Source organism: Dermacentor albipictus, chromosome 1 (genome assembly GCF_038994185.2).
Source record: "Dermacentor albipictus isolate Rhodes 1998 colony chromosome 1, USDA_Dalb.pri_finalv2, whole genome shotgun sequence".
Classification (NCBI taxonomy): Eukaryota; Metazoa; Arthropoda; class Arachnida; order Ixodida; family Ixodidae; genus Dermacentor; species Dermacentor albipictus.
In genome coordinates, this window is record NC_091821.1 from 249,102,663 (window position 1) to 249,391,020 (window position 288,358).

At 48.0% G+C, this 288,358-nt stretch overlaps 1 protein-coding gene and 1 non-coding gene across 3 annotated transcripts; both read right to left on the bottom strand.

The window, feature by feature from the left end:
• Nucleotides 1-106,820: 106,820 nt before the first annotated feature.
• Nucleotides 106,821-229,729, bottom strand: ImpL2 (Ecdysone-inducible gene L2). 2 transcript variants are annotated; one of them, XM_065430153.1, is made up of 9 exons: nt 229,578-229,711; nt 136,060-136,258; nt 115,102-115,269; nt 113,621-113,657; nt 113,365-113,528; nt 110,648-110,888; nt 110,133-110,296; nt 109,719-109,841; nt 106,821-108,621 (listed from the first exon to the last, which is right to left on the bottom strand). In XM_065430153.1, the coding sequence occupies exons 3-9, from the start codon at nt 115,207-115,209 to the stop codon at nt 108,607-108,609; spliced, it is 852 nt and encodes a 283-aa protein (XP_065286225.1). In that variant the 5' UTR covers nt 115,210-115,269; nt 136,060-136,258; nt 229,578-229,711; the 3' UTR covers nt 106,821-108,606. The 2 variants fall into 2 exon arrangements, with proteins under 2 accessions (XP_065286225.1, XP_065286234.1); XM_065430162.1 differs by lacking the exon at nt 136,060-136,258 and having other exon boundaries at nt 229,578-229,729.
• A 25,279-nt stretch (nt 229,730-255,008) lies between these two features.
• On the bottom strand, nt 255,009-255,081 carry TRNAF-GAA (transfer RNA phenylalanine (anticodon GAA)). The gene has a single exon. It is a non-coding gene; the product is annotated as a tRNA-Phe (tRNA).
• Nucleotides 255,082-288,358: the final 33,277 nt, after the last annotated feature.

A 288,358-nucleotide genomic window follows, 5' to 3' on the forward strand; every position in this document is an offset into this window, starting at 1 on the left:
TCCAACATACATCACAATTGACAACCTCAGAGCACACATTCGACATCGTACCCAGTCACTATATTACTGCTTTGCCGGTGCAAGGTCCTTAAGCCACACTTTCCAAACTTGTTGCGACACATCAAATCTGCCTTCCATCGGGCTTTACACCAGCAGCAAGACCACTGTTACCCCTGTGGTGCCTACGACATCCATAAGTACACCTGACATATGCGGGAATTACGAAGAAGGCCCGTCATTCCACAGTGGCTCTACGATAGTTCACATTGTCATTACTGAACGGGACATATGTACAAAGAACGCCCATTTACACCAATGGATCTGTCTCAGCCACCAGCTCCACAGGCGCTGTTATCATCCCGGCCTTAGAATTCACAATGAAGTTCAAAGTGTCCCACATAACGACCTCTAGGTCAACAGAACTTGCCGCCCTACGTGTGGTAGTTAATTACATCGCACAAGCAGAACCTCGAATGTGGGTCTTTTTTTGTGACTCCAAGCCCTTTAGAGCCTGCAGTCAGCCTTACGACGCAAGACCCACGATATCAGAATAAGACCGGACTAAAGAGTTTTGTGCAAGCGGCCCACAGGTTTGACACCAAAGAAGTTCTCCACCAAGCCCTCATAAACGGACGCGACATCATCTTCCAATGGCTTCCGGGGCACGATGGCATAGTCGGCGATGACCTTGCTCATGTGACCACCAGGTCAGCCCATAAAGAAACCCTGATAGTTCATAAACCCTTATTAAGAAGAGACACTGCGAAGGGTCTTCGTTTACGTGCTCAAACCAAGACTGAAACTTCGTGGAACACCCCGATTTCCTCGAAATGTTGTCTCTACTGGCTGGATTCTACATGGAAGCTGCAGATTCCATCGCCCTTCTTCCGCTGTGATACAGCATTACTCTACCGCCTCTGGCTAGGGGGGCTTTTACGAAAGCCTACTCATTCCTTGTTTATGCCCGACACACCTATCCGTGACTCATGTAACTGTGAAGAGTCGATCGAGCACGTGTTGTGTTTTTGCAACCTTTATGACATCGAACGTGACGTTCTTCGGAGTGTGTTAAAACGAATAGACAGCAGACCATTTTCAGAGATAAATATTCTTGGACAACATTGCCAAGCATCGCAGACTTACGACGCGGGCATCACTACGATTCATGACATCGGCTGACCTCAGTGACCGATTGTAGGCGTGAAGTGATGGACAATCGCACGTGTTCACATTGGGAGTGCCTTCTTCCGTACCTCTCCTTTCTTTCTTTTCATCCCTTAAACACCTTCCCCCGTGTAGGGTAGCAAACAGGACGTGCGTCTGGTTGATATCCCTACTTTTCTTTCCTTCTTTTCCTCCTCCTCTTCCTCTGCTTCCAACATCGTCGAAGCGCATCCGCTGCCCACTGCATGCCGAGAGCAGGAAAATACATTTCAGTCAGTATGTTCAAAAGCTCAACGCCGGCGTTTTCAACTGCCAAGTGATGATAACGAGATGTTACTTGTTGTTTCCTTGTAAGAGAAGATCAGACACTGTTTACAAACGAACACGGCCTGAAAATAAGCTTCTAAAAAGACCCCATTCTGCAGGTTGCTAGAATGTTCGGTTTAGACACAACGTCGGTCAGTCAGATCTTAACGGTTTCCGGAGAAAATGCCTTAACCAATACAACACACATTTGAGATGACCTAACTTGTCGTTTGCATTTAGGGTAACTACATGTCGTCTATGCTCACGTAAGAAGTACGAAGGAGGCATGCATTGCCGGCCATCCATATTACATAACAAAGGCGGTCCTCCAGATATTCCTGGAATTAAGTAATATTGCTGGAAATTGTTGATTACAGTCTGTATCATTCTATATAAACTGTTTGTGTTTCATTTCACCGTATTTTGTGTTCCTTTCTGTGCTCGAATTCATGCGCCTTTCTCTGACCCGACTTTTCTGTATTCGAAATATCTATGTAAGCTTACTTTGCGTTCCTTTATGGTTTTGTTAACTCTGTTGCGAGCTGTCTTTAGTGCATTTATGTGTGCTAACTTTGCGTTCCAGTGTATTTTGCATGATCTTTGTTTTGAGCTGTAGTTATGAACTTATGTCACCTGGCTTCAAGTCTGACTTTTTGTTCATGTTACCTTTCAGTTCTTTAATGCCCGCTTAGATCTTTAATATGTATCCATTTTATGTGAAAAGAAGTAGCTGGCGCTGCTTAAAGGCGGCAACATCTCCCAAATACCATATAGTAAAAAAAACTTCCTAAAGATAAATAATAAGCTTTCTTTCAGCCATGAGCAAACTATGACAACGCCATGAAGTCCTGAACACGTGATGCGATTGTTTACCTCGTTTTCGCTAGTCATCACCCAGTTGCGAAGGCGTCTCAGTAGGCAGCTGCGCTAAGCAGCAGACCACTGAAGGCTGATGTGGGCCAAACCACGCAGCTGTTGTCGCCGTTATCCTCCAGTGCGTATTTTGGGGGCGTCAAATGTTACAGATGTCGATCATTGAGACGACGTCGTCTGAGCAGCCATTGCTTTCCGTGTTATAGAAAAGAAGTTAAAAGGATGTAGACCAACCTACAGAGAGTAACAAGTTTTCCCTCCTAAGGCTGTCACAGCTGTTGGCTCATCACATTCTTCCTCTTTGGTTAGAATTACCTTGAAATATCAGGCCATGAGGACGTCATTACGTATTATTTGTACTATTAGAATGCATTTTGCTTCTTCCTCGCGTTATACAGGGCACTGCTCCCATTCTGCACTGTGTCAAACAGGAGGCCACATACGATCGCGCATGTAACGAAATGTGAATAAGACGGATAATGGCAGGACAAGACTGAGAGTTAGGCAGAGTGAGGTACATGTCTGCTGTACAGGGAAAGTGATAGATGAGACTTGTATAAGAGATGAATTCAACTAAAGAAAGCGGCACGTTTTGATCAAAGTAGGTAAACATAGCAGCTACCGCCTTGTGAGTGTTTTCAGCAAACCTCAAGGCTATTCGAGCCCACCAAGCTAGAAGGACACGACGATACAATCATGATTCAGCGCTTGCGTGACTGTTATTAGACGCGTTGAGCAAGAGGTGGGAGACCCAGCCACGAGACTCAACAGCTTTAAAAAGAATACCCAGCGCGATGTCGGGTATTAGGAAAGGCGGGGGCAATGAAATGAACGGGCGCGCCAGGCACGATATGAAGAAAGGGAAGGAGAAAAACAAGGTTCGAGAAGTTGAAAAATATTGTGTATCTGCAACGCCGAAACGATAGCGAAATTGACATGCTGCTAAAAAGCATTATTTAAGGTAGCTTTTTTTTCCCCACGACACCTTACTTACTGATTAAAGTGCGTGCCACCGACGGCACAATTTTCGTTGCATATTTTAGCAGTCCTGAGGCTGGTGGAAAACCTAACTCGCCCTTATAGCCATAAAGGGTTCCACGGGAAAAATTCCCTGCGCCAACTTTCACGAGGACATTTCTTTAACATCGCTTTACGGCAGTGTGACTAATACAACTCAACATGAGATTCATTCTCAATAACGAAGTTCTTGCCAAACTCAGTAAGTAGACGAAGTAAGAAGTAGACACCCCCAGCGGAAATGCGGCTTTTATTTCGTAATTATTGCTAGCTCACAAAAATTGCTTCTAATCACAGCCTCTCAGTAGCTGATAACGAGGTGCTAATTTCAACTTCACACACGATCCCCAGCAAGTTGATGGCCCGCTTTACTCCAAATCGTTTGGGTGTTACGGAGGGCACATTGTGCCCACTTTAGATACACGAAGGTGAGAAACTCGCAGCGCTCGCTTTATTCGGGTGACGGAGTTAGCCGCTTCCTGACCCAGCGTTGGTTTTATTCCTGTTTGAGACACATCAGGGAATGCCGACACGCCGCTTCCTTGATGCGCGCATCATGCTGCGCCGCTTCCTACTTCTCTCGTGAGACCCCCTCAGCGCGGACATCGCCCCACCGGTAACATGTGCACAGAGACGGGAACCCGTTTTGCCCATGCGTCGATAACACGCCGGTTGTCCCAATCCCCCATGGAGAGGCTCCGCGGTATACGCTCAAGTCTGCCTACCGTCGTGTGTCTTCGGAGGCGTGTGTCTGCGACGCCCTGTGGCTCAAACGCTGATAAATCGCAGGCTGCAGTGGTTTAAATTGAACACAAAAGCAAGGCTAATGTGGCCTACATTTGCTACGATGGCACAAAGCGCCGGTGCGCTCTCGGTAATATAACTAGCACGTAGCGAGTGTGTCCAAGCCGGCACGTATCGACACGAAGCTTATGAACAAACAAAACCATGCTGCTGAAAACAGACGGAACGAAACCCGACATCACTCCCCAGTCGAAAGTAGTTCCCCATGCACACTCACCAGCACTACTTGAAGAGTCATGATGGTCTAAGACTGACAAGTAAGTGACTTGAAAGGCGAATCTGCGTGCCATCTCCTGTGGCAGTGAATCATGAATTTGCAGAGCAGGCTGGCTTTAACAGCCTTTTAAACAACGATTTCTTCCTGGAGATTGAGTTGCCCGCATACTTGCTGCATCAGCGGTGTTTCCTGTGTCCCGATGCCTGTAAGACATCTTAGGTCCTGCTTGGTCTCATGTTTTCCTTTTTTCTTTTTGTAAAGAAGTAAATTTATATCGTGCACGAAGGAGGACAAGGAGGAGGGAGTTTGCCTCTTGACTGGTTCCAGACTTTGCTTGACGCAGGAGCACTGACGCTTTTTTAGGAACAACCGATGATGATACGATGATCAACTCTTGTTTCGCACTTTATAATATTTTCTTACCTGGAGATCCTGCGTAGAGGTCATGTTCGCGCTGGTCCGCGCTGATCCGTTGACGGTCGATTGCTGGTGCTTATTGTCATTTTGGTGAAGCAGGGCTTAGGGACAAACTCTGGGTTTGTCGTCTAACATTATTATGTCTGATGTGCAGCTCACAATGACGAGATTGGTTTGGAGGTAAAGTCTTCGAGGTATGCTTGCAACAATACCGTCGCAAAGTATTTTTTGTTTTCTTTTTTTTGCGTTCACTTTTTGAAATGAACGAACACTTAGCACTGCGTGCGTACATTTGGCGGTTAACATCTTCTTCGTTCTAGGTAGGTATCTAGGATACATTTATTCCAGTGTTCAATGGCCACACTCCTAGAAAACATCACCCTCAGAAGTCTCCTAAAAAAAGAAAATATCTTTTTTTCGCAAAGGTTGATCGCCTCTCATTCGCTACCTGGACATTACGAAGTGCTGTGCGTTACTTTCTTTATTTTTCTTTATTCTTTCGTTTTTCATTTCACTCATATTGCACCGCAGCCGCAGCGAGGAGCCAGGTATAGAGGGTGAAAATCTTGAGAATAGCACCAGTGACCCCGTGCACTGCGGGAAGTCGTCAAAGCAACCGCGTCACTGTGTAGGTTGGTGAAGCTAAAAAAGCAAACTCGCTCGAATCCCGCCGCGGCATGCACAGAGACTATGGAATTCTGCTGCTGAGAACAAAGTCGTCTGTTTGATTTCCGGCTACGGCGGCCACATTCCTACGGGGAGACCACTTCAAGAACGCTCGTGTATATCGAACTTTGAACGTGCGTTAAAGAACTACAGGTGGTCAAAATCCACAGCGCCAGCACTGCAGCATCTCTCATAGCCATATTGTGGCTTTGTGGCGTAAGACCCCGTTTGTTAAATTATTTTTGTTTTTTCAAACTTCACAGGCTCCCCTCCCGCAGCGCAGCCAACAGAGACTCGAGGAATGGCCATGGCGAACGACCTCGACAAAACCATCCGGTGTGCAAGCGTAATTGTAGTGTTCTTATGCGGTTGGTTTTTTTTAAATTGCGAACAATTAATTTACTTCCTTTTATTTCGCAAGGATGATGTGAATTGAAAGACGCGATATGTTGAAAGTGTCATATAGAACGAGTGAGTACGTGGCAACCACTGTTCGCCAACGTTTCTAGCAGCTGAACGAGAAACAGCTTTCAGCGGCCCTGCCACCCTGGGCAACCAAAAAACGTACAACTGCTTGGCCAGCAGTGGAGCAACAATATACTGTGTGTCCCAGTTAACGTTAGCCAACTTGTTCAGCCGCAAAATAGTTGAAAAAGAAGAAGAAAAAAAACGCGGGGCAAGGTACAATTATATGACCCAAGGTATTCCGTAATCAGAGGTCTGAAGACGGATCATTATAGGCCTTAAAACTGTAATTTGCACCGTGTCTTTCACATGCTTTTTTTGTTGAGCAGCTTTGCTAACGTTAGCTGGGACACCCTATACGTAACAATGGAAAACACGTTGGGAACATGGCGGGGTTAGTTGCAGCAGGAGGCACTCGCTTTTCTGTAATTTCACTGCGTCTGCAAAAGGCTCATTATTATTGGAAAGCATGAATGGCACAGTAGGCTTTCGCTTATTCTTACCGTGCATACGCCACGAATTTTCTGGATGAAAATGTCTTTCCCGTTAGGCCATGACTTCATGGTGACTTTGAGTGAGTCTAAGCGTTGCTGCGCCTACGCGTGGGACGCGCTGCCGTGGTTATGTGGCACGGACGTGTTCGTTCATAATAGTAGAGGGTAATGTGCAAATACACTGATGGTAGAGGCTGCTTCTACAGGGAGAGACTCGGGAAGCGCTTGTGCCACCACCGTGCTCTACCGCACGGTAAGAGCAAGGCATAACCAAGCTGCATCTTGTAGATGTAGAGCTTCGTTCTCGTTCCTGATGAGCAAAGCGCTTTGTAGAAAGGCTACGTGACATGGCACCCGTTCCTTACACAAGCGTGCCACGAACTGCCCAATGGAAAGACAACCTAAAAAGAAAGAAAAGTGGGCTGCCCCGTGGCACGCGTAGAGCTGTACCACCTCGTCAATAAAACATAAGGGAAAAGAGAACATGTATCGATACGTGCGGAAAGGAAAATCACACCCAAGAAAAGAAAAAGGTCGTTGCTAAGACTTTTAGCGCTCGTTATTGTCGTTATTGTCGGTGGCTGTTGCAACACAGACGTTGAACAGGACCGCAGCGGCGCCTTATAATGGCTGAGCATCTGCCTCGTAAGCGGAAGGTACTGGGTTTGAACATTGGTTTCGCAGAGGCTTTCCTAATAGTTAGAAATGTCTCCCGGCCTTGCGATCGGCTGCTTGAAGGTGTTCTGGCGTGGTCTCTAGGCACCCCTGGTCCAACCACAGACGGCCAGGGTGTAGAGCATCTACCGCCGCTGTGGGAGGCATACTTGAGTCTAGCTGCCGCTGCGTACCTACCGGTAGGACAGGTACACGCTTGCTACCGGTCAGGTCCTCGGCCATTGTGGAAAAGCATGGAAAAGTGTCGTGGTTGACAGTGACATAAGTGGTAAGAAAGCTTTTCCTGCAACTTATGTGGCTTATTGTAAATATCGTGATTCTCAGGAGGTGTTTTTATTCTCAGGAATAAAAAAAATCTAGTCTTGAGAACTTCCCATTTTATTTGGGACATGTGAGGCTGTTTGGATTCAAATACGTGTATACGTAACGGTAAACCTTTGGCAGTGAGCTCCTTTTCTGGGCCTCCAGGAATCACAATGAAAAGGTTTAGGGGATTTTATAAAATTTATCGAAACAGATGCTGTGGATTACATGCTTACTGGAGGGGATTTTAACATGCCTAATGTTGTGTGGCCACGCGCGGGGGCAAGTCAGCTACAGGCAGAACTTATGGTATTGTCTTGATAAAACAATACCAACCCATGTCTTGATCGGTCGTCCACGCAAATGTATATAAAATATGTGCGTGCGTACCTTTCGTCACGATGACCACCGATCAAGACAATGTGTTGGTATATATATATATATATATATATATATATATATATATATATATATATATATATATATATATATATATATATATATATATATATATATATATATATATATATATATATATATATGTGTGTGTGTGTGTGTGTGTGTGTGTGTGTGTGTGTGTGTGTGTGTGTGTGTGTGTGCGTGTGTGTGTGTGTAGCACCACAACACGAATTGAAGGCGGCGGTCAGACCTGCAACGCAGCAGAGCGTGCTAAGAGTCTCGGGGTCCGGTCAGTCCGCTACTGACTGACCCTTGCAACGTTTAATACCCGAACCTTCTCGAGTGAGGCTAACTTAGTAGGACTCTTTGATGAACTATCTGGCATTGTTTGGGATATCATCGGTTTTAGTGAGATTAGAACTGGTGAGGCTTATACACTGCTGAATAACGGACATGTCCTCTGCTATAGAGGTCTCCTAGATAAGAAGCAATACGGAGTAGGATTCCTAATCCATAAGGACATAGCGGGCAACACTGACGAATTCTACTGCATGGAAAACGGGGTAGCTGTAGTCGTAATCAAACTTAATAAGAGGTATAGATTAAAGGCAGTACAAGCCTACGCTCCAACATCCAGTCAGGATGATGAGGAAGAAGATAAGTTTTATGATGATGTTAAATTCAGTACTGTAGAACTCAGTATACTGTAGTAACTGTATAACTGTACACTGTTCAGAACTCAGTATACTGTAGTAATGGGCGACTTCAATGCAAAAGTGGGGGAAAAGCAGGCTGGTGAACAAGTAATTGGCAACTACGGCATCGATTCTAGGAACGCTAGAGGAGAAATGCTGGTAGAATTCGCAGAAAAGAATAAGCTTCGAATAATTAACACCTTTTTCAGGAAGCGTAGCAACAGAAAGTAGACCTGGAAAAGCCCTAATGGTGAAACAAGAAGTGAAATTGACACCATACTTTCTGCTGATAACAGCATAGTGCAGGATGTAGAAGTGATAGATAAGGTAAAATGCAGTGATCATAGGTTAGTGAGGGCTAGGATTCACCTCAGTTCGAAGAGAGAAAGAGCAAAATTGGTCAAGAAGAAACAGGTGAACCTAGAGGCAGTGAGGGTAAAAGCAGACAAATTCAGGCTGGTACTTGCAAACAAATATGCAACCTTAGAACAGAGAGATAAAGATGACATAGAGGTAATGAATGAATCCGTAACTAGGCTGGCTTCAGAAGCAGCAATTGAAGTGGGAGGTAAGGCACCAAGGAAACCAGTAGGTAAGCTCTCCCAAGTAACAGGACCTAATAAAGAAGCGACAAAGAATGAAAGTGTCCAACTCAAGAGATAAGATGGAATCCGCGGAACTGTCAAAATTGATCGACAAGGCGCAAATAAGTGATATTCGAAACTATAATGTGGGAAAGACTGAAGAATCCATAAAAAATGGACGCAGCCTGAAATCAGTGAGAAAGAAACTTGGCATAGGACAAACCAAGATGCAGGCGCCGAAAGGTAAGCTGGGTAATATGATCAGTAATCTAGAAGATATAGTAAAAGAAGCGGAAGAATTCTATACTGACCGGTACAATAACCAGAGGAGTCAGGATACCTCCATCAGAAACAATAATGAACAGGATACAGAAAAACTATTCCTATAACTAGCGATGAGGTCAGAAGGGCCTTGCAAGACATGAATTGAGAAAGAGCGGCAGGAGAAGATTCAATAACAGTCGATTTAATCAAAGATGGAGGAGACTTAATGCTTGGAAAACTGGCGGCTCTTTATACGAAGTGTCCATCGACTGCAAGGGTCCCAGAAAACTGGAAGAATGCAATCCACAAAGAGAGAGACGTTAAAGAATTGAAAAAATTATAGGCCCATTAGCTTACTCTCAGTATTATATAAAATATTTACCAAAATAATCTCCAATAGAATAAGGGCAACACTGGACTTAAGTCAACCATGGGAACAGGCTGGCTTCAGGAAGGGATACTCTACAATGGGTCACATCCATGTCATTAATCAGGTTATCGAGGAATCCGCAGAGTACAATAAGCCTCTCTATATGGCTTTCATAGATTACGAAAAGGCATTTGATTCAGTAGAGATACCAGCAGTCATAGAGGCATTACGTAATCAAGGAGTACAGAACGCTTACGTAAATATCTTGAAAAATATCTCCACAGCTACCTTAATTCTGCACAAGAAAAGCAGGAAGATATCTATAAAGAAAGGGGTCAGACAGGAAGACACAATCTCTCCAATGCTATTCACTGCGTACTTGGAAGAAGTATTCAAGCTATTAAACTGGGCAGGCTTAGGAGTAAGGATCGATGCCGGATATCTCAGCAACTTTCGGTTTGCTGGTGACATTGTTGTATTCAGCAACACTGCAGACGAGTTACAACGAATTATTAAGGACCTTAACAGAGAGAATGCAAGAGTGGTATTGAAGATTAATATGCAGAAGACAAAGATAATGATTAGTAGCCGGGCAAGCAAAGAATAGTTCAGGATCGTCAGTCGGCCACTAGAGCCTGTGAAGTACGTTTACCTAGGTCAATTAATCACAGGGAACTCTGATCACGAGAAGGAAATTCATAGCAGAATAAAAATGGGTTGGATCGCATACGGCAGACATTTTCAGCTCCTGACTGGAAGCTTACCATTATCATTGAAAAGGAAAGTGTACAATCACTGCTTTTTACCAGTGCTTGCATATGGGGCAGAGACTTGGAGACTGACAAAGAAGTTTGAGAACAAGTTAAGGACCGCGCAAAGAGCGATGGAACGAAGGTTGCTAGGCATAACGTTAAGAGACAGAAAGGGCGGTTTGAATCGGAGAGCAAACGGGTATAGACGATATTCTAATTGACATCAAGAGAAAAAAATGGAGGTGGGCAAGTCATGTAATGCGCCGGTTAGATAATCGTTGGACCATTAGGGTTACAGAAAGGGTACCAACAGAAGGTAAACGCAGTCGAGGACGACAGAAGACTAGGTGGAGCGATGGAATTAGGAAATTCGCGGGTGCTAGTTGGAACCGGTTGGCGTAGGACAGGGGTAATTGGAGATCGCAGGGAAGGGGCCTTCATCCTGCAGTGGACACAAAACAGGCTGATGATTGGCGCAGAACAAAAATGCACAGAAGCTTAGTCATAACAGTATCGCTGCAAAAAAAAAGAAGAAATTAACTGAGGTAGTGGTACGGTGCCTTTATGGGTCGTCACGACGCAACAAAAGCAAACCACAGTTTAGCGAAACAGTGCGCAACTTCACTGAGCAAATATAGTGCGCATACCCCGCTTATAGGAAGAAGTCAACATTATCTCAAACAGAAACACTACAAAATGTTACGCAAGCCATAAGGAACGTGATTGAACAAGGTCACTCTTTTCCCTTCTTTTCGTTTACGTGTGAAACTGCGCCCGAAGGAATTTTGGCAGTTTATCAAAACAAATGGCAAAGATGAGATATCGGTTCCGTGTCTGGGCCATGGCAAGATTATTCATGATAGTGGAGAAAAAGTGGAATGTTTTCTCATGTTATTTTGCTCTTTTTGTCTGCCCGCGCAAGTCACTCCATAATTGAGAACAATTTTGGTTTAATTTATAGTCTAATGGACGATTTAATGGGTGTTACGTATTTCCGATCAAAGAGGAATTGAGTTGTTGCTCAAAGACTGGAACCCGAATAGTATCACGGGGCCTGCCAGTTTTCCGACTACAGTGTTCCGCTCATGCGTGCAAATTTTGTGCGAATATATGTGCTAAGTTTTCACAAGATCGGTTGAAGAAGACGCATTATCGCGTCACTGGAAAACCGCATACGTAGTGCTTGAACACAAATCGGGCTCTCGGAATGTTGTTACTAATTATCGTCAGGTGTCTCTAACAAGCATCACTTGTATGGTTATTAAATATGTGTTGCTTCCCGGTACCAGAAACCATTTAAATTCTGACATTATAACGACCAGGAGCACGCCTTTCGGAAACGGTTTTTTGTATTAATCAACTCACCGAGCTAGGATACGACCTAGTAAGGGCACTAAATCATGGATTGTCAGTAGATTGTATGTTTTTCGATTTTAAAAAGGCATTTCACGTTATTTCGCGTTCCCTTTTTCTGCAAAAGTTGTCATTGTAAAATATTAACGAAAAAATTATCGAATGGATAAAGGATTATTTAAATCTAAGAACTCAACGAGTTGCAATTATTGTGTTTTCCCATGATGCTGACGTGTCCTCTGGTACGCCGCAATGGTCCGTACTTGGTCCGCTTTAATTTTAAATCCATATAAATGACATATCCTCTGGCATTGTTTCAACTATATGATTGTTTGCGAATGATTGGGAATTCTGGGGTTTTACGTGCCAAAACCACGATTGGATTATGAGGCATGAAAGCATGATTCTGTGCTGTGCAAGGTGGTCAACGACCCAAATGACTGTGTCACATTACAGGTTGACTTGAACAGGATTGTCGCATGGTGCCTGCAAGTGGGACAAGAGTTTCAACTTACAGAAGCATGATTCTGTGCTGTGCAAGGTGGTCAACGACCCAAATGACTGTGTCACATTACAGGTTGACTTGAACAGGATTGTCGCATGGTGCCTGCAAGTGGGACAAGAGTTTCAACTTACAAAAGTCAGTCGACATATGCACCTCTAGAACGAAAACGCCCCACAAATGAGCCCTGTATCTGAGTATATCTACCTCAGATAATAATTATCACATGATCTACGTTGGCATCGTCGTATCGACTAAATAACGTCTAAGATAGGTCGAGTGCTTGGTTTTTTAAGACGACAACACAAAGCACTTTCCCTCAGAAACTTTATTTATTATTTATTATTTATTTATTATTATTTATTATTATTTATTAAAAGATTTATTATTTAAAACTAATGTTAGCTCAGTTATAGAGTATGTTTGTTCGGTAAGGGACCCTTGGTCCCCTTAACAATGACACAGAAAATCTTCTTTAAGGAGTGCAAAATTTAGGTATTCGTTATGTTTTTAGTAATTATTCGAAAAAGGTCAGTCTCGCGTTGAGTGTACTCTTGGCTGGGAGGTACTTGCGAAGCATAGGCACATGCTTAAAATGTCTGCATAATGGAATTCATTGTAAAACTGGCATAAACCGTGACTTAATTGTACTTGTTTCAACCAACATATGCGTCAGTACGTAGCTATTACATGTTTAAACTTAAGGAAATTGCTTGTAGAACAGACTCATTCGAAAAATTATTTTTTTACAGGATCCACAATAGAATTGAACCGTTTTCCTAAACAAGTTGTAACCATCATGTGGAACGAGCTGTTTGCGTTATCATTGTGATGTTGCCTTTGGACTTTACAAATGTTTGCATTTTTTCACAATTGCTTTGATGGTTTTGCCGCCTGCTTGTATATATAGATCATTACCCCCCCCCCCCCCCGCCCACACACACACACACGCACGAACACTGTTGTTGGTAAAGAAATAAATAAAAAAATTTCTGGCGTACAGCTCTATCTGAGAGCCACGTGTTCGAATCGCAAACGCGGTATGCTTCAGTCACACTCAAAGTATTTCTCTCTCGCCGCGATTTATTATAACTGTGTCTTTTTCACGTCCCTTGCTTTTTTGTCCCGGTGTTGCTCATGTTATCACAAAGTAGTTTATGATAACACTACCAACACCGGAACAAGAAAGCAAGAACGTGAAAAAGACACAGTTATAATAAATTGCGGCGAGAGAGAAAGACGTTGAGCGTAAATGAAGGTGTGGCCGAAATCAAATATTTCCTGTTCCCTATGAGACCTGCTATATTAGGACTTGCTATATTATATGGAGGCGCCATCGCACAGCCAAGAGCCACTGCCGACACCCACACATTCCAACATGGTGGCCAGATATGGTCTGACACCGGGAGGCCAGAAAAGATCTGATAATTTCTTTAGTATGAACAGTGACAGACGCCAAGAAGTGTGTACTTGTAAATGGTATAAGCTCATTCACTCATCGCATGTATATTCCGCGCGTGTGTGCGTTTCTTTTCCATTTTGTCCATTGGCATTTTCGTCCTAATTCCAGTTTCTGTTCCTGTTTCTGAACCTAATTCCTGTTCCTAATTCCAAACAGCAGTAACATTGTAGTTCTGCCCCGACGTCCGCGTTAGGAACTTTTCTAAAAGCGGGACAACAGCCATAGAGTCTCCGTGCGCCTACAAATCAAGGTGATGTGCAAGATAGTAAAAAGAAAGAATTATCACAAGAACAAAGCGTAAACAAAGTTTAAATGTTGCCCTCTGTTCAAGCGGAAATCAGCTTTTTTAGGCTTCCACGGGAAGCTTAAAAAACAATTCCAGCAGGAATGGATGGTTACATGTGCGGTTACCTTCATGTGCGTACCCCCACAAATAATTTTCTTATAGGTTTATTCTATTCTTTATCCGCGGTGTTTCCTTAGTGTTTCTTACAATTTAGTTTCAGTAATAGGTATTGCGTCATAGTTCTCATCGAAACAAACTTTCCCGCATGAAAAAGTTCGACACCGCAAACCTCTCCTGTGCCCTTCCCCCGACACTGATCAACAAAACTCTCTAAACAAACTCTGCACGCGGTTCTAAAGAAAGGGCCGAGTTCAGTGCGAGCGCTATTTTTTACAATGCTCTCTTCATGCTAATGTCATTTGTACGAAACTGGCTGAAAGAGAACGGCTCGCAGTGGAAACGCAGGACACCTGGTTCACAGCCTGAATGCCCCTCCGCCCCTCCATCTCCTCCCCATCCGGCGCTCTCCGCGTCGTCCTTTCTTGGGATCGGTAGATGCGAGTAATCAGCCGCGTGCCTGCACGCTTCGCGGGGCGTAACTACCGGCGTTGCAGGGAGCGTGCCCCGCGATGAGCTGGCCGCACAGGACGCACTGCGAGGGCGGCCAAGGCACAGCTACACGCCCGAAGGGCATCGCTGCGCGAGATGCGTACGTGACGACAAGCATGTTTCCTTCGTCCGGCTTCGCGCGCCGGACTCGGCCCCGCTCCTCTCGAGTACGGCAGCACACCGATGACTCTGACCTACATGCGCAGAAGGCTGGCTCCTTTCTCGGACGAAACATTCGAGCCGCGACGGTCGGGTGCGAAATTAACTCGCCGGGTTTTCTTTCCTTCTTCTCTCTTTTTTTTTTGTTAACCCCGTATTCCGGAGAAAACGCGCACGATTGCTGCCTGGACTTTCTTGAAACAAAGTGACGTGGTTACGGATGGGTTCTGTGGCAGACGTGCATATGGAGAGGAAATGTTTGTAAAAAAGAGAAGTGAAAGCAGGAACAGGTGGTCGCAGCATCAACGCAGGCGGCACAGTTGTGCAAGCTGGGCATCCTTCCGAACGTTGGTCCTGGACTGCCCTGCGAAAGAAACGGCCAACTGAGACTGCTGTACCTCAAACAGACACTTCACGGCATACGCATCGGCTGGGCCCTTTGGGATTCAAATAAGTGTATAAATTTATGAGACTATACATGGTCCCTTTACAATTAAGCATTGCGTCTGCTGCCGTTGTCATCTCGTTAGCCACATATAATAATGGATGCAAGATAGTATTGCAACTAAAGACGAAAAAAAAAAACTTGAGAGAATGGCTCCATCAAGAGAGACGAAGGCTGGTGTGTATACTCCACGCGTGGATGCATCTTGCAGACGGCCAACGCTACAAGAGATGCCTGCGGGCTCGACTGGCGAGGGCAGAAAGGTGAAAGCTGTGTCGAAGGCCTGCCGATGCTCTGGAGGTCAGCCGATGCAGCACTAATCGTGCTGTCCACAGCAATGCTGTATTACAAGCCTTGATCAACTTCATTGCACCGTATCCACGCAATATGCCGTTTCTGCTCCCATTCGCGTCCTTTGAGTGCCTTGGAAATGAGATTTCTAAGAGCATTTGCGAGAATCGCACTGTACGGTTCGAATACGCTGTCGCTACGTTGAAAACGAAGATGGGGGAAGTCTATGCAGGCGCGAGGGTGAGCGTGCAAAGCTACGTGCTTGCCGTCAAGAAAGGGGCGTGGCGCCATTTCATGGTGTACTCTCGTCTCCACTTATTGTGACATCTAAGGCACTCACACACTATGCAACAAGTTGGTGAAACGGTCTTCAAAGTTGTCGGCGGCCTCATTTACCGATGCAACGTAATTGCTAGGATAGCGTAGCGAGACAATGTAACCCTAACAGTTGCATGCTTCGAAATGATGATAATGATTATGTTTATTGGCATCCCCTTTGAAACAGGGCGGAAAAAACTAGTCCCCTAGCATGCTCGATTTATTCAGGTTTTACTACATTCATCGTGATAGGGTCGCTGTCTGCGCCATGTTCACCGACTGTGTTGGACAACTTGTTGGCCCGTATTTCAGCGCCCTAACGATAAATGACAGACGACGCAGCCGAGCACGTTTCGCTTGGCTCACTGAGCACAAAACAAGCACGTCTTTCCATGTAGCACCGCAGCGAAGAAATTCAGGCGACATGGCTTTCCGCCGGCGCTGTGGCGCGTCCTAGTCTTGGAAGATAGAGGCTATAGCTGCCTTCGATATTGCATGTAAGAGGTTGCTGCTCTAGCGCACTATATTCTGAGCCAGCTGGAATTGCTTCGACATGAGAACCCAATTTACTTGGTTGGCCCTCTTTGGTTTCGGTCTGCGTGACACAACCTAACCTATGCTGAAGGCGTGATCATGTGCGTGCGCGTGTGAGCTTCCTTGATGCTCCCAGAGTAGAAAGCTAGTGCGTTAGACAATTGTTGGTTGGTGGGTTTACCGGTGGTTGCCTGTCTTAATGTACACTATGGGCGATTGGCCGAAAATTGAATGGAATTAGAAAGGCAACCAGTCATGTCCTAAAAAAATCACTAACAAAAATTGTGAGAAAATCGAAGCGAAAGTAAAATGACATAACGTTCTGAGAATTTAGTAGCTGTCATCGACTGTACAGAAACACTGAGTGGTCTTGCATTTAAAATTCAGCGAAAGCTCACAAGAATATGTGCGCCTCTTTACACCACATTCAGAAAGCATATAATGACAATAATGTGCATAATGATCATACGGACGGTTAATTTCGATCCTTTGGTGTCCTGCTACTGTGCGTACTGTGAACTGCGATATCAATTGCCTTCGAGACAAGTAAGAAATTGCTTGCATGTTCTTAATTCTGATTTGCTGTCCGCTTATTTTGGATCACTGCTATATTAGCTGTCTCTACGTCTCATTTCTGTACTATTATAGTAACTATAGTTACTACAATGCTGCAAATACTACTATTACTAGTTCGCCCTCCGGACGACATGCGATCCTGAGACCTTGAGGAGCGGAGCAAGTGCTACAGCGGGTGTTTGGCTGTTGTGGGCAGTGCTGCCTAGTCACTGCACATGAGGTTGCCGTCACTTAGCCAGCGTGCATTCTGTGACAGCGAAGCGTTCTTTAACAACAAGCGTCTGGGCCCTTGGACCTGGGATTGTCAAGGGGAGGTACGTAATCTTGCGCAGTCCTAACTGGTATAGTTACTTCAGTCAGAACACTACTCCTTGCTTATGTGAGCGGAGGCCAGGTATCACGAGTGAACGTTTCCCAAACTCAAACACCTTTTTTTGGTTCTACTGACCTGTGGTTTTTCTTACAAAAATACGGTATACTTTCACAAGAACGCACCCCAATAATAATAAGACACTACTATTTCATAGTTCATGCTACAGCAGCAAGTGTATGTTTCTTTGTCATCTCAGTAGGTTCATGACATCTGCGTACCCTTACGTCGTCCCATGCATTGATCTGATGATACTCGCATGTTGATATTAACTTCATCTTATGTCTACAAAGGAGACGTTCGGGTGGACCGGAACGAAGATTATACATGATTCGCACCTTGATTATTTTCTCACAGTTGGTTTACTTCACTAGGTTCCACATGAATGAGCAAACACGATTAGCTTCCATCACGTATACTTTCAGATGCTACAATTCACTAATATATTACCTCCCGTGGTTGCTTAATGGCTTTGGTGTTCCGCTGCTAAGCGCGAGATCGCGGGATCAAATCCTGGCCACGGCGGCCGCATTTCGATGGGGGCGAAATGCGAAAACATCCGTGTACTTAGATTTAGGTGCACGTTAAAGAACCCCAGGTGGTCGAAATTTCCCGAGTCCCCCACTACGACATGCCTCATAATCAGATCGTGGAGTTGGCATGTAAGACCCCACACTTTTTTTTTTACTAACATGCTATTTGGTGGTCTTGCATTTTCGAAGGCCATCCTTAGAACTTGAACCTTTCGAGATCTGGGCAGGGGCTTCCCGCTGTATATTGTGACTTCGATAAAATCGTTATCTCTCATTATTTATTAGACATTATCTTTCATTAAAATTATGGGGTCTTACGTGCCATAGCTATTAGACATACGAATGTCATCTATGAACAAACGAAGCATACAAACGGTGTTTAATTAAGGAATGGTTTAGAATCTGTTTCATTCATCTGGGTAATTCGTGATTGTGTTCGCATGTAGTTTTTCTACAGCATTCGCTTAAAAAATTTCGCGACGATACATGGTCTGTAGCAAAACGAAAGAAAAAAAGGACACACACAAAAGAAAAAAAAGAACGTACACGCGCTCATGTGTGTGTGCTCGCTCAAGGGGTTCATTCTTGATATACAATTACGCCATCACAAACTGCGTAGCACGAAAAGACCCGGATAAGATGAAACATAACTCTGTTTCATAAAGAGAACATTTTTTCTTTGTTTCCTCGTTTGGCTTTCATGAATGACCCATAATCTCCGGACACACGCAAGAGGCGATGCGAGCAGAGATGAAACGGAAAACTTTAAAGAAATGACGCAGCATCAAGCTGGGGAGAAATATCGCCGACAGACGTTTCCTCTTTCAATGCGTTTACTTGGGACGTCAAATCAGCTTAAGATAAAGTGTAGAATGACGTCATCTCGGAAGCGCGAGTGAGATATATATCTAATGCCTTATGTCTTGTGGCAGGCCTTCTCAGAAAGAAAAAAGGAAAAAAGAAAATGGAAGCGGGAAAATAAGCGTAGAAATGGGCAATGGAAAACGTCTTGTACGAAGGAAGGATTCAGCAATTGGAGCTTTTTCAGACAGTATAATCGCTTATACGGGGTTATCGCTGTGGCCACACCGGGAAGCAAGGGTGTACAGCACGTGTGCCGCGCGTGAGCTGTTGCGCAACACTGTTTCGTTTTTGTTTCTCTTCTCTGAAGATCTGCAGTTTGTCTCTTTCTCCCGTGCGCTTTTGTATGGCGCAGTGCCACGTACTGACAATTGCTCATTTATACCGTCATAAAAAAACTGCCAATCAACCGTGCCAACCTGCGTGCCTAACGGGGTGCAAGTTAGGGGTGCTTATCTTGGCGTATCTTCAACGAAGTTTGATCGCCATGTTATCCATGGCGTGTTCACTCTCTTCTTCTCTCTCTCGTTGACTCCTGCACCACGCGAGCAAGATAAAAAGAAAATCACCAGCTGTTTTTAAAGCAGCACTTCATTTAATTAGTGAGCCGCAACCGTGTTTTGTAGTCTTACAGCGTTCTCGTTTCATTGTTTAAGCTTTGCTCGTAACCAGCATCCTGTTGAGTGCCTCGTTCATGCTGCTATTCCCGTTATACTGATATGGGTTTTAGGCAGGTGGTCTGCCGAGAGTGGGACACTTTGCCAATTTTTATATTATATTCCGGTCGCTATGCTCAGCGTTTTCGCAATCCAGTGCTCCCAGGCGCGAGATAAAAGCAAGGATGAGCCGAGTAGTTTTCGTTACTGTTCAATTAGTTCGTGACCCACAAGGCGAGAGGTTCAAGACATCGGATCTTTGCCGCGTGCCCATGTCCAGAGAGTGCGCGTACTCGAAAGACCTAAAGACAACGGAAGACCCATTTGCATCACCGAACAACCTTTCTTATTTCTAATCAGTTGGTTATTTCTTGATGGTGGCCATGATCGCAAACCGTCGTGATACGATTTCTAAGACGTTTGTGGCTCGACAGGCGTCATTGAGGAGTAAGTAATAATGGCACCGCTGTATAGCGGACCAAGAAGTTGTTGTTCGTTCATTCGTTCGTTTGTTCGTTCGTTCGTTTGTTTGCCTTTTTTTGTAATATTAAGTTTCGTCGTCCACACGGCGGCAATGCAACGTGGTATTTTCACATTTTGGCAACGGTATATAAACGTTCTCCGCCCCCTTTTCATCTACTATACTGAAGCAGATGTGGCACGCTTCTGTGCATTTTTGAAATATGCAGGGCTTAGACGCACGACCACTGCCACGCGAAATACTCTCCTTACATTTACGGCAGCGCAATGTAGCCCCTTGTGTCTTTACTTTATAATTACTTGTGGTTGTCTCCTTTCATAGCATTTTTCTTAGGCGGTCCCCGAGCATAACTTTGAAGGTGGAGACTGCGGTAAAAAAAGTTAACTAGAAGTTTTTTTTTATACCGAAGGTAATAAAATACCTCCGGCGAGCCTTCTCGAGGTGCCTGGGACGCCGGTGAGCAATGGGGCACACCTGATCGTAACGTTGGTGGTGTCTCTTGACAACATATATCTCGAATAAAATTAAATGTAAAATTAAATAACTGCCCAGTTTTTTGCCAGAACTGTGTGCTATTCTGCGCCCTGGGAGACGGCATAGATGAAGACTTATCTCATCAAGGGAAATCTTTCTCTATTTAAAGTTAACGAATTAAATGTGTTTCTATGGCGCGCAGCACTGTCAGAATTAGCTGGAGTTGAAATGAGTTAACCTTCATGATGCCCGCGTAGTGCGTTGCGATGTACAGAAGATCATGCTTGGCTGCGTCTGTGTACATACCGTAAACTTGCTGATGGCCGCTGTCGACCTAACAAGCGTTTACTTGCGCTCGTTAATGGTGTGACAAGTAATTTCCTGCAATTGCATTTTACATTTGATGCGGTGCTGTAACACATGATGTGGCATTGGATGTGATGTGGTGATGAAGTTGCACAGTGGTGCAAGAGATTGGGTTTCTCCCATCGTTATGTCTTCGAAGGTATAGGATGACGTTGGCTGCGTTTGTGGCACAGCAAATGAATTATATGTCAATCGAAAAGCGATCCGGGCTATGCAAAGCATCTTGGCGGGCACTGACGTCGTTTTTCTTCTTGCTACAGCATCGCTGCCTGTCGTTGGATGGCGACAAATTGTGGCTGCATTGATAGCCCCTACCTGGTGCATGCCTGCTATGTTACTGACGTAGATTGACCTGGCATGATTGGCCAAGCGACTGCGTTAGCATCCGGTGGACGCCACTTCCTCCGCGGGAAGACTAGATAAAAGCGGACGGCAGTAGCTTGTGGGCATTGGAAAGCAATCCGTGCTACGCAAAGCATCTTGGCATGCACTCGCGTCATTTTTCTTCTTGCTACAGGTATGTGAGAGAATGTCACTTTCATTTCTTAATTTTGCGTAGATTACGGATCTCTTTCCAAGTCGCGGTTTTCTTGCTTTTTGTGTGTGTTATTACTGCATTTTTTGACGAGTGATATGCCTTGTAACGTAAAGCTTATCTGGGACATACATGCATTAAAAGATGATATGGCTAGACAGAAAAAAGAGTTGGCCGATGAATTAAAGAAAGTCCGTGTTCTTGGTGTGAACAGAGCTACCACTTACGAGGCGAAAATAGGTGTACCAACGAAACGCGCGAAACGTGAGTGATCAGTATGATGGCATCGACACGAAGCTTCACTCTGTATTCGCTAAGAATAGGGCACTAACATAAGAACACGATGCTCTGACCTCAGAAAACTACAAACGGACGAATCAAGTTGGACACATTGATCAATACTCTCGTCTGAACAATATATAGATCAGGTGCGTTCCAAATGCTAAAGATGAAAACTTACTCGAAGTGCTGTGTAGAATTGGAATGAAAGTAAAATGTCAAGTCCTACCATCAGATATTGATACTGTCCACAGCATTCTCACACCAAATAAACCGAAAGCGAATGAAAGTGTAGTTAGGTTCCTTTCCAGTGACAAAAAGAATGAACTTCAAAGAAAAGGGTGGAAAGCAAGACTTACAGCTGAGGAACTTGGTTTATGCAGTGAGCCATCGAACATCTACTTTAAAGATCATTTAAGTCCCCACAACAAAACCCTTTTCTCTGCTGCCTTAAAGTGGATGGCAATTTCTGTGGACGGATCAATGTGTGATAAAATCCCGTCGGAAGGCATCAAGTGCAGCACAGAAAATAAAGTCAGAGGCAGACCTTCTTATTTTACGGATGGCCATAATAAGTAGAAATCCTGATTGCCCAACATGTCTGCTAGCTTTATCTCTCCGGAAACATATAAATACCAAGTTCCGCATTCTCCATATTTCTCTCTTATACACTGGAATGTTCGTATAGTCTCTAATCCCATTACGATGAATTTTTTTATATATGTGCCACCTTGGAACATTCATTTGACATCACTGGTTTATCTGAAACTTGGCTCAGCGATTCGTCATGCGTTAACTACAATATCCCAGGGTACAACCTTGAGTTAGAAAGTCGGCGATCCGCTACAACCGCTTCTTTACACGGTAGGGTAGCTCTATAGATTAAATATAGCATCAAGTACAAGGTGCGACAGGACCTATATTTTACTACGAAGTGGTATGAATAACTATTTATAGAAATTCTTCCTATTGCCACATCAATTCGATGTGTACCACATAAAACAAAAACCATGCTTATTGGAGTAATATACAGATCCCTTCAGGACAGGAGGGAAGATTTCTTTCAAGCACTACAAAAGTTTCTCACAAAACATGTAACTAATGACAGAAACATTTTTATCACAGGTGACCACAACATTGATACCTCTGACAAATCAGCATAACTTGCGAGTACTTTGACGTTTTGGCCTATTATGGTTTGACCAACTAATAAATGTGCCAGCTCGATACAGTAGTAACAAACACACAACACAAGATCATATAATAACTAGTTATCCATGTTCTACCTTTATAAGTCGTACAATATCTGCTGATATAACAGATCATATGCCCACCCTTACTGTGTCTACTTCGGCATTCCCCGCTAAGAACGAAAAATATATCCCTAAATCATATGACTACAAAGCCATAACATCGAAATTAGGGTTTAAAAAATGGGACATTGTTTATAATGTCACTACCCCGAATGTAAAGCTTGAAGCCTTTCTTAATATTGTTCATGGTCACGTGATCAGTTCTTATTCTACGATATTCGACAGTAGAAATGGTTTAAAGAGAAAGCCGTGGATTGCACAATGAATTTTCAAACGGATAAATCATAAGAATAATCTACATAAGAAACTTAAGCTCTATGAAGCTCTCTTCTTACAGAATCGGCCTAGAGACGAGAGACAAGACGTATAAGAAACGTCTTGAAAAGTTAGTGCATAATCCGAAGGCTGATTATTACCATTCACAAATAATTCGGGCCACTAATAATACTGCTAAAACATGGAAAGTTCTAAACTCCGCAATGAATAACGTAACGCATCAAACTAAAGCGACAGCTATTACTGACGGAAAAAATGTCATAACTGAACCATATGCACTTGCACAGAGGCTTAACAGTCACTTTGCTGAGGTGACTGCAGATGTTACCTCAAAACAACAACCCGTGAAGTTTGAGCACCCTCGCGATTTACCTATACTAAACTTTCACTGCAGCTCCTTTTATCTGGTTCCTACTGATCCTGCTGAGGTTCGTAGTGCTGCACTTTCGTTAAACAACACAAATTATGTAGGACATGATGACTTACCTGCAGCCTTGTTGAAACAGTCAGTGAATGTTATTGCGGAACCTTTAGTAGGCGTAACAAATACAACGTTCTCATCTGGTGTTTTTCCGACAGGTTTGAGACTTGGCAAAATAATACCGGTATTTAAAAATAACAACAAATTACTACTCGAAAATTACAAGCCCATTACATTGATTTCGTCCCTATCCAAGATAATCGAGAAAGTACCTTTTAAACCAATTAGAATTTATTTCCAAAATAAAAAAAAATTATCAAGCGCACAATATGGTGCATGAAAACGAAAAGTACGGAACTAGCCTTGCTGACCTCGAGTGAAAAAATTAGGCAGAATATTGAAAATAGGCTCCTCGCAATGGAGATATTTATTGAAGCGACAAAAGCATTGGACGTTATCAGTCAAAAGAAACTGCTGTCTAAGTTGGGGGACTGCGGTATTCGTGGCACTCTTAACAAGTTAACAGAAAGCTATCTGACGAATGGGCAACAGTACGCCTGCATCAATGAACGAAGTTCTGATAAAAAACTCATTAATACAGGTTTCCCACAGGGGTCAATATTAGGTCCTTTCTTGTTCACTGTATTCATAAATGATCTCCCATCGCAGATACTAGAATGTGTCTCATATGCAGATGGCACATATGTGTTCACAGCGGCTGGGAATGGTAAATATTTATACAAGAAAGCTAATAACACTCTCAACCGGCTCTCTTACGAGTTACACAGAAATAAATTGATTCTAAATCTTACTAAAAGCAATTTTACAATATTTTCTGCTAAAAGCACGCCGCTTAATGAGGACGGCGAGTTGCTTTTTAATGGAGTTGCTCTCCAAATAGTTTGTCATACAGAATTTTTATGATTAGTGATAGACGAATTTCTGACGTGGCACAATCATGTACATGATGTGACTAGGAAGATTTACAAAAATATACGAATATTTTATAAGCTACGATATCTATTTCCACTACGAACCTTTCTAATCCTTTATTGTAGTTTTGACGAATCGTATGTGTCCATATTGTATTTCAGTTCATAGACTTACGTACCCGACATTACAGCAATTCAGGAAGATCAAAATACAGTTCTACGAATAATCAGTTTTGCCCAACGTACTGAGTCTATATCATTTGCTTACCCTCTATTAAATATTTTAACGTTGCACAATCCCATTCAGTTCCGCGTTGCAGTTCTTAAGTACACATTTCTAAAAAAAATATTTTACAAAGTCCGTCAGTTTAATTTCATCAACACGTAACGCAGTATCCAACATAATCCTTATTATTAGCTTTGTTAGCAGTTTCACGCACATGCACAAATTATGGAAGATCTTCCTTTACAAATTATGCAGCCAGTCTTTGGCATACCTTTCCTAAAGACGTAACTTCATAATCATCCATTCAGTATTTTTCACGCTCACTGCGCCAGCACTTCCTGTACAATTCTTAAATTCACAAAAAGTTTCTTTCCTCTTGTGTACTGTATAACGTTTTGCCTTTTTTAAATGTGTACACCCATCTATATGACCTTATTACACGGATATAAAAATATTACCGCCCAAGCACTCCGTACAGAGAGTTAACCAGCGAAGCTGAAACGTGCGGCCCCGGGTGTTCATCACTGGGTTAATCCCGACGGTTCATTACACGGCGGCTTGATAGGCTGCCGGCTCCTCGATACGCAGTTGCTGTTTGCGCTCGGCTGCGCGAGCCTGCTCTTGTGCCCGGGTTGCAGCACCGGCACGCGTAGACGAGCTCGTTTCCAGCTCTGCTCGCGGTGCTGCTGATCGAAATTAAGTTACCTGCTCCTCAGGAGTATGTATGACTCGTGGCCTACACATTTCGGAGCCGGAGAGAAACTGCTGCGCGCGCACTCGGCTGCGACGGAGAGCAACGACGTCACTACTGGCGCAGCAAATCGCGCGCCTCTCTTATTCTTTTTTTTTTTGCGCATGCGAATAGGTTGCAGCGGATGAGTTTTCGGCGTACAGGTGACAGGTGGCAATCGGCTAGCCATTTACAGCTTCGCTGTAATAATACTATTTATCACAGGGACTACCTTCCACAGCTCCTGAGTTCTGCGGTCCCAACTATATAAATATGATACACTGTATTCTATTTTGTTATGAATATTAAACTGATTGATTGATTGATCAGTCACGAACCATCGAGGCGTAGTATTCTTGTGACGTGTAAATGCTGCTCTGCTCTCCATACCGTTGAACTGCGCGACGGTGTAAAGTCGTTGAAAACTCATTTACATTTGGGAAGCCGCAGGACCCACCACACTGCACATTAGTTCGACATTTAGGTTATTCATATGTCCTTTCGGATGAGGTAAAATTTTTGTCGCGTGGCTTGAAGCTGTTAACTGTCGTCAAATGGTATTCGCGTATTATCTCAGTGGCAAGCAGGCCATGCAGCACCGACATTACTGATTGCCACTCATATCCACGAATCAATGCTTAAGATCACAAGGTTTATGCATAGCGAAATTTATACACCGTGGGAAGCTGTGGGGTGTATAACTAGTGATATTGATTACATTACAGCGGGACGTTGACACGTCCTAGCATACACAGCGTAAAGCCAAACCTAACCCTGCCAAAGGGCCAACCCCATGGCTCTTACCTTACGTGTAAGATTGTGTCATCATTTCTAATGACCTCGAGGGTCGCCGGGTAGTTCCACCATTTTTGAGGCCACCGTAGGGTTTTATTTGAAGTATTAATTATTTATTCTCAAGTAGAATAAGTACATAAATGCCTATAATATATTGCCGCCTTTATGCTACATCTTGGAATTACAATAAAAAGTGTACTTTGCCGTGCTAAGTTGCAACCCCCTTCCCGTTTCGCCGAATGCATTCATGCATCCTCCGTTTACAATTGTTCTTTTCGCTTTCCCTTGTCCTTGCTTTGTTTAAAAAAAGGAAAGTATTGCGATGAGCATGCTCTGATAGCATAGTTGTCATTCACTGCCTACGACTGGTCAACGTGTTTCAATGACTTCAGGGTCTGCTTCACTGATAGGCCGCAGAGCTCATTCTGGTGGGGCTGCCTGAGTATATTCAGTGTGAATTGCATCGGACTACTGCGCTGATTGAAGAAGCCGACCGAGAGGCTCATGGATGGGACAAGTGATTCACTGCGTAGGAGCTCACTGGATGGCGTTGTGAAATCTTAGCGAGTCCGATCAGAGCAATGCTTGAAGTTTCAAAGTATTATATTGAACAAGATGACGAATTGGCCGAGTTGGGGTGGGTTCATGGTTATGAAATTGCGATGGAGCAAAGACGACGGAAGAATAGAGTCCCGTGTTCTTCAGTCGTCTTTGCCCCTTCGTGCTTTCCTAACCACGTATTGTATTGAAGTTCATCCAGCTTTCAGATGGTAGCAATAGTCTGGTAGCGTTGACTTGGTACCGCAGCCGACATCATTAACGATTGAACATTGGTGACCACAACGTGGCCCTCCAGAGATAGATTTGATTGGTCTTCGGTAATGGAAAGACATTTTCAGTGCCTTGGTATTGATGGTAGGAATATTAACACGGTAACACACAGGTAAACGAAACCAGAAATATAATTTGAATATTCAAGTAATTCTCAGAAACCCGTGAGGTTAGGCTAGTTGGTATGCGACTAGCCGTGCGACTAGAAAGACTGTGCGCAGTTGCCACTTAATGGTAAACGCGAAAAGCCAAACTCGGAGCGCTGCGGTCAGAGCAAACGGAGCGCAGATGGACGTGTTGGAGAGAACATAAGGCAAACGTGCAAAAGGGCGAATATAGGAAGAATTACACGCACGAAGTTGGGCTTGCCAGCGGCCAACTGATCAGCAGTCAAACGATAACGCAAAATTTTTTTGCGTCACGTTCTTCTTAGTGCACCGCCTTCTGCGCTGTTCCAGATGTTTATCAATTCTTCAAACGAAGTGCGCAACCGGGCAAGAAGGCAATGCTATAACATCTTTTGTATGGCTGCCAAAAGATCAACCAACTGAAACACCGAGAACGCTGCCCTAATATGTAATCTTCGGAGCCAGTCCGCTCGCGAACATTTCTCATCTAGGCAAATGTCCAAAAGCTGACGTTGAGGAACCCATTTCACGAGCAGCTGACGGAGATACGCCGGCAGACGGTGCTGCGGATATATAAGGACTGAGGACAGCGGGGAGAAGAAAATATTTGCCAACAGTCCGTTGGAAATAGCACGCATGACGACAAGGATGCCTGCGCGCGGAGCTGCTGAGGGTGTCGCTCGGCCCGGTCGCTATCGCGCCGGGCGTCACACAGGCGCGTCAGCCGATGTCGATGGCGATATCAGCTTTCGCGCTACCAGGGTCGGACGTCGCCGGCCGGCACCCCCGCGCGTCGTGGTCGGCCCACTGACGCAACAAGAGCCATTCGTTCGTAAATGATTCGTCCAAGCTTGTGACAAATGCGCGCGCCTCGGCAGAGACGAAGCGCCCGTCCTGCGATAAGCGCTTTTTCTTCCAAGCGAGGGTGGCTCTCGGCCGGGATTTCGATAGCGCGCGTAAACAGGAAAGCCTATCGGCGGCTGTGTGCGCGCAATTGTTAGGCTCACGCGCCACTTTGCGCCGGGTTCGCCGGCATCGTGCACGTGGGGGCCTGCGCTGCTGATCAGCGGTCGCCCCAAGGCTCCTTTTCTCTTCGGGCCGTTTCAAGAACCCGTCGGGGGTCCGCGGGCGTGCGCCTCGCTGTCCCTGTTTGGGCGCTTGCAAAACGGCGGGTTTCCGGCAGAACCAGTTGCAAGGCACGTGTTCATCACGTGTGCGACTCGGGGACCGGGCTGCAGCGGAGCGATCGGCCGACCCAGTTGCCGCCGGCGGCGCTCTCCCTGGTCGTCCGCTGAAGATCGCGGCGGTGGCTGCTGCTCTGGCGGCCGCCGCGCTGGCTCGCTTTTCCTTGACACTTGGCGCGCTATTGCGTTCGGGCTGGGTTGAGTGGCGCCGTTCAAGTTATGCCAGGGGCCGCTCGATCTCGCCCGCGTCTGATCTACATTTCTGCATTTGTGTATTTTCGCCCACTGGCAAGAATTTGATCGTCTTCGCAGGAAGTTGCACGGGTGCTAGCGAAGTTCGTTAACTGGAGGCCGAATTCGCGAAGCTTTTTCTTCGTATGGGCCGTTTGCCATTGGACGGCGCTCTTCGCTAATGATATGCCCGACATCACCATTTACTGGCATCTGCACTTTCGAACAGTTTTGGCGTAATAGCATTTTTTCGCGAACAGAGGCTCGGCTCCCAAAGACGCCAATATTACTGGCTGTGAACCTACTTTCGTAAAGAGTCGCAGCTCAAGTCACGGTAAACAGAATTTACGAGGAAAAGACCGCCTATAATATATATGATATGTTGGGAAGTATGCGTAAAAATAAACTTCTATATTTACTAACAGCGCGAAATAAAAAAAAAACGGGGAAATACAGGACAATGCCATCCTTTTTTAAATACCGCTTATTATTCAGATGCCCGCTGCCGTAAGTGGTACGTTTTTCAATATAACGAAGCACACAAATGCTGTCATCACCGCTTCATCTAGCGGGCCTGCTTCATCCTCATTCAGCCATCATCATTACCTTATTTCTCAAGAAAGAGTGACGTAGGCCTGAACCAGGGTCTTCAAAGCAGCTCTCTTCATTGAGCAAAGCGAAAGGCATAAAATTATGAGGATGATGATTCGGAGAGAAAAACTGATAGCCATAAATAAAAAGGGCGAAAAAAAGAAAACACTGCCGCAGTGCACATATCGAAGTACCACATCAAGTTCACTGCCTCTCAGAAAGACCACGATGGCCTTCATGGCCTGACGCACAAAGTATTTCTACCAAGGTCCCTAAAGAACTTCAGAAACTGACGAGTTTTCTACACGCACGAAAAATGCAGTCACTGACTAACTATTTCGTGATTACAGCGGGCTCACACAGAGTGCGGGGTCAGAGCTTATCGCTTTCCGTGTAGATGTTGATTTTTCAGCGCATGGCACATACACACAAGCGGTATTGTCCTCCTATCAAGAAATGAACGAACTGTAGCCATAAATGTCAAAATTTACAAATAATAATGTGGAACAATTTGTCTCGCACCTCCGTGTCAGCGCATCCTGACACGCGCCGTGTGCTTGGCAAGCAGGAGTTCATTACTTCACCGCAGGAGGAACTGAATGCGTCCTCAGTCCTACCAGTGGTTACTGTTACTTAATGACAGCTGACAAAAAGTGGTACGTGATATGTTGCCACGCCGATGAAATAGGCGAAATTCCCTTCGAGACCCTCACGAGACCAGCGAGGCTTTGCAAGCTCTTTGCTGAGATTCAGTTTATTAAATTTTGGGGTTTTACGCACCAAAACCGCGATATGATTATGAGGCCCGCGGTAGTGGGGGACTCCGTATTGATTTTGGCCACCTGGGGTACTTTACCGCGCATGCGCCTATTAGCACGAGGGAAGGACTTTTAGGACTGTGGCCATCCCTCCCATCCCCCACTACACACTATAACACCAGAACGTCCCACACTATAACATCGGTATATCCACAAGCAACTCAACCGCTCAGCAACATGCGCAGCGAGATTTGGAAGCCGCCAGTGCGATGCCTGATTTCCTACGGCCTGGGTTACCTGGACTTGTAACCGAGCAATATAATGTTGAGGCGCCCACCTCAAACGTCCGTGGCACAGTTCTGCCCGTGTTAAGCCACATTCACGGCCACGGCTCGTTGCTTCGGTCATGATGACTTTCGTCGAGTGATTTATGATAGCTGAGCAGCCGTCGCACACATTGGCTGCGCGCGCGCAGCTTTTGTCCCCGGCTATACTGCGCACCACGCTGTGGCACTGCGCGTGCAAAAATCGAAAGAAAAAAAAAAGACGCTCCTCCGTGCGGGTGTAGGTTAGAGATACACTTCCAGTTCATAACTTCCTGGTCGGCGCTGGCAGAGGAGATGGAAATTCTAACGGGCGATGCGTACACGTGAACAGCACGCGGTGGTGGAGGACAGCAATGCAAGGAGGCAACGTGAAGCCTCCCCAAGCGGGCACCGCCTATTTTGGTGCCTCGCGGTGTATGCGCATCGCGAAGCGCTGTAGATTAAGTTGGGCACTGTTTTGTTTTCGTTGGAAAATAGATTACGTGACCCAGAGATAAAGGCGCTGCGGGCCATGTGCCTCGCGTCAGCCGAGCCCTAGCAACTGGCCGACGTCGGTTCGAGGGTGACGACGCCGCAGCTAAAGTCCGCACTCCGCGCGGACCCCCGGCGCGGTTCTCGGTGGCAATTTCCGCAGGGCCCTGCGTTTTGCTAAAAGGGGGATTTATTCGATGAAGCTGAGGCGCAGTGCAGTGCCCGTCACTCGTGATCGCGTTTACAACACGACTGAGCTGTGCACGGTGCACTCATTGCGTCGCCTTCGACGCTTGCGTGATCATCTTTTAGCCGAACAGATGTAACTGTTGTTCGCAACGATACAAGAAACATTATTATGAGCTTAATGTTGCTCGAGGCTCGCCACGGCGGAACACAACTGGAGCACAACTGGAACAATTTTAGTTTGAATGGGCGCTGCAGAGCACAGAAGGGCGACTCCACGCATGTCTCTGGTCTACATATCTTTTACTTTTAGTAGGCTCAAGAGTGAAATAAATGCAGACAATGACGAAAACTCGATATCAGTTTTGCGTATTTTCAGCCGTACGTGCTTAGTGAGCTAATCAGAAAAAAAGCACTCGGGCAGAGTAAAGAGCATTTTTATGGCGCTTTTTTTTTTGTTGCTTTGGACTGCATGCATGCGGTGAGGTCGCAGAATGAGCGCAAGGCTTGGCGCAGTGAACGCGCTGCGGCAGCTTAGAGGCTATGGCGTTGCGCTGCTGAGCTCGAGGTCGCGGGCTTGATACTGGTCACGGCGCTCGCATTTCGATGGTGGCGAAATGCAAAGACACTCGTGTACATTGATTTAGGCGCACCATGTCAAAATTCATTTGGCGTCATGCACTACACCATGCTTGTAATCAGATCGTGGTTGTGGTACGTAAATACCAAGAATCTAATTTTAAAGTTTGTCGCAGTGCCACCTCTTACGCTACTTCGCTTTGTTCTATGTAGAGGAAGACGAAGCTGTTTCTATGAATAAGTTTTGTGACCCTGTGTTCTTGCGGGTTGTAAAATTGCATCGAATCAGCTTTGACTGAACATCTCCAATGATAGCCGCCGTGGTAACATAGTGGCTATGGAGCTCTGCGGCTAAGCCCGGGGGCGCGGGATCAAATCCTGGAAGCGGCGGCCGCATTTCGGTGGGGGCGAAACGCGAAAACGCCCGAGTACCATGCATTGCTTGCATGCATCAAAGAACCCCAGATGGTCAAAATTAATCTGGAGTCCTTCACTACGGCTTACGTCATAATCGTATTGTTAGGGAGTAATCCGTAAGTACATGGATGAACGCGATGCTTAGCAGAGCGACGAAGACTACGATGAAGTCGCTTGCGCGTGGGGCGGATCAGTAGTCTTCGATTACCCTACCTTGCTTTGTAAATATTCTGTAAATATGTCCTTTGCCGACATCTCGCCTCCGTCACACTTTGACGGAGTTGCTGGGTACGTCGCGTCTAGCAACGGAACTCCGGAGCGGCCGTCGTTTCGGACATCTGTCTGCAATGGCGGCAGACGCGGCGCCTACATCAGCACCCGCCACTTCAACGGTCGTGCTTGTGCAACCCCGGGATCCTGGCACGTTTCGCATTTTTGGGGAACCGGACGTTGAAGAGTGGCTGGCGAAGTACGAATTCGGGAGTGCTAACAACCGATGGGACCCTACCCTGATGTTGGCAAATATTATTTTCTAACTCAAAGGCACTGCGAGAGTATGGTTCGACAACTACGAAGCTGAGCTCGGGAGCTGGGATATTTGCAAAGAAAAACTACGAGACTTGTTTAGGAAGCCCGTTGGCGTGTTATAGATGACATGTTACCGCAAGGCCGAAAGGTCGATGCCGAGATACTGAGGCCGACAAGGTTGGGCACATCTTGAAAGGGATCGCCGTTGGCGCCTTCAACCTTCTAATGCGCAAAATTTTTTCTGCAGTCGACGCCATTTAAATGAGTGCCGGCGCTTGGAGCATCCGGCGCATTGGTCACGCGTTTGCCCGGCTTTGCAACATGGTAGCAACTTCCTCTTGCGAAGACCACAGGGTGGCACCGCCGCCATCAGTTCCACCAGATCAGCTGATACGGATTGTACGCCGCGAACTTGAGACCATGGCCCCTTCCCCAGTACACGCCGGTGACTCGACCTGGATTACGACTACATTTGTCCAAGCTAGCAGGAGCTCGTCAACATAGGTATTCACTCTGTGCACCTTGGCCAGCCCAATACAAACTTCATCGCGTCCACTCTCATCCTATCGAGAGCAACGATTCTCTACACAATATCGCGACCCGGCTGCGTGGAGAATCCCTGACGATCGACCGATATGCTTTACTTGTCAGCGTATCGGTCACGTCGCTCGTCATTGTGTTCGCTGTTCCTCGCCGCCTCGAACGTCGTCCACCCCTTACCGTCGTCCGGACAGCAACCACTTCCCACCTTCAACTCAGTCCTATTTCCCCGACGTTGATGCTCCCATTAGTCATTCTCCGTCGCTGCATGGTCACCAGTCGCGCTCGCCTCCAGGCCGTCACTTCTCGTCTCGCTCATCGCAGACTCGCCGCCCATCGTCTCCCTTTATCCCTGAACGTTCCTAACAGGAAAACCAAACAGCGCAGCACTTGGAGGTGACGCTGCATTGAGGCTTCCACCATAACTCCGCTTCTGACGTTGCCGACGAGACGAAGCTTGTTAGACGTTGATGTTGATGGTATCACTGTTTATGCGCTCATCGACACTGGAGCGCATATCTCTGTAATGAGCGCAGATCTTCGTCATCGCCATCATAACGTGCTCACGCCTGCCGCCTCCTGCATCCTGCGCATCGCTGATGGAGGGACCTCTGCCGTTCTTGGGATGTGCACCGCCCGCGTCTGCATTCCTGGTCATCCCACTTCCGTCCAATTTGCCGTCATTGAGAAGTACCCCCATGATCTAATGCTCGGCTTAGATTTTCTTGTACTCACTCTGCCTTCATTGATTGTGCGAACGGTGCTCTTCAGCTTCAGCTGCTTCATCTTCCCGATATTGCAGCTGACATACCACCACGCTTATGCTCTCACGTTCGCTTGCTCGCACGCTTACGCTCTCACGCCATCACGTTCGCTCGCCGCCTCAAGCTGCTAAATACGTCATTTTGACGTCTTTACGCGATATTCCCGATGGCGACTACGTCTTTCCTCAGATTGTCGACGTTCTGTTAGCCCGCGACGTCGCCCTCGCTGACGCCATTGTTTCCGTTGCTGATAATACAGCGGTCGTTCCCCTTCTCAACGTCAGCCTGTTGACTAAGGTTGTCCCGCAAGGCACGTAGCTGGCCACCATTTCTGTGCTTGATCCCTGCAAGATTGCCGGTTTGGATAGAGATGTTTCGCCGACTTGCTCCGCCAATTTCTCTCTCGACGACATTAACAAGACGATCGCTCCCGATCTGAACCAGGCATAAGACTTCAGATCTCTACCGCGTCCTGGCGTCCTATCATGACATCTTTGATTTTGGCGACCGGCCTCTAGGCCAAATATCTGTCATGGCTCATCGAATCAACACTGGTGACGCCAATACTTTACGCCGACATCCATATCGAGTATCCCATCAAGAACGTAAAGTCATCCAAAACGAGGTCGACAAAATGATTACAGAAGGCGTCAGCGAACCTTCGTCTCGCCCGTGGGCATCCCCTGTCGTTCTCGTAGAAAAGAAGGATGGGAGCTGGCGTTTATGCTTTGATTTTTGGAATTTGAACAAGGTAACTCAGAAAGAAGTCTAACCTTTGCCTCGCATTGATGACGCCCTCGACTACCTTTATGGAGCCCAATATCCTTCGTCCATCGACCTTAGGCCCGGCTATTGGCAGATTTCAGTCTTTCCTATAGAACGCAAAAAGCTTTGTAATGTAATGCCCACTGTGTAATGCCCCAGCAACTTTTGAACGTATGATTGACTTACTGGTGCGTGGATATAAGGGTTCCATCTTTCCATGCTATTTAGACGATGTGTAATTTACGGCATTGTCTACTCGCCTACGTTTGACAGCCACCTCAGCCGTTTATCGGCCGTTCTTGCCGTTTTCCGTAGAGCTGGTCTTCAGCTAGATTCTGCCAAGTGCAGTTTCGAGCGACACGAGATAACTATGCTCGGTCACCTTGTCAGCGCTGTCGGTGTTCAACCAGACGCTAACAAGGTGCGAGCAGCGCAATGATTTCCCGTGTCGTACTCAGCCAAAGACATCCGGAGTTATGCAGGATTATGTTCCTACTTTCGTCGCTTTGTCCGGAACTTCGCGGACCTCGCCTGCGCTCTTGCTGAACTCTCGAAGAAGCACGTTCCCTTCATGTTTGGTCCCGAACAAGCCGCTTCGTTTTCTGCCCTCATCCGTCTGTTCCCCACACCACCAATTCTGGCCCATTTCGACCACTTATTACCTACAGAACTTCGCACCGATGCCAGTGGTCAAGTAATCGGGACTGTCCTTGGCCAAAAAAAAAAAGCAGCACGGCAAGGAACGTGTAATCGCCTGCACCAGTCGCCTTCTTTCATCGTCTGAGCGGAACGTTTCCATCATTGAAGGTGAGTGCCTGGCTTTAGTGTGGGCTGTCACCAAATTTAGGCCTTGCTTGTTTGGCCGAACTTTTTTCTGTGATTACAAACCATCATGCCCTCTACTGGTTTTCTTCACTCAAGCATCCGTCTAGACGTCTCGGTCACTGGGCACTACGGTTCCAAGAATATTAACGCCATAGTGCTCTTCGTCTGCTTCTTCGTTTGTTGTTCACTACAAGTCTGGACAATTGCGACAAGATACATATTGCTTGTCACGTCACCCTGTAGATGGTCCCCACCTCATTGATCCTAACTCAGACGCCTGCTTATTGTCCATCCTTGCTTTGGATGCTATCCCCACCGAACATCGACGAGACACGTCTTTACGGCTCATCATCGATAGTCTAGTCTCTCCATCACCAGATCCTTCCGTTTGCCTGTTTGAGCTACACGACAGCGTTCTGCATCGTCGTAATCTCAGCTCAGATGGCCCAGAGCTTCTACTTGTCCTACCTCGCCATCTACGCTCCAGTGTTCTTCACCAGCTTCCCGACGTACCGATGCCGGTCAACTAGGTGTCTCGCGTACTTACGTCCGCATCTAGCGTTGCTTTTTCTGGACTGGTATACCGTTCTGTGCTCCGCTATGTTGCTTCTTGTAAATGCTGCCAACGCCGCAAGCGCCCTTCAGCGCTGCCTGCAGGCAAGCTTTAACCTCATGATATCCCTGCAGAGCGATTCTTCTGCATCGGCCTTCTAGGCCCTTTCCCTACGTTCATCTTGGAATATAAATGGGTTGAGGTCGCGACGGAGTACGCCACGCGCTTTGCAATCGGGGCATTGCCGACAAACTGTTCTACAGACATCGCTGACTTTCTAATCCACGACATACTTCTACATCATGGCGCCCCTCGGCAGGTCTTCACCGATCGTGGGAGGTACTTCCTCTCCAGAGTGGTAGATGACATTATTCGTACCTGCTCCACTGAACATAAGCTCCCCACCGCTTATCATCCCCAGACAAATGGATTGGCCGAGCGCCTGATCTGAACGCTGAGCTGCTGGCCATGTATGTTTCAGCTGATCACCATGAATGGGACAGCACGTTACAATTTGCTACCTCTGCGTACAATTCGTCACGCCATGACACCGCTAGATATTCATCGTTTTATTTACTGTTTGGCCGACATTCTGCATTGGCATTCGAGACTCTCCTTCCTTCGGTTCCTCACTCGCCGCTGATCACGCCAGTGACGTCGTCGCTCGAGCTTGTGCACCTCGTCAACTTTCTACTTCGCAAGAATTCAAAAAATCTCGTCACGACAGCCGACATATAAGTGTGGACCTTTCGCCAGGCTCTCTGATCTTCCTATTGTCTCCATGCCGGCACGTTTGCCTATCTGAGAAGCTTCTCTCACGTTACACCGGGCTCTACAAGGGGCTACGCCATCTCGGTGACATCAATTACGAGACTGCACCTCTGGACCCTGCTTCTTCGACCTCCTCGCTAACAACTTATGTTGTTCATGTTTCCCGGCTGAAGCCATTTTGCTCTGCCAACTCCCCATCTTCATAGCAAGCGCAGGACGATGCTTCCGCTGCCGGAGAGTGATATTACGGAGCGATCCGTACATGGATGAGCGCGATGCTTGGAGCGATGAAGACGACCGTGAAGACGCTTGCGCGGGGGGGGGGCGGATCAGCCATGTTGTCTTGCCCTACCTTTCTTCGTAAATATTCTGTAAATATATCCTTCGCCTACATCTCGGCTCCGTCACAATATCTTGGTTTTGGCACGTAAAACCCCAGAATTTATTTTTTTTATACCTAATGATATGTGTAGCTAGTTCATGTTGGCGAGAGAGAGAAGCACGAACCTTTGCGCTTTTTGATTTTTCTTGCGAGCATGCTTAAATTGAGGCGGAGAAGGCAAGGAGAGCGAAAAGATGCAGAGAAAGAGTGGGTATACACAGATTGAGAAGATCTAGTTCTAACCGTCGCATACTGCGCTTGAAAGCGGTTAGGAATTCGCAGCGCCGACGCAAAGGGAACGCTACAGAGTAAGAGCGTGCGTATATAGGGTCGAGATGATGCGGAAGGCCAACGGCCATCGGCTCGTGTTGCGCCGCTCGGTGTCGACGCGGAGTGAGCCTGTAGAACGCCGAGGGCTGGAGGTCGAGAGCCTCTTGCGATCCGTAGAATGCGGGAATCGTCGTGCATCAGTGCCGTCGCCGGGAACGTCAGGAAGTACTAGAAGAAACGGGAGGACACAATAACGACAGAGGACTGCATCATCAAAGTCTCGGGTTGTAATCGATGCCACAAGCATACACAATAGACAGCTATCGCTGGTTAGGCAGTCATCGTTTCATCTTCTCTCAATTTTTCCTATTTCTACAAAACGCTGAAATTGCACGAATTCTTTTAATGTTGCATGGAGCGTATAGCCCAATTTTGCCTGTCATATGTGGATTGCCTGAAGAGGCGCACGTTACTTGCAAGGCAACTCTAGTAGCTAAATAAAATATTTATTAATTGACAATTAGGTAATTTTAGGTCACTTGTTGCAGTTGCGACAACACTAAAGCCGTGAGGTTGTGAAGTCATGTCTGCGTAGCCCCACTCTCGAGATTTCTGTCGCCAAAATCTGCTAAAAGAAGCATTGACGCACATGCATCCCAGTTCAAGTTGTCCCGAACTACCAGAGGGAGGCTTCTCTGTCAATCAATATCTCTGTCGCTCCCTCAGAAAATTCTGGATTGGAACGCCAATGTATTTCGTGGCGCATTATAAGGGCGCCGATACGTCGGGAGCGGTGCAAGTCTTTTAGCAGACATGACCACTGCGGCTCGGCTGCACTTTCGCAATTTCGACATGTTCCCTAGAAAGTATAATTTCAAAAGTTGAATACTGAAATCCACCTGAAAAAGTGGAAAAGCGCAGGCGATTTTTAACAATCTGTTCATACTAAACAAGAGAAGAAAAAAGGGGGTAGGCTGAAATTAGCTATTACATTGAACACGTTTTGGACGCATTTTCTTTGCCGCCTGGCGATGCCCACGTTGTGATCGTGGTGTAGATGCACGCGTTGTTGCGATGCCCACCATTGCACATATTTTACCGTCATTTATTCTTGATCAGAGCCTGGACGTCGCGCTACTCGTGACAGACCAAGCGACACGCCCTGCACCGAAAATACGTCGGAAATACTTTCCACGTGGTTACTGCTTTACATTGCTGTGCAAATTCTGTTTAAGAGAGAAGTCGAAAAACACAACAGCTGCGTCAAAGAGGTTCCGCAGAGCCTCAAAAAACCATTTAAAAAAATAAGAAAAGGGGGGCCGCCTCGAAGAGCGAGCGAACAGCTTGTAAGCTTCGTAGACGTGACAGTGCGAGCAGCGTACAACTGCGCTTGCAAAGATGCGTGTAGAGCGTCCCTGGCGGAAACTAGCGAGCGCCCGACTATCGCAGCAAGGCTGCCGCTCGCAGCGTCCAGTGCTCCTCGACTCACGTGATCAGCGCGTGGAGAGGTGTGTTTCTGTTTTTCTCTTTACTACACGCTCGCCCGCGAGAACGCGCGCAAGGACTCCCGCTCCTCTGATCCGGCTCGTCACTGGGAGAGCGGGAGTGCGCGGTCGAATGACCTGCCGCCGGGGGGGTGACGAAATACGGCCAACGCACAAAACGGCTTCTTTCATATCTTAACAAGTGGATTCGTTGCGAGGGCACGAAAATAATGCAGAACTGGAGGAAGGTCACCTCGCGAAGGTCAGGGTGGTTTTTCACCTTGAGTTGAAGTAATCCAGTCGTTACGAATAAACGACGGGCGTTTTGACCGCTGTAGATACGCGGACGAGTTCGTGCGCACTCTATACCGGGTGTCCCAAGTACAGCGTCAGCCAAACTTTAAAAATATGCAAGTGCCACACAGCTGGACAAAAACGAGGCAATGTCGTTTGCCGTCGCTTGGAGATGCTCAGATTATTTTTTGCATTCCGGCTAATTACATAGTTAGTCTTAATTAGTTAATCAACTTCTCAAATATTATGTTTAGACGGAAAGTGTCAATCAGAAAATCGTAGAGCAACATGAAAAACTCCCGGTATAGCTTTCTTTGCTCAATACGGGACATAAATTTGTTTTATTGCGATAGCAATTATATGGACACTCCAGGCGCATTCTAGCCGTCGCCATGAGATTCCGTATCAAGTCCAAGGGCGATAAAATCGTCGCCGCGCGATATTTGCGGTATGTGCGGGTGAAAGCCTGTGAGGGTGAGCCGGCGATCGCGGCTCAATGTCGCTCACGCAACGGCGGAAAGCGGGGAGGAAGCGTGCCATCTTCCGTCGCGCACAAAGCTCTGGGGGGAGAGCAGGGAGGGGGGCGCGTTCTACTCCGGTCACTGTATCTTAATTGAAAGTCATATCCGGCGGGGTCAGAGTCTACCATGCGCTGTGTTTTCGCGGCTTAGTTCCCGTTGATGCGAGATGCAGCACGAAGGTCAATTCGCTCGCTGCTGCTGCCGCGCTTCCTAATTCCACCGTTTTGACAGCGAGCGTCTGCGCTCATCGAGCGCGATATGTTCATGATTGCCCGTGCGCGCCGACACCGTGCTTTTATGCGAAGCATATTACGAGAGCTCAACCCAGCTCCTCAGGCGCGGCGGTGTTGCCTTCAATGACCTTTGACCTCATGCCATACCACGTGACACCATGACGTCACGACACAGGAGAAACGGGGCTCCAACTCGCGCCGTCGCTCGCGGCGGTATATAAGCAGCTGCGCTTGTTTCAAGGTGGCTTTGGCTCAACTCTTGCAAGATGGGCTAAGTGGGAATCGAACCAGGGTCTCCGGAGTGTGAGACGGAGACGCTACCACTGAGCCACGAGTACGATGCTTCAAAGCGGTACAAAAGCGCCTCTAGTGAATGCGGTGTTGCCTTAGAAACGAGCTGTTTCTAAGGCTCAGGCGTGCGTCGCTTGCTCAGGCGCACATTTCGTTGCCGCGCCGAACGCTGCGTTGCTCGACGCTCACCGCGTCCAATGCGGGGCGCGTAGTCGCTGCGCCGTAGCCCGTTGTCTTACGTCCCTTGGCGGGTCGACGGGAACGCTGTCGCGTTCCACTCTTGAAGGCAAAGCAGAGCCGAACCAAATATAGCCAAGCAACAGCAGTTCACCAGGCTAAACAGTGGTTCAACAACTAAAATAAAGGCTAGTATGCTTCGCATCCTGGGCTTAACCTTAGCTAAGCCACAGCCATTTTTTTAATTCAGTTAGTACGCGAATTAATGCTTCCAAGTTTATACCGCCGGTAAAACTACTACGCTTACTTCGTAGATATAACTGTCTACTAATTTCCTATTGCAATCCATGCTTCGCCTTTCGGGCGAAAATTTGACTTTTTATGTAGCCCGTATTCAGCAACAGAATGCTGTAGCGGTAGTTTTTGATGTTGCTCAACATTTTTTTCATTAACACTTCCGCCTAAATATCATATTGGAGAAGTTGAATAATTAAGACTAATTATGTAATTAGGAGGCACGTAAAAAATAACCTGAGTGTCTATAAGCGACAGCAAACAACATTACCTTGGTTCTGTCCAGCTACGTGACATCTGGATGCTTTTAAGGTTTAGCTCGAGTTACGTGGGACACCCTATATATTCATCAACGAAATTCGAAACACCTACGGCGATACCCTTTTAGGAAAGAAGAAACTTTCCTATAACGATAGACTTTGAGGAAGGACATTCTCAACTTTCCTTCGCCACCCCTCCCTCTCCCCCTTTCACTATTCCATCATACTCCAGGTCACACAGCGTGTGACCTTTTTCTTTGTATATCTCTTGTAACTCCAGAAATTCCACGTACCAAAATTGGCATGTGATATTCATTCATTTTGAACGTGTTTGAGGTCAGTAGTGAAGGACAACTGACTCGCTTTTATTTCCTTTTAACTTGATTTCTGCTGGTTAGGAGATTAAAAGGACCGACAACAAATTTTGATGGTGCCCGTTTTTTTAGTGCAACGGAAAGCTTACTGACCAGAATGTGAAATCCTACAGTGGTAACGCGGAAAACGCCGTGCAACATTTTAGAGCGCAGCTCTTTGACGCCCTTTCCTGCTTTGAGCGTCGGCGTGCCTCGGCGTTCTTGTACCTCGTAAGCGAGCGAACGAGCACTGCGAAAGATGAAAAAGAACGCGCAGCGTAGCGGGAGATGAAAGGATAGCGCGAAGAGAAAAGTGAAGGAGGAGGCTACAGTGAAAGCATGATAGATAGAGATAGAATAAACTTTATTGTCCAACGGAAAAAGGTGATCTATCCACCCCCCGACGCACAGGACAGGGGGCGAGTGCCGCCGCCTCAGATGCAGGCTGGGAGGTCTTGGGTCCCAGCAGCCTCTTCGGCCAGTTGGACGAGCCGGAGCTGGAGCTCAGGGTCCGAGCTGCGCAGCAGGGTCTCCCAGGTGTCTCTACTATCTATTTTGTGCGTTCCCCCGGGAGAGTACGGACATTCCCATATTATGTGGTCGAGGGTCCCTCTCGCCCCACAAAGATTACATTTATCGCTCCTGGCCTCGGGGAACATGTGGTTCGCCATAACCGGGTGCGGATATGCATAAGTTTGTAGTCGTCTCCACGCGACTGCTTGTCTGTTGTTTAATTTTGGGTCTGGCGGGGATACCAGTCTACGAGCCAATCTATAATGCTGCGTGATCTCCCCATATTTTAGCATGCGCTCTCCGCTCCCTCGGTCATCGAGGGGCCCCGTAGCGGCTCGGCGGTAGAGATCTCGAGCCAGCTCGTGGGCCGCCTCGTTGCCGGGGACGGCTTCATGCGCCGGAGTCCAAATTATTTGAATTTTTCTATCTAGCTTTCTCTGGCCTAGGATTCTGGCCGCTAAGGGCGAGATCCTTCCCTTGCTAAAATTTTGTATGGCAGTTTTGCTGTCACTGATCACAAATTTCGCGTCCGTTCCAGCGCAAGCTAATGCGATCGCAATTTCCTCGGCAACTTCTATGTTGCGCCCGCGCAGAGTGACAGCAGTCACGGGAATACCCCGGCCGCTGACGGCCGTTGCCACCGTAAAACTGCCGCTACCTCCCGCCGCGTCTACATAGGCCACCTCATGCTCCGAGATATTACCGAATCTAATTTTTAATGCTTCGGCTCGTTTATGCCTCCTGTCTTTGTTATGTTCCGGGTGCATGTTTTTTGGCAGAGGGGGGATAATCAGATTTTTTCTAATTTCCCTATCTACTTCCACCTTTTGGGTGGGGCCTCTGTCCGGGTTTATTCCAACTTTGGCCAATATGGCTCTTCCTGTTTTCGTGGTGCTAAGTCTCTCAATTTGAGAGGTTCGCACCGCTTCCGCCAGTTCTGCCCATGTGTTGTGCACTCCTAGAGCCATCAGTCTCTCTGTTGATGTACACATGGGCAGTCCCAGCGCTCGTTTTACGCATTTTCTCATTAGAGAATCAATCTTTTCTCTTTCCACCACTTTCAAATCAAGATATGGCGTTGCATAGCTCACCCGGCTGAATATGTACGCCTGTATTAGCTTAAATAAATTTTTTTCCTTTAGCCCTCGACCTTTGCTGGCCACCCGCCTAATTAGGCTCAGGGTCTGTAATGCGTGATTCTGCAGCCTCTTGAGGGTCTCGCCATTGTAGCCGTGTGACTGGAGAATCAGGCCCAAGATTCTAATTTGCTCTACTATTGGTACCTCTTTACCCGCCACCTTAATTTTGATCTCCGACGGTGCCTTGCACCTTAAGTGTTTCGGATTGTATATAAACAATTCTGATTTCTGCGGCGAGCATGCTAGGCCTCTCTCGGCCGCGTAATCGACTATGATGTCGGTGGCGGCCTGGAGCAGGCTTTCGATGGCTGAATCACTTCCCCGGTTGACCCAGAGGGTGATATCATCCGCATATATACTAAATTTTAATCCCTCGAGCTTTGCCAATTGCTCGGGGAGTTCTCGCATAGCCACGTTGAAGAGTAGGGGAGACAGCACTGATCCTTGGGGCGTACCCTTACTCCCTAGCTCAATTGTGGGGGATTCCAGCGTTTGGAACCTCATGCAAGCAGTTCTTCCCGTCAGGAAGTCCCTGATGTATCGATATGTCCTGGTACCTACATTAATCTTGTTCAGCCCTTCCAGGACCGCCTCATGCTTTACGTTGTCAAAAGCCTTCGTGAGGTCCAGTCCCAGAATTGCTTTTGCATCTTTAGACCTTGAGTCTATTATATCATGTTTGATTTGGAGCATGACGTCCTGCGTACACAATTGAGGTCGGAACCCGACCATCTCATGTGGCCACAGATCGCCCTGCTCCATGAAGCGCATCAGTCTGGTCTGGACGACGTGCTCCATCAATTTCCCCACGCATGAAGTTAAGGAAATTGGCCGTAAGTTTTCCAATTGCGGAGGCTTCCCGGGTTTTGGTATTAAAGTAATGCTTGCCGTCTTCCACTGTTGTGGGAGCTCGCCGTTTTCCCAACATTCCTGCATGTACTTCGTTAGATAGCTAATGGAATCATCGTCTAAGTTTCTGAGCATTTTATTCGTTACCCCGTCAGGGCCTGGAGCCGACTTCGTTCTGAGTCTTACAATCTCTGCTCGCACTTCCGCTTCTGTGATGGGGGCGTCCAACGCCTCGTTAGGCGCTCCACCATAGTCGGGTAGTGGAGTTCGCGATGTTTCCCCCACGAACGTCTCAATTATTTCTTCATGAAATAATCATCGTTCCCTACGAGCGCGTGCCTAGCTTTTGCCAATATTATACCGGATTGAGTTTTCGAGCTTGCAGGGTCCAACAAATGCCGGAGGATGTTCCACGTCTTGGAGAGGTGCATGCTCCCCTCCATTTCGTCACACTTGTTGGCCCAATTTTGTTCGCATAATGTAAAAGTATAATCTTCGATTTCCTTATTGTGCCTAGCAATCCTTCTTCTGAGGTTGCGGTTCCATTTCTGATTTTTGAGACGACGTTCCATGCTTTGCTTAGCTTCCCACATATGCAGAAGACGGCTGTCCGCTATCTCCGGGGCGTTATCCCCTTCGAGCGTTTTTGTCGTCCTTCTAACGTCCGATTTGAGCGCCGTCGTCCATTCCTCGATGTTTCTGATGGGCCCCAGTTCCTGCGCTCTCCTGATATCTCTAAAGTTATCCCATTCAATGACAGCCGGCGCGCGAGCCCTGCGCGTTTGAAGGCCCACTTTCAGTATGGAAACAATTATGTAGTGGTCGCTGCCAAAATTTTGATCCGAATTATGCCATTCTAGATCTTTAATGTTTTTCGAGAATGTTAGATCTGGAGATGTATCCTTACTAACGCTATTGCCCACCCTCGTTGGACTCTCAGGGTCCGTGTGCAGAGTGAGCCCTATGTCATGCGTATCGTCCCACAGCTGTCTGCCTTTCGGGCTTTGGTGCGGGTACCCCCATTCCTGGTGATGTGCATTAAAGTCCCCCACTATCAACAGTGGCTGGTTGCTTGAAATTTTGAGGGCCTTGCGAAGCAGAGCCCTGAACCTCACCTTCCTTTGCCTGGGTGAGCTGTATAAATTTAGAAGGAATAAACTAGGGTCCTTCTGTTTTCCGGTTAGAATTTCGACAAACACGTTCTCGATCTCTCTCGACTCTAAATCGTGTTCAATGGCCGCGATATTTCTTTTCACGAGTGTTGTGACCGAGGATTTCTCCCCCCTGCCACTATGAAATGCCTGATAACCTGACAGTTTTGCGGGTCCTCCAGTTTCCTGGAGGGCAATCGCCAAAGGAGTCTCATCTAATAGCGGAAGGTACTGTTGCAGAATCGACCGCTTGCGCCGGAAGCCGCGACAGTTCCACTGCCAGATTTGATTTTCATTTGCGCGCCTGGCCATTTTGCAGTTGCGTGACGATCTGCTCCATATTCTGTTGCCACCCGTTCATGGCGACCATCTCATTCCTTAGCCTTTGGCATTCCTCGGCCTGTTTCTGAACTGCCCCGAGGACAGTTTGAATTTGGATGTTGATATGGTTCATAAATTCATTCATCTTGGCCTCTAATCTTACCAAATTTTCGACCCTTTTTTCTATAGCCTGAATAGGGTCGGCGTCTTGAATTTTGCGTTTCGTTGGTGGCGGGAGGGACGCCTCTGTGACCATCTTATCCTCTCCTTGCGGCTGTTGACGTGCCGCTGGGGGGGTCATCTGTCTAATGGGTTGTTGCGGAGGAGGGGTTGCCTGCCTCTGTGATTTCTTTAAGTTTTGGATTTCGGACCGTTGCGAATCGACTATCCCCGTTAATTTTTCGACCATTTTCTTTAATTTCTCAATTTCCTCGTCCCGTTTATCCCTCTGATTATTTTCCTGGGAGGAAGAAAGCGGGGGAGAAGCGGAGTGGAGGCGACCTGCGCATGCGCAGAGTTCCCGGCAGCCACGGCGTCAGCAGCCGCCTGGGACATCTCACCTACGCTTCCGAGGGGGCGGTCAGGGTTGCGTGAGGTGGGGAGGGCTCCGCCATTAGCCCCTCAACATGTTTGAGGCCTGCGCCCAAAATTTTGACGTCATATCCGCCAGGCTGATACTTCCAGAAGCCGCAGCGTCAGTGACATGAATTTAGCCTTGTTCTTTCACGCTCCTGGCAGCGTGCAGACCGGTTGGTTGGAGCGGCGTGGTCGCGTCTATCGTTTCCCTTTGTTGTTTTGCAGCAATTTTGTTTCTGTGTGCGACGCGCAGTGGGTGCTAAAATGCCAAATAAGTGTTGTCTGCCGGGGTGCGCCGGCAACTATGATACGGGGAAGAGGATACATGCGTTTTCTTTCCGTAAAGACGACGACACTTTCAAGAAGTGGCTACGCGCCATTACTAGGAAGGACTTCGCGCCCACTTCGTACACTAAGGCAAGAATTCTTGATGGTCCTGTTGTGTGCTCCTAGTTGCTTGTACTTGTTAAGCACTTTTGCTATGATATTTCAGAAGCCCAGATAGACTTATTGTGCCCACAGGGACTGTAAACACGCTTATACACAAAGGGGAGAGCATTCGCTTATTTTAATAAGTGTCTTCTCAGGCGTTTACGAGACGTTTGTGCGTTGCTGCAGGTTCGCGCGGATCATTTCCACGCTTCATGCATAGAGAGCACGACTTCATACACGGATCCAAGAATAGGAAACGTTCTTACAGTTACACTGCTCGTACCGCGGTTGCGCCGTGGATGTGTGCCTACAGTTTTTTCCGGCTGTCCTTCGTACCTTTCAGCACCAGACAACAGCACGAGAGAAGCACCTGATGCCAAGAGGAGCCGTCGAGAAGCTTCCCAACTGGCCTGTGCTGTCGAAGAGTCACTGGCTTCACATGAAGCGGAGCAGGAGAGAGACGATTTTTCGTCCCTCGAAGACCTCAAGGCGCGCTTGCAAGTGCCATCAGTGTCGGTGAAGTGGACTGTGATTCATAAAGAAAAGTACACGATGTTTTTGAACATCACTGACGATCGTGAACCTTGGTTGAAGGCGTCATTGACGGTGTTCAAAAACTTTCAAATGACTGCCTGCTATCAAGGCTCCGCGATCAAGAACCTTGGTAACGCTGTTGTACCGGACTCAGTTCGCAAAGTAAGCTCCTTGTAGGAAAATTTGGACAACCTGTGCATGCTTTCTGAGGAGTGCTGTAGTTTTCACCACCTGTCGCTTACCATACATTCCCTTCTAGTCATACTGGAAGGAAGCACTAATGAAGACAAGAAAAGGGCTGTGAAGTTTATAAAGGAACAGCTACTACTGCTTTCTGCAGAGCGTATTCAGTACAGCACACAGGTAATGGTGTTTGCATGCATTCTACACACAATATTGCTGCGTGCCTATAAGTTTTTGAGAAGAACAAGTACACTAACCTGGCCCTATCCGAGCACTATCAGGAAAGTGTGCTAATCTGTTCCAATGTGCCCAGAAATTCATTCTTGCGATGAAACTTTCCTTGAGTATGCTTCCCAGAGATTTAAACATCTGCAGCAACATGAAGATACCGTGACGTTGATGCTTGACGAAATTCATATCAAGCCTTGTTTTGAATACAATGGTGGGAACATATGTGGTGCTGCAGTGTATTCCAACGAGGCAGCCACATCAGTACACGTATTTATGGTTCAAAGTCTGCTGGGCTCATTCAAGGAGGTAGCACAGATTATTCTGGTAAAAACCATACCGGGTGACCAACTTCCTGCCATACTGAAGAAGGTAATCTTACGCTTAGAAGTGATTGGGTACAGGGTCATAGCTGTTGTCTGTGACAATAACTCACTAAACAGGAAGGCAATGAAGATGTTTCTGCCAAGGCCGATGCTTCGTCATGTTTGCCAACATCGGGCAGACCCATATCGACCGCTACTTTACGTGGTAGATGCTGTGCATCTCTTTAAGTGCATACGAAATAATTGGCTGAACTAGAAGAATGCAGGCACTTGCTTTTCATACACACGCTTCGAGTTTTTAAAGAATGATGTTCGTCCTGAATTCAAAATGACTGCCTCATTTCGGCATTTGAGAGATTTACGTAAAGATGATTCATCTCTGCTGCTAAATTCTGGGTATAGCTTGACGTCAACGGCACGTAATCCAAGCAACTTGGAACGGCAAAATGTTAAGCTGGTACGGCTGGTTTTTAATCCGCACGTAGCCGCAGTCCTGGCAGCTCGCAGTGGTGGAGCCAATTTTCAGCACGCGCCAGCAACAGCAGATTTCATCCAAATCATTCTTCGCTCGTGGAGTATTGTCAGCGTAAAGACACCGAGAAAAGGCTTCCATCATCGTAATGTTTACGAAGAACCTATGTCATACCATACAGGAGACCCAAAAATCGCTTTTCTAAATGCTTTCATTACATGGCTCGATGTCTGGGAATTTCATGGGCATGACACTGGAGTCCTTACCAAGGAGACATTGAGTGCCCTATGTCTCTCTGCTCAATCCTTCTTGGAATTAGTAAAGTGTTGCATAAGTGAGCTTCATTTATTCTACGTCCTACTAGGGAAACTCCAAACGGATCCTCTCGAGAGTCGTTTTGGACAGTACCGGCAGATGGCTCATAGGCTGTATCACATATCTGTTGGACAACTCTGTGAAACAGAGGGCAGGATTCACTTTCAAAATGCCCTCCCAAGGATGAGCACTGATGACCTCCGATGCATAGAAGAAACAGTGTCAGAGATGTAGGCACCTCCTTCAGTGTTCATGTTAACAACGATGACCTGTGATGAATGCCAGTTATTCGTTATGTTGGTGGGTATTGTGCGCATGCTACAATGAAAGTTCTAAAGTGCGAAAGTTGCCGATGGCACTTGGTTGTTACTGGAAGTGAGACCGAAATGTATGAAGACACCCATGCCTTAATCGCACAACTGGATCGAGGTGGCCTCAGATTTCCCTCTGCCCTTGTGATTACAGTAGTCATGTACACGGAGGTTGTAGCGACAAAGCTTGTGACACAAAGTGCCTGACAGTGACACACAGTTTCTGCATGAGCTCAACCAAAGGAGTGTCGTTCGGAAACTGACTCTAGACTCTCTGCCGAGGCTTGAGTAAATAGATGCATGCGAAAAAGGGCCCGCCTACGAGCTTCTTGTCGCACAGGTTGCAAACTGTGGAGCAAAAAAAATGCTGAACAACTTCTGCAAACAAAGGGATGATCATCTAAATATTACAAAAGAACAGAGGGCAAAAAACAGAAAAGCTCAAATCTTTCTTGAAAAGTAATTTTCCATACCTTGTACTCTGCACATTTAATTGTGTTAAATTGCACTGCGGATATTTTATTGCAGTTTTCTGATGTGATTTCTTCGGCCAACTTCTGCCCGTTACAGTACAATGAGCCTTCTTTTGTTTGTGTCGTGCATATTTTCTAGCCTCAATTTAAACGGCAGTTCGTTGTTTTGTAATTTGTAATTGTAGTGTTTCTTTTTTTTTTTCATTGAACTAACCCCCAGGCAGTTCTTGCTGTGGTTGGTGAATGTCTTATTTGTGATAACTTGTGGCTGTGCGTGCTTTTCTTCTGCAGAGTGCATATAGAGATATTGTGCAATTTGGTTTGTGCGTTGGGATTTCTTGTCGATGCCTCTACCTGTAGCAGTGCAATAAGTGGTTCTTTGCGTCACTTACTTATCCTACTAGAGTCCACAATTTGGCCACCAGTGTGTTTAATGGACAGTGGTTTCCTCGCATGTCTTTGACTCTGAAATGCAATGTGTTGTGTTTGGTGCCTTTGAAGTGCAGCATTTTTTGCAATCTGATAAATGAGTGAAATAATATTTTTGTCTAACCTACAATTAAAATGGCAGTATGGTTTTCCTGTTCTAACTTCTCGGGAGGCGAGCGTGCAGCAAGCGCTCGCGGCGCTCTTAGCTGGCGCGTAGTGACGTCGTCGACGTCACATCACGTGACGCGCAGGCCTGAAAGATGTTCGATGGGTAATGGCTCCGCTCGTACGCAGCGTCAGCTGCTGAGGTCAGTCCACGGTACCAGCGTGTGTGACGGGGATCACTGCTCCTGCAAGGGGTGATGGCGTACCGCTTCGAGTAAGGCTCGATGTGGCGCTCCACTTGGTGTTGCCGCTGACACTGGTGGCACGATAACCCCGCTACGAAGGGCCGCTCTCGTCATTGGTGGAACAATAGCGTGCGAAGAAAAGGGTAGTGCCGCGCAAGACGGGCTGTGCAGCGGCGATGGCTACGATATGGAAACAAAGTTCTGCATAAGCGGAGGTCTCCCTGCGGCGGCTGCTGTGAATCGCTCCCATGCGTCACCCACGCGCTGCCTCTCGCGATCTCCCGATTACCGAGACAGTCGCGCCACACTTAGCTCCGTTTGCAACGTGCCGCACGAGACAGATTGTCGGTGCCAGCTGCACTGCTCACGGCGTTCTCTTCCTAATATAAACCGTGTGCCGATATGATCATGATCATAATACAAAGTATTGACACGCGAAACGAAATCACGTATAGAGCTGCGCTCAAGTTTCGAATTAGGGAGTATGGTAATTGTCGGTGAATTTATTTAATCAGAATTTGGCCATCTGCAATCGCTATTGTTGGAACCTCTGTGCTGATACCCGTTATTGCAGTCGCACCGCTGGCACGAGTTGTTGCAAATGGGTCGCAAGCCCCAAGGGTAGCGTTGGCCTGGCGGCCTGGGGCACCACTGGAAGCATCCGAAGGTCCTGGCAAAGCATGAGTCGACTGCTAACAGAACAACTTGTTTATTCTAGCATCGCAAAAGAGCGGCCGGTCAGGTCGACCGAAGTGGAGAGACGGGAGAGCACGTTACTCAACAGAAGAAATCGGAGCCTCTCTCCTGGCGTCCGGGGGCAGCTGCTCTTATACTCTCGGAGTTGAGGGCAAGAGGGAAGGTCACGGGACGAGACCACGTGACAGCGGGCACGGACACTCTGAGAGACATGTTGAGACGAGTGTAGTGACGCATCAGCCGGGCCGGCGCCAGTCAGACCTCCTCGCTTCACACTTGGGGAGCTCCTCTCCCCGGCTGCCGCGCTTTGACAAGCGTGGGCACACACACACACACACACACACACACACACACACACGAAGACACGTGGCACTGAAACACGCCTGGACGCGCTTGGCAGGGAGGCTTTGCGGCAGCTCCGAACGGGCCAAAATGTCCGCCGCTTTGAACGAAGCCCCGGCGTCCGTTGCATCCGCGCCGGCTATACCGCGCGTCGTAGGCGAAACGTAACACTATCTTGTTCATTAAATCATACGCTGGAAACAGTCTGGAAAGAGTGATAAGGGAGCGTAATAGCTATTGCAGCAGACGATAGATGCGGCCCTAGCTGTAACAAAGTAATATTCTATTTATCAAGCTGGTGTTTATTCAGTTAGTGTTTGCTGAAGTGTTGAATTATTTCTGTAATAATAGCTACGTGCTTTCATGGTTTCCAGTTCAACTGCTTTCGTCCACATACAAGTCAAGGCGTTTTTTTTTTACTAAAGCCGAGCTAAGTTTTCTAAAACTAAACGACGCTTTTACACCTGATACGCGTTGAGTGTGTTGCCGTAGCCTTACGTGCGCTTTTGATTTCGGAAGCGTGTCATTTTGTATGTCACAGGGAGACCACAGAACTCGGGGTACTCAGTCACAAATTCGCACGCATATAGAAGCACTCGCGCGCGCTCGCCACGCAATGAGGGACGCCATGGGTCTGCCGTTCCACTTGTCGCCGCGAAGGCACCTCGGCCTTACGCGTAAGCTTTTTTTTAGCTCATAGTACGCATAGAATAAAGCGCGAACGTCTTTATGTAATATAAAGACTGCGATCTTGAGCGATAAGTATGCTGCACTTTATAACAGCCGACTTAAGTATACAGCAATATTATTGAATCCATCTTTATGTACCAAGTTTTCACCGCAAGTTGGCGCGGCATACCGTCCATCATGAGTTTCTGTGCCAATTTAAAATTCCAATTCTTTCTACAATCAGGAACAGCATGTTTGATTTTATTACTGTAATTCATGGTCTTTACATTTCCACGAACATATCTTGACACGTTTTGGGCTATTGTCAGTCCTTTAACGGTTTCTCTTCTCTTGGTACTCACGAGAAGCTTTCTTTTCTTTCTTTTCTTGCTCTGAGACAAAAATTAACCCCTTAGTAACGATAACTAACAACTGCCCCGCCGTAGACGCACCATAATGAAAACGGCAAAAAAAAGAAAGTTCGAAGCTGCAACGACATCACAAGAACGACCGACGCCAAACGTCAACAGGAAAGCCATGCCATAGAGTTATATTATGCTATAACTCTAGAGGAAAAGCTGGGCGAGAAATGTGGCAACCACCAAGACGCTGGCATGTTGCTGCGACTCCTTTTTGTTAACGCTGGAAACAAAAATAATATGGCGCAATAATGCAGCATATTGACACGTGTTCTTTATATTTCTCGGGTGACCGCTTTTCACCGGCTAGCAAATGTTAAACATTATCATTCAGCACAACACGCGCCTGCATGATTTGAAATTTACGTGAATGTTATCGGTCATACTATCTGTTGGGTATGCCCTCGCCGAACCATGCATTAAGATTGCATTCGCGACACGAATTGTGTAATAGTTTCTGGAAACCACGCGGGCACCAGCGATTACACTGGAACCATGCTATGGAACCTTCGACAAGTGATGTATAAAAGCCGACGGGCTTGACCCGCTGATCAGATTCCGAAGATCGCCGACTGTATTCGCCGCAATCGTTGTACTTTGAGTGTAACTTGCTTTTGTGGACGCAGGTTCGCCCTATAAAAAGTTAGTTATTCACAGTTTTGCTGCTGTGTTCATCCCCGTCACTACTACGCGACATCTGGTGGAGGTGCTTGTGCGTTCATGTATCGGACGCCCCCCGCAACGCCGCGATCCAAGCCCGCAAACTGAAGACCCCATCAACTTCGCTCCGCGCCATCGAGCAATCGCAGGCTACAAAACCTGCCCCCTGAGCACGTACTTCTACCCGAGATGACCAAGAAGATCGTGGCCAACTCAACAATCCCAATGGCAGCCCCACCGTCCCCCATTCTGCTGCAGCAGCCCAGGGAGCCACCGACCTTCCGCGGATGATCCCTTGAAGACCCGGAAAACTGGCTGGAAATATACTAAAGGGTCGCTGCATTCAACAACTCGAACTCCGACGACAAGCTGTGGCATGTGTAGTTCGCCTTAGACGACGCCGCTAGGACGTAGTTTGAGAACCGGGAATCGACCCTGACGACATGGGACGAGCGTCCGGCGGAAAGAGCAAGCCACTGCTGGGGTTTCCACTGCTGGAAACCCGCATGCAGCTGCCCAACGAGAACATAGCGATCTTCATAGAGGAGATGACGCGCCTGTTCCGCCACACCAACCCAGATATGTCTGAGAAGAAAATTCGGTTTCTCATGCGTGGGGTAAAGCAAGAACTCTTTGCCGGTCTTATGTGCAACTCGCCCAAGACCGTAGCAGAATTTCTGACGGATGCTACGACAATTGAGGAGAAGTTAGAAATGCGTACAAGACGGTACAAACGCCGCTCGACGCCAGACAGCGCAGACCTTCAAGCGCTCTGCTCCAAACACACCTGCGGGAGGCCATAAGGTCAGTTGTACGAGAAGTTCGAACTATGGAAGATGTCCCCAGCGTCATAGCCCCAAGTAAATTCGATTGCCGACGTAGTCCGAGAGGAAATCCAGCAGCCACTGAGAGTTCCTGGACCTCTGCAGCCTCAGCCGGATACGATGACTTACGCCGCCGTAGCCCGCCGTCACGTTCCTCCTCCGCGCTCAGGGCCCCATGACGCGGCGATTCCGTCGCCAGACGCCGCCACCGCCGCCGCCCTATCCCTCCGCCTGTCGGCAAACGCAACGCCCCGAGGAAGACAGACATTGGGCGCGCCCCTAACCACCGCCCGCTCTGCTATCACTGCAGGGAAGCCGTCCACATCTACAGCCGGTGCCCATACCGCGAGATGTGAATGCGTTGCGTCCGCAGCAAGGTGAACGTCCTCGCGACATTGCCGACTACCTCGTCGCCACTCAGTAGAGCCTTCAACGAACTCAACGACCCGAAGCTCGCCGTCACCAGGCCGCTACCTGTAGCCGCAGCGCCGACCATACACTTCCCGGTCCGGGGCGGGTCCGTCAGCCCATTTCCGAAAACTATAAACAGTACCCGATGGAGGTGCGGTCAGTGGCGTAGCAACAGGGGGGGGGGGGGGGGGGGGGGCCGGGGGGCCGTGGGCCCCGGGTGCAAGGGCCCAGTGAAGGGGGGGGGTGTCATATACGTCTGAAGACACCCCTCTTTCCGCCGGCTACACCCGGGGAGGGGGGTGACAGAAGGCCTATGGGCCCCGGGTGCCAGACGACCTAGCTACGCCACTGGGTGCGGTTGCTGTTCGTCAAACTGACGAAGATCGTTCGCCGACAACGAAACGCCGAAAAGATTATGTCGACGACATATCAACAAGACGCCGCCATCCCTACGAAGCCTAGAGTCGAAGAATACGCCGACAAAAGAAGATATGATGACGCGAAGTTCCAGCCACAGGTCAACATGACGCAGCCATGATCCGATGCCCAGACCAAACTGCAACGCCAGACAAAGAACCACCTACCTCGACGTGCTCCTCAAAGGCCACGCAGTCAACGCCTTAGTGGGCACAGGAGCCGACCACTCCGTCATGAGTGAACCAATTGCGGCCAGTTGAAGAAAGTTGAAACTGGACAGGAAGGCCCTAAAATCCGAATAGCTGGAGGACACCTAATAACACAGACTGGAATCTGCACGGCAAGAATTGCCGCTCACGACCGGACCTACCCTGCCACCTTCGTTATCCTCCAACAGTGTTTACGAGACGTCATTCTCGGCATGGAATTCCTGAACGAACACGGCGCAATCATCGACCTGAAGTCGAAGTCGATAACGATGCCCGAAAATCACGCCATACCGCCAGCAAGCTCTCGTAATCGCTATGCTTTGAGTGTGCTCGAAGATCAAGTGAGCATCACGCATCGTTCTAGCATTGTCATTTCCGTCGGCACTGAAAGACCCGCAGGCGTAGAAGGTGTCATCAAATGGTGATCAACGTCTACTGCTCGAGCGTGAAATTTGTGTCGCAAGAGGGATTGCGCGACTGTACGGAGGAAAAGCGAAAGTGATGCTGACCAACTTCAGCAAGGAGTTCAAGCACGTCAACAATGGCACGACGATCGGAAACCTCGGGGAAATTGTGGAAACCAGCAATGCATCCGTCTTTTGGATTCTGCCGCGTCTACCTCGACGATCATATACGGCTTCCGAGCCAATCTTCGACATAAATCCAAGCTTCAGCATGAGTAAGCAACAACCAGTTTGAAATACTTCTTTGACAATACAAAGGCTGTTTTTCGACGTCATCGAGGATTCGGCAAACACGAGTTGGAAAGCTCCGCATAATAACCAAAGAATCCGCTCGACCACTCTGCCCAGAGCTTTTACCGAGTGTCGACGCGAGGACGAGAAGCTATAACGCGACAAGTTGACGAAATGCTGCGCGACATCATTCAGCCGTCGAAAAGCCCGTGGGCGACTCCTGTGGTCTTAGTGAAAAAGAAGGATGGAACTATGTGCTTCTGCGTCATTTATCGCCGCTTGAACAAAATAACGAAGAAGGTCGCATACCCCTTACCCCGTAGACGACGCGTTAGACCGATTCTGCAAAGCAAAATAGTTTTCGTCGATGGCTCTCAAGACTAGTTATTAGCAAATTGAATTCGACGAAAGGGTTCAAGAGGAGGCCGCTTTTATCACGCCAGACGACCTCTTCGAGTTCAAGGTGACGCCATTTGGACTTTGCTTTGCACCTACAACGTTCCAGCGCGTTATTGACGCAGCCTTGGAAGGGCTGAAGTGGCACACTTGCCTCGTCTACTTGTCTACTTGGATGACATTGTAGTCTTTTCCACGAATTTCGAAGATCAGCTGAGGCGGCTTCAAATATTACTAGAGGCGATCAAGTCATGTGGACTCATCCTGAAGGCAGAAAAGTGCCCTTTCACTTACGAAGAACTCCTGCTTCTTGGCCATGTCATTTGCAACTCTGGAGACAGTCCCAACCCCCAGAAGACAGCTGCCATCGCTAAATTTTCACGGCCTTTCGACAAGAACGCAGTGCACAGATTTCTTGGCCTGTGTGCCTATTACAGGCGCTTTATAATAAATTTTTCAAGCATTGCGGAACCATTAATTCTTCCCACAAAAGCTGACGTCGACTTTAAATGGGAAACACGGCAAGATGACGCATTTAAGTATCTGAAAAGACGACTGTCACCACCGGTGCTTTCACACTTCGACGAAGACGCCAACTCCCGGCCACGTCGGCCGCATTTCGATGGGGGCGAAATGCGAAAACACCCGTGTACTTAGATTTAAGCGCACGTTAAAGAAACCCAGGGGGTCGAAATTTCCGGAGTCCTCCACTACGGCGTGCCTCATAATCAGGAAGTGGTTTTGGCACGTAAAACCCCTTCATTAAAAAGAAAGACGCCGACACGGAAATCTAAACCTACGCAAGAAGCATTAAAACTTCTTTCTGGGCGAGTTGGTGCATACTTGATATAAAAATTGTAACAGCGCCAACACATGCATCCAAAAGCATCAAGGACGAGACACAAGCGCTTGAGACACAAGCGCTTGTGTCTCGTCCTTGGTACTTTTGGATGCATGTGTTGGCGCCGTTACAGTTTTTATGTCAAGGACGCACGAAGCGTATACACCTCGGTGCTGTGCTAGTTCAAGGGAAGAACGCAGTTGAAAACTAAATAGCTTACGCTAGGCGGTCACTGTCAAAAGCGCAAACGAGTTATTCTACGCCGCAGAAAGAGTGCCTTCCGATCATTTGGGCTACGGTGAAATTTCGGCCTTGCATATAGGGCAGGCACTTCCAAGTGGTAAGCGACTACCACACCTTGTGTTAGCTGCCAAACTTAAAGGATCCCTCAGGTCACCTAGCACGATGAAGTCTCCATGAATTTGACATCACCGTCGTGCACAAGTCCGGGAGGAAGCATTCTGACGCCAACTACCTGTCACGCGCTTCTATTGATCCGCTACCGCAAGTTGAACTGTATGACGACGCCTTCCTGGGCGACGTCATACAGCGCAGACGACTTCCCCGAACAGCAATGAACAGACCCTGAGTTACGAAGCCTTATGGAATACTCTGAAGGCAAGACCGACGTTGTCCCTAAGGTACTTCGGCGTGGACTGTATTCGTTTTCTTTAGACAACGACCTCCTCGTAAAAAAGAACTTATCCCCAGTTCGGGCAAACCATACCTTCTCGTTGTGCCCGCAGCACCCCGGTCAGAAGCCCTGCACGACGATCAGACAGTCGGGCACCTCGGGTTTTCCCGTACGCTAGCAAGAATACAAGAGATGGAATACTGGCCGCACCTAACTGCCGACGTCGCCCGTTACTATAACGGCATGCCGTGACTGCCACCGACGCAAGACACCACCGACAAGGCTAGCGGGATTACTACAGACGATCGAGCGTCCTTGCCGACCGTTTCAGCGAATAGGAATGATTTGTTGGCACCCTTTCCGACGACTACATATGGAAATACGGGGATAATCCTGGCGAGGGACTACTTCACCCGCTTCGCTGAAACGGAAGCTCTGCTGCAAAGTAGTGCAGCCGAAGCGGCGAAATTATTCGTCGAGAACATCGTGCTGCGACATAGTGCCCCAGAAGTCCTTAAAACCGACAGAGGAACCGCCTTTACAGCAGAGCTCACCCGAGCCATTCTGAAATACAGCCAGACAAGCCGCAGGAGGGCAGCTGCCTACCACCGCACACGAATGGTCTTACGAAGTGGCTGAACAACAACCTCGCCGAAATGTTAGCAATGTACGTCGACCCCCGCAGGGGCGTCTACGTCAGCAGGCGTTTGGTGTGTTGCGACACCACGTACCCGAGCACACGAGGGTTGGACCCTCCCGCGTGTAGCCGTGCATGGCATAGCCGTGCCTGGGGAAAGAGGAATCCTGGGGGTTGAGCAGACGCTGGGTGTTTGGACCTTCAAGACCCCCCTGCGGGAGCAACACACCTCTTCGGCCTGTGCTTCACAAAGACGGCAACTCCAGACTGACCCACCTGGAGGAAATCGGCAGTCGCCCTTTTCTGTCCCTCTATTCAATCTTTTGCTTTCCCTCGCGCTGTCTCTTCTTTCCTGTCTTCTCACTTCTTCTCACTTCCGAATTTCTAGGCGGTGTTGGATCTGGAGGACAATACCAATTGCTGTCCCCCAGATTTTGGACCTTGCCGTTGGGTGCGGGAGTTGGCCTAGGTTGAGGAGGACTTTGAGATGAAAAATGGAGGTTTATTTACATTATTTACAGTGAGAGTACAAAGAAATTAACAGTCATAAAGTCATTACGGGCCAGCAGCAACTCGGACGCTGCGGCCCGTGGCAAGAAGCTCGAAAGAGATGAATGAAGGAATGCTCTCTTGCTGCTCCCGGTCTGTGTCTTTTAAGCCCTTCGGTGTCTCGAAGTCACGTCACGTTCGGCCAATGGGCGAGCCCGCTCAGGTGACGCCATTTTCGGCCAATCGGCGAGCCCGCTCAGGTGTCGTCATTTTCGGCCAATGGTAGGCGCCCGTGCGATTGTGTCACACCCGGCGCACAGGATCGCTCCTTGGGCCCCAATTGTCCGTGCGCTTACTTCTCTCCGCGGTATTGCCGTCCTGACTTGCAAGCGCCGTTACAAAGGCGGATGGGGGGGGGGGGGGATTGCTGCCAGGGCTTCACGGTGCATTACACCCGTATTGCCTCTTGGACCCACGTTGGAACAGTGCCAGGCTCCCGCTACACTTTCGGGAAGAGTTAAGCAGTGAATAGCTCCACCTGCGGCACACGAGGTGGGGGACGCCAACTCGTTTGCACGTGCCGCGCTTCGGGAACGGGGTAGATGTGCTTCTGCGCTCCTTAATTAGCTGTGGCGCGATTCGATGTGGTCTGCTGAACTCGAAGGAGGCTCAGGAAAAGGTCCCGTATCTAACAGCGGCAAGCGTTAACCTGGTGCATGTATCCAACTTTGGGTATTTTATATTAGGTTATAGTAGCTACGTACAGCTGGCGTCTGCGTTTCCTCCCGGACTCGTGGCGTCCCCTTGTTGGGCTCGGTGGTGGGCGGCTGGCGTAGCTACCGAAATTAAATAAATCCTGTATGGCTAAGACGTCGTTCCCCCCTCTTTCCGATCGTTGTCTTTCCAAAAGAGGGCGCACCGAAGAAATTTTCCAGCTATTCAGCCAGTGCAAAGAAACTTTCCCCCGCTTCCATGTGATACGCAGTCAAGATCCCGAAAAGACAGTCAGAACTATGTCACCTTTCATCGTAGCTAAATGTCTTGCCGACACACTAGGTGCTGGCTACAAAGTGTCGAAAATGAGTAGTAGCGCCCTTCTTCTTGAGGTCCGCGACACTCAACAGCATGGAAAACTCTCCTATCTCTTAGCATTCCGTAATGTGGCAATCACTGTTACCCCCCATCGATCACTGAACACATGTAAAGGAGTCATCTCTGATGAAGATCTCTTGAGCCTGAGCGAGGAAGTGCCCCTGGAGGGCTGAAAGAACACAACGTGATTCAAGTGCAAATAATAAAGATCAAGCGAGACAACCAAGATATTCCATCTAAGCATCTCATTCTCACCTTTGCGTCGAGCGTACTACCGGAAACCCTAGAAACTGGATATACCAAAATTCGAGTCAGACTTACATCCCAAACCCATGTAGAGGCTTCAAGTGTCAGAGATAGGGCCATGGTTCGCAAAGCTGCCGTGGCCGACTGACCTGTGCGAAATGTGGCGAACACGAACACGAATCCGAGAACTGCAATGGCACACTCCGCTGTCTCAACTATGACGGTGAACACGCAGCACAATCTCGAACTTGCCCAGCATGGAAAAAAGAAAAAGACATAATCACAATGAAAATCAAGGAGAATATATCATTTCAAGAAGTACGGAAACATGTTTCCTTTTTCCATACCTCACGGTGTGCTGATTCGGCGCGCAAGGAGGCAACGTCGCAGCAGACTCCGGTACTTGCCCGGCCCACGAAGAGTGTGGTTGCGGCCATGCCACCAGCCCCCTTGGCGTCAGCAGCTAGCGCTGCTGTGCCATCCCTGAAGGAGGGCCCATCGACCTCAGGGTTGGTGGCCTCCAAGGCCCTTCTTTTTGAGGCAAGGCCTACGGTGGAAACACCCCGCTCGTGTGAGCGGAAGCCCAGCGGCTCCCAAGAGTCGATGGACGGAACCCCGAGCCAGACTGCGCATCCAGCGCCTCGGGAGCGGCGTGAATCTCGCGACCCCTCCAAGCAAGACAATACTCGAATCACGGGGCCTCACACGGCTCCGTAAGTCATCTTTCCAACTTGACTCTCCTTGACACACGGCATAAAAACATGGACAATGTGGCTACACAAATAATACACTGGAACGTTAGAGGTCTTATCCACAACCTCGATGACATTAAACTCTTACACAAATATAACCCAAAGGTACTGTGTGTTCAGGAGACACATCTTAAATCTACACAAACTTTCTTCGTCAGTACACCATCCATCGTAAAAACCGCAACGAGGCGAACACCTCGTCTGGCGGTGTAGCAATAGTTGTGGACACACTCTGTAGCTTGTCATCATGTCGCCCTTCAGACGCCCCTTGAGGCAGCGTCAATTCGGGCAATTCTTTTTAATAAATTGATCCCTGTATGTTGCATATACATACCCCCTAATTATCATCTTGGAAAAAGTGATTTCTATAACCTAATTGATCAGCTTCCGGACCTATACATACTCGTAGGCGATTTTAATGCCCACAACACCATGTGGAAAGACTCGCGATGTGACGGGAGAAATCAATTCATCGAAAATTTTCTTGTGAACTCCGGATGCGTGCCTCTTCAACAAGAAGGGGCCAACGTATTATATTCATCATAATTTGTATTCATCAATAGACCTGTCGATTGGCTCTCCTTCAATTTTCCCGGACTTGCAATGGCATGTAACCAAAAATCCTTATGGAAGTGACCACTCCCCCGTAATGTTAAATTCAATACGTCAACACGAATGCCCCCACATATCCCCGGTGGAAACTAGCCTCCACCGAATTGAATCATTTTAAGGAATCAACTTACTTATCACGACATGTTATCACCGATTTTAGCATAGATGAAGCAGTAGCGTATTTTACTTGTTTTACACTCAACGCAGCAGAAAAATTCATTCCACAAACACAAGGACTCTCAAGTAAAAGACGGGTCCCCTGGTGGAATGAACAGTGCAGACTGGCACGAAAGAAACAAGACAATGCGTGAGGTTTGCTGCGTCGCACCCCGACTGCAGAAAATCTCATAGAACTTAAACTGGCAAAATCACAAGGAAGGCGCACGCCGAGACAGGCAAGGAGGGCTAGCTGGGAGAGGTTTCTCTCGGGTATCACTTCCTACACCCAAGAGTTCAAAGCATGGAATGGCGTAAGAAAGCTAAAGGGGAAACAAATCCACCCTTTGCCCTTGGTGGACGACCAAGGTACTACCTAGGAAGACCAGGCCAACGCTCTGGGTGAACACTTCCAACATGTATCAAGCTCCACATATTACACAAAATCATTCCTCAAGTATAAACAATTAGCTGAACTTAAGGCACTAGATCGTGCATTCCGTCTGGATGAACCATACAACCGTCCTTTTAACATTGCCGAGCTTAAAGCTGCATTGAGCACATGTAGAAGCTCTGCACCGGGAGCTGATAGAATCATGTATGACATGATTAAGAACTTACACAAAGACACACAAATGACACTTCTGGCACTTTTCAACTCTATCTGGGCTGTCGGATACCTCCCATCCTCATGGGAGGAAGCCATAGTTATTCCCGTCTTGAAGCTGGGTAAAGACCCTTCCTTGGCGGCAAGTTATCGCCCGATAGCTCTTACAAGTTGTCTGTGTAAGCTATTTGACAAAATGATTAATCGTAGACTGATACATTTCCTTGAACTGAACAATATGCTTGATCCCTATCAGTGTGGCTTCAGAGAAGGGCGGTCCACGACTGATCATCTTGTGCGCATTGAAGGAAATATTCGGGATGCATTTGTACATAAACAGTTCTTCTTATCGATATTCCTCGATATGGAGAAGGCGTATGACACAACGTGGCGATACGGGATCTTACGAGACTTGTCGGGAATAGGCATTCGTGGAAATATGTTAAACATACTAGAAAGCCATTTGTCCAAACGTACCTTCCGCGTGAAAATCGGCGATGTATTGTCGCGACCAAGTATTGTCGCTATACAAGAAACTGGTGTACCCGAAGGAGGTGTGCTTAGCTGCACGCTCTTTATCGTGAAGATGAGCACGCTTCGGGCTTCCTTACCGCCAGCCATTGTTCATTCTGTTTACGTAGATGACATACAAATAGGTTTCAAATCCTCCAACATTGCAGTGTGTGAGAGGCAAGTAAAACATGGCTTGAACAAAGTGTCCAAATGGGCAGACGAAAACGGATTTAAAGAGAGAGAAAAAAACTGTATTGATAAGTTAATCGGAGTTATGGCAGGTCTGGGTGGGGCCCTCAGTCCAGGGCTCCACTGGCTCTTGCGGCTAGCTGAGCTTGGTCCAGGAGGGCCAATTGGCTCCCCTGATCCTCGCTTGCGAGTAGTGCCTCCCACTGCCGTACGAAATCCGTAACGCTTAGAAAAGGTGAGTTGACGTTGCTTGGCCTAGCCGTACATTCCCATGCACGTTATGTGGGCCAGCGTGGTTTTCGCGCCGCACTACGGGCAGGTGTCCGTGTAATATGTCGGGTGCTTCTTGTGTAAGAGGTTTAGGTGTGGGTATGAACTGGTCTGTATGAGACGCCAGTCTTGGGCTTGTCTTCTATTTAGTTTGAAGTGCGGAGGGCCATAGGTCCGTCTCTACCTCCTCTGAGTCTCTTATATGTCGCGCACTGCGGACAGTGGTTCCTCTAGGGTTCTGGCCGCTGCTCGGTCGTTGCTTCCTCGAGCTATGCGGTCTGCCCTTTCGTTCCTGTCGAGTCCGTTGTGCGCGGGGCGCCACGTCATGCCATGGTCCAGGTCCAGTCGTGAGCCGAGTATTCTTTGGGCGCTGCGCGGTAGCATTTAAAGTGAACCCCAACAAATGTTATTGTGTGCTTTTCACAAGAAACAATGGGCTCATTGCAGGGTCCCAATATGAAAATGTATGTTCAGCAAATCCCTCTGAACAAAGAGCGCAAGTTCTTAGGCATCATACTTGACTCCAAACTAAATTTTATTCCACACATAAAGTATCTCAAGGCGACATGCTCAAAAACAATGAACTTATTGAAAATTTTATCCCACACAACATGGGGCAGCGATAGGAAGTGTTGAATGAGCCTGATTCGACCAGTAATGGACTATGGTGCCGTGATCTACCATTCTGCCGCCCCGAGCACGCTAAAAATGCTAGATCCGGTCCACCATCTAGGGATCCGACTGGCAACTGGCGCTTTCAGAACAAGTCCCGTTGAAAGTTTATATGTAGAATCATATGAGCGGTCACTCCATTTGCAGAGAACATACATTAGCCAAACATATTTTCTGAAAGTTCACTCTAATCCTCAGCATCCTTGTTTTAATACCGTTAACGATATGACATATGCTGCACTCTTTCGTAATCGTCCCTCTGTAAGACAGCCCTTTCCACTGCGTGTGAGGCAGCTTAGCGTTGAAATGGTTGTCCCACTCCTCAAACATCGCTTAATGCCTCCAGGTAAGCTGCTACTTCCTTGGGAGCGGCAGCTGATACAATGTGATATGTCTTTCCTGCAAGTTACAAAGCACGCTCCAGAGATTGAAATCCAAATGCATTTCCTGGAACACCAGTGCAAGCACTCCTGCACGGAGTTCTGCACAGACGCATGGAAGCCACACGACGGGGTGTCCTATGCAGCCGTCGGTCCATCCTTCTCGGAATTCGATGTACTGCATCCGGAAACAAGTATCTTTACGGCTGAGGCCTACGCACTATTGTCGGCTGTGAAGCATATAAGGAAATCAAAACTCCAAAAATCAGTTATATATATGGACTCCGTAAGTGTTGTGAACGCCTTGTCATTCTGCAAGTACAAACATCCAGTAATTAATGAACTCTATTCCGTCCTGTGTAAAGCGTATATATCTAACCAGCATGTGATTAAATGGTGGGTGCCTGGCCATAGGGGCACCGAGGGTAGCGTTCTAGCGGACCAGATGACCACATCAATTGCATCGCATGCTGTTAATCCTACCGCTGCACTCCCTGTCACAGATCTGAAGCCCTTGTTACGAAGGAAACTGCGAAACTACTGGCAACGCTTGTGGGACGTGGAAACAAATAATAAAAAATTATGGGGTTTTACGTGCCAAAACCACTTTCTGATTATGAGGCACGCCGTAGTGGGGGATTCCGGAAATTTCGACCACCTGGGGTTCTTTAACGTGCACCTAAATCTAAGTACACGGGTGTTTTCGCATTTCGCCCCCATCGAAATGCGGCCGCCGTGGCCGGGATTCGGAAACAAATAATAAGCTGCACGTAATAAAGCCACAATTAGGTTTCTGGCCCTCTGCAACAAAATCACGCCGGACAGATGTCCTATTCTGTCGCCTAAGAATAGGACACACATTTGGCACCCATAACTTTTTACGCACTGGAAATGAGCCTCCAACTTGTGGTAGATGCGGGGAGAGGCTGACCGTCCTCCACGTCCTCCTGGAGTGTCAGGAAGCCGAATCTGAGAGAAAGAAACATTTTACCTTAGCATACTGGCAGCACATCCCCCTTCATCCTGTAATGTTACTCGGCCCAAAACCGCTCTTTGACACCAACGCAATCCTAGATTTTCTGAAAAATGTTGTGTTACATGGTATTAGCCCCATATATTCGTAACGCCTCCTTTCTTCAGAGGATACCGCTGGGATAGTTGTTTCGTATAGCGCATGCCTCTAAGCCCTTGTGCTGCAAGAGCTCTGGCGAGACAGTAGTGTTCTAGGCAATTTCAGCATCTCACATATTTTATATATTGCATCATTATTTCCCAATGCAGTTTAGTGTTCGTATTACATGTCAATAATAATTGCCATAATTTAATTACACGTAGATTTTATGCAATTTACACCAACTCATTTAGGCCCCTTTACAGCCACGTCACATTAACTTCACAGAACCCATCAGTCCACTACGAACTCATTAACACTAGCATGGCGCTCTTTGGCCATACCTCGCCCTTGCGCCATTTAACATCAAACATTCATTCAATGTACTGTACGTCGACGTTGAGCAGAAGACTGGGGATGCCGTCCTGCCTTACGTAACCTCCGCTTACAACACGGCAGGGCACGAAACAACGCAGATCACGCCGTTCAAGTTGGTTTACGGCAGAAGCTCGGCGACGACTCTCGACGCCATGCGGTGTTAAGAACGGCCCGCTGAGGTGCAAGTTTTGCCAGCCAGTTGCGATAGCGGCGTCAACTTTTCCTGGAACGCCACCGCAACCCTCTAGCCACGGCGTCACTAAGTCGACTGTGTACGGAGAACAATACGCTCGTCCTCGACTCTCCGTCACAGGAGCCAAGATGAGTTCTACGAAGCAGGCTTTGTGCCTGAACACGACACCGCCGACCCGGTATGCGGTGAACAAGGGAGTCCCCGAGGGAACGTAGTTCGAGGCCCCTTCCCACGCACCGTTCCTGACGTCAGCCCCGAGTTCTGCGAAGACTGTCTGACCTCGGTTGGGGACCGTGAACCTGTGCGGAAGTGTGTGTGTGTAATCCCTCGCGCAAAGAGGCAGCTCGTCTACGGTGCCTGGTCGGCTCGTCTACGGTGCCTGGTCGAACGTTTCCCTCACTTTGGGATCGAGGGAGGACCGAGTGTTTATAAACCGCTGTTGTGTGGCTGCTCAATGTACTTTCTCTCGCAGTCATGCTAGACTGATGAACTGCAACGTCCTTATGTAGATACTGTAAATAAACCCATATTCCTCGTTCTCGATGAGAAGCAATTCTTCCCTTCAACAGCGTCCTCAGCGTGGATAAGTTGGACGACGGCATGGGCCAGCTACCATCTAATTCATGCCCGACTCCAATCTTGATAACTGGTTACGAACGGTGGGATTGACCTCCCAATCCTTACAACTGGATGCCAGCGCTGGGATTGTCCTCAAACTCTTACAGCGGTCGCACGTCACCGACGAAGAGAATCTCGACGCCGCTGCCTATCTCCAACGCGCCAAAGAATCCCGACAGCTCACCCGCCTGCACATCAAGTATCAGCAGAGGACCGACAGCCGGCACTACAATCTTCGACGGCACTCTGGGGAGTATCAGCCCGGAAACCATGTTTGGGTTTGGACCCCAATACGCTGAGAAGACTAGGCGACAAACTTTTGCGACGCTATTTCGGACCCTACAAGATCATCCTACGTGTTGGCGCCCTTGACTATGACGTCGTGCCAGTCGGCATTTCACAATCACAGCGGCGCCACTTATGTTTGTAGCATCAGGATGATGCTTTCTAAGAGGGGGAGGGGGGGCATTGACACATGTGCTTGTTTTTCTCCGGTGACCGCTATTCACCGGCTAGCAAGTGTTAAACGTTATCACTCAGCGCAAGACGCTCCTGGATGATGTGGAACTTACGCGAATGTTATCGTTCATTCTATCTGTTCTGTATGTCTTCACCGAACCATGTATGAATATCAGATTGCATGCGCGACACTAATTGTGTAGTAGTTTCTGGAAACCATGGCTGGCCATCCTTCGACGTACGGGAGATCCAGAGTTAAATCTGCTTCGAAAAACGAAAGAGGATAATGAAGAAAAACGAAATGGGTGGCTGTTGTTTTTAGGTATACCTATACAGAAAGAAGCACCCACTCACAATGAAGAAAAAGAACCTGGAAAGTTGCCTGTGAATATTTCGTCAATGGCGTGGACAGTGACAAGGTTAAATAGGTTTAAACGTGAAGTTAGACACGCAGAATCAACATACTATCTCATACATGACGGAGAAAACTCCAGCGACGGAAATATGTGAAAGTTATAGCAAAGAACTAAACCAAAAAAGAAAAGTTGCGCGATAACAAATACAATTAAGTTCATTGTAAAAATAAAAGTTCATTGTCTGTCTGTCTGTCTGTCTGTCTGTCTGTCTGTCTGTCTGTCTGTCTGTCTGTCTGTCTGTCTGTCTGTCTGTCTGTCTGTCTGTCTGTCTGTCTGTCTGTCTGTCTGTCTGTCTGTCTGTCTGTCTGCGCGATAACATTAAACTGCTGTGCACAACTGTTCTGAGGCCACATCAGAATGTTTGAGAAAAAGGTGTTAACAACTATATGAGAGCATTTGTCGACGACGGCAATACTTGGTAGCCATGTACAAATAACGCAGAAATCATACGGCATATTTTATTAGCATAACACATTATCCACATAAAGTCGATGATGACTTGGCTTTAAGGAAATGAGAAGAAAGGTTAATAAATCTGCAAGGGAGAATAATAAAAGACTGCCGGAGTACTCGTTGCAAAAAATAGGGGAACATAAAGAATAGATTGAAAGGTAATATATGCCTATCAGGTTCGATGGTTGGTTATCACGAACCATGGACCTTTAAGGTCAATAATACGGTTAGAGTAGAGGTAAAAATAGGCAGCTTGCTGCTATGCGCCACTATGCCGTTTCAGAGGAGATGCTCATCATATCCGTTCCCTCATTCATGACGGTAACTCTGTCGCTCTCTTTCTTGTTGAAGTATCGAAGCTATGACATCGATGCCTCCCTAACTTTGTTCGTGACTAGATCAGTAAATGCTGTAACACCATGCATTTAGATATTTTTGATGACAAAACCGCCCATCAAATCTGTTACGTGTCGGCCGGGAACGGAGCAGGCAAGTTGCCAAAGAAAAACGGAGTTTATTTCCCGGCATTCACGGACGCATGGTTACATCGGGGAATGAACGAACATTGACACGTGTACATGTTTGTCTTTATGGGCGACACGTGTCACCGCCTAACAAATGTTAACGCACAGCGCAGGACGCGCCTGCATGTATCGGAAGTTTCTGGAAAGTTATCGATGCTTCCATCCGCTGTCTGTGACCGAACCTTGTGTAATCTGAACGCATGTGTGCGCGACGCGAATAATGTAGAACTTCGTGGAAGCGATTACTTGTCCCAGCGATTACTCTGGAACATTCGGCGACTGATGTATAAAAGCCGACGCGCTTGACCCACTGATCAAATTTTCGACGATCGCCGAATGTGTTCGCCCCTGTCGCCGTTCTTTCATTGTAGTCTGTTTTTGAGGGCACAAGCTCGCCCAATAAAACGCTAGTTTCGTCTTTCACAGTTTGGCTGCTTTATGCACCGTCACTACCACGTGACAATATCGCACAGAGCACGGGCTTTTACAGCGAAGCTGTATACGGTTTGCCGATTCGTCCGTCCGTCCGTAGGTGTTTCGCCTATAACCCCATACGCATGCGCGAAAAAAGAAACAGCTGAAAGAGGGGCGCACCATTGGCTGCGCCTGTAGTGACGTCATTGCTCTCCGTCGCAGGCGAGCGCGCGAGCAGCAGTTTCTCTCCGGCTGCGAAATGGGTATAGGCCATGCGTCATACATCCTCCTGAGGAGCAGGCAGCTGAATTTCGATCAGCAACACCGCGAGCAGAACCGGGAACGAGCTCGTTTACGCCATGCCGATGCTGCAGCCCTGGCACAAGAACAGGCTCGTGCAGCCAAGCGCAAGCAGCAACTGAGTACCGAGGATCCGGCAGCCTACCAAGCCGTCGTTTAATGAACCGTTGGGATTAACCCAGCGGAAGGGAAAGCGCGCGACGATAAGTTGGTTCTTTATTTTATGACGCCAACTTTGACGCTCGTTGCAATGGACGACCCTGACGACACATTGGCTCGCGCTGCCGGCGCCGTTGCATACTACTACGATGGCAACTGTATGTCATGGCTGTACATATTCGCACATTTGTAGCTTTTCCTTCGTGAAAACCAAATCCCGCACTCGCCGCCCCGTCTTCGACCTGCAGTTGTTGTTGCGCTTCGGAGAATGCAGGCAAGACCGACGGAACAGCGCTACGGGAAAGCATTGCTTTGAAAGGCACTCCACACGACTTCAGTAAGTCGGTGTTGAACTCTTAATGCTCTGGACGAAAGTGCAGCGAGCACATTGTGCGATTTTTTTGGCTCTTAGCCAACGCGCTGTGGCAGAGGTACGGCACTTAACCACTTCGAACGGAGAAGTTCACTCGTTGGCACACAGTGATAAGTAACGTTGGATTCGCCGCTGCAACTGCCCTTGGCCAAGTTCCGCTGACCGTTCGCGCATCCCACGACATCACATGGACGTGGCATTCTCGCTGCTTGTTCCAAATGCAAGTTTCGCGAGCTAGCAGAACCAGCGCAGCACGACGGGATAACGAAACAACTGAAACTCCAAAGCGCGCGCGGCGCAGAGTCGAGCGCGCAGAGTCGAGCGAAAACGAAACCTTTCTACCATCCATGCTGCTGAAGGGTAACGTCAAAATGTTATTTTTTCTTAGAATCGAACAGAGGTAGACAAGGAGCATTTTCTTCAGTCTTATAACCTAATGATATGATCTTTTTATTACGAGTAGTTGAGTACTAGTGACATAAATTATGATGAGGAGTGCCTTCGTCATCGGGCTAGTACCGGAATGTCGCTGGGGGGTCTCAAATCGTGTCATGCATTTACCTCAATTTCTCGGTTGCTAAAGCTTTGTTCGCGATTATATGGACGCCTTCGACGTTCTAGAGCATTGCTTTATCACTTTAACTTGACTTCATGGTAACCTTTCGTGTCCCTTTAGATCACATAGGCGCATTACATGTGGTCTAGTTGTCAGACGCGCTATCTCGGGCACAGCAATGCTCCTCCTCAATCAGCGCTGTATGCTTTGAAGTAAAAACAAAACACAATGCGACACTACTTGAAAAAAAAATGTTCACAGCACTTAAACATACGCTAAAGAGGAACAAGACGAAAGCCTCTGCGCTCACGAGACATTAATTAGATTACTTGACATTCTCATTTGAATGCGTTGCTACTTCCTATTACTTGTTTTTTGCGACGAAAGGTCGGGAGTTCGCCTGCCTTAATCAACTATATCTTAATTAACTGTGGCTTAATTAACTTCGCCTTAATTAACACAAAAGGTCGTAGGTTCGAGCCCCGCCAATGGTTTTGGGTTCGACCATCAATGCCGGCGCCATTGAATTTCGGTCCCACCGAAGATCGTGGGTTCTAGTGCCTTAACTTTGCCTTAATTAAAATCAAACGTCGTGAGTTGGACTCCCAGCAATGGTCGTTGGTTCAAGTGCCCTAATTAACACCAAAGGTCGTGGGTTCGACTCCCGCCAATGTCCATGGCTTTGACTCCCAGCAATTCTCGCGGGTTCGAGTCACACCTATGGTCTTGGGTGACACCATCAATTTTGGTACCTCGACGGCGGACGGCCAACTTCTAGATAATGCCGTACAAGGTATATTTCGACCCATGGGGCTGTATGGGCTTTCTCCTTAAAAATTCCTCGCCTCAAGCAAAAGTCAATCGACAAAACTGTCCGAGCGCACAGGGACTGTGCGCCGGCTCATCCGATGCTTACTGGACATGTTTTCACCTGTAGCATCACGGTCTTCAATGAACGGCTAAACATGGACTAAGGCGGTGTTTTCCCTCAAACTGCGCCCGTATTGACAAAAAGGTCTTGAGCTAGAATTGTTGGCGAGAGAACATCCCAGCCAATCTTGATGCTGGACAGATTAGTGAAGGCGGCCAGCCAATGACAAAGAGCACTTTCGAACGAAAGACTTAGTGAAGTAAGTCACTGGGGTTTTCCGCAACTTTGTCGCTTTCTATTCGTGCCGCCATACGTTTTTGTCGCGAAATTAATTTTTTTTTTTTTTGGCGAGGAGTGAGTGTGCTGGACACCTAATTAAACAGATATCCATCCCACGAAACTCATCCAATTCTTTCCTTTTCATAACGTTTCAAGGAATTCCAAACTTGTCACCCTTTACAAGAATGAAAAACTAGCGAATAGATATTATTTTTTGAAAGTCGCTTTAGATGACGGCAATAATTGGAACTTGCAAGCAACCAACGCTTGCAAAATTCTGCACACGACACAATTGCCGTTTGAAGCGATTTAAGAATCGCTCAGTTTTGAGCTTTACGAGAAATGTTAAATTGCCCTTACGCTGATCAAGCTTCTTCTCAAGCAAGGTGGTTGTTTGTGCTAACTGGTACTACATTTCTTGAAATGAGATGTTAGCCCGAAACAGAAAGGGGCAAGATGCGTGCGTCTATACTTCCAATTTATTTTTTAATGCACTGATACGCACAACTTATATGAATATATGTGAAAAAACACGGTAAAGAGAAAAATAATAACAGAAAGAATCATCATCTTACGTACACTTCGATTTCACTTGGAATCAAGAGTCAAAAGAAAAAACAGGAACCTAGCGGGTAAGCTTGGTTGACTTGTTCATATGCTTCTATGGCACCTGACGATTTCATGTTATCTGCTTGATTCCTGTTTCCTTATATATTTTCTTTTGCCCTTCATTCCAAGTGAATTATATATATATATATATATATATATATATATATATATATATATATATATATATATATATATATATATATATATATATATATATATATATATATATGCCCTCGCTGGTTTGCAAGCGTCGCCCGCCAACGTGCATGGCGCGCCAACTCCCTCTACTACTACTGTTGCGAACTTATGTCTGTGATGTAACCTTTGACGAATCAGCTCGGCCTAGGAGAAACCGTATTATCGTTAACTGTTACGTTGCCGCGTTTCATTGCTGGCGTTTGCAGCGAGACGTCTGTCGTGCGCAAGCATGCTTGTCGCGCGACTCGCACAAATCCGCAGATTTGCTGCAGACGCACACAGCTGATGCGCGCAGACATGTGGGGAAGGCAGACCACCAGATATATATATATATATATATATATATATATATATATATATATATATATATATATATATATATATATATATATATATAATTCACTTCTCAAGTCTTTTTGCATGTGTTTTTCAAACGTCTCTGTATAAATTGTGCGTAGAAGTGTATTAAAACAGTTGCAGTTTCGCTCGAAATGCGAAGCATTGATTGCATTAGCAAATTAGTAGACAGCTATACAAAGGATAGTAGTTTATCGACTGTATAAACTTGTTTATATTAGCTTAGAAACTAAATTAACAAACATGGTGTCATGAACGAGCAAGCAAGCATGAACCCATCTCTCTAGATGGCCGCACACACTCGCTGTCAAAGCGCTGGAGTGAGGAAGCGCGGCAGCAGTAGCGAGCGAATAGACCTTCGTGCTGCCTCTCGCTTCAACGCGTACTAAGCGGCGATAACACAGCACACACGGAGCGCGGACGGCCCCGCACGACCGCGCTATACGCAGCCGCCGCCGAGTACAACCACAGGTAGAACCTCCCCTGGAGCCTTGCACGCGATGGGGCAAGACGGCGCGCTATCTCCCCGCTCTCCTTCCATGCGCGCGCGCGCGGGATTGGCCATCGTCGGCTCACGCTGGCACGCTTTCACTCGCACATGCAGCATACGGCGCGCGGCGACGATGTTACCTCATTGGACTTTATACGGATCATCACGGCGACGCCGACGGCAGAAATGCCCCTTCAGGGTCCATATAATTGCTATCGCAATAACATCAGTTGAAAGCACAGCGAATGTGCCTTTCTGCTTCGTGCTGGCATTCATGCTTCGGGAGAACGATACATTTGCAACGGACTCTCTACATTACCCGTAAAAAAGATGATTAATATCTTTAAGAAGAAGAAAAATGGCAGAGCGCCGAGGTTAGAGCAGACGTCGCCACGGTATGGCACCTGTGCAACAAACCGTTCCCTCAATAAAGGCCTGTATACTCGAGTGCCGTAGCTTAAAGGTTAGAGGTCGGCTTCACTCGCCCTCGAAAGCTGTCCTCAAACGTTCGTTGTTACCTGTCCTAAAGAGAGAACACGGATAAGAAAGCAAACTTTCTTATAATTTGAATTTCTAGAACCTGTTTTCATTTTTACCGTGAGAAAAAAAAGGTTGAGGCTCCCTTCCTGAGCTGGAGAAAGCATTCAGCCCTCGCATAAACGATCTATTTCGCGCCCAAGTTAAGAGCGAGCGCAGAGTAGCGCGCATCACCTATGAGGAACATTGTGTTTCCTGCTCGTAGGATATGGAGGTCGGAATTTTCATTTTTCCCGCGTCCTAAGCAGCTGGCAGCGCAGCGCCTTTTCGTCGGATGGAATAAAGCCCCTCAATTTTCCAAAAGTAGCGCCATTCTTAGATCTTTCCGCCACCCCGCTCACCCAGGCGCTTCCTCCTCCACTCCTCCTGTCGCCCCAGCCTCCTCCGCTCCCCCATTGGCCAATCTGTGTCACGTGAAAGCGGGCCCCGCGCTTTTGTATATTTTTTTCTTTCCGGCGCAGAGCAGGCGCCGCGCTTTTGTATATCTTTTCTTTCCAGCGCGCTGCGACCCCCAATCTTGGGCCTGCGACCCCCATTTTTGGGCCTCCGCGACGAAGTACGGCAGGCGGTTTGAAGGAGCGCGGTAGTTTTATACAATATGTTAGGGCCGAGTGCTTAATTGCGATGCCGTGCTGCTGCGCCTACGGTTGCCACAACAGACCCAGTGACGGCAAAAAGCTTTTTGTTTTACCATCCGCCGGGCGCAACGCAAAACGAAGAAAAGTGTGGATTCACAAGATCGGGCGGGCTGACTTCGAGCAAGTGGCAAAGAACGCGCGGCTTTGTTAAGTGACACGGCTCCTCCAACCTCTTCTTTTGACGCCCGTGTCAAAACGGGCCCGTGTCCAGTGCATTGGGGGTGCGTTAAAGAACCCCAGCTGCAAAAAAAAATTAATCCAGAGCCCCCATTATGGCGTGCCTTATGAGATCGTGGTGTTGGGATGTAAAACCCAAGAATCAACTTTTCTTCTGTCTTGTGTGCCTTGACTGTTCCAGTTAACGCAACACTGCTTCCTTGTGAAAACTTACAACGCAAAAGAATACAGACGCACGTAGTATACAGAGATAAAATTAGCACTTCAACAAAAGTGTTGCTGGTGCCAATGAGGGAGGGGGATAATTATTTTCTGAACCTCTTTCCAGTTGTCCCATCAAGTTCCTTCTTTCTTTTCTATCAAATTCTAACCATTTGCACTGTAATAAATAAATAACGATTTCATATGCTGGTAAGTTGTTAAAATTATCTATACCGCCTATGTGTGAAAACGTTGCTCATGGCCACCACAACCTGTGCATGAGCTACGTACATCTGTAAAAGGCGCGGAACAGAAACGGCCCTGCTGCCAGGCATTGCTGACCGCAGACAGTCGGAATCTCTCACGCGCCGGCCGAACAAAAGCATCCTGCAGGTACGTAAATTAACCTACGAAACCACGTGCACATACTTTCGCGCTGTCAAAACCTGAAACTCTGGTAATTACTCGCGTGTCTGAGCACACCGCGTGCTTGTGTCGTGTTTCAGCAACACGAACTTTCAACGTGCGCGCGCTTTACGCCTTAAATACGCCTTGAATAATGGTGCTTTTCTCTATTTCTTCCGCAAATCCGACACGACATTCTTAAGGCCAGTTACCGACTGACAAAGCAAGATCTAGATTGAAAAAACTGCTCCGCAGGACTCGAACGAACTTTTCCGCGGATTTCCTCCCGTAGCGTGTTAGCCGTCGTCTGCTACGGCAGGCCCACTGCCGGCGGCGCCACCGTCGAGGCCGCGCCGAGCGGAGGAGGAGAGAAGTGAATGGCGCTACTTTGGGAGATTGAGGGGCTTTAGGATGGAAAAGGTGCATGCGCCATCTGTGATCTCGACGAAGAACGTTCTGCGTGCAAGCGAGCGAGACAGCGTCACGGCAGAAGGCCGTCAGAAGCTTGCAGCGCGCAATAGGTGCCAGCACCGTCGCGTTGTACGCGCACGAGGCACCAGGCAAAGTGATTTCGCGGGAGCTCTCCTTGCGTTCAAATTGTTCTGGAGGAGGCTCAAGTGTTCTTTTCGTTTTCTTGAGATGGGATACTACTTGATATATACATGCGTATATACAATGCAGCCTTTCCTATGCGGCCTTTGATAGTTGTTGGTGATAATGACGATGTTCAATTCACATCCTCTTTGAAATGGAGCACTCATAGAGTTAATATAGGGGGCACTGATAAATGGTCACCTAGCCTGCTTGAGCTAATAAGGTATGCTGCACAAGCTTTTCATTCTAGCTTTTTTATATACGTTTCCGGAAACTTTTTCCTTTATTTTTTTTACTTTTTCTCTTCTTCAAAAATGCTCGATCTCTTGCACCGCTACCTATGCCTGCAACCACGGAGGAAGGAAACTAAGGAGAGGCCCTGACGTCACTCTTTGTGAAGCAAAAGTGAAGCCGGAAGTTGGCGTTGCTCATGGCGATGCTCCGCCTTTTGTGCCACCCTCCTCTCTTGTTTACATCTTTCGCGAAACCACGCCGCGCTCGCGCAACATCCGGCAGAGCACGGTGCAGGTAACACAGCGCAACAAGACACGCTGACTAACGCAAACCCGCCCACACAGCGCCTTTGCCACGGCACGAAACCTACCACAGCAACACGTGTGAGCGCTCAAAAAATCAGAGCAACGCCGCCATTGTGGCCCAAAAGGCGTGGCCATGCAGCAAAAAAAAATAAAAAAGCAGCACAAAAAAATGAGAACCTATACGTCATTTCCGCCACACTTTTCTCCTAGCGCGCGGATGGGGTAGGGCCTCTCCTTAGTTTCCTTCCTCCGTGCCTGCAACGGATCCGGCCATGTCCCTGTTTTTTGTTTCCCCACCACTACTCCAAACGTCTCTTTCTTATCTCGACTGCTGACCAGTTGCTGACGACTGCTGAGTTGCGAAATGCTTTTACATTTCAGTGGTGTGAATATAATGGGCGCACTTCATCATTACCTCTGTGCATTTGTTTGAGAATTGGCTAATCACACTGAGCATGCTAAAGCAAGCGAAAATTGAGGGATCGCAAGAGCGTCGAAGCAGTGCCACAAAAGGGCGATCTACTCGAATACCGAGCGGATTCGTGCTCGCAGAATGTGTTGAATTGCTCTGTCAAAGCATAACTTCACATACGATGTAGCGATGCCCGAAGAAACACTTTGTGTGTGTTTCCACGGAAAAAGAGAGTCATTCTTTCACACCAAGAACGTGTCCAGCGGCGTACAACATTTTTCGTAGACGGAAGCCAATAATTTTGCAAATGGCTTGGCGTCACAAACGAAAATTCGCCCCATGTAGTTTCGATGCTACCACAATGCCGGCAGACCGGTCCCTCCGTGCCAGTGTTGACTCAACTACCCGCGCGAGGCGCTGATAGTTTTTGCTCCGACGTGCCGCCTAGCTGGGCAATGCTGGGAGCCTATAGTGGAGAGGATAGGTGAAATGTTGTTGGACAATTTATCTCCCCTCTCTCCCTTTCCCAGTTTTGTCTACCACACTGTGTCCAACTGCACAATGACAGAACATCAGTTGCTCGTCGGAGCAGCAACGCATTTCGCTGCAGGTTAGGAGCACATGTTTCTTGAAGTTGGTGCAAAGTACATAATTTTTACAGTAAAAGATTGCTCTTTGAGTACACGCGGACTTCAACAGCGCTATTACAGCAGGTGCCCTATAGCCATTAATTAAGAAGGTAAAAGTGAAGTTTTGTTACTTGATAATTATGTTGACGATTATAGTGAGAAGTGTTATGTCCGCCGTTGCTCGAAGCCTGATCACCAGATGACTTTTTCTCGAATCGCACCGTTTAAAAAAATAATCTGAGACAGGCGTCAACTCGTCGCGGAAACACGCCACGTACCTATCAGCCCGACAGCAAAATTCTCCTGCGCGATTTCACCTTTGAAATTTGTGTGCGCACTACTGTCACGTCTGTTTTACTTTTGTGCGGTGTTACGATCGGCCTGCAGGGGTACTGAACTGCACACGTTTCACAGCCCGCTGCAGTTGTTTCGATCGACCTGCGGGAGTAGCGATCTTCGGAGAAGCGACCTTCGAACCTTTCCCAGCCCGCTGCGACGAGTCGTTTGGGAGAGCCAACAATGCGCCTCCTGCGGACAGCCAGCGGCGCCAGCGAGTCTAGCCACGTTCGGCGGACCGAGTATCGTTAGTTGATTCGCTGTTGCCTTCACGGTCTATCTGGAGCAAGATAACTCCTGGAAAATGGTGTTTTGCGGTGCTTTGTCACGGACCCCAGAAGTCGTCACAGTCAATGGACAGACGCGGCGGCTAGCTGCGGGGTCAACTCTGGGATCAAGAGGCGCCTGCTTGGGTCAAGCGTATCAACCCCTGTCTACGATGACCCACTCCCCTCGGTGTGTTCAATGAAACCAAAGTGCGGAAGTGAGTGTGTGAACCTTCCCTCTCAAAGGCGGACCGACTGCGATGACTTTGGACGCTCCCATTGGACGAAGGTTCAATGGCAGTTTTCCCTCACCTAGGGATCTAGGGAGGACAGATGGGTTTTAAGCAGCCGTTGTCGGTTGTTCGCTGTGCTTTCTTTTTCAGTCATGCCAGACTGATGAACTGTAGCGTTCTCCACCCTTCATGTAGATATTGTAAATAAATACCATATTCCTCGTTCTCGATGAGAACAAGTCTCTCTCTTCAACAGCGTCCTTAGCGTGGATGAGTCGGACGACGGCATGAGCCAGCTAATACTTATTTCATGCCAGACCCCAAATCTTACAGTGGACAAAAACGCTGGCGGGCAAGAAAAAAAGAAAGAAAGAAAAAGGAAACTATCATTTTTCCAGCAATACAACACAGAGAGAGCCTCCTGTTTGAGTTAACAAAGAAAAAGTCAGTTTGCTCATCCGCAACAGCAAAATTTTAAAGTAATGTATTAATAATGAATGAATAAAAAACAGCTGGATTATTTAGAGAGGCGGACATTGCTTGCACAAGAAATCGAAAAACAAATTCAACTAATTAACAAAAATGCACTAATTAATTACTTTACGGCACATATTGCCATTTACGAATTGTAGCAGGTGCGGCTGCAACGCTATCCACCTTGAATTAGTTTCCAGAATGACATTAGTTAGAAAATATGCGCCATCAAACTCGCCGTAAAAATGCACTGTTGTCCAGAATAGTTGCTTGCTGTTCTAGTTGTTCAGCAGAAGTCACTGTTATTCCACTTACCTTTTTTAACAAAACGCCCTTTTATGCATTGAAGTACAACAGCAACTGGATCAACCACGTATTTCGCCTCACACTTTGGAAAATATCTTGAAACTGGTGTAATCCTGGAAAAACAAGTGGATGCGTCTTGCAAACTCTTAAATTTATAGGTCTTGCAAATTGTAAATTGTAATATGTGCCATAAAATTAATTAATTATGAAGGTAACGAGCGGTGTTTTTAATTAATTTAATATGTGTTTGGATTTCTCGTGCTAGTGTTGTCCGTCTCTTCGAATAATCGAGCTCAGGAACAATGATTATGCTACCTGCCACATTAATTTTTTTTTTAATTCCGGAAATTTTAAATAGCATCCCCGGTATATACAACCTGTTTTTTGTAGCTGTACCAATATCAAGAGGCCGAATTCCGGGTGACTGTTGCAGCTTTCAATATGCCTTTTCATAGTTATGAGACGAATAATATTTTTCTCTCAAATAGTTAAGGTATCTTTGACAAATAATCACTGCAACGTATTGACAAAAATTGTTGGTCTCTAGGTTCCCTGAGGAGGGTAGAAAAAAGGCAAGTTCCCATAACGCGCATAGTTGTAAAAAATTAATTTCCAGCTCAAAGAACAGCTCTTCTCAGGAGCTTGATCAGACAAGATGTCGTCTGTGAATGGACCGATAGCGACGAAAAGGAATGGAAAGAACTGTGTGACTACTTTAGCACACAGCCCTTGTTGTCGGTATTCCATCCGGCCAAAGCAACAAAAGTGTCATGCGATGCATCCCGAGACGGAATCGGTGCCGCTTTGTTGCATTGCCGCAACGACACATGGAAGCCCGTGGCGTATATATGCGTAGCGAGTGCTTACCGAAACACAACAGCGTTATTCTAAAATTGCAAAAAGAAAGCTACGGCCGTGGTGTTTGGCTGCGAAAGATTTAACCACTTCGTCTGCAGTCGCCAGTTTGCTGCTGAAACAGCTGACCGCCCTTTGATCGCCATCTCCCAGAAGGCGATTGGTGACATGCCTCCGAGGTTGCAAAGATTTTTCGTGAGATTGCTGCGTTATGACGTTAAAGTAAATTTGTTCCAGGTAAACAGCTCCTCCTGGCTGACATGCTGTCACGTCCCACAACCAAGACAACGGCGTGCGACCTCGACAGCAACGATGTAAAGGTACAGGCCATGGGTACAGTTTCTTCACTTGTTATAGTGAGGGCACATGGCGGCGGCTGGCTGCGGATACGGCGCGTGACGAACAGCGAAGAAACGTGCTGCGAGATCAGAACTTCGCGCGAGTACCTTGAACTAATGTGCCTGACATTTTTCAGTAATGTTCTTTTCCCGTTTCTAGTTTTGTTTTTCGAACGGAGGAAGATGCTTCGTTTCTTGGGCGCATAGCGCTATACGTGTGCCGTCCAAGTGCATCGTAAGTAAGAGAGAGAGAATAAACATTTTTATTAGGTGAAGCAGCTAGGGAGAGGCGTCCTCAGTCCAGAATGCCTTGAGCTCGGGCCGCGTCCTGGGCCCTCGCAATCAGCCGTTGCTGATCCTCGAGGTCGGAGCTGGCCAAGGCTCTCTCCCAAAGCTCGTTAGTGGGGTAAGGGTTCGGATGATTTAATGGTGCCGCTCTGCAACCTCCTACTATGTGCCTGAGGGACCCGGGCTCTGCGCAGAAGCGACATTGCGGAGAGAATTTTGTAGGGTCTATGAGGTGATTCCTGGTTGGGTGGGGGAATGTATTGACCTGTAGAGCCCGGAAGAATCGCTCCTGCTCTCTAGGTAGTGACTTGTGTGGGGGTGCATATGTTCTGCGGGTTAGCTTGTAGTGTTGTGTGATGTCTTGGTAAGAGACTAGAGGGTGCATGCGCTCGGGTTCAGATTCCTCGGCGTCGGCTCGGTGGGTCAGATCTCGAGCCACGTGGTTGGCGACCTCGTTGCCAGGAATGCCTTGATGAGCTGGCGCCCAGATGATCATGACTGATCTCGTTGGCGGCTTTTGATTGATGATCCGGAGTGTAGTGGCATGAATTCTGCCGCTAGCAAAGTTGCGGCACGCCTGTTGGGAGTCGGTCACTATGACTTCAACCTCTGTTTGGGAGAGAGCGAGGGCTATGGCCGCTTCCTCGGCCTGGAGGGGATTGTTTCGTGTGAGCGAAATGCTGCTCCGATGTTCTGTGTTGACGACTACGGTGGCTGTTGTGGCTGCGCGTCTGGAGTAAGAAGCCGCGTCAGTGTAGGCTGTAGAGGGTAAAGTTCCGTATCGCTTGTGTATGGCCAGGGCGCGGGCCTCCCTTCGCTCTGCGTGGTGCACTGGGTGCATGTTGCGAGGCAGAGGACGTACGGTGATTTTTCTCCGGATGGCATGGGGTAAGCTCACAGTCTGAGGCGTCGGATGGCTCATAGGGGCAGAGAGCCCCAGGCGTAAGAGAATGGACCTCCCTGCTTCCGTAATCGCCAGCCTTGTTCGCTGACTGGATAAATGTGCCTCGATCAGCTCCTCGGCCGTGTTGTGCACACCTAGTCGTAGTAGGCGTTCTGTGGACGTACTGATTGGCAGACCCATCGCCTGCTTATATGCCTTTCTGATAATTGTGTTGATTTTCTTGAGTTCCGTCTCGTTGAGTAGTGCGTACGGAATAGCGTAAGTTATTCGAGACACGACGAAGGCTTGGACAAGCCGAAGCGTGTCCGCCTCCCCCATGCCTCTTGTCTTGGTTGTTATTCGCCGGATAATGTGCGTAACTTGGGCTGTTGTAGTCCTAAGCTTTTGAATTAATATTGTATTGGTGCGATCCGACTGGAAAACCATTCCCAATATCTTTACGCTCCGAGACGGAACGATGGTGTGTCCCTCCAGCTGTATGTTGATAGTGGGCGAGTCGCATCTGTGCTTCTTTCGCGGTGAGACCAGGAGTAGCTCCGACTTTTGGGGGGCGCAGCTGAGCCCGCATGACTTAGCATAGTCGCTCACCACGTCTGCAGCTTCCTGCAAGCGGTTCTCCATTTCCCCGATGGACCCTGTGGACGACCAGATGGTAATGTCGTCAGCATATAGGCCATGCCGGATCCCTGGGATGTTATCGAGGAGCGGCGGTAGGCCTATTAGGGCGATATTGAAAAGGAGAGGGGATAACACTGCGCCCTGTGGTGTGCCGCGCCCGCCCAGTAGGAAGGGGTTTGTGGCTTTGTCCCCGACCTTTAGGATGGCTTTTCTATCTGAGAGGAAATCTCTGATATAGGAGTACGTCCTGGCCCCACAGCCCAGCGCGTTTAGCCTCTGTAAGATTGCTGTGTGCTTGACGTTATCGAACGCCCCTTTAAGATCTAAGGCGAGGATAGCCGTGGGGGAGTTGCGTGTCGCTGGTACAATCACCTCCTCTTTCAGCTGAAGTAGGATGTCTTGAGTTGAGAGGTGTGGACGGAATCCTATCATCGTTGTTGGAAGTTTCCCCGAGTCCTCCAGGAATGGTTGTAACCGATTGAGAACGATGTGCTCTAGGAGCTTTCCTACACATGAAGTGAGGGAGATCGGTCGTAGGTTCTCAATGGCTGGTGGCTTGCCGGGCTTCGGTATCAGACGAACCTCGGCTATTTTCCAGTCCTCGGGAAGGTTTCCTTTCCTCCATACTTCATTAAGATGAGCGGTAAGCTCTAGTAGCGAGGGGCTGTCAAGATTTACGAGTGCCTTATTGGTAATTTGGTCCATTCCCGGGGCTGTGTGGCGTCTCAAGCCCATTATCGCCGCTGTTACCTCATGTAGATGAATGTCCTCATCTAGGAGCTCGTTAGGGGTGCCGGTGTAGGGTGGCAGAGGCTCCGATGGCTGTGTGGAGAAGTACTGGGCTTTGAGAGCCAAAAGGAGGTCCGCCTCATTTCCAGGAAATTGGTGAATTACTCGGGCCATATTGTGGTGGGATTCCGTTTTGCTGCTGGCCGGGTTGATTAAATACCTCAATAACTTCCACGTCTTGGAAGTACTCAGTCTTCCTCTCAAGCTGTCGCAGAGGGATAGCCAATTCTCTCGGCATAGTGTGGTAGCGTATTCCGCAGCCTCTTGTGTGAGTAGTGCTATTCGCCTCTTGAGCGTGCGATTTAATCTTTGCCTTTTCCAACGCTTCAGCAGGCTACGCCGGGCTTCCCACATGTGGAGCAAGCGAGCGTCGATGCTTGGAGTGGTGGTGGATGTTTCAAGCATTTTGGTGTGCGCCTTCACATCCTTCTGAAGCTGAGTGATCCAGTCCTTAATTGACTGAAGCTGTTGGCTCTGTTCGTTCGCAGCTCTTTCTTCTCTTATCTCCCGCAGCTTGGTCCAATCCGTGAGGCGAGCCGTGCCTATCCTGGCTTTGTATTCGAGCCCATGGAGAGTGGTGGCTAGCAGCGCGTGGTCGCTGCCTAGGTACTCCTCCAGATTGGTCCAGCAAGCTTGGGGGATATTTCTGGTGAAGGTTAAGTCGGGGTTCGTGTCTCTTTGAACACTTGTGCCGAGCCTCGTGCTATTCTTTGGATCGGCGACGAGTGTGAGATCCATGTCCTCAATAACTTTGTGAAGCATGTTTCCCCTGGGGTTGGTGTACGTATAACCCCAGAGGGGGTGGGCTGCATTGAAGTCGCCCACAATTAGAAGCGGATGGTTGCGTGCTGCGTGCGTGGCTTGCTCCAAAACCAGTTTGAGGACCGATGGCGCGCTTTTCGGCCGACAGTAGACGTTTAGAACAAACATGGGACTCTTCTTCTTTGTTGCCTGTGGGATAATTTCGAGCAGAATGGCAAGCGGGTCGGATTGCTGGAGATGGTGTTGAACGGCCACTAGCTTCTTACTGACCAGGGTGTGAAGGCTGCTGCCTGTATCGGTGCCATAAGTGACGTATCCGGGTAGGCGGACGTGTGTGTTCGTTTCTTGCAGTGCGATGATTTCGGGTGGTCTTGTTGATGTAGCGATGTATTGTATCAGTGATCCATACTTGTTCTTGTAGCCCCGGCAATTCCACTGCCACACCGTGGTTTCGCCTGAGGAGCCCCCGCGCTTACTGCATATATGTTGAAGCGGAGCCATCTTGGTTATCAAGGGGTGGTGATGCGTGTACAAGATGGGGTTCTGGGGAGCCCAGAGAATCTGGCAATTCTGGTAGGGTCTGATGAGCTGTTTTCTTGGGGCGCCGGCTCTGACGAGCTTCCAGTGCTAGTATGCGTTCCTCTAGCCTCATGATGCGTTCCGCCAACTGAGTGTTAGAGTGTTGTTGTTGAGTTGCGTATTGTTGTTGTTGTGCCGCTGACTGTTGTATAGCTGTGAGTTGTTGCTGCATGGTAGCTTGTAGGGATGTCTGAAGGCTCTGAATAGCTTTTGCTACTACCTCTTCTACCTTCTGGAGAGTGGCATATTGGACGGGTATGACTCCCTGCGGTGCAGTGGGCTGCGCGGTTGCTCGTTGCGGTGTCGGATTTGAAGTGACTTTTTGAGCTGGCTGTTCTTCCCGTTTCCGCTTCTCCGGGGGTGGGGTTGAAGTGTTTTGTGTATGGGTAGTGCTATTTCTTCCAAGTAATTCATCTTTAAGTGCTACGAATTCTGCGTGTACGCTAGTGATTTCTGATTTGAGTTTTGCGTTTTCTTCAGTGAGACGCCTAATCTGGGCATGTGCCTGTGCCAGCTCTGTGTCAACAGGGGGGGGGGGGGGGGACGAGCTTTGGGAGAAACAACCTGTGCCCAGCTCACCTGCTGCGTGACCTGCGCTGCTCCCTTGCTTCCCCTCCTGCCGCTTGCGGAACGACCACGGCTCGAGGTCCTGCCATGGGATGGCGTCCGTCGTCGCGATGAGGTCCTACGCCTGGAACCGGAACGCGGGCTGGAACTGCTCCTCCCCTGGACAGCTCCGCGTCGTTTCGGGGACCGCGACTTGCGGGATGCTGAGTGCTTGCCACGCGGCCTCGGAGACGAGGAGCCTGCTCTCGGGGTCTGCTGCGGTTTCCGGCGGTTGACGGGCGGCAGGAACCTGTTGGGGCAGGCTTTCGCTGCTGTCGGGTGATCCCCGCCGCACAGAGAGCACCGAGGGTGGCACTCGTGCTGCTCCGTTGCTAGCGAAGTGCCGCACTCTCTGCACTTGGGTGTGGCGGGGGGCCGCGGGCAGACGTCCTCTCTGTGGCCTGTCTCGTTGCAGATTCGGCAATGTGGCACGGTTCTCTTGTAGAGGTAGCACCGCAGAAGAAGGCCGGAAAATTCGATGTAGTATGGTACTGTTTTTCCCAAGAATGTGATCACCATGGTGGTTGTGTTTCCCAGTCTTCTACATGCTAGCGCCTCGTATCCGGGAGATTCAATGCGTTTAAGTAACATTTCGGGCGTGGTGTCGTGATCGATGTTGTGTATTACCCCTTTGCAAGAGTTATCGGGGGAAATTCCGTATGATGCAATATCATATGTTGTTGCATCAATTGTAATTTTTTGCATCTTGCTTAGTGCCGAGGCCGTAGCTTCTGAGGCAGTGCTCAGAACAAGGATGTTTTGGTCTTCGTCGATGCGTACTTTGAATCCGGTGGAGCCGATTTGCAGCTTTGCGGCATTTGTGATGGCGTCCACCAACTTCCCTGGGCTCACCTTGTTGAGCTGCAGGCCGTTCCGTGGACGAACCGCCAACTTGTAATCATCGGCAGGAAGGGGGGGTTGTCGGGGCTTGCGCATCGCCACATGCGCCATGTGTTCAGGATTCCACTGAAACAACTTATCTGTTATTGACAAAAAGACACCCCTTTCGAAATCCTGTATATGTACACGTGTGCAATAAATCGGTGGTTTTTCCCCCACTGCCCTGGCAGTGGGGGAAACTCCCTCATCTCTTTGACTAATCCATAAGACCTTGGCCCCCTGCGTCATTGTTTTTTTTTTTTATCCCCAAATGCAAACTGGTGCTCCGGGGGCGGCATTTCGGAGTTGTGACGACAATTCAAAAGGAAACGACAGCGCTGCTGAAGCGCTTAACAAAAGGGGACTTCAAACGGTACTTCCATTAATTGAACTAAAGGGGAAAGCGGTGTAAATTGTGTTCAATGGGGAGTATTTTGAAGGTGATTAGGCTGATGTATCCGAAAGCTTGCGGAATTATTATTATTTTTTTTTATAAACGTAGTGCACGAACTTTTGGGACACACTGCGGACAAAAGAATGCAGAAAATAATATACGCAGCCTTCGTCAGGCGCACAGCCTCAACTCCACAAGGGCCCGTCTATATTTTGCTACGTGTATGAAGATGCACCCCATCCGCCAACAACGAGGCTCGCTGTTTCGTCTGCGACGATGTCACGCGCTCACGACGCGGAAAACAGGAAGCGAGACGGCGACACCAGTCATCGCTCATGTATTGCTGCATGGCCGGCGTGCGGCTGATCGCTGGTCACGAGAACGGAATTCACGCTCGCCCCTTGAGCTTGTCTTCGAAATGAATACAAAGCTGAGCGCATTGGACACAAACTCTTTTCTGCCAGCGATACGACGGAGCCAAACATATCACTTACGTGACTTCTTGTTGGGCCGGAGGATTACACTTGAGATGTGTCTTTACTGAGAGCGATGTAGGCACGAACATTTGAACATATTGAACACTCCCGCATAATTCGACTGTGCTAGAGCTAAATAATTTTGAAAATTTGAAGACCTTTTGAAAAATTGCAATTTGTGATTTTATTGAGCGGAGATCAGCGTGTGACTGTTGAAGCGTGCTGAAAGAGAATAAGTCGGAGAAAATCGGAGGGAGCGCGGAGATAAAGATAATGAAGTAGTTAGAAATGGTGACATGACGCTTGCTGCTATTCTTACTACTCACCATCTGTTTGCTTTTCCCTTACCGCTACTAGTGATTCGCCCATGCTAAAACTTTTTCACTTGCTAGTTCCTGCCCATCTGCAACGTGTTCATTTGATTTGGATACCCGATAATAAAGGTTAGTTTTTTAATGACACTGCCGATTCACTGGTAAAGACAACTTTTCAGCCGACTCCTTCCTGTCCTACCACTGACAGCCCACATCATGGTGGCTAGATTTCGAATGCAATCAATTATTAAAGCCTCAGCAAACCCACTTCTGACTGCTTCTCCATATTATAAGCACCTGTCATTTCCCTGGCATAGTGAATGCTGTAACACAAAGATGCTTGAGGTCTCCTCACAAAATTACGTTGACGCATTCCCTCTTTGACTTTCTACTTACACAGGTCGGGTGTGGCTTCCTCCCCTCTATGCTCGTTTTGTAATGAGGAAGAGAGAATCCATCACTTCCTTCTGTCTTTTCGCCGCCTTACTGCAGCAAGAAAAAGAATATGGGAAATACCGTTTCGAGAACTTAGCCTGTACTTAAGAGAACCTGTTATTCTTTTGCTTGGGGACACCACATTGGGATTCAGCGACAGGGACGCTTGCTCCGCTGTCCAAATATTTCTTGCAAAATTCAACCGAATTGCCCGCTAAATTCTGTCTTTTCCTTTTTGTGTGCTTTTAAATTAACTATTATTCATTCGATCTCACTTTACTGATTTTATCTTAACAGATAATTCTACGTTATACAGCGTTAAGTCTATAGATATTCAGAAAGTTACTCATTATAAATTAGGCTCATCCATGCCTTTCTTGGCCAGCAAGAACGGTTGTTTGATTTGTGCGGGCTTATTACATATTTTGGCGCAGCCGACGAGTGAACCAAGATGTGGGTGACTTTTTTGGTAGAGAGGTACAACGGCGGAGTGGTATTCGAAGGCTACCAAGTCCAAGATGATTCTCGGATCCACCCCCCAAGGACACAACAACGAATGAGCTCCTGGATCTGGTTCTGGATCGAGCTTCTGTGTCATCCGCAGAGCTTGTTAAACAAAGTTCGGCGAAGGTGAATATTCCAATGGTCCTGTTTAACCAGCTGGTGCTCGAACAACCGCTCGGTCGTCCAGCGTCATATGACGAGAGATCAAGAACTCTTCAAGCCTTAGCGATGCAACAACAATTTTTGCAACAAAATGCCATGGTGGAAATTCTCCTGTCTGCTGTACGCCAGAGCAGAAATCATTCAGCAGAAATTTTACGGCCAGAAACTTCTGACGGGTCTTCTGGTAATCCAGAAGGATGGATCACTTTTTATGAGGCTGCAGCAAAATACAATGGCTGGATGTCAGACCAAGAGCGATTCCTAAACATGCGACAACTTCTCAGAGGTGTAGCGAGAAATTGGCATGAGTTGCGCTTCTTAGCGCATGTTTGCGAACCTTGGTGCATGTGGAAAGAGAGCTTCCTGTCAACATTCCGAACAAATAACGTTGAGCGATGGGCCCAGGCACTGTTTTACCGGTTTAGGTCTGGTTCCCCGCTTGACTACTTTCTTGAGAAGCAGTGACTGCTTCGAATTGCTGAACCAGAGTTGGCATTAAGATCTGTCTTGGCATTCATAATTCATGGTCTCCCAAGATATTTGTAACGGCACGGACAAATAAAATTGCCGGAACAATCGAAGCACTACTAGAGCTGCGACAAGCATCCCTCATTACTGGTCTGAGATGAGCTGCAAGACGCGGCCACATCTTCGGGGACAGTCAGATCCTCAGTCCAGCAACTCGGATGTAAGGTCACCACAAAATAAAGATAGTGCAAATATTAGACTACGGCGACCGACTCATGACTCGGTGACCCCTTGCAGCCATCAACAAAGTTCAAACAGAAACAAATGATACCAAAGCCTCAGTGTGTTCAACCTAAACGAAACGATACTATCTTACTGATTTCTTCAAGTTTACTTCACATGCAACTTGAAGTGAACAGACAGAGCCTCTGACCTCTTGTCGACAATATGAATACTCTAGAGAAGCAGAGCAAATGCAGAAGACATTCGCAGGCAGACCAGTCCTTGTACGAGGTTATGACGGTCGTGAAAAAAAGCACTGCGACTGGATAAGCTTAAGGCCAAATTATAATTCTCAGTACGCGGAATTTCTAGCTTTGGGGATAGAAGGCATCGAATACGACTTCGTTCTCTCTCGCTAGGGCATGGAATCGTTGAAGCTAAACATTCATTGGGACGACACTGTGTCTGCAAGCGCCAATGAAGATAATTCCAAACCTGGGACTGATGCAAACCGAATTCGCAGGCCGAAGAATGGAGACAGTATTCAGAAACTCTATCCTGAATTGTTCTGCTTGGGAGGCTATCCTTCTTGTACGACCAAGTTTGAAGTCCCCTTTAAATTACACGAAAAAATTCTAGTCCGGAAAAAGCCATACAACCTATCTAAAGAAAAGAGGACATGGCTGAAAGAGGAGCTTCAAAAGATGTTAGATGTTGTTATCATCCGTCCATCTAAGAAGGCTGTCTCGCCGTTTGCATCGTCAATCACCTTCACCCCAAAAGAAGACGGTAACCTCAGACTATGCACTGACTATAGAGCGATCAACAACCAGATGCATCTGACCCCATTTACAATGCGTCGAATGGACAGCATCATTAACGCAACAGGCGGATGTACCTGATTTTCCAGCAGAGACCTGTGCAAAGGCTTTTGGCAAATGCCACTTCAAAAAGAAACCAAGCAATACACCGCCTTTGTGACTACATATGACATTTATGAGTATAATAGTCTTCCGTTTGGTTGGAAACACTCGCCCAGCAGGTTTCGGAAGATGATGAATACAGTTCTGAACCCTTTCATTCGTTGTTTCTTCAATATATATGCAGACGACATCATCGTATACGCCAAGAGTGAGCAGCAACATGAAGAACACCTTGCGCATGTGCTCACTGCCTTTTCCGAAGCCACGCTAAAGGTTAACTTCAACAAGAGCGAGTTCTAATAAAACAGCCACTTTTTTGCATCGAGTAATAGATGGTACCACCAAGAATACCAAAGAAGAGTCCGTGACGCACATCGCTAAGTTCGTGAAGGCATCTGATGTCCATTCACTTCGCATGTTTTTTGTTACTAGCCGGCCATTTCAGAGCGTTCATTCGAGATTATGCCGTGAAGACACAGTGCGTAACAAGGTTGACGCAAAAATATATACCGTTTCTATGGAAAAAAGAATGGACTATTCTATGAAGACACGGTGCTTAGCAAGGTTGACGCAACAAGATATACCGTTTCGATGTACAAAAGAATGCGATTGCGCGTACGAAGAGCTGGTACAGATAACTTCTTCTGACCCTGTGCTTTGCCTTCCCGAGTTTTCGCTTCTATTCGAACTAAATATAGATGCGTCGCATTATGGAATGGCAGTGGTTCAGTATCAAGGAGACTTTACCCGGGAAACCAATCAACAGCTTCGCGTGGTGGGCTACCACAGTTACACTTTCACCAAGAAGGAAGTAAACTACACAACTGAGAAGAAGCTCTTGCTGTCCTAAAGTCCATTCCGTGCTTCGGCTTCTACTTAGAAGGAACAAAATTCAAGCTTTATATTAAGAAGCACTGACACACCTTTTGAAGTTGGTAGAACTTAAAGGAAAAATCGCGCGCTGGGTTAACGAGCTTCAGCAGTTTGACTTTGAAGTCAGTCATCGCCCGGGGCCTTCCATGAAAGACGCTGATGTTATGCCGAGGCTGGCGGTCCTGCCTGTTTCAGTACACCAAGAAGCAAAAAACGTTGCGAAACGTTGAGGAAGGAGTGGTAGCGTCTCCGTCTCACACTCCGGAGACCCTGGTTCGATTCCCATCCAGACGATCTTGCAAGTTGTTTTTATTACTGAATTGCCTTCCGGGATTTTTTGCTCACGGCCAACGCCGACGAAACCGGCTTTTCTGCGACACGAGCTTCTTAACGCTGTCGCGTTAATAATAGACAGTTTTAGTTACACGTACGTAGAGTCTTTGCGTACGTAGAGCTTCTACGTGTCAGCAGTGCGCATGCGTAAAACGTAGCGGCCGCGCGCTGGTCTCACGGACGTACGTGAGATTCATTTCTTTGCGTGCGTTTCTTACGCACGTAGACAGCTTCGCGCGGGAGTTCCGCAAGATCACGAACAAGCGATAGCGGGCCGCGCGTGCGCAGACGGCTCGCATCGAAACACGGCGACAGGATTGAATTGGCTACCGTCGTGTTCACATTTCCCGATTGGAGCTACGGGGTCCCTTTTGGCGTGGGTCGCGTACGTGTAGCTAAAAGCGTTTCAGATGGCGTGCACGTAAGGTACGTAGGCTTTTCACGTTTGCGTACGTGAACCCTCTACGTACGTGTAACTAAAGCTGTCTAATATGCGTATACAGCTGCGCTCAAATTTCGCATTAGGAAGTATCGTGATCATCGATGATGACCATGCAGCATATCCTTGAGAACGTCTGTGGTTCTGAATAAACAACACGGACACTGTATTTCCTCGCCACCTTCTTTAAGCGGTCGGATACGAGAGGGCTCTATAGGAGGTGCTACCCAAAAGTTCCAGGAATTCAGCCGTAAAAAAATTGAGTTCACCATAACGCCTAATCAGCACTGTCTCCTTCAAGGTGTAGTCCTCGTGACATGTATACACGGATCCCAGCATTTCTGCCACAATTCCTTGCATTCGTGGAACTATCCAGGTGACAGTGTGTTGAGAACCGCCTGCCATTCCGATTGGACCTCTTCAACAGTGTGAAACCGACGTCCTTCCATCCTCAGCTTCAACTTTGATAATTAGGAAAAGACGCAAGGGCTGAGATCAGGTGAACAGGGTGGGTGCGGTAAGCACAGTCATTTGTTTGGAAGTCAGGAACTGTCGAACAACGAGTGATGTGTGAGCGGGCGCGTTGTCGTGATTAGGAAGCCAGGTGTTCTTTCATTTCTCCGTACGTTTGCGACGAATGCTTTCTCTTAAGCTCCTCAAAACGTCACAGTAAAGCTCGCTATTCACGGTTTGCCTAGGCGGTACGAATTCCTTGTGGACAATTACATGTAGGTAAAAAAAACAATAAGCATGGACTTCACATTGCCACGAACTTGACGTGCCTTTCTCGGCCGCGAGGAATTGAGCGACTTCCATTGCGACGACTGCTATTTGGTTTCAGGATCGTAGTCATGAACTCATGCCTCACCCCCTGTTATTACACTGGAGAGGAATGTGGGATTGTCTCTCACTTGTTGCTTCACTTCCGTGCAGACAGAAACAGGTGCACTTTCCGTTCGTCACTGAGCAGTCGGCACGAATTTTGCCGCAATATGCCTCATATTCAAAACATGCGACAAAATTCGCTGACTGTGCCGTATGATTGTCCTACAATGTTGCAGACATTCTGTATAGTTAGCCTGAGATTTTCAAGGATAGCCTTGCGAACTTCCGCTATCGTTTCCGTTGTTGTGCTCGTTGACAGGCGTCCAGAATGATCATCGTTCTCAACACACATTCGACCCTCTTTGAAGCATTTATGCTATAAAAACGTCCTACTTTGGCTCGCGGCGCCGACTCCAAAAGTGTCCTCTAGCATACGACGAGTTTCTGCCGCACCTTTCCCAAGTTAAAAAAAAAAACTTGCTGCAAATCCTTTGCTCCTTGAAGTCTGCCATATTGGTTGCTAAGAAATGTGCCAAATCAGTGAAACATTGCATTGCAAAACAACACTTCGCATAACAATACTTCTGCTCAGATGCAAGAAGTTTAGTACACTGATCCGCAAGGTATGCTGCTAGCCAGAGGTAGCGGCAGAAATGTGTACCACACTCAGTTCGTCCGCGTTTTTCAAATTCCCTGAACGTTTGGGTAGCACCGTACAGCTGTAGGAAAGCCCGTATTGATGTGCCCCATGTCTTGCCCTATAAGAATTTCAGCAGATGGGCCATGAACTGCAACCACTTCATGTATGACGACAACAAGATGTGGTTTCCATGTGTGATAACCTCTTCTTCATGTGTGCCCTGCGTGGACTCCAGGCAAATCGATCATCATAGGAAGCGGTGACTCTTGCCATAGGAGACGACGTGGTCATTAATAGAGGTGGTATAGAGCATCATGGACTTGCGAGTAAACGTTATACCAATTCGCACTTTTCTAATTTAATTAATTTGTGGGGTTTTACATGCTAAAATCATTTTCTGATTACGAGGCACGCCGTAGTGGGGGACTCCGGAAATTTCGACCACCTGGGAATCCTTAACGTGCACCTAAATCTAAGTACCACGGATGTTTTCGCATTTCATCTCCATCGAAAAGGAGCCGCCTTGGCTGGGATTCGATCCCGCGACCTCGTGCTTAGCAGCCCAACACCATAGCCAGTGAGCAACCACGGCGGGTTGCGCACTTTTCTAAGGAAACACGCCAGTCTCGGGCACTGAGCTGGTCTGCCAACAGTGCTGCGGCTCCTTGGGCTCACTCACGCCCTTGAAGTCGTGTTGCACCGAAAGCTACACTACACCAGGTGAAGACTCAGCAAGACCTGTGAGAGGGGGGGTGGGGGTGGAGCGGTTGAATAAGGTTGGCTTTAACGCTCCTGCCCGTGGAACGGCACGATAAGTGTAATGCAATGCAGTTGGGCGATTTCGATCTGCATGAAGAAGCTTCACTGCAAGTAATCTTGCATCCACTTGAACATTCTCCCGCCGATTTCAACACTTTCCAGAGAAGTGAATATGCCAATCTGTGGGCGACATTGTCATAAGCGCCCTTTACATCAAGGAAAATCGTCACTGGTATGCATTGCAGGCTTTTCTTTGCGCTATGGCATCAGTATAGTAAAGTCAAACAGAAAGTCACTGTCAAAAAGCAATCACGTACACGACCACAAGAATGCCAGCATATTGGACTTTTAAACAATGCACCCGGAGCTGAACCACACTGATAAAAGTCAAAATATTGTCGAGTGAGGAAGCTCGCCATTTCTCTAGCTAAGAACAGGAAAATGACTCCGATGGAGTTAAAGGCAACGTTAAGCCAACTTGCACAATAAAAAAAAAATTGAGCATGTGAAACGTGGCTGGACGATACCCGAAGTTCTGTTAATGGATCGAAGCACAGCTGACTCCTGATTTTCATTAAAAAGAAAGAAAATGAAGAAAGATGATATGAACTGAACTAAACAACAAATAATCTCGGCAAAGCATCTTGGATAATCATCGAACAGCTCAGAAACGTTCGCCCATTTGCCCGCCTTCTCTGTGAGAACACGCGTCTATCGACAAACGTTAACTTGACTCTGCGGCTGGAGGCGCACTATTTAGATGCGGCAATAAGCTTCCCACGGCACCTCGGATAACTATCAGGAGAGAGTGGGAGCAAGCTGCGCTCGCCCCTCGTCTGGGAAGGAATCTTTGACACCGCGTGTGAGAGCGCGAACGGTGGCGTTCTGCAGTGGCAAATCGCAGGAAGGTTGCGTAGTCCGGGAAGCCAGGTTGACTCGGGTGTCCCGGACGTATCAGGTGCACACCTTCGTCTCGCCTCTTGGCTCATGGGATAGGACGTCACCGGCATGCCAGGAGCCGTGGCTATAAACAACTACTGCGGGGCCAACCCAAACTGCCTGAGAGAGACGGGCGGCCTTCGAGCTGCCTGAAACGAGAGAGGCCTGCTCTCGTGTGAGCAAGCGCCATGCCACAGGGACACAATAGGCGCAGTGAGTCCGATCCTGTGGCCATGAAGTTGCATGGGATGAGAAAAGAAAAGCTCAAGGCCTCAGCCTGAGTAAAAGCTGCTATCGAATGTATTTATTACTTGTCGTCTGCTCCTCGAAAATTACACTTCAATACTTCCTCCTGACGCGGAGCAGCGAAGTTGAGCAGCAGCTGCCGTCACTTTCCGTTTATTTGGATCCTCAGTCAGGCTGAACGTTCTTTGCGTAATTATTTCGCATTTTCTCATTCCGACTCATCGTAAATTCAGTTTAGATGCGACGGAGAAACAGAGCGAGATGTAGATATTGTAAAGATGTCGGAACAAAACAACCTTTAGTAAAACAAAGACACATAGCACAGTGGAAGCACGCGCACGCATGTACGCACATCGAAACATTCCGCGCCAACTGGCCCGTATGATTTGTTTTTCGATGAAGGTGATTGGTTCGGCCCCGCTACCTAACGCTAACGATATGTATTGGTTAACTCGCCGACTGGGGGTTAAGAGACGAGAAACGAGCAAGGTCGTGTAACTCTATCTGGCGCACTACATTGCACAGATGACAGGAATTGCGTGCATACATTTGATGTTCTAATTCATTTGTAGTCTAGTCAATTCACATAGGAGTATATATATTTATGTAAAGAAAACATTAAACAATACAGATTCCTTGACAGCAAAAATAAAGAAGAGATATGGTGAAGATTAAAAGAGTACGCGGAAGCCCATCTTATCCATGAAATTCAAAGCTACCAATGCTGTTGAACCTTTTCCATATATATCCGAAATTGAGCATGAAATCATTGTCTCTAGCGCAAACAGATTGAAAATGATCGTTAAATGCGTTTGCTATTTTTGAGCGATCTTGGGTAATGCAGCCCTCAAATCCAAAGCGCTGCAGTTGCGGGATGAAAGAGAAACCAGGCGCCAACATTTTTCTGGGGATGATGAAATAAAATGCGGCAATAGTACCCCATGATAATTCTGTTTATCTTTCGCAACCTGATTTCGGAGTTGAATGGTTAAGGTGGATATTTCTTGTATTCGGAAATTTGTTAGACAGCCTTTTGTTTCTTTTCTTAGTCTTTTCAGTTTACTTCTGAGCTGTAGTGTAGATCCGCTTATCAAAGGGTTCTTATTTTTTATTTTTTCCTATACTGGGCACAAAACGATCAATACATTCTTTGATAATATCCTTTAAATGGTCCCAGAGATTGTTTACATTAGCGTCACTGCGTGAAAACGTATCAAAATAAAAGGACAACTTGTCTATTATTCAAGCATCATCTGCTCGCGAGAAGTTTGGAAAATGACAGTTTGTTTTATTTGCGTTCAAAGATACACCAGTGAGCGTTAGTAGTCCCATCTGGTGATCAGAGATGCCGGGATAAATTTCGCATTTAACATTAGAAGCAGGAATGCCACGTATAAAAAACAAGTCAAGTATGGACCTAGCATGATCTTGTATCCTAGTAAAGTCATCAACAATCTGTAATAGGTCGAAGGCAAATACGAGGTCAATAATTACTTCGCCTGCTCTGTCGCTTTGCTTCTGAACTGTCAACGAGTTCCAGTCAATGTTTGGTACGTTTAAATCGCCGGATAAAATAATCCGATCCCCTTGTTTAAGATGAATGCTGATATATTTTTTTCATTTCGACAAGAACGGTAGGTTCGGAGGCAGGTGCGCTGTAAACAACACCAATAATGTACTTAACATTTCCGTGATAAGCTTTACAGAAAAGGCACTCGATGTTAGGCACATCAGGCATTTGAATAATGTTCAAAGAATATTTAAAAAGAATGCAAATTCCGCCTCCTCTACCTCCGCGATCTTTCCTGAATGCATTGAAGCCAACTGGCACAAATTCACTGTCGAAGACTGAATCATTCAACTATGTTTCGGTTAGTAATACAATGTCGGGATCGTGAGAAAGTATATTACCTTCCAGCTCAGTGCTATTGTTTAATATGCTTCTGCAGTTTATGTTCAGGATTCGTAATTATGGGCAGGGTTGTGTTATTGATCATTTATGGGCCTGTTTATTTAGTAGATAACGTTGGTTTTTCTCGTCATTCCACGCGTAAAGAGTTCCGTCAACAATAAGTTTGTCATAAACGAGTTTTAACTTTGGCACTCCTATTTCTCTCTTCACTTGCGTTTACCCATAGATTTTTACGCACCTCGTGCACCCGTTAGGAGAATTCCTCAGAGTGAGACAAAGATATATTGTTCTGTGCGCATCGCGAATGCACGACCGGGCTTTTCTTTCAAGAGGGAAGCGAGCCTTCCTTACTTTTCTTGCTTTCTCTTTCATCGAACCCCCGCGGACTCCGAGCTGTGCGTGAGAGAAAGGACCTCCGTTCGATTCCTGGAAGTGACCCAGTGACGACGCTTCGAGGTGTCGGGTGATGTTTCCCGGGCCTGGCGGACGGCGACGGGGATGGAAACCGCGGTTGGAAAAACGCGGGACGGGCAGACTCGCCCCACCGGTCCTGAGACAGGACCACTTTTTTAAGGGCTAAAACTGAACGTTTTGTGTATTTTTGACTTGCCTCTCTCTCTCTCTCTCTCTCTCTCTCTCTCTCTCTATATATATATATATATATATATATATATATATATATATATATATATATATATATATATATATATATATATATTTTTCCTTATCTATATATATATATATATTTTGCCTTTTCTATATATATATATATATATATATATATATATATATATATATATATATATATATATATAGAGAGAGAGAGAGAGAGAGAGAGAGAGAGAGAGAGGCAAGTCAAAAATACACAAAACGTTCAGTTTTAGCCCTTAAAAAAGTGGTCCTGTCTCAGGACCGGTGGGGCGATATATATACCAGAAAAAAAGCAGTTCTGGGTCCGGGTAAATATTCACAGTGAAGTAGACGCGCCTATGAAGCGGTCTATTGACGTTTCGGCCGGGGTCCGGCCTTCATCAGAATCTGATGAAGGCCGGACCCCGGCCGAAACGTCAATAAACCGCTTCATAGGCGCGTCTACTTCACTGTGAATATATATATCAGCCCTTTTTTGTTTACGTTAGAGGCTGCGCGACGTAATAGCAATATTCTCAAATTTTCTCGCCTGTCTCCAATTTTCCTGCCGTCTGTTCTGCTCGGATTCACATAAGGTGCAAATTTTGTGGTGTGCGCGGCAATTCTCAAAGAGCAGAATGCATGCATGCGAAAGCCAGTTCATGCATAAGGGGTACTTGATTCGGAACCGAGAACTGGGGTTGAGAGAGCGGATTGAATTATACGTTTCGTTTATCTCCTTTTTTCTCTGCATCTTCTTTACGATGAAGAAGATCCTCGAGCGTGGGTGCAGTACGTTAAATTGCCTTGAATTTGAGCTTTTCTTTGAGCGTATTGTTCCAAAATAGGATTCCTGGAGACTGCGAGCTTCCAGAGTGTATGCAAATGTCGAAGGAACCAACAGGAGCGCTTTAATTGGCGGCAATCTTCTACGCGGAAGTTGATTTATTTTTTATTTAGTCTTTTATTTCGCTTCGAGGTCGAGACTAAGTTGCCTTTACTTAGCAGTAGCCGGCTTTGTTGAAGAATGTGAGATCTATGTCAACCGAAGTTTTTGCTTAGTCTGGAATTTTAGGAGCAGCTTATGTATTCTACAAGACAATCTCACTGGCAGACGGAAAGGTCCTTCAATATAATTTCCTTCCAGGGGGGAAGGAAAAAACTGAGGAGGTCCTACCCCCTCAGCGCGTTAGGAGAAAAGTGCGGAAGAAGACACGTGGTATTTTTCCCGCTGTAGCGGCCATTTTGTCATGGCACAATGGCACTTTTGTAATTGTGGTACGTGCTCATGCGTGTGCTGGCCCGTAGGCCTCGTAGCGTGGCAAAGGCGTCGTGTGTGCCAGATTGTCGATGAAGCCGTCTCTGTGTTTGGTTAGGCTGTGTTATCATCTAGATCATGCTCTGCCGGCTGTTGTTGTGGCCAGGTGGTACTGGAAGACGTAGACAACGTGAAACAAGCGCGCATGCAACGCCGTACATAGCGCATCACGCCACAGACGAAGGACGATTTGGGAATACATTTCCCGTCTTCGCTGGATTCATGCCAACGTGTTATCACAGGCTGAAACCGCTGTGCTTCAGAATATCGAGGATAAACGCCTTGCAGGTCAGTGGCAGTTGTGCAATGTTCCTGCTGTTAACAACGGGCGATGTCTTTGTGGCACGTAAGACTGCCATGTGGAAAGATGGGAAAGAAGCGGATCACACTGCTCGAGGGACGCAGGGTAGTGAAGTTTGGCGGATACGGCGCAAGAGTGAACAAGCCTCGACAGCAGAACGCACGCATGGATGCCCATCAAACGGCTGATGGTCGCACGTAGGCCCAGTCAACGCGCTAGCCGAACGCATACGCGCTTACTGTTCGGTACCGAAAAACTTTGTTTCCGTGAAGCTTCACTCACCGTGAGAACAATACCCCTAAGGCCGCAGTCCGTGTATTTAAACGCGTAACGACTTTCTCCTCTGTTAGCCTCTTCATCGGCACGCTGTGGCTCGTCACATCTCCGTGGAGCGCGGCCGCCCGAAACTTGTTCAACAAAGCACAACGATTCCCATAAAGCCACGACCACAATATGTGTTTGTTCTCATAAACTGCAGATGGGCTAGCCATAAGTCGTGATGTGCGTAAAGTGTGCTGCCGATCATGGTCTGTGCATTCTTGCAGTGCAGTGAGAATGCAGCAGAAGAGGCGGCAAAAGTAGCGAGGGAGCAGCCTCACAGTCTAACCTGTGGAGTTCATTATGAACTTCTTTCAATACTATAGCAGAATACTTGGACGAACGGACTTAGGCAGCGGTCTTGTGATCGTATGCAGAGTGACTGGATCCGTTGGTCGGATCAATACGGCTCGCGTATGTCAGCGCATCCCGGCGTGGTTGCGCACCCAAGACGATAAATGTAAACATGAGAGGAGAATCTGCGCCGACTAGATGGCGGTGTGATGACAACTTCAGGCCTCACTGAGCTTCACAAAGAGTGATGTCAGGACGTCTCCTTAGTTTTTCCTTCCTTCATGTTTCCATCCAACTACGTAATCTTCATATAATCGCGAACTTTGATTAATCCTTCACATCTCTTCTGAACTCTTTCTGTCAGCATGGCTCCTCTTATTCTCGAAATCCGAATAACACTGTTGAGCACAGGCAAACCAAGAAGGGTCATACGGGTGACTTCCTCTGAGAACCACTTTTCGCCTATAACTGAAGGTTTCGCCGCGACATATTTATTTCTTATACTCTGCATGCTCAATTCACCGTGCTAATTTCTTTGGTACTTGAAGGAAGAACGTACGAGCAGATGATATCCGATATTAGGTAAGTACACCAGCATGCTCTGAAAACAGGGCACAACATAAACTTTCAGTGGATTCCTGCTCACTGTGGCATCGTCGGCAACGACTTTGCTGACAGTGATACCCGGTCTACCTGCGAAGACACCCAGACGCGTTCGATACCTTTGGCAAAGATGGGCGCTGCCAGGGAACTTCGTCTGCTTGCACGCAAAAAGTCACAAGCTTCCTGGAGCCTTCAACTGCCGATTGCATAAGCTGGACCCCTTGCTACGACTACAAGTGCCGTCTAGCAATTCCCGCGGCGAAACAACCTTATGCCGCTTGCGGTTTGTGCCGTCCACCAAAGCTTACTCCTATCGTGTGGGAATGGCCGAGAGCCCGATGCGCGACTCCTGTAGGTGCGAGGAAACCATTGAGCACCTATTGTGTATCTGTCTTCGCTAGAACGTACAACGCCTCTCTCTGCGGACAACTTTAAACCGACTGGGCTCGAGACCGTTCTCTGGGGCAAAGATACGCGGACCGTGGCCACATCCGTCACTGGCACAAAAAGTGATTCGTGAACTAGTGTAGTTCTTCAAGAGCACAGGTTTGAGCGACCGCTTATAGTGCCCCAGTGGATCCTCCAACGTACATGCACTCAGTGATCCCCCTCTTCGTCTTTGTCTACCTCCTTTCCCTTGCCCCCGGTGTAGGTTAGTAAGCCGAACGCATGTCTGGTTGACCTCCCTGCCTTTCCTCTCCTCGCTTTCTCTCTCGGGAAAATTCCGCTGTTACTTCCGTAATGTGGCGTGGCACCCATATTGCGAACGAAAGTTGAGTGGAAAATAATCAGACATCATGGTGTATAATAATGCTTGTGGCAACACAGATAAACGAACTACCGAGTGATAAAGAATGCAGATACCCACAAGTATGGATTGAAGAGGGAAACGTGAACAAGCATTCAGAACGAAAAGAAAGAGAAACGTCGCCAGTGAAACATGGATCGTTGTCGGCGCGCGGCAAGTATTAGGTGTAGTGCGATGTGCGTGGGAAGGAGTCACGGTACAAAGACTTGCATATGGAATCTCACTGTTTTGCATCAAACTCCAACGTGCAATCAGAACTAGAGATTAACCAAATGAGCGCTTGAAAACTTTCTCTAGGTGCACGTTAAAAGGCTATGAACGAGGCAGTACAGGGAGTCATGGGCTAGCTTTTTAAGCTGGGCAAACGATGGTAGAGACGAGAGGGAATATTATTCATACGGGCATAGTTCTCATCCATTTCCTCTATTACATTTCTAATTCATTCAATCAATTCCATTTCTTTTCTTGGGCTGTCTAAGAAGTGAAACAACTCACCCAGCTTTGCGTTGTATACGGAGACATATGTGCTGGACGTCCTTCGAAGTGCAGTATAGGCTAAGAGCAAAATGTTCTTCGGAAAACAGCTAAGAAACATGATAGAAAATAAATGGATGTCTAGGGCATTTAAGTACTTGCACAGGAAAAAGTTCGAGTTACAGTAGAAGAAAAAACAACAACAGGGAACTAACTAGTAAGGATTATGCTAAAATGGTGGACAACGACAGAGAAAAGGGTGGTAAATGTAAAGCTAGAGATGCAGGACCAGCGTATCAGATAGCGCGATGGAAAGGAAACTATGAGGATATATCGAGCCGCAAACAGAATCAAAATAGAAAATTTTTATCGTAATCCATAGAGGCAGTATCATCCTGTTCGAAGCCAAATCGCGGTGTTTGGCCGGGCAGAGTTGCAGGAGAAAATTGTCCGATGCAGATTATTCGCGCGTAGCGAGTGGAAACAGCACAAAAACCATTGGGTGAGTTCTGTTAGCATGTTCGCAGTATCGATTCAGAGGTAAATGAGAGCGAAGTGTAACCATGGTCCGAGACCTTGGGCTCTACAGATATCAATAGGGAGGAACCTATAGGGAGGAATAGTAAAGGAACCTGTGGCGGAGTCTCCCAAAACACAGATGGAGGATTCGTGGAATAAGGAAAGGGACCACAAAGAATGAACGTTACTCTTTTTTTTTATAGTTGGTTAACATGAGCCCCGGATCTTAAAGGCCAATAATTAATGCATCAGAAAATAAAGATTGATACCTCGTTGGCGCCATCCGCTATGCTTCTTTTCCATAGGGATACTCACAGGAGCCGTCCACCCGTCCAGTGAACTGAACGCAGTTTTTTCTTTTCTGTACTCAATACTCTGCTCATTTCCGTATCCAACTGCCATCAACCTTACCATTTCAGAAATTTTGTCAAAGATACTATAAGAGCTGCGCGGACCGCAGTATAGTGTTTCCGTAGTGTTTGGTCATAGAACAAAGTTTGGGAGTGTGTGTTAAATTCACGTAGACCGTAAATAGCAAAAAATTGTTAATTAATTCCTTAATTACGGACTCATTGTATGTATTTCTCTCACAACCATGAAGGAGAATGGTATTCGATGCTTGAAGATATCCGAGGTGGAAATTCTGCCCCCAATTCTATTCAGGGGGCAGCGCTGTGCGGGGCGAGAAGAGCCTCGCAAAGGCAACCTCCTCGTTTTGATCTACGAGTGGGGCGGGCCAATGGTATTTATAACAGCGTGACACGCGATAAGCAAATCGCCGTGCCGTGTCGCGATGCGATTATAAGACCCATGCGGACAGACGGACGCCCACGGCGAACTAAGTTTCGAGCTTTCAAGTGCTGTCGCAGTAAAATCAGTGGAATCGCCTGTGGCGGCACACAGTACAATTCTAATCCTTGGATGGATTACTCCAAGAGGCAGACATTACTTTCACGGGAAATTCAAATCAACAAAGTGCCAGTAAGTTATGTTTTTCTAGCTAATCGCTTTGGTGCACACATTGCAGAAGAAATTCTGAGACCCGCATCAGTTGCGAGATGCGCGTTTACAAATTGTGCGACGAAATGGAGCAGTGTCCCAGTTCGGGTTGTCGTGCACTGCTATAGAAGGCGTTTTGTTAAAAAAGAATGATGTCGTTCCGAAGTGCATTTTGACGCAGGCTTGGCACTTCTTACCTCAAAGCTGATGCTACATTCGGAACAAATTCCTATAGTTGGCGTTCATTGAAGGCTCACGTGCTTCAACTTATCAATCGTGACATGTGCATTGAAATATAAACGTAAAGTTTTGTTTAAGAAGACTCGATAATTAGCTTATTATTTGTTTTTGTTGTTGTTGTTGTTGCTTAAAGAGTGTATACAAATGAACGGTAAGCTACAATAAAGCCGTCTATATCCCAAGACACTGCTAAGAAATTGAGGCTACCTTTCCTAATACAAGACAGGCAAGGCGCATTTCACAAACACACAAAAATAATAAGCATACACAAAAAAGTAAATGTAAACCAGACAAAAAAATAAAGATAACCAGAAGTGTTCCATATGCTTCACGTTAAGCAATAGAAGTTTATGCCCACTTGGAATAAAAAAAACTATTATACGCTATTGTACGCTCACAAACGAATGCCAGGGTTCAGGTAGACCGTGATTGTTAATGCAATTTATGTCCGCCCCTCGAGTAATTTATGTACCACAGACAATTTTATAAAAGCCTGTTAGGATTTAAAAAATATATATATACCGTGTAAAAAAACTACGGGGCTTTGTCTCGATTACCGACGCCCGCCCACCCCTCCACACACACTCCAGCTTCTTAACAAATAACAATAAAGTTTGTAATCAAAAGCTGGCTTCCGAATAGTTGTTAATTCTGTTCTTGTGATTGTAACAGCTCCAAAATGTGTCCGCTTGGTTAAACAGTATAGCTGCACTAATGTGGTTTCGTTTCGCTACCATAGTCTCATTTATATAGGGCATGTAACGTGCCTCCTGATGAGGCGCAAATTGCGTTGCCGCTTTTTCATCCATTCAGTATCACGCAGAGATGCGAGAAGGCGCGAGACCTGCCTTTCGCACATTCGAGTTTTCGTTGTTTCAATGAACGCTAGAGTTTCACGCCGGTATACCACATCGAGGCCCTCTGCAGAATGCGTTGACTTACTGCATGGTGCATATTGAAACCTCAGCGTAAATAGGACGACACGATGTTTTTTTTTTTTTTTTCAATCGTCCCATATCCTTTCCGTGTCGTCCTGTTTACGATAAGGTTCATTGTGCAAGTCATGTAGGGGGGTCTCCACAAACCTTCAAGTAACGTCTTATCTCTCTTCATTGGAACACTCATAGAGGCAGATAAAGCGCTCCGCGTCACCCTCTTTGTTGAGCTATGCGCATGCATAGTGGACAAACGGTGCATCAAATTTCAGTGACCGAGCGGTAATGTATGAGGAACATGCCTAGACCTGCAAGGTCCAGGCAAGGATCATGCGTGGCTTCTGCAAGGTTGAGCGAATTACGAAGCACTCGTGCGGTGGCGTAGAGGGCTGGTGATTCTTTGGAAACCTCGACAGAGCTTCACTCGCGAGCTCATCTGGACCCTATTCACAAACAAATAACGTACTACGTAAAATGCATCAATAAGCGCGGAGAGAGAGATATGACAGAACCCAGTACACTATTTATTCAGTATGAACCAGTTAGCCCGCAAGAAAGTTGACTCAATAACCACCGTTCGGGCGTCTGCCATACATGATGGCGAACAGCGTGATGACGATACAGCCGCCGATGCTGACGGTCTTCCCAAGGTGTAATGTGAATACTGCCCCGGCTCTTCCTACGAGCACAGCCACGTAAGAAGGCAGCCACTGAAAGTGGATGTTAAAACCTTTGTCTCCGCGCTCCTTGAGCCGGCAGGACAGGTAAGAAGGCACAGTTGCCGAAGTGCCGACTTGGAGTCAAAGCCCGTATTCACTTCACTTGTCTTACGTGACAGCGCTTCTCCTTTCGCCGGAACGTTTGGGCGGGACAAAAACACGATCGCCACGACTACAGCCGATCGCGCACTGCGCTTGCACGTCAGAAGTTCTGTGAATACGGCTCCATATGTGTTTGGTTTCGGTGCGCACCAATATTTACGCGAACTGTGTGGGGCTCGTTGAGTAAATTGAGCCGTGTGAGACGCTAACGGTCACCAAACTTAAGTTGATCATCATCATCAGCATCAGCATCATCATCATTCTGGCTACGCTTACTGCAGGGCAAAGGCCTCTCCCATACTTCCCTCTCCCAAACTCAAGTTATGCGCAGGGAAATTTAATCGCCTTAGTCAAACGTGGGCGTTAACTGTACATTTTGCTTTAAATCTCAGTGAAACATATTGTTACGGTGCATACGGGAAAACGGTAGAGGTGATCGCGCAGGCTGACACAAAGGTCACAGCTCCAGGAGACAGTCTACCACTTCCTCTTCGTCTTCCTCTTGCGCGCACGGTTCTGTCCAAATGCACCGTAACAATATTTTTAAAAAATGGGGAGGAAGACAACCTTCCACCCTTATGTCGGTTGCGGTACTCCACCAAACGGGCTACGGCGCTTGCTGTTTTTTTTCTTTTATTTTCGTGGGCCGTTTGGCCAAGCGTGTAATCGTACATGTAACGCATTCTTGAGTGACAACGCACCTCCTGAACGCGACGACGAACATGAACATCCGGTGAAGCTGCGGGAGCCATGGCGCTTGAAAAAGTCTCTAAAGTCACCTCAGCTTCCTCCATTGGCATGTTGTGTTCTGTTTCCCATTCAGCGCTTATCGATTCGCTTAGGATAAAGGTAACACCTCTATACCCGTGCCTTTATTTCAAATACTTCAGCTCCTTAATGTTGTTCGGCGTTTGAATGACTGTTGGCCTATCTCTTTTCTTTCTCCTTTTTCGTATAAGGAAGTTGCACCATTTACGAAGAATCGACTGCTAGCATCACAAAAGGAGGCGATTACTGAACGAATGACACCGAACTGTGGAGACAATGATAAACGAAAAAGAGAAAAACACAAACCACAAAGCAACAAGACAAACAGCACGAGTCCCCTCGTCCTGTTCGCCTTGTTCTTTTGTAGTCGCCTTTCTTTTGCTCCAGCGCCGATGGCGGCAATCGCGAGTGTCTTCATATTTGTTAATTGTACGTGATTCTACGTCTGCTGCGGCCCGCTGACTGTGACGTAAAAAGGAAGAGCCTGTTGTTGCCGATCCGCAGCCGTTATTGCATGGCATTGCTCACGACTGAAGTACAGAGGAGATCGAGTTCTGTCGAGTGTGAAAGAGAAAGTTGAGAAATGCGAGACACGGGATGACGTATGGGAAAACTTTATTCTGGTCCTTCGGAAGGCGCGTCAGCACGTAGCGGGCCGCTCCCACGTTGGTACAGAAAGGCCGAGCCTCCCTGCTGCGTGCTGCGACAAAGTAGACGAGGTGCTGAACCTTCATTTTCGTCCAGCGAGAGGTTGGCGTGTTTTAATTTTTATAGTACTATAACGTGTCATTACCTGCCTAACTGCGTCCTTCTTCCATTGTGATTACGTGCAGTTGCGAAGGGCGCCGGATAAGTTGCGCGTACTCGAGCTTTGTTCGGACAAACACAGGATGCGTTTCTGTTGGCCTTTCGCGCAACGCATAACTGAAATTTCGGTGGCAATAGAAACTATAGAAAGGTGCTAGCTATGCGTGGTAGCTAATAATTTAGACATGAGCGGACTATTCGCATATCGATCTTGTATTGCCTACTGTGGCATATGTTTGCGCAAGAAAGGACTTGAATGAGACACTCTCGCCCATCTTTGTTGTCTCAAAGCATCCGCATTCGTTTGCGAGCGACCATTCCGCACAAGAAACTCGCCCGAGTGCTCACCTGACGCCTTTTATTCTCGTTTGAAGTGGGCCCGATCTATTCAGGTGAAAAGATTTGACTCTCTCCTATAACAATTAACCGTAGCTCTCAATAAAAAATTAAATCAAGGTTGACTCTGTGCCGTGCTCCATCGTCGTTTTTACTTCAGTTGACCGCGATCTTAAGGTCCCGAGTCTGTCACGTGTTCTAACATAGATTCCTGTTCGTCGTATAGGTAACTGAGGTGCAGTGCAGTTCCGCTCTCTTGATTCCGTCAAGCCACGACGGCTATTGTCGCCAAAGTGACATTCCTCGCGTCTGTTGCTTCAGCCGTCGTGGCGGGCAGCGTAAATGAAGACAAGCTCTTTGCGCCTATTTTGCATGTATTGAGCGTAACTTCCGACGTAAAAGGATATTCTTACATAGCATCACTTTCTTATGTTCGTATAGCAGCACTTTATGTTAGCTGGCTGAGCTGGCCAGTATGTTTCCGGACTGCCTGCTGATTCTCAACGCGTTGATTGTTTCTGGATTTCGTTTAAATTTCTATCCTGCGGGGAAGACGATTACCACGCAGCTATTCCCTTTCAGCCGAACAGCCCACGACTAGAACAAAAAATTAGACGGCAAGTTTTGCAGAAAATTTTTGAACGCCGCCACTACTGGTGATCATCCTGGTGTCTATTTTTGCTCTTCCATAGGCCTATATTTTTTTTTTTCAAAAAGGCGAATAAATCCTAAAGAATGCCCACGCTATCTCATCGGCGTCCGAACAACACCGCGGAGAAAAATAAAAACTGCTTGGAACGGGACATTTCTTACGAGTTGTCCTCTACACTTATTTAGAGACTCTTTTCGATGCACAAACCATTTGTCACCGAGCAGTGCTGTCATGAGGTCGCGCTTCGCTTCACGGCGAGCAGCGCAAGCGGCCCATGCAGCGAGCGCCTTCGGAAGATGAAGAGAAACCACACAATACCTATGAGTGCACACGTACGAGATACAAACTTTTAATAAACGCAACTGGACGAAACAACATTGATGCTCTCTTGATATACATCTATACGTATGTACACCAGTTTCTTCGAATCAAGCCCAAACTAGACCCTCTCCGAAATTTCACAGTCAGCCGCCGGGCTGGTGTATACATGTATAGAGCCGCTAAAATTGCAACTTGAAAGACATCGGTCACACAAGAGCGACGATAAGAGCGCGCTACACGTATCGTGAAGAGGTAACAACTGCAATGACCCTGTGTAAGAGTTGTCGCGAGAAACAAAAAAAAATAAAATCGACAACCTCTCCAAAAGCAACCTCCGAAACATCCGTTCAACCAGTCGTAATGTAATTCCGTACACACCGCATTTCTTTCCTTCACACGCGACATATCACACACCAGACCAGAGGCGTATCCGCTTTGGAAATGGGGGAGACGTATGGGAGGAGGGTCCCACGGAACGCGACCGAGGCTTGCGCGCGCGAGCAAAAATATACAACAAAGGAAAATCGCACGTAATACTGTAACGCAGGTGGTGTGGTGCATGAGATGACTTAGCATATCAGACAAAACGCTCTCGACTCGGCGCTAGTGAGCTGTAGTTGCAGTTCACTGCTTGGAAGGCAAAAAATGACACGACGTCCACTGCTGCCCTTAAAAGAGCGCCGCAACGGTCACGTGATGACAGGCGGTGATGGCAGCGACAAGAACCAGGCAAGACTAATGATGGCATCATGCGGAGGTTACGGCGGCGGCCGCACACAGTAACTTTTTTCTTTTTTTTTTACGCACTTCTGCCAGGCTTATTAAGCTTGGCGTTCGTCATATCACCTGCCACCACCGCTCTCGGTTTTTCGCGGAACCGTTAGGGAACCCTGTTAAACTTAGCCATCAAACAAACAAACGAACAAACAAAAATGAAACACACCCGCCGTGATTGCTCAGTGGCTATGGTGTTAGGCTGCTGAGCACGAGGTCGCGGGATCGAATCCCGGCCACTGCGGCCGCATTTCGGTGGGGGCGAAATGGGAAAACACCCGTGTACTTAGGTTTAGGTGCGAGAACCCCAGGTATTCGAAGTTCCCGGAGTCCTCCACTACGGCGTGCCTCATAATAAGAAAGTGATTTTGGCACGTAAAATCCCATAATTTACTTAAAATGAAACATGACAAGTTCTCATTCTCTTTGCCACACGCACCACTAAGTAATCGCGGGAAAAATGAACGTATCTTAAATAAAACGCGAATAATTAAAGCTTAGCTTCGGCCGCTCCATCCTGACAGCTTCTAAGACCCCCATAATCCGAGCGCTTTCTGGCTACGCTACAGCATGAAAGACCGATTAGAGCGCAGTGATTTGTGAGGGTTTCTTTTTGTCGATGAGGGGTGGAGAACAATTTCACTTTGCTGGTTTGAACGAGGTGGGACCAAGAGGCCACTTGGGTCACAACCTAAGTCGAGCTAACGCGACAGAGGATCTCGTTGCGTTGACAGCCCTGGGTGCCTGTCGGTGCACGATTTCAGAAAGGGTTTACACTACGATGCAGGGGCGAAGCGAGGCGGGCCGGCAGATGAAACGAGGTGTCGTGGGTGGGGTCGACAATAAATAGAGGGATGTGGGTCAGAGGGGCCTCGGACGGGCAGCAAGCCTTGGCGGGGTGGGCCCGGACAACCCTGGAATGTTCGGCGACGCTATGTACAACAATCCAGCCACGTTGGAGGACGAGCTCGCATCACAATGCAGGAAGCAGCGACGACTGCGCAGTGACCACTGTCCTACACCTTGTCCGGCTGCGAGGGCAGAGAGAGAGAGAGAATAGAACAGATTTGATCAGCTCCCTGAAACCAAAACAAAAATAAACTCTTTAAAATATAAAATATGTCTTACAGTCAACAAAATAAAGTGACGTCTGGAGCTATTGTTACGTCCAAGCGCGGCAAAGGGACGCGGGGATCAAGAAGAGGGAAGAAGAGAAGAACGAAGACTGTGCAGCTGACCTTTGCAGTAACTGTGCAAAGCGGTTAGTGATTGAGAGTGATGTGTCGATAAAACGCTCAACGCAGTTTGACAGGCAGGTCTCTGTCCGCCCGTCCAGCTTGGTGCCTGGCTTGTCCATGCACTTATCCCAGCAAATTTCATTGAGCCGATGGACCTGCGCCTGGAACTGCGCCTTCTGCTGTTCCACGGCCAAGAATTGTTGCATTTCTCTGTCCACACGAGTACTGGCTTCACCGGAGTCACCCCGCACCTCCACCAATTTGTTACAAGCACGGGGAAAAGGGGTTTATTTAGGCGTGCGAGAGCAGGAACGGCAGGCTACGAACAACAGGAATGGCAGCTGCACAGTCTTCGTTCTTCTCTTCTTCCCTCTTCTTGATCCCCGCGTCCCTTTGCCGCGCTTGGACGTAACACTATATATATATATATATATATATATATATATATATATATATATATATATATATATATATATATATATATATATATATATATATATATATATATATATATATATATATATATATATGTATATATATATATATATATATATATATATATATATATATATATATATATATATATATATATATATATATATATATATATATATATATATATATATATATATATAACTGTAGGTAAGCCGGTCATCCCTAACTAAGTCTCTCCACAGACCGGAAATAATCTCTTTAAATGGAATGGCGCTGTTCCGGTACCTGGCCAAAGCTACCCATGCCTCAGAGATTTGGTTATTGTTTCCCTTAGAAGAGTACATGTTTCTTGCCGACGCTTTTGCTGCCTAATGTACCACGTATTCAGACTTCCACTGCGCTCTGCGCTGCTGTTTCTATGTATCCGCAAGGACAGAATGGCAGGGCGCCATTACCAGTGTCGGGTAGAGGAAGGTCGACGTCCGGTCCACTCCGTGCGAGTTCTCTGCAGTGCACGTGTAGCCTCCCATGTCATTCCAGGCAATATTTCGGATCTCGAGATCACCGTTTTCCAGCACCTGCGCGAAAAAAGAAAGAAAGAAAAACGGGAAGGGTCATTGAACAGCTGATCACGACTTCGTGCCAGCCATTTTGTGTGATTTCACTACATGTGAGCAGGCCGAGTTGCTGCTGCGACAGCTACTGGCAGAATAATTTGGAACAAACAGCTTTCAAATCGACTGACAGTGACGGGTCTCGGAATCTCATCTACGTGCGTCACGTCAGACTTCCTGCGCGTCCCTCAGCGGCTACTTTCGGAATGCATAGCGAACTGTCAGGAGGCGAAAAAAATATGAGAGAGGCCGTACCTTGTATTTGTCGCTGTTCTGCAGCTCAGTGTCGTCGGGGCCGAACCAGGAGACGCTGGGCTTTGGCGAGCCAATGGGCCGGCAGAATAGCTGCACAGTACTGCCCATCAGCTCTAGGCGGGTGTGCGTCCACATGGTGATGCGGGCAGGGACGCCGGGGGCCACTGCGTACAGAAGAAACCAGCAGCCGACGTCAGCCATAGTACAGCCGCAAACACGGCGACACGCATCTCGCTCCTCCATACATGTGAACCCTACATTTGAATGAGGTGGCATGAACCGACATTTGGAGTTGCTTATACGCAGACACAGCCCGCCGCGTACTGCCACACGCCTTCAGCGAGACATCGCGTGCAAATTCAAAAGCGCCATCTCTTACGGAGTGAATTGAATACGCCATGCTCCTTAGTGTCTCGCTTAAGTGACATAATTTATGAAAGCGCAAGAATTCAGAACAAGAGGGAACAGTGTAAAGTGATCTTGGTGGCCATGCATGGCAGGAGGTATACACGCACCGAAGGACTTCTTCACGAGGCACATGGGGCTGGAGCGAGCCGAGCCGATCTTGGTGACCTTGACCTTAGTGCTCTTGCTGATGCGGTGGTAGGGGTTCTGGGCGACGCACGTGTACTCGGCCTCGTCGTACTGCGACGACGCGCAATCAATGTACAGCCGCGATCTGGTGAAGCTGAGGCCAAGCATGGGCGCGCCCTCGGGGTTCACGTCCTCTTCCGTGCGTTCGCCTCCCGACATGTCCTGCGTAACAGGTCGACGGAAGGAGGTCAGAAGATGGTTTCAATAAAGATTATTTTTCCTTTTTGTTTACCGTATTAGAAGCACTCGAAAGTACCGAAATGGCGCAGCAAAATTGTTAGTTTATAGCAGTTTTTCTGAGGTCATGACTATGTTTAAAACAGAGACATTAAGCACAAGGTCAACGTGGTTCTTTGAAAAATATAATCAAAGTAGCCGTTATTTGATGTTGTGAGAGCTGGCGTAATCCTGACGCACCATCACTTCTCCAACAGCCGCACGCAACTGCCGCTCTCAAGGGCAGATCGAAAGAAAAGTCACCGGCAACTCTGGCCGCTCTTTTCGCGAACGACAGAAGCACACTGCAGGTAATCAATTACGCTCAGCGGAGACCAAACACAGTTGTCACTGTCACGCACACGTTGGTGGAGACGTAAGTAGTGGCAAAGCTTGCCTTGACACGTGGTCACGGCGAGACCTCCGCAAGGAGATGAATCGTGAGACGCTTCATGTTGCGACGATAGCTGCCCACAGAAACAGCGGAGAAACAGAGCTAAATGTGCGCAATTATTTGTGCTGGCCGCTTTGGACTACTAAATAACAGATCCTAAAGCGTCGCATTTACAGTAGAGCATCTAATTCCATTGAACGGGAGTGACAAAGCTATTGGAGGAAAGGAACGTTTTTTCTAGCTGCTCGATGCCTGCATTAGGTCGTTCACTATTTTTTTTAAATACTTTATACTCGGACGGGCACTATAGGAAACAATCGTGATGCTATCGCAGAGAAGGCTACGTTATTATTTCGTTTGCATCTGATGAAATGTTTGTTTAAGTTCAGCAAGGCGATAATAAAGCCGTACGATTCACGTATTAGCCGAGTGTCCGCAGGTGCGTTGCACCCGTCTTAAATAGCCCTCGCCATAGCATCTTCAAGGCACATTCCGCTGCCGACAACGAAATCGAACGCAAATACAATTAGACATATTTCAATGACGCCAATGCGCACCGAAAATACCGCGCGCCGAAACGTTAGCAAATGGACGCGGCGAGCATATATATATACGCGCCCCAAAGTGTGCGTACCAAGGGTGCAAACACACCAAAGGGATGTTCTACAGGAAATGGATACCACGAGGCTAGCTTTGAACTTTTTGCCCTTTCTTTATTTATTTATTATGTGTCAGCGCGCACGGGGCACGACACGGAAACTGTATTTACCAAGGTCTCGAGCGCAATGCCGCATGTTCTCATTTTACGCCAAAAGCAGAATTCTAATCTTAGTTGAAAGCCATCGGGGTCACCGGTCCATTGGCTGCACGCAGAGAGCAGCAATCCTTTCTCCTTCATCATTAAATCATACAAAGGCGCGTCGATGAAGCGACATGTGTCTTCGGCACTAATCGATTCGACTAATCGGGCGACAGAATATATAGCCAAACGAGAGAAGGGCTAATGCCACGGGAGCACCGAGTAAAAGGGCCCTTGCCAACTGAGAAACTAGCGAAGGTTCGCTCTCTGCGCCATGGAGACCCGCGTGTCCCTTGGCGCGGACAGCAGAGGCCTTCTCCCCGGTCAGTGACGAATGATGTCACTGCACCTGCTTCGAAAGAGCCCGGGGAAAACGACTCAGCTGAAATTCTTCCGGGTGACACGCGAGCACAGTCGCATTAGCGCTCTTCGCAATCATGGTGCGAGGCTTTCGGTTTCCCTGCGAGCGCGCATGCATCGCGATAAAAGTAATGCGACGACGTGCCCTCCCAACGCCCTGGAGACAAGTGCTGCCCAAGGCTGCCGAGAAGAGACTGCATCGCGTGCCCATGCGGCAGCAGCAAACGTGGACTCCGTCACGATAGCGCTGCCGCTGGAAGCCACTATCGCGCCGCCAATGTCCTCCTCGATCCCACAGCCGCCGGGGTTGAATGAACAGCCGCCAGCGCCGGCCGCGCTGCAGGCGGCCAGCCAATCTCGGAGGCGGCGCACCCGAGGTCGCCGTGTGTGAAGACGTGCAGAAAGCGCATAAGCTGATGGCGCGACCGTTCAAAGCGTGCTGTACGCTTTTGCTCTTACTGTTCGATGTGTGAAACTGTGGAAGGCGTGTGCTCGTATTTCCACTCATTCTCTCCTTTCTTTGGTTTTTGCAGTCGAGTATTATTATCTGATCGCTACCAGAGCCACAATCAACGGAATAAGTGAACTTGTCAGCTATAGAGGTATTAAAGGAAAGAGAGACATCTGTAAACAGCCTGAATCACATCAAGAGGATTGAAGGGTTGTAACCATGTTTTAACAGCTGGATCTTTCTTTTCTGCATTAGATGTCCCAAATGGCATTACAGCTCCAGAAAACCGGATAACAGAACATCCTCTTGTACTGCACGACGTATAGTCGAGCCTACGGCGTGTGCGGTTAAGCATGCAAACGGTTCCGATAAATGGAACCCGGTTAAATCCGCAAATCAGGCAAAGAGCAGCGCTCACCTGTCCGATACGGAGTCCGTTTTTGAGCCAGTGGATGGTGGGTGGGGGGTTCCCACCTGCTTCGCATTCTACCACCAGAGACTCGGACTCGGCGACCGTCATCACGTCAGGTGGGGTGTTGCGAAGCTTAAGGTGCGACTTGCGCAACAGGTTGCTGCCAGGGCCTGCGTCGGAGCAAGCACACGACACGTCAGGTTTTTGCCGCTCGAAACCAACATGTCACTGGTCAGACATGATGGGATGCTTCGACACTTACCTCCTCGTGAGCCTCTCTGTGCCTTGGACACGAACAGCTGCGTAAAGGAGCAGACATGTGTGTTTTCGTTAATTTTCCGCACACACACACACAAACACACACACACACACACACACACACACACACACACACACACACACACACAAGTCGATACGCAAGGTCGTCTTATTTTGGATTGACTATTCAAGGGCGCATAATGGATGACGATATGCGCTCATACGCTTTCCTTGATTTCGTAAAAGCTGTTCAAGAAGCCTCAGAGACATCCTTGCTAACTGCCAAGGGCACATTTTTCACCTTTCAGGCGACGCCAATCAGCTCCTGGAAGGCTTTCGAAATGGCTACGAGCCCGCGACCTCAAATGAGCGCCTTCTATAGCGCCTTCCGCGAATATTGAGCTTGCCTTCGTACCTTTCGAGACACGAACCGGTGCAAGCAGTTCAAGTGCGAGCAGGCGCGCTATCAGTCAAAGAAAAGGGATCAAGAAAATCGAGAGCATCGGTCGTCTCATGCGCTGTAGCCCTGTTACCTCAAACGCGATAAGAACGCCTCTGTACTCAGTACTCGTAGAAGTGCCAGGAGCCTTACATTCTTTCTCGAGTTTATCTCTCGCTACACTACCACGCATCTTGAGTGGTACTGCAAGCAAACAATTGAAGCCTGCGATAGCAGCCTGCAACTTTCATTCATATCTCCCGAAGGAATGTGAGCAGCATACCTGTTCGTCACAGGTCTGCTCTATTGATGTTCTAATGAGCAGCATGTTCGCACTGACGTCCCTGTGTTTCCCAGCGTGTTCAGACACGATAGACATGAGACATGTCATGTCATGTCATGTTCAGACATGTTCAGACATGAGAGACAAGGGGCTGCACCTTTTCTTCGCACATATTGCAAAACCTTGAAGGTACCTTTCCCTGCAGCGTTACGCACCTTCCACGATATCGGATTCGTCTATAGTACAAAGCAAGAACTACCGTGCGTTGCGTTCATTCGATCATGATGGCGACTATTCACTGGTAAAAAATAGAACGCAGGCATTGTGATTTCTGGACGCGCTTGGTTGTCTGTTGCGTCACGTATCACAAGAGTGCCTGTCAAATGACGCGCTACGTAAATGAAAGACAGCAGAAACATCTTGTGATATCCTACATGGCTGCCGAAGTTTAAAATAAATTAAACATTCAGATCCTCCTGTAGGAGACAAGTTCCTACTAGTATTAAAGATACACCGTGCTCTAAAAGGCGTGCAAAACACGATTCAGCATATATTACGAGTGTACGCGGAATCTATAGCTGCGGTGCAGTAGCTTCTAGATACGCGAGGCAAGGGGCGAATGCCACTGCTAACCATGTCTTCGATGCTGCAGACTGAGTTATCAACGGCAAGGCGGGGTAGCGAGACCACACTCGGTGTGCTGCATCGGTGCATACTACATAAGTTCAGTAGGCTCTGTGAAACAACGGTTGGGCGAACTCACCCCGACGGCGTTGCGCTGCCGGGCCCCTTGGCCGACCAGCGACCTGCCCAGGACGACCGGCAGCAGCAGCACCAGGACGCTGACGAAGCTCGCAGTTCGCGGGCGCATTCCGTTTGCCGGGATTCGCACAAGTGGCGTCTGGACGCTCAAGACTCAGAGGCACGCTTCCTGCGTTGACAGAGAAAAGACGATTATATAGTTCGCTGACAAGCCAATGCTTGCGATTTCTCTTGACGAAGGGCAGTGGGACAACTGAGTTAATGAAAAGAGAATTACAAGAAAACCGTGCAGATCAGCACAACTGTCACACAAACATGTCATCTATCTCGCTTCGCGAGAGCTTGAACACGCTCGGAAGCTTCCGTGAAGGAGGGAGATGTGACCTGTGCTCGGGAATGAAAAGGTTCTTGCGATTTCTTAGTGATTCAATGCTTATATCTGCCTCGCATTGTACAAGAGCTCAGTACAGCATGAGAAATATGTTGTCCTTAGCGAGATAGAGAGAACAGAAAACAAGAAACGGGTAGGAGGAGGAGGACGTTGTAGGCTCTAGGCGGATCTAGCCTTGCAAGACATGCCCCGGCAGTTTCTCCTCCCGAGGGGCTCCTTTCAGAAAAGTTCGTCCCTGTTCTGAAGCGCAGCACGAGACGGATGAACAAGACGGCGCGCACAGCGAAGGCACAGAGGTTAGCCAGATTAACTGTCCGGTTGGGTAACTCTGCACGGAGGAAAAGGAAATGGGTAGAACAGATGAGAAGATATGAAGAGTGTCTGTCCGCACAAACATTTGGAAGGCAACTGACAACGGCTACTGTTGTTCATTACACGACGGTGGCGTTGAAAAAACACAGTAACGCTTTTAGAGCAACTCAGGCAGACGTTGGCTGGTATTAAGGCTTTGTCCTTGGTTTATGACTCACTAAAATAGGCACTACTTAGGCGCATCTATAGGTATGTCGCATACTTGTGTACGTCTGTTCGTGCTATCTTATACGTTGACGACGGAGTCTCCGTCAGAGCTACTCAGCGGTAGATGGGTAATCAAGAATATAAGCACCAGGCCATGTTCCATAACAGTAATCGACCATCTTCCTTTCACATTACGTACAACCTAATCGATAAAGGACATACGTTCACTTTAAACGTAACACAAGTTTTAATATAATTGTGCTCATTTTAACTTTTCAAGATCGCGTTGCAAAAAGGAAAAAGAACAAAGAAGCCAAATGTAAAGAATTATATCCAGAACATGCAAGGCTCTGATTTTTGTAACTCGCTGAACAGATGCCATTCAGTGTCTTATAGTAGGTCTGCTTTTGCGTTATGGTGCACAGTTTTGCAACAGTATTCACACACGGGCGATACAAGCAACGTAACCATCGGCAACGTCTCCCCTGTCTTGCTCTTATCCGGCCCATGTGCTTCTTTTCCCCCCGCCGAAACAAAGCACAATACCCGAAACGCTGGCGGGAGCCGTTAGAAGTGTATCCCTTTCATCCGCTGAGCCGCGACAGTTACGCGTATACGGGACATCCGTAACTCCGCCGGATACACCGCGGCAACGTCGTGCTAGGTGTCACGCGACCCACACCTGTGGCGGCGCCCGTATCCCCAGGCCGCATGCCCCGCAGGAGGCGACAGCTGCCATGGGGAGTTTCCGGGAGACGCCACACATAGGACTCCGCGAAAGGGAGAGCGGCCGCTTTCTTGGCGCCTTTGTCGGTCGGCGCACTCCTCAGGTTTCGCGCGTCGTCGTCGCGAGAAGCACCGGACGCGCGTGCTCGTGACAGCACCGCGTGCCCCGAAGACAATGGAACGGGCAGTGGTTGTTGCTGCCTCCGGCCGTAATGCGAGAGCAAGCGCCGAGACACCGTCGCAGGCGGACGATCATCATGCAACGTTTCCCTGCACCCGCACGCGCCGCTGATGCGCCCACGCGTAAAGACGCATAGCGAAACTGAACAGCCGCAGGGCGAGCTCCAGCGCAGGAGCGTTTTACTCGCAGACCATTCAGACTTTAAGAATGTGTTTTCGGTACTTTTATTCAGCATCAGTGTGGCCTCCGAAAAAAATTTCTGCCGTCGCCGTCGCCGTGAAGTTCCGTATCAAGTCCAAACCCGATAACGTCGCCTCCGCGCGTCGTACGCTGTATTGCGAGTGAAAGCTTGCGAGGGTCAGCTGACGATCGCGGCTTATTATCGTGCGCGCGAGCCACATGGGCCCATTCAACTCCGACTGCTGCTGCTGCTTACGGCGCGGCCGCGCGGGCGCCGTCTCTTGAAAGCGATGTGCGACGTGGCCTACGTGCGCGCCCGCACGGGCCTCATCTTCAAATCGACCTGCGATGTGGACAAAGTGCATGCGCCGAGTGCCGGTATAGCGTTGTATGCACTGTGCTTTCAGCGTTTAATTCGCATTGAAGCGAGGCACAACACGAAGATCAATTTTCTCGCTTTTGCTAACGCGTTTCCCCGTTCCAGCACTTTCAACAGCTACTTTCCGCGGTCATCGCGCGCGCGATGTGTTCATGATTAGCTGTGCGCGCGTGACACCGTGATTGTTAATTTAGTTAGTAAGTGAATGCTTACAAGTTATATGCGGCCGATAAAACTACTATTCTTACTTCGTATAGCTGTCTACAAATTTGCTATCGCAATCGATGTTTCGCATTTCGGGCGAAACTGCGCTTTTTGTGTGTGTGTGCATGTGACACGGACGTTCTTCCAATTCCCAAATTACCTCACTTTCGTTTTAATACGTTCATGCGATACTACTGCTGCGATTACTACTATTGCAACTACTACTACTAACTCTACTAACGCTACTATTACTACTACTAGTACTACTGCATGTACTACTACTACTGCTAATAAAAAGAAGATGAAGAAGGAGCTTATCGTGCACGCGTACGGGACTGAATTCGTCGGCAAGTTGTCAGAACCACCGGGGCACCGTTCCCATCCAAGGGCTGCTCGCAGACTAATTAACGAGGTGACGCCAACGTCAGCGACGCTGTTTACTTGAACGCAAAGCCTTTCAGTGGCAGGATGCTTTGCGGCACAGAGATACTGGTCGTGCAGACTTTCAAGAAAGAGGACAACGCCGAGCTTGCTAAAAACTTGGCGCTGCACGGACGCATTAGTCATCCTCGCCTTTCGTAATTAGCCGACTCAAAGCGGCTATTGATCCTGACGCCCAGTGCATGTCACAAACATGCTATATACCATTTAAAAGTGGGCTAGCCTCCCAAAGGCATATTTGCGCGCGGCATAGACGTAAAGTCGCTTGCAGCAGCCTGACCATTGAGGGCGAGCGATGAACACGAAGCCGTCGCACATACAGTGCTCTATGGAAATTTATGACGATAACCGCGACACTCCCTGCCAATTCGACGTTCAGTCTCTATAATTACTAGAAAATGAGACGTCCACCCAATCGTAGCAATTGCTACAAAGGAAACCCATACGGGTTCCTCAGTTCAGTTTTGCGCAGTGCTCAGTTTAATCAAGAGATGTATGCCTCTTGTTTCTTCAGGGCAAGGAACGCTCGATCCATTAAGCCTCTTTACGGATTTCACGTCGTCGCTGCGCATATCGCCTCATTATGTGGGCATTTTCAAGTAATAACTAACACAAAATATTCTTCTAGTCGCTACAGGGACTTTCCGTAGAAATGCCACTCGGTAAGAATACGGCCGTCACAAGAGGCAAAATCAAAAGCACTGCGCCTGCTGCAGTGCTCGCAGATACTCTCTTATCGCTCGACTCTCCGCAGGTACGCACGTACTTCATCACAGTATAGGCATTGGACTTCTCAAATTTCACGTAATCCCTGTGAAACGCACAATCCTTTACTGCTCTCGCGCAGTCGACACCTCGCTCTGCACGAGTCACCGCCCTGGGTATTATCTACGTGGAGCTCTTCAAAATTCTTTTCATTTATTTATTTATTTATTTATTTATTTCTCTGCTTTCCTCGTTTCCTGGAAAAACTCGCGCTCACACGGTGCACTCCGCTCAACAACGATTAAGCGCAATTTTAGGTCAGGATGCATCGATGCGTCTTACGTTGGTTTGCTCCGTTTGATTCTGTATAAGGGCTAAATACAGTCCGACGTAGCGTGAGCGCGCGCACACGTTACGTCACGTTGGCGACGATTCCGACCGATGGTTCGACGCACTCGCGCAGCCACGCAGCGTAACCGGACGCGCCCGGAGTCGAGCGACGCTGCGCCGGTAACTTCGGACTATAAGCGCGCCTCTAAGGCTGTTTCGAGATGACTGAACTACGTTCACGCTACGTTTTAACTTCTGGCATTTAGACCACTCGGTCCCCTCCACTCAACGTACACAAACGCTTTCTTCCGAAAGAAAAAGAAGCAGAGAACAGCTGTGCGCCGGCACCTGCATACGCACAGTGTGGGCGGAACATATATCACCGGCTCACGCACACCGGCGATCTATACACACACTCCTTTTTACCATATATAGAGTGGGACCGGTAACAGAACGCAGCGGAACGAAGAAGAAAATGACTAGCATGCACTCGAGGGAGCGATATATGGAAATAATAACAAGGAAACGCCGAAAAATTTCGGGTATAGCCCTGCGACGATCCGGTTATTTGTACGAACACGAGAAAGTCAACGCCCCATAAAAATATTACTGACGCAAAGCTTGAGAAGGGGCAATTATCGTCGCACAAGCGGCAAAAACGACCAAGAGTACGTGCAAGCAGTTCATGAAACAGCGATTCGACAGGGGCGCAAGTCAGTGCTTGACAAAGTCCCGAGTCGAAGTGCCTTCGTCGCGGTACAGAGCTTCGCTTTAGCGCATGGTGCAAGACCCTCCGGAAGTTCACGATAACCAAAACTCCTCAAGGTTAGCTCTTAAGAGTATATAATTCGGACTCTCGGAAACACCAGAACCAGCCAGAAAAAATTCGTGAGAAGGCACGGATGGCCCAGCTTATTGGGTAGTGTCACACACACACACACACACACACACACACACACACACACACACACACACACACACACACACACACACATATATATATATATATATATATATATATATATATATATATATATGGTAACGGAAGACAGCGCATGTTGCGCCAGACTGCACACCGCCCTAAGCACTTGCTCCTTACCTATAGATCCACACAACTTCGAGTTGAGCTCGGATACTCGCAGGATGGACCGTTCGCCAAAGGCGATGAGGATGGAGTGAGCGAATTGTGCAAGAGACAACAGCGCGAGACGCACGGCGCTTGCTTGCAGAGGGAGCGAATCTTGACTGGTCCTCCCCCATGCGCGATAACGGAGACCTTTCAGCGGGCTTCTCGGATAAAATGACTGAGATTGGTGCGTTATACGTGGTCACGTGTGCCACGCGGACGAAACTCATCCACGAGGGCTAGCCCGCCCGCGAGCCTTCCCTGCTACCCAGTATAGAGACATCTGCCCCTCGTGCGGCGCCAAGCCCAGCCTATATCACATTACATGGGGATGCGTTCAGAATCAACAATTCCTTCAAATAAAAGACCCGAGTGCGGAGCAGCGGGAGAGGGTGCTCTCCAGCAGCGACCCGAAAGTCCAGCATGGACTAGTAAGGCATGCTCACCGAATCATCATCATCATCATCAGCCTGGTTACGCCCACTGCAGGGCAAAGGCCTCTCCCATACTTCTCCAACTACCCCGGTCATGTACTAATTGTGGCCATGTTGTCCCTGCAAACGTCTTAATGTCATCCGCCCACCTAACTTTCTGCCACCCCCTGCTACGCTTCCCTTCCCTTGGAATCCAGTCCGTAACCCTTAATGACCATCGGTTATCTCCCCTCCTCATTACATGTCCGGCCCATGTCCATTTCTTTTTCTTTATTTCAACTAAGATGTCATTTACCCGCGTCTGTTGCCTCACCCAATCTGCTCTTTTCTTATCCCTTAACGTTACAACGATCATTCTTCTTTCCATAGCTCGTTGCGTCGTCCTCAATTTCAGCAGAACCCTTTTCGTAAGCCTCCAGGTTTCTGCCCCGTAGGTGAGTACTGGTAACAGCTATTATACACTTTTCTCGTGAGGGATAATGGCAACCTGCTTCATGATGCCCACAAGATTGTCGTTCATTGCTTCAACACCAAGGTCATTTTCCTGAGTTAAAGCCAAGTACCTGTTGATCTAGGTTGAATACCTGGTGATACTAGCTTGATCTTGAATTGCTCTATTTTCCCTCTTACCGCTAACTCATCGATCGGCTTCTTATGTACCAGTTTCTTCCGTTCCCTCCTCAGGTCTAGGCTAATTCGAGTTCTTACTATCCTATGGTCACTGCAGCGCACCTTGCTGAGCACGTCCACATCTTGTATGATGCCAGGGTTAGCGCAGAGCATGAAGTCTATTTCATTTCTAGTCTCGCCGTCCGGGCTCCTCCACGTCCACTTTCAGCTATCCCGCTTGCGGAAGAAGGTATTCATTATCCGCATATTATTCTGTTCCGCAAACTCTACTAATAACTCTCCCCTGCTATTCCTAGTGCCTATGCCATATTCCCCCACTGCCTTGTCTCCAGTCTGCTTCTTGCCTACCTTGGCATTGAAGTCGCCGATCAGTATAGTGTATTTCGTTTTCCCTCTACCCATCGCCGATTCCCCGTCTTCATAGAAACTTTCGACTTCCTGGTCATCATGACTGGATGTAGGGGCGTAGACCTGTACAACCTTCATTTTGTACCTCTTATTAAGTTTCACAACAAGACCTGCCACCCTCTCGTTAATGTTATAGAATTCCTGTATGCTACCAATTATTTCCTTATTAATCAGGAATCCGACTCCTAGTTCTCGTCTCTCCACTAAGCTCCGGTAGCACAGGGCGTGCCAGCTTTTTAGCACTGTATATGCTTGTTTTGGCCTCCTAACTTCACTGAGCCCTATTATATCCCATTTACTGCCCTCTAATTCCTCGAATAGCACTGCTAGACTCGCCTCACTAGATAACGTTCTAGCGTTAAACGTTGCCAGATTCATATTCCAATGGCGGCCTGTTCGGAGCCAGGGATTCTTAGCACCCTCTGCTGCGTCGCTGGTCTGACCGCCGCCGTGGTCAGTTGCTTCGCAGCTGCTGGGGACTGAGGGCCGGTGTTCGATTGTAGTGTTCATATAGGAGGCTCACCGAGTAGCCACCCTCAGTGGTGCCCTGGAATAGGGGCGTCGACCCTGTGCAGATGGGGAAGAAAACCGTGTAGACGGCCGACCACATCTGCCACCGCTAATTTCTAACCAATTAGAGCAAATAAAGTTTTTCCTCCTCCTCCTCCTGCTACTTCGTATTTTGCTTCTTTTATTTTACTTTCTCTCCTTCAACATTTTCCCTTCTTTCTTTATTATTTTTTTTTAATGCACAGCGCTGACGGTCACGCGCCAGAGGCGCGCGGCACTTGGACACGTGCGGCCGTTGCGGAACACTTGCAACTCCGAAATCCGGCATACTTTTGTTTTCCTTTAGTATACGACGGTATGCATGTGAAACCACGTACACGAATTCAATTTTAGGTGTCGCGTGTATATTACCATTGTTTAATGCGCCAGGCGGCAATTCACGTTAAGCGTGGCACAACTACAACGCATTTGATTGCATATATGGAGCATTTCATTGTTGCTTTGGTCGTCGTATATTTGTTTGGCGCGGCAGGCTGTGCCATTACGCGCCGCTGCATGACCTAACAGCTGCTGCCAAGGCCCACAGCTGTCAAGGTAAGAGCGCGCCCTGAGACGCGAAACCAAAGTGCGAGGCTGTGCCTTGGACCGTCGACCTGGCGCACTTGCGTACTAGGTTAACGACAGCGGGGATCCTTCGGTTCGAAATAATTATGGCACGTGGACAAAGTGAACGGTGCACCCCTTCTTATTCGGGTCAGGGGTCGCCGACTTTAGATGCCAGACACCGTGACGCAAGAGAACGTAAAGACGCGCGCCTTGCAGGAGTGCGGAGGCTTTGATTTGGATAAAGACGTTCTTCTTCCGCAGGTGCCTAGAGCCCGCTACGTCGCGGACTGTCGACCTGCCCGACGTTCACCGTGACGCAGCAGCGCTTATCACGACTCCTGAGGGGCGACGGCGCGACCGCAGATAGTGCGCATGTTGCCACGGAGGAGCAGACGATAAGGGCAGCCGCATAAAGGGTTGACGACGCGAAGAAAAAAGAAAGTATCTTGCCCCATGGAGCGGCCGCGATAAAATAAAAAAAATAAAGAAAAGCCCTCTAGGAACCGAGTCAGCTGAATAGAGTCGGTCTATTTGCACGCACTGTTTGTAAACGTGGCAACGTAAGCGATCGAAAGGTCGAAAGTGGCGCCTGGATGGCGGAAGACTGGTGGGCTGGCTGATTCGGCGCCGCCGAAAGGCAACGCGAGCGTGTTGTGTACGTGTGCCGGTGATTATACGTCAAGCTCGATAAGGCCTTGCCACGACCACTGTGCGGACCAATCCAAACAGGCTCGCGCGGGAACCATTGAGTGCATTTGCTCACACTCAAGTGCGCCTTACGTGAAAAGAGTTTATGTCATAATTGTAGACACGTACTACTGGCTTCTCAACCACTATGACAATTGAGTGAAGAATGCGGGTATGTTTGTTTGGGATTATAGTTGTCCGGTAAAGAGTCGGCCGACCACAAAGAGAAGAGTACCGTGGTGTGTGTGTATGTACAGCGATGGGCGTACGATGAAAGCGTCGTGCGCGTGTTTGTGCCGTCTCTTTCTGCCCCGGTACTCAGCAGTTGAAAGCTGCCGTTAGCAGCACGTGCATCTGACGATCGCAACTGCGCAGATTACAGGGAACTCGCTCCTTACAACGTTCCCACAGAGAACAATCAAACGCGTGAGAGAGCACGATGAACACGACGCTCGATTGCTTCGCCGCTGCGCACAAGACATTTGATCTTGCGCTCGGAACCGAAGGCCCTTTACTACAGGCCGCTGTTTCTCACAGGTAGAGAACGTAATACGTGCCGGCACCAGACACTTGCCCAAGACCGTATGCGCGTCTTTCTACGACGTTGGACTGCTTCCAGAGTACGCGGCTGCTTCTTGTCGCTGGTATAGGAGTGTCGGCCCGTTTTCACACACGAATATTTAGCTTTCTAAATGCACTAACAGCCTCCACCCCACCTCGGCGTACTAGGTAAGAAAAAGAAATATGACAAGAAAGGATCTCGCCATATAAACGCACCATTTCTCACAAGACGTCTTAAGAATAGGGTTACGGCTCCCAGATCTTATGATGTTTTCCATAGTCTTCTTCTGTATATACTATCTCCTAAGTTAAACTTTAATGGGAAGGAACGAAGCAAAAGTGTAGTTGCGTAGCGTTTATGTATAGACACCCTTCTGGGCCCTGTAATGGCTACAATCAACGCTTCACGTTTGCCCGGCGTGGATCTTTAGTGGATTTGGCGTTGCTAAGCAAGAGGTCGCAGGATCAAATCCCGGCCGCATTTCCGATGGGTGTCGATATGCACGAAACGCCCGTGTATACCGTGCATCGGGTGCACGTCGAAGAACCCCGGGTGGTCAAAAGCAATGCGGAGTCCCCCACTTCGGCGTGCCCCGTAATCAGATCGTGGTTTTGGCATGTGGAACACTACGTCGCCGCACACACCCTTCGGGAGATGCCCACCGCGCCGCGTCTCGTATCTCGATCAGTGGCCACGCGCCGCTGGGGAAACGCCGGCCTTGGCACGCTTCCGGCGATCCGGAGTGCCTCAAGGTCCTCCAGTGAGACACCTCAGCTCGGAGCGCTTTTCTGGGCTCGCAGTCAATCAGTGCTGATCGATTGGCTGGCGCGCCCGGCCGGTCCTGCGTCGAGCAGGTATACAGGGTGTGCAGCCGGCGCGAGGAATCGTGTTTCTCGGCGGGTACCACCAGTGCGTCTCAGGGTCACGGTATAGTACGCGTCGAATTCTCGAGCGGTGTCACTTCCTTTTTCGTCGAACATGGCTTTACTTGGTTCCCGCGGTTGACCTCGGCTCGCAGACGAGGCCGCTCGTCATAGGCATTGAACTACCGTAATGTTCCCCAGCTATATACGCCCCAGCTTCGTTTATTTCTGTTATTTTTTCTTCCGTTGTGTTTTTTTTATTATTATTAAAGAAGGATGCAGAAGTTCGACAGGCCCTGCCGCTACCTGGTTGTGCTTGTCACTAACCTCATGCAACGCGTAAGTAATGAGATGGTAAAAACAAATTGCTTCCTATCGTAGGGAAAGAAAAAGAAATTTGACCGAACTTGTACATTTACAAAAGCCAGCAGTGGTGACAGTATGAGGATCGTATAGCTGACGGTAGCCCATACATGCACTCGCATGCCTGAGAGTAATATAACGTGTGGAAAAAGTCTTTAATTGTCGTAGGTACAAGTTCGAGAGACCGCCATAGGAACAGGCAATCGGTGAAACGAAGCAGAAGGGAACGGCTTAAGAGGCACTGGCTTGCAAGGAATTTTGTGGCAATACTGAGCGTACGGTTTTCCGAAGAAGCTGGTCATCGAGCACATTCCGCGAAGGAGCGAAGAAAGTGAATATTACCAGTCATTCATCACTCACAGGAAAGCTATGGAAGTAAATTATCTTCGTAATTACCGATGGCGCAGTCCGATTATTACACACACGTTAGCGAGCAAGGCTTATTCTGACACTGAACATATGGACCGCCTTTACTAGAGCGATGTAGTGAAGGAAAGCGTGTAGCGTTAAGTGGTGTAAAAAGCAATACCTTCGCACAGTACATAGCCGGATGGTGCAATGCCACCTGGTGAGTTCACGTGCGTACATTCTTTGAGAGACAAGTTCGGTTATCAGTTGTTTGGCTTTAACACCCCATAACCAATTAGTGAATACTTTCCCTGCTTTTTAGGCAGGCACCACACCAATCCCTAATTGAATTCACTACACAAACAGAATATATATATATATATATATATATATATATATATATATATATATATATATATATATATACAGTGAAAGCTCGTTAATTCGAACTTCAATAATTCGAATTTATGGATAATTCGAACTGTACGATTTGGTCCGGCCAAGCTCCACAGAAGTCCATGTATAAAAAAGTCCGTTAATTCGAACGCGAGAAGGTTTCCTCACGGATAATTCGAACTACGCTCACCTGGCAAACGGCCAGAGAAAAGCGCCTACTGCCTACACACAAGGCTGTATTGCCTCCGAAACGGAGAGAACGGCGAGAGAAGGCAAAATCGGAAAAAAATCTAACCGACGCGGGGTCAGCCAGAAGGCAGCGGCGGCTGCCGCCTCCCCGTTCTACGTAACCTCCGAGACTTCTTGGCCGTTGCGAATCTCGGAGGCTTTGCAAATCTTGTACAGCTGCTAATGTGCGGAGATGGCACGGCAAGCGCCAAAGCACAGCGAATCAAGTACGTCACAGCTGCGCTTGCAATCAAGAACCAACGAATCAGGGCCTTCGCCACCTTCACATGTTCAGCGTCTTTGTCTCGGCAGTCTTCATCGGTTGTGCACCTCTGTTTTCAGCTTAGGAGGTATCGGCCGTCGCGAATCATTGTGATGGTGTTAAGCCTCGGTTAACGTTCGTTTCGGGGGACATCGGTGGTGTGGCACAGTCGGACCCAGAGCTTCGACTTGAAGATGGCGTGTGCCCGCGGCACACGCCATCACTTTCTGACACGCCAAATTTCTGACATGCCCTACTGTTTCCAAATCGCAGTGTACTGTTGCTCTCCTTCACTTTCGTTAGTTCGAACTTTCGTTAATTCGAACTGAAGCGGCTTCCCCTTGCGGTTCGAATTAACGAGCTTTTACTGTATATATATATATATATATATATATATATATATATATATATATATATCCTATCGCACTTTGAACGACGGGAGCTTCAGAAACGTGATAATATTCGGCGGAAGAAGTGTTTCAACCGATGCAAAATAAAGGGAGCCAGTAAACCGTCTCGAAAGTTATGCAGCTTCTCGCACTCAGTTCCGTGCTGAACGCGAAAAGCATATGCGCATCTCTGAGATATCGTAGTACATAAGGGACACGTCATTTTACATGCAGTCGTGCCCAGGACATGTACGAAATCGGTTCTCGGAAATAAAGTGACGCGAAGCATCGAGGAGCATCCCTCCTGGTTACTGCTAGTGCTAGCTGGTATGCAGATTCCCGTGCATGCCTTTTGACGCTTCAGCGAGCAGTGGGGGCGTGTCCCACACCGAGTTGCATCAGGACGGCGCGGCGGCCGACATGCAAGGCGAGACAGACGAAAACGCGGAGCCTGCGGAGAACAGTCCAGCCAGAGAAGAGGCTCGGAGCAGGATTCGGTAATTCTGCTCCCCAGACAGGCGGTCAAGGCCGCCGCCATCCAGGCATCTGTTGCGAGAAGCTCCAGATGGTCGGCATACCGGGCTCTATTAGTCATCCGGCCACGCTGTGAGAAATGTGCATGAAGACCTTGAACACCTCGCACGTTCGGAGCGCCCGAAAGGCGAGGCCAACCCTTCTGCAGTCGTCGCCTGGGGCTGCCGGAGTAAGCAGCCGCAAATTTACGGCCGCCCTCGCTTCCGCATGGCAACGAGGAGCCGCACTACGCCAGCGCCGGTGACGTCTTTTCGCGGCACTGCGAGGTGCTGTCATTCCAGCAGCGTGCGGTTTGTCTGGTTTCGGCGACCTTGGGGAGCGATAGATCGAATTTACCGATAAGTGTCCATCCTTAGCGCTGATACCACAGATAAGACCTCCCGAGTCGGGACATGCCGCCCTCTCGGTGAGCGAGTGGCATTTTATCCAGCACTAGCTGCTCAATAGGGTACCGCCGTCTCGTTATTGATTATCTTTTGTCATACGTTTGAAGACACGCCACATTTACAGGGATGGTATACACAATGGGGCGTCACCGCGCGGAGAGACCGGCCCCCGCTATAGCAAAAATGCGGCTGCTATATATATATATATATATATATATATATATATATATATATATATATATATATATATATATATATATATATATATATATTCGTTCACAACAGATTGCCAGACAAATTACGATGGCAATCGCATTACTGGCAATGAATTACCCGAGCCCTTCTCTAGCGGTGCCGATATCAAGAGTCTCGAATCTCTCCGTACATGCCCGAAACTTGCCCGTATTTCTTGCGGCTGTCGCTATTCCAAGATAACCTATCTGAGATGAAAGCTCACATGCCTTATCTTCATTGTTACACTCTTCCTTGACATCTCGCATCGACACTCTGGTATCACGAAGTGTGAGTCACTGTCAATGTAAATACTTAGACAACGGGTGAAGCTACCTGTATATATATATATATATATATATATATATATATATATATATATATATATATATATATATATATATATATATATATATATATATATATATATATATATATAGGTGCGTGCTCCAGCGGGCGGCGGGCCCCCAGGCAGAGTACTCGTATGTTATTTATTATTCTATTCTTTATTATTATTTATTATCTTATTAGTACTTGTATCTTAGTTATTACGAGCACTGCTCGCAATAACTGCGGGAAAAAACGGGATGGTGCCAACGACGGCCGCGTCGCCACAGCCTCAGCAGCTGTCAGGTTCAACGGCACTTGCGTTTCAGAATTACATTCACGCGCAAAGGGTGTCGTGCTCCCACTGAACCATCGGCGAGCGCGTAGCGTGACTAATAATCATCGCCCCCGACGTGCAAGGTAGAAAGTGTAAGGAAGGTTGCCCGAAGCTACAGCTGTGTTCTGCCCAGTGATTAAGTGCTATCGTCGCGAAGGGGAAAAAATTGCGCCTTTTCGTAACCGCACGCCCTTCACTTGGCGTCGTCCGAAGGGCCGTCTTTTTCTGCCTTGCAAAAGGGCCGCTGACTCTCGCAACAACCACTCCTCGTGTTGAGGCTGGGATGCGCTACGCGGGTGACAAGAAAGCGCTCGCCTGCGCACAATGAGCGGTATGCGCTTATCGCGGGCACTCGTAGGTGCGCCGCGCTGACGTCACAAGAACCGGAGGAGAGAACAGGCCCCGGACCTTCAGTAGTTGTTGCGACACTACGCGCATACGGTTCGTGGTTTCGCACGTACTCTGGCCTGGAGAGGACAACTCATTCAAGCCGGACTCCCGATAGGACTGCGGACGCCCTGGGGGCTTTCGATATCGGGGGTAAGGCAAACATAGCTGAAAATGGAAAAGGCTGCGGCATCGCCGCAAGCGAGCGTACGCGGTGTGCTCAAGGGAGGGAAATGATGCATTACAGAGGCAAGAAGTGGAGGAGGCGGAGGAGGCGGAGGTAGAATACGCTAAAAGCGGTGTGGCCCTGCATTTCGTGGCTGCGCTGCCGTCGACGCTAAGGCTATCTGATAAGCCTCGGTAATGGAGAAGCCCGAAAAGCTCCCGGCCAGGCGTGCGCGAGAAACCGACAGTGCAATGACGCAACTTCCGGAAGAGAAAGTGATATCTGAACGAACAGGCACGCCTCCTGATCTCGCTTGGCTAATGTCGCCTATGATAGCCGCATTCCTCTTACGTACGTCTCTCCCACTCCTTCACTGCTCTCCTCACTGCAGAGTTGGCTTCTTCCAGATGGCGTACGTGTGACTTTGCTTTATTTTGTTGTCATTCCAATAGCAGTCGGTGTGCAACGAATGCAGTACTACAGAAAAATATTCTGAGCCCACATGTGTGTAAAACGATTAAGCTTCCGACAAAAATTACTTGAAGGAACTCTGGCGCTGCGATATATCAGTTACCGTGGGAATGGCTACGTTCTTGTGGAGATAATTATTACGCCTTGTCTTTCTATATTTTCAAGCAATCATGTTTTTTTATAACGCATGAAGACAACAAGGCTCCGCGGAATTCGCATCATTGCAAATTTTTGCGTTTATAACGCAATACTTCGTTGAAAATGATAAATTTGCCGAGTCACAAAGCCATTTGAAGCCACAAAGACGAAGTCTAGTCAAATTCATGATCCGCCCATCATCTCATGCTGGCAGAAAACCGCCTTACTTTCGGCACCCGTAGACACTAGTACCAGAGTTCCCTCTAGTAAATTTTGTAGCTCCCTGTGTGAACAAAATGTTCTCAACTCCAGCTTCTATTCAGCTAGACTCTTGCGGAAGTGTTTCGGAAAGTTAAAACGGCCAGTCGAGAAGCACCACCGACGCCTTGGCAATTTACGTCAGCTCCTGAAGCGACGAAGAAATAAAGTCAACGTGTGATAGGAAACACCTACGTAATCGTCCATAAAAATTACCGCGACGAAATTTATGCAGTGTCATCGAATATGCAGAGCAGAAGCGTACTACCGAAGTGACTATCGCTTTATGATCGCTGTGACATATATGACGAGTGGCTGGAAAGGTTCTTGGCCAATGTGAGGTCTACACACAGCCGATGACGCGTCGCGGGCACACTGATGTTTGCGCAACATTGAATGCCGAACCTTTCCAAGAGAAACGCTACGAGGCACTTTCCGCCTCGCCGAGACACGTCTATGTTGAAATCCCCCACAATTACGATGGCTGTGGAGTCGGTACGGGTAGGGGTGATGTGACCAACGATGCATACGCTTGGCGTTTGTGGCACGATCTTCGTCTTACGTTCCCGCTTCTACTCACTACGGTGTTCTTTGTAGGCGCGCTGTTATTCCGCAGTCCACACCGCACGCGGCCAACCCATTGCACGGGTGGAAGGGAACTGAGAGAAGTTTACGTGGTTTGCCTATAGAGCCCGTGACGTCAAACCGCAATCCATACTAAACAGTGTCTGTTCCGGTTTTACTTATTTTATTACGGTATTTTTTTATCACAATACGTTTTGACATTTCTCGTGATTAAACACAGCTGGGACATACCCTGCAATACGCTTTAGCTCTTTTAGCACTCGAGTGGCCGGCATCTTTTTTGCCTGCGCACAAAAAAACGCCAGAACCTAGCGTATAAAAGCTGGGCTATAACAATAACGAAAAAAAAAATAAAATACATTTGGATCACATATTCTCAGCAACGGGGAAGTGATTCTCACGCGGCGCAGGCCGCTTGCTCGGATCATGTCGGCGAGGCCGCTCCTTTTACAGTGCGGCGCATGATGAGAAATTGCATCATCTTCGGCCGCATTCACGGCCGCTAGTAGAGAGGGAAGCACCGCTGGGAAGGAGAGGGGGTTGCAGGGGAGGAGACTCGGAGGGGCTGAGTGCATTTCCGGGGGCGATGGAGGGTTCCAGAAATCGAACTACATTCGGCACGCACTGCCATGGGGCGGGACAGTGGCGAGGGAAACGCAAGGAGGTAATCTGCAGAGGAGCTTGGCGTACAGAAAGTCAAGTATGGCTGATCTTCGTGCAAAAGACAAAATAGATTTAAAAAAGCACATGAAAAAGAGCAGCATAGAGCAAATTGCATCACCCGAATGCATTTCACTGTAATACACTGGATAGGTTTTTCTTCATTGAAGTCGCAGCAACAGACGTAGCAGGTTAGTTTCGAACTTTGTGAAACCTCCTAAACAATATTCTACAATATCTTGACCAACTTTGAGAACAACTAAGAATATTCTGTGCTGAGTACATTCTGATGCTGGAAATATTACGGATGCCTTTCTAGAAATCAGTAAAAGGGTTTTAAAAACGATCTATCTGTGGCTCCATCCGGAGTCAAAAGTACTTAGCGCAGCTCTTTGCCACGAACCCTCCCCTCCGCCCCCCCCCCCCGCTCAGCGGGGTAAAACATTCGCTACCCAATATTTGTATATCAGTGTGAGTATTGCTAGCGTTGGACGCAAGAGTTTTATCAGGAACTAGCCGGATGTCATAAAGGAGATACCGCTCGGCTCCTTGTAAGAACAAGTCCGCTGAACGGTCTCTTTGTTTCGCTTCCAAAAACTTCTCAAGGCGATTCTCAGTGCACTACATGTCTTTGCAAGGGTTTTAATGCGACAGCATTATACAGATCCAAGCCTGTCTTTCGGCAATGTAGGGAGGTATGTCCTCGGCGGTACCAGCGTTGGGTGAGAGTGACGGCTGGAGAAAGGAGCAGCAGCGGAGTGGTATGACGTAGAGCAGAACGTGACAATGATGGGCAGGTGTGCGGCTGGGTCGCACAATGGCCTCACCAATCTACTCTTTGTGAAAGTGGTTAGAATAAAACCATGGTCGATGGATAATTATCGACTGATAGGACATCAGAATGCTATCGCATTACAGTCATTGAGGTGTAGCATGAGAACCTGTGAGCCTTCTGGCCTTTGGTAGGTGTTTGTCACAGGATTGAATTGAATTTCATTTCATTCAAAGTTCTAAGCTACTTAAGGCCACGGGGCGCCTGACAGAAATCCCTGCCCCGCATACTGATGACAATGGACCAGCCTGAGCCGCGCTGCTAGCGTGACTGAGGGAGGACCCAACATATTCGGGAAGCTTTTATAATGTGTCCGTCAAAGTGGGCGCGTAGTTGTCCACGGGCCGTCGCAGTCACCGGCGCTTGGTGGGATGATCTCGAGGCAATGCAACGTTTCCCAGAGTGAAAAATGCAGCCTTTCTCAGAGGCAAGGGGCTGCTCAGCCTGACACAACTTTCATTTGTTAGCTTTGCAGTTTTGACATAATTCGTACCTAGAAACGTATTCATGGAGCCGCACATTTTACCATAAGTTAGAGCATTTTTTTACTGATATGATTCTTGGTCTGAGAATACACTGAACACATAGATGCACGAGTGAGGGTTTTATTCAGTGATATATTGACTTCCCCACCATAATTTATGGTCAAGGGGGAGGGAAAGAGATAAGGAGAAGGCAGGGAGGTTAACCAGAATAACGTCCGGTTTGCTACCCTACACCGGGGAATGGGAAAGGGGAAAACAAAGATAACAGGGAAAGAGAGAAGGGAAGGAAAGAAGGAAATAAACGCATGCTGCATGTACGGGCGCATAAACGTGTGGTTAAGGCTGGTGCTGATAAGGCCTTAGCCCCATTCTTGCTATCTCAGCTATGGGCATTCGAAGAAACGTGTGCAGGGGCTGCGGCAAATGTGACAAAACTGTCTCAATCGTTTTCCGCTGTCTCAACCTAATGCTACGTTTCCTTCGTTCTTGCATCGTGGGCTCAGTTCTCCAAAAATCGCCTTCAGATAAACGGACCTACTTCTCAGGCAACATTGATGTAAGGCAATTTTTATCCAGCGACGTCAGCGACACAAATGAAACAGGAACCCTGACAAATGTGAAAAGAAAAATACTGGCCGGCGGCATTGTGTAACCTGAACTATTTCAAGCATGCACTCGACGTGATTTAGCGGAAAGGTCTGCTAAGAAATTTATTTGGTTTGTGTTCTAAGCCTTTCTATCTAATGTTTTCATGATCTGTTTAAGTATTGAATCTCTACCATTAAAGTTGACTGCATTGAACTGAGAAAAAATATCGAGTACATGGAATTGACAGTTTTACTGCGGTATTAACCACAGGGCTCCGCCAAACAAACTACGTATGACGTTTTACACTAGGGCACACCAAACAGATGAAGTGCCCCTGTTTTATTTATATTTTCCACCTCAAAGAGAGCACGCTTGGCGGCTATGGAGTTATACGGCGAACACGTGATCGCGGTGTTCGATAACTATCCGCGGCGGCCGTACTCCTAAGAAGGGATGCGGAAGCGCCCGCGCACTAAGATTTCAGCGCATGTTCGGAAACCACAGGTGGCCAAATCAATCCCTAGTAACGTTTCGCAACGACGTCGTTCATAGCCCAGATGCACGAGCGGTAAGGCGTTTAAAACTCTGTCATTCAATCTCTCTCGAAAGCGGTAGAGGGGCTTCCTTACAGTGCATCTTGTTGTAGAGGCGAAGTTAGATCCATTGATACCATTAAATATCCAAATGTTCCTTTAAAAAGTTAGCTTCTTTAAAATAAATTGCGGAATATCTTGGGTAGGAATCTCGGTATGAGGTGGTTTCGTAGCTTTCAGTGTGTCGTCGTTACAGATTGAATGAGCGCGTGGATTAAGTCTGCTTAGGTTGCTTCTGCACTCTTTCTAATTGCTGCATTTCGAGCAACACTTAAGGAGTTAAATTTAGCAATCTTAACGAGCCTTGCCAATCTTGCCCACGACATATAACCTAGAATGACCATCATTGAAAACACAGAAATTCTCGAAACATCGTCGTCTTTTCTAGCTACCCGCAACGCCGAAAGCACAACTTATCCGAATGCTGCATAGTATGAAACAGAAGCAACATCAAGAATCTGCACGTCGTTTAGCAGAGCGATGAAAACCACTCGGCTTCGCGAGATTCCAGCAATATTTTTTATGCGAAAGCATCAAATAGCCCATTAAGCGAAAGAGAGCCGGCCACTTCAGCAGCGAAACGACACCTAAATTCCCATTGGCTGCGACGCCACGTGACGTGCGCGCTATGACGCAGCAGAGCGGGCGAAATGGACCTAAGCCTGCTGCCGCGCTGGGCCGCCAGGTGCGCTGCGTGAGGGGAGAGGGCATCGCCGCGATGCCACGTCACCTTCGCTCTCACTCTTGGAGGCCTGTGTTAAGATTCGCGTTCTTTGTGCGCGCAAGTTCTCACCTGTGTTCGAACTTCGCCTTGGTAATCGCTATGAAGAAATTATTGTATAAAAGAAAACAGAATAAATTCGAAAGGAAAAACGTTGGTGGTAGGGGGTTTCGAACCTACGACCCGACCCTCAGATGCCCAGTGTCTTATCCACGGGGCTACACCAGCGCCACCTATATAGCTGGCCTGTGCACTCTGCTTTATGACATCATGTTACGTGGACCGAAATTTCCGTTGCCAAGACCGGTGTGACGAAAGCGCTGATGTTGAAATCACCGCGGCTTACTCGGGAGCGTCTCCACTAGATTATGTGGGAGTCGAGCGAGGTAGCATGACGTCACGGATAGAAGTGCACCGGCCTTGTGCTATCTAGGAGGCGCTGGCCAAGGGCGTCAACGCGCCTGCTAGCCCGCGACTCATAACTCCAAGGTCTCATAACTTTATAACTAGAAGGAGCGCTCAGCGGCGTTTAATTGGACATTAATGCTTTCGGATTCACAATAAGAAGTGCTTGGGTGTCCACGGATTTTTTTAGCTTCGTCTTCAAATAAGTTTTGAGTCTATTAAAGCTAGCCGCTAGTGCCATGGATAATACGGGCATAACTTTCTTTTAATAATCCAAAAGGCAGGGGAATTTCGCAGTGCAAGAGCGTTTATCTAACGAGAATATTGCTGTGAAGAACACATAACTCTGTATTACGATACGGCTGCAAAAATTTCAGTGTTGCTCCTTCAGTAGTAAGAACTATGTCAGGAACATCTCTCATTCAGTATCTTCCAAGACAGACGTCTACATTACAATATATTATACACAAGTAGAAACATTGCAAATAGACATTTCTGATTTATGGTTCTACAAGCATTCCTGTTGGCTTACCGAAACAGAGTGTCAGATCGATTGACGAGATTTCAGACCACTCACGTATGATGATATGATGATCAGGCTCAATTTGCGCCCTGCCTTCATTAGCACTCATGTTGCGTAAACAGCACAGCGTGATAATGACAGGAAATTCCAAACGAATGATGTCTCAAGGCTTGCGTAGGTTGGACACTGAACGTTTCAATCAGCATCACAAGTGACGTCGCAGCCCACCCGCGAATGCCTCAGAGGGATTAGATAGCCGCGTGTATACGGAATGAATGGCAAAGGAAAAAGAAAGGGGACTATACTGCACTACTGGATATCAGTAAGCGCCCGAGGGAGCGGTGATCGCAACTCAGGGGGGTGGAGGAGTGCCTGAGCTGCGCTCGGCGTCCCCACGAGCGTCGCTATCTTTCCGCGGCGACTAAGCTACTCACGCGGCAGGCGCACGGAAGCCGGCCACTCACCAGTAAAGCGGGTAACACACGTCCGGCGATGCGCAGGGGTCGAAAACAACGCTCCACTCTCCGAAAGGCAGGTGACAACAGAAGTTCAAAGTCAGTCTCTATGAGGGCGGAGGAACGGCTGACTCTTGATCTTCGTGCGAGATGGAGAAAAAGGCTCAGGCACAATTCGCTCAGGAACCAGTAGGACCACCACCACCACCTAGGGCGAGAGACAGGCAATGAATGATCCCCAACTGGCATGAGCCCCCGTATAAGTAGTATTACAGGCTGTGAGGAGCGCACGTAAGCCTCCATTGGTCCTTCGCTCGCTGTTGCAAGGAGGAGCGGACGAGGAGATTCACCCTCCCCCGTCTCAACCGAGATCTCTCCGTGCATCGCTGTCAGTTCGCCGGTGGCCGCAGAAAGAGAATCGGTACGGCTGATTTACGCTCCAGCCGCCCATCGCCGTAAGCCGCACCGCGCGCTTGCGGTCGCGCGAAAAATTGCACGTATCCGGCACTTGTGCACAGTGCATACCGAAATTTGTGCACAAGTGTCTGATACGTGCAATCTCACGCGCGACTGCACGCGTGCGGTGCGGCTTGCGGCGATGGGTGGCTCGAGCGTACATCGGCTCCAAACCGGTGCGTAGACCCGTGGCACACCTATTGGCGCCACAGGTAACACAAACTCGACTGGTGGACGCGAGGCTCAAGGAGGAGCACCGGAGCCAGCACTCCTGAGTGGTGGCCAAGCTCCTCAAGCTCCATGCGAAACACGCCACCTGCCTTCCGCGTGCGATTCCATCATGCTGCGCGGGAGGAAATGCGGGAGCAGCGATTCGCCATGGCGGAGCTACTTCGATGCACGCGACGATTTGACTGCGCTTTATTAATGTGGTGACTTTTTTTTCTTCTTCTCTAGGTTGGCGCTCTTGCAGCACACCTGTTTCGCGATTCTTCCGATCACCGGCAAACATGTGTCACTTGAGCCACCTTATTCAGACGGTACGTGTGTCGTTAACTGTTCTGAGCTACAGTACATCATCCTGTATGTGGATAATCTATTGCGGCAGTCTAAGCTCAGACTACTATATTGGTTCATTACCGCGAAAGAAAAGGCTGTTGATAAGCTATCTTGTCTACTTACGGAAAAGAAATCTAGTGAAAAATTGAAAAAACATATAAGTTTCCTTTGTTAGTTACTGAAATATTTTCACTTCTTTTTTATTTCTATTGTCAGGATTGGGGGCTCAATCCCATCGCTCTTAATCAATTGTCAAGATTGGAGTCGGGCATGAATTAGAAGGTAGCTGGCCCATGCCGTCGTCCAACTTATCCACGCTGAGGACGTTGATGAAGGGAAGGACTGCTTCTCATCGAGAACGAGGAATATGGGTTTATTTACAGTATCTACACGCAGTTCATCAGTCTAGCATGACTGCGAGAGAAAGTACACCAGTCTAACATGACTGCTTGAGAAAGTGCACTGAGCAGCCGCACACAGCGGTTTATGAACACTCGGTCTCCCCCCCTATACCCAGGTGACGGAAACGGCCGTCCAGTCATCGTAAACAAGTCGCCTCTCTGCGGGACGGTTTACACACACACACTTCCTTGCGCGAGGTTCACGGTCCGGAGCCGACGTCAGACGGACTTCGTAGAACTCGGGGCTTGTATCAGGAAAGGTGCCTTCTATTCCCCGAGCTGACCCCTGCAGGGCGCCGCCAGGTGCCCATCGTCTTGCGTCTTGGACGGCGCGTGGGAAGGGGCCTTCGTTGACGTTCCCGCGCCAACTCCCCCGCTCATAGCAGAACAGGTCGGCGTTAGTGGGTTCGGTAACAATAGTTGGCCCGCCGAACGCGTTGAGTCACAACGGCGACGAGGCTAGAGCGTAACGGTGGCGTTCCTAGAAAGTTGACGCCGCTGTCGCAACTGGCTGGCAAAACTTGCACCTCAGCTGGGCCGTTCTTAACACTATGTAACTCAATGCTCTTCGCTCAACGCACGCTCTAGTACCCTTCTGTTCACTTCTCCACACTCGGCTACTTTTATGCCGACTCCTTCACTACTCTCTAGTTGGCTTCTTAATTTCTGTTGCCGACGACGTCACTTCTTCCCACTCCTGTTTATCTGTTCGGCCACCTACTCAGTGGCACATAGCCTGGGTCAAGAGTGTTAACATACCCAGTGGCAGATGCCCACTTACACATATCTATAGTCGGATACAACTTTAGAAAAAAGGGGGCGTTTACTCCTCCGAGGCGGACGCACACGAGCATCCACCAATGGGCGCGCACTCTGGACCGACGTCATGCGCCGGACGGCCGGTGACTTCGCCGCTTCGGTCATCTGGGCGGGGCCTCCCCTTTTTTCTAAATTTGTATCCGACTATAGGGTCTTTCGTTTTCGGGCTAAACTCGATAATTCCTGATTTTCGCACCTGGAACAAGTTCTAGCAAAATCGGGTTACACCAATTTCTCCTCGAAGTTTGGTCTTTCGTAAAGAATAATAATAAATGCAGGTGTTACAAAAGTAATGAACCCTGTGCACCCTTTATGAGCAAGTGGTGAAGATATATCACATTAGTAATCTTATTAATCCGTTAATGCGATATACGCGTATCTTTCAATAAACATTCAAAGAAAACCGGCATGTTCAGCGGCTTCCTGCCTTGACTGAATGGAAATTTGCTGCTTTTTTAGCAACCGCATTTACAAGAATACGACAGCGACCCATCATCGCCCGGCGGTGATGCGCTATGAAGCGAACGCAGCGCTGACGTTGTTCTGAATTGCGAAAAATAGCTTTTGACGTTGAGAGTACGTTTAATCGACTATGTTACGTTCAAAAACGGGTGGCAGACTGGCCCTGTTGGTGTTCCATTAATTTTGTCGCAAGAGATAATGGCGCGAAGCAGTAAAAAATTCGCAGGTATCCTAGCGACCTTAGCAGGGAAGAAGTAGCAGGAAGAAGACGGGAAGAAGAAGACAATTGACAACAATTGTTGTCTATAGCCACAGGAATAAGATAACGAGGGAAATTGTCGAAGCAGCTGAGATAGCTAGAGCAGGTGACGGTAGTGTTAGCACGCCGTCTTTTCCTTTATCAAAGAAAGAGCTTAAATTTTGGGGGCATAGTAGTCACATGACTGCTTTTCCTCCTTCCCTTAAGTGTGTCTGTTGCAGTGGCGTCCCAGTAAGTATATATATGCTCACTAGCTGCAATAAATCAATTCTTGAAAGTTAGCGCTCGTCCCGTGTTCCTGCTTCGTCCTTGTGTCATTCTTGCGCTATGTATCCCAGTTTGTATGTATCCTAGCGACCACCTAAGAGACGCGAAACATTGTAAGGTCTACTGTAATTAACCTGAATCCACCTCAATCCTCCTTAATTACCATTAATTCATCGTAATTATCCTTAATCGACCTTAATCCACATTAATCCACCCAATTTCACCTTAACCCACTCTACTCCACCATAACCCACTTTATATCATCTTAATCCGCCAGAATCCTCCTTAATTCACTTTATTACACCGTAACCCTCCTTAATACACAATAATCCCCCTTAATCCACCATAATCCTCCTTAATCATCCTTAATATACCTTAGTCCATCCTAATCTGCATTACAATAATTTAATCGCTTCTCAATCATGAATTAGCTCATCATTAATCTAATTCTAATCACTTTAATCATTAATCATCTCTTATACACGGCTGGACATGTTTTGGTTCGCTTCTGGCCTTCATTGGGTCATGTGATGTTTCCTGTACGTCACAATGCGACCTTGAAACATAGAGATGTTTCGACTCGTTAAAAAAGGTGCAGAGAGTGGAGATCGCAAAACACGCCTCTATTTTTGTTCATGTTGCTTGCTTCAAAGTATAAAGAATGCCTGCCAGCGAGGACTTTGGGAAATGAGTTCATCATTTGGCCAGCTCTCTGTCATTATTTGTTCCCGTGAGAGATTTCGCAAGTTTAGGCATGTTTATGGCCAAAAACAGACTTTGCGTGTTTCAGTCATTTGTGAAAGTTACCAGGAATATCCCGTACTTTGAGCTGCCAGAGAAGAAGCCCCCCCCACCCCTCAGACTACTTCCTGTTTTTTTTTTCGCTTAATGTAGCACCCAATTTAACCCCCCCCCCCTCCGCTTTAAGTCACCAGACGAAGGGCCCACTGTCCCAAGCTGACTATTCGAGCACGTACCCACTGCCCCAAGTTGTATATTCGGCAAGACAGCTGCCAGCACCCCCAATTGGGGGGAGGGCGGCAAGATCGAAAGTAAATTTCACGTTGAACAACCAGAGCCTAGAGACCACTGGCAGCCTCAAATTGTAAGCCCTTCTTTTCTTACTTATAGGAGTAATAGAAGTAGTAACACTGGGACGCCAGACACTGGCAACAAGCTTAAGGTGACGCCCTAAAATCACGTGATGTTTTCTGTACGTCACAATGCGACCTTGAAACAGAGATGTTTCGACTTCTAAACCCTGTAATTTATTACAGGCTTTTACGTCCAAAAACCACGATTTAATTATGAGGCACGTGGTAGTGGGGGACTCCGGAATAATTTGGACCACCAGGGGTTCGTTAACGTGCCCCTAAATCTAAGGACACGGTTGTTTTCGCATTTCCCCCCAACGATATGCGGCCGCTGTGGCCGGGATTCGATCCCGGGACCTTGTGCTTAGCAGCCCAACACCATAGCCAATAAGCAACCACGGCGGGTTGGGCACCACCCTTGATGAAAATGTTAGGATGACGCTCAACCTTAAAATGTTTGGTAACCTTAGCGTATTCCAGTTTGTTTGCATAAAATCAAAGCACTTTGTTCATTATCGTGCAAGAAAAAGGACAATCGGGCAGTATTCAACTACCACTAATCGTCAAAGTATGCGATAGCATGCTTATAAGTTTGTGATGCCTATCTTTCGATATAGGTACAATGCTGTCGGATTCAACGCACATGCTGGAATATATGTGAGGCGAAGCTTTTGTGATGTGTGATACCATAAACCTGTCAACCTACTGAACCCCATTTTGCAGCATAGCGATTGCAGCGCCAGTTTACTTTTTTTTTTTGGACATGTGTTGGGCGTTTCGACAGCTGTGTGCTTGCGTCACGGGCGACCTTGCACACTCTCATTTATCGAAGTGACGTTTTAGTACTGAAAGGGACTTGGTGCCTCTCACAAACTTGCGACTTCGTGCACACTGTGACACGCGCGCGTACGCTCAACACACCTCGAGCTTTCTTTTAGATGCCTCCAAAAGGGAGGATGCCTGCCTATATCGATATTAAGTAATGCATTACTGGTGGTGGGATCCAACCTATTAGGCCACGATCGCTAGCATGCTTTCCTCGTGCCAAAGACGCTCTCTGAAGCGCCTGGCGCCACGTGCTGCAGGTTCTCGCGTTCTTCCTTCGTTATGTAATTCGCTTGATAAGTAAATAATTTTTTGCAATCAGCTGACTAAGATAAACAATGCTCACACAGGATCACTCCATATCCTGACTGCCGACCCCTGCTTACAAACACCTCGTCCGAAAGAGGCATAAAACGGAGCATACAATCTGGACCATACGATCAACGGTAGAGAACTCAACAAAGCCGCTGCAGCCATGTCTTGAGGTGCCCATTGAAGGGGCCGTGAGACGTACGCAGGCCGATTCATTTGAACCTGCCGTGGGTGACGCACGAGTGGAGTGCGCTTAATCGCATATAACTTTTTTTCTCTTTCCCTTTGCGCACTATGTCTGCTCGCCAGCCCATAAACTCAGGCCTTATCTGCATCAGGAACGCTAGAAGTGGCTACCAAAGGCTCCGTAGTAGATTGTTTAGCCTAAATGCTAAGCTCTGAGGTGAGCAAACTATTCCAGGGAAGAACTTCCTCGCATGGCTCCCACTGCTTAAAGAAACTTAAATTTATTCAGGCGTCCGATAAATTGCGCGTTCAGGAGGAGGGAAAGAGTGCACAATATTTAACGAAAGTTGCGACAGCGTCCAGAAAACGCAAAAAGAAAGAAAAACAGACGCCACTCGGGATTAGTTGTTGCTTGAAGAGATAAATAAAACAGAAGAAAGTGCACGTGCAACGCTCCATGTTGAAGCTATACCCACCTACCATTCAATGTCACAGCTACTTCGGCGACGAAGTGCCTCGCGACTTTTCTTTATCTTTGGCAGTAGATATATAGAGGTACGACTGAGGGAAAAGTAAGAGCGGTCACGCGGGTTCCCATGGGCAAACTCCTGGAAGCCCGTCTTCTTTTTGAGCGATTGCTCTTTTCTAAAGGAGTCCCTGAAGATTAGAAACATTCGAGTCACTGTATGGGTTTCCATGACGGTAAGATTTCCCAAGGACTTGCGACATGCAAGGCTCTTCACGGATTGCGTTTCGCTCTCATCTTGCTACCCTCACAGCATCACGCGTATACCTGTGCACGCAACTTCAGGCCGTCGCTCGTGGTGCCGGGAGCATCATTTGCTGCAACTTCTTTCGCATTTTTTTTCCTAGTCTGCCTCTCGAGGCCTTCGGAACGACGACCATTGTCCTTTACTTATACTTCTTTCGCTGCATAGTTTTTTTTTCTTTGAATCTATCATTTGAGTGGACGCCACTGCGGCTGCCTATCGCATACTGCATGCACGCAGCATTTCTCACTGAAGATCAAGCACTGTATTTTTTTTATCTGTCCTGGGCTTTTTCGAGCAAATGCCTACAATTACTTTATGACTGTGCTCATTTAGATGAATTGCTATAAAGTGTTACGGCTGTAAAAATTAAATTCAAATCAGGGTTTGGAGCATCGCGTTCTCATGTAGACACAGTGCTGGTATCAGTGATGCAAAACTATCGATGGTTGAGTTACTATCGATCTATAGTTAATAAAGAAAACTGTTGATAGCACACTTGATAGTAGTCTGTCAATAGTATAAGATTATCAGACACCCCTAACCACGGCCAGCCTCTAACACAGAGCTAATGATTCGCCGGTACTTTGAGTTGCAACCGCTGGCAAGAAACCGCAACCCCTTTGAAATTCTGAAGGTCAAGCCAAAGCTCCACAACGCCACTCTCTCAAGTGGCTATGAAATACTTGTGCGTTCAGGCAAACACAGTAGCAGCAGAACACGTGTTCTCAGCCATCGGCCAAATAATTTCAGACAGGAGGAGCAGACCGAAGAGCAGGAAAGTCGAGATGTTTGTGCTCTTCCACAGGCTGACTCACGATTAGGTCACACGTCTGATCGGTTGAAGCGAAAATAAAGCCGCTATCGATTGTACGTAACTGCAATCCAACGCATTTTCGTTGCATTTTGAGATTTCAGTGTAGTAAGTACATCAACTAATTTTGTTGCTCTAGTGTACCACTGATTGGGTGAGTATAATGCAGTGAAGTCCATATGTAAGTTTTTGCCAGATGAGGTACATAATTTAATACATTTGCCAAAATATTGTTGCGAAAGTGCGTGGACTGAGTGTCGTTGATACTAATGGCACATTCGGCTGTTTTCGAGCGCTCTAGTGCGTTCTCGGGGTGTGGTTTAGATTCGGTTGGTCGAAATCGAGCGCTCGGAACGCATTCGCCTCGCTCATTTTGAGCGCCGCGCTGCAGCTCAGAGTGCTCGGAGGCGCTCCCAGCTTCAACCTGAGAGCGCTATCCGATATCCCATGGAAACTCGATCACGTGGTTACTCCGACTGCTCTGGGAGCAGCTAACACGTTCGGCTGGGGCAGGCTTCCTCTCGCTCCAATCTCGAGAGGGCTACGCGTCGCTGCAAACCAAGTTGGAGCGCGTTCGGAACCAGTCAGTTGTACCATAAGTTGACACCAAAAGTGTTGGTAATATCTCAAGCTGACAGTTAGAACTATCGATACCACTATGTATAGCGATTGCTAGAGAACGATCGTAGTACTGCCGATAGCAATATCGATAGTAACGTTACCATAGTCCTTTTACATTATCGATCACCAGACAACTATCGATACTATAACGATGGTAAATTTACCGATACTTTTGCATCCCTAGCGCTCATGCGACGTCTTTAATGAACGACAAAAATACCACACGCCGTTTATATCACACAAGACAGCAAACCGAAAGAGAGAAGTGATATCATTTACTTCGATCTCTTCGTGCTGACTAATGGCCTCAAATATATTTTGTCTTCCTTCGCCGCATCACTATAGAGCATTAAGCGCGGAGAGGTCACAGCCTACTGGCTGGCGGCAGTTTTGGAAAGGGAGCACCCCCGGCGAAGCCAACCGACGTTCTAGATTTCTCGCCACCAGCTCGGGCTCGTGCGTTTGCGCACGTATGCGTGCGCTAGCGTCTCGTATCGCGCGAGCGACAGCAGCAATAGAGAAGACAAAAAAAAACGTTGGAAATACGCACGAGCGCAATCTCGCATGCAGTTCAGGTGGAGGCTTGTGCTTCGAAGCAGGTGAGGCCGTGCGGCTTCGTTGCTCACAGAAAAATTTCCCGTTAGATTAGCGACCGAGGTTGGCAGCTTGAAAATGTTCTCGGGGTCTTACCTCAGCGTGCATCAAATGATTGCGAGGCGAAATTAAAACCATAGTTTTCAAGCATTACTTAGTCCCGAATGCCCGCCTTACGGCGCCGAATTTCACCTACTACCACGAAAATTTCACTTCGGTGCCTTATAGCTCCAGCTCCGCACGACAATTGTTAGCTCAACTAGGTCCTATGTTCGCAATACTGTACTTATAGATTGTTTCTGTCCGTGATTCGCCACGGAATAGTAGTCGCAATAGCCGATGTACTGGTTAGTGAAGAACCGATTATGCCTCTTAAAAGCTTTGTAAACCTGCTCTTCCTTTTGCGCTGGTTCCCAGTAAGTGATTGTTATTATTATTATTATTGTTATTATTATTATTATTATGTTATTATTATTATTATTATTATTATTATTATTATTATTATTATTATTATTATTATTATTATTATTATTATTATTATTATTATTATTATTATTATTATTATTATTATTATTATTATTATGTAGCTAGCATCCACATTACGCTGTATGTGAAATTCGCGGCAGCGTAAATGACAAACTGCAGAATTAAGCGCCTGTGTCATATTGAAATGGAAATACAAATAAATATAAACGTGGAAACGAAGCTGCAAGGCAACCCAGGCAAAATAAACACTCGGCCGTATGGAACACTCGTTGGTCTCAATTTACAGACTAAGAACGGCGGGTTTTGACTTTCCAAATCTATACGCCTTGGCCACGAGCAGCGCCGTATCGCTAGGCGCCGAATTAATCTTAACCGCATGGTACGTACTGTGTAAACGCGCGTCTTTTCATTACGTATCAACCGAAATGTGATCGCCGCGACAGGAAACAAAGACGACCTCGAGCTTGGAACGCACGACTGCGCCGTTACCATTGATCAGCATACGGTTATGAGAATGCCCTCGCAATTTTTTTTTTAAGAAAAGAAAGAAAGGAATCAAGACTTTAAGGAGAAACGGCGCTTTCCAGCAGCCCAACCACAAGTTTTCATACTACATGTGCCAGCTCTCTCAGTAGTGTCGATATGATAGCTCGGACACCCGTTTACGTTGCTCCTGAGTTACGGCTCCTCGAGTACACTCATAAGACGCGCCTGCTGAGACCGGGGAAGGATAACGCACAAAAAAGAAGGGGGGGAGGGAGTTTCAAATAACGTCATTGACGGCTAAATGTGATAAATGAACGGAAACAGAAAGAAGGGGTACACTCCGCGGCGTAAATTATTTTCGGGCGTTTGATATATACACGAAAAGAAAAAAAGAAGAAGAAACGTCCAGACGGCGCTGTGGGACCCTCGACGAGTTCAGACCTGTCCTTCACATTTCTCTTTTTGCTTTTCTCGTTGTCACAGTGTGTAGGAAAGTGAAGGCGGGACGCATATTGTGGCAGGAGAACTGCACTGAGCCATCGAGGAAAACTCAACTTCACAGGATTCCGCTAAACGGTCTCCGGCACGAAGCTGCCAGTAAAGCAATACGTACGTACGCAGACCGCGCGCAGTTACAAAAAAAAGCAGATAAAAAAAACGCAATGCAAGCTTCGCTCACATACTGCTGTCGTCCAGTCCTGTTTCGATAATTTCTCTTTCGCTCATCGTTAAGAGCTGCCATCGATGTTGCTATGACCTTGGTTGTACTGAAGCACATGGAAAAAAAAAAAGGAGACAATTTAGAGGCCTTCACCCGACGACAATTTATTCAGAGAACCGTCCAGCGAATCAAAGAATACAAAAATAAAGGCAACCACAGGAAAGAAATGCGGCAGACGAAATTAACGAGTGTGGTTAAGCCCTAGAGCCGCATCGTCTAGTGCACCTTCGACAGCGGCGCTATAGCGACTCGTTGCAGCAGCGTCAACGCGGTGACCGTGTGTGCTGGGTGCAGAATGAGAACGGACGTCACCTGTTTCCACAGCGGCCAGTTTCACCCGAGAAACTAATGCGACGGTTACTCGACAAAAGACGAGCCTTGTTTTCCCAAATTTCGTGTGACCGCAATAACAGCCATGGCCAGCTCGAAGATTAGACAGCCTACTGTCCCAACTTGACATTGTAGATTGCTATCCTCTCAAAGCAAACCTACCGCCAAGGAGTCAACTTGTCAGATACCCAAAGGGGTGCCGAAACGTCTCTTGTCTGTTCTTTTCCTGCGTTCGAATCCTTCGCAATCTTTCGTCAAGTCAATGGCGTCTTCTGTTGCGTCAGCTGCGCGATTTACCTGACGGTTGGCAGCTTTCTTTGAACGGGAGTGTCAAGCACGCTGCCAAGCAGACTGTCGAAAAAGAAGGTTGAGAACCACGCAGACAGCATAGTTACGTGCGACTGGTCGAGCATCATTGCTGTCGCGCATGCGATGGTGGGCCCGGCTCCGTTTCCAACCAGTGGGCTAGTAGGGGGGACAGAGGGGCTGCCGCCGAAAAGTACCTGAAGGTACTTTTCAGAAACGCTTTTAAAGAGACGCTTTAAAGCGTCTCTTTAAAGCGTTGTGCGATGTGGCCAAAGGGTGCGCCCGCGCGGGCCTCATCTTCAAAGCTATCTGCGATGTGGACAAATTGCATGCACCGAGTGCCGGTAGCTTTGCATGCGCTGTGCTTTCGATGTTCAATTCACGTTGAAGCGAGAGACAACACGAAGAACAATTCGCTCACTGCTGCTGCCGCGTTTCCTCGCTCCAGCATTTTTAACAGCGAGTTTCCGCAGTCACCGAGCGCGATGCGTTCATGTTTACCTGTGCGCACATATGACACCGCGCTTGTTAATTTAGTTAGTAAGCGAATGCTCAAAAGCTTATACGGCCGACAAAACTACTATCCTTACTTCGTATAGCTATTTATTGATATGCTATCGCAATCGATGCTTCGCCTTTCGGGCGAAACTGCGACTTTTTTTCCTCTTGCAGTAATCACAGATATCCTCTTCCTCCCGACACCAACGCGACAAAAGAGCACGCGAACGACTAAGTCGAGTCCGGAAGTAGGGAAGTGAAATAAGCGCGATCGGGAAATAAGCCTTTCCGGCGCATCAGCGAATCAGTGAAGCATCGCATCGCCGCAATCCATGCATGTATGAAAAACTTGAAACGAATAAGGGACGCGCAACGGGCGATGGAATGGTTACCGATGGACTTGGCGTTAATATGCATGAATACGACAATTTGAACTAGAGAGAGCAAATGCGGGTAAGTGTAAATATATAGACGAGATTAAGAGGGAAAAAGTGGATTCGCGCAGTTCAAGTACTGCGCCGAACAGCCAACAGAGTGAAATAATGAGTGCAAAAATGAAAACTCAGTCGAGGATGGCAAAAGACAAGACACGTGGGGATGTGAGAAGGAAATTTACAGGCATATATACTATTGAGTCGAGTGACGCGGTACGGGTGTAACCACAGATCGCAGGAAGAGGGCTGCAGCGGACTTAAAGGGGCTGCTGCTGCGGCTGCCGCTACTGCTCATCATGATGCACTGGGCGCGAAGATTAGAGACTAATCCTAGGACATCTTCGGGTGCTTAGTGCTTTCCTCACGTGTGTCATTATAAGGTCTACGGGAAGGACAGGTTTTGCGCAGGCAGAGTATACGTTCCCTCGCTGTGTGTAAAGTTGCCCGTTGGAGGATGCTACGGGAGAGGCCAAGAGAGAGAGAGAAAGAGAGAGAGAAGTCATAAAGGAAAGGCAGGGAGGTTAACCAGACTGAGGTCGGTAGATTACCCTGCACTGGGGAAGGGGATTGAAAGAGGAGAAGGAAGAAATTCATAGAGGCCAAGATGTTGTCTCCACCCGTAGAGCACCTCCTGCTGCTGTAAGCGGGCTCTTTTATAGGCTATATGCTCTAAATTAAAGAGTGAACATGTATTTATCCTTATACACACTTATTTGTTAAAAGACGTAATATTATTCCACGTATCAATACCACAGGTAACGTTAAATAGTAACACATACCATAAAAAAGAACCAAACACCATCTTTTAAGTTATCATGACATTAGCATGAATGGCACAGACGAAATCGTTTCGCGCGATTCTTTCAGAGCCGCGGGCGTCGCTAAGCAGTCTGCCGTTAAGCCAGCCACCGCTGCGCGCATACCGCCTACGGGACCCTATCGCTGTGGGCGCCGACGCAGGTGCGTGGGCTATTGTTTCCTGGTCGACGGCAGGAAGGCCCATAGTCTCGATCCGAGGCGGCCACTGACCCGACATTGCCGACATCGCGCCCACGCAGAAGGAGCGGGAGAAGAAAGTGCCGCGCGCCAAGATGTTTCCTCGCACGTCGCGCTCATCTTCGGCTGCAATATACCGCCGTAGAATGATAGTGCGCTGAACCGTTCTCGCCTCGATAGGCCATTCGTTTCACCCAGTAGGCGCCACTGTCGCTGCTCGCTGCCAGTCTGCTGACCGGGAAGTTCATTTCATCTACGGCGTGCGCATTTCGGAGCTTCGTGGGAGACAACCCATAAAGCGCACGGCGACCGTTCGAAAGGAGTGCGCCTTGTGCAATATAGGAAAGCTCGCAAGGCAGCAATCATTATGCATAACTCTTTTGGTGTAGGGCGCATCAAGTGGATTGTATTTTGGCTCATTTTCACGTGGGACACATAGAGGAAGCGTTAAAGTGGCAATAGCTGCTCTAATACAGTGTAATACAGTCCATGTTCATCTTTAATCGACATGTCGTCGTGCTTTGGTGTGTTGCCGTAGGCTATTTATTTATTTATTTATTTATTTATTTATTTATTTCCTTCTTTTGCAGCTGAGGTAACTCAGTGCTTATGACGTTCTGCTGCAGAGAATGAAGTCGCGGGTTCCAATTCAAGGCCCGGCGGCCATATTCCTGTGGGAGCGGAATACAAAAAGCGTGTCGTGTAGCTAGCAATGGTTGCACATAAAAAAAAAAACACTATGTGTTCATAAGTAATCCGCAGCTGGGCCTTCACTACGGCGTCTCTCAAAGCCTCTGTGCTGCTTTGGGGCATTAAATTCAATTCATCAATCACTTAATCAAATATTTTTCTATTGTTGTTCTGTCACTTCGATCGTCGCAAGATATGGGCGCTTGGCACGAGTTATCGTGTAATGCTTTCAGACGCGCTGACATAGTCTCGCTCCTTACGCACCGAGGTTTTCAACGTCTCGATTTCACGGGCTTATTTAGCACATTTATTTTTTTATTTGGATACGATCGTACCTTGGTATTACCCGTATGAATGAAAGGGAAAGGGTTTAAGTTCTAAGGATTGGGTGGTTTTTAGAGATTGTGAACTAAGTCTATCATGCGTACATACAGACGCACGCTCTCGAAGAACGTTTCTTGAATGTCCGGGCCAGGTGAAAGCTGTAGCCACGAGTGCAGCTCCGTGTGCCTCAGTCACGCTGGCTGCATACTCAGGGCTTCGTGCCTGTTCTGTTGTAGGACCGGTTCAGAATAGGTCATTAACGGCGAATTCGGCAAATGGTACCGGCGCCCTGGGGCGACGATGACTGGACGAAACAACGCATTGAGGCGCCCCGGTGCACCCCGGTGCGATTTGCCGAATTCGCCATAAGATCAGCGTAGGCATTTTGTGTGCAGTAAAAGCACCTGCTGTCGCTCTCCGAGATCAGGGACCACTCTGCAACGCGAGGCCGGTGTGGTGACAGCCTCTGTCAGCAGACGCCTGACGGCGGCTGCCCTGGATGCTGGAATCGGTGTGGGATTCGGCGGGACTGTTTCGGCAAGTTATTGACGGCGCCCCATACGGGCAGCAGCTACAGCCTCGTCACCGTCGTAGTAAGATGCAGGGACGCCAGTGCGAGCGATTGAAGGGTTGTGAAGCTCCTCCCTTACCGGTCTGTCAGTTAGCGTGCTTCCCTTTACTCCACGGCGGCCTGCGACCCAGTGAATACGTACATGTGCTCCAGCCTGTTCCACTCTGCGCACTATAGGTGATGTATTTGTACTGGTGATATAGGTGATGAATCGTGCTGTTGGTCGGTGAAATGTTACTACAGGCCCGGATTGTCTTCACCGTGGTATGTAGTATAGCTGTCGTATACAGTTTCGGACTTGGTGAATTTTGTCTCATCTGGGCGAAATGTCGAGCCGATGTGGTGGCAGGCAAGTGGGATCGCAGAGATTTCAGCTTGCCTGCTGGTGAGTTCATACAACGTCGAGGTACGGTTAGTGTGGTTCGTTGTAGTACTTGCGCATCCATAAGCGGATGCGGTGGTGTTTGTAGCTGCGTCGCAATAGATAAGTATGTGCCAATTGTCTTGGACGAGGTGCTTCGTCTTCTACGCATGGAGTCTAGCTCGTCTGGCTGTATTCAAGTAAATCCAAACGGTCTGTGACACATTGGAGCTTTCTGCAGCTCACTGTCTTGTGTGATCGCTCAGAAAGCGGCTGCATGGAGTCGTACATGATTCGGCAAGCGACCAGCCCGTGTAACTGCACTCTTGCGTCACTGTTGCCACCACGAGATTGAACAGGTGCCCAGCGTTCGAGAGAACAAAGACTGGTTTCTAGCCTCATGTTGAAGCTCGGCATTGGGACTTCTAAGTGTCATCATTGGTATTTTAGCAAAACGTTATTCTGGTGGCTTGAACACTGTAATTTCAAAGAATTTGTTCGTGGTGTGTTCAGCGAACAAACACTTGGCGCTTGAAATGTCCTCTTTCGCACCTCATTACAGACAGAATGCCGTGCTACAACATTGACCGGCGTAATCAACGATTGCACGTAATATCTATGCTGCAAAGCAACTAGAATCAGAGGGGTACACGTGTATTTGGTGAACGTCCGGAGTTCGCCCGCGTAATCTATAGCCGAAGGAACCGGGCATTGGCGCATCCTCCCTCACCACCGTCCTTCGGCCGAAATTGCGCCTGTGCACGTTCCCGTGCGTGATCAGCGTTATCGCGTTTACAGGCGGCCCACCCCGCGTCACAACGGCTAGAGGAAGCCAAATCAGGCGCTGTGATGTGCGAAGAAACAAGCTGTCAATGGAGGCTGCATTTTACTCGATCTCAAGGAGTCCCTATCTTCCCAAGATCGCGCGTAGAAACTCCCCTCTTTGTTGCTTTCTCTTTCGTTCCACTCAAGGGTATCAGCGTCTTTTGACGGAACGCGGCCGATGGCGGGAAAGCACGTGCGCTCCTCGTGACACCGTGCACTAAGCTATCACGCGACCTCTGTTTGTGCAAAGCTCGCTCTCCTCCGGCAGTTTGACTGCCACTCAGTCGCGGAAATGCTTCGGCGCCTGAGAGGGCGAGGTGGGCGCTAAGTCAGCACGCTTTGCCAAGCGGCGAGATGGCGGGAACCGCGTTCTGATATCGGCTGAGCAAATCACCGAATGCCGACCTCCCGACAGGAGACATAACTAGCACTTGGAAATTCCATTCCATAATCGCTGACGATATCACAAAGACACGCTCTGCGGAAGCCTTACTTTCTCGTTTCTCGAGGCCGCTGTTCGTTAGAATAATACTGGCTGGCAGGCGTATAAATTGTGCCCAGCGTTCCTGTAACACTGGGCGTTGCCATCAATAAGAGCCCGCCTATAGGTGTAGCGATGCGAGCATTGAATTATGCATTAATCCAGAAGAAGGTCACATAATTTGCAGCTTAATCGCATTTCCAGTGAAGACTAGTTGTCTTAACTCGTGTTTAATTCATGCACACGTACTCTTTGCCTCCTCGAAATCTGCGAAGTCTTGAGAGAAATGCTTAGCGACATAGCTGGCGAAATCACTGAAGGTCTGGAGAACATTGCGGATTTAGTGAGTCATAGACAATGTCCAACCAATTATACTTACAAAAGCTGCAAGAAGAAATGCACTTTAATTTGAATAATTCGAAGGGCTCTTTCCTCACATGTGTCGCAACAGAATGTCAGGAACAAACTTGTACCGAAGGCGATGCGTTCTTTGGCTCGTTGCGTTAACCGAGGGGAAAAAAAAGAAAAATGGCGAAAACCTCCGAAGGTCTGTTCTATGCCTTTTTCTTACACTCGGTCGATCGGGCAAGTATCGCGCTTATTAAGTTAATCATGCGCTTTCTTAATTAAATTCATGCTTCTTTTAGCGGTGACCAAATTCGAGTCACTCTTACATAGTATACGCAGCATTCTTTGTTTGGATTGTACAGAAAAAAAAAAATAAGTGTAAAGATGGATCGATCTGAAAGAAATAACTTCAGGTATTTTCTCGCCCTACATCACCAGACAATTCATTAAGGCGCGCTCCTGATATCGTACGTCATGAGCGTCGGCGCTGACGTTTTCCCCTCTCGTCAGACCCCCGCTGCGATCTTATCACTCAGCCGTCACCTTGGCATCGCATCTTCCGCCGTCGCTCAGGCGCGCCTTATCTCATCGGCAGCTGGGGGTGTGGCAGTTGCTCTTCCGAACTCTCTGTCTTCTATCCCTCTCTCGCCCTTGGCGTGACATGGGGTCATGTGGTCGGCCGATAAAACAAGTACACGAGTCGATATGAAGACCGGACTGAGAGCAGCTCGGTGTCGGAGGGACGTTGCGCCGAGGCAGCCTGGGCTGCCCAGATTGGTCTGGCTGGTGTTAATATAAAAAAAAAATGAAGAAGGATTGTTTAAAACTCAGCGTAGTAAGCTCAGTGCGTTCCGCTGATGAGCACGATGTGGCGGCTTTGATTCGCTGCCGCGGTGGGCGCATTCAGATGGAGGTGGAGTGCAAACACGCTCATGCCCCGGGCTTTGGGCGCACGTTTACGAACCCGCGGCGGTCGATGTTAGATGGTCTCTCAAGTAGTCCGTGAGTTATATTTAGGACGTCAACCACAATAAAACGAAAACTGTTTCTTTTCACCGACTTTTTCCCCAAGATTTCAAGCGCTGGCGTTTACGCTCAGTTAATATGAATTTGGGATTTCAAGTTTCAGCATGATGCCTAAGCGCGGGGCTTAAACAGTTTTTTCGACAAATGCGCATTAATTAGCGACCTTACTTGGCGTCTTCCAATCCTTTTCTTTGTGCGTGGCCAACGGTGCGCCACTATAAACATGTAGGCTGCGGGTCATATCTAAAATGTTGTCGAGGGCGCAGACGCGAGGTCAATCGCATATATGTGCGACTCTCTCCTCGCACCCGCACCCTTTAGAGACACGTCTTTCCGCCGCGCCAATGCGAAGAGCGCGTGTGTTTATAAGTGCCACGCCCTACAAGTAACCAGTGCGTACGTTCAAGGTGCCTAATTGATGGTGTCGTCACGCCTGGGCCACGGGAACTTAGTGACGCCGCAATCTCGTCGCGTCTCGCTGATCTACGCACACGTGCCGAACATTGCGCAGTAGATATAGTTTGGCTACGAGGAAGTAACCGCAGCTCCTTTTTCTTCTTTTTTGCGATATGTTACTTTTGACTGCAATGCTATAATGGTTGGGCTTGCGCGTGGCCGAAATTCTCACGCTTGAACTGTGCCTTTCTTTTTTTAATCTACACCGGTTGCACCGTAATGAATGACACCTTGCTGCACGCAATACATTTTGCAACTTTTGCCTGCCTAGAATCTCGATGTTTCCACTGAAAAGAGCGAGCGATGTCGTCCGCGTGCATGACGTCACCGTCTAGATCGTAGGACGTCACCTTGAAGTTATGCTTCAACTGGTGCGACGGGCAGCCTCCCTGCTTTCTCGGCAAACCGAGGATCGCTGAAAGTGATATCTTGGAATGTTATTGGTCGAGATAAAGGCGACTGCCTTCGTAAAAGGAGACAAGACGCAAATGTCTCTTACTTCCCCCATTTTTGACATCCCTTGCCGGTGCGGAGTGCAGCAGTCATAACATCTTTCAATGTGCAGACCTTCTGTCCCACCATGCGATTCATATTGGGCTGCCACCACCGTCGCCTTTCTCGTTGCTACGACATACTAAGCCGCCGCCACCGCCTTTGTCTCGTTTATCCGACTCTTAAATCGAACAACAATGTTCAGAGTGCCTACCCAAACCCGAACCAACATTACTGAACCGTGATGAGCACAGACCACACTTGAACGAAAAAAATAAAGTTAACTTAAAAGCAACGTAGCCAGTTTAGGATAAAACAGCTCCAACATACAGAGCAATACGGGAGACATTATATATATATATATATATATATATATATATATATATATATATATATATATATATATATATATATATATATATATATATATATATATATATATACGGTGTCACTTTTATTTTTTCACGTGATGCTAAAGAATCGTTTCCGTAATCGGCATTTACTTGGAAAGCGCCCACCTCTCAGCCTGTCACGAACAAGTTGCGACCGTCGAGACGGGTTGAATGAACGAGTCGGGACGAGTGCGCCGAAAATTACCCGCACTCCTGAATTCGGCGGCTCGGCCATACCGCCGGCGCTCCGCGCCCGTGACGTTTCTTCAAGGGGCGCCGCATAGCAAGGTCGTTCGCGCAGAATTTCATGGCTCAAGGGCTCTACGGTGAAAGCTAGTAGAGAGTAGAGCACGCGCACTATAAAATGTGAGTATCGCAGAAAGAAAAATTGCGTTCTCGGAGGAAAAGCCCGGAATTCAACGAGCAGAAAGACCAGATCTCTTGGAACCATTACACAGAAGCAGCGACCGGCAGGTACTAAAAGTGAAGAGCAGGTAGAGACGCGTAGACAAGTGTCTGCAGGCCCGCGCAGCGCAATAACAATTGACCTCGCAAAGGTAACCGTGTATGCGCTACCGTCGGGACGCCTATCCTCGTTGCCTTCCTACCAACCGAGCGAGAGCCAGCCACGCTGCAGACGAATTTTCGAGTAACACGACTTTCGCGGTTCATGGCTGCGAACGAGCTCGCTGGAGACAGATTTGTGCGCTTCACTACCTGTCCTCGCACTACCAACCCCTTCCTTCACCAACCTCCGTGCAGAGTAGCAGGAGCTTTACGCCGCGGTCGACCTCTCTGCCTTTCTTCAAGTAAATTTGGACGTAGATTCGATGGGCAACCAGCTCTTAAACTTCACGTACCAGCATCAGCGCCGTTACACACAGCCTAACGAGTGGTGGAAACAGTTCTGAGTAGCACATGCTGCGATTTCGCGTTATCAGTTTCACCGCTCATCTTGATGTACGCGTGTCCAGATGCTGTCCTGACTGGGAACCTGCTAGCTAGAACGTATGCGCTTCTCCAACGCGCATGGGTATTGCCAGAGCCTGGCTGGACGCATATAGCGAAAGCGACCGTTGATACATGCGCGCGTCTGTTATCATCCAAAATGACGTACCATTCTTGCGGCCTCCCTATCGGATGGTGTCAGCACATTTCAGCTGCGCACGCAAGCTGCCGTAACGCCTCCTGGCCAGCGCTGGTTCCCCATAGACCATGGCTTCGGATACTTGCAAGTTTGTAACTGGGAAATAAATCTCGAACTGTCAAACAGGGGTAAGTTTACATTGCAAATCAATTATGTGGTTTTACGTGCTAAAAAAAAGCACGATCTGATTATATGAGGCACGCCGTAGTAGGGTTCTCCTGAAATTCGGACCACCTGGGGTTCTTTAACGTGCACTTAAATCTCAGTACCACGGGTGTTTTCGCATTTCGCGTCATCGGAATACGGCCGCCGTGGCCGGGATTCGATCCCGTGACCTCGTGCGTAGCAGCCCAACACCATAGCCACTAAGAAACCAGGGCAGGTATGTTAATAGAATCAGAAGCAGAAAGGTTATTTGTAGTGAAGGTGACAGTATTAGATGGCCTTGGGTCCAACCTCCAAAATTGACGAAAGAATCTCTAATTATTATGCTAAGGGGAACATTATAAAAAAAATACGTTTTTCTATCGCATCTTATTCCTGATGTCATTTTTATTTTTATTGTTTCCTTAACTATCACTTACCCTCAAAATCATAGGTATTACAATCTTATTGGAATCTGACACTATATGTCTATGCCGATTGAGTCCCCACGTTTTAATGACGACGTTTTAAAACTAATTAAGTGTGAGGCCTCATGCTTGGCAATCGCGTGGAATTTGGGACGTCCGAATCGTTGCCAACTTCAACCAACACATCCCGTGCCACGGCGGCTAATCACTTACTGCCTTCATTGCTGCGCACTAGAAAAAAAAAGCTTTTGTTTCGCCTGAGAAATGGTGGTTCTGCGCAGTGTGCCCTTGTTAAACGACAGGTCACCGTTATTCCCCGCCCCGGAAAGATAGAACAAGCGGGAAGATAGAACAGAGTATTTCGGACACCACATTTGTACCAATTTTCGCTTTTAGAACCTTTCAGCACAGTATTCTCGACAATGTCACCCGCGACATGTAGATGACGAGCAAGAGCGGATCAACGTGAGACATCAGGCGAGTGAACATCCTGCTGAGACTGTATTCCTCAACCTGCCACGTGAGGCGCAGATTGTGATAATCGAGACGCATCCTAGCGCATGTCAGCAGATGCTCATCAGTTTACGGGTACTGCGCACACCTACTGAGCTTATACGCTTTGCCAGTGTGCACGCGGCAGCGCTTTCTTGCGACTCGCGTCGACATTGCAGTCAATTTCTGAAGCGCTTGTCCGGATTTCTTTTTTTCCTTACAAGCGCAGAAGAATGTTATCGTTAGGTCTGTTGCTATTTCGTTTCTTTCATTCCTCCCCCCCCCCTTTTTCCCCCTTCTTATGTTTTTTGTTTTGTTTGTCATATAGCTTGTATTTGAATAAATAAGGAACACAGGGGTGAAAGCGGTTGTTTCCCATTCGCGTGCTCCATTAAAATTATGAGGTTTTAGGTGCCAGAACAAGGATCTGATTATGAGGCACGTCGTAGTGGAGGACTCCGGAAATTTCGACCACCTGGGGTTCTATAACGTGCACTTAAATCAAAGTACACGGGTGCTTTCGCATTTCGCCCCCATTGAAATGCGGCCGCCGTGGCCGGGATTCGATCCCGTGACCTCGTGCTCAGCAGCCCAACACCGTAGCCACTGAGCAACCACGGCGGGTCCGCGTGCTCCTTTCTGTACCGTTGCCGCAGGACAGCCCACTAAGATTTGCCAGCGGTTTGTCACTTGAATTTTTAATGGCATAAACTTGATGATGTTGACTGAAGCCTCTCGGTAATGCCGGCCAACTCCTCGTGGAGTAATGCGCGAAAAAGAGCCCCACGGGAAAGTGAGCCCTCAAGTAGTTGCTCTTACCCAAGAGACCTGAGGCACATACCCACTAAGGAGGATTGGCCACGAATTTAATGGATTTTTCAGAATGATAGCAGAAAATAAACTACTACTGCTGATAACAGTGAATGATTCCAGGAAAGCGAAATTGCAGGTTATCATGCGAACAATAGCAACAACAGCCGAAAAAAAGAACCATGGAGCCTTAATTAGAAAGGAAAAAAAATTGCGGCAGAACCCATCTCACGATGAGTGTAAACGGTAATGCGTTAGGATTGGATCAATCTAGCAACACAACGTATTTCCACCACGTAAACGAATTATGTATGAGGCGTGTACTGCAGCGGGGCTATTTCGCGCTTTCCTATGAACACTCGGCGCCATCTAGCGCTGCCGCCGTAAAGCCTGCGCGTGGCCTCCGAAATGCCTGGCACGCCGGTGCGTGCGAACGCTGAGAAAAGTGTCATGCGGCAACCGGGCTCCTCTCTCGCGCTTCTTTCTGGACACGCTGCGCCGTCTAGTGGCACTGCCGAGAAGTTCGCACGAGAAACGTGGCGCGCCTGCTAACGCTGAGGGTTCTTCCCTCACTTCCCACACACGCAGTGACACATACTCAGTGCATTTGCGGCGTATAGCTCGCTAAAGCGTTGGCGTGAAAGGCTTTCTTTGAAAAGTGGCACATTTTCAGTGCATTTGTGGCGCAGCCTGCCACTGCGTCGGGTTGCTGTCCTTAAGGAACCTTTGTGACGTGGATTCGATTCCACTCTGCACCGGATAAATTTAATGGGTCTATTGCGTGACCCAAGTCGGCATCAAAGAGGTTCATTGAATACCAGCACAGACCGAGTGGCACGTACCCAATGCTCCAATTCGGCGTCAAAGTGTATCTTCGAACAGCGGTACCTACCCGGTCCCGCATCTTACAATGACCCAAATATGTTGGCGTGAAAGAAGTGTTCTGTTTTGTATTCTTGTGTTTGTTTTAACCGCACGTGCGCACTCCTGACGCCTTTCCTAGAGAAAGTGAACGGACGTTTCGTTTGTCGGGAATGGAGAGTGGAGGCGGCACCACCTCGACGGAGGCAACCTTTGCCCTCGGCGATTGACGAAGAGCAGGGTGTCGCTCCTGTTGTGTTTACATCTTGGAGGTGGGGTGGAGCTTCGACGACGATAGGATAAGGACCGTGTGCGCACGTGTGTGAGTGTGTGTGTGAGATAGAGAAGAGAGACGCTGTCTAGAGACCGTAGAGAGCGGACGTTGCGTCCTACGCTGGGGTGTTTTCCTTTGTTCAACTGTACTGCATAATCAGAACATAAGTTTTTTTCTACTTTTTTCTTCAAACTGAGTTCTGTGTTATCAATCTTTCACAAGAAGTTCGTTGAAGGGCGGCACGTATGTATTCATTGCCACATACAAAGTTACCCAAATTGGTTCGATGGTTGGTTTCAATCCCTAGTATATCAGACAGCAACTTGATGCGCTACCCGTTCGACCACGAACTACACAGTGACCCAAGTAGGCGGGAAAACGGTTAGATACCAACAAAGATAGATAGATAGATAGATAGATAGATAGATAGATAGATAGATAGATAGATAGATAGATAGATAGATAGATAGATAGATAGATAGATAGATAGATAGATAGATAGATAGATAGATAGATAGATAGATAGATAGATAGATAGATAGATAGATAGATAGATAGATAGATAGATAGATAGATAGATAGATAGATAGATAGATAGATAGATAGATAGATAGATAGATAGATAGATAGATAGATAGATAGATAGATAGATAGATAGATAGATAGATAGATAGATAGATAGATAGATAGATAGATAGATAGATAGATAGATAGATAGATAGATAGATAGATAGATAGATAGATAGATAGATAGATAGATAGATAGATAGATAGATAGATAGATAGATAGATAGCCGGACGGACGGACCCCGGAAAATGCTCGAATTACCCTAAGAATGCTAAGGATTTTTAAAACAGGCGCAAATCTACCAGAACAGTTGACTGGATGACGATGCTTCTCTCAACTACGCAAGCATTTACCATCACCAAGAGATGGATCAAGAATTGAGCGCTAGGAGAGAATATAAGACTAGCAAGGAGAGACAGAAAATGCAAAAAGAAAGATGGCAAAAAGCAGCAATGATGTTTAATAGAGAATGGAGAAGAGACTTCAAACTAAAAGATCAAAGTAATAATACCTAATTAGATATAAATTACTAAAGACAATAATAAGTTTAGCTGCATAAGTAAAAAATCACTTCTGCAACGGCAAAACGGCGACTCTCGCAATACAAGGGAGGTTGGTATTGTAGGGGTTGAAGGACGGACTCCGGGATGAAAGCCAAACTTGGGAGGATTTATTCTACATTATATACAGTGAGGTGAGCGTCAATGAACGGTCGTACACTCATTACGGGCCGGCAGCAACTCGGACGCTGCGGCCCGCGGCAAGAAGTTCGAGAGAGGTGAATCAGGGAATCAGGGCATGTCCTAGTCTCTCTGGAAGGCTTCTTATAAACCCTTCGAGCACTGCAAGTCACGTCATTTTTGACCAATAGGAGAGTCCACTCCGATGACGCCACTTTCAGCCAATGGTAGGCACCCGTATCGCGTTGTCACACCCGGTGGCTCTCTGCGGTCTTGCCTCGCAGTGGTGCAATGCGCTTCTTCAAGGAGGAGAAGGAGGGGGGCGCTCATGCTCCATTGTACGAGTGCCCACCTGCTCCCGGTGGTATGTGCTCTGGAATGTGCTTTCCTGCTTCTGCATTCCTCAATTAGCTGTGTTGCGTTTCGAAGTGGTTTGGGAAACTCGAAGTAATCGCAGGAAACAGCTCCATATCTAACAGTATGCCGGAAAAGACGTGAAAGATGAAAGAAGGGTGGCGAAACCAATTCTCGAACCGACTCGCCCTCGCCATGATGTCTTGGATTCAAACGTCTTCACTGGTGTAGTTAATTATTTATTGGTAAAAGAGGACTACATTGCATCCTAAGGGGACTAAAGTCAAAACCTATAGTAAGATTCAGGAATGCCTCTTGCGTCAGGAACATAAATCTCAGAAGATATATTGAAATCCATGACGTCACAGTGACTTACCGAAGCCTAAGTTGCGGCGGAAAATTAAAAAAGAAAGAGAGACACGGCCTGAGTTAAATTTTCTCCGTTAGTAATCCATCTTTTCGCACCCAATGAATGAACATATTATTTTTAAAGAACGGTTTACCAGTCTGTGGTAATGCTCTTCGGTGTCTCTTTGAGAGTGCTGCTGCTTGGGCGAGCGGACACTACGGGGGATGGCCTATGAATAAGGCACACACAACCAGACACACTGAAGTCGGGCTGCGTCAAAGAAAAGATTCGGAGAATGAGAAAATTAACGTGAAATTAAGGGTGAACAGAGATGAAGGGAAAAAGAAATTGACAAGATCACTTTGTTTCACGTTCAAGATCACATACATACATACATACATACATACATACATACATACATACATACATACATACATACATACATACATACATACATACATACATACATACATACATACATACATACATACATACATACATACATACGAGTACACTTGCGCATGTACTTCGTCATATTAATTTACTTTTACACATGCCTATCCGACGGCATAGTGCCGAATAGTGTCAGTGCGTCGGACAGCCAGAAACGCGATCGTCCAGATGCTGCGTATAGTTAAGGGGAAGCTTTAGCTCGGGCCTATCTCCGAGGCGGCCTATTCAAATACATGTAAAACGCAGAAACACTTTCCTGAGATAACCGCTGCACTGATTTTAATGAAAGTCTTGCATTTGAGAGAGAAAGTCGAATTCGAGTAACTGTTGCAAGCGGAATTTCGTTTTAGGGCCTCAGTTTTGTTAAAAGAATTTTCAAAAATTTGAAAGTTTGAAAAAAGTAGAAGCACGAAGTTTAGAAATTGATAGCTCTGCATCAAGAACAGATATCGCGGTTCTGAAAGCGGCATCGATTAGATCATTCAAAACGGATAAATTCAGTATGTCAGTTTATATCTTACGTGAATTAGTTGCGTGCTGTACAAGGGTTCTGCAAAAGCTGTTTTTTCATATTACTAAATTCTTTGAGATTCACGTGTAGCATATCAATTTTGTTTGCTTTAGATGCAGTATTAGATGCACTTCACAGAATTGTCATATCATTTTTCATTGCTGCGTTACAGAGTAGTAAAGTTGATAGTTTCGTTTTCTGAAGATGTGCGATGTTTGCCAATTTTTATAAGAAATTGACGACCTAAATCAAGAATTCGAAATGAACAGTCACTATATTTTAAGTTTCCTTTGATATGCAACAAACCTCGTCAAATTTGGTGCAGTGGTTGCCGAAAAAAACTAATTCTCCTTTTTCGTGTACTTAGAATTTAGATAGGAGCACCTGATCTAAAGGTTCCTTTTTTTATGCGAAAGCATCAGATGGCCTATTGAGAGAAAAAGTCAGCGTCTGTAGCAGCGAAACGGCACCTAAATTCCCATTGACTGCGACGCCACGTCACGAGCGAACCTCGAAGGAGCAAAGCGGTCGAAACGCAACACCTGCGGCTATTAGCCCCGAGAATTAGGAGTGGCGCCCTCTGGCGAGTGACGTCACGGCCAGGACGCCGCTCGCTCCGGCTCGCTCGGCTGCCGCGCGCGCTGGTTCCCTTCGTGTATGCTTGGGGTATGGGAGGCTCGAGCCGTACGTATTGAAGAATAGGTCGGCTTCTTTCAGCTGCCATACCTTAACCACAGTTTCTTCTTCAAAAGCGTGTGAGTCGAGAAACTTTGCGGCTTGGATATCGCAAGCTAAGTAGCGTTAAAGGGGTCTACTAGGTTTTGCAATGCATATATGCGCCGTGTCTATCGGTAAATTTTGACTAAAAAAAGAATATCTGCAAATTCAACGCGCGAAGTTGTGAATGATGTTTCGCTAAACATTTAACATTCCTTTAGTATTTAGCTATGAGAGGCATTGCATTTTACGTGGAAGAAAAATTTGGTAATTGGCGTCAACATGTTATCTGATTTTAGAAAGATACTGCCCAGCGAAGCTCTCATCATGATTCCTATTACTCTGGTGTGTTGTTCTATTCAAATATGGCCATTCATTAATGCGTAAAAAAATATTTAGGCGCGCATTTCTTATGAAAAAGTTTGCTGCTACTTTCATCCCCCTCTGAAACAGGCCTCCAAAAAACGAGTTGCTCATGGCTGCTAACACGACGGCGCGTCATGTAGAGTATTTACATAGTTAATTCACAAACACCATAGTAGCAATCACCTGAGAGAAAAGTTTCGTTTTTAAGATCGAGAGCCACTCAATTGAAAGTGATGAAATGTTTCATAGTGGCCCTCAGTAGCCTTTATCGACAATATGGCACACCCCTGATCACGTAACGGTAGCTATGGACTGTCCGTATGGCGAGGCACGCTATGTTCGCGAAACCCATCAGTTCACTTCAACTTCGAATTAAAACCATAAAGCATTTTTTTACAGCGCCAACTGGAATGGCTAAAGTATTCTCGAGCTACTACTACGCAGCTTAGATTGCCTACAAAAGCAAAATTCAAGCACCTTTTGTCTCACCATGTCTCGATCCAGCGTTATCTAATTATACAAACGGATAACTATTCGCTTCGTCGGTACATAAAAGAGAACCTTGCAGGCAAATTAAGTTTGCTCCAATACAATCGCAAACATTCATAAAGAAAGCACCACAAGCTTTGCATATACTTTCACTTGATTTCTGACGCTCCACCGGGGGAATTTCGATATCTTCAATATGTCCCATACTACTAATCATTGACGCTTCGACTTCTTTCTGGCTGCAGCTATGCGGTCCAGCAGGCATACCTCACTAAAAAAATTGGGCCGAGCAGCCTGTGTGAGTTCGCCAAACAGATTCGTCATGTATATTCCTCGAGCAGCAAGCACCAGTAAATTTCTCAAGTGAGTTTGATTTGATTTATTAATTTCCATTTATACACACACTTGTACCGAGGAGTGGTAAGTGGAGGTGGATGAGGGAAAAAAGTCGCACAGACGCAGCTTGAGGTAACCTCACCCCCTTAGGTACAATATGGCTGCATGGGGTAACACATCAAGCGTCATATAAATTACATTTATATAGTGGCCATAAAACATTGCAGTTATACAATATATGAAAGAACAGTGAAATATTTCCACAATAACAATGCAAAACACACTGCGGCATTGAAATAAATAAATGATATACACTTGGTAATATAGATAAAAAAAAGAGGAACATAACTTACATTATTAATCATTAACAAACGCACCCTAAAGAGGTGAGTTGAACGTGTAGCACGGAAAAGGAAATATATATTGGTACATTCCTATTTGTACTCTGTAAATAGCTGTAAGCCTTCATTAACTTTACTTCAAATTTCCGCCGCTTAAAAAAAATAAACACGTGAAGAACCACCTAATGTTGACAGGCAGTTAAAGAAGCAAGTGAGGCGTGTAGAATCTAAGCTCCAGTATTAGTTAAGTCCCCGTGCTACTGCCGAGCGTTTCTGTGAGGAAATCCAAAAATTCGATATTATACCATGAACTACTCGTCGTGAGCAAACCTATTTTAACGGAATAAAATCAACATAACTGCTGTAGAAGTCATATATAGCCAGCTTTGTGCCATACTTGTTGCACCGCGGCAGGTATGGTATCATAACTGGATTCCTATAGGCTATGCTTTTGCGGTTTTCTATCCGCGCATGAAAAACCCGCAATGGGCTGGTCTGCGTCGCTTCGGCTGGCACTGTAGCGTTGCCTTCGAGAGCTGCATTGTTGTCTAAGAAATTAGCTCTTTGAATAAATGTTCGCAAAGGAAGACGTCGTAAAAATATATTTGAGACGACCACCATAAGTATACAAGCAGAGAGAACGAGGGCGAACAAACGAAAACACCGCAGAACGCGCCCGGACAACGCCCGAACTGTAGCAGACGACAGGCGCGAGTCCGTGCCCTGACGTCACGCGAGCGGCGCTCGCAGCGCCGCTCGTGTTCGTTCTCGGGGCTAATACTAGCACGCCGGGTGTTGCGTCAAGGGAGAGAGCATCGCTGCGGCGCCTACGTCACCAGTGCACCTCGACGGAGCAGATACGGCGACGCGACGCCGCGGTGCGAGACGGGTTGTCGTCGGCGAAGAAGTCACGTGAAGCACTCGTGCGGGCGCCGCCGTCTCGCTCTCGGAAGCCGGCGCGCGGTTCGCATCTGTCTCTCACCCCCACTAGTGTTAGCTGCTGCGCGGGCCTGCCGGGAATCGTGGTGCTGTTGCGTCCTCAGCCTCTGGTCGCGCAGGACGTCAGTGGCATGCGCGCCGTTGGCACCGAAAGATGTAGCTGCTTGCTGGCTCGGGCAGCACGTGCTACACTCGCAACGCAAAACTCGAAGGACCGCTCAGCGGAGTTCAATTGGACATTAATGCTATCGCTTTCACAACTCATAAGAAGTGCTAAGGTGTCCAGGGAATTTTTTTGTGCTCGTTAACACTGTTCTCACTGTCGAGGACAACAGTAGCCTGCACTACTTAGGTGCAGCAGTCAGGGCGTAGTTTATTGTTTTAATTATATTATTTTATTTTATTTATAATGCCCAACACAATTTTTATGTCGAGAACCGGATCTCTGGACTATGCCATGGCCTCCTAGACCATGCTCTGCCCGGTATGCGCCGCCACGTGCCGCAGCTGAAGCCATAATTTCAACCTGGAGCAGCGGGCACAAGCTGACATTTGTCTATTTGAAATCAGAAGCGCCAGAAGGAGCCGATAAAGTTTTTTTTCTTTATCATTCGGAGAGCAATGCGATGAATGCAGAGCGATGAATGTGAAGTATTTGACATCGTTTTTAAGTAAAGTTGTCATAGTATTACTAAGACCTCTGGTGCAATTTCACTTGCTATACAAGAGCGCCACCATTTGCGATTGAAAACAATGCAGCAATACATATTTTAGAGGCTGCTCATACCCTAAGCGTCATTGGGCGGTATAAAGGTCACTAATGAACCCGCTGTATTTATAGTACAAAGCTAAATATTTCCCACGGTGGACCGGGAAGGAAGTTCTGCAGAGGCGTTTGAGTGCAATTGAGTTGCGGCTTTTTATGCTAAGTTTTAGAGTGCAGTTCTTAGGCGCCGGTTTCTGCCGCTAGCGTCGGCCTCGGCGTTGGCGTAACCGAGCGATTGAGAACAGCGAAAGATGAAATTTAAGAGCGAACCCAGAGCGAGGGATGAAAGACGCGAGCCGCGAACGGCGGAGACCAATGAGAGCAGCCCCACCAGTGACATGCGCTCGGAAAACCGGTGTCATGCGGACCGCCCCGGCCGCTCAATGCGTACTCGTATCTGGCCTCAGCCGGACCGCTCGTTTCGTAAGGCATGCGGCGATAAGGCATGCGGCGAGCACGTCAAAACAAAGTGCTGCATGAGTAGAGGTCTGTCAGGGACGGCTGCTCTGAAGCTCGCTACGCGTCACCCGCGCACAGCCTCTCGCGTTCTCCCGATTAGCGAGGCAGTCGCCCCACACTTGGCTTGTTTGCAACGTGCCGCACGAGACATTAGGGAGTTTTAGAATAGGGGCCCCAATAGTTTGGGGCCCCAAAGAGCTTAGCGGGTGTTAGCGTTGGGGCACGTAGGACTGAAGAGTTTTAGAATAAGGTTTTACGTTTGCGGATACCGTCTTGCGCTGACAGCGCCACTACGGCGTCAAAGAAAAGCTATTAGAAATAATTAAATAACATATACCATTTTGTGATAGGAATAATAACTTTGACTTGCGTGTATTCGTGTTTAATTACAATTTAGAGGTTATTCTGTACGCAGCAAACAATTAGTTGCGCTTAGTTTTGAGCAAACCAACTTTACAAGCCTTCACCAGCCAAGCTTAGCCGCGTTAGGCCTACGAGCCATAAAATCCACAATCGAATTCAAAATCAGCGGCGTCTAATGAGTCAATCTTCACAACACACGCTAGCTGAGAGAAAGCGATAACCGCAGTCACTTCTCCTAGCTTGCGAACTTCACGCGTTACCGCGAATCGAACCCAGTTTTGTGCTAGGTTAGAGCCGTCGCTTCGATGGGTGCCGCCATGTTTGCCGACGCAAAGTTTTTGGGGCCGCTATTTGGGCTCACGCTAAATCGGTGAAATAGCGTTCCCAACGCAAAACCCAAACGGAGTTTGCGTCTTGCGCATGCGCAGTGGCTTCGACGCTATTTCTTTGGGGCCCCAAAACGTTTGGGGCCCCTATTCTAAAACTCTCTATTTTGTCCGTGCCAGCCAATATATCGCGAAGTGAAAACGCGTATACAGTTGCGCTCAAATTTCGCATTTGGGTGTATCGTAATCGGCGATGAATTTTCCTAACTGTTATTTTTGTGCCTCATTGGCGCAGCCACGTTATCGCTTATCGATCAGCCAGGAGATGGCAGAACATTACGTGAAGCTATAGGCGCACCGTCATCCAAAAGCACGCAGACCAGCACGCGCGTGAAATTATCGAGGCATTTGCCATCACCCAACGTGGTCCTTCATGCATCACTTTACCATTCATCCAGTTATGCGACAAGGAAACCGCGTATCTGCAAATTCAACCCATCTCCGACCACCTGCAACCGCAAGTCATTCTCCTCATGTTTATCACGCCATTTATGCTTCCACACCTCTTTCTCTGCCTATATATTCGGCGCTCGCGCAATAAACCTACTTGTTGGAAGTCAGCGCCTGTGTTGTGTGCCCGTTCTCTGTGGCCCGTTTTCTGCGCTGTTTGCAAAAGTACGTACTCGTACCAACAAGCCCGGCTAGCCACTGTTGTGAAGCATGATAAGAGGTGTCATGCGTGTGAAGGCATGCTGATGGTCTAAGAGGAATATTTCGCCATTAGACCAGTCATAGGATGTGAAAAAAGAACGTCATTTACCATTTAGTAAAAAAAAAGTCATTTTACCTCGAAAGAACCTTTCCCACCCCTCGCTGCAAGTTAAACAGAGCACAGGCAACCACCCTTCGCCTGTTACAGACCAATACATACCCCTCCCTCACACGCTATCACTTATACACCCCGACATCTACCCAAGCCACACATGCAAGATCTGTAAAACTCGATCAGCAACTCTCCCCCACATGGTATGGTAGTGCAAACATCAATACCCACACCTTAATCCCATGACCCTCTCGTCGAGATGGCACGTCGCCCTGCGCAGCTCCCATCTCGGCGACTAACTCTGGGCTACCCAGCATGGCCTACGAAGCGGCGAAGAGGCAAGACCTCGACGTCCCATCGTGGGAGGCCTAAGCCCAGCCGACTAAACTGCTGGTTCTCAATAAGGTTCACACACACTCTCTCTCTAGGAGCATCAATCAAGTGGAGCCTCAGTTATATACCAGGCGGTAATTATTAGAACTCTTGCTGTCGCATATTTGAATATGTAAATGACATGCGCCATTTTGCAGTCATCGGGGATGCGCCTATACCGTCCCACGACTACTGAAAGATGAGTGATAGTAAAATGGTCGAAACATGCACTCTCATTTTTAGAAGCTCGCTGTTAATAACATCAGTACCACAACTACGATTATGTTAGTAATATGCCTGTTACAGTAAGTGTCACACGTAGGTGGTGAATAGCTGAATTAGTGCCCAGACCTGAAGAAGCGACTCATTAGTGCATATATTAGATAAATATTTATTACACCAGGAGCAGCTTTCGCGAGTGGAATACTATACTGCCTTCGTCTTATAATATAGGTATTGCGCGTTGCTCTTCGGGGATTAATCACTTGCCAAAATATTGTAGCTAATTTAGGCAGCGTATAGTTGAACAAATGGCCTGCAGCGTCCTTAATTACTATCTGAACACTATCGAGTGGCTCTCTCCACTTCTGCCGAGCGCTATCAACGTTCGTTTGATTTGTCATTCAGTATAGTCTTCCTTTATCATTAATAATTTTTAACATCCCGTATGAGCCACGGCGCATCTACTTTAGTTTTGATGATCACTTTGGAGATACAGGCAAATTAAAATTTTCAATTTATCTGGGAACAAAATCGAATTTTCTGTGAAAGGTTCGTTCAAACATGGACGCATACTCGTCCAGCATTCGGTTCAATTTTGGCGCTATCAGATTAGAATAGCTTATGACATATTTGGATTATTTGTAAAGAGTAAATGAAGAGCATTATGTTCAGTCGTCTGTCCTTGTACCAGCTCAATTGGCTAAACATACTAATGGCGTTAAGTAGTACAGAACACTCATGATGGTTCGACAATGTGTCTTCGCAGATGGCGAGGTTCAATTTATACCGAGGTAGTTAAAACCACCGCCTAATATTACAATGCATTGTGTATGTGCACTGAATACGTATTCTAGACATCAAATTGAGGCAGGTATGCATCGCCCCTACCAGAGTTTCTTGTGATGTTTCCGCGACGGAACGTCAATATGCGTCTATTTATTGCAGTGAAGAGCAGATAATTACGAGCATATTGCGCGGAACCTTGCCTTAAGCGCTGCGATATCTCTCCACTCCACGAATCATTCCTCTCCTCTTTAGGGTAGCTTACTTTTCTTTTTTCCACGTAGAAAACGGGCTAGAAATGTGACCAGGTGAAATGTGATATCTTATTCCCAATATAAGATCAGAAAATTTGTTGCTTCATATCGCTCCTGCTGTTGCAAGCCAACCTGTGCTTACTGTTTCGCAACACCAAAGCGCCGCTGAGACCGGCCAGAGCACCGGCTTCAATACAGGACCTGCGTGTCCGCAAGGAATTTTCATTTTGGCATCGTTCTTCGGCCTGCGCATATCGAGGCCAAACTGCTTGTTGGTCCTCGCCTTCCTGTCGAAACGTCGTCGCCGATGGAATCCTTCACGCTCGCTCTTACAGCGGCCGGGTGTCACTAGCCGTACGGTGTCATATCGAAAGACAAGAACGAAGTCGCCTCCTCGTCCCTTTTACCTCCTTCGTCCCAGCTCAGTTTTTTCCAACGCCGCAGTGATACTGCCCTCTGAGGAAAACTGCCTTTATTAACCCGTCGTTTTCGGGGTCGAGCCGGAGCTAAACGAGGCAATAAACGAGGCGGTAAAATTCCATTCCTAGGTGGCGACGTACACCTCAGGCTGTACCGCCAGCTGTACTGCCAGCTGAAACTCCCGTAGTGTACCGCCGAGCGCAGAATCGCTAATTTAGAGAGCAGGAGGGGATCGCAGAGCCATCGCCATGGCACAATTAATAGCGACAGGCACAGAACCGCAGCGAAGAAGAAATATTGGACAGTGTGGCGCGCCAGCGCAGTGTGCGCGGCCGTGGTATTCATCACACGCATGTGTAATGTACGTGGCGCCATCGCGGCGCCCGCAGCTGTCGGTGCATCGGCGCTGTAGCCTCGACGAAGTTTTCCTCTCTTCCTTCTTGACGCTCACGTTCTTTTTTTTTCTTTTTACTTTCCTCTTTAAGTTCTCATACTCGCGTGCCTCTCTCTGTGAGCCGGTAGCACGCGGCGACATTTGTCTCGTCGCTGCGCTGCCGCCGCGCCGGAGGCAGCCGTAGCTATAGAGTCTGGCAGGCACGCATTTCCTCCTTCTGGACCAAAGCATCTTCCGTTCACAAACATTCGTACACAAAGCCTTGCGCAGCCGCACTGTGCAACGTGCGGCCTCTAATTCGCATCCCGCCGCCGCTCTCTCACGCCGATCGGCAGTTTCTGATCGCGTCTAAGCGTGACACGTCAAGCACCGGCGTTCCGAAAGACTCATTCGCTCTAGCGGTGCACCAACAATTGCAAGCAATGCAGGGCAGCACTATAGACGTCGACCACTGCTGGTGCACCCGGCAGGGGGTTACTGGCATTATGAAAGCTTTCTGCCGACGTGAACGGCGCTTTCTGATGACCAGCCTGGTTGTTCGCACAGTCGGTATACGTTTACTACGAACGGCTGTCGCATCGTTGTCAGCCTTCAGCACACTTCGAATCTCGCCAGGCACAGTGTGAAGACAGAACAGCGGTTTAGACTCCACGTGAGCCTTGCTGAAGCAAACCAACTAGTTGTAGTAAGATCACCATATCCGAAGAAAAATAAAGGAGGCGAAGTGGACACAGATTTGATTATTGACATTGCCTGACGCATATCGTCACTTGCATAACGAATAAGTCAAAGCGCCAATTAACGACATTATATCGTAACGCGTTGTGCTCACTAAGCGTGACAGCGGACCATCAAGCTCGCTCCTAGAGAGTTCAATGTCTGAATGTCGGACGAAACACCATGTCGAATCATTGTGATTATCACCGATTCTTGTGACGAGAAATACAGGGAAGGCGCTTGCACGCGAGTGAAACATGCACTCCTGTGCTTCCTGTAGGCGTTCGGACCTGCGGTGGTCGCTGACAGCCGCTCAACAATCGACGTCTCCTCTGCCAGTCACGAACCTTCTTATTCACAATTCCTGTTGTTCCCTCTACATGCGCACTAACACGAAAGCAATATCGATACTGACCGCGCTCATGGTAACCGATACATAATTGCAGCCAGATAGGTATAGTATTGTACGGAACTGCCGCAGGTCCCAGCTATTATGTCGTCGAATAACATGTGCGTCATCCGTAACTATAGGAAAACCAAGGCTTGGGGCGTGGCACTCGAGGTTATCTTTTCCTCGACAAAATTTTTAGAGCGCAGACCATTAGGCGCCCGTTTTTGCTGCGAGCATCGGCGTCGGCGTAACCAAGCGAACGAGCACAGTAAAAAATGGAAGCGGACGCAGAGCGCAGTGGAGGAATGAAATGCGCGAGGAGGAGCGGAGAGGAGTGTGCAGCGCAACTAGGAGGCGGAAAGCGGAGGAAGGCATGACAAAAATGGTGAGGAGGAAAGGGCAGTGCCGTCACGACCAGGCATGCAACCAGCGAGGAAACAAAGCGCTGGCGGGGTCTTTGGACCCACTGCGCATGCGCTACCTAGCTAGCGGCGGCGTCGCCGCCGCTAGAGTAAAGCCCCGCTAGAGAATGCGCTTCGCGCTAGCCGCGTGTTCCCGTTTTTACGCTTTCTTTCTCAACAGTGAGCGACGCAACCGGTGGAAATGCTTCGTCTGCCGCTACTGGTAAACGAGCTGCCCGAGCAGAGGCTCAGCGCCGAGCACCTTGTCCTTCAGAATCAAATTCTTCGCCATAATATATCGGAAATTCAAAAGACCTAAACAGCCGCTCCCGAAGTTCGCGTTATGTAGTATCGTAATCGTCAACTATTATTATTGTTTTTTTACACCAGAGCAAACCTCTGACGATAATGCCGAAGGCTCCTGTGTGTCAAATGAACGGGTTACTGCGCAGTACTCAAGCGGGGCCGCTGCTTTTCTGCCGGCCAGACCGGCTGCGCCTGCTTCGATGGGAAGCTTGATGGATGCCCGCTTATACGCAAGTGCATGTGATACGACAGCCACAAAGAGACGGCCATCGAACGCTGCGGATGTAAAAGATTGCCCTGCACGCGCGCGCACGTCCCCGTGAGGCTCCGAAAGGCGTTCCCTTGGGAGAGGAGGCCAGCAATGATCCCTGCCGGGGGCCAGAAAGATAAATGTCGCGCGCCGGGCCGTCTCGGGCCGCAGACTGCGCGGCGGCATTCCGTAGTCGTGAGCCATCGTGCCGGGCAAGATGCCGGCGACGCAGCGTAGAGTTACCACTGCCCACGAGGGGGCACGTCGCAGAGCAGACCCTATTCGTTACGCTCACGCCGCTGCTTAGAAACGGCAAGAGGCTTCGTGGAAAACCGTGTCCAGAGCGTCAGCAACAGCGAGCCAAGACACCGGAGTGCCTGCTACGCATCTCAGTCTCTATTGCAGTCTTTTCGTTCACGGTTACACAACAGCTCGAAAGAGCCGCTATGAAATCGGTTCTGGACCTCCCTTAACGCAGGTGCTTGACGGTCGGGGGAGCGAAGGGCTTGTTTAATGGCTTTGCCTTTCTCGACAGCGTTCCTGTGTGGCAGTGCGCCATCGGGGAGCGCGCTGAACGGCCCGTCTCCAGAAATAATGCATTTGTTCAATGTTGTTCATTCGCTTCCTCACGGCTTCGCGCCTTTGATATGACTGTGCTGGGAAACAATCGCGGAGAAGTGCTGCGAAAAGGCAAGGAATGGTCAGCATAGCGGTACATAGCCGATTGCCAAAAATGTTCACGACAGCAAGACGCCACCCCTGTATACAATGGTCTGTCCTAACGACTAAAGCTGCGTGCAGATCGTGCTGCAGGGGACATCTTGCAGACGGTTACTCTTGCCTGTTTCAAGGTCCGCAAGAATAGCTACTTCATGCGAAATAGCAGTGAATGTTGTTTTTCAGCGTATCACGTCATCTTGGTACCTCCTATAATATATTTGACTTGAAGCTACGTCTGGGAAATGGCTCAGCGTTATTGATCACTTCAGGTTTTCGCATCCATGATTGCCTCCGCGCGAAACAGGCATACTCTAGTGTATACGGGAACACGTCCATCTGCTTCACCTTACGAACCTCATTAAGAACACGCACTCGCTGTTCGAGTAAGAATTGCTATTATTATCAGTTTTATGAATAAACCCCATAGTCCGAAGGTATTTACTTATAAGGTAGTTGCATAACAACTGATACGTCCAAGCAGTCATTAAATATACTAGAGCTCGCGTATGCAACCGTATATAAAAGAACCAATAACACACAAAAAAAAGTATCAGTGCAGATCGACGAATATAGGACACGCGCCAATAATTTTATTTTATTGCGATAGCCAGCTATATGGACACTCGAGACGCATTTCTGCCGTCGCCACCAGCCGTGGTTGCTCAGTGGCTATGGTGTTGGGCTGCTGAGCACGAGGTCGCGGGATCGAATCCCGGCCCCGGCGGCCGCATTCCGATGGGGGAGAAATGCGGAAACACCCGTGTACTTAGATTTAGGTGCACGTTAAAGAACCCCAGGTGGTGGAAATTTCCGGAGTCCCCCACTACGGCGTGCCTCATAATCAGAAAGTGGTTTTGGCACGTAAAACCCCATAATTAATTTTTTTTTTTCCTGCCGTCGCCTCTAGGTACCGCACAAAGTCCAAGGGCGATAAAATCGTCGCCGTATGCTGCATGTGCGAGTGAAAAGCTTGCGAGGGTAAGCCGGCGCCCGCGGCTCATTCTCGCGTGCACGAGCGAGGAAGACGGGTCGGAAGCGCGCCCTCTCCTGTCGTGCGCGAGGCGCGGGGTTACGGCGCCCACGTGCGGGCTCCGTATCTTAAAAAGCGATCTGCGATGTGGCTTAAAGTCGGCGCCCGTGCGGGCCTCATCTTCAAAGCGATCTGCGATGTTTGCACAGTGCGCATAGTGCCGGTAGCTTCCTATGCACAGTGCTGCAAGTTTCCGCACTCATCGAGCGAGATGTGTTCATGTTTACCTGTGCACGCGTGACACTAGCTTCGTATGCACAGTGCTGCAAGTTTCCGCACTCATCGAGCGAGATGTGTTCATGTTTACCTGTGCACGCGTGACACTAGCTTCGTATGCACAGTGCTGCAAGTTTCCGCACTCATCGAGCGAGATGTGTTCATGTTTACCTGTTGCACGCGCGACACCGTGCATGCTTGTTAATTTACTTAAAACGTTGGTGGGCTAGTTGATTTGAATCCATGACAGAATGTGCAAGCGCGGCTGGACGAAGCGTAGAAAGAAAGACAGGATAGCGCTGTCTCTGTGTCTGTTTCGTTCCAAGTCCTCGTTCAGTCGCGCTTACACATTATTAGATAAATGTTAATTTTGTTAGTAAACGAATATTTACAAATTCATATGGCCGCTAAAGCTACAATCCTTACTTCCTATAGCTGTCTATACTTATTTGCTATCGCGATCGGCGCTTCGCCTTTAGGGCGAAACTGCATCTTTTTTTTTTCGGTTGCTTCCAGCGAAGGACACGAACAATGATCTCACGTGTGCGCAGACGCGCCGGTGCGAATCAACGTTACTAGACTAGTTTCAGTTTTAAAACTCGGCGTCGTTGCGCGGAACCGCCACCCGCCCGCGCGTTCGTGGCGCTGCAGTCGCGCCCGGCTTCACTTCCTCATTAGCTGGCTACGCGGGCGGGCCGGACTAAGCACGCGGTGCAGCGTTAGTGTAGTCTGTGGTTCGTTGTTGACGGCGAATTTCAGCAAGCATGTCATCCTTGAAACTGTAGCCTTCGCCGAGTTTCGTAAGAATATCAGCTGACGATGCCGACGTGCTGCGTACCTGGCTGCATAGGCCGCTATCGGAACGATGTCAACAGTTTGGCGCACCACTTTTTCTGTGCTCCCAGCAATGCGAAAGCGTCGGCGTGAAAAAGAAATTCCTCGTGCCGACCGGGAACAGTTGTTGTTGTTGTAGCCTGTGATGCGTGTGGCTCCTACCCACGTTGGGGCATTGGCCAAGAAATGGGTGGATTATTCGAAATTATCATGGAGCAGAAATTTCCTAATAGCTATTAAAATAGCATTGAATAGCGCAGAATTATCTGTTAAATAAAATCAGGAAGGTCATATTGAATGAGTAATAATTAATTTAATGGTAAAAACAAAAAGAAAGGAATTTGGCAGGGCATTCGTTTAGATTCCGTAAGGAATGTTCCGACAGCGAAGCATGCATCCCTGCGGCTGAATCCCAAAGTGCACGCTCCGAACGAAAGAAGACCGGGATAGATAGATAGAATAAACTTTAATGTCCAACGGAAAAGGTGATCTACCCACCCCCCGACACGCAGGTCAGGGGGCGAGTGCCGCCGCCTCAGATGCAGGCTGGGAGGAAGACCGGGAGAGAGAGAGAGAGCGTAAACTTTTATTTCAAATCAGCAAGATTTGAGACCGGCGTCTTTTAGTGGCTCTGGGCACCCGCCGCGGACGCGGTTCCGAGACCTTGTCTCGAAGCGGCTTCCTCGGCTCGCGAAATCAATGGCACGCGCTCGTGCCACTGCTCCCGCGTTCGTCGTCGTCTTCCACAGCTGGCTGCATGGCCGTTCATCTTTCCAGCGTAGAATTTCGCTTCACTTCTGTCGTCGTAATGGGGAGGCCGCGTTTACGGGGGTATGAGCCATTGCTTAAGGGAGTATGAGCCACTCATGGTCTTACGTAACGGAAAGATTTATATTTTGAAGAAATTTAATTTCAAAGAATCACAAGCGGCAAATCGCAGGCGATGGCTGCTAACCACACCGCCGAGCAAACTCGAGACATCGAACGCAAGCGACTACTGCGGACTGCGGGCATACCATCAGTGACGTCGTTCTCTCTCGCAGCCGATTGTCTGTGTAACCTCATAACTGAGAAATACTTTAATGAACCCTCGGGATTAACCCAGTGCTAAACACAGGGGCCGCACGTTTCAGCTTCGCTCATTAAGCATCTTGACGGAATGAAAAATCCGGCTTCTTTTTTTGTGTGTGTGTGTGGCTTGTGTGTACAAAGACCGACCTCATCTTTCTTTTTGTAGCGCTTCTTTGGCGTGGTGACAAGCTTCGGTGGGGATGAAGATCATCCTAAAATCACGCACTTTGGCCAGATATTCAGGCTCCTTAGCCTAAACTGCGCGAAACGTTAGGACGACAGGAAGAAACACACGACATTTAGAGACGCAGCTTCTGCGCTTCGCTGTATGCGTTTCTTCCTTTCGTGCAGTTTACCCTTCTTTCAGTATTAACGAACTGGTGCGATAAATCTTATTGCTGTAGGTGGATATCGCTTTCTCGTGGTCTAACTAATTCGGAGAAGGGGAACGCCAGCGAGCGTGAAACACGCACCAACGGCGGCCCGTCCGCACGAGCTCAAGGCTGTGACGAGGCGTCTGCAGTGGAGCCCGATGGAACAGCGTTGCCCTCTGGCGGCTGACACAGAAGTGGCGACAGCGGCTGTAAGCGCGCGGGCGGGGAGTTTTACAACTGAAGCTAGTCTAGTAACGTTGGGTGCGAATAGCAGGGTGCACGCATGGCTCCGGCAACGCAAGCCTACCTGATAGCCCCAGAGGTGACTCTGGGTCCTGCGCTGTCTGCTCCATCCCGCCTTCCTGTCTACACGCCTCTTTTGCGAGTGCCTTCATCGGAATATCGGAATACTTCTCACAATTCTGCGCGATGTTAAGACGATTCTCGTGGGAGAGCAAAGCACGGCGGAGCTAAGCCAGCTCCCCCGTGGGAATCGTTTCCCTCCACGAAAATGTTTTAGCGCCACCGAAACGTATTCATTTTCGTCGCGCTACCAGAGCGTGAGAGGACGCGCCGATTTGCCGCCGTCGCGACACCTTTTCTGCGCAAGCTCCGTGCTGGCGCCGGCGACACGATCGACGACCGAAAAAAAAGTCACCTTGGCGGCGAATGGCGAAAAACGCTCAGAAAGCAAACGAGTAACCAGGGAAGCGGCTTGTGCTCTGAGGAATCGAGTTTGGGCATTGTTTGCGGCAAGAGTGAGCATCATTCCCAACTGTGAAGCTGGCGTTTTGGCATCACAGTTCTTCTCAGTCAATGGTGGCATCGGTCGTCGTTTATAACTACTACTATGATTATAGAGTCACGCTTGAATACGCATGCGTCGTCTGAGACTCGCATGCCTGACAACAGCATCAACGAAGTTGAACGAGTGCAGGGAAAAGCCGTCGATTCATTTGCTTTAAGGATTACCGACAAGGCTTGCCCTCCCAACTAGTGAAAGATAACGCTATCCAGTCACTCTACTGGCGCGGAAGATCTCAGCAGATTCAATTCCTACCTCTACTCTTAACAAAACTTGTGGTAGACTTTGAACAGTAATTGTCACCTCTAGAGGAACGAGAGACGCATTCCCTATCACCGTCTTCACAAGAACCGATACGTTTAAGTAATTTCTTTTAATGCGAATTATTCCGTGCCTCACTCTTGGCACTTTATGGCAGGAAGGTAGTTAGGTAGGAGGATGGGGGGTCAGAAAGGTAGGCTTCGGTCTAGCCTCGCTGTAATGAAAATAAAATAATGCGTGAGCGATGCTGAAATCAAACCTCTGCCGTCGAGCACAGGAGCCCGGTGCTCTAACCAATTGGCTTCGATTCCATTTTTTTTTCTGTCATGACATTTACTACATTGCACACAGTGTCATGAAGAAGCATCGCCTGATAAACTGACAAATGATACGCTTACTTAAAGACGCTAATGGCGCAGTGATGCCAACACCACATATATGAACTAGTGACATTAACCAGGCATATACAATTGCATACCCTCAAGAGTCACCACAAAACACGCTGCTCGCAGTTACAGGGAGTTTTTCAAAATAATATTTTCCCCACTAGAAGGTTGCCAAGGGTAAACACTTCACCAAGATGGGGTGCCAGTCCCGTGTAATGTCACATTCATCATAAATGTTATTTAGATGCATAGCCGTTCGAGCAACATGAATTCTTGAAGATATCATTCGTTCTGCGTCACAATCCTGCGTACGCGTTTTTCACAAGCTGTGCATTCCCGTTGAAGAAAAAAAAAACATCAAATGGTTCATAAGTACAAGAAATTGGAAACAGGTATCCCACAGTGTCAGGGTTGATGTTGAAGTTCTTTTTCAAAGTTCGCTGAAGCATATAATAAACGTCGACTATAAAACTTCGGCTATAATATCGCTGCAATAGTTTTGTCGAATCGGTTACAATTGGCGACGGCAATTATCATTGCTTCTCATCAGACGTTCTGGATTAAGGGCCGCTTGATAGAAACCAGCATACATATCGCTTGCACGGTTATTCATTATTGCTACGGCTGTCAAGAGCAGCCTGCAATGCTACAGATAGAACTCGCAAAAGCCTTTGATCGTGTCACTCATTCCGTCTTTTTTTTCTCTCTTGTGGAGCACACCTACGTTCGATCCATGGCGCTTAAGGGCGTAAAGCTTTATTATAACCGGTGTTCGACTACTTCAATTGTTAACAGTCGTCTCTCAAAATCCATTTCTATTTACTCTTCTGTAAAGCAAGGGTGTCTCATATACCCACAGCTTTTTGCCCTATATCTTGAACGGCTGTGCATGAGCATAGTACGCTAAAGTTGTAGTCATGGCTTCAATATATTGGGCAATGAAGTTAAAGTACTAGCTTACGCAGGTGATCTAGCATTCTTCTACTCGGATAGACGCAGTGTTGAAAAAGTTGTATCTATGATAGAGAAATTTGCTACTGTATCAGGAGCTCGAATGAACTCCTCTAAAAGTTGGGCTTGTGGTTTGTCTCATGGTGTTATACGCCGAATTAGATCGCAGGAATTAAATGGACTGGTGTTCCGTCAAGGTAACTCGGCCTGCCGCAAGATGCCTATAAATTAAGTGCACATTACTGGAAAGAGCGAGTCCCAGCACTTCAACGTCATGCTCAGACATTTGTTTCCCACCGCCTCTTATTTTTTTTAAGAGCTGAAGCTTCCCAATATATTTTTAGCAACAAAACTTTACTACGCATTGCACGTTATTCACTGTGCTAGGCTTTACGTACATTTTCATTGAATTTTCGCAACGTTTACATAGTCCTCCGCTTTCGAATCAACGAAACGTGATAATCTGCTTAGGCCAGTTAGTGCAGGTAGACTGGGACTAGTGCACCTCTACCTAATAGATAACCTATGGCAAACAGATTCTCGCTTCTTCTTTTTTCGCCATAGTTCGCATCGCATAATTCGGTCATTCTTGCAGGTTACATTTATTAATGCCTTATCTGATTTAGTTGTTTATTCCAAGTTTCCTGCCCGCCCGTGTTTGTAGGGGCTCATGCATAAAGTTTACTTTGCGGTGCTCTTCCTTCGAGCTCGGTTTTCCATCGAGTGCTTGTACACATTGTCCTGTAAGACACCATACAAGGACTTATTGTCCATGCTTTTTCCGCCCCCTTTTTATCGGTCATTATATATTCGTCTTCCAGGTCACGGCGCATTAAAAAGAGTTCGCAAAATTTATATTCCCACTGACTCAAAAATGACAACCATTCCACTCTGTGAAGATGGAATGGCAGCGAAAGCTGACGACAGTCAAAGCTCTGAAACGAAAAGCAAAATGTTTTCGCTGCCATTCCATCTTCCCAGAGCGGACTGGTTGTCAATGTTTGCGTTGCGAGTCTGGCGTGCCCGGGCTCGCGATTGTCGTTTTCGTTCAGCACCGCGGGAACGTTCTTCGTCGGTGGTCGTTTCGCGCCGGCGCCGTTTACATTCTCGTTGCTGTTCCCGCCGGCGCTCCTCGTACGCATCTTGTTCTTCGGGTGTACGAACTATACGTGTTCGCCCCATCGATAACGCAGCTGTGTTTAGCGCTGATACCTCTCCTGCTTATATAGTGCGATAACCTTGACGTCACGCTATTGTTCACGGCAAGCGTTCTAATCTGTTCCGCATTATGACATCTGCGCCGCCGCACTGCACCCGTATGGGTTTGTTAGAAATAGCTAAACCTGTTTATGTTGCCGGACGCTGAAAAAACTGCGGAACGTTAGTCATATACGGCTTTCGCGGTAAAACATTTCTAAACTCCATTTCGAAACCGTGCCAGGGAAAATATGGTTGTAAAGACACTGTATTTTCGTTTGTTCTGTTAACTGTCGTATACGTGACGTGCAGTTCTAAACAATGTAATAAAACATTGTTTTATGAGGCCACCATTGCCAGCCAGCTGGCCCTTTGATACAGTTGGCACGTGCGTCCCGTGCCACTTTGCCGTCTTCTTTCCTCGTGACAGAGCTCGCGCTTTGTGGCGCCGTGTTGTTAGACGGCACATTCTCCGGGACGCGGCCACCCTTTGCAGTACTATGCGCTCGTTGAAAATGCTGTTTGGTAAATTGTTCCACTCTGCGATGGCGCTAGGTAAAAAAAAATATTGGTTGAAAGAAGACTTTGAATCATACAAACGCTGTATGCGGCAATAATTAAAAAGGCGACTTGAAGTGCGAGTCAGTGGGGATAAGAATTTTTCTGTGAAGCTTTTGGAAGTTATAGGAGTTATAGCAATAGTTATATGGGAAGTCAGTGGAAAAAGAAGAGCTGGGCAATCTCCTTCGGAATACCAATGGTTCGAGTTGTATGGATGATTTAATCGTACTAACATTTTCTCCGCGGCTGTACTCTGAAGTGATGAATCTGGTTGCGCAATTTTGTAATGATTCTAAACTGCTAATTGAACAAGCTCGGTGGAGGCTCCAGATAGCTGACGCGTCATCATCGTCATCATTAGCCTATTTTCACGTCCCGGCGAACTCTAATAACCCCTCTCTGATTACCCCTCTCTAGCTGATTCCAACTTGCACCTGCAAATTTCCTAATTTCATCACCCACCTCATTTTCTGTCATCATTGACTGCACTCGCTGAGGCGTACCGGAGTTTATTTTGAATGGAAATTTCGTAGGCAAGTTTTCGTCTGGATGAAAGGCATATTGAGAGAGTACGGCTGACGCAACTAAGTGATTTAGAAGTATATGCCTCCACTTTTGTGGTGTGATCGGACTAGGTCAACTTGCTATTAATAGCGTTACCGCAGTAGCAATATTATTCAACAAGTTATATGGTTGTCGAGCTTAAAAAGACGGATAATTCTTGTTAGAGCATTCACGGTATATCTACCTAAGTTTAGATTTGGAGATGCTAAGCTTCATTAAAGAATTTCAACATGTTTCTATTAAGTGTAGGTCTATTTGAAGCATTGCTTTGTCGGTCGGGGCTGTAATACGATGATAAAGTACGTTGTCGTCTGTAAATTATATATGAAATGCCGTTAGGGAGGTCATTTATGAAAATTGGAGAGAAAAGGGGACCGAAGACGGATCCTCACCCCGGAGATCACGTTGTCAGTAGCTGTGCCCTGGGGCTGATTCATAAGGAAACAGCGGATCCATGACAATGCGAGAAAGGCGATACTGAGGCATGGAAGTTTAGCCAATGGTCGCTGATGAAGAGCACAGTCGAAGGCCTTGGCAAAGACTAGATAGATGACGTCAGTTTGAAATGATGAGTCTAAGTTCAGGTGAAGTTCGGTGATAAATTCAAAAAGTTGTGTGTCGCCTGACAGAGCAGGCCGAAAACACTGTTAATTGGAAAAAGAGAAGGAATGTTTCCAAGATGGGATGCCTGCAGCCAGCCCGATGTGTGCAGTGCTTCCGAGTTTTATGGCTCTCGAGCTGCAGGTGTGCCGTGAACGCTGACGGGCCCGGCACACTACAGGGTGCTAAACGGAGACAACCCAGCCAAAGTTGCCAGAGAATGCGAATGATCCAATAAATCCAGCTTCTCCGGAGCCCTCTACTCGGACGGCACGGATGGTTTGTGGCGGCCGAGCAAAGCATTCGACCTCCGCGCGAGCGCACGTCAGCGCGGGCGCTTCACAATAGAGCGACTTGCGTGTCACGTGATTCAAGCTTGCCGGAGCGAAGTGTCGGATTAATCAGTGGAGCAAATACTGCTTTAACTGCACAATCTGTATCTAGCCCCTCTCTCTCTCTCGCTCTATCTATCTATCTATCTATCTATCTATCTATCTATCTATCTATCTATCTATCTATCTATCTATCTATCTATCTATCTATCTATCTATCTATCTATCTATCTATCTGTCTGTCTGTCCTAAGTAATTGTTCAAGTTGACATTTAAAAAAAACGCGTAAACGCAAGTCAAGTCAACCTGCGTCGCCGCGTCATGTGCGTGTCTCATTCCCTGCGAAATATTCGCTTGGCGAACCCGCGTAAATACGTTTTCCGTAGTCCTGACGCAAGGGAGCGTCCTCGTTTCGACAGCCTTCACGCGTACACTCTTTTGAAATACTGCAAGGGATCGTTGAACAGTAGCCCTGCACACTCGCTTCATCAACACCGCTGAGTTGCGGTATTCGCAGACTGAGAAGAAGGCTGTGCGGAGGAATCAACTTTTTCTGAAGACCCCTGCGTATACGAAAACACTTGGATAGGGCTACAGTTAAGAAGACTGTGAGTTAAACGGGGTGGTCAGTCAGTTTTGCCCGCGAGTAATGCGATAAGGGTGGTTTTCGGCCTTCATCTCTCGGCACAGAAGCGATTTAATGGACAAGTCACCCACTAACTTCTCGCGAACATAAGTAATGAAATTTACGTCGAATGTCACACAGGTTTGAATTAGCGTGGAAGGCTGAATTATCGGTCATTAGGTTTAAGTTAGCGTGGAAGATTAGAAAAAGGAAAAGTCTAGCCATAGGCTGTTTTCCCAGCCGAGGACCTTATTCTGCGTCTTTGTATAGCAGCGAATTTCGACCGAAAAACCACGGACGGTTCACCTCCGTGCATTTCTTTCCGACAATTCCCGCACTGATCCGGGGTCACCTCGAGAGTGCAGGATCGGCCGCTCCTGTCGCATTTCCTGGCAGAGATGCCAGGCGCGGCGGCGTGATTCGCAACGCCATGCGTCAGTGTCGTCAGCGGCCCACTTGCGCTTCGGAGCGCGTGCACCTCGGCACGTAGAGCACGCCGCACGTGCGGGTGCTCGCGAAGCGGCATTAGAGAACGGGTCTCGAGACGGAGTCTCCCCCGCGCTACCGGAGCCAGGGCGAAGGCAGGCGACCTCATATCCTGGAGCGACGCAGCTTAGCGACCAAGGCGCGCTGGCGCACACGGCAGAAGGAAAGGCTGCAGATGAAGAGAGGCGGCAAGGGACGCTTTCATCGAAGTCGAAGACCAGCCGGTCTGGCGCTGCAACTTCTTGTGGCGACCCAGTCGAAAGTCAAGAAAAGCGAGTTGCTTATACTACGATGCACAGCGCGCATGGCAGGCCTGCGAGCCAACCAAGCCAACAGCTGTTCACAACTAACCGCGTGTGACGTCGCCCACAGAAAATGCAACACGTGCGCTGCAGACTAACTTATGCTGGGATTGCTCGAAACTATACAGTCCCACCGACTAAAAAAGCCTTGACAGAGAGGGACTTAGCCCAAGAAGCCGCGGCTCTGCCATTTTTGACTAGTAGTCTCGCCACACACACACAAAAAAAAGGCACCTGCGCCAGAAGGGCCTCTCTGACTATTTTAAGACGGACCGTAAAAGTAGAGAGAGAGAGAGAGAGAACACTCTTTATTCAAATGCACAGAAGTCTTCCGGCGTATATGTAGGCGCCCACATGCTGCTCTGTATGTAGTAAGTAGAAATATGCATATGAACAAGATACGCGACCGGGGGGGGGGGGGGGGCATTTTTGTTACATGACGAAAAGGCAATCAATCAATGCGTGGGCTCCAAACTTTTTCTCCGTCAATCTATCGAGGCTCTTAGCGACGAAGTTTCTGGTTCCATTTCCGCTTAAAACACTTTCCATTCCACGAGATGGCCATTAGTGGGCGTATTTCCAGGTGTCCCAAATGTTGATGGCTAAGTGTGCCGGCTCAATACCGGGGCAGGATGTCGTCATGAAGAATGATATGGCCAATCCTGCAGTACGCGAATTTTCCTATGTCGTAGTACACACGGCGCATGGGTTGTCACCCGAGTCCATTTCAGATGCAGCGTTGTTTTATGCAAGCTACAATTTTACAAGATCATTCATTTGCATAGCTCGGTTCATCATGCCAATTGATTCTCTTTTACGAAGTTTTTTTTTTTTTTATTCGCGGTGTCTATCTGTGTTGAATGCTTACTGCATGTATTAACCCTTATACGTGCATAACCGTAGCGCAACAGTACTGTACTGGATGCAGCCGTTTCACATTTCTCATGCTTCCTCCTCTTACATCCTTACAAGCGAAATACAGGTAGTCGGAATGTACACTCTTCAATAAGGCAAATATACTACAAGAGAAGAAAAAAATTACGCTTTTGCATTGCAACCATTCGCGCAAATCATAATATGTAGCGAAGTTGGTGGACCGTATCATACACTATACGTCAATAGCACCACCACATCAATTCATGTTCTTTAAGTGTAGAAAAATTGGAAGGCGCATCTATTAATACCAACCGCAATATCTAAATGGCCATGACATTTGGAGTTTATTCTTTCGCATGACATTTATACAAAGTAAAAATCAGCCCACATAAGCACGAATGTTGATGCACTTGTGTTTATGCGTTCTGCTGCTGAAAACAAAGTTGCGGCTTCGATTTCCGGCCATGGCGGCCGCACTTCGATGCAGGTCAAATGCGAAAACGCTCGTGTACTCAGATTGAGGTTCGCATTCAAGAACCTCAGCTGGTCAAAATTAACTCGGAGCCCTCAACTACAGCAACTTTCATAACCCGAGTATTGCTTCGGGACATTAAAATCAATCAATCAATCAATCAATCAATCAATCAATCAATCAATCAATCAATCAATCAATCAATTAACCTTATAGCGATGAGAAGAGGAGGTGTGGTGGCGTATTTCAAAATCCTTTTATGCCTATTCCACGCTGAAAATGTGGTATTACCAGCGATACCAAGCGCTGGTCCTGGCTGTCATCACGACGGCATATCTTTTTTCGATAGTGCAACATATATTATGCTACGATCTCGGCTCAGATGTCTTGCCTTCTATTAGCTCCAAGGATACGCACACTAAAATTGTTTGTGATATGTCATATGCTCTTGTCAGAGCCTGCACGTGTCTACAACACCAGCAGCCAATATTGTTTACTAGTGGGCTCATCATGTCAGCAGACATTCCCTGCTATAGCCGCAGATATCATCGTGCGTTATATTAGTTTCTATCGAACGCGCGGTAAACTCATCCTTGATACTTTGGTGGCCATACTCAGCTGATCTTATGGTTATTTATGCAATCCCTCCCGTATACCGCCGGTCTCTTTATCCCCTTTCAAGGAAAAAGTCAGCGTTGCCTTCGTGACGTCAACTCACCATTACTAAAGATGAAACATATTCTCCTGGAATACAGAACGCGTGATGTGGTGGATCACGGGACTAGATCATGACGTTGTCGCCCCTAAACGACAGAAAATAGCGGAGCAAATGGTAATGTTAATGGCAACGTACATTCCAAGCAATTCCCAGTCTCAGCACAAAAAGAAAAAGAAGGGCCTGTGCTCGTTACTCTTGCCTTCACCGCATGACCTTCAGCGAAAAGCGTCGTGCGCGACAACTGTCACGGCCATCTGGGCTCCGACGAGACAAAATCGCACCATTGGCAGCGAACATGTACAACTTTGTCCGCATTCCTCATCGCACGTAGTCGCCAGGTAGACACAAACGTGTAACTGGAAGCGTCACCCCTACTTTAAAAGCAGAAAAAAAGAAAACAAAAACGCACAACTTCAAGTAATTCCCGACCAAGTTTCAAAGATTCGAGAAAATTTATCTATTTGCAGACACTTGCGTCCGCGGAAAGCTTTTGGCGGTCAGGTATATACGACTACAAGTTGGGCACTACGAAAGTCCGACTGTGATCCACCAGCTCGGAATGCGTGCACCTACTGTTAGTGCCACTTGTCTAGGCGAATGGATAAAATCGTCTACACACCCGATTCGATTAGCTACTATTAATGCCAAAGCGTATCCATGCAGGAAGGATCGAGCTTTGGCGCACCCGAACGCTCTACGTGTGCTGTCCGACACGGCATCGACACGCTGATGGGTTTCTGCGTGTGGAAATGTGCTCCCGTACCACGACGGACGGTTTGCGCCGGTATCCGAATTGTAAAAAAAAGATATTTAACTCTCCACCAGTAAAACGCTGAACAGTAAATGACACTCTCAACAAAAGCGCTGTAAAGGGAAGCACATGGCAGACGGTAATTACGGTATTAGTCAAGGGAGACAGAGAGAGATAAAAGGAAGGCAGCAATGTTAACCAGTCAAGAGTCCGTTTGGCTACCTTACGCTGGGGGAAGGAAGAAGGGGCATAGAAAGAAGGGAGAGAGACAGCTTAGCAAGGTTAGCCACCATGCTAAGCTGATGGCGCGTTGGTAAAGCTGATGTAAAGCGTTGGTAAAGCGTTGGTAAAGCTGATGACGCGTTGGTAAAGCAGTATCCCATGCTGTGTGTAACGTGTACCTCGATGATTTTTCAGACGCAGGTTCGGCATTTTTCTTTCTTTCCTTTTTATTTAGGGCACTGCAGCTGCAATGCATCGCAATGCATCGTGAGTATCCTGGCGACCGCAAGCCAAACAGCGTGCACACTTGCACTCGATGTAGGAACAACGGCGTGGAAACGGGGTAGACCCCACTTCCAATTCATTCCAGTTGTACTGCACGAGAGATGCTAAATATACTTTGCTGTGCATTTAGCAAGTACAAGAGTATACAGAAAAAGTCCCGAGACGGACTTGCTGTTGCAAGGCACATTAAAAAATTGCCGAAAAACGCCCATTCTTGAGCCTTTTATAGAAAAGCAAAGTTTTTTCTTTCTTTTTTTTTTCTATTGTGGGCTTGCGCAAGCAACTGAAGTTATGTTATTGCCCTTTATAAAGTTGTGTAAGTAAACAAAAAAATTATTAATAGACATATTTTTGAATACTTTTTTACACACTGTCAGAATGGGAACTTAATTGTCTCAGGTAAGATATTTTTCAGGTTGAAACAAATGCGTTCGCTGAAAACATAAGCTCGCTTCCGATGTAGGGAGGGATTTTGCGATCTCGTATAAAAATATCGTTGAAATAAAGAAATGGTCAAACAAACATTGTGCAACAGTATTCACAGAAAAAAAAGAAGCCATGATTAGAGAATGTGTGTATTTAAAAATGGCAAGTGAAAAGGTATGCGCATAAATTTGTTTTGCCGTTGTATAGCGTTTAAATATTGTAAGAGATATTTATAAAAATATTCGCCATGCAGTAAAAAACAATTTTTTTAATTCAAAGGGAAAAAAATATTAACTCCGGTAAGCATTTCGTTTTAAACCTATAGAATTGTGACTGTGAGTTCAACGAAACTTGAGTTCTGACTGTCGTAACGCTGACACAACGAAACAGAGCAATTTTGAGATGACAGCTACTTCACTGCGGAGTCTTCCGCGCCAGCATTTTTCACAGCCGTGTTGAACGAGAAGCGGCCATGTACTCTACCGCGTCAGTTTTCTTTGGCGATATCAGAGCCGCGTGCTATCTTGAAAAGAGTGCGTCTCAACCGCTCAAGAGCTGCAGAGTTCAAGAGACAGGTTATCTATGGGAATTCTAAACCCTCCCTCGTTTGTTTTAAAAAAAAGACCAATGAATAATGCACAGACCCCCCCAGAGACAGTTTCTGACAGTGGAATGGCTGAGGACATTGGTTCGACGTCCGCTCGTCTCCCGGCGTATAGTCTGCCGACAGAAAAAGGGGCAATGTAGACGCGCACTAAAAATGAAACGCTGGTGAAAAGGTCACAACGGATTGACTATACGCAGGAAATAGTTTCCCATCTTATACACGACAGCCGCCGCAGGTCCGTGTCTTATTGGGGGCACAAGAAAATGATAGTTTAACGCTCAAACTAGCAGTTACTCTTACATTTTTGCCTCTCCTGCAATCAATAAGGTAATGTAAAGCGTCTACTGACTCATTTGCGCCTCAAAGCTGCAACGTGGTCGACAAGAGAGGATTCGAACTGTCGACCACCTGGTGTTCCTCGATGGGCACTGATATCTACGCACACTTGTTTTCGCATTCTTACTCCATGTAAGCGCAGTTGCTGCAGCTGAATTCGGGAATGAAACCCGAAATCTCGCACTCAGCGACAAAGCGACAGATGCGCTGACGAACTGGGCCAGTGAAGTAAAGCGTGCCGAGACACGAGTGACATCCCAACATTACTTGACATCATCTGAACAGGTGAAGTCTTCGCTGTGCCTGTATATCAACTGAAGGTATGCCTGAGGCCAATATGATACTGGAACGTTTGGTTTGTGCACCATTGTTTCAAGTCCGTCTGTGGGTATCTCGCAGGATATATATATATATATATATATATATATATATATATATATATATATATATATATATATATATATATATATATATATATATATGATTGAGCTGCAGCAGCGCAACGTCATATCCACTGGGCAAACGCGGCATGTAATATACCACAATATGAAACCTGCCCACATAATGTAGCCTCATGGGTACAAGCAGACAGGCATCATAATAGAACAGTGTGTGATACTGGACGGCTTACTTGATTTTCTTAGTTTAGGCTATCCCATTCTTAAAAACTGTGTACGTGCCCCCATCAGATGACCCGGCTTATACATTGCACGAATATTTTGAGCAAATAAGGAATGACAGTGAGCACACCTACTAACTGCTTTTTTCAAACAATAAATCAGTACATTAAAGTCTGTAAGTACGTTGGCTCATAGGTGTCTCTAAAGCACATACACCTTTTAATGGAACGGCGCATGATTTTCAACGGCTTCTTTCTTTTTTTATATATATTTGGCCCACCCGATTGTTGGGCCCCTCGGTGTGTGCCAAGGGGTATAGAAGTCTAAAATGTTTTGTTTTTTCTTTTTGTGCATGTGTCGCACTTCTCTGTGTATACACCTCACCCCACCATTTTTCGTTCAACAAACATTAAACATCAAAAGATCGCTTTCATCCTCGCGACATTTCCGCGTCGACGTTTCACACTGTGCATCCGCATGAAGTGCTCTTTTGTTTGCATAACGGCAAAGCTCCTGAACGCTGTAGCGCACAAACATAAACATCGGACGACGTTAAAGTTGGAACTTGTGCAGTGCATAAACATTGCGTGTGATTACAGGTTGCCTTGAATTATAATACAGACAATTCTAGGCATGGAGTTTAGTTATTTAGAACTTAATTTACCGCTTCAAATAACGTTTCGAACATAGATTCCACCACGTGCATTGTAGCTGCATAATTTAGCCGTCCTCTTTTTTTTTTTGCTTGCTTTTGGTCTGTCATGCCTCACGACGAATCCAAAGGTGTAAAGCTACACTCGCCTTCTCAACATGGGGGTTCGCTGTTCTCAGACAACAATCTAACATTCAACCTTTTGACCTTGTGCTTTGTTTTAAAAAATCAGAACCCGGCTGCGTGAAACGTCTGAGAAAGCTCACATACGAACGCGCGAGTTTTTGCCTATACTTATGGAAATGCAGCGCTTATCCAAACCCGCGTAGAAACGCCTATTGCGTCGTCCCTTTCAGGAAGTGCCGTGCTCAAAATACGTCCGCTTCAATGCCCGCCGTGCCAATTCTCTCGACTGCGCTTGTGGGCAAGGCGACAATTGTGAAGCGGAATGCACATAAAGCACTACTGAAAGCACTCGGCACAAAGAGGCCCGTTCAGATCGCGGCTGACAGGGCCGGACAGATGGATTTGCCTGCTTTGAGGAAGTTGCTTGGACCGAAGCCAAGCAGCCAAGTGCTCGCTGAATTGCGTAAGCGGGCTTTCCACGCGGCGTATACCGCAGCGATTGCAAAGAATGCAGTTCATTTGTCGCGGTCTTTGGCCTCGGCCCAGTGGGGCCGACCTCGGCCGCACTTCTGCGAGAGATGCGATCTGGCATTCTTGTTTTCTGACTATACGTCTTCCTTTTTACTAACATCAGCTACTTTTTTTTTCTTTTCACTGCAGTTATGAAGGGCAAGGAAAGATAAGGCCATTGCGAAGGGCTCAACAATTTTTTTGCCACACTATACAGTCAAAGCAGTGATAATTCTTGAGCACGAAATCTGGATTTGAACTCGCGATCCGTCCGGCGTCTGAAATCATTAAAATAGGCATGCTTAGGTTTATTGCTTTTAGCTTGAATCTGATCGCATATTCCAGCACATGTAACAGTTTTCAAATAATACTTGTTTTAGTGTTCAAACAATAATAAAGAGTGTGGGGCTTGGGGACCTTATCTAATTGCTTGTCTTATCTAATTGGCTGACAAGAGGCGAGAGGGATTTGATGGAGCCGAGCCAGTGCACTGAAAATCGATAACCGGACTAAGAGGGTGGTACCGGCGTCTTTGTATTGGTCCAATTTCCTTTACTTATCTTGCGGTGGCTGGTCGAAAATCGCGACGGCATGCAGCGGAAGGTTAAGAATGCCGCTAAAACGGATCCTCAGCAAAGAATAGTTGGAAGAACGAGGTTGTAAACATGCCGATAGTGCTCGAAAACGTTACACGGCCACGCAAAAAGCTCTATTGTATGCAAATAAACCCATGCTCTCCGGCTGGTGCGAGTAGCCAGTGCCTGAGCCATCAGCGGCAGCCATCTTTTATTCCTTTTGGAATGGGGCAGCCTGCGGCTATTCAGAAGAAAACTCAGTTTTGTTCGGCATATTAATGCATCTTTACTGCGCAAACGTCACTTTGACGTGGTGAGTTCTCGCGGTTTTGTGAAGTCGCGTGACAGGCAGGGGAAGTGGGTATCGCCCGAAAAGTTTTGACCAATAGCCGAGCGCTAACGGCGACATGGCGTCGAATCATAAACAACTATTTTTCTTTTGTTCTTTCCAGTCATGCATAATCAGTGTGTTCACGTCATATCAGATGGAGAGCTATCGCGGTTTTCGTGACGTCGTGTGACAGACAGGTGAAGTAGAGGTGGTTCAAAAAAGTTTTTGACCAATGGCGGAGGACTGATTTCAGAATCGGAATAGAAAAGTTCGGAATAGTTTTACGTTATAGCGCCCTTAGTGGCGCTTCAAAGCACGAATTTCGACGTACATTTCGCACACGACGATGAAATGCGCTAACAGACTTCTCCTAGGCCAACAGGTTTGCCCCCTCCTGCTATTCCATCTAGTACGACATGACAAAGTACAACCTGGTTTTGTCATGCTGGACAAAGAGTCTTTTCGCGCGAAGTACGTAGTATTTCAGAATAACTTCCATACGGAATCTGGAATTTTCTAAGATAGTATGACCGTTAAGGATGGAAACAAAGCGTTTCCAGATAAGCTGTAACCAGGAATAATCGCTGCACGCTCAAAGTTCGCCAGCAGAATCAATTGAAGCGGATATTTTCGGAGACCCTGCAAATTGCTGTTGAAGTAACGCAATCTTTAATACTCCGAGAGCAGACCCCTAGCAGCTACATTTTAACTCAACAACGGCTCGTCGAAGGTGAACAAAAGATCGGGGCGAGAAAATTGGTCTTTGTTTGCGCCTCGGTTGTTTCTTTCTTTCTTTCTATTTATTTATTTATTTATTTATTTATTTATTTATTTATTTATTTATTTATTTATTTATGTACCCTTTCGCCAGCCATGAATTAAAAAGTTTCAATATATAGGGGTACACGTGTAGGTTGTACAGCACCGGCATTTCTTATACCCTAGCTAAGCGACAAGAGAGGTTCGCGATCCCAATAGGTCTCGGACTTCTTTACCTGCAAGCGTGATGTAGCAGATCAATCTCGATTATGTGATGCAAAAAACTAGTTGGCCAGCTGTATAAAAGAATTCACAAAGAAACTCCTCTGGGAGTTGTCTAAGTATGCGTGAGCATCGTGCCACTGGCTCATCTCCACGCATCCCGGTGTCATTATCAATGTTATAAAGCTCGATCCGACCAGTATAAACCACAGCGCTGCGGCGATACGAACTGATGCGGACGACGGCGCAAGGTGAATTGATGACGCAAGCAAAGTACTGCAGGTGGCGGCGTCAGGTTCGCTGATGACGTTCCGATCATTATAAGCCGTTATAGCTCTTTAGCGCCTTATCCATCCGCGTCGCACCATTATCAACCGTGCTCAACTGTACTCTGGTGGTGCTGCGTATGGTGCGGCCGCGCGGACCCTGTCTTGTAAGCGATCTCCGATGGGGACAGAGTTCGCCGAGTACTGATAGCTTCGTGTGCGCTGTGTTCTCGCCGCTTTGTTCGCGCTGAAGCGAGAGGCAGCGCGAGGGTCATTTCATTAGCTGCTGTGAGCCCTACCTAGAAAGCGATCGTCTTACGTGACGGACGGACGGACGGGTTTCCTCGTTGGGCAGGCATAGCAATGCTTTCGCATTTAAAACTGCGATAAGGCTGGCTTTTCTCGCACTGTGAGACGCGTTAATGCCTTAGAGATCACATCGTATGCCATCTAAGGCACGTGCTCGTACAGCCGATGCTGGACACATGAGGATGCGTCAGACTGCAAAACGAGCGCGTAAGGGGAGAGTTTACATCGCCGAGAGCTTTCCTCATTGCGCCTCGCTTCGCACTTTCTTGACGCCCCTTTTCGGGCGGCTCGTGTCTCCTCCTGCACCAACTTGAATCGCTTCCAGCTGCGACAGAGGCGGCCACTGCACATCCCGTCGGGCTCGGTCATCCTCTCCGTCGCATTCTTGGCGCACGCGAGTCCCAGTGGCCACCGTGCTGACAGTCCTGAACCTCGAATTTCGGATGACTGCGAGTTCAGCGCTCGCACCCGACGACACGCATCGTGGAGCGTGCCGAGGAACGTCGAGCGCAGCAGCTCGCCTGCAGGGACCGCCAGCCAGAACGCGCTAGGCTCGCATAGCGGCCGGCACGGTTGTTCAACCCACGAAGCAAGGGAAACAAAGCGCGCCAGCAGAAGACCCAGTGCAGAGCGACCTGCTCGGCTGCACTGCTCAGCCCGCATTCGGCTCCCGGGAGCCCTCGACACCATGAACCGGTTTCTCGTGGTATTCGAGCCGCGCCGAGGAGAAGCTCGAGAGCGAACGCCTGTTCATTACTCGTTGCGCATGCACAGCGAAATATACCTGAGCTTCTCCGTGTGTCTGCGCGTGCGTGCATCGCTCGCGGCTGATGGGGTCGAGAAGCGCGGACGCGTCAGACCGCTCCCGCATGCCGGAAGCGGGAGCGCAAGGCCGGAGTTTTCACTTTCACGGAAGCGTGAAGGCGGCTATTCTGAGACGAAACGCGAAAAGAAGAGCGTTCCCTACCGCCGGCGCCTTTAAACACAGGGCGCAGCGGGAGAAAACCCGTCAAGAGGCCGAGCTGCGGCGAATCCTTCGGTGAATCGCTCGCAGCGCCTACGAAGACATGCTTCTCGTGCGTTTTGCTTTCACCCGAGGCACCGGCGGGCGGCCAAGGCCACGACACTCTGCTTAGTTTCATTTGTTTCTTTTCGTGCTCTTATTACTTTGGCATTCGAGCAGTGTGGCTTTCACTCTCCCGAGAGGAACGTCGCGGCGGGCGTTCCGCCTAAAATTTGATAGGGTTGGTGCGGCAACTGGCATGCCCCCGAAGGATTGCCCGCGCGGTTATTAGCATAGCGATCACCCTGCGCGAACCGCCGACTTCTTCGGCGCTCCTCTGGCCCAGATTACAAACACTGCCCGAGGGTTTCCACGTGTCGGAGAAAACGTACCGAAGTTTGTTTTAAATGTTAGAACCTGTATCGTACTCCCAGCCCCCTATCGCCCCTTCAAGGTCCCTCTGGTCTTCAATGTCCCGCGGAAAGCAAATGCAGGACGTTCGGCACTGGTGTAACATTTCTAGCCACGGCGACTGCCATGGATCCCCTCCTGTGTTTTTTGCAGACTTTTTTTTCTCCTTATTTTATCATCCTCACATATTTTCTCACTCATTTTAAACCACTATGGTGGATTTCACAAAAAGTTGCACTAACAGCAAGCGCGTTCACTAGAACGAGAACGTTTTGACACGTCTTTTAGTTTGTTCATAGGGGGTCGCTTGCTAAAATCACATGTAACAAATACGCGATGTATACTGTTATCGCTTATAGCTATGCAACCGTCCTATGCGCGGGCCTTACTTTGATTGCGTTGCGTAGAAGAAAGAAGCCATTACTCTATCATGCATCTGTTGTGTGACCAGATGCGCCGTTGTCAATTGCGACACGCATGACGCAGTCGGAGGTAAACTGCGCCTCGAGCACGGCCTTCAGAGAAGCGTAGCTCGGCCGTAGTTTTGTTCATCCGAGCAGCAATGGTCGCATTTGAGAGTGCTTACTGTGCCACAGCAGTTTATCAAAGTGATACTGGTGCTCATTGACAATTTGTCGCAGAAATTTCACGCTTGCTCGGCTATGGCGGAGGGATATCCGGCCCCTTTGACCACGCGGAACGTGTTTGCGCTCCATAGCGAGCGCAAGCACAGGAGATTGAGGGAAGCGCGGGAGCCCCAACCTTCGACAAGCACGGCAGGTTCGACCGGCGCAGGGCAGTCTCGGGTGCCATCAGTAGGTGGTCATTTCTGTATCCTATAGTGCCCAAACACCCGCTGCAAAACAAACTGGCCCACTACGAATATAGGAAACGAGTACGATTGCAAAACTAGACCGTAAGACTCTCACTTTGTAGCATAAGTTAAGCATGTAAGAATTGTAACGCGTGAGTAAATTTAATTGTCTATTTGATTACGCCATCTCTGTACCCTAGTGCCCACACACCCTTTGCAGCACGCACACACAAGCCGTTTCACCGTACCCCACAACGGCTGCGTACCTGATACAGCCTACCCAATTTTTCTTCTCGTTCTTTTTTCACCGGCAATGATCAACCTGGGTTACGGGCTCCAATCTAAAGATATTTACTCCCACGTGATTTAATGTAATGGCGAAGTCCAGTATATCTTCATAGCAATAAAGAGAGAGAGAGGAAGGTAAGTCCGACAGATCAAAGAAATTAAAAAAAAAATCGCCGACGTTTACGATACTCCCTGACGGAAAATTTGAGCGCAGCTGTATACGCATTTTCATTTCGCGATATATTGGCTGGCGCGGACAATCTGTCTCGTGCGGCACGTTGCAAACACAGCGACGCATGGCGCGACTGCCTCGCCAGTCTGGAGATCGCGAGAGGCAGCGCGCGGGTGATGCGTAGGCGCAATTCACATTAGACGCCGCGCACAGACCTCCCGGACGTCGCGAGCTACTCTGGCGCCATCTCGTAGCCATTGTCGCCGCACTAAGCTTCTCATGCTTTCGCCACACCCTCCTCGTCCGCTTTCCACCTCATGGTTCCGCTGCACCCTCCTCCTCCTCCGCTTTCCTCCTCGCGTCTTCCATCCCCCGCTGCGCTCCGCGTTCGCTTTTTCATCCTTCGCTGTGCTCGTTCGCTCGGTTACACCGACGCCGACGTTCGCCGCAGCAACGGGCTGAGTGAGTCCGACTGCTGGACACGGCGAGCGAGGGAAACGAAATCATGCATGGTGCAGCTGTGATCGAAATTAATACCGAAACCCTTCGCCTCATGTTTCCTATGAAAACAAAGGGAAAGAAAGCTAATTACTGCAGCTGACATTAAGCTTATGACGTACACGTAGCCTCAGCGTATTGCCGCAGAAAATAAAAATAATGGAAAAAGCGTTTTGTCTTTTTCTTCGTTTCTTTAGGCTCCATGTCACCCAAGCCAAATTAGTATCCTCAATAAAACATGCCGAGGAAACAAACGACCATTGAGGTTGTCATTTAGAAGACGCTCTTCTGATTTCAATTTTTATTTCATACTTTAATCGAACACTATACTCAGTGCATCACGCTCGAGCTATTTACTGGCAGGATGTGCGTTTGACACTGGAGGAGGGACTTTGAAAATGTCCACACTCAAATGTTCCGGATGCAATCCAATAATTTCATGTTTTTCGTGCGATTATTATGAAAATTACACGGAATTTATATGAAATTATACTAAATACGGAAATTATACGAGAGATATGTATATATAATTGAGATGCGAAAGGCAGAGAGGTTAACCGGAAGGTATATATATATGCAGTTTGCTACGCTGCCCTGGGGCTTGTAAGGGGAGTTAGAAATATAATGAAAATATACACACACATAGAAAGAGAGGGAGATAAAAGAAACACCCCCCGCACGCAAAGGAACGCGGGAGTGTCACAGTCGTTGAAACAGGTCGGTTGACCGGAGGAACTTCAGTCGCGCCTTTGTCGCCTTCTGGGGTGAAGACCGCATCAGCCGGCACTCCAAGATCGTCTGCTCAGAAAGCGGCCGGCCGTCGTGGCGTGCCATCTCCGTCACGATCGACTGTCTGTGGGAGCTGTAGCGAGGATGTTCGAATGTTTCTTCGCTGCCGCAACTATCACAGGCAGCAATGTCAGCCATTCCTATGTGGCAAGCAAATTCATTCGTGAAACATACTCCAAGCCACATTCGGCAGACAACAGTTGTCTCGATTCGGGATAGTCCACGTGGAACGCGTAGTAAGACGGATGGGTCCAGACGGTGCAGACGATTATGCCGGAAATCTGGCGTGTTCCACGTGGATCGTAAGGCACCACGCGTGAGTATGCGAATCTTTGTTGCTGCATCGGTACTTGATAGCGAGATGGGTTCCTTCACGGCATCTTCGTGAGCCCTCCTAGGAGCTTCATCGGCATGTTCGTTGCCCATGATGGCGCAGTGGCCTGGGAGTCACTGCAAAATTATGTCATGTCCTTTCTCTGCTAGTTGGTGCTATAGCTGCCTTATTTCCAGCACAAGTTGGTCTTGTGGTCCACAATGTAGAGCGGATAGCAAACATTGCAGGGCTCCTTTGTAATCTGTAAATATGCTCAATCTTCGTGGTAGATCTTCATGAATCACGCGAAGTGCGCATCGATGTGGAGCAAGCTTCGCAGCAGTCGACGTCGTCCGGTGAAAAGTTTAAAACTGAATGGGCGCGGCGTTTTTGGGAAAGATCACAGTTCCTGCAAATCCGCCCACAGTTGCCGAGCCATGAGTGTAAATCTGAAGATGGTCCTTGTATGTCTCGTGTAGCTTGAGCAGATATAGCTGCTTGAGAGCTGGCGACGAGGATTCTGCTTTCATTCGAATTCCTGGTACCGAGAGTCGAACTTGTGGGCGAGCAAAACACCAAGGAGGTGCCAGCAGCCTCTCGGTAGGTGTACGATCTCTAAGAGGGCAGTCACGGTACGCCGATATCTCCTGGCAAAAGGAACTGGACCGGTCTTTTGGCAGCGCGGGGAGGTGGTGGAAAGGGGCGAAGGCGATGTGCCTGATGTGTGCTCTGAGCACTTACAACGTCATATCAGTTGTGGTTAAGTATTCTTGGGATATCGAAATTGTTTCCGCTGTTAACGTGCAGTGCAGAAATCCAAGCCAAACCCTGAGTGCCTGCGCCTGAGCCCTCTCGATTGCGCGGATGTTAGTTCTGAAGGTACTGCTCAGCACAGGCAAGCTGTATCTCAAATATCCGAGATACAGCACCCTGTAGAGTTGTAACATTGCTTGTACTGACGTGCCCCACGTTTTCCCTCCAAGAAATTTGAAAAGGTGTCAAATGGGCGTTAGATGTTTCTTCAGGTAGGCCACATGGGGACTCCAGCTCAGGTATCGATCAATGATCACCCCTAAGAATCTGTGCCTCCTGGCGTAACAGAGGTTTTACCCATTGATAAATATGGCGTACGACGTAATTGGCTTCCGCTTGAACGCGACCAGCGCACATTACTCCGATGAAATCTGGAGGCCTTGTTCGCTAAGGTACGCCGATATAGAGGTCGTGGCTTTTTGAAGCCTCGCGCGTACCTGAGGACGTGTTGCACCTGACATCCACACGCAGATGTCATCGGCGTACATTGATATCTGGAAAGCACTTGGTATGCGTTCCACGAGAGCGACAAGAACAAGGTTGAATAGTGTGGGGCTCAAGACGCGACCTTGAGGAACACCACGGTGTGTGTGGCGTTGAGAGGTCGGACCGTTACCAGTCAGCACAAAAAAAAGGACCTCATGTGTAAGTTGTTGTGGACCCACCGGAAGACTCGGCCACCAAGACCAACCGATTCAAGAACATCAAGTGTGGCGCCATGAGCAACATTGTCATAAGCTCCTTTTACGTCCAGAAACATAGCGACAGATAACCGTTTGCGTCATTTTTGGTGTTAGCGTAAGCGACCAGATCAATGACATTATTGAAGTAGTGGCCGAGACTTCAAAAAACGGCCATAGTGTTTAGATATAATTTGTAGCCTTCCAGGTACCACTCAAATCCGGCAATGAACATGCGTTCCATCACCTTCCCGACGCAACTAGCCAGCGCGATTGGGCGGCATGACGTGAGCTCCAGTGGTGACTTGTCAGGGTTGAGGAGTGCTACCAGGCGGCTTGTCTCGCATTCTTGAGGAACGTTTCCATCCAGCCAGGATTCATTGGACATATCCAGCAACGCATTTCATGCTCGCTCACCCAGGTGGCAAAATATGTGGTACGATATGCCATTTGGTCCAGGCGACGACGACCGATTACACAAAGCAAGGGCCGCACCCAGCTCCTCAGTGGTGAAAGGCAGGTCTATGCGTGAATCTAGTGAATGCGGCGTGATGCTATCCGTACCAAGGTAGCCTGTGCGCGTTGATTGGCCTTCCTGCAGAAATATTCCGCTACCTCGATATCCTTTACACGTTGGAAAAGCTCCAGAGCTTTGAATGGGAAATTATATGAAATTTTTGGAATGGGGGGCATATGGAAGGTACTGGTAGGGGTGTCTTTCCGCGGTGTTTTCTTCTCACGATACATAAATAGAACCTCCAATATCGTTTTTTTTCTTTCCCTTTTTTTTCTCATAATGGCAAAGTCTTTAGCGCAATTCAAAAAAGACAGGGTCGTGACAGAGACACAGGACAGCGCTGTCTCTGTCACGTCCCTGTCTTTTTTTAATTGCGCTAAGGACTTTGCCATTATGAGTAAACCGTACCAACTAGCCCAAGAATCATCCTTGTTGAACTTTTTTTTTTCTACCGGGGAAGTTCATAGACCCACAGCATTTTTTCGTTTGGTTGCAGTGCCGAGAAAGTAAGCCAATTGAGCAGCTGTATCACGTATATGGGAAATACGCTGCACAAGCATAATCTTTCTTTATGTTTATTTTTTTACCCGAGCAGTTTCGTTCGTCGTATTCACAGATCCCATTGCCGTCACTGTAAAGAGATGTCCCTACTACGGGTGTTGCATCAGTTTTCAAACGCGATCAAGTTGTCAATGACAGCCAAATTATTTTTCGTTATTAATTTATTTCTCCTTTCACCGTCGCGCATAGGCCTCACTGTTTCTAAATCCAGCCTACCTTGCACAGCATTTTCTGACTTCAGGCGCTGGGATCTATGCAACAGGTCTCTTTTTATAATGATTTGTTCAGCAGTGCACATTTGTTCATACGAAAATGTAGAGTGACAATCACATTATGCGATTTAAGTGGAGAAAAGATCGAAAACTATTTCCCTTCACCGACAATTGGGCAGCAGAGTACAGGGGAGCCCAGCAAGCAGTGTATGGCAACAACGTTAGCGGAGGTTGACACGCTCAATACCTTTCTCTCAGAGACTACACTGCCTTGTTTCCTAAAGGTTTGTCTACTTAGTTGTGCTGTGAACACCACGTACACTTTCCTTCCCGCGCGAGGTTGTCGCGCTGCCAAGGCCTCCAGCCTTGTACAGGACCCGGCACGTGGAATAACTCATCACCGGCTTTCGGCACTTACCGACTCCTACGGTCGACGCAACTCTGTTATACGCTCATGCCCTGTTACGAAAACAACAACAAAAAAGGAAGTGACGTGCTATTCCGTCCCAATATCTGTGGCTGTTCAGTAATACTAACGAGCACACTTAGCAATTGGACACAGCATTTTGAGCAGTGCATTTTTTTTTTTGTGAAATGTCCTACCAGAGGGTGACTTGGAAAGGACTAAAGTCAAATAACTGTTTACAAACCCATGACCACCAAGTCCAACACAATGCCACCACAAAGTGTGAACAGGCTTTTCGTCAGCATACATTAATTGTTTCCGCCTTTTAAAGGCTTTATTTATATATGTATGTTTTGTGCGGAAAACACGCTCCATATATGGAAGCTCCAGCATCATATAACGGCGCATGTATTGTTCTTTTCTTCTTTCCGCGGTTGCTCGGAATCCGCCTTTCGCGACGCCGAACTGCGCATGCGCAGCGCCCTAGCGGCTGAGGACCGAAGCAATTTGGCAGGCACGCGGCCGGACTCGACTCTCCTCTCCGAGTGAGCGGAGTACGGCTGTGACAGGCGCTGCACTTGCCAGTGGAATAGGGCGCCAGCCGTTTCTCTTAGACTCTTACAGACCGGCACATATCCGTCTCTTGCCATTCTACACGGTTTACCCCGACGTATATCGCGACGACGCCTGCCCGTCCAGCGGGCAGACCTCCACTCTAGCACACGTGCTCCGGAAGTGCGGGTCGATACTTCAAGTTCCGCAAGGAGGAGTGGTACTCGCGTTTGCGCAGCCCCGCTCTAGACAAAGCGAATCCTGGCTGTCCGGCGTCCCCGTGACTGGGCCGGTGTGCTGGGCCTGCCAGTCCCGACGTGGGAATAGCCATGTGCGCGACGAGTTCGCGTCCTCGCCGGAACTCCAATAAAGTCCTTCACTCATTTGTCAGCCTCGCCATTCTCGCTGCCGCGCGCACGGAACGCCTTTCGAACATTATGGCCATCGAAATTTGGCGCGATGCCAATGTCGTGTCTCGTTTACGGCTGCACATCCCGTGGCCATCCTAGCAGGTCAATGCGGATTTTCCGATTTCTGTCGGTGAAACGCGACCGACAGCGCCGCGAAGCCCGGATTAGGGCTGCACTTTGTGCCAGGTATGTATTGGCATACGAATAATCTCGACGTAGACGCAAATGTATGTTTGAGCTAGCAAAACAAACGATCTCTGAGCTCGAACGACCTGGTTGAGTGAAACACGAAGTGTTTTTTTTTTTCTATCGTCTCTGTGCGTCCGTCGCAAGAACGCCTGTCATGTCGCAACTTCACACCGTGCACACTTGCAGCTTTATAAACGCTCAGTGGATGCTCGTGATGTCGGCGCAGTTATCTGTCGGAGCCAAGCTCACCTGCACTGCCGGGCTGACGTGGGAAACAGCGTGAACTGTGAAAGTAGCTGATAGTGCTAGTTAGCAAGCGTTGCTAGTTGTCGTTTCGTCATTCTTGTCGGCACCGAGTAAAGTAATATTTACTTGCAGAAGGCTTATATGTTCGTTTAGCGAATCGAGATGCAGTGCGGTATCTACTAAGGCTCATTTTCCTGTGCGTCATCTTCTGGAGTCGAATGGCGCGTCTTACTGTGTAAGTGACACATTTCAGGGGTGCCTTCGCTGTTGCCCCGACATCTGGACTTCATACTGACACGCGTACTTGTTTATCTTTTTCGGGTGACCGCTTTTCACCGTCAAACAAATGTTACCGCTCAGCGCGGGACGCGCCCGCATGCATCGGAAACTTCTCGAAGTTATCGATCGTTCTATCCGCCGTCTGTCGTCGCCGAACCTTGTGTAATGGGATTGCATGTATGCGCGACGCAAATGGTGTAGAACTTTCTGGAAGACATGCGGGCACCAGCGATTACTCTCGAACATTCGATGGCTCATGTATAAAAGCTGACGCGCTTGACCCGCTGATCAGATTTCAACGATCGCCGACTCTGTTCGCCGCTATCGTCGTGCTTTAAGTGTAGCCTGTTTTTGTGGGCACAGGTTAGGCCAATAAAAGTTGTACCCCTGCCACACGGGAAGATTTAAAGGGAAGCTGAAACACTTTTCGAAAAAAATGAGTTCTCTGCGGCATTCTACAGTTTTGAGTCCCCTGAACACGAATATCTCGTTCAAAAAGGGCGGAAACAAGCGCAAGCGGCTGTTTTTTCATGAAAACGCGCACTAGCGCCTCAGGGTATCGCCATGGTAGCACGCTGTTCTGTTCTGGCTTCATAGCTGAGTTGTAAGAATTATGGAACGTTAATACAAACGTCTCGGACAGTTTGTATTTTCGCCATACATGTTCAAACCGACAGCCGATACGGAAAACGATGGCGGCAACGGCGGCAACGATGATGTTGAGTGTGCCAAAAGCGAGAGCGATGTGTGCATCTTCTCGCGCGTTGGAAATCTTAGCTGTTACGTATGCTTTTTTTTTTTCGTGTAGCTGCACGTTCCAATGACGGGAGAAAAAATGCGCTAAAGTGTCACTGGGAACTTGCTGCTGGAAGAATGCCGAAGCACTAACTTCTCATTAGATTGTAAACACGGGTACAATTCCGCGATGTCAAGCACCTTGCCGCTGCTTGTCTAAAGTCCCGTGGTATCTGAGCGTTGATACACAATCGCGAACATAAGTGCCGCGTTTCAAAGCGCGCACATGCAGTACTGCGAGGTACAGTCATGGAAATTGCTTATCATACACATCCAGAGATGGCCAGAGGTGTTATATGTGCAATATTCATACTATGGTTCGACGACTTTGCGATTGTGGCTCAATCAAGAATCGGTATGCGTGCTCCATGCTAGTGTTGACACAAAGATATTAGGCAGTTTTAGCACCGCCGTGTGGTAAACACGATAACTGCAAGCGTACGTCGAATGTCACTAGGCAAGCCTATACTCCATTTCATACCTCAGGTGCAACGCTGTGGAAGCTACGCACGAAGTCCGGTTACCAAAATTTATTACTGCGCGCGTTCCCGTCTATGGTTCGCAGCGTGCCAGCGGCGTTTGCTCGCGCGAGCATGCACGTGAAGCTGCCGCGACGGGCTGCAATTAAAGAATGCCGAAAGGAAAATTGATTTAAAAGAACGTGTTAGCAGCCGTATAAGTACACGGATTGTTTTTATGGGTAAATTCTTTTTTTTTCATTCAGAACTGAGCTTATATGTGAAAAGTTCTCAAAAATCGGGTCAAGAAACACCGAACTTTTTCTAAGTGCGAACGCAGCCACTGGAAGAAGTATCTCAAGCCTCCACAGCGTTGCACCTGATGTATGAAACGGAGTATAGCAACGCTAGCAACAACGCGTTTCCGCATTTGTCGTAAGATATCCGGCTATCGCGGAAATGGTCCGAGCACAGCACAGTTGATTTCGTCGGCACGAACTTATCTCTCCTCACCGCACTGCGCTGCAAGCTTCTTGTCCTTCGGGAACCTGTGAAACACCACATCGTCTCGCCCGCGTGTATTCGCGCAGCCGAATGCTGCACAGAACGACGGCATGTTGGGCGCCCTTGGCTGTAGGCACTCACGCAGCACAGAAGGAAAGAACAGTTCACGAAAATCGCAAAACAAACGTGAGCGGCGGCGGCGGCAAATCTCTCGTAGCGTCGTTCAGTAACGCGCAGGACGGAAAGAGGTATGCCAGCGCATGCCAGCACGCCGGTCCGGCAGCGCGGTCCCCGCCAGTGACGTCACTCTCGCCGGTTCTCTCCTCTGGCAACCACCTCACCCGGCGCTCCGGGAAGCGATGGGGGCGTGTCCGCGGGGGTGATTTAAAAAGCGATTTCCGCCCCTTATATTAACAAAACGAAGAAAAAAAATTCGGAACCGTAAATTATTAGGTCTGTTCTTCCCAATCCCAGCAATTCATGGAAATTGAAAACCGTTTCAGCTTCCCTTTAATGGCATTCGAATCGAATGGCATTCGATGCATCGAATGCCATTCGGTCTCTTGCGGTGCTACACAGTAAAATATAATGGCATTAGCAAATGATACCAATGACGATTTGGAAAAAAAGTTTTGAAATTCAAAGAAATTTTGTGCCTATTAAACGCGTTTAAGAACTTTTGCGAGTACTTTTAAAACGAACTTAAACATTTTGAAGCCAATTATTCACAACTAAAGCATTTCGATCAACACATCCAAAATGGCCGACCGCCGCAACAGACTCCTGATGCAAAGAGTATTAGCGCTTGAGCACAACCCGTGGTGAAAATAACATCACGGCAAAAATAATTATTCCTTTGTATAAGTCTAAAAAAAATATTTTCTGACTTTGCTGATGCACGCATTATTTTTTCGCGTTGCATGTCGCTGCTGTCTATCTGAGGTCAAGAGTACACAGTCGGTTCGAAATCGAATGCGAATGAGTTCCCCTAACTCATTCGATGGCAAATGTCATTCCATTCGAATGACATTAAATTTTCCCGTGTAGATCCCTATTAGTGGGATTACATGCGAATGCCATTCGATTCGAATGGTATTAAATCTTCCCGTGTGACAGGCGTATTAGTTTAGTCATTCACCGTATTGCTACTGTGCTCTTCGCAGTCACTACTATACGTGACAATACCGACCCTGTTTGTGTACACGCACCAGTTCAAAAAAAGGACGCGGTAGACAGCTATATTCGTACCGCGGCGCGTTCTAAGAGAAAGACAGGCGCCCCACAAACAGGTCAGATTTTGGTCATTCTGACCATTTTTTGGCATTTTTGTAGATATACACACACTTTATGTGGGTAAATAACGTATGCAATTTGGCATTCTGTTGGCCTCCCCACTGCCTGTGTATGTATGTACGCCTAGCACATGGCACACCATAAAGCAAGACATGCAGTGGTGAAGCGTCATATTCGCCCTAAAAGCAAAATGTGAAGACGTCATTTTAGTGCTGACAGAAGGGCGCAATAACAGGAAGGGGGAGGGGGGCGTCACGTGCTTCGGTGCAAGCCCCAGTGTGCGGCTTAGCTGTGGCGCGAGCTGTGCGGTCTGTACCGGGACAAGGAAGTCATTCCGAACTGACAACATCAGTTGGTGATTACGGCACAAGATGTTCCCAACACAAGGCAGCGCATGCTGATTCCAGAACAAAACGCCTGAGGAGAGTTCGTTGACGAATAAATGGGCATAATGTGTTCGAACATACCGAAGTGTCAACCTTAATTACTTCCCCAGCACGTCCACTGTCAACAAAAGACCCGTGGACATAAACACGGTCACTTTCCGCGGTGACTAATCTTCCGGGGATGCCCTTGATCCTGTGTCGGCAACTGTCGTAGTTGTCACGGCCATGAAGACTCCCACACCCCTGCACACCTTATCGACAGGGGTTGTTTGTTCCCTCACCCATTGCCCTCCCCTCGCGTTCTCGAAGTGTCTCGTTGAGGAACCCCGTCCGGAGGCGTTGTCGCGACGCAGCGCGATCCGCGTCAAGCTGAGCGACCTTGCCCCGCCCCCTGGAAGTTGGAACAGAGGGAAGCCTTTTCGATGGAGGAAGTGGGGGGTGGGGGGGGGGAAGGCTCTGTCTGTGAGCCCCTGCACAAGAGAAACGGCCCGGCGAGTCAACGTGACTCGAGTCACGCAGCTGGCGCCGCTCGCGTGGCTTACGCACGTGCGGCGCTCACGTACACGGCGGCCCCCGCGAAACAACGAGGGAACCTCGGCCTCCTCGCGGCCGCCGAATGTTGCGCGGGCGTGGGGCCCACCCCTCGCACATCCAGGCTTTCGCTGCACGTGTCGTCCAGCCGCGCGACTGAACCGCCACAGCGCGCGCCGAGATACGAGCCGACAGCGCGCGACCGACTTTCAAACCAGCGTGATACGTAACCAGCTGGCCCCGCGCGAAACGAAACGTGACCAAAGCTCGCGGCAAGTTGCGTGTTGCCCACCACGCACCAGCCGCCGGCAGTTCCGAGGTCGGCAATCAGGCCGCAGGGAAAGGAAAGCCGCTGGGAGCAGCTTCTTTTCGTCTTTTTTTTTTCTTTTTTCTTCTTTGCATGGGCGTGCAAACGCGAGCCCCTGGTCCAGAGGGTCAGATATATGACGTGTGCGCATTTCATGGGTAAAGCGTATTTATGTTGTAGAACGCGAGCGACCCGGTTCGTATCTGAAGCGCAAATTTTCCAGGCATTTAACATTAACACTCGTGCCACTTGCCGCGGTGGCCCTGACGCTCTGCTGCTGAGCATGGTGAGGTCGCGGATTCGTTTCCCCACCACGTTAGCCGTTGCTCAATGAGGGAGTAATGCGAAGATGCGCGCGTACCAATCATTAGGTGCACGTTAAAGAACACCAGGTGGGCAAAATAAATCCCGAGTCCTCCCCTACAGCGTGTCTCATAATTAGGTCTTGGTTATGGCACGTAATACCCCAGAATTTAATTTCATCCCACTATACGACATATGACCCTTGGTTTGCTTTGAGACGTTAGGGACGATCTTCGCTCATGTCTGACCCACATCGTGCGCATTTGTCGAGTGACACCTTGTTTTCTTTTCCGACGTTTGCATAACATGTTGACAGCAGGATGAAATGCCGCGAAACTTCCAAGGAGTGTCTCGTCAGACTTTCAGTAAAAGCTGTGCCGTTACTTCCTGCATAGATAATGTTAAGGAGTATTGTCACGTTGTAGTGACGGTGCGGAACTAGACACTGTCACTCTTTATTGGTTGAACTTGTGCCCTGAAAGACGAGAAATACTCGAATCCCAACGATAGCAACAAACACGATCGCCAAATTCGATCTCACCGCGGCTAGCCGAGAAGACAAGACCAACGTCGCTACGGAACAGCGAGCTAGACTCAGGCTATAGGGATTGCCACCGAACTACGGGCGCCTAACCGTGAAAACAGGAAGAACGTACCGCTAAGTCAATAGCCACAACGATGGCAGATTCAGTGTCCCCTGCAGCGTCAGCATAAAATTTTTCAGTATGCTATACCAGCCTGAACAAGCCACGTGTGTATCCTGTCTTAAGCAAATCGCAATCCCTCTTTATGTGGCCGCCTTAACGGCTATTGCGGTGTCGGTTGCGACCAAATAATGGCTCTGCACGTGTACTAGTCATCTGTACTCCCAGGCATGATGTATGCCTTACCAGTCCTGAATGTGCCACATAGTTTAATGGACCAACTGAAACGAGATCATCGCGTTGGCTCCAAATTAATGTTTGAATTACCTCGTGAGGCGCAATCTGTTGTATTACTCACTGAAGCGCATCACTTGCCCCTGAGGCTGCAGGCAGACCAGAGAGCTCTATATCATATTGAGCGTCTGCACCGCTCATCGAATGGTCAATCGTTCCTTGATCGTCTGATTCACCGCCAGTTATCTCGCATGGGGGAAAATGGTGGCATTATTTATGAACATTTAATCCCGGCCACGGCGGCCGCATTTCAATGGGGGCGAAATGCAAAAACACCCGTGTACTTAGATTTAGGTGCACGTTACAGAACCCCAGGTGGTCGAAATTTCTGGAGTCCTCCACTACGGCGTGCCTAATAATCAGAAAGTGGTTTTGGCACGTAAAACCCCATGTTTTTTTAAATTTATGAACATCTCTGGCAGTTCGGAATATGCTCCTTCAGTTACGCATCCGCCTCCGAGATATATCACCAAACACGTATTCCCCATTTATCTCACAATCCCTGACCTACACAAGAAGTATCAGATGCCTGTTTTGGCAACATTTGAATTGGGCTCAGTTACACATGTTCGAAAGATTTCGAGATTATCTTCAAGTATCCACAGACGCATTTGTACAACGCGACGGTCAAGGCGCCTCTGCAGCTTTTTTATGCCCTTGGACCACAGGCGGAAAGTTTACCTTCTAACTTCAGTGTTATTTATAGAAGCAGCCGTTGTATCCTGTTAATTACTACTTCGAATGGAGGTATTGTGGCTGCTCTGGGTATGGTACCGGTCAGTATAGAATTCTTCCGCTGCTTTTAGTATATCTTCGAAATTGCGGATGATATTACCCTGCTTATCTTTCTGTGCATGCATCTTGGCTTGTCCTATGCCACGTTTTATTCTCACTGATTTCATGCTGCGTACATTTTTTACGGCTTCCTTAGTCTTTCTAACGTTATAATGTCGAATGTCCCTTACTTTCTGCTCGTTGATAAGTTTTGACAGTTCTGCGAATTATAGCCAATCTCTCGAGTTGGACACTTTCATTCTTTGTCGTTTCTTTATTAGGTCCGTCGTTACTTGGGAGAGCTAACCTACTGCTTGCCTCGGGGCCTTACCTCCCATTTCAAATGCTACTTCTGAAACCAGCCTAGTCACAGTTTCATTCATTACCTTGATGTCATCTTCATATCTTTCTTCTAAGGCTGCATATTTGTTAGCAAGTACCAGCCTAAATTGGTCTGATTTTACCCTTACTGCGTATAGGTTCGCTTGTTTCTTCTTGACCAATTTTACTCTTTCTCTCTTCACACTGAGGTTAATCCTATACCTCACTAACCTATGATCACTGTACTTTACCTTACCTAACACTTCTACATCCTTCACTATGCTGGGATCGGCAGAAATTATGAAATACATTTCATTTCTTATTTCACCATAAGGAATTTCCCAGGTCCACTTTCTGTTGCTACGTTTCCTGAAGAAGGTGTTCATTATTTGCAGCTTATTCCTTTCCACGAATTATACCAGCATCTCTGCTCTAGTGTTCCTAGATTCGACGCCGTAGTTGCCAATTGCTTGTTCACCAGCCTGGTTTTCCCCCACTTTTGCATTGAAGTCGCCGATGATTACCGTATACTGAGTTTGCACTTTTCTAATGGCTAATTGAACATTTTCATAAAACTGATCTACGTCATCATAATCATTTTTCATTTAATTTCCATTTATTATACCCGTTAGGGTAAGGACATTACAGGGGGAGAGTGGTAAATACAAAAGAATGAAGAACACAAATGCGGTTGGTTACATGAGTATTTAAATGGCACCTGTATATACAATATTAGCTAAGGCTTCACGGAACTGTTCATAATTAGTAAGGCCTACAATTTCAGTGAGAAGATGGTTCCGGTCACGTGAGGTTCGCGACAGGAATGATAGTGAGAAACTTTTAGTGTACTTTTAGTGTTGCATGAGAAAATGCCGACTTTGTACTGATGATCAATGCGACGGGATACATAAATTGGTTGGGGGATGATGCGATCTCGTAGAGTATGATGATGATACAACTTGTGGAAGAGGGTAATATGAGACACTTTTCTGCGAGATGCCAATGATGGGAGGCAAAGATTAGATTTTATGTTAGTTATACTAGCTGTGCCGTTGTAGTTAGCAAGAATAAAACGTACAAAGTTATTTTGAGCCATGTCGAGATCAGTGATTAGGTTTTCATGAGCAGGATCCCGTACCGGAGTCGCGTATTCGAGTTTGGGTCGTATTAAAGTTTTATATAACAAAAGTTTCAAATTAGTAGGTACGTTGAAAAAGTTGCGACGTAGATAGCCAAGCATGCGATTTGCGTTTTTAATTATGTTCTCAGTATGAAGAAACCAGCTGAGGTTAGAAGTGACGTAAACACCAATATATTTATATGAAGAAACTGATTCCAGCGACATGTTGTCAGTGTAGTACGACGGTATGGTAGATGTTTTCCTAGACACACGCATGACTTTGCATTTGTTATTATTTAGCTCCATTAGCCATTCATCGCACCAGTTCCCTATAGTGGTAAGGTCCTACTGAAGTAATTCAATGTCGTTAGCAGTGGCAATTTCTCTGAAAATGACGCAATCATCAGCGAACAGATGGATATTGCAGTTGATAAGCTAGGGAAGATCATTAATGACATTAATGACATCATGACTGGAGATTGGAGCGTAGGCTTGTGCTACCTTTATTCTATACCTCTTACTAAGTTTTATTATGGCTGCGGCTAACCTCTCATTAATGCTGTAGAATTCGTCAATGTTGCCCGCCAACTCCTTAAGGATTGGAAATCCTACCCCGTATTGCTTCTTATCTGGGAGTCTTTTATAGCAGAGGACGTGGCCGTTAGTCAGCAGTGCATAAGCCTCACCAGTTCTTCTAACCTTACTAAGGCCAATGATATTCCAAACAATGCCTGATAGCTCCTCAAAGAGTCCTGCTAAGCTTGCATCACTTACCTATGCCCTATATCTCGTATGCGTGTCGTGCCACTGTGATTTCGCACTGTGTTGCCGTTACCGATAGCTGGCGGACCGGGAGTTTGTTATGCCGTTACGCTTGCCCAGTTTTAGTTTTGTTGGTGCCCATCTCTGTAGGTTGTGCTTCATGCATCTTGCGATTGCGTATGACCGATTGCTCCGTACTCTCGCACGGCTTTCGCGTGCTGTGCACAGCAGTCGTCCAAAACGACTTAGCCCGCGTTGCAATGAAGGTACTATACATATATGGAAGCGGTGAAGGTGCCGATTGGAACGACATAAAAGTTTATTCACAATTCACAGCAGCTCTCGTGTAGGACGCACATTTCTGCGATGACAGCAATTGCTAACGGGCAAGCATCAGATCCAGGTATAGCCATCGCATACGCCTAACTCCCACTCTTTTGTGACACGCTAGCACATAAATATATGCGCATTACATACAAGTACACAATCACGAACTTACGAACACACCCTCTGATCATGGAAACGAGGTGATTAAGGTTCGAGAAGGGTGCGCTCATCGTCATACCAAGGCAGGCGAAAGTTGAAGTGCATTGGCGTGTTCGTGCGCACAGCTTGCACATGCGTAAATGAATCGCACGCATTCGAATGCCACAGAAGTGTTAGCAGCCCAACAGCTGGCTTTTCAGCTGTTGAATAAAAGGCCGAGCTTTGTCCGTCTGAGTACCGGCAATCAGATGCAGCCCTTTCGGTATGACCTCTATACGTTGCCCCTTTCCGAAGCAGCTGCAAGCGATAGCTTGTGAGACTTGCAGGGAATGCCGCAGCATGCCTGTCTCCAGACGACCTGCATCAATGCCACGTGAGGTGCGCTGCAATGAGCATTGATACACATCCCCAATACATAAACGGCTTGCATGCCTCAGGGCCGGGGCAGATTGGCGACAGTTGCCTGTAATGGCGGCCTGCTGTTATATTTGTGAGCGAAGGCGCCGCGCTCATTGTTTGTTTCGTCATACAAATTTTAACAAATAGTTGTTGCTGCTGTTTTTTTTTTCACGTAACTTTGACTTCCGTCCGACGTGAATGGAGGGTTGGTCGCAGCAAGGCCGAATTCGCAACACTGGTATAACATTGTCGGACCAAGGCGTAAGGCGCCTGCGTCATACTTTTAATCACTGCCTCACAGTTACTCCAAAAATATCGAGCACATCTGCATTCTCCACCTGGTGTACGCATCGTACAGAGGAAGAAGCAGCACGCAAACCCGCCTGGCGTGGACGTACAGCGTGGCGACGTTCGATACCGATATGCGAGCCCCTCCGAGCATGAGAAATGCGGCCCGCCTGGGCGCGCAACACGTGTTGTGCGGGAAAGCCGTCGAGTGTGCGAGGAGAGGAGCGACGCGGAAGCGCGCCGCCTCCCTCCTTTCGATGTTTAATCGGCGGAGTCTCCTCCCGTTCTCTGGCCACGTCACCGCAGACGGGCAATCCCTTCTGCGCCGTGTCATGGCCAATCCTGCTCTGGGTGCGCCGGTGCGCTGATCCCGTTGAAGGACCGACGAGGCAGGAAGGATCCGTCCCAAGTGCGTGCTGTCGCCGAGATTCCGCCAAGTCGCGGGGTGAGCGCCGCCGGTTGCCAAGGACGCCGCTCGTCCGGGGTCGTGCCCCGGCGCGCGCGCTCTGCGGGGCCGCAGTACGGACGCGTCTTCTCGGAAAGAACGAGCTGCGCTGGCACCCCGGGGGTTCCTTCCAGAAGGACGCAGCGACAAATCGGGGTCGATTAGAGCGAGGTCGCTGATGCGCCACGACTTCCTGTTCAGCACGGCACGAACGCCGGCGTTGCTAACCCGAGTTCAGCAGTTACGCTGAGAACGCGAGAAGAAAAAAAAATAATTGATACCCATCGAAATTACAACTACGCCGGCAAGAACGAAGTACGCGAACTGGGTTATTTGAGTGTGTCGTTGGAGACGCGTGCGAGATTTTTAAAGGTGTATGTGGAATAGATGGAAGGCTGGCTTCCGGCAGCGGCTGTAGAACAGCGAACTTGCGCGACTGGCGCGGCATCCATTAGGGCATCTTGGTGGAAGTGACGGGCTCCAACATTATATGGCCCGATTTTGAGGTTAGGCTGTCCACACAGGCTTTTGTACGCGTGCTCCAAACCGTGGATGTACGTCTGAAAGAAGTAGCTATACTACGTTTTGCCTGTGCAAGTGCGCCTCCACCTACCTCCGTTATCCACAGTAATCTCTTTACACATTTCGTAGCCAAAGGACCACAGCGCAATTGTTTCACAGAGTGCGTACAAGTTTCTCAATAGTAAGAGGCGCGTATCAATTGCCATAGTTTGTTGTGTTATAAGCCATGAAAAGGGGGAGAGCTGTGACATTACGAGAAGTACGCCAGTATATGTAAAAAACAAGGCTCTGTTATGACACCCACCGGGGTTGCATAGTGGCTATGGTGTTGGGCTGTCACGCACGCGATCTCGGGATGAAATGCCGGCCACGGCGGCCGCATTTCGATGGGGGCTAAATACGAAAACACCCGTGTATTTAGATTTAGGGGCCAGTTAAAGAATCCCAGGTGGTCCAAATTATTCTGGAGTCCCTCACTACGGCGTGCCTCATAATCAGATCGTGGTTTTGGCACGTGAGACCACATAATTCAATTTTCTTTTTCGATTAGATGACAGTCCTGTTGAGATTAAGTGGAAAAAGTAAGGTTGAACACATACTGGTAATGCGTAGAGCAGATAACCGACAATGAAATAGCAAGAGAAAGTAAGCAGTTGAAGGGCGGCAAGGATCTCCATGGAGTGCGCCGAGCTCAAGTAATTTGAGAACGTAAAGTGCAGTCGCTTAACACAGGACGGGGCCAATTGAACATAACTGGGAGATTCCTTTGACTTCAGGGCACCCATGTGCTGATCATTACGATCATCCTACAGAAAGAAATACAATATAGCCACAATAACGGGATGGCAATACTAGCCACTGTAATCTAGAATGAAGGCAGAGCCTAATATGGACTCAAACTCTGAAAAAATCAGACATTGTGCCCGCGGCTTCAATAGCGATAAACGCGCGAGTTAGGTTTCCGCTATCTCCTAACGGTACCCCTATTGTTGCAGAAAACTCCGGGTGCGGCCCAGCACTGCAATGGGCACACGGCCACACCTTAATCGAGGGCACAGCGAGTGCTTGAGCCATGCAGTGAATACAAACGAGTGCGCTTACTTCGGTCTGAGCAGGCGTTGACATGTTCAATTTCTGCAGCTTTCGAGTTTCGCGACACTTGAGGGTATGAATTGCCTTGTGGTTCGGACTTTCTGCAGCAAACCGCTAACGGTGGAAAGGCGAATTCAGTGCAACACATTCTCAAGTGCGCCTGAATTTCTCTTCCGTATAGTCCACGAGCGTGAGTTTCCTTTGAAATGCTCACGTTAGAATCATTGTGTCACGCTATAAAAAAAAAAGAAAAACTGTGCTACATAATAAGAAGCGGTGGTGTGCCGGTGTAAGCAACAATATCTGCTATAATAACTGGCTGTCAACGCCGCATTAAGATACAACTAGCAGCATGTCGAGCTCCCCAACCATCGAATCTGCTCCGAACCAGTTCTCGGCGCAAATGCGAGGCGCTGCCCTCTCCCCTGCGCCTTCCGTTCCTAACGCGGCGCAAAAGCCTGCGTCAGAGCCGCAGCCCATCACCCAAACCGTATCACCACGGATGGACTATAACGGCATGGTCTCCGCTGCTGCTGCAACGTCCCGTTTCGAGAGTGCTCCGCTCGGAGAGCCGCCTCAACCGGTGGCGAAGGCAGCGGCGAATGGAGAAAGAAAAAGGCGAGCGGCCGGCGGTGGGGGAAGCCCAGGGAAGCCCCCGCAGCCCGGAGCGCGCCAGACTGGCTGGCGTCGCAGCAGAGGCCGACGGCCCGTCGCGAGACCGAGCAAGCCTTCTCTCCCATCGGCAAAACCTAGCGAACACCCCGGCCCCTGCCCGGCGTTTGGCGGCGCGCATTGCGCCCCCGCTCCTCTGGCGGAACGCAGCGGTCCACGCTCTCGGAATTCTCCGATGAAGGCGAGAGAGTCCGCTCCTTTCTCGGCGCCGTAACTGTGCAAGCCGGTTCTGCGTCAGTACTTGAGCCGTCGCATCGTGCTCTGAGCGGTACGTTTTTCTTGGCCACTCATCCTGTATGATAATGGTCCGGAAAGCGGAGGCTGACTTCTTTTTTCTAAACTTTGCAATTTCACTCCCTCCCCACTGACTAATCTTTCTGCTTTCATTACTTTCTTCTAAAGTAAAACTCCTTCTTCAAGCATTCTTACCAAAAAGACCCTTCAATATATATATATATATATATATATATATATATATATATATATATATATATATATATATATATATATATATTTATTTCTCAACCGAAGCAAGGGGAGAGAGAGAGAGCGGCAAAGCATAAGACATAACCGGGCGAGTTGCAGCGGCTCAACTTTAAAAGACGGAGCCCTAAGCATCGCCAAGTAGGAGCTGACCCTGCGCCCGAAGCGAAGCACGCACAAGCCACCTGATATGAGGCAGATCGCTCTGGTCGCGTGGTTTATAGAAGGCGATGGATAGGCGGAGTTCCAGGAAGGCTTTAAATAAAGAAGCCCAAGGGGTCTACTCAGGCGGCCGGAGTTAGGTTAGTGGACGCAGCGCGTGCGCTGGGTGCATAGAGGGCGAAGAAAAATGTGAACCAGCCCAGTGTTGCACTGTTCGCGTGCGCAGACTGTGCGCGAGAAATCCGTATCCTTCTGCTCGTTACCCGGGCCTTTTTATCGTCCAAGATAACATCTCACGCGAAACCGTGTACCCGCTCGCGAAGTACCCAGTCGCCACCGAGATAAGCGCGGTCGCAGAATCCTTTGTCGGAGTGCCCGGCGCCACTCTACAGGCCAGTGCCTTGATCTCTCAGGACGTACTGAACATCCGTTGCACGGCACGCCTGACACTGCTTCCTGGAACTCTTGTAACGCCTATCTGAAAATCTTCCTTTACAGGCTTTGCAAGCAGTCCTATAGGCGGTGATGAAATGTCTCCGAGAAAAGAAAGGAAGGCACTGCGCAAGAAAGAAGCAAGGAACAACGTCTTAAGAAATGACAGGCCGTTTTTCACCTCGCCACGTCTTTCGTAGGCCACAGGGAGAAGTGAAATTTCAAGACACACAGGGGGAAAAAAAAAAACTAATAAGGAGCGTCATTGCGGATGATAATGATATGGGATCCTCCCGTACGCACGACGTTGTGCAAGTCTTGACCGTGAACCCTGACCAATTTATGTCTTTCTCCTGCCTATCTGATCCGATTTGTTTTCGTGTCCCCGCGAAAGGATCACGAGAAAGAGCAACCGGTGTCGGTCTCTTGCAAGCACCCAGAATGATAAGCTCGCGCGGCACCACGTCGGGGCGAAAGTGATGGCGCTGTGGCCTTCTTCTTGCTGTACGGGGGCGAGGACCAGTTTCTGTGCGTTTCAGTGGAAAAGGCAGATTTACGTGGAAACGACGCACCCACATCGCTCTTCTCCTCGAATGAGCGTTGCGTCGTCGTATTCAAGCACCCGGCTTCGGGACACAGCCGATGCCGAGCAGACAGGCGCTAACTGTTCAGTACCGCGTCATTTTAAACAGTCCGGATAGGGTCAACAGCAGGCAGAAGCTACAAGCAAAATCCGGGCAGGCTGCCGTTCTTCAGCGGGTATACGCTTGCGCGTAGCCACGCCGGCAAGCTCGTTGTACACATCCGCCTCGTGGCACACCCGCGCAAAGCGTGTTGTGCTTCCGCGTACGTTCTCCCTTCACTCAATTCGCAATCCGTGCGAATCAATGAATTATGGTGTTTTACGAGTCAAAACCACGATTTGATTATGACGCACGCCGTAGCGGGGGCCTCGGAATTAAGTTTGACCACCAGGGGATCTTTAACGTGCCCCTAACGCACGAACACGGGCGTTTGTGCATTTCGCCCCCATAGAAATGCGGCCGCCGCGGCCCGGATTTGATCGCGCGGCCTCGTGCTTAGCAGCGCAACACCATATAGGCGCTAGGCCACCGCAGCGGGTGCTATCCCTGTGACGTGAAGCCAACATGTGGCAGCTTTGCGTTCCTAAAGCCGCTACGCTCGCAATGCTATCATTTCTTTTTGGTCGTTGCAACGCTGTGTTCACTGATTGCCTGAACGTCTGATTTATTTGAAATAAATGAAACTCTTTGGGCTTGCTGCCCTCTCCTAAACTTGAGAGTTTAGAGTGACGAAAGTGATGAAATTATACAGATATGGCGGTAATGACGTGCGCTATAAGAAATGTGACACGCCTTAAAAGGTTAGTTGCCATCACAAGCCGGAGGGCTCAACAGCAGCTCCTATCTGCCTTTCCATCGCTCTTTCCTCAGCTCTCTCCCTCTGACGAGTTAGCCATTAAAAGTTGAACAATGGACAATGTTGCTGTTTCACTAAACTTCACTAAAGTTCTAGGCTATATAACCCTGAAATTGAAGGCTATTAATTAGCTTTGAATTTTCAATTCTTTTTTGCAACAAAAGGGCAGTGATGTGGGATATGATAAGGAATATTTGGCGATCAGGCATCGAAGCAAATGTTGCGGCATGGGCACTTTCTGTCAAGCGCCATATCACTCAGAAACTGTAAACCTTATTCAATTTTTCAGATTCAGATTTGTTGCAAATAATACAAATAATGAAAATTTGTGCACGATACAGAAGGAGGTCCCAAAACTTAAACATCGTGGGGGAGATCTATCCAAGTAGAGTACTGAGAATAAAACAAAGCAAATGAAAAAGAGAGAAATCACTGCCCAAGCACTCCGTACAGATGGTTAACCAGCGAAGCTGAAACGTGCGGCCCCGGTGTTTTATCGGAAAATTATCGAAGCCGAAATGATTGATAGGCTAGGGGGATAACTGCGTTTCAAAACCATCAATCGCCCTTTCGTCTAAAGAGTTATCCTATCTACGTAAAGATAGGTGAGTCATGGAAACTGCACATTCGTGACAATTCTTGATGTTGCCCATATATATATGCGGTATTCTCACACTCGAAATAAACACTGTTGGAAGTCAGCGCCTGTGCGTACCACGTCTTTCTGTGTCCCCGTCCTTTCGCGCGCTATAAGCCTCATCTTGAAATTTAAGATGAGTGTCAACAATGACTCCAAGAAAAGTAACATGAACGGACGAGGTATAAGGGGCTGGTTTCTGATGACAAGAAGACATCGTTTTCCTGTTTGGGGAGTGAAAAAGCATGAAAGGTAAGTTTAAAAATACGAACAGACTCGCACGCGTTTACAGCAGTTAGCACAGCCCTTACTTTAGTTAGGAAAGGCTCAAATTATCATTTTGCGTTGTGGCACTACCGTGCACCTGCCTTCGCTTCGCCAGTCGTGGCAGCGCAGTAGGAAGCCGACCGCTACTAGACTGGTTCATTCCAACCGGTGCCCTTTACTTCATTTTATTTTTATTTAGATACACTAAGGGCTCGCAAGGGGCATTACATAAAAAAAAGGGGGGGGGGGCATAAAGCAGAACATCATTTTCACAAAGGAGCATTGCAAGTGGTTAATTATACAACACTTTGGTACAGCAAGTCGTAAAACATAGTAAAGGGGTAACCATTCCCACAAAAAATGTACATTCAACAAAAAAAAAGAACAAATTGTGGTTGCGAATAAGTGCTCTAGGAGATTTTTTTTTTTTTTTACTGAAAGTACTAATATTCTAGAAACATTAGCAATGCCCAATGAAATAAAGAAGCCTGTGTTATCGTGGTCATTCTGGAGGGTAACTAATTCCATTCTCTTATTGATAAGGTTAAAGGCGAATTCTTGTACTTTTCCGTCCGGGCGAAAATGGGGTAAACTTCGTAGGCATGATCGATGCGATGTCAAGTATGAGGTGGCCGTAAAATATGCGACCGGGCTATTCCCTGGACTATTTGCATTCGCCGGGCTGTAGGTGCTTTTCTATTTTCTTTGTTGTTTCCAAGCAGCAACTTCTCCCACGTGACACCTCCTGACAGTCGCAGTTTCTGACATGCATACTGCGCTCGAATGTTCTTTAATGTTGTTGGCGCGTCGTCAGACGCCAACAACGCCCACCTTCTGCTCTCCTTTGTGCATAATGATGAAAGCTAGCTTTGCACAACAAGCAGACCGTGTCGTCGCCGCGCGGCCACGCATGTTGATGTGCATCCCGACACGGCATACGAGAAGCTGCGCTTGGCGTGTTTAGCGTCTGTTGAGCCTCAGAGAAGCGGACGAAGCACAAACTCGGAGCGCTGAGCACGCGGTCGCAGAACGGAAGGCCTCGTTCGCTGTGCACGGTACCCAGAATTTCCAATTCAAGTCGTATCGTTTGATATCAGCGGGCGAAGAGAAAGTCCGGAAAGTTTCTTGAGGCAGAAAACGGATGCAGGTGGTAGGAAGCCGCGTCCTCTATGTGGAGGACGATATACGGCGTGGAAACAACGCAGTGAGCTGCAAACGCCGGCAGGGCTAAAACCGGCCTCTCGCGAAGTGAAACCAACGTTTTGCTGTTCGTTACCTACGACGACGTTGGAGATTTCTGCGCTAGTAAAATAGCCAGCTATTCCAACACCGCAGTTATCGAAGAAAATCTGAGGCAGAAAGCAAGAAAAAAATGGAAGGTGGAGCAAAAATAAAAGTTCGCATCGGACAAGAACAAAGCCCTACGAGAAGAGTGCGACGCTTCCCAGCATCGTACTGCCGTCTCTGCCCGCCGATCAGCATGTTGTTGCTTTATTTAATAATTTGTTTATTATTGTTCTTTTGTGTCCACGTTGTGGTCGGGGGCCACAGGCTTTACGCCGTGCCATGGCAGCGTTGCCAGGCAGGTTGCGCAGAAAGCAAGAGTGGCACGTAGGCAGACTTTCTTGTATGTTTTTTTTTTTGCTCAGTTTACAGCAAACCGGTTTGTAGAGACGGTGCAACAGACAACTTACATAAAGCACGTAACAGCCCTCCTATATGCTGCAGATGATCCCTGTGATCAAAGACTCTTGTTGATAGGAAGCAGCGTTACGTGATTCCACAAGGTAGCGTGATCATCTTCAACTATTATTATTATTATTATTATTATTATTATTATTATTATTATTATTATTATTATTATTATTATTATTATTATTATTGAACCCGTTCTGGAATAGAAGGAGGAACAGCGTACGCGTGCAACTGCCGCATGCAGTCACTGGTAGCTGAGAAAGTGCACTGCGAAGAAAGCTAAAAAAAGCTAGGAATTGGGCTTCCACCCACTAGAGAAGCGATCATTCTTTCTCCCTTTTCAGCGGAAATCCATTAGAATACATAGGCCCCGCGATGGCAACTTAAACTTGCTCGCTGGCTTCCACTTTCGGTATCTGCGCTTCTCTCGTTCTTTTTCTTTTTTTTTTATTCGGCGTCCCAGTGTCTTCTCGTTTTCGTTGTCATACTCCCCCGCCCGTTAACCTTTTAGCTAAAACAAAGGGCCGCGCGTCTTTTGGACGCTCCGTTCTGCGTTACGCGAGGGTGGGAGTTCAGGTATAATACTATTTATAAACGAAGCCATGCGACCAACAAAAGGAACGTGCATTCAGCTGGAGCGCAGGGGTGATAGAGGCTAGGGAGGCTGCGTGGAACCTCTCGTCCCACTTCGTTCGCTTGTTATTACTGCCAAACACGGGCAAAGTTGTTTGCGAACGCGTGCTTCAGTTTCAGGTGACGCTGTGACAGGCGCCCCTTGGTCAATATTAATTTGTTCGGCGTGCGGCTTTCACCCGGAGCGCACACGATACGTGCGGTTGTGTTTCAGCTAGTGTCGCGCGGCCCTCGTAAAAACGACGCTTTGCAGCGTCAACGCATAAAGAAATGCAAACGCGGGCACTGGAACGCGAGTATACACACTGAAAGCGAACTTACTTCCCCAGGAATTACATTACCAGGAAATTGTGGGTAAATTTGTCTTCGTAACCATGGTAATGTGCATCAAATTATAGCAGTGAAATGGAGTAGCAGAGCGCGCATGCCTCCATTCTCTCCACCTCATCCCGTAGCTAACTCTGCCTGTATTGACGAGCGAACGACAAAGACGGTGTCATTGATTGGCTTTTAGACAACGAAAGAGCTTCCATTTGCCTAGCAATGCACTACACCGCCTGCTATGTTCTCGCAATCTGCAGGGCTTTGCGTTGCAAAATATGAGTAGTCAGGGATGGGGAGGCCTTAAACGCGTAGTGGTATTGATAGTTTATTCCACTGCGGAGATTGAATTAAACTGACTCCATTCCCGATTCGTACTTGTGGAGGGGTTGAGAAAAAAATATGCTGCATGAGCAAATTGACGAGCCCATCGATTCCTGCAATGCGGGGCCGCCAGTTGACGAAAAAAAAGCTGAAAGAAAGAAGGAAAGAAAGAAAGAAAGAAAGAAAGAAAGAAAGAAAGAAAGAAAGAAAGAAAGAAAGAAAGAAAGAAAGAAAGAAAGAAAGAAAGAAAGAAAGAAAGAAAGAAAGAAAGAGCTAGATATTCGCCAGAATGAAACAAATTTAAACATTAGTTTAAATAGCTCTAGAGTTACTAAAGAATACGGCTATGTAAGCAGTCAAAGAGAAATAAGTACAGCGGTAATGAATAAATCAGCAACGGGTACAGAAAAAGAAACAGTAAGATACTAACACAACAAATAATAAACGGTTATGTGAAAGACCTTGCCAAACAGAAAGTGACGGTTGAATTGCATACTGATGGTAGATACGACCTAAAAAACTAACATGGCACAACGCCGTAAGGAAACTTATTTCATAGAATGGGATAAGACGTGGCTTAATACACATATGAAATCACATGAATCAGCGTTTTCAGAGAAACGTTACATGCATCGGCATTCATTTCATTAAACTTGTTTAATAGATGTGGTAGTTACTACATCTGTTACCTAAACTTTGAGTTGCGTAATTAGTTCGACATTTCGAAAAATGCCAAAGCTCCGAGTGTCTGCTGTTATACGCGGGTACAGTGGTATGAAGTTAAACCAGGGATGTTATAAGCTCATGCCTAACGAACAACTCATCTGTGTGTGCGAAAATGGTTTCGTTAGATATGACGCGTAATATTTTTGGCAAAGTAGTGGCAGTGGTTGTCGCGCACACAAGCTGGCAGTCATTTAGGTGTGACAAAAACACGGAATTATACAATAAATCCTTAACTAAATCTTAATGAGCGGTGTTTGTTTGCATGTATGGCAGCTTATTAGCGTCGATGTCTGCGAATGCGTGTTTTCAGATACAGGAACAAGAAACCATCTGGATGATGGCACACTCAAGTGACCTCCAATGACTTGTCATCGAAAGCTAGTGGGCCGATTAGTTCAGCCACGCTGCACTCGTGCATATGGACGAAACCCACGTCGATTGTCCTTTTCTAGCAAAAAGTCTTAGGTTTCAAACAAACTAACAGGCAAACATTCCATTTTCTTGCCTCTCCCAATGCGTACGGGAGGCAACTGCATGTGCGCCTAGCCAACGTGCCTGCCATTTCCGCTCCGAGCTTGCCGCGACGCTGAGCACGCATTCCATTTGTCGGTGATGTTTTAGTTTAGATAGGGTACCAGTAAGTGAATCCCTACCCCACCGAGCGAACCGCGTCGCCACACGCCGCGGCCAACTGAGCGACTGCACAACTACAAACCAGCGAGGGCCAAAGCCAGCTTCTGTGCAGGAGCTGCACGTGTCACAGTTTTGTGGGAAATTCTGCACCTACCGCTTGCGGAAAAGCTGTCTGCTAGCCAGCCGAGGACCATTTGCTGAGACATGCAGCGCGCCTTGCAGACGCGTCACTCTCCGCGAGCAAAAAGAAAGCATAAAATAAATCAATAAATAAACAATCCCTAAAAAGGATTCTCCGTCCGCTGCGCTATATGTGGTCCCCTTCTGCGACACAGTGTAGCGTTGTGTCCTTGACCGTACACAACCCAATAGAAGTGGTTCCTTTCACGTCCCTCTTTCCCTCCCCGTTTGAAGGGCAGCGCTCGCTCATTTTCCTGCCTCCCATCCGGGGTAGGCCGGAAAGAAAGGATTTGCAACCGTCTTCGCGGAGGATTTGCAAATGCGCACATGTTTCGGTAATGCAGCGCGAGCGTAGCCTCCCTGCGCGTAGGCGAATGTGACAAATGTCGACTCACCAGAATGGGATTATGGAAAGAAGAACGCGTCGCATGCGAACACTTGCCACGCAGCCTCGACTCCGAGATTGGAAAGCGCGCCCTTCGTTCTGGCAGTATTTTTCGCTTGTCTCAGAAAGGGAGATAGATGCACGAGGAGGCTTCCATTATTGTTGTTATTTTTTTCTTCCAGAAACAGCTTTCTCAGTTCTCAGAAAAGAAGGCAGCAGATGGAGCCGGTCACCTTCTTACGTTGCTAGGAATTTTCTCGTGTGTTTTCCAAAACACTTAACGTGGCCTTAGGATATATGCGTCGTGACTAGCTTGGACAGCTCTGCGCCGTCATGGCAACGTGGGATTGCATAATGAAGGAATGCAAGTCGCAGTTTTGCGGCCCGAAATTGCGAAGTAAACGCTTGTTACAGCTGTACTACTAGGGTAGTATTAGACGCGATTTGTCGGCCAATTAGCGTCGTTCAACAAGCCGCTTTTTTTAGCCCCAATTACGGAGCTATATATATATTTAGATTTGGTGCGAGCATCATAAGCAATCATTGTTTCTTTAGAAACTTCCGAGAAGCATTCGCGGGGCCGAGGCCGTGTTGTCCCCAAAGCCCCTTGACGCCATTGTATGTTTCGAGTACAAAAGAGCCTCTACTTTTAGATTCTCTGTATTAGCAAAAGTTGGCTGAATATCAAACGTGAAGCGGAAATGCTTCGTCCGCAATTCGAACTGTACGCGCCGCTGTTTCTAAGTGGCTACGGCGTTCTCATGCTGAGCGAGGTGGTGGGCTCGATACCCGACCCCGGCGGCCGCAAAAAAAAAAAAAAGAACACTCTTCTGTACTTATATTTAGATGCACGTTAAATAACCTGTACACATGCCTCTGCCGACCTCTTCTGGAATATGCCGCTGTCGTTTGGAACAGTATACTTGCCGGTCTTTGTTTAACAAACATCGAATGGACAGAGTTTAGAGGAAACTTGTTTCTGTAACATCGATATCGGTGCTCCAGGCAGGTCGGCCGTGAACAGCAGCCTCGCTGTCAGTCCTCGCTTGGTCTAGAAGACCTGGACTCAAGACCCACGAAAGCTGACTTCTTAACTTCCTTATTCGAGCTTGTAAAGAATATTATATAAAGAGATTGTACAAAAATATTAGCGTTAGTATAAGAATTCCACGAAAAATAACTAGCGTGTCTAGCCACTTTCATGTATCTGCTTCTGGCACCTCAAAGAATCCTTTGGCCAGGATTCTGCAAGCCTATATTATACAACGAGCATTCACACGAAATTGACATGTTCCACAGACATTTGCCCATTTTCCAAACAGCACTCAAATCCATTTCATGATTTATTTCCAGAAATGTCAATGTTCTTTTTGTATGTTATGTGGTGGACCGTTGGTGTATGGCATGTGTACTATTTGTTCTTGTTTGTTTGTGAGTATGTGTCCGACTTATTCGATGTGTCGGTTACCATGTGCTTGATGTTGAGACTTCCTGAAATCTCAGTCTGTCTTTTTTCTTTTTGCATGCCATATGTGCTACGCTTTGTAAAGTTATGTTATGTAAAGCTATGTTATGCTATGTTATCTATGTTATGTTGCGTTATACTATGTTGTGTTATACCGGTGTCACACGTACACTTCTGATCGCGATCGGGGCCGATCCGGATCGGATTTCTTAATCGCGATCAACAGTGGTCGCTGCTACACGGTCCAACGATCCGGATCGGGTTAATATCGTCTGCTGATTGTCAGCAACTCTCACAACTGCATGATGTATTAGCTACTCATTGCTTTCGGCCTATAGTACGGCAATGCCCACGCATAGCCGAGGTAGAGTTGCTGGATATGCTACCAAGGTCTCCCTTTGGGAGCCATATACAGTAACTCTAAGCTGAGGGAGCCAGTGACGCCACCTTGTGGTGCTGCGTTCAACCGTGATACCAGGACTGCCACCGCGGACACGGCCGACTGAAACCAGACTCTACCACAGGCACCGCGCGTGCAGCCGAACTCTCTGTTCTGTATAGAGTGTTCCTCAAAGTGTACTTGCTCGCACCTGTGAACGACGTGGGCCTAGCTGGCCCCGCTTCGCGTTTGCGAGCAAGGGTGTAGTACGTGGCGTTTAAAGGAAGGAAATTGAAAAGTGCAGCGCCATAACTGTATCTCGCTGTGAGGACACTTCAACAGCACTGGACAGGGCAGGGGTGAGGGGAATAAAAGAAGAGAAGAAGGAGGAGGCCTCCCCAGTCGAGCGGCAAGGTCGGAAGACCTGAGCAAAGATGGGTGTACGCATGCTGCCAGGCACCCTTCGCTGCTGATCGAAGCTGCTCAGTTTCGCGTTTCTGGTCGAAATGCTCATCGCGCTCCTCGATGCACATCGGCCGCGTCCCGAACGCGCGGCGCGCGCACCGAGCCGCAAGAAAGCCGCCACAGCATCGTGGCTCCATCAATGAGAGCTTCGTAAAGAGGCAAGATTAGATTAGGCGTAGTGGCCAAGTGGGTAGGGTGGAAGTGGATAGCAGGCTTGGGTCTACTCGGCAAGACAGGCAGTACCCGCAAATTAAACGCGAGAGGGGCGAGGGGGGGGGAGAGAGAAGAGGCAAATACAGCTTGCCTTTAAGGAAGGAGAGTGGCAAGCCGAGACAGGGCTGTGGCGACATCTATGGGGCCCTATAACATCGCATAGGGTCATGGCTAGTGCTGTCGTTATCAACTGTGAAGCCATGCGCAAGGACAGGAGTGTGCGTTGAAGGCACACTACTGAAGAGCACTGAAACATTATAATCATAAAGCATCCTTGGAAGTATCCTTTCAATACCCCATTTTCATGCATTAGGCGGGAGAGGGTTAATTATAACAAAAGAAAGTGATGTGCAAACTTTTTTTTATAACTTCACTGACGTCACTGATTTCAAAGTATCCTGCTCGTGTCACAGTGAGCCGTTTACGCGCAGCAAACGTTCCCTGAAGAAACAATTAATTAAATCCAGGTGAACGCGGACAAAGTGCATGACGTCACCACGAGCCATGGCGCGGAAACCGTGGGGCGAAGTCGCCACCCACGTCTCGTTTTTTTGTGCCTTCTCGGGATTGCAAAACTTCTTGTCACGCTGGGGTGACCTTTTTTACTACTGTAGAAGAGTAGCTTGCTAAACAGCTTTAAGTTAATGTCAGTTGTTAGTGTTCTTTACAAATCGCATCCTCTGGGGAAAATAGGAAAATCGTAACGTGCCCCCTGAGCGCCAGCCGTGCCCCTCCCTGAAATCTGCGGCCATTCTGCTATCGCGCGTCGCGCGCGTAGCAGCTCAAAGAGCAAAAATAAAATTCACTTGTTATCTGAAAGGCATCGACGCGTGATGCGGCATTTTCTGGTTATTCATTAAAATGAAAATAAAAGAAAGCGATTTAGTTACCTTCTTATGCTGCATGTACTATTCCCATGTAATCCCGTTTTGCTAATGATTTACAATTTGTGCTCTTGTTGTCGGTCACCAGTAACTCTGACGTAGCTGCCTCGAATTTTTGTGCCTGAAAATTGAATTATTTTGATTGTTCGAGTGCGCCTAAGGGGTCCGGAGCGGCCTTAGGCAAAGTCACATGCCTTTAGTCCCTGGGGCCCCTGGACAGTCTTGTAAATTTCCGAATAAACTAACATTCATTCATTCATTATATTGGTGACGGCTACTCTTTTGAGGGCTAATAAAAAAGTTATCAGATAAAAAGAAAGTTCAGAGATTCGGAAAATTAATATAGGCAAAAGGCAATTTGCAGACGATGTGTTTCTGATGAGGGATGCAGGTTCTTAGTCCGTGAAAGTTACGTTTGCGGGAACGACACTAGTGAAGAACTTCGAAGAACCTCAGCGAAAGATTGTGTTTCCTAAACTTTGGGACTGCATAATTCACACGTCAGCGAAGATAAATATAACGCATATAATTTTTTTACTAAATTCATTTTTTTATGTGATGACACTTATGCAGAAGGCCTTTGCTTGCGCTGGGTGCAGTCAATTCTTAACTACATCCATTTAAAAATCCGAGGACACCTAAGCAGTTCTTATGAATTGTGAATGCGAAAGGATCCACTTGAACACCGCTTAGCGGTCCTTCGAGCTTTGCGCTGCGAGTAATGTACCATAGCGGTACGGGCTGCCCGAGACAGCACGCAGAGGCAGCCTGCGGGGCCACCGCCGCATGCCACCAACCTCCTGTACGACCAGAGACCGAGGAATCGCGTCACGTGACTTCCTTGCCGACGCCAACCCGCCTCGCCCCGCGGCGTCGCGTCGCCGTATCTGCTCCGTCGAGGAGTGCTGGTGACGTGGCATCGCGCCGATGCCCGCTCTCCTCACGCAACACATGGCATCCTAGCGCGGCAGCAGGTGTTCGTCCGCTCTGCTCCGTCGAGGCGTGCTCGTGGCGTGGCGTCGCAGCGGCCCAATGGGAATTTAGGTGCCGTTTCGCTACTACAGAAGACGCCGGCTTTTTCGCTCAATTTGATGCTTTCGCATCAAAGACAAAAGATGTGCCGGAAACAGGAGTCAAACCCTGGTTGGTGCGGTGAAATCGAAGTTACACACGCCTCTCGCATGCAATCGTCAAAGGCCCGCCGGTGATGCTTCGTGGCTAGGGCGTTGCGCTGCTACGCACGAGGTCACGGGATCAAATCCCGGCCACGACGGCCCAATTTCGATATGGCCGAAATACAAAAACGCCCGAGCATTGGGGGCACGTTAAAGAAGCCCTGGTGGTCAGAATTATTCGATAGTCGCCCAATATGGCGTACCTAATAATCAGAGCGTGGTTTCGGCACGTAAAACGCCAGCATTTAATTTTTAATCGTAAAGCTCACGCTCGTCTTGCATCTTCGTCCGGAAGAAGACCAAGTCGGGAACGAAACCAACACGACAGCAATGATCATCTTGAAACAATGCTAAATATTTTCAGCCCGTTCCCCTTTTCTCGATTAGCCAGTGGTGTACCATAAGACAGGTGTAGGTTACCACGACGAGGTGGAGCTCTCACGTTCCGCCAGTAGAGTTTCATTTGCACAAGTCTAATCTCTACAAAAGTACAAAAACACAACATCGAGCATTGCGCCTGCAGGCATTGTAAGCACAGTCGATTATTCCGGAACTATAAGCGCGTACCTTGCTGTAAAAAGCAGTTGTTAAGAAGCGTCCGTGGGAGCCGATGGGATTGCATGTTTATGCAGAAAAAATATCGCTGAATTGACTAATCACGCAGAGGGTAACATAAGCATTCACATGAAGCATTACAAGCCGAGTCGATAATTATACCCACATGGTATTTATTTGACAATACGGTGTTCTTGGTATCGAGTGCGGGCTTATAATTGTAAGTATGTCTTTCTGTATATCAAGGAGGTTGACACCCGTGAGTCGTTGTACTCCAATATTTGGTGATATAATGGTTTATGCAGTGTTCACACTTGCTGTTGTACGCCATGCCAGTTACTATAGTACAACAAGAGGCTTCTCTTTCTTTCTTTCTTCCCGTTTCTTTTCTTTTTCTTTTTTCTTTCCTTTTTGAGCGAGTATTCAACAGGACCAGAAGCTCATGTAAATCGGCAGAGCAAAAAGTTTCCAAACGCCAAGCCAGCATTTCAGTTTTTCGCAACAGCGTAGCGCCGTATAAAACAAAGCAGCGATCTACGTGCGCAAGTTGACGTGAGAGGTGATGGAGAGAGCCAAGCACAAAAGTAACGAGCATTGCTAACGTTTATGATAATGTGCGAAGTACATGTATAGATCGTAATTTCCTTTGCCCAAGCCTCAAGAAAATAAAGATCTCGCCCATGCAGTTCCCCATGCATATGCCCGGTTTCGCGTGAAGTGCTGGAAAGGCCAGGCGCGACTTCGGATTCCATACACTCTTTAAAAGTCGCCGTCTCCTCGCCACCGTAATTCACATGAAGCGCTTTACACGACGAATGTCAGTGCCGGGTCATGCTTTCCCGATACGCTGTTCACGGTTGATGAATAAGCGGTGTTTTTGCCCTTTGGCTTCTGTGCATCACGCGACAGCTACAACAGAAACTAGCCATACGATGTACGCAATTGTGTGCAGAATGGACATCGCTCGTGAAGAAAATCACTGATCGAAAGAAATACGAATTGTCACCTAATATTTCTAAAATATTCGCATGGAACAAAATCCCCTTGTCTCCTGTATGAATGTTTCGATCACACGAAGTCGAAGAAAAAGGGACGCCGACAAAAGTTGACACGTGGTAAGCCAACGTGTCCGCGTTCCTTTTTCGGTACACAAGGTAAGGCGCCACAAAAAAGTGCTATCGCTATAACGTTCCTCGTCAAATCCTACGTGAGCAACTCCTAACGATGAAAATTGCCGTATAACCTAAGACGCGTGGTCGTCCGTTTTTTCCCATTGTTTGTTTTGCGAAGCACAAAAAAAGATATTCGATGTCATGATCCTCAAGATCACCATCTCTGTATGTGAGACAAGAAAAGAAATGGCGTGAGGGAGCAGATAAAATACTTTTTGGTGTTTGGAGAGGAAAAACAGCGGAGGAGGGTCGTACGTATATCCTTGCTCAATGCTCGCAATGTTTTCATGTTCAAGTAAGCACACACTTTCAAAGAAGACGAAAAGAAAGACACGGGAAAGGCACTTCGTCTTCCTTCAAAGTGTGGGCTTACTTAAACATGCAAACGGGGGAACCAACTACCTCGACGACGCGTTCTTTTAAACTGGCACTGTCATCTACGTTTACCCCGTGCAACTCCGAAGAGAGTGGGCCCATATTCACAAAAACCGTCTGTCTGCGAAAATGGTTCCGAAGAACGGGTGCTGACCATAGGATAGCGGTTACTGACAACGATTATGACTTCTCAGACACGTGGGCTTTGCCGACGGGAAATGATGCAAATGGAAACGATGTGCCGCAGGTCGTGTACTATCGGAGTTGTCATACACAGGGAGTGATTCCGCGTCTGGTTAGAGCTCAACTAACGCGAGCGAGTACCATGTAAGCATTTCCCTACAGTGGCTCACCCTCAAGCAGCACGTCATTAGCGTGCGCACGAGACAAGCAAAGCAGGTGATGAAGTGGCGAAGCAGATGAACGCCGTACCTTTTGGGTGACAGTGACGGGCCGCGTCGGCTCGTCGGCCAAGGGGTCGAGTCGCGGGGTCGGAGGGGGGCAAGTACACGATGTGTCGGCCGAGGCGTCTGGGTCCGGGCCCGGGTGAAGATGCTGTGCCCTGGCGAGCGGACCCGGGCCCCTTCTTATAGAGGCCCAGCGGTTCCTGTACGCCGGGGAGGGGCGGGCGGCCGGTTTCGCTTTCCCGCCCCATCGCCCCGAGCGACGGCGCACGCGCACACGCGCGCCGCGGCAACCCGCGCTTTTTTCCGCGCGCGCGCGCTTTTGCGACACTCGTGGCCCCTTGCTCCGAGCGCGAACGATTCGAGGGAACGTCTGAGCGGCAGTCCAGCAGGAGTGACCGCACCTGTATGAGCCTTGGGTTTCTGCACGGGAGGAAAATGTCGCGAATGTGTGTTGCGCGCCCATTTCGGGCAGCGCTGTCAATTCCCAAAATACGGCGCGCGAAGGAAATTATAGCGCGCGATCGTTAGCGTGCAGCTTTAGTTAGCCTCAAGGTAGAGTAATGCGGGAAGTACAGAAGTACTAAAGCTGTTACGAAAATCAAAAGCGTAAAGAACATAGTGCTGTTACTCAGTGGCAAACACTTTCTGATGTGCAAAATGTAAAAAAAAATAATAATAACGTAAATTTTGCGATAAGCGCACTATTCCCCTTCATGGTGTCCATTAAAGTCCGTGAGATAACTTAAGTATGATTTTTTTTTTCTTGCGAAAACAAGCGACCTCTGAAAACCGCTTCCAGCAGACGGCTTATTTCCTCCCAAGAGCCGCGATGAAATTAAAATGAGATTCTTTGAAAAGAAGAAGTTGTTTGAGGCCGTAAGCAATTTTATGAATAAAGTTATGAATGATTAGCGATGGAGAAAATCCAAATCGCTTACAAATAGGTAAATGCATATTTGCCCAAAGTCAGCCGCTTCAATCGAAGCCAACAAGTCGAAATAAGCGGCGTGGTGTCTCTAAGGTAGTCCAAACTAACCGAAAGTTTTCCAACAAAATTTGAAATATAGCTTATGCGATTAAACATGTTCCATGCAGCTGAAATATTGATGCATATCCCGGTAAATGACTCGTTTTGCTAAAAAAAGAGGAACAAGAAAAAAAAACATGTAAAGTAAAATGGCTAGAAACTTGTCTGTGATCACATGGCGTTTAAGAAATTAAAATTTGGGGTTTTACGTGCAAAAGTCACGATATGATTATGAGGCATGCCCCCCGTAGTGCACGGGGCACTCCACATAGATTCTGACCACCTAGGGTTTTCTTTTTAACGTGCACCTCAATCTAAGCAAACTAGAGGTTTTTTTTTTTTTTGCATTTCGCCCCCACAGAAATACGGCCTCCACGGCCGGGTATCGAACTCGCAACCTTGTGCTCAGCAAAGCAACACGATAGCCATTGAACTATAGCGGACGGGTGCACACGGCGTCTCCCGCTATTACCGACGATGGCAATAGAATTCGGGCTGGTTTCCGCGTTTCTAGTCAAAGATATGGACTTCATTGAGTCTGACGTTCGAACACATCTCCGAAATTTACAAATTTACTAGAGGAAGAGACGAACGAAGGCAAGAACAGATGAGCTTACCATGTAAAAAAAGAAAGCGAGAGCAAGCACTCCGCTCTCCTTCCCAGGAGCCATTAAATAGCAACTCTATCTATCTATCTATCTATCTATCTATCTATCTATCTATCTATCTATCTATCTATCTATCTATCTATCTATCTATCTATCTATCTATCTATCTATCTATCTATCTATCTATCTATCTATCTATCTATCTATCTATCTATCTATCTATCTATCTATCTATCTATCTATCTATCTATCTATCTATCTCTCTCTTTCTTGCTCTCTAAGTAGGGAGTATGACGGCGATCACCCCCGGCAACCGAGATTGAAAAGAGCTAAAATAAATCGAGGGAAAATATTTCTGTAGGGCGACAGCTCAGACTGAGGTAAACGCAACTATTGGTGATTTCACCACTTTCACAGCGCTGGTCTGCTAAGGAGAGAGGGTAAATGAGAGTACCAGCTATAGTTCCTTTTTATTTCTTTGTCGTTGAAGAATGAAATAAAATGTAAAATTGTTGGCTTAATGTGCCTAATTTAAGGAAACTCGGTTAGAGAATGTTACTTGAGTACAATAGAAATTATTAAACATGCTCTTTTTTTGCACAGCAGCGGCGTCAGAAGCGGGAAGCAGCCTTACAACTTGATTAAGTCAAGCAGGCTAGGTGAATTTTTATCACAGTACCGTTTCAAATGGGATGCCACTAAATCATCATCGTCATCATCATCCTTTCCATACTCACTTCCTTTCGGTTCGCTCAAATGAATCAGAACAACTCCGACCAAAGGTTTTTTCTACCTTTTTTCTTTTTAACAGCCCACGGCAACCTCCTCCCCTAAATAAAGTATACAAAGCAGTTCAGTTGCTCGCGCGAAAGCCTGCGCCGCGTTCCTACCTGATTTGTTTTTCTGCTTTGTTTTTCACTTTGACTGCAGTTAAGCGATCGAAGCAGTTTGCTGTACCCGTCCGTCCGTCCGTCAGTACCGTTAGGCTGCGGTGTGCGTTATTGTATCAGATCAATACATCGTTTAATTAATATGGGATAGAGGTACCATGTAAAATTTTACTGCGACAGCAGTGAAGATTTAGAAACAGGGTTTTTTTCGTCCTTCAGTGTTTTTTTTTTTACTTCCGTTCCTCAGCAGCACGTGTAATCTTGCCGTTCCCTAAAGTTGGGTCACTTTACACTGAATTGCGGGCTTTTCGCACAAAGTAGAGGGCGTTGGCTGGTCTCGGGGGAGTGACATCTGTCGCAGCTGATTTCCTTGGACTGACCGCATTATGCTTCCATTTCTGATGATTTACTGATTTGTTTCGAAGCGCAGAAACCGCAGAACGTGCCGCTTTGTTGCTGTATTTTCTTTGCTCATTCAACTGACTGTTCGCGCAAGTTTGCGAAAACAGCTGTATTCGTTGGAATGCTGCCATTTGACCCCACGTTATAATCCTTTGATCAGTGAGAAATGTACCGTTTGTAGAGAAGCCGGCGACACAATAGCTGCAAACAGTTCCAATTAAATTTTTTTTTCAAATCAATCAGTTGCACTAAATGGATTCGTAGCCGGATGAAGCGCACAGGTCTGTTGGTCTTTCTTTCTCTTTCTCTAAAAAATAAAATTAAATAAATTATGGGTTATTACGTGCCGAAACCCCGATCTGATTATGAGGCACGCCGTAGTGGGGGACTCCGCAAATTTTGACCACCTGGGGTTCTTTAACGCGCACCTAAACCTAAGTAGACAGGTGTTTTCGCATTTCGTCCCCATCGAAATGCGGCCGCCGTACCCGGGAGTTCATCCCGCGACCTCGTGCTTAGCAGCCCAACACCACAGCCACTGAGCAACCAAAGCGGGTTCTCTCTCTCTCTCTCTCTCTCTCTCTCTCTCTCTCTCTCTCTCTCTCTCTCTCTCTCTCTCTCTCTCTCTTCTTTGCCAGCAAAACAGTAATTCGTTCGCCGTTGCAAACGTGTGCGCAGAGTCCGGGCCTGGATCACTACGCATTCGTTCAGTGTTGAAGCGTGTGTATATATGAAGCCAACCACTGCCCCGCCGAAGTACACAAGTTACAGCCCATTGTCGAGAGAAATATATCGCGTGGCGAGCCCGAAATGTACAGTCACGTTCAATATGAGCTGGAACACGGTGCCCATCGTCGAAGAGGCTCCAAGACAGCACGGCGGCACCGACAACACGAAAAAGGTGGGAGAACTAAACACGGTTCCAATTATTGGTATTTATTAAACCAATTTCTCGCATGTCGCCGCCACCATAGAGTCTCGCAGCCCCTTCGACCAGGGGCACCGCGTTGCGGCTCATATTGAACGCGACTGCACTTCCAAAATGAATATTAGTAATACACCGTAGCGCCTACGTCCCATTGATCTCTCTCTCTCTTTTCTCTGTAAGGTTATATAGCGTTCCTGACTAGAACGGCAGTAGAAAAGAGATAATCTCAGTGAGACGGGTATCTTCCGCTATTTTATTCTAACTTCTTCGTCCTCACTTCTACCCTAGCCCACTTCGTCTTCTTTCATGCATCCAGCGCAGACCGCTTTTATCTATCTATCTATCTATCTATCTATCTATCTATCTATCTATCTATCTATCTATCTATCTATCTATCTATCTATCTATCTATCTATCTATCTATCTATCTATCTATCTATCTATCTATCTATCTATCTATCTATCTATCTATCTATCTATCTCTTTCTTGCTCTCTAAGTAGGGAGTATGACGGCGATCACCCCCGGCAACCGAGATTGAAAAGAGCTAAAATAAATCGAGGGAAAATATTTCTGTAGGGCGACAGCTCAGACTGAGGTAAACGCAACTATTGGTGATTTCACCACTTTCACAGCGCTGGTCTGCTAAGGAGAGAGGGTAAATGAGAGTACCAGCTATAGTTCCTTTTTACTTCTTTGTCGTTGAAGAATGAAATAAAATGTAAAATTGTTGGCTTAATGTGCCTAATTTAAGGAAACTCGGTTAGAGAATGTTACTTGAGCACAATAGAAATTATTAAACATGCTCTTTTTTTGCACAGCAGCGGCGTCAGAAGCGGGAAGCAGCCTTACAACTTGATTAACTCAAGCAGGCTAGGTGAATTTTTATCACAGTACCGTTTCAAATGGGATGCCACTAAATCATCATCGTCATCATCATCCTTTCCATACTCACTTCCTTTCGGTTCGCTCAAATGAATCAGAACAACTCCGACCAAAGGTTTTTTCTACCTTTTTTCTTTTTAACAGCCCACGGCAACCTCCTCCCCTAAATAAAGTATAAAGCAGTTCAGTTGCTCGCGCGAAAGCCTGCGCCGCGTTCCTACCTGATTTGTTTTTCTGCTTTGTTTTTCACTTTGACTGCAGTTAAGCGATCGAAGCAGTTTGCTGTACCCGTCCGTCCGTCCGTCAGTACCGTTAGGCTGCGGTGTGCGTTATTGTATCAGATCAATACATCGTTTAATTAATATGGGATAGAGGTACCATGTAAAATTTTACTGCGACAGCAGTGAAGATTTAGAAACAGGGTTTTTTTCGTCCTTCAGTGTTTTTTTTTTTTTACTTCCGTTCCTCAGCAGCACGTGTAATCTTGCCGTTCCCTAAAGTTGGGTCACTTTACACTGAATTGCGGGCTTTTCGCACAAAGTAGAGGGCGTTGGCTGGTCTCGGGGGAGTGACATCTGTCGCAGCTGATTTCCTTGGACTGACCGCATTATGCTTCCATTTCTGATGATTTACTGATTTGTTTCGAAGCGCAGAAACCGCAGAACGTGCCGCTTTGTTGCTGTATTTTCTTTGCTCATTCAACTGACTGTTCGCGCAAGTTTGCGAAAACAGCTGTATTCGTTGGAATGCTGCCATTTGACCCCACGTTATAATCCTTTGATCAGTGAGAAATGTACCGTTTGTAGAGAAGCCGGCGACACAATAGCTGCAAACAGTTCCAATTAAATTTTTTTTTCAAATCAATCAGTTGCACTAAATGGATTCGTAGCCGGATGAAGCGCACAGGTCTGTTGGTCTTTCTTTCTCTTTCTCTAAAAAATAAAATTAAATAAATTATGGGTTATTACGTGCCGAAACCCCGATCTGATTATGAGGCACGCCGTAGTGGGGGACTCCGCAAATTTTGACCACCTGGGGTTCTTTAACGCGCACCTAAACCTAAGTAGACAGGTGTTTTCGCATTTCGTCCCCATCGAAATGCGGCCGCCGTACCCGGGAGTTCATCCCGCGACCTCGTGCTTAGCAGCCCAACACCATAGCCACTGAGCAACCAAAGCGGGTTCTCTCTCTCTCTCTCTCTCTCTCTCTCTCTCTCTCTCTCTCTCTCTCTTTCTTTGCCAGCAAAACAGTAATTCGTTCGCCGTTGCAAACGTGTGCGCAGAGTCCGGGCCTGGATCACTACGCATTCGTTCAGTGTTGAAGCGTGTGTATATATGAAGCCAACCACTGCCCCGCCGAAGTACACAAGTTACAGCCCATTGTCGAGAGAAATATATCGCGTGGCGAGCCCGAAATGTACAGTCACGTTCAATATGAGCTGGAACACGGTGCCCATCGTCGAAGAGGCTCCAAGACAGCACGGCGGCACCGACAACACGAAAAAGGTGGGAGAACTAAACACGGTTCCAATTATTGGTATTTATTAAACCAATTTCTCGCATGTCGCCGCCACCATAGAGTCTCGCAGCCCCTTCGACCAGGGGCACCGCGTTGCGGCTCATATTGAACGCGACTGCACTTCCAAAATGAATATTAGTAATACACCGTAGCGCCTACGTCCCATTGATCTCTCTCTCTCTTTTCTCTGTAAGGTTATATAGCGTTCCTGACTAGAACGGCAGTAGAAAAGAGATAATCTCAGTGAGACGGGTATCTTCCGCTATTTTATTCTAACTTCTTCGTCCTCACTTCTACCCTAGCCCACTTCGTCTTCTTTCATGCATCCAGCGCAGACCGCTTTTATCTATCTATCTATCTATCTATCTATCTATCTATCTATCTATCTATCTATCTATCTATCTATCTATCTATCTATCTATCTATCTATCTATCTATCTATCTATCTATCTATCTATCTATCTATCTATCTATCTATCTATCTATCTATCTATCTATCTATCTATCTATCTATCTCCTTTTCTCTGTAAGACTTATATCAATATTTATTCAAACCATACCGGCCTTCAATTCAGGCCATTAAGCACGAGCCTGTACTTTAATAGAGGCGGCTCCGTTCGCGAGCGAGCGCAAAAATGCAAAGTTAGCGCGGTGTCTCCATATGCAAATAATCGTAATATGTGGACACCATAGAATGTGGAATAAAGCATCCTGCACAAACACATTAGTGGAGATAAAAAAGGCTGTAAGTCTAATTCACTTCCGCGTACTCTCGTCGTCGTCCGAAGAATGGAACAAGCGGGTTAAGTATCGTTGATGACAGCCTGAGTGCTGCATAATGAAACAAGTAACCCGAGAGAAAGAGAGCAAAAAAAAAAAGCAACACGAAACAGCAGGGACGGCCAAGGTAGCGAGTGCTGAAGGTTGTACGGACAGGGACATCTCAATTTACATGTTTTTCAGGCATGCGCGCCAAAATAGGCACTCTCAAAAGCGCAATATGACATTTCTGTTCTTCTATAAAGATACTTGCTATAAACGCACTCTGACCTAAATTAGGTCTTTTTTTTTTTCGTTCGTGTTTTCGCCTGTGCATGCTCTATAAATACTAAAAGGTCCGTGCTCGGAGCTTAAATGTGTGTTTTCGCTACCATTACTGCCGTTATTGGTCTGCCGCGCTCAGAGAGTCATTTTACGTTTTTAATGCTATAGCGACGAATAAAAGACTGGAATTTGCATCAGCCACAGGCCACTCTCATCAAGCCTACCTTGTTGACTTACTTGAACTTGTCGTGAATCGCGCAGTAAGTTGTGTTGCTTCCAAATATGACTATCGGCTAAGTGCTAGTAACATTAAGCAACATTCATCCATTGGAGTATCTTTGCAAAATATCATGTATATGTTTGTTTCACAAGGTTTGCCACAACTTCCTACGTTTACGCGACACGCTTCGTCTGCCACCTAATCGTACTTCACGTCGTCTGTTCTATTCCTTCAATCTGCATCGTCTTCATAGTTCAACAAACGCTTTCAACAAATCTTTTTTGCCGATAACCATTGAGGAATGTAATAGGTTACCTGACCATATAGTAATAGAACGTATAACTCATCCAAGTTTCTGCAATCACTAATAAATAATATCTATCTTGCTACGTAACATAGTTTGGTTGATCTGCTTTGTATTTCTTCCTTGTGTCGTTTGTGTTGGTTGTAGTTTAATCTTTGTTGTATTTCACTGCATTGTACAAGTTGTTTCCAGTTGCGTTGTATTTCTTTTGTTTTACTTCACATCAGATGACTATGTTTCTAGCTTTATCTTATGTATACTACCCCCTTATGGAATACCCCAACAGGGCCCTTTAAGGGTTAATAATAAATGATGATGATGATGATGATGATGATGATTATGATGATTATGATGATGATGGCGACAATAAATTAGCTAGCTCTCGGCACCGCCGCCATCCACCACCATATAGAGAGTGGATGGGAAAACGGCGCCGCGGTAGCTCAATTGGTAAAAGCATCGCTCGCGTAATGCGAAGACGTGGGATTGTTGCCCACCTGCAGCAAGTTGGTTTTTATCCACTTTTATTTCCATTAATTTATAATTTCTTTAATTCAATTCCTAAGTACAAGTAATTTCCCCTATGTTGTCCTTGGTGTCTTTGTTTATTGGCTTCTCATCATATGATATATATATATATATATATATATATATATATATATATATATATATATATATATATATATATATATATGAACTTTTCACACTTTCACACACATACTTTTCCACTTACTCGTAATGCTAACGCATTAAAATAAATATTAAGCTATATCGGCCAATCACGCTTCTGCAGTATACCAAAACGGCCTCACTTTCCGCGAGAGGCGGTTTGACAAACCAGAAAAGACGCAGAAACGTCAAGCCCGTTTCACATGGTGCGAATTTGACTGCGTTTTCGCACTTGAGAGTTCACAGTTGCGGCAAATGGGCCGTCGGATCCTTCGTGCGTGCGATTTTTCGATGTTCGGATCTCTGAAATTCTCTGCGACAAATTGGTCGTAGACACTTCACTGTGGTAACGCACTCAGACGCAAAGAACTTTCACGAAAACAGCTTCTAAGTTGCTTTACTTTGTTCTTACCGAAGCGAACCGACGCCAAGAACGTAATCCAGTCCTCCGCTAGGTGCTCGCAAATGCTAAGACTGCAGCTGCCGCACTCGGTGCATGTGAAGCGGTGATGCGAAGTTCGCATACGCGGAAATCGCAGCTGCGTAAAACGCCGTGCAATATCGCACCATGTGAAGCAGGCTTAAGGCGGCTGGCGACATCGCCCTCAATTTCCCGTACCAGCTTGCGGTCACGTGATGGATCCTGGTACCGTCTCGACGGGTCTAGTTATTCGGTAAAGCAGGATTACAGTGCATCCTCAAAGAAAAATAAACAAAGGCTACAACCTGTACTCGCGGACCACTTTCTGTGACACCCGCCACGGTGGCTTATAGTGGCTATGGAGTTGCGCTGCTAAGCACGGGGACGCGGGTTCAAATCCCTGCCGTGGCGGCCGCATGTAAAAATGCCCATGTCCCGCCGTGCATTGGGGGCACGTTAAAGATCCCCTGGTAGTCCCCCGGAGTCCCCGGGAGTCCCCCATTAACCCATAGTCCCCCACTATACGGCGTGTCCCGCACTCAAAGTGTGGTTTTGGCACATAAAACCCATGAATTCAATCAAACATTCGGTGGCAATGAAGGGAAAGCTACGGGGATGGAGCTTCTTCGCATGTGTCATTGCGCCAAGTAGTCCGGCAGCGAGCGCTTTTTGCTTCTCGGAAGAGCTAGACGCTGTGAATCGACGTGCGATGGTTTCGCGTTTGGGCAGACGGGGAAGGGAAAAGCCGCAAGAGAAGTAAGCTTTCATATTCAATGGTGCGTTTCGTCTTATTTAACTGTTGCAAATAAGACGTTCAACTTTTCTCTTCCCCAACTTAAACTAACGCGGATGAAAGTGCGGAACATTTCTTTTCCCCAGAAGCGCTCTAGCTTGTGCCTACTTTGCCTCCGTATAGCGTTCCCTTCATTGCCACAGAAAGTTGTCAACGAGGGTAGCAAGTTTACAGAGATATCTTGTTGCTCCAAAAAGGCCGCGCAATGCGAGAAAAGTAATGTGACATCCATGATGTCGCACTGACGTTCCGGCCCCGTGGTTTCGGCACGAAATTAAAGAAACGGAAGTTTGGCGTTCGTTTTCTCCAGTAGAAACGAACCTTTCTTCTGCCAAACTAATGAAAATATAGTTTTGAAAGAATACGCTGGATTTTTTTTAGCTCATTAGCGTACGTCCCTTTAAAGGGATGTATACCTTGCCGATCTCTTTGCGTTTTTTTTTTTCTAAATGGGAGACACGGCTGCTTCACAATGCGGCCGCCGCTGCCAGGATCGAACTGGCGACCTCACGCTTAGCAGCGCCACGCATAGCCACTAAAGCTACCGCGCGTATGTTTTTATCATGTAATGAACACGGACGACGAAGGGTACTTCCGCGTCGCGAAATGAAGGACAGCGCCGACGCAAGTGACCTCGTAAGCTGATATAGTGCTGGCCATTGACCCGACAAAAATAAACGAGCTCTTTCTCATAACTATAAAGTGAGAAACCTGCGGCCTTGAAAGTTGCTCAGTTTCGGAAAGTTAAACGGTTAAACTAACCCGGCGCGTCATGGCCCTTAAAAGAAGCCGAGGCCGCGCAAACATCCTGACGTAGCGTCATGCGCCTTTACGCTGCAGAAGAAAAGCGACTGTCTCGCGGGTTGTTTTGATCGTGACTGGCACAACGCGGCTTGCACTGAAAGAGAAAACAAACAAACAAACTATTTTTCTGTCCTTATCGGCGTCTGTTTTTCTCGTGCAGAGTTTGTCCGAGCTATATCAGGCAGCCAATGGAGCCGTTTTAAAAATTGGCGCAATGCATATTTTCTGCTTTAATTTATGATAGCTTAGCCGAAGTTGTTAGCGGCCCGCTGCGCTCAGATCTTGCCAGAAGCAAAGCGGGCTTAAAGTATGCCTGCTCCATAAAAAAACGGCTAAACCTAAACGCTCGCACACATTTCTGCTTTTTTTCTCGGCTACTTCAATTTCATATTTCAAATTACTTTGTCCGCTATAAGTGTCACTGGCATGTATAATAGTATTTTTATTATAATGTGTTTGTGTTTTATTATATTGTAGTCGAGTATGTAGCATTATGCTGCAGGTTATGTTTATTATATTTATTGCCATACGTTTGTTGTTTTTCTTTTATGCATTTTTTTTATTGAAGTGAATGTTAGGAGAGGTTGGCGCCTTTATGGTGGCACCGGCTACTCCTTGTCACTTGGCAAACGAAACAAATTTGCGTAAAAAGGGAGAATAGCGACACAAAATATAACACTCAGTAGAACACTGGGTGAATAAAAAATATACGGTCCAACAGTACATGAGTCGCATTACCATATACTAACTCAAACTTCATGTTAATTCACGTTTATTTTATGTCAGAAGAAATTCAAATTCAGGACAACATTCATTTGGGCTAGATGGTGCATACTTGAATTACGAAGGAACAGCGCCAACGAAGACGATCACAAGTGGGGAGATCACAAGTGTGGCGCTTGTCCTGTGTCGTTCTCCCCACTTGTGATCGTCTTCGTTGGCGCTGTTCCTTCGTAATTCAATTCAAATTCATTTCTGATGTATTTGCTTTGCAAATACTATTTGTTGCCTGTATACTTAAACATCTTACTTTAGACCTATAGGTCTAATCAGTGTTTGCCTATGTTCATGTGCTGTAATCAAAGGAACGCGTAATAAATAAAGAAAGCAGAAAGTTGGAGGCGAGCAGAGAGGCATGCGAGTGCGCGTTTTAGCAACGAGTTGATTGCAGTGTGGTTTCTGCCCAGCAACTTTCGATGTGCTGAACATGAGTAAGCATAGAACTTTAAGGAGCATTCGATAACATCTCTCACAAAACAATTGTATCCGAGTTCAACGCAATTGACTGCGGAGCGGGAATAGTTAATTACAGCAAATCCTTCCTCTCCGGGAGAACGGCCATCGAAGGGCAAGGGCAGACCAGATCCGACCCCATACAGATGTTAAACAAGGGCACACCACAAGGAGCCATAATCTCCCCTTTGCTTTTCAACATCGGCATGTGCAAGCTCGATCACGTCCTCGAGGAAATCCTGCATTTTAGTTACACTTTGTATGCGGATGGCACCACCATCCGGGATACAAGGGGCTCAAATGAGCAAAAAGAACAGACATTAAGAAGCCGCGGAGGCCGTATCTGGGTTCGCCAGCAAAAGTGGACTGAGCTGCGACCCCGACAAGTCGGAAGTCATTTGCGTCCACAGCAAGCGCTACGTGAGCAACGGAAAAATAGTACTCAGTGTAGATGGACGCGCCATTGTGGAAGTCTCAGAAGCACGCATTTAATGCTTCAGGGTGCAATGGTAAGGACCAGCCGCACCATCAAGATTCTAAAAACAACACTTAACAGATCTCAAGAATGATACACCGCATCACGCACCACAAGAAGGGAATGCGAGAAAAGGACAACTTGAGGCTCATCCAGGCCCTCGTTCTTAGCCGAATAACGTACGGACCACCGTACCATTCACTAACCAGGGACGAGGCGACCAAGGTCGACACCTAAACCAGGAGCGCCTACAAGGCGACCCTCGGGCTGCCAATAAGCACACCTACAGAAACACTACTAGCCTTAGGACTACGCAACACCTATGCGCAGCTCCAGTCCGCTGTTATCATCTCCCAAAGAGACGCCTCAGCAAAACAAAGGCTAGCAGGGAAATCCTGTCAAGGATTGGAACCCCACCTCGCCCACAACACCTTGATGACGACTTGGAAGACGCGCCGGCCGAATGTCGAAGACAAATAACGGTCACGCCCATCCCCCGAAACATGAACTACGAATATCACAACGCCAAACGTAAGTCCAAGGTCAAACGGCTCAGGAAGCAGTACGGAGCCAACTCCAACGTAACTTACGTTGACGTGGCTACTATACGACAGGCGTCGCCACGTCTTCGCCAACCTCGAAGGAAACTCACACCTAATAACTTGCGCCTCCGTGCGCACAACCTCAGTCACGCAGGCGGAAGCAATAGCCATAGCCCTGGCCATACAGGTACACGAACACAAAGGCGCACCATCCATAATACTAACGGCCCCTCAGGAAGCCTGCCGTCTCTACGTGACGGGCAGGCCACCTAGTACTTCCCTCAGACCGCGAAGCGCAAAACTCATCCACCACCACAGAAGAGTCTGGTGCCTGGGACACGCTGGATTAGAGGGCAACGAGAGCGTGGACGCGTTAGCTCGTGAACGTAGCAACCGAGCGACGCAAACCGTCCCTCAATCGTTGGCCATACAAATGTTACCCAGGGAAATACTGGACCACCAGCGTTTCACGCTTCAAAAATACGCTTCTCCCCGACGCTAGTAGGGAGGAACAACATATTTAGGAAAAAATACAGACGGACATGTATATTAATTAAATTATGTGGTTTTACGTGCCAAAACCACTTTCTGACTATGAGGCACGCCGTAGTGGAGGACTCCGGAAATTTCGACCACCTGGGGTTCTTTAACGTGCACCTAAATCTAAGTACAATGGTGTTTTCGCATTTCGCCCCCATCGAGATGCGGCCGCCGTGGCTAGGATTCGATCCCGCGACCTTGTGCTCAGCAGCCTAACACCATAGCCACTGAGCAACCACGGCGGGTGAACACGTATATCCGCATTTATTAAAGTTACATGCCATTCACCTGACACAGTTTCGGTGTAGGTGCACATGGTGTAGAGAAAGGCCCACGCTTTACCTCATCACATATCGTGGGGGTGCGTGCAGATATCCGTAAATCCTAATAGTGATTTAAGCAGTTGTCGAACTTCTAGTACGGAGCAGTGGGAGGCACAGCTGGCCCGCTAGGATGCGGTAGTACAGAGGGCACTCGTCGATCAAGTCCGGCGGGCAGCCGAGGCCAGTGGAGCCCTCGACGGAGGGCCTCGCCTTTCCCCTTCAAGACCCCTTCACCCCCTTACCCTATCTCTACTTTCCTGTCAGTGTGCCTCCCCCTCCCGTCTCTCTCCCTAGCGTAAGGTAGCGATACCGGATCTTCCCCTCTGGTTATCCTGCCTATCTTTCGCTTTTCTTCAGTCTCACCCCCCCCCCCCCTTAAATAATGTTCCCACGTATATCCATTCAGCAAAGCTGTTTTACTGCTTTTGATAAGGGGTCTCGTTATACGGAACCGAACGTTATATATCATATCACGTATAAACAGATATATATATATATATATATATATATATATATACGACTGAGTGTATTGCTTTATGCATTACGGTAGATTTTCCCCTCACTTCAAATTAAAGAAAAAGTGATACGCAACAAGGCGTACCATAATAACGTTGGGTTTACTAGGCCTTTCTGTTCCGCACGAATTTGTGCGTTTGAATTCCCATTTCCAGGCGATTAATCGAGAAACTATAGGCTTAGCGCACTCGAAGTGTCGAGGCAGTCTTGATGAATGGGGCGCATTTTGCTACACGAACTTCGTGTTGGGGCAGACATCAGGGAACATCGAGCGTACTGCACCACTCGTCGCTTAGAGCGCAAGGCACAACTTCAAAAAAGTGGCGGCTTCGAAATGAAGCAAGTGGTTTTGACGGCCACGTTCCCTGACGATGCTGAGCCGTGGTGACGTGGAACAATGGAGCGCAGCGTGACTCTCATTTTCTTCGTTCTCCCAATTGCTGAGCGTATCGCGCATATTCGTTTGCGTTCTCGCTCAACCGGCTGGGCACACAGAGCCACAGAAATACTTACACGGAACATTTTATTGACTATATGTCAATATAGTCACGGCTTCCTTCGAGCGCCTCGGCACCCTTACGGTGGAAATCTGTCCTGGAAGAGTAAACAACGTGAAAGCCCAGAGCCCACCGCGATCTGCGAGAAAAGTTATTGCGCATTTGGAAAGGCTCCAAAATCGACTGTTTTCAGCTTCCATATATGGGTCACGTAATGCCTCCATGCACACTTCAACGACATACAGTGAGAGAGAGAAAGACAGCCTTCCTTGACATGCAGAGGTGTTTACGGCGTATATTGGCCTGTACGTTATAGGAAAAGGAAAAGAGAAAGGCCTTCGACGAAAGCGGATAGCAGACTATGAAAAGGATTAACTATGGGGCATAACGTCCCTAAGTACTTAACTATAGCTATGTGAAACGCTAGTTGGGGTCACCGAAATAAGTCTGATCCCTTGTGGCTCTTCTACATGCACCATAAGCACGGTACCTGAGTGCCTGCACTCCACGCCCATCTGAATGCGGCCCCCGCGGCCGGGAATAGATACTCACTACCTCGTGCTCACCAGCAGAACTCCATGGTCACTGAGCCACCACTGCGGGCAAAGATGAAGCCGCGATGTTAATTTTACTGCGGGGCTTGATGATAAATGCATATGACATCCTAACTGCAGTCGGTGATTTGAAAGGTATTGTCATCTGAATCACGGTAAGCAAGCAAGAAGCAACCTAGCTGTTACACTTAAAAACAATGATATCATAGAATTGCCTTAAGCGTCCGCGTACCTCGGTCGTCATTTGCAGACCGACGTGACATGCGATTACCACATAAGCCTTACCCTTACTTCTGCCTAACAGCTCACCAGACTGCCCGAAACAAAATCACACAAGTCCCTCCTGCCGTAGGTTAAAAATGAGCTATATCACATTCACCCAACCTAAAATTGAGCCCGTTTCTGTCATTTCTAGATCGTACAAAGTCTTCACTGTAAGCACTCATATCTAGGCCCTTCAAAACCATGCTCTTCGCTTCATGTTTTCAGACATACGACTGACTCTGCCACAGCTACAAAATTTCGCACTCTATCTTATTACTATTTTGTAACGTAAAGTTTGGCATGTTCTTTTTCTTTCGGACACCTGCAGCAAACCAGCAGTTACCTTTTCTTAGCGCCGACCCTGCTGGGTCAAACCCACAATATTATTATGTAGAACTGCTTATTGGAGCCAATGCTTTCAATAATGGGAATGCGCTGCCGAATGAGGAAAAAGGCGCAATGCCAATCGAAGATATCGCGGCAGACACACTAAAAAAATTGACCGCCCTTCCACTACTGTGAAGAGGGGTGCAAGCGAAGCTTGGGATCTGCGGCTCTTCGTTGTCGAAACGCCTCGGCTTCGCATTCTCTCACGGCGAGGTCGGGACGTCAACGACGATTTCCCGAGCGAGTGTGACTGGCTCGTGCTTTGCGCGGCGTCTACTTCCATGCATATAAAACCCCGCTTTAAAAGGTGCGCATGACGAAGCGTTTGCGATATATATATATATATATATATATATATATATATATATATATATATATATAGGGATCCACTTGGGAAAGAACTAGCCGGTGGAACTTGTTTCATTCGGTGGAGAATGGGGGACAAGAAGGGCTACCACATTTGTTTTTGAAACAGATTGTTAGTAGGTTCTTTTTCTTAAGGGACCAAAGTGATATACTTCTGCGTGCTGTTATTTAAGTGAGATTAAGTTCTTCCTTGCCTGAGTGGGTTGTCTCATCAACAAATGAACAAACTCCAACACCAATTGGTTTTCTGAGGGAAGTTGCTATGTCCTTTTCTTTACTGAAAGCACATTTTTCGAATGAATTCTTGTCTTATGTGACGCGTAAGAAACTCTCTTGTGATCTGGTTTATATTTCTTGCCGCTTCCTGTATACCGCACGATGTATAACTTAGGACCTGAACGCAATGGGTCGAAACGCGTAAAGAAATGCTGGTTAGATCTTCAGCGAAAACCTTCTTTTTCTAATTCCATTCAAGCCATGGCTACAAAGTAAGGGCTTCTTTGTTCCGTGGTCTGTTAACTGCATCATATGTAAGGAACCTGAAACTATAGATCACATCTTCTTGGGGGATTGCCATGACTCCGTTTTCTTGTTGGATGTTCTCAAACAAACTGAAGAAAGAACTGCCGATAAGCCCTTTCGGTATTCGGTTCTTACCATGCGCAGGCACCGGGGGAGTGCCGGCTGGCTTGATAATGCTTTGGTATATGAGCAGCGTGTGTAAAACATGCATGGATGTCAGGAATGCCCGCGTAGATGAAAGGTCTGCGAGGTAACACTTAAGTAAAAGCCTTACGTACACGCGCGATGCCTTCAAGCATATGATTGAAACGCCAGAGTGGTTTCAGGAGCTTTACAGGTTAATGTCTGTGATATCCTCTTTGAAGGCCTTTTAAATCAGCACAGTTTCTCCAAACGATGTAATATTATTGTTCTGCACCAAGTGACCTGCTTTGTACACCTTTACGTGGTGTTGTAAGGAAGGTAATAAAGAGAAAAAAAAGCGACACTGGCTGACTGTGTTAGCATGGTAGTCTCGTAACCCGGAGGTGGGTGGTTCGAATCCGCAGGCCGACAAGTATTTTTTTTTTTTTTCGCGCAGCTTGAGTTATTTTTTCGTACGGCAACACTAACACCGACGCCGAAACGAGTAAGGCAATGCAAGCTTCGCTTGAAAACCGAACTGTAAGTCGGCGGGTCTCCCACTACATGTTCAATTGTATTTAGTAATGGTGTTCGTGCGTGCGTGTGTTCGTGCGTGCATGCGTGCGTGCGTGTGTGCACATGACCAGCAATGCTGGCGGGCAGCGATGCTTCGAAGCTTCTGCCTTGAGTGATAGGTAACACCAACTGCGTCATCCGTGTGGTTTGTTGAGTGGAAGACACTTTGGCTGGTTGTTTCGTCAAGCGTAAGGGTGTAAATTTGTGGTAAAATTCTAAAGGTATACCTATAGACGTATCCTCACGCGCTGTAACGCACAATTCGCGCCTACATGACAACACTTTTCGTTGCCTTTCGAGATAACATTAGCATTTTGCCACTTTATGTACTCAGCACAAGTGTATCCCATCTGCAATGAATGTGCTAACGTAGAATGGTTTGGCAGCAATTTAGCCGTCGCGGTACCTCACGTTATGGCGTTGCGCTGCTGAGCACGAGGTCGCAGGTGCGATTCCCGGCCGCGGCGGCCGCATTCCGACGAGGGCGGGTTGCAAAAGCCCTCGTCTGCATGCCGCGCAATGAGTGCGCGTTAAGGAACCCCAGAAGGTCAAAGTTATTCCCGAGTCCACCATTACGGCGTGGCTGATAATCAGATCGTGCTTTCGGCACGTGAATCCCCAGAATCTAATTTTTAATTAGCCGCATGCAAGTTTCCTGCGCATTTTCGGAAACCTAGCACAGCTTCCTGAAATCATCCCTTCCCCCAACTCGTGCTTTGCGCCGCGGAAGGAAAATCACGCCCCGTGGCAGTAAAGGCCTAACACAACTTTATGACGCTAATGCGAAAGGATGGAGAGGAGTGGCGCGACACTTGGCATCCTCGCCCTCGCCAATGTTTGCTTGATACTTGAGGAGCTGCTTTCTGTGTGTTCACCCCGTGTATGCGGATAAACGATTACATTTCCGCAGAAAAACGCCACTGCCTTTCTCAGTTACGTCGTCCGTGGTTCGTCCTAACATCTCACTGTTCACTTGAGAGCGCGTCAACGCTGTAAAAGCAACTAACACGCGCTTTCAGCATATGCCAAATTATAGGGACTTTTACGTTCAGTGCGATCGAAGCCTCGGCCGCACTCGCAGAAAGTATAAGCGTTCTCGCTTTACGCTAACAGCGCGAACAGTTGTGTCGCAGCACGTTTACCGCCGATGAAGGGAGTGCTCGGCCTTGGTTAAACACTGCATGCGCTGCATGGCGCCCAGGGCAAAGCACTCTGACCGTACTTCCTTGGTATAAGGCCAGTCAGGCGGAAGCAAAATGAGCGGTGGAAGATGGAGCGACGCATAGACGCCTGTCGCCGTGCCAAGTTATTGCGCTGAGTGCTCGTTTTGCCGTTGAGAAAACACCACCGCGCGAGAAGAGAGCGATGAGCCAGACAGATCGGGTTACCACTGCCAACATGGAAGGACGTCCTCAAACAACGGGAATTGCCCAGACGAGCCGTGGAAGCGGCCAGTGCCATCCAGTACGAGAATAGCTCATACGTATGCAATCAAAAGCACGCACGGAGCACCCAATTGCATTCTATATACAGGGTCTTCAAAGTTGAACTATCAGTAATTTTAATAAAGGACGCTATGCCAGCTACACAAACTTTGCTTGCAGAAGCGGTTGTTCGCTTTGGTGGACACGAATTTCGAGACACATTCGAGCCACCAAGTACATAATTAACGAAAACTTCCTAATTAATGTTCTTGCCATGGCAATAGTAATATATAGTTATATTGGAAAGCTTAAGACAAGCATATTCGAGGACAACTTCACTTTGTTTGATTCTGCTGGAGCACATGTCTTACGAGATTCTCATCACCATATCTGACACTCATTCAGCTAATTTCGCGTTCAGGGGCAAGGATCTCGACATGCTGTCAAGCCCTCATTGCAGTATGTGGCATATCGTTTGAAAACTGGATGAAGCTGATAACAGCTGCACCCTTGCTGGCGGCTGGCGAAAACAAGCAAAGACTGACTTCTCTCCTGTCCCTCGCGTTCCCTCACGGTCTGGTGCTGTTTAGAGATCCACGCCCTTGAATGCAAAATTAGCTGACTGAGTGTCACATTTGATGATGAACATCTCTGAACAGAAACACTCCAAGAGAATTGGGCTATGTGAAGTTTTCTTAAAATACGATTCCTTCACGGCTTGACGTTATTTAGAGATCCACGCTCCTGAATGCAAAATTAGCTGAGTGAGCGTCAAATTTGATGGTGAATATCTCGCAACAGATAAATTAAACAATGCTATAGCAGCGCCTTGAAACAGTCTCTGTATGAGAGGAAGCTGTTAATCTGTTACTGGGCCGAGCGGTGAGGATAACAGCGAGCGTGTTCTTTCCACAACGCGTCAACAGTCTATTACTGCGTACTGGCGTCAAGGAAACGCGCTGCACTCAGCGGCGAGCCTGAGATGAACAGCTTGTTTCCACACAGAGACTGTTTGATGGTGCTGCTACAAGCTGCTTCATATTTCGCAGGCTTTCTCTCTTGGCTGCGAAAAATAAACATGCGATGTGTACAATGACCACTATCTTGACCTCTTGAACAATTAAAAAGTTAGTTACTTTTTAGTAACGAATTCGATGTGAGCGAATAAAAATAACATGCATTTGGTCTTATTCACGTAGAATGATGCTAAATATGGTGCATGATGGTGCACACACACACACACACACACACACGCGCGCGCACACGCACCCGCACACGTACACACACACACACACACACACACACACACACACACACACACACACACACACACACACACACACACACACACACACACACACACACACACACCGGCAGGGCCCCGAACCTAGAGAACCTCAGGTCAATTTCTCTAACGTCCTGAAGGTCATGGAGCGCGTCGTCCTCAACAGACTCAACGGGTACCTCGAAAACAACGAGGTTTACACGTACAACATGATCGGCTTCCGCGCCAGACCCTCGACGCAGGATGCCATGAAACTAATCACGCATCAGATCGTGGACGGCCGTTCTAGAGACGTCATGGCTCTGCTCGGTCTAGACCTCGATAAGGGCTTCGACAACGTGCTCCGCACCTTCATCGTCGAGACCATTTCGGACCTGGGTTTCGGTTCCAGATTCCACAGCTATGTCAGCTCTTTTCTAACGGACAAGAAGGCCACGCTGCGCATCGGAGACTTACGCTCCGAAGATGTGCTCCTCGGAGGACAGGGCACTCCTCAGGGCACCGTTATCTCCCCCACACTCTTTAACATCTGTATGATTGGTCTTTCCGAGAGGTTGGCACGTGTCGAGGACTTCAAGCATACTATCTACGCCGACGGCAGCACCATCTGGTGCTCCGGCGGCTGCGAGGGTAGAGTTGAAGAAGCCATGCAGGAGGCGATCGACGTGATCGAGAAGTATCTCCGCCCCACCGGTTTCCGATGCTCCCCCGCCAAGTCGGAGCTTCTGCTTTACATAAAAGAGAAGGGAGGCAGACCCAAAGATTGGAAGCCAGTCTCCGAAAGAAGCATCAGTCTTCGCCCTTGCGACAGGGGGTGATGCCCAGGGTCGACGTTATTCGGGTCCTGGACATGTTTGTCGAATTCAACGGCGGGAACGGAACGGCTCTCCGCAAGATTATGGCAAAGACGGACAACGCTTTCTGCCTCGTTCTCAGAATCGCAAACCGGGACCGAGGCATGAAGGAAAACAACCTCCTCAGGCTGATCAATGCCTTCGTACTATGCCACTTCATGTACACGATTTCTATGCACAACTGGCTCAGAGCGGAGCGAGACAAGCTCAACGCTCTCATCCGCAAAGTAGTCAAGAGGGCTCTCGGGCTACCTATCAGGAGCCCCATACCGAGGATCTCCTCAAACTGGGGGTACATAACACCGCCGAGGAGATTGCCGAAGCCCAAGAACGCGCGCAACTCACTCGCCTGACCACCACAGCAGCAGTTAAACGCATCCTCGAACAGCTGGGTTACCGCCCTGCGGGATTCCCGATGGTCAGTACTCCGATGCCTAGGTGCATTCGAGACAAGTTCGAAGTGGCCCCCGTGCCCCGAAACGTCCATCCCGTCCAAAACGAGGGCAGACGCAAGGCCTGAGCATCAGTGATCCTCAAACAGATCAAGCGACAAACATCAGAGCAAGCTTCGTCGACGCCGCGGAGTACAGCGATGGGAAGACCTTTGCTGTCGTTGTGGTCAACTTCAGCGGCAGGATTTCCAATAGCCCCTTGATTCGCACTTCAGAGCCCGACGTCGCCGAGCAAGTCGCCATCGCTCTCGCGCTGCCAGACGGTCGTTGGTCCGAGATCTATAGCGATTCCAAAACGGCAGTTAGGGCTTTTCAGAAGGGTTTCACCACCGTGCAAGCTGTTTGTTTTCTTAGCGTCTTGAGTCTGTATGCACTCACGCATCATTCGATTAACTGGCTTCCCGCTCACGTAGGGTCGGTCGAGGGTGCTCCCCCGAACCTCAATGAGTCTGCGCGCGAGGCTGCGCGCGAGGCTGCGCGCGACCTCAACGACCGCGCTTCCATTGTAAGGAATACCGACTCCCCTCCCCCCTACAGCCAAAGGGAGTTCCCGCTACTCACAAAGAGGTTGCGATATTCTACATGTCTAGAAGGGTCTTTCCACCCCTCACCCCAAGTTAAATAGGGCGCAAGCCGTTTCTCTTAGACTCTTACAGACCGGCACATATTCGTGTCTGGCCGTTCTACACGACGTTTACCCCGACATATTACACGACGACGCCTGCCTGTCCTGCGGGCAGGCGTCGCATACATGCTCTGGGAGTGCGGGTCGAGATATCCCAAGTTCAGCAACGAGGAGTGGGACTCCCTTCTGCGTAGCCCCGCTCTAGACAAGCAAATCCTGGCTATCCGGCATGCCCGCGACTGGGCCGGTGAACTAGAGATGCAGGTCCTGACGTGGGACCAGCCAGGTACGCGACGAGTTCGCCGTCCTTACCGGACCTCCAATGAAGTTATTTCACTCACTCATTCAGTGTCCACCCGGTGGACGGTCCCTTTCGGCTGCCGCTGAACCAGCGATAAGGAAACTAGTTGTGGGCTTCTGTTTCTCTCTCGCTGGTACCCTAGCCCATCCAATCAGCTGTTCAGCAGCAGCCGAAATGTGTATGTCCACTTGGTGGATATTTACAGAGCACCTCCGCCCCCCCCGCCCCCGTGCGCCCTCCTTTTCGGTCACAATAGTATCGTAACGCAACACCTTTTCACTTCGTCATGAGAAAAGCACAACAAACACATATTTAGAGAGAAAATAGAGAAAGGGTAAGAGGCAGAACGAAAATGCACGAACGCGCTACGCTCACAAGATGAGTTACGTGAAACACCTCGAAGAGACCCAAGGAAGCATAGAAAATCCCGATGTGGACCGAAGTGTGCACGTTCGTAGGACCTAATTTAGACAGGCGCTTAGCGATATGTATAAACATAGATACACAAACGACCAAATAGTAAAGCGTTACGAAAAAAAGGAAAGAAACAATTGAAAAGGTTCAAGCATACGCACTGATTTCGTGGAACTGTTTAACAGTGCAGCACTCATAACAGCACGGCCCAAATATATGGGACTGTGTCGAAATTAAAATTGTGTCAAACTTCGGATAATGAACCTGCACGCTAAAAGCTTACTTGCACACAAGGTGGCAAGTATACCAGTCAAAAAATGTCGAATAACTGTTGAGCTGTATCGAAAATTTTCCGCGAAAAGCCGTTAAAGGTACCCTAAAAATAAGAAAATTCCTTTGTTTCCAGATTTTACTTAAAAGGTTGCGTCCTCTCAATATATTTATCAATGAAGATTATTTACAACAGTGTCTCCTTGGCTCCTCACTCAACCACCGCGCTAATCAGTGGCTGTGGAGGTCCGCTGCTGCGCCCGAGGTCGCGGGTTCAACTCCCGGACGTGGAGGCCGCATTCCGCCATGGGCGGAATGCGAAAGCTCTCGTGTAGCGCACTTTTGCGCACGTTAAAGAACTCTAGGCGATAGAATGGACTTTTTTTTCCAGGGAGCGACTCCTCTAGCGGCCGCCACTTCAACTAAATTTGAAGGACAAGACACACACGGTCCCGCCGCTTCTCGCCTCTATGCAGTTGTAGCGTTTCACCAAGCAGGCTCTCGCACACCCGTTCCTTTGTTTGTTTGTCATTTTTTGTCGCTTGTGTTGTTGAAGTAGCTTTTCATCGTCCTGCTCTAGCGCGCGCGTATTTGCTTACATGTAGCAATAACACGTTTTCCATTTACCGATGCAAAAGCAACATGCCGGTGTGACGTCAACCTTTCAGCAACTTGGCCAGTACTTTGATCCAACTGGTCAAGACATAAGTGAGCGTCAAACGCGTCGCGCCAGGACTTTCTTCAGAACGAACTCGAACATCGTTGCAGTGGCTCGACGTGAATGAGGCTGTCAACATACGCATGCACGTGCTTGCCTAGAGCGAGCAGTGCAAGCAGCTCATCATGACGAACAAACAACGTGCAAACGTTCTGCACACGTACTGCGAGTTACTGCAGGACAAGTGTTGCTTTTATCTCGAGATATGTGTCGTATGGCATGATGCGGAAGTGGGGCGGCGGGAGGGGGGGGGGGGGAGGCAGAACGTAAGCGGGTGCAACATGTTGTTTTGTGAAGCGCGTAAAATGTCCTTTGCCTGCAAAAAAGTAAGGCTCGCGAGTTGTGTATAACCCGGCACCGCGAGTGTGTCGCGTTGGTCTTGTACGACGCATTCCGATGGGCTGTGTGGCGGCATTCCTCTCATTGATTGACGCCATGTAACCGTGCAGCTAGTTCCGCCTGCGTGCGCCAACGCGTTCTACAGTCAATGGTAAAAGCCCTGCGATATGCGTACCGGTAGAGTAAAACATCGCTGAGACTTCCGAATCAGTCGTATAGGGCGGAGCTGTAGTTCGAATGCTCACAGCGCTGGTGTCGTGCTTTTACCAGAACACCGGCTTTCCTCACTCAGCAAAGATCGCGTGATGACTCACCGGTAACATGGAGTATGTAGCTTCTTTTCTTTTCTTTTTTTTTTTGCTAATTGAGCGTGCGTGCCACACCAGTGCAATACGTTCAACATTCCAAGGCAGTTTGTGCAATCGACAGTACAGCAAATGTCCGGCACGAGACTCGGTGCAAACGCTGAGCTTATCGCTCGAGCGTTAGTTCGCGAAGTAGCTTTCGTCGACAAAACCGCTTGCAGTATTTTCCACGAACTGCTGAAGTGCCTCCTTTATCTAGTATTCCCAACCCGAACACGATAAAAAGTCATTCAGTCGCTCAAACTCAGGAAATTGCCGCGGATCATGCTAGGGATCGCGGACTCACTTCGCACACCTGCCCTGCGGTAATGGCGGCGCAGGTTAGCTTAGGGGGCAAGGGTACACGCATGCGCATAGCGAAATTGGAAAAAAGCCCATTTCACATTTATTTCAGACCACCCCCTCCCCCCCCCCGTCCTCCTTCCCGTTTACGGTCTCTCTCTCTCTCAATTCGCGTGATTTCTTTTGGGACGCTAAACCCCGTAATAGTTTTTTTTTTCTTTATTTCCAATGTGACAACACAAAACGGAGAAACCAACACAAAAATGTTAAAAGCGCCAACCAGTAGCTTGTTGACGCGACATTGCTAAAAACGTTTTAATGACACTAGGTCATTAAGTACAGGATACCATGTTGGCTGTTCGTCTTGGGATTGGTATACACATCTCGGATATAGGCAATGCTTTCAATGAAGTTTTCTCTTACCGATCTTACAATAGGATCTGCATGTCTGACAGCCATTCTTGTTTTCCACATGCTATGCATGCTTAATACCATGAACATGTCATAGGGCACACCCCCGTCATTGTTAACCACAAGAAAGTTAATTCCATATTGTGTGAGGGGCAAATCTTTTAATTCAATTTTTCATTGGGACGTCCTCCAGAGAACGCTGAAAAAAGGCTAAACCCCGTAATAGTACTTGATCCTTCAGTTTATTTTAATTTCCTTTACCAAATAAAAGAAAAAGAAACACTCTTGCCGAAACCCGGGATCGAACCAGGGACCTTTAGATCTTCAGTCTAACGCTCTCCCAACTGAGCTATTTCGGCAGCTGCGCATCAATTACGAACGGAATGATAAGCTCGCCGAGCGACGGCTGCGCACGCGATAGGTCTGCGGAGCCCGTATAATGCTATGTTCAGACTACGTTCGTAAGGCGCCGATTTTTCGTAACATACGTAAGCGGAAGCGCAACAAGCGCATGCGTCTAGTTCAGACTGCGAACGTAAAGGTACCAACGTGCGCAATTCTCGCAAAAATCGTGGGTGAGAGTGTTAAAGGGTCGGCAACATTTACGACTGTTATGTTACGACCGTTGCGACACAGCCAATGACCGACAAGCTTTCGGCTTTAAACAACCGGTGACGACACTTCCGTCCTCCCGTCTGCAGACAGCTCCGGGCGCGGGAAGTGCCATTCCGCCATTCCGTGCGCACGATTGGCTGTGTTCGTGAAAATTTTTGCAGTGCGCCTTGCGAGACTGTTTTCAGTTCACCTGGTTTATCCGCCGAGGAAATCGATGGCCGCAGATGCGTGCTCCGAACTTCGATGAGTGGTCTCATTAGGTTTTCAAGGAAGCGGAACTGCTGGGGCGACATGCGAATGATGTTATGAAACATCGCAGCGTCACCAACTCGGAGCTTGGCGAAAAGGTTGTGAAAATCGCCGTCCACGGCCCTGTCGAGAAATACTTGTTGTTGTTGTTGTTGTTGCCGCACCCAAACCCTTCTGCGTCGCCTTCGTCGTCTTTGGGCGATTGAATAGATGACTATAAGTTTGTTTTGAGCGTGAATTTCTTCGATCTCGGCCAGCGCTCGCATGTTGGCAAGAGCCATATTGGACCGCTGGTGACGTCGATTCTGCAGCTCCAAATTTGATTGGCCTGTTGTAAAAGCCGTAATTTAAGCAGCAGTAAATGTGAACAAAGGTGCCGGCTTAACTGCCGTAACGTTTTTTACAGCCGTTACGTTCGATACGCCAAAAGAGCTTTTACGCGCGTTACGACCGTAGTGTGAACATAGCATAACTCGTCGCTGCGGCAGCCGCGCTCTGAAGGATTTCCGTATACAGGGTGTTTCACGTAACGAGCCAAACGTTAACAATGCGCAAATGCCACGTAGTTGGACCGAACCAAGGTAATGTTGTTTGCCGTCATTTCGAAATACTGTGATTATTTTTTGCATTCCGCCTATTTAGATAATTAGTATTAATTAATTAATCAACTTCTTAGTTATTATATTTGGATTAGAATGGTAAATGAGAAAATTATAGAGCAACATGAAAAAATCTCGATGCAGCTTTTTGTTTCTCAGTAGGTGCTACATAAAAGTGTTTTTCCGCACGTGAAGGAAGCCCGCAAATACACGCAAGATTGCCGCGCGACTGGCCGCTTGAGGCACTTTAAAAACGGCGCTCAATAAAAACACCACGCGGCAGCGCATCTGGACATTTCTGTACGTACTCGCAAAACGAGGGAAGTTTTTCACTGTCGATATAATAATCTTGGGCAAACTGAAAGCACAGAATCGTTTACAGACGCTGTCTCTTTACCGAATACGTACAGTACGTGAACGCCACTGCGCGCGGTCGCCGCGATGGAGTCTCCCGAACCGGCTTCTTGCGCGAAAGGTAGGCAGACGCTGAGAGTAAGCTATGTGAAATATGTTCTTATAGTGGGCTGTCTGTATAACCAAATGGGGCATAACAGAATGGAGGCTCAATCCAGCGATCGCACGGGTTCGCAGCGACCGACTGTGCGTCTGCATGCATGCCCGCGCACAATGTTTTGCTTTCGCTGTGAGCGCGTTTTCGCACCATGCCGTGAGCTTTAGGCCGCAGCATATGAGCATTTGACAGTACACTAGCAACCATTGTTGCGTGGGCGCTATTAGAACTGTTCAAAAATAATTCCGTTATAGAGACTTCGACGCCTAGCTACGGCTACTGTGATGTATACCGTCGCGACGATTCAATCTTTTTTGTCTTCTAAATTCTTGGACATTTCAATATTATTTCTCAAGTTGCGTCGCACTGTATGTTTATTGGTCTTTTCGGCGAGCGATTTCCCTCTGCTTGATTTTCGTACTCCAGTGCATTAATTCATAACACAAGCATGACCATATATATGCCATGCCTTTTTTTTAATGTGCGTCTCACCACTCCCTTTCCGTTCCAGTGATCTTGCCAGTATATCTAGCATCAACAAGTTCATAGACCAAATCGTCATGACACTAGGGCAGAGAGCGTCTCAGTGCGCGTTTTCTGCTACTCACCGAACATCGCAGTCCCGGCGCCATAGCAGAAATCTTCCTCGCGTCTGTGCTTGCTGCATACCCGAGTTGTATCCGATGGCTGTTGTCCGGTTCTAAGTTTCGCGAGCCAAGCTTCACGCAGCTTCTTGTGCTGCGGCTACGTGTGAATAAGGCTGACACCGGGCTCTGTTGCGCACCGAGCACTAATCTACCATGGTGCACGCCTCCAAAGGCAGCCACTACCTATTATAGTGCTTTCAAATGTGAAGCAAACACCCAAGGCGGGAAAGCCTCACCACTTAATCATAACCGCAGCGCAGGTGGGACTTTAAACTATCGTTTACAGCTCGCTTCGGCGCTTCCGAAGCAGCCGACGCGGCCGCTGTGTCCACGTGATCCCTCATGCTACGTCTCGCCGACGGTGGCGCCAGCTTTCTCGGTGGTGGAGCTCGCCCCCAACACGTGACTGTAATGTCTAAACCACTGCCTGATCTCCACTCATACGTATTTCACGCAGAGGAACCATTATGCCTAAAGTTTAGTTCAATACCGCGTTTGCTGGCATTACTAAGCAGTTTTGTCCGCAATAAATTTGATGTACCTATCGTATGGAATGTTTTCAAGAAAGGAAACACAATCGAGAACGATGAGAATTATTTTTTGACACGAGAGAGGCCCCATGAGGTGTGTACGTTGTCTGTAATGTGGACGAAAAATCAGAGAAAGAAATCAGCGACGATGTAGTGGTAAATGCGAGAGAAATGCGTTAGCCACACCTCTCTGAGTCCCTGCACCCATGGTGGTACCTTGTTCACCAAATTGCAAAGTGTTGTTCAGCAGCTCACTCTCTACACGTTGTTGTTGTTGTTGGTGGTGGTGGTGGTGAGTTGTAGCAACAAGTCGGTTTAGCCTGACGATCAAGGCCGTCAATTGCTTCGTCCGAGCGTGTCTTATAGAATCACTATAGTGTTTCACCACACGTCCATCAGACCAGTCTCTCTTAAGAATGCGATAAAGAGATGTGAAGTTTCTACACGTCCTGCCTCTTCGACGAGCGAAATGCAACCGATGGTGGTCCGGAGCATACCACCGTCAGTTGCACCATTTACATATATATATATATATATATATATATATATATATATATATATATATATATATATATATATATATGTGTGTGTGTGTGTGTGTGTGTGTGTGTGTGTGTGTGTGTGTGTGTGTGTGTGTGTGTGTGTGTGTGTGTGTGTGTGTGTGTGTGTGAACGAAAAGAAAGGAAACTGAGGGGTCCCATTTTTATTACTCATGCCATAAGAAGTCAACCAATTATGACACCAAGGACAGCGTGGGGGAAATCACTTGTAGTTTCTAATTGAATTACAGAAATCATAAACAAATGAAAATGAAAGTCGATGAACGTGCAATTGCCCACATATAGGATACGAACCTACGTCTTTGCGATTACGCGTGCGATGCTATTACCGACTAAGCTACCGCGGCGCTGTTTTCCGATCCACTTTGTGAGGCATTTAGGCTCAATCACACCGGCGACTTTAGGCTCACACCGGCGACCATTTGCGACTGGCGATCAAAAAAGCGATGGAAGGCGACCGGTGCTTACACCGGCAAGCCCGGGCGAGTGCAACCTGCAAGTCGCAATCCCGGAGATTATCGTCCTCAGCGAGAACTCTAGGGCCCTACGCAGTTCGCACGCACTCCGCTGGTTTCGCGTTCAGGCTACAGCCATGGATTTTGATTCGAGTGAACGGGAAGACGTCGTCACTGTGCTGATGTGCTGTGCCGTGCGTGGTGTCAGCTGTGGCAGGGCGGAAGCCTCCGAAGAGAAAGCGACGCTAGTGCGTGCGCCTGTGCCGCCGTTCGCGATAAGTGGCCGGCCACGCGAGCCGCCCCCTGCTCGATCTCCGCGCGCGTGACGGGGAGTATCATCGAGAGTAAGTTGCAATTTCTAGTTCGCGTTGCGTGGGAATCGGTGCATAAATTTTGAGCACTCTTTCGCTGCTGCTTAGTTCCCTGCGAATGCTACCGCGTACATTCGACACGTTGCTGGAACTGCGGCGCCCCAGCATCACGAGGCAAGACACCAACTGCATTCCTGTAGTCTGGCATGGTGGCGTGGACTTTGTATTTGGTCCAACGTAGGACGACGCGGATGAAAACACGCGCTTACATAACTTTCGGCACGCCGCTGATTGGTTTAGCAGTTTTGCGGCCACAGTCGCGCGACTGAAAAATCGAGCAGCGAGCGACTGGCCCGGAATAGTCGCTTTTCGAGAAAAAAGCGACCATTTGCGACTAGTCGCTTTGCGACCAACTTGGTTGCGCGACCATGCACTGTCAGTTACCGGTGTGAATGAACTTCTCAAGTTTATCTGCTAAAACTAACCTTGAGGGTGTTAAGCGATTGCCACCACTTACGGCCTTGGCGGCGCGGATGTGGAACATCCTTTCTGCCGCAGGCGTCACGTCAAGGTGAACTTTTTGGGTGAAGGTAAGTGGTCACCAAAGCCACACGTGCTACCTGAACGCATCAAAGGTGCCGGATTCGAGACCCTCGCTATATAGTGAACGGGAAGAAACGAAACCAAGGGCGTCCGATTTCACAGCGAAACTGTTAGCCTCTGATTGGTCGGGATTGTTCTTGGCTTTCTAACCCCCCCCCCCACCCAAAAAAAAAAAGAAAATGACGTCAGCTGGAAAGGGGGTTTGTGTTTGAGTTTATTCCGCGTAAGAGAATTATGTTTTCTCGTATATTCGAATTACAATCCGATGCTACCATGTCTGCAGGTTGTGTGTAAGTCGTACTTTACGCATTTTCTGACGCAATTAAATTTTAAGCGTTGATTTGGTTCAATAAGGCACTTGCGATCGACAGACGGCTTAGGAGGATGAGGTTGTATGCTGCACTTCCGCACATGTGCGTGCGTGCGCGACGCATACGTCGCTTGTGGTGGTGGTACTTGTCCACGGAGCAAGAAATATAGGAGTGGAAACTCCGCTGTTTGCGGCGACCAGAAAAGGTCACAAGCCCGCGGATATATTGGGCTTCTTCGATTTTCCACTTCTGGCTACCCGCGGGCTGCCAGAGCCAGCCAGAGCGTCTTCGTTTTTCTCAGGTTGCTCCGCCCACCGTGCTACGCACTTCCGCCGTGCGTTCGTTTTGCTCGCGCTGGACGGTTCTGGCTACCCGCGGGCTGCCAGAACCTGCCAGGACGATTTTGGTCTGGCTGCTCTCTGGAAGTTCTCTGGCTAGCAGACGACTAAAAGAGGCGATGGGCGCTCGCCGCCATCTTTACGGGGACTTCACGGATTTCAACGCGGGCGCTTGAGGACTTAAATTTATCTCGCTCAGCCAACTGTATACGGTCATCTCCGGATTTCCGTACTTCTAGCGTTATCTTTTTAGGTGCTAACGCTCCGTTCCGCATCGCGAAGCGGTGTGATACGAGCCGTGGTGAACCGTTTGAAGCTTTTGTGTGTGTGTCCCCTGGTTGCTTCTTCGTGGCGGTGAACAGCGCGCCGCGCTCTCATGCGTGCATGTTATCTGCATCGTGTTCCACGCAAGGTGTAGACGCTCATTCACACATTGCGGTACATCTTGGTTTCGTCTTTCTCTGGTGGCGTTCCTTTTCGCATATTTCGCGTATGTATATCTCTCCTTTCTCTGCAGTTAGCGAAGGCTTTGCAGTTAGCCCGTGTTCGCTCCGTCTCTCCGTCGTATGCTTAGGTGGCAGCTCGAAACCGATATGTGTTCGAACTGCAGGCCGTTGATCTAAGAATACCCTGATTGCACTCGGTACATTTAGACACACGTACATTGGCTTATTGCTCTCATGATTGCGACCAATGTTGTTTTTCGTGTGAAACGTTTCGCTGGTCACAGGCGACGTGCATTTTCCCGCGCCAGCCGCGTCCAGCTCCTTAAATGAGAAGCACGTGCCATCAGCCACAACAAACTTTCTGAAATCGAAGCTCAAGCAGGTCGGCGCGAAATTTTATGCGTATGAGACGTACCCGATAACCTGCTTTCTCATGTCTTGTGATGATACAGCGCCAACTCATCAATGTCGCCGGTGGGCGACGTGATCGCTGCGAACAGGGATCTTCCAGCTATCGCTTTCGAGTATACAATCACGATTTCGCGTCTTGTCATCTGCCGCGTCGGAGGTCATCTGTTGCGCTGCGCAAGGCGAGGTTGGCCCAGTACGCGTCCTGCGACGAGTCGCGCGAAATCGCGCGAAAGCGATCGTATTCCTGAATGCAACTATACATTTTCAAGGCGGCAACGCATAAATGGGCCGACTACGCCGAGCGCGCGTCGGCCTCGACGGGCGCTGCCATGCTGGTAGCATGTTTACATTTGGCCAGCTGTACCGGCGTTCGATTTTGCAAACTTTGGGCAGGTTCGGGTTGTCTTGGGATCCCAGCCCACGTGACTTCCTGTCAGAACCGGAACTAGCTGGCTGCCGTCTGGCTACCAGCGGGCTGCCAGAACTGCGAAAATCGAAGAGGCCCATTATTTAAAGCCCCTCAATCTCCCAAAGTAGCGCCATTCACTTCTCTCCTCCTCCGCTCGGCGCGGCCTCGACGGTGGCGCCGCCGGCAGTGGGCCTGCCGTAGCAGACGACGGCTAACACGCTACGGGAGGAAATCCGCGGAAAAGTTCGTTCGAGTCCTGCGGAGCAGTTTTTTCAATCTAGATCTTGCTTTGTCAGTCGGTAACTGGCCTTAAGAATGTCGTGTCGGATTTGCGGAAGAAATAGAGAAAAGCACCATTATTCAAGGCGTATTTAAGGCGTAAAGCGCGCGCACGTTGAAAGTTCGTGTTGCTGAAACACGACACAAGCACGCGGTGTGCTCAGACACGCGAGTAATTACCAGAGTTTCAGGTTTTGACAGCGCGAAAGTATGTGCACGTGGTTTCGTAGGTTAATTTACGTACCTGCAGGATGCTTTTGTTCGGCCGGCGCGTGAGAGATTCCGACTGTCTGCGGTCAGCAATGCCTGGCAGCAGGGCCGTTTCTGTTCCGCGCCTTTTACAGATGTACGTAGCTCATGCACAGGTTGTGGTGGCCATGAGCAACGTTTTCACACATAGGCGGTATAGATAATTTTAACAACTTACCAGCATATGAAATCGTTATTTATTTATTGCAGTGCAAATGGTTAGAATTTGATAGAAAAGTAAGAAGGAACTTGATGGGACAACTGGAAAGAGGTTCAGAAAATAATTATCCCCCTCCCTCATTGGCACCAGCAACACTTTTGTTGAAGTGCTAATTTTATCTCTGTATACTACGTGCGTCTGTATTCTTTTGCGTTGTAAGTTTTCACAAGGAAGCAGTGTTGCGTTAACTGGAACAGTCAAGGCACACAAGACAGAAGAAAAGTTGATTCTTGGGTTTTACATCCCAACACCACGATCTCATAAGGCACGCCATAATGGGGGCTCTGGATTAATTTTTTTTGCAGCTGGGGTTCTTTAACGCACCCCCAATGCACTGGACACGGGCCCATTTTGACACGGGCGTCAAAAGAAGAGGTTGGAGGAGCCGTGTCACTTAACAAAGCCGCGCGTTCTTTGCCACTTGCTCGAAGTCAGCCCGCCCGATCTTGTGAATCCACACTTTTCTTCGTTTTGCGTTGCGCCCGGCGGATGGTAAAACAAAAAGCTTTTTGCCGTCACTGGGTCTGTTGTGGCAACCGTAGGCGCAGCAGCACGGCATCGCAATTAAGCACTCGGCCCTAACACATTGTATAAAACTACCGCGCTCCTTCAAACCGCCTGCCGTACTTCGTCGCGGAAGCCCAAAAATGGGGTTCGCAGGCCCAAGATTGGGGGTCGCAGCGCGCTGGAAAGAAAAGATATACAAAAGCGCGGCGCCTGCTCTGCGCCGGAAAGAAAAAATATACAAAAGCGCGGGGCCCGCTTTCACGTGACACAGATTGGCCAATGGGGGAGCGGAGGAGGCTGGGGCGACAGGAGGAGTGGAGGAGGAAGCGCCTGGGTGAGCGGGGTGGCGGAAAGATCTAAGAATGGCGCTACTTTTGGAAAATTGAGGGGTTTTAGGCCCATTTTCATGCTGGCGGCACCTGGCGGCATGGGAAGAAATTACCGCTGTTTCGGTTGCCAGGGCAACCGGTCGAGTGTTGCTCCCGTTCGGCCGCGCGCGCCTGACTTCTACTGAGGGCACTCTCGCGCGCTTCTTTACCGCTTCTAGCCCGAAGAGCAACTGCTGCTACGCTTCAGCCATTTGAGCACAGTAAAAAATAAAACGTGTTTTCCATGACAGCTATAAGATGATACGTAGCTTCTGGTTGTAGCCAGGGCTATCTTGCTCCGTGGCGGGTGGTTTTCGGCTTTCTGCGCTTGCGAAACTGATGGCTATCTCGTTCCTAATCGCTCAAAGGGCGACCGCTTGTTTCTCGCTCTAGTGCTCACAGGGGTGCGCTTAGGAAGGATGCCGCCGTGCATGTGTTTCCGTTCCTTTTCTTTTTTATAAGACTCGCGAAAACTAGTTGCCCTAGCTGCTTGGCGATAAGAGGAAGATTAGCGGAAGTTTGCCACACGTGTTGCTTTTTTTGATGAGCGCACAACAAAACATTTTCTTGAGTGCGCGCACCTACGCAGTTCGGTTACGGCGTGCCCGCTGAAGCAAACACCCGCGTCGTCTGCTTGTCGTCTGCTTTGAGCGGGCGCCGCCGGAGTGAGCGCCGGAGCCGCCGAGCCGCTTGCCGGGCGCTGCTTTTTTTTTTTCCGCTGCGGCTTCAACGACGCGCCGCATGGTGCCGCCACTGCATAGGGTAGCGTCGGCGCATGCAACAATTGTGACTTTATCTGGTCGCCCGCGCTCACTCGCGCTGACGGGAGTTTGGCGGCGAGGAGTTACGGAGTCGCCCTCTATCGGAAGCGCCTCGCTGGCGTAGTATGAGGGATCACGTGGCGCGCTCCTCATAGGTTTTGCTGTCAGCGCTCACTGAAAACACCACGCGCGAGCTCTCCCGGACATTTCTGTAAGTACTTTCGAAACGAGAGAAGTTTCTTACTGTCTAAATAATAATCTTGGTCAAACTGAAAGCACACAATCGTTTACAGCCGCTATCTCTTCACCGAATACGTACAGTGAACGCCACTGCGCGCGGTCGCCGCAATGGAGTCTCCCGAACCGGCTTCTTGCGTGAAAGGTAGGTAAACGCTGAGAGCAAACTATGTGAAATATGTTCTTATAGTGTTTGTATAACTAAATGGAGCGTAATAGAACGAAGCCTCAATGCAGCGATCGCGCAGAATCGCAGCGACCGACTGCGCGTCTGCATGCTTGTCCGCGCACTGTTTCGCTTTCTGCGCACGCGCGTTTTCGCACCGTGCCGTGAGCTTAAGGCCGCAGAATATGAGCATTTGAGAGTATACAAGCAACCATTGTTGCGTGGGCGCTATCAGAGCTGTTCAAAAATAATTTCATTGTAGAGACTTCGACGCCTACGGGACTGTGATGTGCCGTCGCGACGATTCAATCTTTTTTTCTTCTAAATTCTTTAACCTTTCAATACTATTTCTCGAGTTGCGTCGCACTGTATGTTTATCGGCATTCTCAGCGTGCAATTTCCCGCTGCTCCTTTTTTGTAATCCAGTGCATTAATTCATAACACAAACATGACCATATGCCATGCTTTCTTTAAATGTGCTTCTTACCGCTGCCTTTCCACTCCACTGAACTTGCCAGTATCTATAGCATCGACAAGTTCATAGACCAAACCGTCATGACATTAGTCGGGCAGCGGACTCGGGGCGAGCGTCTCAGTGCGCGTTTTCAGAACATCGCAGACCGGGCGCCGTAGCAGAAATCTCCCTCGCGTCTGTGCTTGCTGCATACCCGAGTTGTAGCCGATGACTATTTGCCGGTTTTATGTTTGGCGAGCCAAGCTTCACGCAGCTTCTTGTCCTGCGGCTACGTGTGAATAAGGCTGACACCGGCCTCCGTTACGTGCGTCCGGCCCTGCGGCACCGAGCAGTAGCCTACCATGTTGCGCGCCTTCAAAGGCAGCCACTACCTATTGTAGTGCTTTCAAGCGTTGTAAAGGAGACACTCGAAGCGTGAAAATTTCGCCACTAAATGAAAACCGCAGCGTACGAGGAAATTTAAGCTCGTTTTCAGCTCGCTTCGGCGCGCCCGAAGCAGCCGACGCGGCCGCTGTGTCCACGTGATCCCTCCTAGCACGTCACGCCGACGGTGGCGCCAGCTTTTCCAGTGGTGGAGCTCGAGGCCAATATGTCTTACTCCGTGTACTTGTCTAACGTCCGCACCAGCTTCGCTGTACATGCACTTTCAAAGGGTGGAATGGAGGCGGATTCTTTTATTAGTCATATCACCAGAAGCCAGCAAACAGTGACGCCGAGGACAGGACAGGGGAAATTACTTGTAGTTAATAATTGAATTAAAGAAATGGTAAATAAATCGAAATGAAAGTGGATGAAAAAAATTCACGCGGAAGCTCCTCTGGGAGTTCTCTAAGGATGTGTAAGCATTGTGCCACTTGCTCACCTTCACGCAGCCAGGTTTCATTCTCAATGTTGTGAAACCTGATCCCACTAGTGTAAACGACAGCGCTGCGGCGACACGAACTGCTGCGGACGGCGGCACCAGGTGCGCTGATGATGTTCTGATCATTATGAGCTGTTTTCGCTCCTTAGCGCATTATTATTATTATTATTATTATTATTATTATTATTATTATTATTATTATTATTATTATTATTATTCATCCGCATCGAACCATTATGAACCGTGATCAACTGTATTCCAGCGGCGGCTGCATATGGCACGGCCGCGCGGTCTAATTTGAAAGCGATCTGCGATGCAGGCAGAGTGCGCCGAGTGCTGATAGCTTCGTGTGATGCTGTGTTCTTCCCGCTTAGTTCCCGTTGAGGCGAAAGGCAGCACGAAGGTCAATTCGCTCGCTGCTGCGGGCGCTATCTATAACGTGACCCTCTTACTTGGCGGACGGACGGGTTTCTCGTTGGCTAAGCATTTAAAACTGGCCGCAGGTGGGATACGAACCCACGTCTAGGCATTACGCGCGCGATTCTCTTACCAATCGAGTCGTCACGGCGCTGTTTTCGCCACCCACTTGCTGGGGTGTATATGTTTATCTACTAGAACTAACCCTGGCAGTGTTAGCCAGTGCCACCACCTTGGCGGCGGATGTGGAACATTCTTTCTGCCGCAGGCGTCACGTCCAGGTGAACTTTTTGGGTGAAGGCAACTGGTCAATAAACGCACACAAAGGCGTCAAAGCTGCCAGATTCGAGACTCTCGCTATGTGGTAAGCGAGATTAAAGGGAACCGAGGGGCCCGGTTTTTATTAGTCATATCATAACAAACCAACAAACAATGACATCAAGGACACCATGGGGGAAATTACCTGTAGTTCTTAATTGAATTAAAGAAATGATAAATAAATGGAAATGAAAGTGGAAGAATAAATAACTGGCCGCAAATGGGATACGAACCCACGTCTTCGCATTAAGCGCGTGGTGCTCGTACCAATTGAGCTACCGCGGCGCTGTTTTCACCGCGCACTTTCTGGGGTATTTTTGTCTACTAGAACTAAACTTGGAAGCGTTTGCCAGTGCCACCACTCCCGGCCTTGGCGGCCTATGTGGTACATCCTTTCTGCACTTGTGTATACTTAAGACTGCAGCGGTCATCCATTGAGCCCTTTAAAGCGCCTTGGACGGATGTAGCGACCGATGATTAAAGGTTTCATCTTATTCGTACGGTGCGTTGCAGCAAAACAATCCTTTGATCCTGACCTTGGAGCGCTTTCAATCTTTGCACGTGCCGTCTTCGTAGCGCATAGTTTTTTGGTCGCGAGCACATGGGAGCACTTGGTAAAAGACACCGGTTTCGTCTGCACTGTATACTTCGTCCGGGTTGCAGTCGCTGATGACGTCGCGCACTTAAGCTTCTCGCCACGTGCTTGCAGCAGCGGTGTCTGCGCTGCTCGCTTCACCGCAGATCTGTTTCCATGCGATTACGCAGCGCGCGCGCGAAAGCGATGCAACTATCCACTGCTTGCGTCAAAACCGTTGGCATCGATAAGCGCAGCGAATTCCACAGCCTTCTCTAGAATCATGGGTCCTGGAACCGGAATGTTCCCGGATCGTAAATCCTTTAGCCATGTGGCAACAGCGTCGCCGACTTATCTGAAATACCTATAGTGCGCAGGCTCTTGCGCACGGGGCCGAGCTGCGCACGTTCTGTTGCGGCCGCGATTTTAATCGTAGACAATGACGACGCCGGAATCCCGAATGCCATCGCAACGTCGACTTGACGCTGACCGGAGTCCAGCGTGTACACGCAAAACATCCAGCTTGTGGTCTAGAGACAGGCGCTTTCGTTTGGCGCCCACAATTAATAAGCACGTGAATTAGAGATAGGTCGCTCAGGAGCGAGCCGGATCTTTTGAGCCGATTTTTTTTAAAAGAACGCGTGAACCATGGTTCAGTAAAAGTGAGCGGCCGTTCTTTTAGAGAAGAAGCCGTGCCAGCCTGTTACGTCTGAGCCGGCTCTTCTGGGTGCGACTTCGGCAGTTCGCAGTCTTTCTGTGCACGTTCCAAACGTTCGGCCACGTTCGTTCGACTTCCAATAAGCCTGGCTCGGACTCGGCTGCCGTTCTGTTTCTCTCCTCTGTCGTCGCTCGCACCCAGCTCCGCGCCGCTAGAGTGCAGCTCCGCCCAGCTTATTGGCTCACTGGTCACAGGGGCGAGATCGCGGAAGCATCTCGCTTTCCGAACGTTCGCTTGCGCGCTATAGTGAACGCCGCCTACTCAGTGACCTATCAGTTACAGTATAAGAAGCATTTTATCGCCAATATTAGAAATGAAAGCTTCCTTAATATTAAAGATTCGCCCTTTTAGAATACGAAATTATTAGTCACTAAGCATACTCAAAATGCATATAACACGCTTATTCTACTAACGCATATATCATTTTTTTTTCAAATCCAAGTAACTAGACTAAGTATACCGCAGGTTACAGATTTAAGTGAGCCGGTGAGCCGTTCAAATGAACCAGTTCATTTCAGTGCAGCTGGCTCATTTCGAGCCGCTCACTGAAGTGAGCCGTCTTACCCATCTCTAGCGTGAATGCCCCCCCCCCCCCCTTTTTTTTTTGCGGTTGTAGGTGTAAAGTTGTAGCTGTGGCTATGGCTATGCTTCGGCTGGCCACGAGCTAATCGAGGCAGTCAGTCCAAGGAAGCTTATTAGCCGATCCAGTTCAAAGCTAAAATAGGCTCATTATTCGTCGCGCGATTATGAATATAGCTATAGTGGTTCGAAACGTGAAAATATGCTACAAAAGTGCGGATTGTACTTGAAGTGATCAATATGACCTGGGATACATAGGATGATGTCGCGAAATATGTCCGTAGAACTGAAATGCGCACTGCACTGAATTTCGTTGAACCGAGTGGCGTTTGCATTGGGTTCAATTGCGCTTCTGTGGGGGATTTAAGATAGTTCGTATAACTGAATAGTTCGTTTAAATGACGGTCGTTTAAGTGATTAGCAAAACGAGAACAAGGTGAAAGCCGGAGCCAACGTTTCGACAAGTGGACTTGTCTTCCAACTTCCCCGTGTTTTCGCTGTTCGTTCAAGCAGCATCTTACTTACATACACACATACACACATAAACGCTCCTCCAAGTTCTCCCATCGCCTCTCTACCTCTACCACGTGACCGGCTTCCCACACTTCGGACACATTCATTTTTTTCCCACTTTGACTCTCCTAATGATAACACATTAAAACTCAGCACCCCTATTTCTAGTCGTTGTATACTCCGATCATCGTTAAGGCTAAATGTAAGAGGCAGTATCGGCCACAGTGAACAATGGTTTGTACTCAAAATTTTTTATTTCTGGTACGTAGCACTTAGTCAAGGTCTGAATACTGATTACTTCCGAGGTAAAAGTCCTTAATATGTGCTACGAAATACTTTGGCGTTCCAGTCAAGTTTCCCAAAAGCGTCCCTGTACCAGTTTGGGACGTCAATGCAGCTTTTTCGTATTTTTAGACAGATATCTCGCAAGTGGTGCTAGCCTTGGGACTTCAGATAATCGGACATAACTTCAAGGGATAGGAATGCGAAGAGCATGGGAAAGGGATAAATGAGCAGCTTGATCGGCTTGTTCATTGCCGATAATACCACAGTAACCTGGTAGCCACTAAAACAATGTTTTATCGCATCGGGAAAGGCCCTGTGGTAGCTGAAGCTTCATAATGGATCGAGAGTGCATAAGCGACAATTCTAGAGACGGTGCAAATCCCACTCTGCTAGCGTGACTGTGTGAACGAGTGAAATGAGTACTGAAAAAGAAAGCAAAATGCCGATAAGTCGACTAGGGGCTCTGCAAGTGTATATAAGCTATAGGACGCAAACATTACGCCTACCCGCTACAAAGGGGAAAGAATGCATGCTACTACCATCGCCATCATCATCGTGCAAGCAGACTCGTCTAAATCAAAACAGGTCAGTATAAGACATATATCGCCGGGTGAATATTTTGCTCATTGCGTAGAAGTGGTTGAATTTTTTATGAGCTGCTGTAAAATCTCAGCAGGCAAGTAGCTGTGCATTAGGCAGGCACTCTAAGATTTGAATCGCACACAACGCACAGCACCAAAGTTGCCATAATCGTCGATGATTGGTCGGCGACGGCTTCGTCAAGCAACAACGGCATTTGTTGCTGTCAGCAAGGAGCATAGTACGTTGCTTTCAAAATAATTATGTCGCTGTGTTTTCTCAGGTACGCCTCTTCTGTGACCACTTTGACATTTCGAATGGACCAACGCGCACTTTTCATGCCCACACAGAATACTTGCTGCTTCGACACGGTTTTGATATATGGTATGGTACGATATATATTTGCCCAGGCGCTGTTTACCAACCACGGCTAGTTTGAGGTGGGGTCGATATAATGTGGGCTCTCATAAGGCAAACAAGCTGCCAGCAAGGTGCCTTATGTGTGCTCTTAGCGTTTCAGCGGTGATGTGCGTATTGATGAGGTGGTCTCCAGCGATTGCGATAGTTGCTGCTGTTGATGCACTTGGAGGAAGACCTAGACAAATCCGGAACGCCATGTGCCTGAACACCTTATAGAGCACCTAGGCTTGTTTTACTTGCGTTAATTAATGCTGACAAGCTTCCTGCGACTTGAAGGCGGCACTGCAGTGTTTACTGCCAGCTTTACGGCGCGGTCTGCATGAACAGTTGGTGTTCGAAATTACAAAGGACATACACCGCCTGACTGAGGAAGGACACGAAGTCACGTTTCAGTGGCTACCAGGTCACCTAGGTATTATCCGCAATGAACAAGCCGATCAAGCTGCTCATTTATCCCATCTAGAAGGCCGCCACCCATTAATCCCGCTGTCTAGGACAGACGCTGCAATGATGCTCCGCATACTTGCATGCTAATACACCACATTTGAGTGGAATGAAGCGCATTTAATGCATGCCCGATTATACACCCTGAATCCTACCTCAAGCCTTCGACTTCTACCAAGACTTTCCTGAAGAGAGGCGACCCTTTTGTGTAGGCTATGGTGGGGCGTCGCGTTTAACAATGCCTACTCGTTCCGCATAGGGGTAACCGATACCACAGTCTGTAGCCACTATGGCGACGAAGAAATAATCCGTGACGTTCTGCACCAGCTCCCGCAGTACAGTGTGCAGAGATAAAAATTGGAGGACGCTTAAGCTTCGCCTTCAAGAGTGGGACGCGACAGCGTTCCCGTCGACCCGCCAAGGGGTATAAGACAATGCGCTACGGCACAGCAATCACTTACGATGCGCCCCGCATCGGACTTAGCGCCCACCTATCACGCGGTGAGCGTCGAGCAACGCAGCGTTGGGCGCGGCAACGAAACGTGCGCCTGAGCGAACGAAACGAACCAAAGAACTCGGTGTCTCGGAGGGGAAACGATCTACGCCAGCCAAACGTCGTGATCGGCACGGGCAGAGAGATAGATAGTAATCTAAACCGGAAACACGGCGAAGCGTCGTCAGGGGAGAGGGAGTCCCGCGACGCGCCTGGCAGCGGTCCCAATGCGCGCGCGGCGCGCCTCCTGTCGGGGCAGCGCCGTACATTGAGAGGAGGGGGTCTTCTGTGTTTGCCGCAAGATGGCTCTGCGTGTGCGGAAAGCGCAGAAGAAATGCAGCGGAAACGCACTTCGCAACTCGTGTAATTGTGACTTCTGTACGTTACATGTTCATAATTACCGATATACACCGCAGTATAACTTTCCACGGCTCGTTTCGAAGGCAACACCGCATTCACTAGAGGCGCGTTTGCACCGCTTGGAAGCATCGAACTCGTGGCTGAGTGGTAGCGTCTCCGTCTCACACTCCAGAGACCTGGGTTCGATTCCCACCGGGCCAATCTTGGAAGTTGCTTTTTATTTATGAAGCGCCTGCCGTGATTTATCGCTCACGGTCAACGCCGCCGACGCCGACACCCGACGCCGACGACACCGGCTTTTCTGCGACACGAGCTCCTTAACGCTATCGCGTTAATAGTTTTTCGTCGTGCTCGAGGACGACCGGCCTCCATCAGAAGAAAGCATTTTACAACATCGACTTAACATTGCATCAGAAGGCCGTGCAAGCGCTACTGCGCTTCTTGAGGTCCACCTGCTGTGTGAACGCCTCTGATTGGAACGCCCTGTCTGTTAATTTTTTTCTCTCTCTCTGTCCACTTACAAATTACTATTTCACCCACCTTAGTGCAGAGTACAGACAGACAGACAAAAAACTTTATTTACAAGGTCCTGAGAAGCTTTGCCCTAGGGCGGAGCTGCGGGCCGCTCCCACGTGGGGGGCTGGAAGGCCGAGCCTAACCACCGCACCGAGGGCTCTATGGACAGCCCAAGTTTTCCGTGACAGTTCTGAGCTCTGGGTGGCCGAGATTCATTCTTGTTCCGTGATGCGATTTGGACCCTATAACGAAGGGCATCGCCAGAGCATGTGTGCGAAATTGCTAACAGCCCCACAGTCGGGGCAAGTAGAGCTAAAAAGCTCTGGAGTGATCGTATGGAAAAGGGCCAGGTTTGGATAGGACTTAGCCTGAAGCACACGTAAAGTGGATGCCAGAGGTCTAGCCAGTTTGCTATGAGGGAGAGGAGAAGTCCTTCTACCTAGGTGCAGGGTAGCAAACCGGAAATTCGCATCTGGTTAACCTTCCGGCCTTCCTGCCTTTTCTTCTCTCTCTCTCTCTCTCTCTCTCTCTCATGAGATACTTTTTTTTTCGCTTTGTAGCAGCGGTTACACTGTCGATTTTAATGCAAGAATGCAGAATTTCATCCTGAAGTGATTTTGTAAATATGGCCCTCACGATAGCGCACGCGCCGACAAACGGAGAAAATGTGACAGAAAAACCTTTAAAATTTGGGGGGATTTACGTATTATGAGGCACGCCGTAGTGGGGTACTCCGGAATAATTTGGACCACCTGGGGTTCATTAACATGCACCTAAGTCTATGGATACACGGGTAATTTTGCATTTCGCCCCCTTCAAAATGCGGCCGCCATGGCCAGGAGTCAATCCCTCGACCTCGTGCTTAGCAGCCCAATGCCATAGCCACTAAGCAACAACGGCAAGTACAGAGAAATCAGTCGAAGTTACGTATAAAGCCCAGCTTCTCATCCTCTTTGTCCTTTATCTGAAATACTTACACCCACTAAGAACAAGACGCACCTGATCCCTTTCTAAAAAGAAATTCTGGCTACGCCGCTTCTGCGGACACTGTGAAAGTAAAGTCAACTTTACATATCACAGAAAAGCTCATGAGCGCACTCAAGTAAACCGGACTTTTAAAGGCAACTGGCATCTCTTATTACCTCAAATTCTCGTGTGTGATGTGCACAAGAGCATCTGCTTTGAATATTCAATTTGATCTATTTTGCCTTTGTCCTCTTTGCATTCCTCGCAATTTGCTTGTTTCATTTTTCACGCAAGGTTCTGGCTCTTTTATCTCTTGCGACCTTGTTGTAGAAAGGGTCAAGGTCTAAGTAACTGCAGGGAAAGCGTACGTCTTTACAAGACGAACGAATCGGTGCACCTTAGGCGTGAGTGACACTCCTGCTGATTTGGAACGAGACGATGGCGGCGTGCGGTAGAGGTTGCGCAGTATACATCCAACGCTGTTTTCTCGAGGGGGACCTGATGCCTTTATCATCGTAGAACGAGACGTATAGTATCGTACCAGCTTGTCTGACGCAGGGGGAAACGAAAAACCAAGCGCTACTCGCATGTCGCCCACGTGACGTCGCGGCGTACGTGAGGCATATTAACCCAGAAAATGAGCGTCTGCTGCGCGCATCGTTCGCCGCTGGCGATCTGCGGCCTCCAGGGCGACAGCCCTGTTTCACTCCACTGGCAGCCGCATACGTGCGGGAGCGCGACCGGGAATCAAAGACGTTCGGTCGACCCTGGCAGCGCTCCTCTTCAGTGGAAAATGGAGCCCCCCGGGGAACCGCAGGAGGCCCATTGTTCATCGGGTCGTGAGAGGCACCGCGCGAGCCGCGGTGGACGACGCCAGAACGGCGTCAGAGCGCGAGCAGCAGCTAATCAAGAGCCCGCTGTCTCTCGAGACGGCCGGCCCAGTAATAGGCTTCCTTAAAGACTTTCGCGAGAAGCCAGGCGCCGCCCTGCCGTGGAGTCGACGGTGCTCAGCTGGCAGCCTCCCACCGACCAGCCGCCACGTCCTTGCTCGCGTATCTGTGTTTTGCTTCAGGACGGGACGCAGTTACCCAGCAGCAACTTGTCTCTTTCCCAAGCGCTGTTCGCTGGCTGGAGAAGGTCGGTCAGTGCTAGAGTGCAAAGATGCGCCGCTTTTACAATGCCTTGGTGTGTAGTAGCAGGATCGACTAGAAAGATGCGACCGCGCCGGCCACGTTTCGATGGGGGGCGAAATGCAAGAACGCCCGTATCCCGTGCATTGGGGGCACGGGACAAAATTCCCTGGTGGTCAAAATTAATCTGAAGTTGCCTACTACGGCGTGCCTCATGATAAAATTGTGGTTTTGGTGCGTAAAATCCCAGAATTCAAATTCGAATTCAGTTCGACTATAGGAAGATGTACGATAATAGAACGGTGACCACGTTGAGCGGGTCATCTCAGGCTTCAATATTTAATTAATAACCTAATGCTCACGAGGGCATGGATCATAACCTTGAAAGCAATGTTGTATAAAGCAACTACAACTTACGGAACACTTCAGTGCTTACTGGGCGACTACAGTATATATAATATAATTATTTATTGGCGATGACTTCCCTCGGTACCATGTGGAGCTCCTTCCGCGAACTCCGTCAGCTGTCAGCATCCGCAAGCATGAGCAAAGAACGCATGTTTTGGGCAGACTTCGTCTCAACAAAGGTCAAATTTGGAACATCAAGCTCAACTCAAAGCCGCCATGCGTGACATTGCGAATATTTCCGTTATGATTTGCTATGCGCTTCGTTTACCACTGGGACAAGGCAGTTGATCGCAATCGATCGGCGGTGGGTGTCGATTTGCATTAAAAATGTCTACGAAGTTTAGTAATGCTTTATAAACACGCTTTGAATACGAATATACGAGCAGTAACTAAGCTGGCGAATAAATCTATCCAATAAGCGTTATCACCGCGAAAGAAAACAACAGTACCTTTATTGCCGCTCCAATACTTTTCCTTGTGAAACTCGAACGGAAAGAAAAAAAATTAAATTATGGGCTTTTACGTGCCAAAACCACTTTCTGATTATGAGACACGCCGTAATGGGGGACTCCGGAAATTTCGACCACCTGGGGTTCTTTAACGTGCACCTAAATCTAAGTACACGGGTGTTTTCGCATTTCGCCCCCATCGAAATGCGGCCGCCGTGGCCGGGATTCGATCCCGCGACCTCGTGCTCAGCAGCCTAACACCATAGCCACTGAGCAACCACGGCGGGTCGAACGGAAAGCGCACGCAGCGATAATCACTCGTCTTTCGCGTGCTTGGGTGTCTGCTTGACATCACAGGTGCGTCGAGTCGTTGGCAGCAGTGCGCCTGCAGTTACAGTGGCAAACAGCCAGTATAGACCGAGAGGAAAGCATTGTTCTTTAGTAGGCGAATCTGCGCAACGCAATAATTAGCCAGTACCTGTTGTAAGGAAGCTCGAACAAAAGAAGCCAGTAGTAGGCCGAGCGCCGCTATCTCCTTTCCACAAAAGGCCATTGCTACATAAGGCAGCCGGGGGCGTATTGCCCAGGGCCGCTGACCCTGCTCTCTGGCAGGGAACAGGACGAAGCAGGACAGAGCCAGTCGCACGCGTCGATTGCCCACGTTGTTCGAGCTCCGGCGAATGCTGCTCAATGGCGACGGAACATTGAGCGTGCGAGCACGGAAAAAGGGTCGGCAGCAGCAGCAGCAGAGGGCCGCCGGCTGCATGCGTGCGCGACTGGAAACGGAAAGCCCGCTGGAACAACCGAAGACCCGCGTGGACCGCTGCCGGCAGATATCAATTTCCGGAGAGCGAGCGCACAACTAGCGCGTCTTATTATCAGCGCTCAGGGTTCGCACCCCCGCGGCCAATAAACGGCGGCGGAAATTGACGTCATCCTCAAAATAAGAGTAACGGTTTTTCGCGTTCCCGTTTTTCCAGCGCTCGAAGCCGCCGCGGAGCAAACACGACAAAACAGGGAGATTCAGGGTGGCGAACGTGCGCGCGAGCAGGACTCCCAGACTCGCCGCGGGAAGGTTAGGGAGAGAAGGGGAGAAAACGATGAAACAGGCTCGGATTCAGCGTATAATAACGCGATTCCGTGGCGAAAGCGTTGCGACGGAAGGAGGGCTCCGCGAAATCCCGTACGCGCGGTGCCGAGCGACCGAAAGGGATTCGGCTGCTTTTTCCGTTTCCAGACTTCGGCCTGAACCAGGGCTTCGACCTTGGTCCCTGCTGCATCCGCAGCTCACGCTGCTGTGCGTACGTTCTTAATATATGTATATATATATATATATATATATATATATATATATATATATATATATATATATATATATATATATATATATATATATATATATATATATATATATATATATATACGTGTGCGTGTGTGTGTGTGTGTGTGTGTGTGTGTGTGTGTGTGTGTGAAAAGAAGTGCGTCTATTTTTGCAACATATATATTATGTTCTGTTCGGCTTTTTTTAGCTTGTTTTCCTGTTATTTCGCCAAAACAATGTGTTTATTGTTTCCTGTAAGTTTATAGAAAAAAATTGTTAGTTTTTTTTTCTTCTTTTTCCTTAAGGGAGTAACTTTTACTCCCCTCATGGCTGCAGCTTTCATGTAGTTAGTCAAATGCTGGGATGCGGCTATAACAGAACAGACATGTAAAAATCGGCACGCTACGTAGAACATCGGTGATGCGACCCGCCCCCAAGTGAAGCTGCACACAAATGTTAATTGAGGATGGTCTCTCAGTTCGCTAACAGTACTGACAACAAACTTTCACTTTAACCTATGGGAGCCAATTCTGTTAAAATCATGAAAAAATTCTGTATTTGACTGTAAACAGGAAAATTAATGTTTCTGAAATAAAATAATCTGTTCCTTCCATGTAAAGAAAGTTTCTTTAATAAAAATCTTAAACTTCTCGTTTTCTTCTTTGTTTTTTTTACATGTATCCTTTACAGTGTAGTCTGTTGGCACGCTCTTGAAGATTAAAACGCACCGAAAAGGGAGTCGCGGTGCTTAAAACTCCTTAAAACGTGTTAAAGCGAGGTCTTGCTCCATAGTTTCCAGATCTGTGAACCTGTCACCGGAGCCCACAGGTCTTACCATCCACGTCTTCATCCTCGGCAGCTACGGATCGCCATAAATGCCAGGAGGGCCCCATCAAACAGACCAGCTGCAGCAATGGTCACTCGCGCGTTGTTCCGGGTACTCTTGAAAACAATGGTATATTGACTCTTTCGTTCTCTCTCTCTCTTTCTCTGTCTCTTGCGAAGCTTGAGGAAGATCGTCCCCGCAGCTCAAGTATCCCTTGAAGTGGAAAATAAAAGAAGTAAAGTTGCACATTCCAGGTATGCTGAAAGCGGGAGTCCACCATAAACCGAAAGTGAAGGGAACGGGAAAGAAAGAGGTGGTGGATCTTTGTACGCATCAGGCGTAGATAAACTAACATCAGATAATGAATTTCTTTTTTTTTTTGTACTCCCGTGCCCTGGAAGCATGGCTTGAAGAACGAGGAACAAGGAAGAGCAGGCATCGCGCAGTTTCGTGTCCATTACTAAAGGTTTGCACGCACCATAAATTGTGACACTGACAGACAATCTCTCGCTTTTTCCGGGAAGGAAAAAAAGCTGTAAAAAAATGAAGACGGGAAAGCTTTCACACTTCCTGGCAATCCGGCAGTCTCCTTCGCCAGGGAGCTCATTCTGCGTCTCCAGTATTTCACCTTGCTGACCTTGACTCGAGGACAAAAAAACGAACCTCAGGTGCACCGAGTCGCCGCATCGTTGGCGAAGCGCCAGCCATACTATATTGCGCGATTTTATAGCATCTCGCATTATTCAATAGCGTTTGCGCCACCCACTCTAACAGCAGCAGTTTCCCGACGCGGGTACAGTATAGCCTCGAAACAACAATAGAACAGGGTTAAACATGGGTCTCAGTATGCCGCTTGTGTAAAATTTTTAAAAAATAGCAAAGGTTGATGTGATTTTAGGTTAACCGTTAGCACAAAAGAGAAAGACGCGCCTGAAGGATCAAGGCAGGTTAAGGATCCCTTCCAACGTCTCACTCAGCGCGCAGTTTTTTTCGCCGAGATTCGACACAGTTCTCTACGCAGATCACATATCAGTATAGGAGCAACGTCACCAACCAGGCACGTACCCAGTGGGGGCCAGGGGGGGCCAGGGGGGGCCCGAGCCACCCCCCCCCCCCGAGATTAAGCGGCACCCCTCCCTCCCCGCCCACACCACCACTTCTCACACAAGTTCCTAAAGCGCTGACAAATCAATTTATTCGGCAGTCAACATTTTGATGCCTTTTACAGCGAGAGCTGTACATGACTAACCTTACATAGTTTTTTCGTCATCCGTCAACAGAAAAAATCATCATGTGGGCCGATCTTGGTGACAGTGCAAAAAGAGCCCAAGCTCAATGGCACATACCCCTGTGGGCTCGGGAAACTGTAACGCGCCCTTCAAAAACTTCGGGATGGGCCAACATATGGGGAGCTCAACACCTTCTTCACCTCCACCGCGGGTCGGCCCGGCATTGCACTACCGTCGGGCCCACCCGCGGCGGAGGTCATGCAAGCATTAAGCAATCCCCATACGTGGGCCAATCTCGAAGATAGTGGAATACTGGGCCCGCCCGCAGCGGAGGTTAAGCAGCCATTGAGCGCTCCGCATACGTGGGTCCATCCAAAGGCAGTGCAATCCCAGGGCCGACTCACGGCGGAGGTAAACTAAGCGTTAATTAAGTACTCCTCATACGTGGGTGAAGCACTTTGCTTTTCGTTTGAGTGCTTTGACTGTCGTCAGCTCTCGCTGCCATTCTATCTTCACCGAGTGGAATGGTTGTCAATTTTTTCACTCCTTTTGGATGGCGGTAGTTATCGGCATCTCCTGGGGCGTGAAGGCCACTTTTCTCATCGATTCGGTGCCCGCGCGGTCAACTCCAGACGAGTTCAGTTGTCACCATCTATTCAAAGATCACGCGCATCGCTGTTGCTTTGTTAGTTCAACCTTCTTTGTTTAAACTGATCCAGAGACCGGGAAAGGGATTCGGTTCGTAGTGAGCTGGTCTGTACGCTCGGGGAACGAGTTACGGCCGGAGAAAACGCCACTTGCGTTAAACTTATCCTTTTGCTTCATTATTTCCTCAAGTCACGGATCGCCGCGACGCTGGCTGATCCTCGGAAGCATATATCCGCGATATTGGTTAAATAAGGTGGAAAATAAAATAATGCCAAACAGTGTCCATCGTCAGACCCTGCAATAACTGGTAAAACCATAAACAATATCATTGCCACCAGTTACCTCGTCTGGCTTTTCCCTAATTGTACAGCACTTTTCGTGCAAAATTGGCAACTGGAAAGAACTGTCGCAAAGAGTTGAGAAATTAAGCGATCTACTAAGCGAGAGAGCCAAGGCAACAGCCAAACAGGAAAGAAAAGCGAAAAATACCAATTTTAACTGTTGTTCCTGAAAATGTTTATGGATCCACATCTCTTTACTTAAAAAGGAAGTAGAGAAAAGGCCGCCGGAAGTGGAGAATAATTCCGTGTGTTTTGAATCACGCTTCTACAGTTATCAGTGAAGCCACCTGACGTAGCGACTTCTCTGCTGCGCTAATGTGAGTGTTTTTCTAACCTTCCGCGGTGGGCGCAGTACGTCTAGAACCACAGCGTCCTGCGCTCTACGCGGTTGTACGGGACTGGTGACCACGCGTCGTTACGTAACTTCCCAAATAGCAATGCGGGTCGGTTTTGGCACTTAAGTTGGTAGAGAAGTAAACGAGGGATCTAAAAGAACTATGATTGTTCCGCAAACACACATTCTTCCTGCGCTTCTGTCATGCGCGAGTCCATTTGATGTGCTTCCTTGTTTGTCAAGTAAAGGAGAGGTGTATCGCACAGGGATACCTGTGAGGTACACCTTATTTCAGTTCTATTTAGCGGATTTACGCGTCTTTATGGCGGATGGTGGCCCTTATTCACATTTTACTAGTGCAGCTACCTGCCGCCCCGCCTCCCCTCATTTGCATAGGAGGAGTTACCTTGGGTTGCCCCTCCCTCCCCCCCCCCCTACCCGAGAAAAAATCCTGGGTACGTGCCTGTCACCAACATACAATTATTTATTCTTTATATCTGCGACATAAGCTTCGTTTCCGCCGTTGATGCTATCGCGCTATAGAGCAGTGATTTTTTCGCAACGGCCATGACACCAATGTGTGTGCCGCTTTCGATGGGATCCGCATGATAAACAGCTGTAAAGCATGATACAGGAGCAGGAATTCCTAAAGTTAACGAACAAGACGCACTATAGACATTCCGCGGCAGTGACGGAACGGCCTTCCGCCTCTGACGCACCGCCATCGATTCCAAGAAGCCTAGCTGTTCAGAAACGGTCGGTGGTGTGCTCGCGAAAGTTCGCCGCGTGATCTATAAGTTATGCTCATTTCGGTTATTTCGCTGTGAATCCACGGCAGCGTCACACGAGTCAGAAAAAAAAAAAACAGATTACCGCAAGTGCGGCAGCATATCGTCGTACACTGTTCCTTTCTTGTTTTCTTCCTCTTTTCTTTTGTCCGTCTCTTCTTTTTCCTTGTTCTTCTTCCTTCTATCCTCCTTCTCTCTCTCTTATAGTATCCTTCCTTCACGTATCTCTTTCTTACCATGCATGCTTCTTAGCTCCCTCTCTCTTCCTTTCGCTCGCTCCTTGATCACTTCTCGCCTTCCTGCCCATCGAACAGGAAGCCTCCAGTGCTGTGAGAACCGGCTTTCTGCGTCGGCTGGCCTTGTCCGATTAGACTTACAGCGTTAAATAACGCGTAGTCAAGTCGAGTTCAACGAAATGCACATTAGCGGACAAGAAAAGCCGCGGTTTACCTGGTTCCGCCCTCTAAGTGGCCACGATGCTCATTGCCTATGCCATGTCAATCGACCTAACTTGATATTTTCAGTGAACATCAGCAGCTATATGTCAACATCGACTCATAAAAGATGACTGAAGCTCGCACGTCGCGTAGCTTCTCAGCCTTTTCGAGAAACAAGCGCTAGTGAACAGCATAACAGTTATGCCTGATTGCCTGCAATGCAAACAACTGCTCATATTTATGCAAACTCAACGCCTAATCCCGAAAAAAAAAACAGAATAAGGAAACCGAAAAAAATAGAAAACCCGGGAGAAGAGAAAAAATCGGTAAGCGTGGAACAGGAAAATAATGTACTAACACTCCAACCATACTTTCCTAAAAATACCCGTGCATACACATTCTGTGTGCAGTATTGTTTATCTGCACTACAACCTGCTACTCACGACGATCGCGCAGCGTGAAAGTACTTCGATAGTCATGAACAGAGTTAATGAAGAACCTATCCACATCCAGGGGAGTTATAACATAAAGCTATTCGAAGCTGTTTCTATTCCACTGATGCCATTATCACTTGACAAGTGGTGAAAAACTTTCGGGCCACGCCAATTTCGCTTCTCTGTCACGTGACGTCACCAAAACTGCGAAAACTCCTCATCTGATATGACGTGTACGCACTTATTATTAGAGATCGGACGTTTAGGCACTAAATGAGGCTGTTTTAGGCGCCTATAACAGTCATAAAGCTGCCATTTAGGGCATATATAGGCGGCAAATACTCTCATTAGAGATATACAGGCTCAATTAATAAGAATTCCCGCTGTGCAAATAATTATTTTTTAAGGACTAAAGCACACTAAAGCCCTGTTTTGCGAGAATAATTTTGTTTCCTCAATAAAACGGAATGAGGTCGGTCTCGTAGGTTACAAGAGTTATCTGAAATATAGACTCACTAGGTGCCACTGGCAAAATTCTGAGGAGTGATAAAAAAAAGCACTATCGCCCCAAATTTTCGTGTTTCATGTTGTGCCTATTTTCAATGAGTGGCAGTTTGTATTTGGATGGAAGATATTTCTTTATTTTGACTGACGACTGACCAACGCCGTCTAGTTATACCAGTCGTGGTGTACCGCAAGCCGTAGTACTTAACCCCATCCTGTTCAACCTGGTGCTCGTTAGTCTCGCCGATTCGTTGCCGCAAATTCCTGGCGTCATCATGGATAGATACTTGTCATGGAACCCTCACGTCTCGTACATGACAAAGCGTTTGGCCGCTATTGTGGACCTTCTTGCGTTTCTGGGGCGTTAAACTACCATCATTGTTATAATTAAGTAGCACACTATGTTTGGACTTCCTGCCGTACGGCTTTCTTGTACTAGGAAACACTTGTACGACAAATATTTGCAGACTTCAGAGTGTGCAGGCCCAATCACTCAGAACTTGTCTTCGTCTCCCAAAATATTTATAATCGATTGCGACAGTGGCCATTGCCAGAGATTCTCCTATGACAGTCTACATTGCTACAGATGTCTTGAGAGCACACATCCAATACCTGACTCGGATTCCCTCAAACCATCTTGCTTGCTTGCCAACAAAGCGGTCACATTCAATATTTGCCAAAAGTATTCTAAGACATCAGTCTTACTTGCCAACACAAATCACGCCTGCTACAGGATTGTGGTGTCTGTGCCGGCCACAAGTTCAATTGACAATTCCGGACATCAAAAAGAAAGCTGGAGCGCCATTGCAAGCTTTGAAGCAAGCAACTTTGAAACACATCTATAACATGCACAGATTCCGTCAACGTGTCTACACAGATGGTTCGGTAAAACTCAACAGCTCTGCTGCTGGAGTTATCATCCAGGCAATTAAATCTGAAGAAATAAAATTAAAAACTTCATGTGTCAGCACATCGACGGGTGCAGAACTTGCGGCATGCCGTGCTGCACTTGATTTCATTAATCAGGAACCACCGCAACAATGGACACTTTTCAGTGATTCCAAGGCAGCCCTTCAGTGCATACAAAGCCCAATGCACCACGGACACGATGAACTGGCCTCAGCAATTCGACAGATATATCATCGCAGCCATGCTAAAGGACACAACATAATCTTTCAATGGCTTCCAGGACATTGTAACATCAGCAGGAATGAACACGCTTATGAAGCCGCCCGATCTGCATATGAAAGTGGTCAGTGTGTTTTGATTCCGCTTTCGCGAACAGATGCTCCGGCTGGGCTGCGATTGATGTCCCATGGACGTACTTTCCCCTTACATGACTTGAAGACCAACCCCATCGCTCAAAGGCACTTTTGTCTTTCTTGAGGGCGACTGGCCTATATGAACACACTTGACTTGCTAAGGCCCTCCGCGTGCGTGCGCGAGCTCACCGCGTCTTCCCCCCCTTCCCTCTTTCTATCTCATCTTTCTATTCCCTCTTTCCTATCTCCCAGAGTAGGGTAGCCAATAAGACGCATTTTTGGTCAAGATCCCTGCCTTCTATCTTTCTTTCCTCCTCCTCCTTCACCATGTGTTCATTGCGTACGTTGTCTCCGGACACACAGATACATCTACCGCCTGGGTTACCACGACGTGAACAAACCATACTGTACTGTACTGTACTGTACGGTCTGTGGTTAGGCGTCGCATTTACAAACTCTTATGCCTTCCTTATTGGAATGGCGAACAGTACCACGTGCGACACATGTGGAGGTGATGAAACGCTCGCACACATGATCTGTTTCTGCCCGCGCGATAGTGCCAAGAGGCAAGTGGTGTGCAAAGTGTTGGACCAATTGGGCAATCGTCCACTATCAGAACTAAAAGCTCTAGGCCAGCGCTCCCAAAGAACCTACGCGCAGAAGGCCTTATTCGCGCTATTAGTATTCTTGCGGTGTGCAGGCCTATACACGACAGGCTTCACGACGAAGAACGCCGCCCTATTGACAAATCCAGAATCCGTTACTTGCGCTGACCACACTGTCGAAATAAAAAGATGGCTATGACATATAGGTTTACAGCGGCTCTTTCGCTTGGTGCTGTGCTCAAGTTTCTCGTTTGTGGCGTAGAGTCGAGGTGTTTCATCGAAGTCGAAAGGGCCCTGGCTGCCGATTACCTTATTTTGGTCAGTCTCAAGTATTTCAAGGACCAAACCACGGAAATCGTCGCGCTTAGTGGTGCGTGTACGCATCCGCCCTGCCTAGCGAGCCGCATCAGTGTTTTCTTAAAGACAGCCTTTCAAGTGAGGCGGAGATTTTTAAAAAAGGCATCGCTGCTACAGGTACAATACTTGACTGTTTTCGACCTTCATAAGCAACTTTGCATTCGGACTCGTGTTGCAGTATATACATAGCCCCCACAATATGCAGAGTGTTTCAGCTAACGCTTTCAAAAAATCTTTAAAAGTTGCCTGTGACAGATATCACAATTCTAGTTCATAAGCTGGTCTACTCGAAGCGGCGAAGAATACTTGCACAAAAAATTTAGATGCAAAATCGGCTAATTAATAAAAATTCACTAATTCCGTTTTTAACTAATTACACAATGGCTCATATTGCAATCTACAAATTCTAGCCGTGGAGTTCACAAGGCGGATCCACTTGGAACGAATTTTCAAGATGGCACCAGTTTCGAAATATAAATTCCCGAACTTTGCCGACAAATACATTGGCGTTCCAGTTAATTTGTTGACAAAACGTCGTTTCATGCACTGAAACACACAATTGGAGCGCCTTGCGAAGTCCACGGCTAGAATTTGTAAATTGCAATTTGGGTCGTAAGATAATTAGCAAAAAAGTTAATTAGTGAATTCTTGTTAATTAGCCGATTTTGCATTTCAATTTGTTGGACAGAAGTGTCCGCCCTTCGAGTAGACCGGCGCATAAACTAGAATTGAGCTCAGGCAACCTTTAAAAATTTTTGAAAGTCTTCGCTGAAACACCTTGTGTAGGCAGTAATGTCTGTCGTGCTTACAGAAGGTAAATGCAGAGGTTGTGTGCTGATAGAACGAGGCTAATGACTGTTAAGTTGCCTGGTCAGTGCCTCTTCTGATAAAAAAAGTGAGAGTTCCATTTGTCAGTCGGGGTGCGCCTTTCTCTTTATAGTTAGCTCTGCGATTTCAACGCCAAGCATCCGCAGTGGGGCTATGACTATCACACGCCCCGTGAAACGGCACTCACAGATGCCACGGAGTCAGCTGACTTAGAGCTCGCAAACAACACCGACTACCCCCCCCCCCCCCCCCCTGCATAGTGGACAACTTAGCACGACTCCGGACCTGACGTGGCCCACACCAGCCTACGTGAAAGACTGTGCAATGCGATCCGGACTCTTGGGGCAGCGACCACTAATCCGCTGTGGATTACTTTGAACATGGGACGGAACCGTGCGGCTGGGAGCACTGTGCGCACGATCAGATGGGATACCTACAGAAGAGCATTTGCGGAGCAACCCAAGACTGCATCCGTACGGGAGCGGGCGTCACGCGCCCAGTGCAAAGCCACTACCGAGACTGAGGTGAGAGCTGATGCTCCGGCGCCGGACATACATATGCTAAACCGTTGGGATGCGCGCAAGCGAGCACAGTTGACGTACGCAGCCAATGGCCGACGACATCGCACAACGTGTGCGACGTCGCACTGCCATCGCTAGAAGATACGCCAAGCGCCTGTATCGGGAACGTTGGAGCCAGCACTGCTCATCATTCAACGAAAGAACTGGCCTCCATAAGGTGTGGCACACATTCAAGGCTATGACAGGTTCAAACGTCTTGCTCAAAACTAGCCAGTCAGTCAGCCAACTTCAAGATGATGCCACAAACACGTTTTTTTTTTTTTCTCAACCGTCGATGCCCCCGAACGTCGACATTTACCGGAAAACGCCGCCTGTGACCGATGAGGGCCTCCACGCCCCATTCTCACTCTTCGAGCTCGAACAGGCACTTTCTTCCATCAACGCGCGCAGCGCGCCAGGATATATGACGGCGTGACGTGGGCGGCTCTGAGGAATTTGGAAGAATACGCAAAAAAGCAACTTCTCGAGGAGATTAACGAAGTGTGGGACAACGGTGAAATCCCAGCAGCATGGAAGCATTCGATAGTCACACCCATACCGAAACCAAACAAACAGCCAGATGTACTGTCGAACATGCGCCCTGTATGTCTCCCGCTACGTGTGAGCTGGCTGAGTCAATGGCCCTGACACGCATATCTCACTTTCTGGAAACAGAGGGTCGTTTTCATCCAGCACAGACAGGGTTTATACCAAACCTTGGCACTCATGACAGCCTGCTACTTGCGAGGGAAGGTGTACTGCGTCGAAAGACCGTCGGTCGCGCAAACCGCTACCCGAGAATCCTCGTGGCGGTGGACTTCCGTAAAGCTCTTGACACTGTGACGCATGAGGAAATCATCGAGGCAGCTGAGAGGCACGGAATGACAGGCCGCCCCCTCAACTTTTCGCGTTCCTTCCTTCAAGGTCGGACTTTTTCTATCCGGAAGAGGGAAGGTTTACATCGGGAAGGTTTACCCAAGCATGGTGGGAGTCCCACATTGCTCCATACTGTCACCCCTCCCATTTAATTTGAGTATGATAGGCCTGGCTGAGCGACTGGAGGCTATTTCCGAACTCAGCTTCACAATTCACGCAGATGACATCACGTTATGGACTACATCACGACCAATTAACGACCAGCAGGAGACTCTGCAGGCGGCACTTGACGTTATTGACCACTACTTGCCACAAACTGGCATGGGGCCATCTCCAGAGAAGACAACCTATGTGGTGATTCGAGGTTCAACGCAGGACGAAGCAACCCTCACGCTCACTCTCGAAGGCGAAACGCTGAAGCGAGCGGAAAAACCAGTGCGGGTTCTCGGGATACCTATGACCGCACAGGCACAGCGGATGCGTGGCTCGCAGACCTTCGTCGTACATGGCACAACGCTATGCAACTCATAAAACGAATCTGTTTCCGAATGGGCGGTGCTGGTACCGACGTATGCCGAAAGCTTGTTAGTGCTTTGCTGACATCCCTAGCGATATACGGAGCGCGCTGTTATGACCTGCTTGCTCGGCACTGGACACAGCTAGAGGTACTCCATAGATCAACTCTCCGTGTTATCACAGGGCTCCCGAAACACACACGTGTCGAGGAGCTACATCGCTATGCGAAGTTGCCAACCCTTGTGCAACCATCGAAGCATCGAAGGCAGGACACGAGGAACGAATGAAGCACACCAGACAAGGCAGGACTCTACTGGCCTGCATGGGAAAGAAAACATCAACTTTGCCACAACTTCCATCCGACATTTCGCCGTGGGATGACATTGTTGTCGTCGACACTACGCCAACACCCCGAAACATGGGCGCCCAACATGCTCACCGCCGGGCAACATTCGCTGCGCGTCATGTGCAGACATTGGCAGACGCACCGCCAAGCCATGAACAAGTGTACACTGACGCAGCTTTCGACCCACGCACCAGCGAGGGAGCAGAATACCACGTAGTGGGTTCTTGTGCGACACATTCTACCTTTACAACTGCTGATGCCGACGACCCAAAGGAACTTGAACTCCGCGCAATAGTCTGGGCATTAGATAGAGTTTCAACCACCACGCAAGCAAAACACATCGATATATGCACCGACTCAGTATGCGCTGCCTGCCTGTAAGTCGCGCCACACAGCATCATCGGAAGTACTCCTAGTCAAGAAGGCCTTCAGGCGTGCGGAGGCCCCACGGGGTCCCTGCCATACTTCATTGGATCCCTGGTCACCAGGGCATCGAGGGAAATGAGAGAGCCCACGAGGCGGCGTGCGCCCTTCTTTCCAACCGCGTCGTCTCCCGGGATCCTTCAGAAATCCTCACAACCAGCCACGTACGACAAATGGAGCCCCGTATGACCCAGACAGCTCTGAGAGCAGCAGCCAACCGACGCAAGAGGGAACTCCGTGCGAGTGTGCCCTCAGACCCAGACCCACTTCATGCGGGTCTTCCCAGGTCGGAGCAGGTGCTGCTTCATAGGTTCCGTTCCGGCTTCGTCCTCACACCGCATGTGCTGGAGCGGTGGCGGCAGTACCGGCCACGCCGGGAAAGACATGTACCATCCACCTCCGTCTCCCAACTCCCTTCCATCGCAGGAACCCGGCCCTCCCACAGCCTCCTCCTCCGCGGACCAAGAAGCACCCCAGGCGCCACACAAGTTCCCTGACTGTCACATGGCCACGCGGCGATCCGCAGCCCGTCCGTTTTGGGAGTGCCAGCGACACGCTCAGAAGCGGGACCACCACCTGAGGGCGGTGCAAGTGTCGTCCTACGAGAAGTGGATTAGACCGGCAACTGGCTCGATGGATTCCGACAGGGTCATTCTGGACTCGCTCTTACCCGCCGTGGTTGCTCAGTGGCTATGGTGTTGGGCTGCTGAGCA

Coding starts and splice junctions, on each gene's coding strand:
- ImpL2 (XM_065430162.1), bottom strand. CDS start 115,209: ATGCGCCCGCGAACTGCGAGCTTCGTCAGCGTCCTGGTGCTGCTGCTG. Junction 113,529..113,620: donor ACAGAGAGGCTCACGAGGAG/GTAAGTGTCGAA, acceptor GCTCCGACGCAG/GCCCTGGCAGCAACCTGTTG. Junction 109,842..110,132: donor AGAACAGCGACAAATACAAG/GTACGGCCTCTC, acceptor TTTTTCGCGCAG/GTGCTGGAAAACGGTGATCT.